Source organism: Lepeophtheirus salmonis, chromosome 5, assembly GCF_016086655.4.
Source record: "Lepeophtheirus salmonis chromosome 5, UVic_Lsal_1.4, whole genome shotgun sequence".
NCBI classification, from domain to species: domain Eukaryota; kingdom Metazoa; phylum Arthropoda; class Copepoda; order Siphonostomatoida; family Caligidae; genus Lepeophtheirus; species Lepeophtheirus salmonis.
In genome coordinates, this window is record NC_052135.2 from 29127834 (window position 1) to 29375177 (window position 247344).

Sequence of the window (247344 nt, forward strand, 5' to 3'; positions counted from 1 at the left end):
TACCAATTTCTTGTGTTTACATAATGATTATTAATGCATTTAATAAATTTAAAAAATATTATTCTAAAAAAGAAGACTTATTAATCTACCTATACAACATACAAAAAATGTATAATGTCCTCCCAATAGTTGAACTTGCTAATATTTGTAATTAAACTAATATAATTTTTTCAATTTTGTATGAGTTATAAGTTACTAACAAATAAATTATTGACAACAACACTCAATTCAAGAATTTCTTAATTCCATTGGTATTTTATTGAAGGATAACCAAGAAATGCTATACTCAAAATCATTCATACGACTTAAAATATGCAATCCCATATGGAATATCATTTTTATGACCACTTTTTGCCCGGCAAATTGTCATTTGGCGATATGGCCTTCGGAAAAAAGTTTTAGGAACGTATATTTACTGGTTAAAAATGTCTAGATTTGAGACAGATAAGTACCTACCGCGCCAACCATAATTATTTACCCATCTTTTTTATACGAATTTTGAGAGGTTAAGAGTAACTTTTTTTACAATGTTCCGAATAGCAAGTTTGTAGAACACACAGTTAGCTGTAAATTGTTAAGAAAAACATTGTCCTAGTTGCCACCATGGGCACAAAGTACGAGAAGAAGATTGTCATTGAGCAGTCTTCCGCGTGGGATTGTCCCAGTAGGCCAATTAGTAGCAGACTCGAACCGTGAGGAAGACGACTTACAATGTCTTCATACAGTTGAAGGTCAGATAGGACCTCATACACTCTCCAGGTGCAGGCAGGAAACCCTCTGTGTCTGTAAAACGCCTGAAGTCGGCCTTTAAGAAGAAACCAAATTCCTCAATTGCTGACATGCCCAGGAAGATGAACTAGTCACCATCAGGAGTGTCCAGGGAACTAAAAAAGGCAAGAGTAAATAGGGAACCTGTAGATTCATTTTGATCCTTTCTAATGAGAAGACTACTGTTGACCCTGTCTTCAACAGGCAGAATGATCGAGTAATGACATTTGCGGATGTAGCAGAGGAGCACCAAACACCATACTTCAGTGATGATATTAGGCCTGGTTGCATCCAACGGGAAGGCCATGAATCTTTTGTGGTTCTCTTTAGGATAAAAGCTGATGATTACGTCAAAATTCTGAATGCTAAAGTTCGCTATGGATCAAATCTATTGTTGGCAATTCTCCAAGGGCGTTCCAACAAGATGGAGCACCTTCCCACACTTCAAAGAAATCCCAAGAGTGGCTCCAAGTTAACATGCACTTCTGGGCAAAGGACTTCTGATCGACGTAGAGCCCAGATCTTAACCCCATAGACTATTCTATCCAGGCGCATGAGGAGTTCAATGCCTGCATAAAACACCAAAACAGCCCCTGCCCCCTGAAGACCTCTGTCAACAAGGTTAGGGCCTCCATGAGAGCCGAGTACATCCAGAGTGTCTGCAGCAGCTTCCCCCTTGGAGCTCACCATCAATTTTGAGGGCGGATACATAGATTAAAACATCTTTTTTTGGGTTTCAATTTATATTTATTAAACTTGTTTCCTAATTTACGGAGGAACCTGCCATGGACTTCAATACTCTGGTTTTTTAAAATGGGTTAATAATAAAGGTTTGGCCCGGTAGAGGTGGCCTGAAATGTTTGGGTAGGGGGTACTTTACTTAGATCAACTCAAAATGATAACCTCGTGTCTGTCTTCCACCTTGAAAATAGAAACTTGTTTACAAAAGGAATAATATGTATGCCGTACATACTTTCATTCAAGACATCTTTGTCTTTTGTACGGAATATTTCACCCCGAAACTATCAAAATGACTTGTTTTTTTACCTGCATCATATGCATGTAAATAACTTTCTTATCTCTTCTTCTCTATTGGGCATTCAAAAATTTCATCCAGGCTAAGATAAAAACAAAAATCGATCCAGATAAACTTGTTTGTTGTAAACAACATACTTATTTGATTTTTTTATTTTTTAAAATAGTGATTTTTACGTCTATTAGTTTTAAAATGTGTGAAAGCTAAGTGAATCCTTATACCAAGTCGTAACTTTATACATATTGATAAGTTATGAACTCTATAGCTTTAGGAAGTGGATCTTCTGGGACAGTCTTAGAAGGAGGCCAAAAACGAAAGTGTTGGACGTAAGTCAATTTATATAACCGTTAAGTAATTATTTAGGAGTAAATATCTCATAGTTGTGCAGTTCATACTTATGTATAATAGTTCTATAAATTTAGGAACATTTGTTGTTTTTAAATCCAGAGATGTGGTGGGTCAATATATAGACAATCTTGAACAAAAATCAAGAATAAGAGAAAATCTAAATTTACTTTTTTACTTCATATATAAGCACATAAATACAAGCAATCATTTCATAGATATATTTGAGTAAATTATTGGCTTTTGCAGGATTTATACATTTTAACTATAGTTTAGAACCTTAACTTAATTGGTTTATTATACTTATATTGTCCCTAATATGGCCTTTCATATCAAATCTATCAATTTCTCATTCTTTTAATGTGACAATCAATTTTGGTTACATTAAGTGTAATTTGTGGCGCCTCCAAAGGGTTTAAAATCCTTTTAGCTTGCTTTTATGTTTAGATGTCACAAATATGCTTGTTTAAAGTGAACAATATCGAAAATATTCCCCCCATAAAAAAACCTATTAAATTAAACTACACTTACACTCATATATTAATAATTCGGAGATTATATTTTAAATAGTACTCAAAATTCGTTGATTGGTTAATTACAGCAAATTAATTCAAAAATATAAAAAATTATGCCAATAAAATGAGGTAGTGGAGTAGTTTTTCTTAGAAAATACATTCAGTTTTACTAATTTTAAAAGCCGAAATCTCTGGATTCAATGAACAAATAACTAAAAAATCTCCTTATACCTTTTAAAAAAAAAATAAACAATTATAATTTAATTAAATTAACTTATACCTATGTATATTAGGGAGGTTTGTTTTTCAACTATTTGAAATTCGATGACGAGTAGTTCAGAATAGTTAAGAAATAATACTGTAAGAAAATAACCTATGCAAAATTGTACTATGATTATAACATCATCTTTAGATAGCACATCTTGTTCAAAGTTTGAAATGACAGGAAAGTTCTCCATTTCGTCAATAAAGATTAAAATACTGTATTCATCATTATTTTGCATTTATTAATTATGACATAAATTTTTCTAATCTATTGAAAATATTATTAATTTTCTTCTAAAACTACTCTTTGGAACAAAAATATAGAATAGCATGAGAAAATTTTGATCTTTCCTTCCTGAAAATGTAAAAAATGATGTGCACTATACAGGGACTATCAAATTTTCCAAAAACTTTTTTTTCGTTTTTTTTCCATAGGACAATTTTAGAAAAAAAAACTTTAAAACACTTTCTGAAGGTTAAAAAAAATTTAAAATAAAATATTTTTATATTGAATCTAAAAATGATTTCTTATTATCTATGCTTACTTAGTAAAGGGTTTTTGTCTTTTTCATAATTTGATCGAGATGTGCCATTTAAAGATGACCTAGAAGGACAATTAAATATAACATAGTTAATTTTCAAGCCTTATCACAGCAATTCTGCAAAAGGCATAATCGAAATTTGAAAAAGTTGAAGAAGGAACCGCGTTAATGTATTTATAAGGGTAATTAGTTGCTTACTACAATATACGCAAGACATTTCTGAAAAAAACAAAAAAGAATAGTTAAAAGTTGGAGTGTTAATCAGCTAATTTTGAAGAAGTTTACAAACTATTTCTCTATTAATTATATTGTTGTTTTGATATCTTTAACCATTTCAATGTAGAACAATCTTAACCACAATAATTTTCCTATTTGATAGTTGACTTTATCCATAGCATATCTCATAATAGTTTATATGATTACTATATAAGTTAAATTCTTGTTTTTGTGAGGAAAAGACTAAAGGGATGACATTTCATTGAGATATATACAGGATGGCGTTTTTAAACGGTACTATAGTAAATTTTAATCATTCAAATCTAAATGATCTGATTGACCAATTTTATAAATAAATTTCGAAGATTATAGATTATTCTTGAGTTTGTCCCAAGATGACTTAAAATGGGTAAAGAGATTATCCTTGATGGTTCTGGTAACTTCGTTGTTCTTCTTCTCAACTATTCGCAAAAAGTTTTGAAATTAATTTATACATGCTTCTAATAGAATAGACTGCCTGCTTTGAAAGTCCAAAAATCTTTGTTTTAGAGGGTTTAACAGAGCCATTTTAGTATACTAGCCTTCAAAAACTCCAAATACACCTTCTGACTGATTTTTCCAGCTTACGGAATCCGAGGTTTGAGTTGCATCATGACATCATTTCTTACTCTTTCAGCTTCCATATAGCTTCTTTCGCCCATTTGAGGGGGAAAAGATTAAATTCACTTTGTTTCCACTGAAACCACAAATCTTTGTGATGATCGCAGCAGAAGCTTCATTTTTAAACCCAATTGGGATATTTCTTATTAAAAATCAACGGATCATTGGAAAAAGCAACTCTGTAAATACATTTAAAGGGTATCTTGAATTTGTAGTATAGAATTTAGAGTAGACGATATAGTTATATTGATACTTTCTTAGATTAATATCCAATAGCAATTATTCTTGTATGTAGTAAAAAATATTCATACTAAATATTAACTTTGAATATAATTTGATATGATTGAAAAGTCCTAATATTAAGTCCAATTAAAAAAGTGGTAAAAATTAAACAAACCTAATGAGTGTTATTTTGTATACATTTACATCTAATTAATGAATACTTTTTGTATTTATAGTTTTTGGGACTCTTCAGTTCGAAATTATTTCATTCAAATCATTTTAGAAACAATCTTAATTTAAATGAAAGAATGCCTTTTTCAATAATAACCGTTTTTAGGGTTAAATGTTAGGGTAAATCCATTTCTAGCCAATCAAAAACTCTTAGAAATGTTTAAAAAAAATCAAATTTTTTGATTTATTTTCTGTAAATCGAAAAAATAGAAATTTAAATCAACACAACAATACTTAAATTATATATAAGTTGATCATTTTTGTAAAACAATGGCTAAAGATTTTTTGATTTATGAGACAGACGTTATAATTAATTTATTAATGAATTTATTTATCAAATAAATAGCCAATTTTTTTCTTACAGAAAGCCACAAATCTACACTATTTTAAAATAGATTGTCAGTTAAGTGACATTTTTTTTTCCCCTACTAATATCTTTTTAACTTGCATTGAATAGGAGACATGAATATTTTTCATTATATTTTATGATGAAATTTATTTAAACAGATGTTTTTATATAAATTTTATCTATCCAAATGCTTACAATCTTCTCAATTTTTTTCTTTATGAATTGAATAAAGGTGAGCTACCACATATATTATACATGTAAATGCAATTTACTTCCAGCAAATGTGTATATTATAATTTTTAAACGTCAAATTTATAGAAATTTCGTATTTTTTTTTTTCTTGTTTGGAGGAGATACTTTACCACATTAATAATTTTGTAATTTCTAAAATTTAATTTATCATGGCCTTTTCACTCATACAAACCTTTTTTTATTATTAATCACAAAACCTCTTCATTTTGATAGGGATTATTGTTGAGGTATGCAAAGTTCTTAAAAATAAATTGTTTTATACACGTATTATGTGTACAAGCGTGGTATATGTAGTAACCTTATATTTACACACCTTTTATTAGTAAGACAATTGGTTCACGGCTATATTCATTTAAGGCTATTAGCGTGTCAAAGTTGCCATTTCTTTATATTGTAGTTATGCATTGTGGAGTTAGTATATTAGTTTCAAGGGTTAGGAATGAGAAATCTTAGGTATCATCTATCAAGAACCATTATATTTCATTTTTTATTTTTGTAAGATAAGATGACCAGTATTTGCTTTTTAATTCCATTATAATCCTACACTCCATTTCCTTTGTTTATCTTACATCAAGGATACATTGAGATACATAAAGATATAATAAGGTTTTACTTTGGGTTCAATGACTTTGATATAGTTTGATTTGAACTCGCCAATCTATAAGACAACATAATGCCATATGTTTAATATTATTTAAGATCAATAAGGATAATATCTGGCAATACTTTTTCCACAAACTAGATTTGAATGCAACTCATCCAATGTTACAACTGTAATTATAACCAAGGATGGTTGCAAAAGTTAAAAAATATCGAATTTGAGTTAAATTTTAAATATAAATTTATTTTTTCCTTTAAAAATATTGTAATTTATTTTTTCAATGTCTTATAGTGGATTAAGAAATAATAATATGTATGCATACTATAAATCAATACAAGTATTAGAGATAAAAGAAACTCACTATTAAAAAAAAAAAAAAAAAAAAAAATCAGTCCCCCACTTTGACTAAAAAACAAACATGTTTGATGTGTAGCATAATGACATGAAATTAAAAAAACAAACAGAATAAACAGTGCGAGTAAAATTGCAAACCGTGTTATAACTACTCCATTTGTACTGAGCGTTACAATACCTCCTATTTCTCCTCACTAGGTGGTTTTTGAAATTTTATAAAATTATATTAACTGATAGTAAAATAAGAAACGATGTAAATCATATCAATTACTGGAAAATCAATGATAACCTGACTGAATTATTATAAAAATAATAATCCTAGGAGATTTCTTAATAGACTATATGTATGTAGAATGTATTTAATACAAATATAATTCCTTATGGTATCAAAATGCTGTTGTTTTTTATATCAGTTTACCCATCTAGACCATATTTTTCTATTTGAAGTATCTGTATGCAGGTTGACTAGTTTTAATGCAATAAATTTCTTTACAACAAGATCAATCTTTAAATAGAATTTTTAGCACTTTACCTATACAACCTGAGGGTTGGGTTGTATTTGGATATTAGACGAGTTCTATGATACTAAGGAAACGGCGGTGGAATAATTTAACCTGCTTAAGGGACCAGAAGCCAACACCCTTTAAACAATGGTGTATTCTAGAATTATTATTCTATTATTAGAAGGGATCCTTGGTATTTCGTTATGTAGCTGTTGTGAAGTTTAAATAGCATAGAGACCCAGTACTTCACCTACACAGCCTGAGAGCTGGGGCGTATTTTGGGATATAAAAACTGTTCCTTGATGATCGGGAAGAGCGGGGAGACATTTAGCTTGCTATTTTAACAGTAGTTCACTTGCACAACCCGTGGGCTGGGGCGTAATATAGCATATAATTCTTGGTGCCTAAAAACACAGTGGGTGCAGAGTTTAATTTGGCCAAGTACTTTACCTGTACAACTTGAGAGCTGGCGTGTATTTTGGAATATAATCAGGTTACCATGATACTCAAGGAAGTGGCAACGGAGAAATGTCACTTGACTCGGGCCGAGCAATTCGTCTGCACAACCCGTGGGATTGGGTATATTAATAAGTTTCCTTTGTGCTTAGAACCGCAGTGGTGATGGAATTTAAACCTTATTTTGGCTCAGTACTTCACTTCAACCTGAGAGCCGGTGTGTATTTTGGGGTATTTTGAGGTTACTTTATTGCTCAGGGAAGCAGCTGAAAGACTGTGATTTCGACGTCTGACCCAAAATATAGCAACTAGTTCCTCATCGTGTGAGACAAAAGTGCCTATATATTAGTATATTCATACTCATAAAACCAGTATAAGAATTATTCTTCAAATTTTACAGTACTTATTTTTTGTTTTATATTATACAGAAGAGTTCCTACTTAATTTTAATTTCTGAATGTCCTGGGCAACGCCGGGCTAACCTACTCTAGTAATAATTAAAGTATTAGAATTTCATTTTTGAGACAAGTTTATATTAAATATTCTTTACTTTAAACGAATTCAGAGTACCAAGTTCGTCACTTTTGATGAGGTTTTGTTCGACATAAATAAAACAACAACTCATTTTTCAATTATACATTGATAAAAGAATAAAAATGACCTATAAGCTGACAAATTAATTATATTCAACGAACCTTGAATAATCATTAGAAAATATACAAATTATTTTATAGAAAATTAATTATCTCTATAACAAAAAATATTACATTTACATTCCATAAGAATAATAAAAAGTGCTGGAAATAAAATGTTCTTTAAATGGAACTTAAAGATAGTACATACAATTAGAATATTAGATATTGTCAAGTTGTTTTAATTGACATATAATATATGCCTCGAAAGCAGTGAATACATATATATATATATTGTATTAAAAACTGATTAATCTATGAAAAGTTTCATTTAATTACGTCATTGGATATAACGTAATATATACCCTCTGATTTCGAAGATTTGTTCATAACACAAGGCTGTAATAAAATAAATTTTCTTTTCCATACTCTATGTAAGAAAAACCAATAAAAGGTTTTATATTATGATTTATAAACCAAAACTCTTTTTTTACTTATTTTGATTTGGATTTATATATTTACTTTTTTATATGATATTTTAACTCTTGACATCCAAAATTATTCTGTATTTTTGAAATTATTATTATTTTTTTTACAAATTAATTTAAATATTTATTTTGAATATAACGCCCTAGGTATCACACTAGCTCTTTTCTATATTGTTATTTGTTAGGTCAAGTAGTTTTGAGATATCAAGCGTACACTCAAAAATGAACCCTCCACAGACAATTTTTTTTCTATTATTATGTATTGTAAATATTAAACAAGAAAGGCTGAAACTTTAGAATAGTATGCTATTTATAGAGAGCAATTATATCAAAGCTATTTATTCTAATCTAATATTATAAAATTGAAAGATTAATTAATACTAATGATTATAATTTATCTCAGAGGGGGAGCTAACGATAATACAAAATACTATTTAAATATTAATTTTAATCGTCACATAGCTATGGGGAAAGTTGCAATATTTAACGGGTCGAATTCAAATGTAATTCGTTTACTGTTATAACCATAATTGCCGGTATGCTAACAAAAAAGAAGCCGAAAAATAACATGGTCACCCTGGCAAATTCTAGAATGCTTGGGAAAAAAAAGAATAGCTGTCATTTAATTATCGGCGAGGAGCTATGACATGAAAGAAATAAACACGTGTTTATTCTATATCCACCAATAATATATGCATGAATTACACGATGTCGTCGATCCTCAATTCTAATCCAAGTCTAACAAAGACTTGGAATTATATCTCTGCAACAAATCCTCAGTGTTACTTTTCGTCTTTAATGCAATAAAGATTACTTTTTACATAGATGTACTTTCTTCAGGAATTAAAAAATAATGATAACAACTTCAGGAAATTAAAAAAAACCCTATTAAGGTAGCAACTACAAAAAGCTTCCAATATCATAATTTTTTTATCGATAATTATAGCCTCAAAATAGATTTAAACGATAATGGAACTTTATTCATAAGCTAGTACTAGGCTTTCAGTCCCAAGATCCAGTTTTACACCTATGAGAAATTCCCAGGAAATATCAATTTAATTCAATTGGGTCGAGTTATATATTACACAATTTTACAAACCCTAGCTTTATCAAAACTAACTTAATCATTTACTATTATATTTTTTTAAATGCAAGTAGAATCAGATTACATAATTAACAAAGTAGGACCTGCAGGCTTTAAAAACCAACCCGGGCACAACTAGTGATAATAATAAAAACTGAGAAAATGACAATTGATAATTTACTATATTTTCTCAGATTATAAAAAAAATACTTTTATTTCCCACTATTTATTTTTTATTAACGAGATCTCGTAATTTAAGGATCTTTTTTCAGAGACCCAGTTGTTTGCTTGCATCTAATTTGTGGGTTGTCTGAGTCAAACCATCTCATAGTAATTGAATATTGCAACTGTCAAATGCCTTTTTAACATAGAATCAGTTTTCTAATTTTTATATATTTAAAACTAATCAATTATATCTCCATGAAGTTATGTACAATAGATCAAAGTATGAATGATATAGTCTCTTATTTTTTCAGCAGTGGTAGAAAATATATATATTATGAGATTATTCAAATTTGCATATTTTCTTCCAACTTGAGTTATAGCTGCTAAATTAGGGAAGTAATTTTAATAGTATGACTTTCATTTATTTAACCTTACTCCTCTGATTGTCATTTTATGTACATATGTATGTACTTAGGTATACATTTCACATACATTAGGGTGGCTCTTATTCTGTACTAAAAATAATCATAATATAAAAACATTTCATTCTTCCACCCAACCTCTCAATCGATTCTGATTGTTAAAAAATATATTCTTTTGTCGAAAATTGTAGCATTTGAGCGAGATTCAGAGGTGGTTATTAAACTATTTCACTGATATTGTAATTTTGTCAAAATTTGCCTACGTTTTTGATATAAAATACAGAATAAAATTAAACTATATCGCTGCTGAGAACAGTTGACTGCACCAAATAATTGTTCTTTTTGAAGATAAAGTAACATGTATTGCTAAATAATCTATTTCATAAAATTAAAAAAAGATTGCGTATTTAAACTACAAGAACTACTAAACCAGTAACGGTATTTGTATTTGTACAATATTTATTTATCCATTTTTTCGGGTAATTTTTCAATATAAGGCAAAACATTAAGAAGGGAGTCCAAAATTTAATATTAATGAAAATCAACAATGTTTTATTAGAAAGTTTAGGATAAGTAAAAGTAAATATTGTGTTTTAGAGGCCACCCTAATGTGTACATATGTACAGTGTTCACTGTGTGTACTACAATGCATTTATTTGTGTGTCTACTTAATTTCAACAAACAAACAAAATAGATGTCATTAATAAGTAGAATATACCTTCTTAATGAGATATAAATTATTGTAACGTATTTTTTCTTCTTCTCATTTTGATACAGATAAATTTTGAAAGAGATATACATAATATATTTACCTGCTCAAAATTTAAAGATAGAAAGTTAGAGGGACAGTCAGATATAGAAATAAAAAAAAACTTTCCGTTAAACATCAATGCCAAATTTTGAGTTGTATAAATATATATATATCGTATATCGTCTTTATGAATTGGATAAAAAAGGCGGCCAATATAAGGTTAAAAAAGATTGTACCTATTAAAGTATTCTTTAATTTTTGTGGTCAAATCTCACTGTTCCCTTATAAAGGTTTTTTTTATTTTCATTATTTTTTATGTATTTATTAGTGATAAATATAGGAGGGTGATCGATGAAAAGGGAATTTTCTTTTTACAAACAGAGGATATGGAAATAACTTGCTATTTCCTATGGATAATGATACTTACTGCAATTACTCATCCCTCATGGGAGGTAGTAGTGAGTAGTAGATAATAATATATGCAATACATAGGTAGTGAAATAGTGGAAAGCTTTGTGGGTCTTTTGATTTTGTTTTAAGAGCGCTTTTTTGTCTGGAAAGGTGTACTAATACAGAACGAAAAGAGAGAAAGAGATTTAATTATTATTCATACGTGTAGATTATACAATAAAAAAGAAACAAAAAACAGTTATTCTAGTAAATTTAGTCGCGTTTCTAAAGTAGTTTGATTACTCCAGTGTGTGCATATATAGTTATCTTTTTTTAATATGTATTCAGTGTAGTAATACAAAGGTATAATATGTAAGCCCCTCTGTGAATTCGTTAAAAAAGTAATGAAAATGTGATTATCTTACCCCAGTGTGATCTTTGTCAACAGTGTTTGTTCAATCCGTCTTTCTCGGAAAGTGGTTTAAGTGATTCTTTCTTCTACTTGCGCTGGAAGAATGCATAGCGCCGTTTATAGTGATTCTTTAAACTATCCAGACCGTAGTGGTGCACCTCGATCTGTGACGTCCTCTTCAGCAAGTCCGGGTATTTTTTCAGTGACGTCCTCAACCGAGAGAGGCTCTATATCTTTGAGTGGGGGAGGAGGAATCCCTCGGAGTAAAATATCAACGTCCTTATCAGCTCTAAGTGGGGACGGAAAGTATGATCAACAAGAAATACTCCTATATAATAATACATAACTTTACATGTAATTCGATGTCCTTTGTAGAGGCTAGCTAACAATATGTTAAGGTCACAAAAAACAAAAAAAAGATAAAATTCGAAAAACAAATTTTGCGCCTCCTTTGAACATGACAGTATATTATGGATTTAGTAAATTTACTACTTATATGTATGTTAGAGCATTGTAGTTATAGGTAGAATATGTGATGCACATTTGTCTGCTTATAACATGTGCCCTAAAAGAAGATACATAAATACATATGTAAGGTACTGTATCCTGATGTACATAGTTCAATGAATTAGCAAACTACATAGATAAAATAGTACCTACAATATAAATGCCCTTCCTATAATAAATTAAAATCGCATTTCCAAAATATGCTAAGCATTTTCTTACTTTCCATTTCAGAGAGATCAAATACGAGCAAGACATCGAGTTTTTAAACACTTCCCGACTCCTTCGATATCAAAGAGATAAATCGGAAAAGAAAAAACGACTGAAAAGAATCAAAAAGTTACAGATCTACAAAAAGCAAAGAGCTCGTCGAGAACGCATAGAAAGAATGAAAAAGGTAATATGGGAGTTCATAGAAGAAGATCAGAGGAAAGATGATTGAAAAAAAAAAAAAAAATGTAGCCAAAACATTTTCATGTACTTCTTTTCGATCCTTTTCCAATTATTACCCCCATCATTCCCTCAAACTCACACTCATTCTTCACACTCCGACCCACTGTACATCGAGTCAAATTAATTAATTCGTTTGGATTTCGTGTTTCTTGATTTTTTTTAATACGTATTTTTGAACATTTAAAAATAATAAAAACTACAATTTTGTGTGACCTTGACTTCTTATTGTGTGCTTCATTTGTCAATGTATAAATTATATACTTGTATGTATACTTCCCTTAATAAGGCAAGAAAGTATATGCAATATATGTACATACTAGTAATGAATTTTGGATCCTGATATTTGATTTCAATTCTCAAGAAGGTTTTTTAAAATCGGTTATATAAGTTATTTTTAATACTATCGGAGCAAGTATAATTTATAGTTCGGTCTTTGGGTCAATAACAGATAAATAATAGTTTGGTACTAAAGGTGTGTTACCACATCTATCGTGCATGTACGTGTATTCGTATTGGTACAATTTATTTCCAAGAACTTTGTATAGATGGTCTTCAAATATCAACAATAATCCTTGTAAAAATGAAAAGGTTTTGTGAGTTAAAGTGTCTTTTGTTTGTAGAAGTAAAAATTACTTATGTGGCATTTTCTCTTCCTCAAAAAATAAACATTTTAAATCAAAGAACCTCCTTATTTTGATACAGAAAGTTGTTGGGGTTTGATTTTAAAGAGCTTTGAAAAGTTTTAAGCAATAAATTGTATGGTCGCGCATGGGAGATGATAAAATTACAATATTTCTACAAAATATCGTTTTACAGTGAAATCTAGATAACCTCAACCATAATCAGAGAAAAGAAAAATAGCTGAAAAACAACTTTTTCTGAGAAACAATAATTTTACTTTGCTGTAATGATTCCACATGTAGTTACCTTCCGTGTAGTTGATCTTCAGCCATGGAAAGATGGTGTACCTAAGCACCTTATAGTTGGCCTTCTGGGCGATTTTCTGTCCAGCCTTGGAAAAGAACGGAGAAATTTCCTTTCCATTAAATGGCCACAACGTGGAGTACCATTGTTTGGACCGGATATTTGGTATAGTAAACCCCTTGGACCTCTTTTTTTACAAGCCAGCAGTAGATCTGTCGGTTGTGGAATTGATCAACTGTAAAAATCTTCGTGTCCGGGAAAATTTTCACAATTGCCTTGATCCATGTTAGGATTTTCTTCCACCTCTCAAGCCTTCTAGCTTAAGAAGTTAAGGGCCATGTAAAAGAAATTAATCCCAATTTGTGATTGATAGCTTTCCTGATGGTCCTCGGAGCCACAGAGAAGACGTTGGTGAGGTGATTCATCGACTTAGTAGGATTTTCCTTAATATTCTTCTCAAAACTTAACAAGAACTTCGTATACCTCTTTAAATTATGGCCTCCACTTCCTGGCATCCTGGAGAGGTCTTTTCCATTTTATTTATCTTGGCTAAGTTAAAACCCAGCTCCTAGAACACTTAACAATATCCGTAATCTTCATCACATCAACTCTAGAATCTAGGAGATCTGAGATGTGCTGCTCTTTTGCTTGTTTCTCGTTCATGATGATGAAATGACAAAGCCATTAGTATTGTTTGTTAGTGTCAAAGGGACGGCGGAAACAAAATATCACAAAATAATCACTAAACCTTTTCATGAGAAAATAAGCATTAATTAACATTCCATGTTTTGCTGCCCTAACCTGTATACTTACAGAAATAAAATCCATATATCCATGTACTATAAGTCACACCTTACTATAAGTTACTGCATCTATCAAAAAATGTATTTTTAAAGAAAAAATACATATTCATCAAGCATATTAAGAAGGTTATTAATGTAATTAAATTATTCATCTTCAAAATCACTAAAGAACAACTCCACCAACTTAGGAATGTGATTGCCAAATATATACTTTATCAAAATCAAGTTCTAATGCTATTCTGTTTGAAGGCATGGTGTAATGAATATAACACTTATCTATTCAAAAATAGGAGGTATAACAATGCGTTTCCCATAGAGAGTTGACAAGTAGAACTGTTTTATATTGAGTTAAACAGTTAGCATAAAGAATTAAAAGGATATAAAACCTGCTGAGAATGTTGTACAGTGTACACTTTAAGTTATAGTCAAAAAACTTTCGAAAACGTGCAATTTCTTGTCGGGGAAAGAGAGTAAACCATTTATTTATTAGAATGTGTAGCAAATGATTTTTTAACAGCTATACACCCAACATAGAACATTACGATCAAGTTTCCATCATATATGTATCTATACAACATATATGGGAAAGCATTTATACAAAGTATTTAAACAAGGAACTAAATACATATAGGTATAAGTTTATAAGCATACAATGTAACGTGTCAAGACGTCAAAAAAATATCTAAATTATTTCCTCTACGTTGATTTATTTGAATACCTATGTATAAAAAATTATCAGTTCATTTTATAGTTATCTAATAGTGTTGTGGCGATACAAATATTTTTGTACCAGTTCTGATATTTCTATACTTTTTCTGCTATGAATATAAAAACAAAATGACGTAAAGGGAAATTTATCATTGTATTGTTTTATGAATGAAAAATATCCAGCTCAGAAATTTAGGGAATTGCATTACAATTTTTTACGATGTAATGTATAGCCAGTACCGGTTCCTATATCAATTTACTATAGAACCGTTTTAAATTTGTTTGGTTACATCAAGTACAATTTTACAACTCCTATAAAGGGTTAGTAAGGATAATTTATTTTTATAAATTGACTATAATTCGCCAAAGAATACAAATGTAATCCAAACTCAATTTTGACAAAAACCATTCTAGTTTGCTTTTGTACTGGTGGGCCTCATATATTGTTATATTTCAAACAACTTCAAAATATGGCTACTATGTACATTAAAAAGTAACATTTTCGGATTTAAATTATTTTATAACTGTGCCATGGAAATTTTTTCTAATGGAGGGAATAAAAGTTTCTTATACAATTTTTGAGATGGTTAAAGATGGAAAGTACATTTTTTGAAGGAGCTGTCAATCATCTATCATCTGTCATTTATCATCTCAATTTTGTACAAAATATTATTGAATAAGTTTAAATTAAAAAGAACCAAAAAACTATGCAGCTTTTTAATTCAAAAATTTGAAGTGTTTGAGATGCCTTCAATGTAAACATTTTCCATATTGAATTGGAATCAATGGATACAACTATTAATATGATGAAAATCTAAAAGACAGATAAAAAAGCTGAAAATATAATAGTACACATACAAAAACACAAAGGTATAGACTGTATTTTGTTTTCGACTGTCGATGTTTCTGCTTCTTTTACACTAATCAGTGTTCTTCTCGTTGATTCGTTGAACTAGATTTTATTAAGCTTTGAACAATTACCAGGAATTTTTGAATAATACTTCCATTGTTGAGAAGGATTGACTAACTACCAACTGAAATGGGTCTTTTTTCTGTTTCTTTTCAGAGGAAGGTTGCGTGATACAATAAAGGTAATGTCGTGATTATTTGATTGGATTTTATATTATGTTAATTTCTGTTTCATTCAGATCCATAAAAGTTAAACTTAAAATTAATACTTTATATTCATCCCTAATGAAAAAAGATCAGTAAGATGATGTTGATTATTTTTAATTGAATCTCTTGATACTAATGAAACTAATTTAATCAGATCAATTTGTCGCGATATAAACTCCGGGAGCTTGGAAGGGAAGTTCTTATGCAAAAACCTACCATTCCGACCTGGCACCAAGAGACTGTTACTGTCTATGGCCAACGCACTTGGAGGTACAAATTTGGCCAAAATGGAGGGCTGTGAAAATAGGATGTCCGAGTTTTTTTTGTCAATACGAGAAGGACATTACGAAGTTCGGTTTTCGTTGGCAATAAGTTATCAAACAGAACAGGGCATACTTGGCTTAAATCAAATGATTGTAACTTTTCTCATGAAGCATATAATTAAAGCGAAAAATAGGAAATTAATTTTCTCCAACCTAATATTATCCTTTTTTCTTAATGTTATTCTCTTTATTCAAAAATTGTATATTGCTCAATATATCATTTTACATCCATTGATTGGCAACCATCATTTCAGACTTGAATGCTTGCCAAAAGTATTTGAGTGCTTAATAGTAGAAATATTTTTTCATCTTTTTGAGTGATTATTGTCCATTTTTGGCGTCAAAAATTAAATTAGTATGGAATTATTTTATAAAGAAAAACAAAGGATTTCCGCAGTAGAATATATTTTGATGGAGAGACTATAAAATCCATAGCCAATTTATTGCTTAATCTAATAAGTAAATTAAGATGTATATGTTACAAAAAAATGTATAAGTAAAAAATGGTATTTAAAATTCCAACAGGAATATCCAATATTTTGTAATTTACCTGAAATTTCATAATTACCATCTTTAAGATAATTATGTTCCAAAAATTTATATTCACTTGGTAAATCGTCAATAAAATATTCGACATATATATGAATTTTATATTAATTTTAAGGTTTTAATTTATGTTCATCAGGTATTTGAATAATTACTTGTGTTGAAATTCGGCTCAAGATAAAACTTTATTTTAAATAATTATTTCTAGATAGATATTTCCTAATCCTTATCCTAGACAGTTGACCAAAATACAAATGTGGTCTAATCATGGATAGATAGTTCGTTCTCAACATACAGAATTTTTTTTTTTTTTGTTTATGGACGATTTCCTCCCATATACTGGTTTATAAGTCGTACAAAATTGGTTCATGCAACTTTAAATTTAACTTTATCTGACGTTATTGTGATGAAGTCCACAAATTTGAGACAACTGACGTCATAAACAGTTTATCTTTAAAATCGGTCAAGACCAATGTTTTTGTAAAACCGATTCAGACTGAATTTTTCTGTGGGACCGGTCTAAAGCGAATTTTGTTTGAAAATGGTCAAGACCGAACTTTTACAAAGAACTGGTATTTTTTCAGTCTTTTAAAAGTCATAACGGTTTCAGACAAGTATAGGATTTTTAGGCTCAGCCTCAACATTAGGATTATACGATTTTTTTTTCTAAAAATAAACCAAGGACAGTAATATATTCATTGTTTATTGTTTTAAAATTTCAATTAGGGGTTTCAATTATTCTACGGTACGACCTGATATTTAAGGTTAATTATTATGGAAATATCCCACTAAATAAAAAGGAAGCTATGGTAAATGGTTCCATACCAATTAATAGAATTTTAAAATACGATCTAATATGAGAGGCTTCTGTAAGTGCGATGAATAAAAAAGCTTTATAAATAATAAGGGGAGAAAAAACTTCATCTCCACCGAAACACAAATCCATTGTCCAATTTTGTTAATTTGTTTCTATTCATTATGTTGTGAATTAATTGACTAATTGACCCTGGGACTAAAGTTGGACTTTAGTCCATATTTTGAAGACTTGCGACTTGACTTGAACTTACAATCAAAGAATCGAAACTTGATAGTTTATACTGAACTCACGACAAGCCTAAACTCTCAGGACCCCATATGATAATTATGAACATGAAATGTTCTCAAAAGAAATCTGATCAAAATATTCAAGAACTTTAATTAACATTATAAGGGCTTTTCCCTGCTTCTATTAAATACTATTCAATTTTTGACAAGGACTCAAGGAGTGTCTATTTGATTAACATTAGTTTTCATGTCTCCTTAATGATTTAAACTCATAAAATTTGCATACTACATTAACAAAAAGAAAATATCTAATGTAATCCGCGTATATCCTTTCTTGCAGGATATGAGATACTAATACTCTTATTTTATATCTGATAAATATTGTAGTAATAACAAAATTCCCCTAATCAAAGTGTTTTGGTCCAAGATTTAAAACTTTTTCTATAGAATTTAAAAAAAATTATAATTTAAAATGTGTAAATTTTTTAAACATGCTATATATATGTATAGCCATCACATACCTCTAAAATATAATTTAGCTTTCCGAGTTCAATTCATAAATAATTTTAGTCTTTCATTGGTTATTAATAAATTGATAGTTGAAAATAAAATTATGTAATATTTGATGAATTGCTTTTTCATTGTAATAGCAGGATCTTAGTTAGGTATGAATTTTGCCTAATAACAAGTTTTGAGGTTTAGAAAATGATTTTTCCCCTCTAAATAGTCTTACAAATGAATAGCGGATATTTAATCTGGTTTAATATCTTACTTTTGAAATAAACATTTACTGACTTACACAAATGAAACTTTTATCATGTAATTACAATATATATTAGTTGAAAGAGAGAGTTGCATTGCTGAAGGATTGGGAATATTAGAAGTAGATTGTGTTATAATTTGAAAAAAAAGTTAACAATCTTATAGTTTAAGATATATTTTTAGTTTAGATGATGCAATATTTCTTATAATACATTATTATTTTCATTATTAAATATATTCAGAAGTTTTCTTGAAAAAGATGAATATTTTATTATCATCAATTATTTAATAATGTATTTCAGCTATATTTTAAGAGTAAATAGCATTGATCTCACCAATAAGTAACGTCTTCGTGGCTAAACCAATTCAAACAAGGAGTTTTATTTTCAAAAGTATCAAAATGTTCTAGTAAAAAAGAAAAACCAATTTTGAAGAACATTTTAATTCCGTGTCCTTCTTCCACATCTACATTGCGAAATGTGGTGTTTCTATGTTCTGAAGGTAGGATCTTAGAGATATTGCATACAGAAGAAGAAAAAATTGATGAACTTATGATAATGTTAATATCACTACTAATCAACAGAATGATTGAGTTAAAGAATTGAAAAATATTTTAAAGTAAAAACCTCATTTCAGATAAGCCAGTTAGAACCTAATCATACTAACATAAGTAATTATTACTTCCTATAATACAATTTTATCCTTTGTCATCTTTGAGAGATAATATCGGCTTCACCAATGTATTAAATCTCATTTTTTTTTTTTTTTTTTTGGATTATCATTCCTTATTATCATCACACATATATATCATAAAGTTTTTGTGTGTGTGTGTGCCTTAATGCATGCCCACACCTTTGAGCCAATGAGGCTAAAATTTTGCAAGGGTGCCAATTTCGGATATGGTCGGGTTAAGATAGTGGTGGCAATTTTTTTATGGGGTAGGGGCTTACCTATTTATTGGCGTGTCAAAAAAACTATACGAATGACTACATTTTCTAAATTTATTAAAAATCATAAAAGTTATGGGCAAAAAAAAAAATCGGTGAAAATTGCAATTTCGTTTATTTTTCGGCGCAAAAAAAAAAGAAAAACTTTGGATGAAACAAAAAAGTTTGTAAAAATTTACTTAGATATAAATTTGACAAATAAAAATTGATGTTTAACTGAATATCTTTCATTTTCCGAATATTTTTTTTACGTCAATTTTTTTTTTTTTTAAAGAAATGCCACAAAACAATGTATTTTGGACATAAAATTTTGGTTCTGATAAAACTTGAGTGTATTTTAATTTCTGGATTATTTTATAGAACATTTTTTACAATATTTGCAAAAGTAAACCAATTATCGCAGATTATATTTTGAGAACATTACTCGCCATAACTTTTTTATGTTTCAAAGTACGAAAAAAATTTGGTAGGTTTGTGTTTCTCTTTACAATGCCAATAACTGCTATGAACTAATTTTGTGCAAAGTTAGTGAAAAAAAGTTTTTGATTTACTTTGTGAACTTAATTTGGCATTTTTTTAAATTTGGGGTGGGGGAGGGGAAAGGATGCTGTGATTAGACTTTTTGGATGACTTTACTTACACTATTGATATAGTGTGATTAGTGTATGCAGGATAAAGTTTAGACCATTACCCGCTCCAGCGAGTTTTCTTCTAAAATGAACCTTAACCATGTATTTTTGTTATATGTTTATCTCTAACTGTACTTCTCCCTCTTACTTTCAAAGCGTTAATTTTTTAAAGTCGAATAAATTTTATTTGTAACCGGAAAGATTTAACTTATGTTTAAAAAATAGTTTAACAGTTGAAGAAAGTGAGTTACAAACTTATTATTTATTTCGGAAAAAAGTTTGACGCCAATTTCATAGAGTTAGTTGAAATTTTTCGTACGAGAGGTAATTAAACTAGATAATTTCATATAAGTATATGATTTGCTCCAGTGAATACAATCATCTTATAAAATTCTGAATTCGATCAAACTCATTTTAATATTAGGTTGAAATCCAAAAATTTCAAATAAATCAACCACATATAATTTGTGATAGTAATTTTTATAAATTATTTTTTGAGTTGTCATATGTATATCTTATAGACTTTAATTAACTTGCATGCAATTGATATTTGGAATGACTATCCTTTATTTAATTTTTAACATAATCGGATAAAAGATTAGCAAGTTATTTATGATGAAGAAGGAGTCTTACTTTAGACCAGCATATCTTTAAAACTAATTAACATATTGATTTCAATTTATTAGTATTTTATATCTAAGTTGTACATATAGATTCTGTACAAAATCTGTAGATTATGAAATAGGTGGTAAACTCATTTGTGGATTAAGCTATTATATAGTTCCGTGCACAACTTCTACTTATTCATCAACAGCGCTGTCACATATTTAATAAAACAACTTAAGGGTATATGAATTTTAATTAGACATATTTAATTTAAAAATTAAACATTCATTTTGATTTGATAATTTTATTATTAATTTTGTTTAAAAATTATAATATTATCTACTTCAACAATATAAACTTTGTTTTGTTGTGATATGTAATACCACCAACAACAGCTTACTTAAGAATTTATTTTTTACACTGTGGCTGAGATAACTTGAGTACTTTAGCAGTTTTATATAGTTAGATCTAATTTTTTAAACTTCAGAAAAGTTTAGATTCCCGAGTCCTATATAAAACTTAATCCAATTTGAGTAAATAACTGTTACCTTTGGATATCTTACTTTCTGTTTGTTCAGAAATTTATTGGTAAGTTGTACCGCAATGAAATATTATTTGTATGCTTAAACTATAAGCATAATTGTAAAATTCGTAGATTAAAATCAGTTTTAAAATATTTCGGTTATTTGAGAACCTTTGATTGCTGTTTAGGGGCACATAGACCAAAAATTTAAAATTCTTCCTGTAATTTTTTTAATGCAAATTATAGATACTATTCTAGTGAACTTATTATTAACAATCTTTCTTTTAAAAAATAAAAATAAATAATTGAAATATGTTGTATGTCAACACAATTGAAACAATCTTGAACAAAAATCAAAAAAAATCTCAATTAATTTTTTTTCTTCATACAGGTGTGCGCGTCTAAAACTGAACACTCCTTTAAATTTTAGACGTTTTTCCTTGTCTACAGGCTTGAAGGCTTGACGAGAGGTTATCTTGTAGACCTTAAGGCAAAGATCTTTCTTAACTAGCCAGTTCATATTCCTTCTGCTGACGTTGAACTCCCTGGAGAGGCCGCTGACGATGACCTTGCCTCTCTTGTCCTCGAAAGACTTTTTCACGGAAGCAACCATTTCGTCCAACCTTCGAGGCCTTGACTTAGATCTTATGGTCGCCTCAGGAGTCCCTTTGGCTACCACGCTGTAAACGGTGGTGCGGCTGCAGTTCAGAACCTTGGCAATTTCAGTAGGATTTTTCCCTGCGCAGAAAGTTCCAAAATTGCAACTGAACGTCTCTCTATATTATCATCTGTTGTTTCACTGTTGGTATTTAGATTTTGCTGGAGTTTTGTTTATAACTAGTCCTCGAAGTATATATCGGTTTCAACTCAATAAAATCACGAATATGTGCATGCCGTAAAGTTTAAAGGAGTGTACAGTTTTAGACGGGCACACCTGTATATACATAAAGGCTATTATTTCATATGTAGGTTTGAGTCTATAATATACTTTGTATTCAAATTTGTAAAATTATTGTTTATCTCCAATAATTTTAACAATTTTGTAGAACCTTTATTTGATATAAACCCCTATATGAACCTTTTGAAATTAAATCTATAAATTTTTCATACTTTTATTGTGACGAATAGTTATGACTACTTTGCTACAGTTTACGACACATCCAAAGGGGTAATAAGAATATATTGTTGGTAGAAATTGACAATAATTGCTCCAAGTATAAAAATGTAATCCACACACAATTATCTCGGAAAAAATCATTCTGAATTGCTTTTATGTTGGACTAACAACCTTATAATATTAAACACGGCTAAGATTTCGTCAGAAACAGTAATTTCCGATGTATGACTTTTAAGTTTTTCCTAGTAGTAAGAGTATACTTTTTCTTCCATTATTTTTGCTTGGTATCCTATTCCGACCTTTTTACAACCAACAATCATTAGTATTTATTGGAAATAATATTGTATAGATTACTCAACTGGAGTTGAAAACATTTTTGTGTTAGAATTATCTATTTGAAATGTATCGTAAATCTTACTTATTATTTATGTTTTTTCATAAGCAATAATTTTATTTTAAGTGTTTATTTTCTTTTCCACTTTCTTGTATTTTCATCAGGTTTTTAAAAGATTTGCACGTATTTCTCATGCATCGAACTAATCCTTCAATTATTGAACGCAGAATAAATGGTTTATGTAATGAAAGTAAGATTTGTTTGGATAAATATATCTTCATACAAGCTCTAAATCCAACTATCTAATCAAACCAAATTTACTTTTAGTAGGATAATTTTGCAGAAAAGTTATACCAATTTGAAGATATCCCTTTTTTACAAAATAATTTAAAATATAATATGAATTTGTAAAATATACATTTTTATAATTTCTAATATTGTTTGGTTGAAAAGTGACATATTTAATACTTTTTTTATCTACGTATATTATACGTCGAAATGTGTACTAATATACTCAATTTTGTAGTTGCAGAGAAGTAAACAATTCGTTTCCCCGCCTTATATTTTCCACGGACAAGAATCTTACTTTTTACAATATCCTACCTAGTAGGTAACATCGATTATTAGCTTTAAAAATAAATAAAAAATTTAGAAACATTAAATATTTTATATATAAGACTCCTCCAACACTAATAGGAAAATTTGGCCAGGACACGAAGATTTATAATTGTATCAGTTATCCAATTAGTAAATTTTATACTACAGTAGTGTCCAAAGGTCACACAAGGGAACCCTACAACCTTACATACTCATAGAACTCTAAAAAAATTATAATTTTTTATAATTTCATAATTTATAAGCAAGATCCAGATTGAGAATCATTATAAAAACATTAAAAAAACACTAAAAAATGTTTTATAAAATCATATATAATCTATTTTTTATATTTAATAATTTATTTGTATAAAATTATCATTCATGAATTGTGCTGGATGTTAAAATATGTTTTTTTTAACGTTTTTATGATAATTATCATTCTGAATCTTGTTTAAAAATCCATCAGAGTAATTAGTATTTTTCTAAGGGTATATTAAAAAAAAATACTTAAATAGGATATTGTTTTGATATTTTGTTTAATTCTAGGTAATTTTAATTCCTGAAAAATATGAAGTTAAAAAATTAACCACCCAAAGATTAATTGCCTCACCGACTATTGCAATAGTAATTTAGAACACAGTTTAAGAGCTACTACTATTTAAGATTGGTAGAATAAATCACTGTTATATTACGTATTATAATTTATGTGTTAACTACTTTGTCGCCAGTTTTCTTGTAATCCTCTGGATGAGATAATTATGAGAGATTACCCTAGGAGTAAATTATTACCCTGAAAAATTTCATAAATTTATGAATTGTTGAGGTTATAGGGTCTCCGTGTTGGTAAAATCAGCTGTAAGGAGAAACTGTACCGTGTATCAGCAAGGGAGGGGTGTTAAAATCAAATTCAATTATAGCCCAACTTTTCGGATGCAAAAACATCTTTTAAGTACTATAGAAAAAATTAAATTTATAATTTCGGCCAAAACCTCCTCCTACCCCAAAAATAACTTTTCACACATTAATGTTTATTTTTTAAATCTATTTTCTAAGTAATAAAGAGAAATTCCGAATGTCGTGATCATTAAAGTATTTTTATGCTTAAAGTAATAATTATATAACATTTTGAAGTATAGCTTTTAGGTCACAAAAAAAGGTCAACTTCTTCCTAAAATTCTATTTTAGCGTGTGTACTATGGTGTCCAATTTTTAGAATAACCTGTTCATTCAATTTTCTGTTGTACTTTAATAAAAAAAGTTATGTTTGTAAAGTTTTTAGTCTTCAAAGGGCGTTTTCGAACTCCATAGCCATATTCCATCCATATTCATCGGTGCTGTAAATCTTTTAAAATACATTTGAACTTTTATTTGATCCATTACACTCTATTTGTAATTTTGAAAGCCATCTTGAAATGACTTTATGATTTATGAAAACCATACATTATTTGCAATAGCTTTTAATAATCAAAATGATTGTTTTAATTAAATTAGGTTTATGAAGAAATGTATGTATATGTCTTTGGGTGTGCATTGGGAACACAAAGTTTGGGAACCACTGTCTTAGGGGACATGTAATTACGAGGTATCTTGTAATTTCCTTATAATTAGTTTGAGATTAAACACAGGGTTCTCAAGTTATTTAACTTAGGTATGTTTAGATTTTGAGATCTTATGGCAATTTATAACATAAAAATATCAGAAAATCGTATTTCATTTGGGGAAAAATTCGTTTTACAAAAAAGAAAGATTTATCTTCCAATGTAATTTCCACACGCGAAGGAGATGGCAGTGTCTCTGAGGGAACTGATGTCTGACTCTTCATAGAGTGACCAGCTCCATGTGAGGCAATTTGGAGATATTGGACTTTACTTTTCAGACTTCATTCGAGGATATCTCTTAATAATTAAGAATCTACTAATTTTTAATACTTATAATTGTTAATATGAAATTCAACTCTTTTTCCCATTCAATTCAATTTATATATATATATATATATAAATGTTTGAAAATAAGTAATTTGACCGACTGAAAGAAAAAATATTCCCTTTTTTATCGTTGTTCATAATTTCCATACAAAGTTTTACATCGAATACACAATACCAATAAACTAAATCAGAAGATAAAACAAATCCACCTAATTATGTATATTTTATCAATTTTCTTTTAAAAGGTTGAGCTCTATCAACTTGTGCTCATCATTTGAAAAAAAATCAAAAAATCCCAGTAGTTAATAGCATTCTTAGCATATTATAACTTTTATAATGAACCTTGCTATCCTGATATGTAAAAAAACTTTTTAATTTCTGGACATCTGGGAATATTTGTACAAATTCATTAGGATCTTTTTAAGTTTAATAATACATTATCAAAGCAAATGGCCAAATGACAGTTCATATAACAAAAAAAAAAAGAAATCATCTCCAAATAAGTGAAGCATTTATAGATAACAACTTTACTTTAACCATAACTCCAAAAATAAATATATAGACTATGCCCTAAATGAAGATTTTAGTCTTTGGAGAAAATAACTAACGCTTGCTATTATTATTTTATAGTAATAGATTTATTCTGTGTAACTCCGTATAGTTATAATAAATTAAATTAAGTAACAATAATATTAATACTAATATAATTAATAAATTTCTAGGTGTAAAATGCCTCATTTCTTTTATTGACCGTTCAATATTTGGCAATACTACGGACTTTCGTCACACTGCACATATAGGGGTCTATTACTTGGAGAGCCAAGAGGAGGATCCTCAAAAATCGTGGTATAGATTACTTAAGTTATCAAATAAAGGGGGTAAAATCGACCCTAATCAAAAAGTGAAAATACAAAAGCTTCATATAGTCAATGCACGTTTTTAGGGGGAAATTAAATGGAAGTGATAAAGGGAATTCTAACACTTGAACAATCCTACATCAACCTTATGTCTGCGATATATTATTCCTTCTTTTTTTCTTCTACTCCTCCTCCCTCTCCTCCAAATTATTCTTTGATTGTTGTATTAAAAAAACTCAATTATTTGTCAAAAATTTGTTCGTTTGTCTTAGTCGACTTCGAGAAACATCTTCCACCCCCCAAAGGAACACAAGGGTTTTCTAAGAAAAGTATTTTAAGCTCAACACACTTTTTTTACAAGAAAAAAATGAAAATTACTTATAATTAGTAAGATGATGCCTCAACCAATATAATTTTCAAATGCCCACTTCCCCCTAGATCCTTCAAAAGTCGTTAAAAGAATTATATAATGCATCTTAGTCCATTTTTCATCATTTTATATATTGATAAAAAAATATATTTTTTCCAAAAAAGAAACAAGATATACTTGTACATAACTTAAAAAAAGTCTTGAGTAACTACGTGTGCTCATAAAAAACACGGAGATTAACATTGAGGGTTTGATGGAAATTTATCTTTATTGATGATAATCGCGTGTGGTTTTGCATGTTAAAATAATAATAATAAAAAAAAAATCAACATGGGAACCCTGACTACTTAAATGTTTTGAAGGAGTGCAGCATATGACATTTAATTACATCAGCTACAATTAGCTGTGACAAGGGAAAATATTCTAACATTAGTCCAAAAAGGCTCTACAATTATAATTCTTAAGCAAATCCTCAAGGTTACTCTCATTCTTTTATGAGAACACACGAATGTTTAATCACGTTTTCATGTAATTAAATTTAGTCGGAAAGGAAGTTCAAAACTCAGGAGTTAAATAATAATGACAACTGCTAAGGGAAATAAATCGTGGATTTTCCCGCTGTGGATATTTTAAAGTACATGATAAAGTTAAATAATAAAAGGATTAGAACATGATAATACTAACGTGACCAAAGGTATGGTTTTGTTCTGGATTTCTAAAAGGAACAGAGGAGTGTCATCTGAAACAAAAGGGTTAGATTTAGCTTTAATAAACACTAAAACCTTAATATCAAAGAAATAATGATGTGTTACATTCTCAGGAGCTGAGACTAATTGTTATTGCTGCAACAGAAGGATATGCTTCTCTTTCTATTAAAGTTCTATCTCTGGAACTTTGGCCGGAGAAGAAATTAAGTAGTTTCCGTCAACTTTAAGGCACCATTTCAAGGCATTATAAAAGGATTTTAAGACAATTGAAAGTTTAAATTTGAGGCTTGTTTTTAGTATTTTCATGAATTATCTTTGTTATATTGTAAATGCCGTATTTTTTTTTTACTTCCGGTAGTATTAATTCAGTTTAAAACGCGTTTTTTGAGTTAATTTTTGTAACATTGTATTGTAATCTTACCCCGAAGCTTTAATATTAAACTAAAATGTTTATTCATGTATATATTTTTCGTAATTGCTTCGGTATTTAAGTGTAAGAACGAAGTTTGAAAAAAAAAAATCTTCAGATTACCAATTCCAAAAAAACGGGTTAGTCAATAAATATACATTACTTTAATTACTTGTTATCTTGTGTATTAAAGCAAATTTAGCATTATCGCCAGAATATATTTACAAGTGGGGGAAGGGGGGAGGGGTCAAGTTATCTAATGTTGACATCAACAGTGGTGTATGTTGGATTTTTATAGTGGGGGGCAGATCCTTGTTTATTTATTTTTTTCCTTCCTCTCTTGTCACAGCTGATTGCAGCTGATCTAATGAAACGTCATGAGAATTATTCTTTCTGTCCTCCAAGACCGACTTTAAATTATCAGGGTTACCATTGATTTTCAATTTTTTTACATGTCCAAAATACACATGATTTCCATCACTATAGATATTGATGACGCTGGTGTTGCGTAAGTTCAAATCAACTGTTGTGCACCCCCTTCTCCTTCTTGTAGGATGAACTTATATTTAAATTTTACCGTGAGACTTCAAATGGTTCAGCATTGTGGACAGCCCGGATGTCCATCATTTTGCCTGTAAAGATAAGTCTTTTGTAAAGATCCGCTCATTGTTGATAGCACTGGTTGCAAGGAATTCTTGACGCTTTTTGGCAAGAACATTAATTGGATTCCCAAAAGATTACTTCAAGGAAAGTTTCAGACCTACGAAGAATATGGGAGAGCGTTTTTATCATTCTGGGACTTGTGAGCTTTTCTCTTATACGTTCCTCCTCCTTCCAGCGGTTGTAGGAATCTTAGACTATGTTTTGTGGATATCTAAGCATCTTCTTGATGTACGCTGGTCTGTTTCCCGCGTATTAAATTCGATGACATTGTTCCTACAGGGCTCTTACATCGTAAATACTTGTTTTGAATTAAAAGTTGCGCAACTAACTTAAAGCTAAGGATCAACCTCTCACTGGAAATTGAAATAACAGAGTAAAATGCTATCCCTTTTTTTCAACATTTAGTTAAAGATGGTCCAGATTTTACCTGAACTACCCATTATAAAATCTTCTTGATTAAAACCCTTCTATTACATATTTGCGTCCCCTCTTGAAGCAGAAAACCCATGCGCCAAACATGTCCATTTTTTGCTTTACTGGATAGCAGAGTCGCGTGATTTTTCATTCCCCCTCTCAAAAAGGGTCCCTTTTTCTTTTCTTGATGGTCCAATCACTGCCAGTTTTGAGGGGTCATTAGGGAAAGTTACCCTAGAAACAACACTTTCACGTAATGCAATAGTGGCCCACTCATCGTACATATTCTAAATAAAAGGACTCTGCATTTTTCTTTGCCTCAGGCCATGCTCAAACCCTGGATCCATCAGGGGTGACCGTGGAGACATGTCCTTTCAGATTTTCTATAACACAAATTCGTACCAAAGATTTGCTGCATTTATGGACCTATATACTACATAGTCCCATACCCCTATATTTAAGGAATGCTATTTCGCCTTTTTTTTACATTGGCTCCCTCTTCATAAGTCTATGAGTTAAATAATATACACATGCATACCGTCTAAATATTATTGTTTATTTTTTTCAAATAAGTTAAATTTTGAATATTTATTATATTACTGTCAAGAAATTTGACTGATATAATTTGATGTACCACATTATTTATTGAAAATGAATTATCATATAGCTTATCTACAATATTATATTTTCTTACAGTCTTTTTGTCCATGTATTCAATCAACGTCAATAAATGCTTCTATTCAATCCTCTCCCTATGGATCAGAGCAAGGCCCTCTTCCTACACTAACAAACTCTTGCATGGGAATCTCAGATGTATTAACTGGCTTCAATAGTGTTGAAGACAGGATACGACAAGTTGATCTTGAGCTATCCCAACTTCGTACTGACTATGAGGTGGAAACGCAAATGGTTCGAGAAGAATCAAGCAAAGCCAGGTATGTTCACGCAAGTTTTTTCACTAATATAATCACCCAACCTATTAACAAGGACGTGACTTCTATCATAAATATTAAATTCGAGGTTGAGAAGCACTCTAAAATAAATATATGACATCTTTGATAATCTCAAACAACATTTATACTAGGTATCTTGTAGAGATATAACGATGTAAGTTTATGCTCAGACAATTATTGAGACTTTAATCAAACTTATACAACAAAGAGGAATACTTTTTTATTATATAATCGGCCATAGGCATAAAATTGTACAGTCATTTAAAATGGTAAAAAAGGAATTAATAAAAAACTGGAGTTTTTCTAGGTATTTAAAAACGCATGAAAGATTTGATGTTGTTAAAAAACGGTGAAAAATCCCATTTATATAATAAAATATAAAATGTTTAAAAGTGCATTGAGTCCATAAATCTCACGATTATTGTGTTCAGACCTGCAGGAAGACAACAAAAAGAATACTTTATATTTTATAACCCTAATTATGCACCAATGACTACTATTTCTATTTAGTATATCGAAAAAAGGAAATAGGCCTTCAATATTATTATATTCATCCACATGCATACTAATACCCTCATACCTTAAGATAATTTATGAAATACCCAAATAAGGCGCAGAATCAACTTTTTCAATCTATCCTTCAATATGCATATGTCAACACAAAATAAAGCTAGAATTTTCTCAAAATTAAGAATGAATTACATTTGTATCGACAATTTCTATCAACAAGCTAATATTATTAAACCTCTATTTGAGTCACAATAAAGGATTGAAAAAATGATAGACTATATTTGAAAGGCATATCTGGGCCAATATATTTCTCTTAAATCAAATAAAGATTCTAAAATATATTTAAGATCATTGTATGTTTCTACTTTGTAACAAATTTGATTACAATGCCTCAGATGACCTCAGATGAAAATACTGCATTGTATGTATTGTATTTTTATTCAAGTTTGTTTATGTTGACATAACACTTATTATATTGTTGATATGAAATATTTGTTGAATATAAAATTTTGTCTAAATTATTATGCCTATATTTTGATTTTCAAACAAGAGAACACATGGCCCAATCTGTGTTAATTTGAGTGTTAGTCGTTATAAATGTCTAATTTTTTTGTTAATTTCTAATTTAAAAATTATATATTTTTTGAATGTAGATCTTTTGTTTTTTATCACATTATCACTATAATTTATCTTCGTCTTTCAAGCGAAGGCGATCCCTTTATACCTATATGCCCTCTCTTCAAGAATAAAATAATAATGATAATAACATTTGGAAATAAAATGTAGTTGTTCACTTTGTAATTACAAAAACTATCGCTCTAATCTAATGTCATATTTTTTAAACTCTACCTATAACATTAACTCATAAAGTTGTAAATCCTAAGCATTTTTTTGCCAACCGGAGCAGTGTTTTTATTTTCTGAAGCTCTTACTATTATTCTTTCATTATTGAAGCTCAAAAAGATCGAATTATAAAGTGTACCACGAGTGTGTGTGCTCATGAATGATGTACAGTAACACGAAGGAGCTGTTGGAGAGTTATAAGTAGTAATGTAAATACTTTGTATTTTATTGACTGCTCCGATTTTTGGGTATTAGTAATCTGAAGAATGAATTTTCTTTACCCCAGCTGTTGTCATTATTATTTAACTCCTGAGTAGTGAACTTCCTTTCCAAACTACATCCAATTATATTCAAATCTTACTGAACATTCGTGTGTACTAGTAAAAGACGGAGAGTAATCTTGAGGATTTGTTACAGAGATATAATTGTAATATGTCCTTTTTGAACTCAGAGTAGAATTGAGGATCAACATTGGAGTAATTCTTGCCAACGTCCTTGTTTATTTCCTTTTGTCAATCCTCCCTTGTCATAGCTGATTGTAGTTGATCTAATGAAGCATTATGACAGCTAGACTGATCTCTTCTCAAACATTCTTCAAATTGTTATGTTTACTCGTTCATTTCGGTTTCCTTTTTTTACCTACTCAAAATGCATAAGATTGTAAATGTTAAGCCCACAATTATAGGAAGTGGTTACAGTTCTGCGGGTTTAGTAAATAAAAATAAAACTGTGTTTATATTGTATTTGTATCGTTTTTTTGGGCATTGGGAGTAAATTGTGTTTTATTGAGGTTTTCTTTATTTTTTAATTGCTTTAAAAACAAAAAGCAACTAAATAAAAAATTACCAATGAAAAAATAATTATGAATAAAATCTCATTTGTTATGTGAAGTTCAAAGATAGACCAACAATTCATTTAGGAAAACATAGTGTCTTATGAAAGGTTCTAGAGAGTATTTAATCATTTTTGCACAGCTTGAGTCTTATAACTCACTTCTTTTTCTAAACTACAACCTAATCATTATATCTACTTAATATTTAATACTTTTTTTTTAAAAATATATTTTAATCAAGCCCTTTATAAATTTATATTCTGAAGAGCGCTTTAATCATAGAGATTTTAATCTCATTTTATTATTATCATGGAATAAAAGTAAATGTATAAGTTGATGTGTAGAAATGAAATAACTTTATACATACTTGTATAATAAAAATCCCTTAATTCCCTTCAGCGACTTATATATATTATATATTAAGAATCTCCTATTCACGCTTTATTAAGGTAGATGATATCTTATTCATTACATGACATCTTTTACATTTTGATATTCCTATAAATATTTTTAAATTTAGTTCAATGATAAGCAATAAACATTTTTTTTTCACATATAAAAGAAATGAAATTATAATATATCACGAATCATTAGACTTATTAACTCCAGACATTTGGACATCTAAATTTAACACTTTACTTACTGTATTCGATTCAAGAGTTTTTGAATCTTTGATTTGAGTCATTTGACACTTTTTTTGGCTCAAAACTTTCATGGATGTAATTAAATAGATCGATAAACAGAAAAATTGCGAATTTATTTCAGCGTTGCAAACGTACAGATTGTTTTACTGACGTCATAAATTGAAGTACAATTGAATAGAACACCATGTCAGGGGCTCATAAATGATTTTTTTACAAATTTTCTATAAGTATTGCTTAAGCTCCATTAAATGGTTTTTACAATAAAAATAGACTAAACACACATACATTAAAACTTTTTTATTTATAAATTATGGCCGAAAAAAGTAGGGTAATTAAAGAAAATATCTTATTATTTCATTATTGAAAGTTAATTTATTAACTATACTATAGAAATAAGATTGTATCCGACATAATAATTAATTTTTAATACATCTTAAGGTCTGATTTATAATAAAACCTCATAATGGAAGGATAATATTGTGAAATACATAAAGTAAGGTTGAAGTACTTCTTCAAATTGAAATTTTAACATCCAATAATACCATACTATTTTCCTTAATATTAAGGAAAAAACGATCTTCGTTGTTATAAAACTTGATTGTCTAGATCCTCAAAATGGCCGACATCGATAATACTGATGTCACATCAGAAAAGCTCTATTGCACCATCGAAAAAAACTCCTGTTATTCAAAAAATTACAAAAGTTGTTTTTGATCTATTATATGCAGAACATAATTTTTATTTCATAGACATCAGCAATTTGAATATTTTTCTATCCATTTTTTCGCAATAGTGCAAGTAATACTAAAAATACTGGAAAGGAAAGAAAAATATCGCATTCACATACAAAGGTCACAGTTCTCTCTTTCTGTAACAACAAAGATGAGAAATGACGAGTATGACAATTAATTTATAAATTTATCCGACTCGTAAAAATGTCTAACGATCTTAAATTAATCAATTTCTTAATTAATCTAAAATTATATTTATGTCTTGACTCAATAATTTCATTTTATAAGCAGAAAAATTACAACATTTTTGAATCACTCCCGATATTCCTTTATTTTAACGTAGTCTTTTTTGAATATTTGTGCAATACAAAGTTTTTTACAGCAGTATAACTAGGTATATTCACTAAATTTTTATTTTTACTATGTATAACTGACAGATTCATAAAAAAAAATGAAGAATTCACTTTTAGTTGCATTTTTTTTTGGGACAAGATAGAATCATTTTCTTTTTGATGTATGTACCACGCAAACTATTTCTTGGTAACTACAGGCCATTCTTGTTATCGTAAATTATAGAACCGTTTTAAACGTTTGATTTTTGAAGTAACAATGTGTGATATCAAGCTATAGAAAAGTTCTCAGTAGAATATCTTCTACCTTTAAGTCGTTTGAAGCGTTGAGACATTTGCTTCATTATGACGGAGATCTTGGAAGCTGAGTTGAAGAAATTTAGAATCTCTTCGCAAATACTGTGAAATGTCCCTTTCTCTCCCTGATATTTGGGGGAGCCCAGAAAAGCTGCAATGTTGATACACTTTTCGTGTATAAATGTATGATTTTGATAAGAGAAGATTACGGGATTTATCTACAGATTCAATGATAAAATAAGTCCCTATAAAAGACAGCTACATAATCTTGAATTCGCCGTTGATTATCTAGTATATCGTATCATTATTTTGGTTCTATTTTGGAGTTTTGAGCAACAAGAACACTGAGGGCAACGATTCCGAAGAGAGTTTGTCATGTAGATCTTGTGCTGACAGAATGGTCTCCTCCATGAACATTGTATACAACATAACTTCTTGTCATTCATTCACCAACTGCAATGTTGAACTGCAGTGCTAGTTAATGCCTGTGTTGGTCTTGGGGGTAATGTGTGGTAGCTCACAAGATTTGTCCACATTGATCGGATGGAATATTATTTCAACCGCCTGTGGATTTATATAATTTATAAGTAAAATTTATTACTAGAATTACTAGAGAAGAAGTAATAATACTACAGTGAATAATTTAGAATTGGATAAGAATGCATCTGAACTATGCTATAATTTCGTTGTCCACAGAAGCATTAGACAATACTTCTATAAATATGTTATTTAAAATTAAGGAAAAAATATGCCTTATTAAAGATTCGCAGACAATATTTATATTATTGGAGAGCATTGTTGGAGTGATTTTCCTTTATTATAGGATATATCGAAAGATACAGTGATAAAATAAGTCCCTGTAAAGTGCAGACTGCATAATATTGAATCCAGTGTTGGTGTTTAATCTATGGTATCATCTCTTGGCATGACCCTAAGCCATTTGCTATGTTTTTTAAGTCTTTTATGGTGAATTTGTGAAAATGTTGGTATAGCCCTGCTTTAATCCAGGGGAAGACCACTTTACACCTTGATGAATTATTAACGAAGTATTAACTAATAATTGTAACCAATGTTTTTCCTTTTTATAATTTATAAAACAAAGTGTGAAAAAAAAATTTAATATCAATACGCACTTCTATTTGATTTAGTATTCTATGCCTTACTGCTTATCCAAGAATATGGATTCAATATCATCGCAGATGGTGAGGTTAAAAGAGAAAAACCTTTTCTTTCTCTTAATTTCCAAAAATGAAGAAAAGTTACTTATTTTATAGACTATATGCATCTAGAATTTAATAATGAAGTAAGCAATTAAATTACAAAAATCCATTAATAGATGCACTTCGAATATGAAGTAATAAGTTTTTTAAAGGTTCCTATTACTCGAATTAGGTAGTATATTTATTATAGATCTTTTATTTCTTTGTGGGTAGATTGTAGAGAGTAAAATTTCAGGTAATATCATAAATTATACTACATTTTGAAGAGAAAAAAATCTTTGGTTAAACCACATAAATCTATATCCAAAAAATGTCTTTAATAATTTAATATTAACATATTTTATATTTTTTTATAACATATATTTCCAAATATACCGACAAAATGTCCTTATCTTATCTCTTATGGTTTCTATTAGTTTAGTGCTGGTTAAGAATATTTTAAATCACATCCAGAATAATGATGAAGCTCATGAAAAAAAGCTTATTAATAGCTTTAAGAACGATCTACAAATGTAAGACAAGTCTTATCAATTTTTAAGAAACTTCTTAAATCATGAAGCAAGTTCTCAAACCTCTAAGTTTCCTTGAAATAGACTTAAATATATGTCAATTTTTTGACATTGTGTAAACAACTTCGATTATGATTCCACAATCTATACTTTGGCTCGTATATTTCTTCCTATTAAATTTTCTGTAGGATCAAGTTTATGCAGATAAGAAGAGCCATCTGTGAACAAAAAAACCATCGATTTCTTATTTTGTATGTAACACATAATATTTCCTTTTAAGCAATGTACTGAGGTTAATTATAGGTATTATTAATCTCTAGAAACACGTCAGAACAAAAATCAACAAACAAAAATCATTGGCCAGATCAGATCCCCCCTATTTTGATTTATTCGCGTCATCAATTATATTTGAGTTTAGATATCAGAATCTTTTAAATAATGAGTAAAAACATATATTATGTCAAAGAAATACTTTATTTTCCAAAAAACATAAATGATTTCAAATTTGATTACTCATATTTTACAACAAAGAATAAGTAGACAATTACACAACAAATCTTTTTTTAGTTTTTTTCTTTTAATTCCTAACAAAAGATTGCAAAATTATGTATTTCTAAATTTACTTGGAGCTCCTTTTTTAGGTTACCTTGTATTCTATAAATCTACATATATATTTCCCAATTCCGAATTTCATGTTTAGTTTTGGTAACTAATAACTCCTCACCTGTGTTTTAAATTTTACTTTCTAAGTTTTTATATCTACTCACTATCTACTTACTATCACAATTAATTTAATTGCCTAAAAAATATTTTTGAACACAAAAGATTCAAATCGTTTTTCAATCATCTAGGTATATTAACAAAATAAAATTTGTATGCTAGTTCGATTTTTTAAGGAACACATTTTCTTAAAATGAGTGTGTGTAGCTATTACTGAGTGCAATATGTTAATGAAAAAAGAAAATGGGAAGTACTTATATTTAGAGTTACGACTCCTAAGGATTTTTTAGCATCTGAGATTTGTTTTGATTGGCAAACTGAAGAATGTTTTGTTTTATTTTCAGAACGTGGTATCCCTATTCTGTTGTTCTTAAGCAGTATGAATTATTATGCTCTTTTTTTCGATGTATGCATGTGTCCCACACAGGATTTGTATTTTCCTGTTAATAACTGATGCATTATTTAGCGTCTTATATAAAGTAAATCATTATTGTCATGTAAGAGATGCAAGAAAGACACATGTTGTCGAGCATAATTAAATATAATTGTGTTTCAATTACCTTGTCCAATATTGTTGGATGTTGGGGAAACAACAAGGATATAACATATAAGTGTGGAATGACTATGCGTGAGTGTGTTCATCAAAAATACAGATTAAGAATCAGGATTTCCGGGGGAGTTATCTTCTTTATTAATTATTAGTAAAATATATTTCTATATTATTGGAAAATTTATTACTTCGCCTATGCCTAATAACTCTGAGCACTCCTGGTTACTGACGCTAGTTAATACATATATAAAATAGTAATTTTTAACCATTCACGACTCTTCAAAATATTTTCAAGTTATTTTCTTGACTTTCTTGCTATACCATTGTACTTACTATGATGCACTAATATATTTAATTTCAATGATATATATAATATTCATTGATATACATTTTCTAGTATATAATTATTGCTTCTTAATAGTATGGAGTTATAACTCTACTTCAATATTTACTTGCTTTCATTTAATTAATTGAATAAAGTTACGAGTATTTTTCTGTAATGGATACACACTCAAAACTTTATTCCTTTTGTTAAATTTTCTCCTTTGTTTTAAGCGTTTATTTATAAGAATCATCTTTTTTCAATTAATGATTTTCTTTCTTATGAATCTTTTCAATATGGCATGATCAATCTAAAAAACAAAAACAAAAAGTGGTGGGACATTTAGTAGTTTTATTAAGATAAAGAATTTTTCTTAATTTATTTTCTGGCACTAAAATGAAATTTTGCATTTGGATCTAAAAATAATAATATATTACATATGTAGCTAAAAGGCGTATCTGGCTTGCTCGGAGTTATTATACAGTGACTAATCGACTAATAGATAATACTTTGACTTAATAATAAAGAAATGTACGATCCTTTTCTTTTTTAATATGACGCTTCGAGCTTCTGTTACGTTGAAATTTCTTATCTTAAGTATTAATTGAGCTTTTATATATTAAGAGGACGCTCAAAAAGGAAGCATCAATATATATACAAACGTTGCTATATTATTCAACAATATTATCAATAACGAAGTTGTATTATTTAGCCGCAAGAAGGCAACACTATCGATCGTTAGATTAAAAAAAACTAATCGTAATAAAATTAAACAACACTGATGCCCCATTCATCACTATTACTATGATGAATATGTCTTTATCGATTCTTATAAATGATTTAAGTTCCTGGTCCTCTCTGTTCACGAGCAAACTAACTAAAAACTTCCTTCAAAGAAAGTTCATTCATAGGGGGTAGATAAGCTAACCATTTAAGTAAAAAATTTATAATATTTTGCGTTTCAAAAACATTTATTAGATTACTATTGGGATGTGGATGAGAGAGAAAACCTACAGTAACTTCTTGGTAGAACTCAATCGTATTGGCGCAGCTACATTTTTCATTTCACGGTATTCCATTTGGAATATGAATTTTTATAACATATTTAGTTTAAGAAGTGGAGTATTAGGGACAGCCCCGAACTCTAATATTAAAAATTGGTATCCCGCACATTGTACATATTGCGAATAAATGATATATTTATTTTGTGTTGACAGCCACATTTGCATCTATTGAAAATTTAAAATGTGAAAGTTTAGACAATATTTAATTAACACTGATATGGCAAATTAAGTAGGAACTAGTAAGAGCTGAGACTTATGGAACTATTATACATTAAAAAAAGATATGTCTGTTAATGTTTGAATCTTTTTAGAGATTTTACGAGTTGTTGGATTTTCCACTAATTATATTTCAACGAAACCTGTTTCAACTATCCAAGGAGTCAGCAAACAGAAATAGTTTTGTCTAATATATGTAAAAAAAGGACTAGACTACACCTTTCAAGGTGTTGAATTGTTATCTCTTAATGTATTATAGAAGATTAAGATAAAATATCGTTTACATTAAAATTCTTTGATCAGTATTTTATATAGGAGAAATTGACTCACAAAACCCTTTTTAGGGCCTTGTCTTAGATAACTTTCTTTGAAGTTTAAATATATAAAATATTAAAAGAAAATTTATATAACGAGGAAGATTTTTAATACTTCTTGCAAAAATGACTACTTTATTGTGATGTGAGCGTTAAAATATCTCAGGTCTTCTAAATTTATCACCACACAAAAATTCGTTCATTGAAGAGAAATCTGATATCGCAAAAGCAAAGAATTGTGTATCACCAAGGCAATGTTTTTTAGGATCAGAGAAATAAATAAGGTTTTGACATTATTAAACAATATAAATTATTATTTTTGGTGCCTCTATTTCCCATAAGTAAAAATATGATTTTGTGTAAGAGTGCAAGGGAGACATATGGTATTACTGAAGTACGATCCTTGTTAAATACAGTTTCATATTATATGATTTTGGGGGATTTGAAGATTTTTTACTTCTATAAAGAAGAGAACATACTACATTTAAAATAGCATTCGTACAGAGAAAATATAATAATTATATTTAAATTCATATATATTTATTTTATTATGAATTTTTAAGTCAATTTACACTTAGATAAGTCATAATTCTTCGTTTAGAGAAATCAGACAATCGATATATAAGACAAAATATTCAATATCTGTATCGGATCGGGATTGAAGAATATTTTTTTTTAAATTTAGATACTTGCTCTGATATTTTATATGATGGAATCAGAAAAAGGAGGAAACGAAAATAAATTATATTTCAATTTCAAAATAATGATAAATACATCAAATTAATTCCTTCTGAGACAATAATGATGGTTTGGATAGATCTTTTTCGTAGAACATCCGAATATATTGATTTGACTCAACTCATAGTTCCATTGAATTCATATCTGCTTATGGCAATGGGATTGGATATCCATTTAATGGACATATCATTCATAATGTATATATCATTCATCATCTATTGGTTCAAATACACATCTGTCCCCCTAGATCTTATATGGGATCATTGTATACTTCGATGAGAACCGAGAATATGTTTTATTAAGATGAAATACACTGGAATTAACTGTACAGTGAGAATCAAAGATACTTAACCTTCTTCATCTGCAGCTCTTCCATTGAAACTCCTTCCAATGTCTACTCCAATTCGTCTCCTAATATTCTTAGAAAACTCTATCATTGATTTGAGTTCTTCAATTGTCATCGATGTACATAACAAAGAACAGCTAACATCTATGACATTGAATCCATTTATAAGGCTGTTTTATTTTAGGAATTCTAGACACTTCATCCTTGCTTCCGATTCTATTATTACTTGTTAGTCTCTTCTGTCTTTGGAAAACAAAGTATAAGAAGATCCTGGACCATAAAATTTAATGTGGTCCTCTTTTCTAGACATAATTATCAGTAAAGCCACATAACATATTCAACTCTCCTCTGGCCTACTTACAGTTGAGGCCAAAACTATTCTTACCCTCACAAAATGCCAAGAAAACATAATTAGATGTTCAAGTTGGATCTACAAACTCATTTAGAATATCCCTAGTCAATCAAAAACTACTCTTTACAAAAAAAAAATATTTTAAGGAAATTTTAAGGATAGTTTAAGGAAATTCTTGATCTCTCGAGTACTTAAGGAAGTATTTCCAGAATTTGCCATGATGAAAAAAAGAAAATATGTTTGTTATTTTTACCTATATGGAGGTGTATGAATACTTTTGAAACAACCAAAAATTGTTTTCTAGGCATAAAAAAATATTTTATACAAGAATTTGATATTTTTAATCAATATATAGTAATTATTTTTAAAAACAAAATAAAAAATAATTGTTAAAGATTTCCGATATTGATATGGCAAATATTGAAAGGGGCTCAACTGTATATGTATGTATAAATAGCTCATGACAAATCATACGTGATAAATATGTTAACAAATTATTAGTGAGCTTATAAATTAGGTAGTCTTATATTGAAAAATATATATATTTCGTGTAAGATAATTCAAAAGTTAGGGAGTTGGGAGTTGTATATATGAATATCACTCGATCGTGGGGATTTAGGTTCTCCACATCATTATTCTATAAATAAATTATGTATTACAATAAATGCTTACACTTTTATGTATGTATATACTGTGTATAAAAAGCTTTTTGCAGTATTCATTGACGGTAAAGGATTGATTAAGTTCCTTGAAAATTGTCAAGCATATTAATATGACATAAACATATACTTTTTTATTTTATTTTTCAATTGTACATAAATAATTGTGAAATGGACCTACATAAATATGCATTTCTTTATGTGCTTCATTGGTTTAGGTTTATATTTTTATTTTTATTGACTACTCCCATTGTTTTAAGGTTTATTCATTAGTGCCTTGCATTAATATCCATCGATATGGGTAATAATTATGTCAGTTCAGAATGTTGTAGTAGGTATAGGCTTCAAAGTCTAAAAAGAGTCCCTAAAGTACTTACTTTTCTTAGTGTATACGTTTTTATATTTCGGTCAAATTATAAAGTGCATGGCAAAACAATTAATTTCTGAAATATTTAATAATATTCAAAAAAATCTATGAAAAACTTGTATTACACTGAAAACTAAATAGTAAAAAAAGTATTAAAAATTTAATGCTGGGAGTTAAAATGATAATTTATTTCATTAGGAATATTAATGATATTTTTAATTTTTATAAGAATTTCATTTGTCTAATTGTATTTTACAATATTCTTATGAATATTGAATATTAACAGATTGTACACTATCAAATCTTACTTACACCTATATATAAACCTATTAATAAAGTAAAAAATACCCAATAATATTTTAACTACTAAGAATAGGAAGTCTCTCGCAACCTCTCGTTCCTCAATGACTCAAATAGATTCAAAATACAAGTAACAATATATGAATTTATAAATATTAAATTATAATGAGTAACACAGCATTAAGTAAAAGGAGTGATATTTTAACTATTTTAATGTTTGGTTTAGTTGAGTATATAATCATGGGAAAGATATATATTGTAACAGGCTGTCAAAGTAAATACAGAGCAACTAAGTCCCAAAGTATCGAAACTGCCCCCTAAAACATTAAAAAAAAAATGTTTCCTAACGATGATTTACTAAGAAACATTTGGATTCAAGCCGTACTTAGCCAAAATTCGGAACCTTCTAAATATTTTGCCCTTTGTGAACTTCATTTTATCTCCTCTGATTATAAACTTGGATCTGAGGATACTAAAAAAATGTTGTAAAGATCCTAACATAGTTCAAAAAAATATTGCAAAAGAGATGCAATTCCATCCCAGTTTCGAAATTTTCCCCTTTATTACTCTAAATAAATTCCAACACTTAGATCCCAAGCTTATCCTTCTTCATCTTGGGTCCTTTAACAAATGTATATATTTTTAAATGATATTACGAACTTTGAGATGATTGGCACAGTATCTTCCTTCTAATAACTTTACTTGAAACTTGATCGACCTCGTTTAACCAAAGGAATAAATAAAAAATTTAATGAAATTAATATTCTACAAGCTTACATTTGTGAATATAACTTTGGGGATTTAGTATCAAAGTAGATTTTTGATTCAAATTTAGATAGGGATTTAATAATTTGAAGTACTTTTCCGCTTAAGCATTAAATATTTTGAATTTTAGGTACAAAAATAATGAGTTTCCATTTCACAGTCTATTTCCATATTATTACAAACAATTGTATTTTAAAATGTGTCGTATTACAAAATATACAAGCTTACTTCAATTTCTTATTGTGTTTTTAATTTTATATTGGATGATTCAAATTTGATCGAAGATATTGATCATGTAAGAATATCTTTGGAAATTAAAAAAAAGTCAATTTTAAAAGAAATCACTTTTTCAAAATATTTAAAAAAATATTATAAATTTTTATTAAAATATTAGTAGATGACCTTTATGCTTTTTACACTTTGGAATCAAAATGGGATGATGATCATCGTTTTCACTAATACATGCCTCTTATTTGAAGTAAAACATTTAATTACATGGCAAAAAAAAATTATTTCAAGAGTTTAATGATAATATATATAAAAATAAGAAGAATGCAACAACAAAATGATTCAACGTAATCAAACGGAATAAAAAAAATTAAATGTGGAATAAATAAGAAATAAACAATTTATGTTCAAAGTTAGAATATCTTGAATTTTCTTAATTATTATTTTTTTTTGTGAAGAAATATAAAAACAATATTATAGTATAATAATAAAATTTAAAAAAAAATAATATAGGAAACATTGATTAAAATCTGTAATATATTGATTTGTATGGAGATTTACAAAAGTAACATTTCAATAACGTGATAAACAAATTAGTAATCCAGACTCAATAAGTTTTAAAATTTGAATGACATTCATATTGTAAAGTGGGCTAAATGACTCACAAGTAGTAAGGAACTCATGAGTAAGGCTTGAAGAGTCTAGGATGTATATTAATTAATAGTTCGTACGGAGTGTACATCACGAATTCATTATCATAAATGGAGATTATAAATTTCTTTGTCGAGGACACTCAAGAACTCGAATCAATAAAATATTCTTTATAGTAAGAGACTATCAGGAATTGTCAGGTTTACATACTTCTATTCAACTCTATTCCATCCTCTTGCTTAAAATAGGGAACTTTTTTGAAATTGCATCTGACTATCAAATAGGGCCTATTATTTTTCCACGCAACTCTGTTAGCAACATTTTATTACATTGAGGATCGAAGTATAGAATAACTTGGTCATGTTCTCTCAAGTTTTTGTTCTTGTCATTGAATATCTTTCATTGAGTTGTTCTACAAATTTTATGAACAGAATGAATGATATTTCCTAAGATAATAATATGTTCTTATAAATCATTATGCTAACCCTGCTGATGAGAGGTTAATTTTTTAACCAGCTAGTTTCAAATTGAAATAAAACCTAAATAAAATATTGAAATGATTGAAAATAAATACAGAGCAACATCAATGATCACAAAAATATTTCCAATTGAAATTTAAAATGTACTCTTTATGAGATATTTCTCTTTCCATGGAAAGCTTATTTTTTTCCCTCACCAAGTTTTTATTTCAAGAATATTTTCGTTCATATAAAAAAATATAATTAAACATTATAGTTTAAAATTAATATCCTCAAATGTAACCTCATTATTCCTAACAAAAATTAAATTAAATACTCATTGAAAAATGCAAATAAACAAAAGCAATCAAAACTTAAAAAATAGAACATAAATAACATAAGACACCGTCTAGAGGAAAACCCCATTTACTAATGTATTTTTTATATTGACAAATAATTGACTAAAGAGTCTTTTCATATCGTAAGGAAATCTATGGGAAATATTTTATTAAATTGAATGCATAATTCCACGTAGCCCATTCTGAGGTTGGTATCTTCAAAGGAAATGTAGCGTACCTTTCAGGAGCGGCTATAAGTATAAATCTTTTATCATTACTAAGAGATGCGTTTATTGCCTTTTATTCTTTTAAAAATTAAGAGGAAAAATTAAACAGAAATATCATTTAATTGCCTCTTCTTTATAGTTCTCGATAAATATATGATTGAGCACAATAAACTGCTTAATTATTGACAGAACTGGACAGTCGACAAAAGTGTGGATACTATTATTAAAAAATTGTCCACAGTCTTTGCAAGGATCTTTAACAACTTTGCCGTTATCAAGAATTGAGCCGTAAATTTACTTCCATCATTTATCTCCAAAGATTGTACAATTTTCTTTTCCCAGGATTTATCTAGGCTAAGAACAAATATAAAATGAATGAGTATTTCCTTTGAAAAGAGAAATTCTGTTGACCAACTTTATGCACCAAGGGGTTAGTGGAAGATGATATACACCCATTCTTTGTAAATGGAAGAAGAATTTATCTGTATCAAAAATAGGGTTGCTTTGTAGGTCTTGGAGATTAAGGATGTTTTCGTCTATAGCGATTTTTTAAGCTCACTTGAGTCTCAAAGATTCGTAAAAAAAGGTTTTGGCGAATGATGTCGATCGTGTTACTTGAATTAAAACAAGGAGTATTTTCTCAGATGATTCTCTGACCGGCTGCCTATTCATTTTATCGATAGAAAATGCAGTTATTTGAAAGGTCAGTGCCAAACATTAGATAACTAAAAGCATTACAAGCTTTTTCCCAACTTTATGAGATCACTCTGGATTCTTAGCCAATAGTCCGGCCAATATTCTATATGATTCACTTATAATTTTTAATGGCCTCCAATGTTTTATTCATGTCCCATCGCTTTTTTTTATGAATCAAACATATTCTACTCTATGTAAGAACAGGAGGGAGCTTCCTTTTTGTATCCATATTTACTCCGAATATCAATATGTATGGAATAATGTCCTCAGGGCATAAAGTTAATATCTTCCCTTTGATGTTATCTGGGCCTGATGCTTTCTAATCTTTACAATGATGATTAATATTGTTGAGTATATATTCTCCTCCGTATATGCAAAACAATTGGTCACCTTCTTTGGTCCAGAAAATCCTTTACTAGCGCCACAAACAATAATTTGGTAAAACTTATGGAAATATTTAAGAATAGTCTTTGGTTTAGTTAGCACATTATTTTCAGTTACTATTTTATATAGATAGTTCATTGTTGTCGATAGTTTAATATTTTGTTTGGAATTTCTTTCTATCAAAGCTTTTCGATCTTTTTTACTTCAAAAAATCTCAGAAAAACCTATAATGTTTAAAAAGTCCCCCGTTATACTTCAAATAAACAAGGAACCTGTCTTCATTATGTTTTAAACATCCTCCTTTAACTGAATGTCTGTATTCCTCTTCTTATTGATCAAGGTTATGGTTGTATATCGAATGATTTATGTAAATATTCTATATAATTTATTTGAGGATAAGGTTGAGTCAAAAGAAATCTTCAATCTATTTTTTAACTTTAATTTATAATCAACCGAGTCAATTACCCAATTAGGGATTCTAAATTAAATTTTTTGTTAGGAGCATTGGTATAAAATTCCAGTTTGATCAATTTGTGATCAGAAGAAGGTTCGAATCTATAGGTCACTTTTTTGAAGTATTGTAGAATACTCTTTTAGACTAGGCCATGGTCAATTCTTGACGAATTTTTGCCCAACATCCAAGAAACCTTCACATTCATATCATAGTTTACAAGCAGATTGACTATGTTATATTCATGGATTAATTTCTTAAGTATGGTTAAATTTGATATGAATTTTTCTGTTTTTCAATGTCTACATTTAAATCACCAATAAGAATCAAAGGGTGGTTGTTTGTGTTCTGGTTATTAATTATGGATTGAAAAAAAGAGAACAACTTTTTATTAAAACCATATGTTTTGATAATAGATCATTCCTAGTTGCCTGTGTATAACCTAATCTTATGCCAATAACTCTAATTGTCATGTAGCTTAATGATTTTAGAAGTTCCCAAAGACTTAGATACCAGTCTGAGAATACCTTGCCCCAAGTTAAATCCAGTAATTCAATGGAAGGAAAAACTCTTATAATTTTGGATTGAACAGCACTATCAATTCAACCTAGAGTCTTGAGTAATGCAGCTCCCCCAGTAAGGAGTTTATAATTTTCTTTTTATATAAAGTAAAATAAAGTGCTCTGGACGATAAATAAACAGAAATTAATAAATAGATGCTGCATATAAATTGAAAAATTTATACTTCAATGTGGTGGTAAATTAATTTATCTATTGGCTTTTTTGGGTTAAAAAAGAAAGTTGTAAGCTCTAAACATTTTGTAGCATTCCAGTTTTGTTGTTGTTGTCATAATTTTTTCATTCTGGAGGAGAGAACATATAATATTGGGTAACCATGTGTGAGTATCCATATACAAAATGTAAAGGAACACTAAATATTTGTTGGTGAAATGTTTTCTGTATTATTAAAACAAAGTTTGTCTTTTCGTGGATGTTTAGTAACTTTGGGAAATTTAGGGTACTATCCCTCCTATAAAGTACATACAAACAATGAAAAACTGACTGGATTGTAACAAAAATAAAGTTTTAAAAAAATATATCTCGAAGAAAAATTGATTAAAATCATTCATGTTCTTCTTAATTTTGACGCTTGAGAAAAAAGGTATCTGATGTAACTGTCCCATGTTGCAACTATCCCTGGTCTAACTTAGTCCCTTATAACAATTCTTATGCATCATTTTGAATTTCATACGTCGATACATACACGCGTACAAGAGACTACAAAAAAACAACACATAACTTTCTTAAAATATTATAGACAAATTTGTTTTAAGAGATGTGTTGGTATAACAAAACCTGATCCAATAAAGAGTTTAGTCAATTTACATCTGCATTAATCTATGATTTAGACATAATCCCATTTCTGTGGAATTATCTTATCTTATTATATTTTCATTTATTCTATGTAGGGCTATTAATATTAAATATGGACAAAAGTAACTCTGCCCTTTATAAAATATAAGGCTAGTTAAGGAAGATATAGAAATATAATCATAAATTTTCAACATTTTATTAAAAACATACATAGGTTTCTAGAAATATTCTTGGAATAATTGTTTAGTTTGCTAACAGGATTTTTCATTTCAATATATTTTAATCAATTCTATGCTGAGTATTGATTAAATAAATGAAAAAGAAAGATATTATAAACGCAGGTGTTAGGAAATTACAAAAGAAATAAATTAATAAGTAAAATCCCCGAAATTCCGCAGTGTGATAACCTGTCATTTGAAAGCAAAGTAATTCATTCATAGGGAAGACTGGGGAAAGTTGTATCATCTCCTTTTCCTTGAACATCAAAAAAGCCAAAACCACTAATTTTACATTACCATTGTACTGTAGATTTTTTTGGGAGGCAATCATTTTTGTCATATTCGGTTCAAAATATTAGATAAAAACTGACATTTTGGTTAAAAAATGTCACTTTTTGGAGTACCTTTATAATACTGACATCACTTTTTTATTGTTGTTGCTCTAACTTATATAATTTGAATAACGATGGTTTTTTTACTATCAGGTAGAACCATTCATTGAAATTTAAAACTCACTCGTTGAGAAACATTTTAAATATTGTAACACTCAGTACAAAAGAGTTCTGTTGCAACAATTTCCCTCGTATTGTTTGTTTTGTTTTATATATTTACGCTTCACAGCAAGAATTAACGGGTAGTATACGAAACTTGTTGAGAAAACTACTGACTGGTATATTCTATAAATAGATGTAAACAATATCAATCTTATTTGTGATAAACTTAGAATTAAGTCAAAAACTGTTCCCAGTCTCATCTACATTAATTTACTCTTAATAGAGCACTACAAACTACTAATACAAAACAATAAACGCAAGGTGGTGCCACTATCCTAGGGTATGTAAATAAACTACTAATTAGTAAAAAAACGTTCATGCCCCATTGATCTAGCTAATAATGATGGTATATTACTGAACTCTTTGAATGCAATTGTTATTTTTACTACAACTATGTACATTAAGTACTATGAATGATAATTGTATACAATTCTCATTTCCCAATGAATATGATGCAGTTAAAAATGTGCCTTTTTGTATTTATTATTAGAAAAGCTCACTAATCTTGATTGATGTGGGTAATTACAAGGATATACACATAATTTATGTATATCTTAAAATAGAAATTGATTGCAAAATGAATCAGATGAGTTACAGCGACTTTGTTATCGACGTTATCCATCTTGAAGATAATGATAAGTATTAATACTTACTCATAAATCTTTCTAAGGCAAATACTTATACTATGGACTAGTTTTGTTAAGTATACCGGTACTATTGTGGTACAAGATTACTGACACATTTGAAACATTTAGCAAGTGTATTGGTGGTACTCAAAGTGCCATTGCGTCTTACACATATTAGCCTGCCGATATAATAACCGTAACTGCACGTAAAATTTTCACATACTTACTTAACCTTTTACTGACATCATAAAATGTATCAAAAAGACGCCATTTTGGGGGGCTCATAGTTGATACTTTTACTATATAAAATGAACGAATTTCTAACAAACCATTGTTAAATGTTTATTATGAATAAGAAAAATCTCAACAGCTGCATTTTATACTACTTACTGCCAATACTCAACATTAATATTTGAATTAAATCTCGAAGTAATATATATACTGAAAATCCCTAAGAAATTTCTAAATTTGTACTTTTTTAAATTTTGTTTATGGATTAAAGACAAGAAAACTAGAGTAATTAAAGAAAATTGTAACAATTACTTGATTGTCTTCCCTATGAAAATAATATTGTATAACAATGTAATAGCATACAAATAATACATATTATGGTCTGATATATAATAAAACTAGGCATTGCATGGAAACATTTTTATAGAGAGTAAGATTAAAGTCCTTGTATATGTTAGTACTATTTTAATATTCAGTAGCTCACTCTTTTCATAAATATTAATGAAGAATTGTTTTTTTAATTATAAAACTTGGTTGTTTAATTTATCAAAAGGATGGAGATCAACAATGCTGACGTCAAATGAAAATGTTTTATAAAAAGACAAATATCATGAACACGTCCCTGTAAATGGATGTGAATTTCCTTAATGACATTTTTGTTTTATATTTTTCGTGGAAAAAGTATTTCAAAGTATCAAAATACCATTACTACAAATCATAAAGGAACTGTCACCTCACTATACTATACCAAATATCAAAACTGGAGTTGTAATATATGCCATGCAATGTGTGTGTCTATAAGGGACGATGGGGAAGTTCAATATTTTGAGTAGATATTGTCTGTATTGAATAGCTATTTGTGTATGTATAAATTATATCATTAATAGAAAAGAAAGCATATATCATTGCATACTCCTGAGAAAGTAGGATAATTGTAGGTCCCTGTTCCTCGCAGGGACGCTGTAACAAATTTAAATGTAGTGGATCAGTTAAATATAAATTACTCATGTGTTGAAAAAATGTATTCAATTACGTAAAGTGGCTGTCTGGTAAGGGAACATTGAACGGTGGCCACTCAAAGGGCATAAAAGTTGAAAAATTAAGCAAAAATTTCTCTTATAAAGAAACTTAACAATAAGTATGAATAAAAGTTTAAATTTCATATCAAAATACATAAAATTTTATTACTCTGGCCTCTATGGAGCAATATTGCCCGCCCCCTGACTTCATTGTTATAAATAGATTACGCATAAAAAAGAGATTTACTTTCAAAATGTCTAAAATCCGACATATTTATTTATCCCTTGTCTTTTCACTACTTCTGATAATTATTATGTTGGATGCACTTTTTTAATACATTTTAGGATAAGTATACTCTTGGTAGACCTTGTGTTGATTTAAATGCTCTGTTATTTTTCATTCAAACCATTTTATATTTGGCCAACTCACAGACCCCCGTCCGGTCATTCTTCCGTCTTCTAAACATGTATTTGTTAAAAGTGAAGCAAAACCTTAATAAAAGTCGTCCAGAAAATGGATGAGATCTGATGCATACAGTCAAATAGCAGAACTGGTCATTTCTGTTTGGAAAAGCTTCCGTCTCCCGACAGTGAGCAAATGTGTGAATAGAAAAATAAAATGTATATATTTTATCGTCTGTCAATTCTCAAAGTATGGTGCTACCAGAAAAAATGCAATTCCTACATCCCTACCCAAAAAAGATTTCCTTGAATGAGTGGTTAGTCTTCATTAATCAGACAAATAGAAGTGGGATGTTAGGACCCATTCACAGGGCTGCAACCAAACAGATTTGTAAAAGTAACAAAGAAGAAAAATTACCAAACATGAATAGAGAACGAAGGAGCTTGTATTATCCTCTATTTCATTATTATTTAATGATTAGATGTAAGTAATCTGATCTAATTTCTATACTTTTTCTGCCTCTAAAATATTATTAACTAATTACAATTGGTCAAATAATCGTATTAATTATATTGAATTCCGAAACATTTTCAAGCAGGCTTATATTCATAAAAAAAAAAATCGTTTTTTAGCAACATATCTATATTAAATTGTAATATACTGTTTGTATATTGTTTATACTCTAGTTGTAGATATATTTATACATCAATTGTAAAAAAAATATATAAGCTCCTATATATAATCCTTATTCCAATAAATAGACTTTTGTATGATTAGACATATTTTGTAGGAACTGTATTCAAGATAAATTAAGAAATAATTAATTTTGTGAATACTAGAATGCTTTTTATCAATTATTATTACCTTAAATATTTGTAATAAATATGGGTATTAGACGGTGGACCTATATTATATTGCATAATTTTATTATAGTAAGTATATTTATGTATATTGTTATACATAAATATGCATACTTAGGGAACAAAGTAGGTGGTTAGGAGATATAATTTTCAAGAAAATCCAAACACACTCAAGACAAAACCATTTTCTCATACTTAAACCCTTCCAGCTGCTAAAAACGGTATTCATTTTTTAGCAAAAAAACCATTAAAATAATACTTTGTATGCATGTGTTCCTAAAACAATGGTCCTAATCAAAAATGGGTGGGATTATATTATTTTTTTATCTCTCCCCCTTTATCTCAATATTTGAAACTGTTAAATTAATACAAGATTAAGAGAAATAGTTCAACGCTGAAATTCATTCTATTCCATATCTAAAAGGAGGATGTATATAAAGTAAAAACTAATTCTACCAATTATAAAAAGAAAAACGGTAGATACTTTTGCTTTGTCTTCTTTTTTGTTCATTGTTTAATAAGTCGTGGTGGTTATCATTTCCCTTTAAAAGAAGAATTATTGCCTATCTTTAGCATAAATTGATTTAAAAACGTTTCACAAAAAAATTTATATGAATATAAATATAATTCAAAATATTTTCCTTGCACTAATGTTATTTAAACATCCAAAATGACATATATTTAAGCTAATAATATAAATTTGAAGTTACTTTGTGCATGATGGCTTTTGCTTCTATCACTTAAAAAATTCAATTTTATTCAAAGTATTCACTAAACTCATCTTGGAATGGTTTAGGGTTATGAGGTTGTAAAAAAGTTATTACCTTTATCTATATATTCATCCTTTAGTAAGTTTATGCCTCACTTCCCTTCAAAATCAAAGTACAAATTTAAAATCAAAAAAATATTCTTTGAACATCTTAATAGAAGCATTTTCTTTTGCAAAAAGTAATTTATACACTTTTGTCACATCATTTTTATAGCATTTTAAAAGCATGTTTGATTAAACATACTAAATATGGTCTTATTGATTTGGAAAATAAATTTAATTTTCACAAAATTCAGACTCCGATATCTCTGTAACTAATAAAAAAAGGGATTTTTAATTTAAATTGTTTCTATTTTCTCTTTTGTAAGATAAAAAGTAAGCTGATTTTAAGTATTGTGATTTACTTTAACAAAAATAAAGTAATACCTATCAATACAATGCAGTATCCAGATCATAAAAGTCCTTTACAAACAAAAACTGCTCCAAGCTTATATTCTAAAAATACATGTACTGTATCGAATTAATTCCATCTCATGACCATTACTAGAATAAGAAGCAGTTCATGTCAAATTATATAACATTTAAATCACATTTCTCAGATTTTGAATACGTTTTTGATCTTATTCTAATCCTACAGATAGTACCCAGTATTTCTTGGAATTATTAGATGTCGTTGAATAGGCAAAACTTGCTTTATTAATATAGAAAATACCTCCCCAAGAAATCCCAAACTCACACGTAGTTACTCAATACTTAGATGGACTCCTCTCAAAATTGGGAAAATAATAAAAACAGCTTGATAAAATAAAATACACATTTTTCAGGTTGCCTATAACAACAAAAACTTGCACGCAAACAATTCCTAGGATTTACATTCCTAAATATAGGCATTCTTCAATTCAATTCATTCAAGCATGTCCCAAAAATTCCAAAATTAATTCCTAAATGGGTACAATCGCCATGAATTCACTTATGAATGTCTTTTGAGATGAGAGTGATTGTTATTTTTAGAGTGACCAAGAAAGTTAACTTGATAACCTTTTATGGGAGATTCAAATGAGGATTTCCTTTTCCACACATTACAATTTGAGCTAGGTATTACAAGCGCCCAAAAATTACACTCAAAGTAGTAAAAATTGATGGCTACAACAATAGAAGAAGAAATATGTTATTAGAATATCATGGGCAATATAAGTTTCCTTTTCTTGATTTTTATTCAAGATTGTTTTTATATTGGTGCATCCCATATATAAAAAGGATTATGCTTGTTTGAATGCTTGGGTAATAGGTTAAGCTTTACTATTTACTCTCAAATATACCTGAATAACTGTTTTGCATTCCTTTTATCCATCACTTCTTTTCACGTCTCGTTTCCTTTGTATGTAGATTCTAATTTGGTTCTAATGATCGTGTTTTTATTGTTTATATACGGCAGAAATACAAAATAGGTATATAGAAAAGAATCAAATAGAGTAATAACTGTTGAAAAGGAATGTGATATAAAGACCATTTTCCTAATACGACTCACGCCTTCCTGTTCCTATTAATTGTGTAGATATGTAATTAAGTTAACTATTCCTCTCAATACAAACGTTAATGCATTTACTTATCAAAGTAAGTAAATATGTGTTTTGTCTACATAAAAACAATCTTACGCAAAAATAAAGAAAGGGATAAAAAACACAGAAATGGTATTACTTCATATATACAACCTAATATTTCATAGATATATTTCTATCCATAAATGTATTTGTTTTCAAATTTGTAGGATGAATAAATTAACTAAAGAATTTTATCTATAGTTTAAAACCTTTATTTGTTTTAAGAGACTTAAATTGACCCCTTTCAAACAAACTCTACTAATTTATCCTTCTTTATTGTGAAACGTTTTCTGAACTTTTGGACAAATCAAGTAGTGCATCCTACACACGTTGTCTATTTTACCATGTAAATTGCACAAAAGTACTTAACATTTTTGTTCTGATTAAAAGAAGACGGGGGTATGTTGCATAAGGAGCAACTGACGTGATAGTGTACATTTTGTAAGCAACTAACTCCCTTTAATATGTGTTTGAATTAAAACCGGTTCGTAGGGTGATGGGATGAGGCTAGAGAAAATTCATACGTTTAAAAGTACTACCTTTACATTGCCAAATAATATATACAAATATAATACACACTCAATTTCAAGAAAAATCCTTCCAGCTTGCTTTATGTATACAGATATACATTTTTTTCGAAAATGTACTCTATTTGTACAATTTTATTACCAAACTCCTCATAATAATATTTCATGTAATGAAATATTTGCCCATTTGATTATTTTGAACTATACCTAACAATTCTCCTTTTAACCCAACTACTAATAAAAAGTAAAGTATGTTTTAACTTGGTGTTGTAGTACTGGGAGCAGTATCTGAGTTGCATAACTTTCACAAGGGAGGTTGTTGGTAAATTTCGGATCTTGTATTTGTTTTAAATGAGTTTTTATAAATCTGTAGCATAAGTACACATTCACTGGTGTGAAAGTCGAATGAATATTTGAGACGCTTCTAGAGATTGATTTTTTGTTCGAAAATAAATTTCTAATATAGTATTTGAAAAAAGAAATAATAATTCATTTTTTTATATATATTTTTTCTAATTTGGTACAAATCCCCTTTATCTTCTGCCATCTCATAAAATATTCATTGCAGGGGAGCGTATTCCACCTGCTTCACCGCCATTTACTAGGAGGAGTGAATACATGTCAATTCTCTTCTATTGTATTAGATAAAAAAATAATACACTATTATTTTTGCAAATGCCCCTGAATCTAGAGAGACATCACTTTTTTTGCTTTGTCATCTCCCTCTCCCCACTTTTTGGAAAGTTTCCCCAGGTCAAATATAGCGATTTAATTTTTATAAATCTAGTACTACTTAGAAACTTGGTTCATTCAATTTTGCTCCCTTAACTGCAATGACTTTTTTTAATACATTATTATTTGCAGATTTTTTAAATATTAAACATTAACTTTTTTCCATTAAAATTATATGTAGATTGACTTAAATTGAATTTTTATTAATATATTTATTTCACATTTTACTGCCTAAATGTGGCTTGTCAACACAAAAGCAAAATTGAATTATTGTTGTCAAAATTGAGTGTGCTCGTCTAATATTTTTTTGTATAAACAAACTTTCTTATTAACCCTTTGTGTGTTAGCCAATATTGATGGCTTAAAAGAAATGATAAATTCATAGATTTTATTTGAATAAGTCTGTGTTGGGGCCAATATACATCTCTTAAATTAAGTAAAGTTTCTAAAATATAGCTACAATTATGGGGTATCTTACATCACCCCACAAATTTGATAATAAAAACATTATTGATCGAAATAAGTCCATTAATTATTGGGGTGTATTTGGTGTATATCAAATAAATAAAAAAAATCGCTTTTATCTTTTTCTCAATTTTTGTGAGGATATTTTTTATGTAGACGCATCATAAACTCAAAATGAACTAAGGTATTAATTCAAATACAATAATTATTCCAGTGTACATGATTTAAAAATATACCTTTATTAACTTATTTCGAATTCAATTTTTTATTACGTTGGCACACCATTTCCACAATGAATGTTGACTAATATTATAAATTTTACATAATTAGTTTTTTTTTTTTTTTTTTTTTTTGGAAAAATAAAAAGTTATACGTTTTTTGGTGTGCTTTGCAATTATCTATTGTTGACATAAATTGAAAGAAATAATTTACGTGAACAATTATCTAATAACTTGAAAAGATCAAATTTAGCATTGTGTAAAAATTAACTTTTTTTAAAGAGAAGTAAACACTCATTTTTAATAATATTTCTATGAGTTAATTTTTTCTTTCCATTTTTTTATTAGTATAACCTTTTATATGTCAAAAGCAAACAATGCAAATGTTGTTGACATAACTATCAAAATAATAAAAAAAAATTGAAAAATTGAATTCCGAGTTAGAAAATAACGGTCAGACTTGGTATAACAAATCAGTATTTGAATATCTCTATGCATATCTACATCAATTTTATAATCACAATTAACCAAAAAAGACAACAAAAATAGCCAATATAAACTTTTCAATGAAAGAACTTAAGATTTGACATTCAATAAGTACAAAAAAAAACAAAAAAAAAAGTTTTTGTATAATACATTTGTGATAGTGGCAATAACAAAACCCAATTGAGCATCAAAGTTTAATAGATGCAAAAGCTATGAAACTTTGCTGGTTTTTTTTTGTTTACAAAAAAATACGAAATTTATTGCTTCTGGTTCCTTGAATCAGTTACATGGTTACTCTAAATATAAAATAATTTAAGCGTTAAATTGTATGTAAAATATTTTGTATAATAAACATTATATATGTTTTGCACATTTCATGGAGGAAAAATATAAGCTTTTGGCAGAATAAAACTTAAACTTCAAAAATTAATATTTTTTTTAAAAAGAAAAAAAGAAGCTTGCAGGATCCTATATTTGAAAAAAATCAATTTCTTTCTTCATTTTTAGTTAGTAGATTTAGGAATAAAATTATAATTTTTGTAATTTCTATCTAAAACCAAAACACAAACTAAATACCTAATAAACAACCGATACTATTTTTCCTTCTTGGTTTTGATCTTATAAAACCTTGGTATTGATTTGGTAACTGAGAAAGTGGTCTTGACCACAAATTAAACTTTACTAATCGTACATAAATATATTTTATTTTAATGTTCCTTCAATTGGTTGGATGGAGTTGCACTGATTAGATAAAGGTATATATTGTAGTGTTACAATTACTCCATCTGAACCAGGAATTGGCTTTAAGTAAATATAGAAGCTGTGTTCAAAATGTAAGGATACTTTTCAAATTTCGTGAGCAACATACATTTGGTATGCTTGATTTTTTTAATGTTAGTACACTTGCACCGAACATATATTTACTAATTCAGATATTTTTATGTTTAGTTTATTTGTGATAGGTGTAACGGTTATAATTATTTTGCGTATTCTGTGATTTTTTGCTATTGAAAAATATGGATCGAAGAATTTGCATAAAATTTTCTGTAAACAAATTGATTGTAAGTTCTTCAAAACACTTGAAATATTTACAATGGCATACGGTTAAACTATTCACAGTAAAAAAAAATTAAAGTTGTACAAAAGAGACCAAAAAACCACGCCAAGTTCGATCAAATGTCAAAGTTATTTTCACTGTATTTTTTCCCCGAATACTGTCGTTTAGTGCAGGAGGAGTTCTTATTTTATGGTCGTATGGTCATTAAAGAGTATTATTTTGAAGTTATGCGCCACTTGTGAGATGCAATAAGAATAAACAGTACGGAATTGTGGAAAAACAAATTTGTAACGAGGTGCATATTAATGATTCATGCAACCAACCTCCATCTTTTTCTAAAACGTGTTCTTAAGCATCTAACGACGGCATCATGAACCCAACGAGCGGTATCATTTTACTTCATTTGGAAGGGAAAGCTGTAGGGACATTACCAAGGCCCTAAATAACCCATATGTGTCCAAGTCATCGGTCCACTACACGTTCAAGTAGTACAAGAAGACCGAGAGTGTCAATAACCTCGCCTAGGAGTGGTCGAGTGAAGTTAAAAATGATACCCAGGTTGATCGAGATGACGAGGTCCAAGATCAACAGGAAATAGAAGCAGTCCATGATAAAGATTACTCATGAGGCTAGTGTTTCTCAAGAAACTATACGTAAGTTTGTCTAAGGATAAAGCCGTATTGTCTACAAAATAGGCAGCTTCTTAGTAAGTCCGCATTGGCCAAGAGGATGACCCAGGGTAAAGTTTCATTTAAAATTCCTCATTTCTTATACCCACGTTTCAATTATTTGGATTCACAGGAAGGCCTTCACCGTGGAGCTAGCTTACAAAAGCCGCAACGATCGGATTCTGGGTTGGAGATTCGAGGATGTTCCCCTGAACGTGAGAAGTGGATTACGAGTCCAAAAGTTGGACTCAATGAAAGACTGGGCGGCCATCACTTCGTGTGGGATGAAGACACCTTTGGTCTTCATTCCAAAGGGTTTGAATGTCAATCAATGTGTCGATCTAGACATATAACAGTTCCAAGTATTTCTCTAGATCTAGGGACAACTGGGAAGGGTTTTACTATTTCTTGCAGAACGGAGTACCTTCACATACTACAAATTCTGTGCAAGAGGAGTGCCAAACCAGTATCGATACCTTTTGGAGCAGGACATGTAGGCCTCTTTTCCCCCAGATCTCAATGTAATATACTTCTCCATTTAGTGTTAGTGTCTACATGAGACAACTCGTCGAAGAAGACAGTTTGTAAAGCAGTTTTGAAGCGTCTCAGAGCTGTAGTCACCACAAATAGTGCCCATATGGAATGAAGTGGCACTAATTTTGTAGGAAATTTCACCTTGATTTCAATGGTGTAAAAGGAGGTTTCGAGAAATAAATATTTGTGTACTTTCTTGGCTGTTGAAGTTATCCTTAGACTTATAGGTCACCTTATAATTTTTATTTCCCTTCAAATTTTAAGGCAACTACTTTTCTATCTGTTTACCCTCCAAAATATTTATCTGCATATTTTTTCCGATAAAACTATATTACCCTTAGTATTTATTACATAATAGGGTAAGGAAAAAGTTTTTTTTTTTTAAATTTCTGCTTCATTTTAATACTTTATAGGAAGTGTTACAATCATCCGACTTACCCAAGTATGTCCTGTTCTGTTTGATAACTTGTTGCCAACGAGAATCCCACTACATAATGCCCTTTCTGTAGAAGCTCTTGTCCTTATTGGTAATAAACTCGGACAACCAATTTTCAAAGGCACCTTATTGAGACAAAACTTGTACCCCAAAGGGCTTTGTCCATAGACAGGAACAGATGACAGTCACTTTGTACCAGGTTCAGCCTATAGAGTGGATGCAAAGAACTTCCTATCCGAGCTCCTGGCACGTCACCAAAGATGTGTACGGCCTGACGTTATATTAATGATGTCTTGTTCTCTCCTTTTCACAACTGCTGGCCGCTTCTGCTCGATCACCAGCTTCAAACAGTCGAGTTGTCCACAGTAGAGGGAAGAATTGAGCCGGGAGAAAAATTGCTTGAACCACTTTTGTGCTTCACGAACCGAAAGAGTAGCTGCCATACATCGCCAAATTTTCTTTGTCGCTTTTGACGTGTTTCTCCTTTTCAGATTTAAAAAATGTAAAATATGACGAATTTCTTGCTGTAAGATCTCCATAATTGAAGCATTATTTTTTTTCTTGATTAGCCCAAGAAAAGACTTTTCAAGCATGGAAACCTGGGCTGCTACGTTTTTTTCATTTGGTGTTACCCGTAATAATGTACTACCTATGAGACTATAAAGGTGTTCCAAGCTCGAATTCTGTCCCAGGTATTGAGCTTAAAAGATGAAAAAAAAGTACGAGTCCACCCTATCTTAGAAATAATTTTGTGTAGGTTTTTTTCCATACAATCATCTCCAATCCAGGATCCTAGCAATTTTGTACTCATTGCAGTATGGAAGGTTGGCCAAAATCTTTCGATTAGGTTGCTGTATTCACTGATTCTGTTTTTTTAACATTTCTTTGCTGTTCAGATCATTTTGGATAATTATCTCGCAGGCTCAGAGTCTTTCTTATTGATTTATATGTTTGCCATAGACACCCAGAAAAAATCATTGTCAGTTCGTCCACATAGCAAAGATCCTTTGCATGGGATGTAATTAAGGAAAAATCAACGAAGTCACCCTCCTTATGAATAACATGGATTTAGGGGTCTAAGCATAGAATTAAAAGTAGAGCAGAGACTTTGTCTTACTCCTTTTTTGTTGTAAATACTTACCCTTTCATTTCCATACTGACTATGGTTTGTTAGATCTTAATAGCTTACTTTCTTTATAGAGACTGATCCAATAGTCAGTGATAAAAAACATATATTTCTTGAGAAACAAAAAAAAAATATACATGCATGAGTTGATTTGTGGGACTGAATAAGTCCTTAATATGGAATTATTTATCGGTTCTGTCCTATTTCTTTCCCTGGTCCTTGAAAAAGTCCATTATTTAGTCCACAGGATATAATTATTACATAAACTAAATTCAAGAACTTATGTCAGTTCTGATAATTAAAATATGAAGTATACTTCATGCCCAAAATAGTCTTACATTATCGATTATTAAGACCTGATTAAATTATTCATCATTATTTTAAGCATTGGATGTTATAAACACCAAGACAGCTGAGATAAATGGCTGATGGTATTACTGGCTCATATCCATGATAATGCCATTTAGAAAATATCCCTCCATTGGACGTATTTTGATAACATTGATCTCAAAATTCCTTATATATAAGGTTTTAAGAAAGGTAAACATTTTCATGGACGAGGGGCTTACAGACTTTTTATTTTTAGCTGATTTATTTTTATAATACACTGCACTACACATTTGATATTAACACTATGAAAAATTTATATTGCAATTATTGGTTAATTATAACAAATAATTAAATTCAGCCCACAAAATAGTAAATAAAACTCCTCCAAGACCTTTCAAATAGATCTCCTGACAGCTGCCCAAATTAAGCCAATCAGGAACAAGAAGTAAAAAAGATGCACTTCTTCTATTGAGTGTCTGATCTTTCCCTTGAGTCCTTTAGTAAAAACTAATGGTAAAGTTCGAGCATATAAGATGGCGAATATTTCATATGGCAAACTCTTCAAGAGACATTGAAGTCGAAAATGCATGCAGTGAAATTATCGGTGGCAATATTGTTCCAGAAATAATTTCATTGCATGCATTTTCGACTTCAATGTCTCTTGAAGAGTTTGCCATATGATACTTATCGATACAGAAAAGACAGTCGATGATTTTAGTTATAAAAATATTTATATTTTCTTAAATTTGAAAATAAATAAAAATATTCTTGTTTCATTATATCAAGAATAAATTCTAGATTACCAGTGATGCAATAGAGCTTTACTATGAAAATCAATAAGATTTTATAAATTTATAATTATTATTCATAATGACCATCTATAATAGAAAAAAATATATCTCAATATAACATAATGTTTAGTTAATAATAATTTTCTGTTGCAAGTATTCATTATTTTTAATTGATATCAATAAAACATTATACGTACAATAAAACTTAATTTCAAAAATAGTTAGTATATTGCCCAAATATAATTATACAAAAGTTCCACAAATAGGCTCTTTAAGCTTAATTTTATTTACAAAAAAATGTGGTGTCTCAACACAAAAAGGGGAATTTTTTTATTTCTTGTTTTACTTCACTAATCGAAATGGCCCATTATTTAATTGGCTTTTTGGTCAATTATGGTCATTATATAATAATTTGTGTGATGTGTTGAGATATCTTGAAATATTAGGTTGAGCCTGGAGAATGAAAACAGCTCTCATTTCATATATGATATTACTTCACTTCTAAAATTATTTTCAAGAGTTTTCAACCAATGTTTATGATATTATACTATACATAGAGTTAAATTTTATCAACTGAGAGTAAAAGTTGATTTGGGTCGAATGAGCTTTTTAATTTCAGTTATTTTGGTCCTTAATATAGGACTTAAAAAGTTTTCATTGCGGATCTGTCATCAGTTCTTGGAAAGAGCCCCAAAATTTTAAAATAATATCTACAGGAAATTATTATCAGTTATCACAAATATCAAATTTAGGTAAATATGTCCTACACTAATTTAATTCGTTCATATAAACCTCAACTATTTTTCATGACGATAAAAGTTTGCCATTATCCTTAATTAAGACTTTATTAAATTATTTATCATTCTTTTAAGTATTGTATGTTAATAACAGCACAATAGCTCAAATAGATTCCTGATGTGATATACAGGCTGGTAATTTGACTCCTCCTTAATATTTTAAACAGAAAGTCAAAGTTTTACGACCAATTCATCCCTTTAATTTCGTATACATACATTGGTTACTGCTAAAAATATTTTCATGTAGTAGGAAGAGTTTTCTTACATACCAGTTTCATTTCAGATATAGCGCAAAAAAATCCATGAAATATAAACTAAGTGCACTAATTTTGTAATTGTAGTTAATTTATCAACATTTTTTTCGAATAAAAATATCAAACCTCACCTTACTTAAGCTATCACGTCTGATCCAACTTTCTCAGAATATTAGATCGGCTTATATTATTAATTATTAATGAAAGAATTTATATCATTATTGGGTAAATACCTCCATGATAGCTGAGATAGATTGATGATCACGTTAATGGCTCACAACTATGATGACGTGATTTAGCAAAGATTGTTCTATTGGAGGTCTTTTGCGTCCAGTTTAGTAAGCGTCCTTAAGAGGTAGGACAAAATCGGAACACAAATAAAATTTTGTGTCTAATACATTTCTAATTTTGATTAATTGTTTCATAAACGACTGATATTTACATTTAAGTACATACATACTAAAATTAGACAAATGCTATTTCCTTATATATAAATAAGGGGGTTTATAGCAAACTATTCAATTAAGTGACATCTAATGGTAGAGTTATGGCCCAAATGTGAAATAAATAAATTTAGCTTAGCCCAGCACTTTTTACTTATAAATAATTTTAAAAAAACAAATATAATAGAAAATTGGTTCAATAGTGAGATTTGATTGATTAACACTAAATTATGAATTATGTATGGAAATGAGATATTTTTTGCAATAAATGTATAAATATTAAGTTGACTGTGTGTGTATACCTATATATAGAATATCTCTGTTGTATATTGACGTATGCCATCCGTATATATAAACATGTTGAATATACATACATTTAAAAATCCCATTCAAGATGATGTTATATATTTAAAGTTACCTTTATTATATATATCGAAAGTACAGTTTAATATAGAGTGTGATAAGAAGATGTCGATGCATATTCATTTATAATATTATTATAATCTCTATAATACAAATTAATTAACTGCAACTCCAAAAGGGATCAATCATTACATTAAATAAAAATTATACTATACAACCAAAAGGGATTGCCCATGTTCTATAAAAACAAATCATTTTCCAAAAACATCCTTTAATCAATGCTGAATATAATGTTTGTTTACAAAATAGATTCTCAATAAAAAAGATAAAAAACAACAACAATGCCTAAATGTTTTTTTTTAATTATTATTATTAATTAAATGTTATCAACAAGATTTAAAAATCGTTTTCAATTTATATGTGTTCTTTCCATGACTTTCCTTGAGGATTGGACCACCTCAGTCTATTTTCGTAGCTAGACGGTTTTTTTTCTACTTCTTTAATGAAAATATCTGATATACTTTCAATATTCTCTATAGCGTTTTCATAAGAAACTTCAACGTTATTGGTGTTGTCTATTTTGGGGACCTAAAAACCAAGTTACAATAAAATCTCCCTTTTCATTTATATTATAGAAAACAGTGATCTTTGGTTTCAAAAAGGGACCAAAAAAAACAAGGACTTAAACCTTACTGTCTATCAAAATATCTCAATTGCCTAGTTTTATAATAAGTATATGTGACAAAACAATATTTTTTAGAATATATTAGGTATTAGATTATTATACAATCTTATTTCTATATTGCAGACAATAAATTAACTATTTTAATAGAAAAAATAAGATCTCTGCCTGTTTTTATGTTGTGACGTACATTCGATGACAAGGATCAATGTGCATAGTCACAAAAAGTTAAAAAATGTCCTCTGAGTTGGAATTTTTGGAGTCAGTTAAAGTACTGAAACTATATAGCAATCGTTGAATGGATGGTCCGTTTTTCAAATGGAAAAAATTACAACAAAAACACTCGCAATACCAGTTTTGAATGATAATACGTAGCTTTCGAACAAAAAACCAGCTATAAAGATTTTTCTAAAAATTGAGTTTATCTTCTATTCTTCGAAGAATTATTGTAAAAATTTATCAATAATTTATTCATATTTGCCTTTTGGAGGCGTTGAAAATTGAACTTAAAACCCCAAAATTTATTATAACAGTAAGAAAATGAGAAGTCGTTAGATTATATTTGAAAGAGGCTATATTGGTGTCAAATTAAGCTTATAAAATCAAATAAAGATTCTATCCACTACTTAAAATTCTTTGGTATCTTAATTTATTCCACAAATTTGAATACAAAGCCTATAATTGACACAAACATGTCTATCAAATATATTTGGCTGACGCTACAGATACACATGTATATGAAGTAAAAAATAAATTTGGATTTCCCCATTTCCTTGATTCTTGTTCACGATTGATTTTATACTAAGGTACCACATATTAAAAATGAACACTTGCAGTAGTTTAAAACCCATGCAAATCCAGCTTTGCATAATAATAATAGATATAATATCAATCTTTTACGAAAAAAAATATTATTAAAGCTGAGCAAGTTTATGTAATTACATATAACAAATATGTTTATACATATATTATATACCATGATGAAATAAATCAATGTAGCTTTTATTATGGTATTATAAATTATTGTTTTCATTTTATTTAAAAATACAATCATAAATACATATTTTTTTGTAAAAGGATTTAAATGCTGTTACTGTCATATTAAAAAAAAAATATTGATATACTACATTAGTAGACAAACATATGTCTAAAATCAAATAATTCTACCAATAAGGTATTTTTAAATAGTTAAATGTATTACTTGATGTAGAATGAGTAAGTTTCTTCTTATGTACCATTTTGGTGAAATGAATAATTCGTTGCCATGAAATCAATTTACTTCCTAACTAGGCTGACTAACAAACAAACATAAACTTTGTGTTTTTTTGTGCAGAAAATATGGAATATATTGAAAAGTAGGTATTAGGCCTAGAAATCAATGACCAGTCTAAACCCTTTATTACTTATGTGGGACATAAGAAATTTAATCCTTTGAAGATTTCACTGGTTTCATCAAAATATTGATCTAGATCGATGACGAAAAACAATTTGCTGTATATGTATCTAATTTTAAATTCAGGATATACTGATTTTATAGATAAACTGTGGATGACGTCAAGTGTGTTTCTAAATGATAAAAATCGGTGCAATGAAGTCAAATGATGCTTGATGTGTTTCAAATGTATACAATTTGTAAATCAAGGTAGATGAAACAATCGATCTATTATTACATAGCGTTTAAATTTTGCTATGCGTTCTGATACAAAAATTAATTAAGACCAACTTGACAAAAATGTATGTCAGTCTTTAGTTTTTAAAGTAATATTTGGAAAGCTTATTTGATAGAAGTATTGATTCAATATGCATTTTCATTTTGTAACTGATGTGTATTGAGAAATCCCAAACAACCTTTTTTTAATATATTTAAAAAATATGTACATCTTTACAATTTATAACAAACTCTGTTCGTTTCCTTTCCCCCCTTCTTCTTCTTTTCACTCTTCTCCCCCCGCAAGAGGGAAAATAATTCAAATTGCTCGAAGATAAAGGCATACATACATATGAAGGCATATGTATGCTTTGTACAACTTATTACTATATTTATGCGTAAGAATAAAGTAATTGGGGCAGGTCTGCTTTACACCACAATTATATTATAACTTAAAGTTGTGCAAGAATATTATTATTGTTCAGGATTAAAATAGGCATATCTTTACTGTTTCGCTTTTTTTCTTGTCAAATATTTATTAGAAAAAAACAAAAAAAAAAAAACAGTTCTTTTTAGTGGTGCGTCAACATAAAAACAACTTTGAAACAATAATTAAGAAAAAGAGAAAATCCCAATTAATTTTTTTACTTCATATATATATACAGTCAAATATTTTGTAGACATATTCGAGTCAATTATAGGCTTATTATTCAAATTTGTGGGATGACTTTAATTATCTTAGAGTTTTAGCTACGTTTTAGAACCTTTATTTGATTTACAATAGTTATATTGACCCCAATATGTCCCCTTTTATATAAAATATATGAATTTCTCTTATTTTATTGTGATTATCAATTTTTGCTAATTTGAGAGTGCAATCTGGGACGCACCGAAAGGACTTAGGAGAATAATTCGTAGTAGAGTACAAATGTACATAATAAAGACTCAATTTTGAGAAAACTCATTTAAGTTTGCTTTTGAGTTAACAGACATGTAATATGTAGTAAATACCAAGAAACATGGAAAACAACCTTCCCATCAAAGCAAAGAAGTTTATATAAATGAAAGCGTGTGTCTTCTTCCTCCTGTTACTATTCTTCTTCTTCTCCTTGTAACTCCATAAAGGGTTTGACGACAGAGGAGAAGAATGTATGTCTATATAAAGAGTAAAAAAGGGAAAAAAGGCACTGAAACAAAAAAATTCGATAACACCCTTTGATCCGCGCACACACTCAGTAGTACTAACAGTAGTGTCTTTCGAACAAACGAAAGAAGAAGGACGGAGAAGAAGTAGTAATCACTCTCATCCTCTCCTCTTCCCTCCTCAAGGATTGTGTGTCTAGGTGATTAGTGAATCTGTGTTTCTATCTAATTAATTACATATATATGATACGATGTACTATAGGATGCAAGTAACAAGGATATCTTTCTTCGTAAATCCCAAAAGACATCATTATTCCTCATATCCAGCATTTAACATGTAGGATGGACGTCAGTGTAACACTATGAAAAAAACATAATTAGATATATATGTAAATACCAGGGTGACTGTGAATTAATTTATGAATCTATGACGTAGTTGTCATGTGGTGTTTGTGCTCTACAAAGTAAAAAAAAAAGTAAGAAATAACTTACTCATCTTTTAAATATTTACTACATTTTCAACGATAATATCAACAACAGTTTCCCAACTTCCTTGATCTCTTCAACGAGATTATTCTCTTTCTTTCCACTTCTCTCTATTAAGAACCACCATTATTGACATCATATCCATCGTATCCATAATCACCATCACATCATGTATAGTGGTGTTGGAGGAGGTGGAAATGCATGGATGAAAATCATGGGGATCGGGGCGGATCAGGTCAAGAGAGCGAATAAAGGAAAGGGTGGAAAGGGATCTGCCTCGGATATGATTGATAAAGGGTAAGGAACTTACTTTTACCTATACATATGTAGGGTCAGCCTTTGTAAGCACGAGGCTGATCCATAACAAGACTTGGGATTATGGCACTGAAATTAAGGTGACCAGCCGTACATTTTTGCTCAAACATTTCCCTTTTTTAAATCCCTTTTAAGCGTCCTCAGATTTTTTTAAGATCATGAAATATCCAGTTGTAAGTGAGATGAAAGTGTTTATAATATGAATATAAATTTATTAATATCAAAAAATATATATACACAACAGAGTCAACCTTTAAGACGGTGCTAGGATTTTTCTTTTGGGTGGGAGGGAATTAATATTTTTTTCAATTATTCTGACTGACCTCTCATTTTTGGCTTTCATTTTCTCCATAGGTATTAAAGGGCCTTTTGCAATAAATAATTTTTGTTCTTGATACATTGTTTAAATGAACTTTTTTTGAAAAAGGTCAAACCTTTCTGTGTTCCTTTTTCCTGGACATTTGTGTATGTTTAGTTTATTGACGAGATTATTTTAAGAGGTCCTTTACAAATAAAAAGTATGTTTGATTTTTCCAAGAGGCTATTATTTCAACTACTCGCTATGTAAATAATCCAAAAATTACGATTGACATCTATTTTTCCGACTCAAACATCACACCTCCCCCATATTACCGGCTCTGGTCATCTTTATGTATGTATTTGTGATAGATTAATAGATTGGAGTCTTAGACAGTTTAACTACTATGACGTTCATACTTCTTCAAGGATATATAATTCTTGTATGTACAACATAAATAAACTTTTGTTTTTTTACATTTCATTTTTTAACTTAAGGATTTTGTATTGAATAAGAATAATAATAAAAATAAGAATACAAACATTATAATGAAGAAGAAGAAAGGCATTGTTACATAAGGGTATCAGTGATGTTATCAAATTTTATATATTCATATGTAACATCCACATTTATATGAACATAAATATAATATGTAACCAAACGATTCTGTCTCCCTCCTCCTCATTGCTCTTCTTATCCTAAGAGAAAGAAGAAAAAGCAATCAAAGAAATACACACAAGTACTTGTAAACCATCATAATCATATGTTTTTGATTCATTCTTTATATTCATATTTATACTTATTTTATACATAATATTTATATAAATATATATGGTATATAAACATACTAGTGTTAGGCTTCGGTCTACACAATCAAAGCTAATTCGCTCCACTAAAGATGTCCGGTTTGAACTCATTTCAAAGACAAATTACGTATCATTTAAAAATCGGTCTAGACCATTGATGAGATCATGTGTGTTTACAAATTTACAAATGTATCATTCCTTAGGTTAAATGTGTGGCATAAATCATATTTGCCCCCATAATAAATCAGAATACAGAAGACAATTGGTTCATAGACTGAGAGGAAAAAAAGATGAATATTTAAGACTGAAAAAAATGGGTTCACGCTCGGTCTACAGTCTGAGATAGCAGTCTGGACCGAAATAACTTCATTTAACGGCTTTCAAAAAGAAAAAGAAAACAAAAAAACTCTATTTGAGCGTAAATGGTGCCTGGGGCAAAAAATAAATGTTGGGCCTATTTTTGTTTAAAATCTATCTTTTTAAAAATAATTTCACTTATTTAGTCAATTTAATGCATGATACTTTTTTCTGTGTAAAATTGCTCTTTTATTGTTTGAAGGATTTAAAAAAAGACCAAAGCTTCTATGGCCCTTTTTAGAATTTTTGTCGATATTTCGTATGTTGAGAGATTTTTATGTAAATAATATATCTTTCTATTTTTAAAAAGATGTATTTTCAAGAATGTCATTTTTCTACTAATATGGTCTAATTATAAACATTTACTCTTTGTGTACAAATTACATTCAGCACATGACCCAATCATAAAATAAAACATGCATGCTCTGCATGTTTTAGGGAAGTACTTGATGAAAAGCAATGGGCTAACTAATTAACCACTATATATAAGTATAATTTTATGAAGCTGAATATTAATTAATTTTATTAAATTATTAATATTAACTAAAAACATTTCATTTATTTAAATTTTTTTTTAAACTTGAAGCTATTAGTACAAAACTAAGAATGTATCTTCTTACTTCTTACTGATACATATACTGGCAATAAGTTAATGAATCAACTGTGATGCCTGAGGATTGTATATGACATTTGCTTCTTATATTTAAAAAATTACACTATTAAACTGTTTTCAACTATCCTGAATAATTTTCCCCTTCAATGGATTAAATCAAATATCTAGGCACTAAAAATCCTTATGAAATACATAAATTTGTACAATTCTTTTTTTTTATTGAATCGATTTGAGAGGAGGAAAGTAGGATGATTGGAGAGCAATAGCTGATTCTTACTAATATAATTGTTAATTTATCGTATACGCTAAATAAATAAGAATTGATAATGATCTAGTAACATATTGTTAATGAATATTATTGTCTGATATATTAATATATATTTTGAGTTTAGAGAGAACTATTTCTAGATAGGCAGTTATGCTTTTAGTCCTTTTATTTGCTGGGCTTATTTTGCCATCCAAATACACTGTAGTCGTCAACCATTTTCCTTAATTGTATTAAAACAAAAGCATTTATTCTTCAATAATTTGATAGATTATGCCTCCTCCGGGATGACTGACAGCAACAATGCTGACGTCACAATAATACACTCTATACATACTTTATTTGTAAAGAATAAATGTGAATTCGTATATTTTTTAGTGTACACATATACCTGTATATACAACACCTATTCTTATTATGATCTTCAAATCTCAACAACTTTTCCTTTTAAAATGAAAAGGTTTTGTGATTGAAGGATATTTTGTTTATAGGAGTTACAATATACTTCATGAAGCACGAAAAATTGTAACATGGTATTTTCTCTCCCCCAAAGAAGAAAAATATAAAATCACAGAACCTCTTTATTTAGTTGAGGATGAAGATTATAAAATGCAATATTCCTTGAAATAAATTGCGGGTACGCACATGCTAAATGTGGTAACTTGCCTTAAGTCGTAAAATGAGGAGAAGATATGAGTGGCGGAAAAAATATGAAATTATAAATAAGTATTATTACATATATATGTAAATAAATATTTAAGATCTTAAAGTTCAAACGAATATATGTATGTATATGATGCATTACTTGTATAAATGTGGTGTTTTAATGAGGTAAGTTATACAAAATACTAACATATGTCAGTTTTTATTTTGTGAATAGAGGATATCTTGTACATAATAGTATAAAATTTAAATTAGTAAATGTTTGATGGATATTATCAACGAAGAATATAGATGTTTCACCTACTTAATACACTGATGGACATGATATGTTCAATTTATGTACATTAATATATAATATGTAGCACTGACGTTATTAAAGATATAAATATATCAGAGATGGCTGTTTGAGTCTAGATATATATGTATCAGTGAATAAATGCCAAGGATATCATCATTTCTCTCACGTCATCAGACTTTAATGAATTGTTTTTTTACCCTTCTTCTTCTTAAAAAATGAAACTCTAAAAAAAAAAAAAAAAAAAAAAAAAAAAAAAAAAGACTTAATGCTTGTATTATTATCATGTTTTAAAATATACAAGCTGAAATTGAGTAATATTTGAACTACATAGAGAGGGTCAGTGGGAAGGGTGGAAAAGGAGGGTGAAGGCATCATGGACAAAGAAAAAAAAAAGAAAATTAATTAGTTGGTAAGCAATTGAAAGGGTATCTATCTTCTTTTGAATTGTTGTCTTTTTCTTATTCGACGTTCAATGTGCATAGGTAAATAGAATAAAACCTTTCATAAAAAGTATCGAAACGTGGCCAATATACGGGGATCGGCAAACGTATCCGGCGATATATATATATATTTTTTTAATCATATGCGTTTAAGCTTTAACTTGATCTTAAAGTACTTTCCAAAGACAAAAACTTTTGTTTTATACTTAATCTGTTCGGTTTCCCCCATGAAGTAGTAACAGTACAAACGTAAATCATTGCAGAATTGTTTGAGTCAAAAAGTATTCCAGAAGTACCGTCTATTACGTCTACAAGTGACTGAAGGCGGGTATGGGGCTTTTCCATTCCTCATGTGGCTCACACAAAAGCCAAAAAGCGGACTGGGGGCTTCGTACCTGGGCTCAAGACATCCATCAAAGCAAATCCTGGCATGTTAATGGCTGATAATGATCGGAGGAGATATATCAGTAGGAGGACGGTAGTCAAGGCTATCAAAGAAGACATTTGCTTGAATTTCTAAATCAGGGCATCGAAGACATTACCTTCTTACTCCGAAGATGAAGGACATCAAGTTGCAAAGAGGTAAAAAACCGCCAAATTTTTAAATCAAATCCAGTCATCATAAAACTTAACTTTGGACGCTACCTAAACCTACAAGAATGACTACTGGCTCACAGAGGACAGATGTAATTTTTCTCTTGTGATGAAGACTAAGTTCCCGTCCAAGATATTGTCGGTTGGCTTGATCCCCATTGACGGGAATGTCATGCCGGCTCACATTTGTGACAACGGTCGCAAGTTGACCTCCTCAGTGCACATGGATCCTCTTAAGAGTGTTTTGATATATTGGCTGGAAGCCATATAACCTCCAGAACAAGTTTAATGGGAATTCAAGACTCAGCGCCTTGGCATGTTGGTAAAACTATCAAACATTACCTCGACAGCCAGTTTTATGTCGATATCAAAGCTGATGATTGGCTTTACAACAACCCTGACTTTAAGCTGTGTGATTTCTATTCGTGATCCGAGCTGAGAATGAAGATAAATGAACATCCCCAAAGTGGATCTTCAGTCTCCAGGATATGTTTTGATAAGTTTGAGGAACTTATTACCACAGTGTGTACTAGACTATTTATTATTTTCGTATATTAAATATTATAATGAAAGAGTGAAATTTGTTACGAGAAATTATAAGTAAAGAGTTAGAAACTTTATATATATGACGTCATAGGATTGGGTCGGTGTATCAAAAAAAATTCATGGAAATAGCGTCTCTGACCTATATTGTCACACAATATCAGAAGTATCCCGACAATATTTTCAAGTCAGTTTAAATAATTAAGATGGTACTTTAGGACAAGACTTAACACATATGAGGTTTAAATGTCCAAATTCAATTGATACTTCCTACCATTTATTTCAATCTGATCATCCCCTTCGATAGACTTGGATTGATTTGTACAAACTAAAAAAGCCATTTAAACCAATGACATCAAGAATTTGTGTCAACCATTTTACTGATGATAATTTTACTTATTCAAGTTTAAGAGATACATTCTTAAAAAGGAGGCTAAAACCTGATGCTGTGCTATCAATTATTTTTTTTAAAAGATCTATTAAAAGTGGTCCATAAGAATTTTTTTCAAGATTCTATGGCACATTCCAATACCAAATCGCCTATTATAAATGAATCAATTAACATCACAGAGATGGGATCTTATCCAAATCTAAAATTCATGGAATAACCGAAGAGAATCATAAAGTTAATTGATGAACCAATGGATAAAAAAAATATAGAATCTACAATTGAGAAATCTATTTGTTTATCAAGGAATACTTCTCAAAAAATATAATTGTGAAAATTATGAATGTCGGATGAAACTTCTAAGATAGGAAGTAAAACTTCGATATCTTCAAATAATTTTGATGCGGGGGAAGAGAGAAAAAAAATTAATAAACACAAATTGGTAAAAAGTTTCATTTTAGAGAAGGGCCATAGTAGATCTCAATCTAATTTCATGATGGGGAAGACAAATTGCCCAGAAAATAAATTTTTCTCAAGATAAAATTATTGACAAAAAAGGACTTCGATTTCTTAGGTTCCAAAATTTCATGTAAAGGAATTAGTCCGATGAACAAAAAGCTAACAGATTTTAAATAATTCAAGGAAACTAAGATCATCAAGGGTGTATATAATTTCATTGGAATGGCAAACTATTATTACCACTATATACCGAAATCAGGACAAATATTGAAACACCTTTTTATCAAAAGTAAACAGGTCCATGCAGTTGAGTCTAACTTTGAACAAATTGAAAAAGTGTTTGGGTTCACTCACACTTTGGCTAATTATATTCCTGGACATAAATTACGAGTTTGTGTTCATGCTTCAGACGAAGGAATTGGTGGTAATTTAGAACAAGGGGAAGGTATATATGTATTACCAATTAGCTTTTTATAGCAGAGCCCTAAAGGAAAGGGAAAAAAAGGACTCAGTATTTGGTCGATAACTGTCACAGAAATAATTAAACACTTCAATCATTTAATTGAGAACTGTATTGTAGATTGCTACATGGACCATATGCCATTAATGTTAGCAAAGTTTGTAGAAAGTTCAAGCTGGTCCAGTAAATGTTTTAGATATTTCAATGAATTAGCTCACATTTCAGGGGAAAAAATGTTCTGCTGACTTTTATCGAGGTTCAATTGATTCAAATTGGACATTGTGAATTGGAGGGAACGGGAGAAAGACAAAAAAAGAAGGAGAATTTTATTGATAAATATCCATTAGGTGAAAAAAACGTTATTGATGAACAAGATATTCTGTTGTGACGTCCAAGCAAAAACTGATAGACCTATAGTGCCAAAAAGTGTATTCCAAGATTTAATTAAACTCCATCACAATTAATCACACAGGGTCATTAAAAATAATGATCGTAAAATACAAATAAAACAATACTGCCATACTATCTCAACCGATTTAAAAAAATATATTGAAGAATTTGATGGTTTTAAAAAATTGAAGAAGTCCTAAAAATTTAAATTACCGTTTGAAAAGATCAAACACCCAAATAAAAACTTTTATCATTTAAATTTAGATCTTATAGGTTGTTTTCCAAAAGTAAAAGGGTAAAAATGCCTTAACAGTCATCGACAGAAATACTAAAGTGTCTCAAGTCCATCCAATACCTGTCGTAAAGACTGAAATTATTATTTCAGTGTTGGAAAGCAACTGGTTTGCAAGACTTGTTTATCCAATATTTATAACTACTGAGCAAGGAGGACAGTTCACGTCTATTATCTGGGATTTTTTTTTTGTAAAAACATTGAACATAGAAAACTACTCCTTATCATCCTCAAGGAAATGGTTTGATAGAACGGGAACATCTTATTCTTAAAGAAGCAATTCGTTGCAAAATCTTAGAGTCTAGTCAAAGCTGGGCTGAAGTGTTGCCTAGAATACTCCTAGATTTACCTAGAACTCTGAGATTTTGTGTAAAATTTTCACCAGCAGAACTATTTTTGGTTGAACAAATTTTTTCTACTGGAACAGTAGAAAAAAAGAGAGTATAATACTCATCATAATGTTTTTAAAACAAGTTGAGTCAAACACCATACTCTCAAAGGTATTAATCGCCAAGGAAGTTTGTATAAATCTTAAATTCTCAAATTATATCATCCCTTACTATCCATTACACTAGCCTGTTTAAACAAAGGACACATTTTATTAATGAAAAGTATGAAAAAACTAAATCCATTTCTATTTTCAATTTGAAGCCCCAATGAATCTAAGGAGGGAAGCATGATGCGTGAATTTGATACTTAATATCTATTTAGATTTTCCGGAAATAATCTTTTTTATTGTTTTCTATTTTCTTGTGTAAAAGAAAGAGTCAGTCTTCTTTTTTTTTTTTCATGCATTCAACATATTATTCTATAAAGAAATTAAGATTTTTAAAAATGAAATAATAATTAATGTGCGTTCTGACTCTACACAGTGTAGTAAAAGTTCCAAACGGTATATGGGAAAATGATATGGTGACGTCATCTGTGTTATGGGAAAAAGGAAGATTTTGCTTTATATAGTGTCAAAGCTACATAAATTGGTAAAATAATAACTCGTTAACAAACTTTCTCCCAATTAAGTGGGCCAGACAAATACCTTTTTGTCACATAAATGATCTTAGGGCGCCATGAATACTACTATAACACTAATTTTTCAGCCTCCCTGAATTGATCCTTTTTATTTCATTTGACGAAGTTGATTTTTCCCAAGTAAATACAAAATTGCATACATCACGAAGAAAAATAATTAAGTAATGCTACTGATGGTGGTCTGTTAAGGAGTGGGGAGAGCTTTCCCTCTCTTCCTGCAATCAATATCTCAGCTAGCAGTACTAATATCTAAACATCTTCTGTCAAAAAAGATAAATTAATGCAAGATGACAAATAAGACAACAAATAGTTTTTACCTATACCGGTAGTTGCATAAATACGCGGACTAATATTTAAACGCTTATATCTCGAGGGTCCATTACCGAAAAAAAAATTACCACAAGTAACTCGGTAAATCTTTTGGCTTTGTTTTTTTTTCTTACTCGCATCAAACAAAGTCGTTTACGATGAATGACGAGGCCAAAAAACATATGGTTGCCACTCCCCTCCGCGCCGGTAGGTCTGTCAAGGAGATAATCAAGGACACTGGACTATCCAGGACTACTGTGTTCAAGGTCCAGAAGCTTGTCAAAGAGGGATAAGATCTGAAGGAGGGGGGTTCGGACCGGCAGACCACGGAAAATCAATGTGGATGAGGTGAAGGAGGCCTTCACAAAAATATTTGGCCACCTCAATCACCTGATTTGAATCCCCTAGACTACAGTGTGTGGTGGCAAATTTAGAAGAAGGCCTGAGCTACCTGGCACCCGAATTTGGACATTTTATATAATTCTCAAAAATATACGTCATACCAATTTTAGTACACATTTAATTATTTGCCACAAATACTCCGCGTATTTATGCAACTACCGGTATATACACATAAATATAAAAAGATTGCCATAGAAAATCTATTTAATCGGGGAAAGTAAAACTTTTAAACAAGGTAGCAAAAGGCACGTTAGCTTGAGTAGATACATGTTTGTGCTCTTGTATTTTTTTTAAGCAAGATGTTGCTTCTTATTATACGGTTGATGGTGTATCTTTATCATTTTCCCTTATATATTATACAACTCTTTCCTTGACAGAATTAACCCACCCTGCCAGTTCATTAAAAATTCAAAAATAAAAAAGTTATAAAGTATTTTTTTCTTCAAATGTTATAAAAATGATTATATTTAGTAACTAACAAAATATTCAAAGCTGACTTTAATGAATCATTACAAGTAGGATATAGATTATAGTTTGACATTTTATCTTTCAAACAAACAAACAGAAAATTAGGTTTGAAAACAAGTTCAGAAACCAATATTGAATGTATGGCTTTGGGACACTGATGACCCTGGGTGCGAAAAGTATCAACACACGTTAATCACGTGGCCTTCCTTCGTTACTCTATTTTTAATAAAAATATAACTTTTTGTACCAACAAAACTGCAGGTAGACTTTTTTTATAGACATTTTGTGTTCATATGTATGTACTGTACATACTTGTTATTCATTTGTAGTTACATATTTTGTTGGTTCCTTGTATGTTGTATCCATCTTTTTGAGTAATTGTTGCTTTCAATCATCAGTCACACGATGTCATCATAATGTCATGAAGGGAAAAAAGGAAGGAGAAAGTTGAAGGCAACCATATTGTATATATAAATCATATTATGGATTTTTTGCTTAATGATGTGGCCAGGGAAGCAAATTTTGTGTCACAATCTTTTTAAGAAGTACATAAGTATACCATATACACTCATTCATCTAAATGTGTATTAAACTCTGTGTATTAAATATTCTCTGGCTACAAAAGTTAAGCAGCAACTTTTTTCCATTCTCTTATTTTTGCTTCTTCCAACAATGTTGACCGTATATTATGTAATCATTTCGGTCTGTTTCTAAGCAGTATTAAGTTTTAAACAGATTTTAGATTATCCATGTTAAGAGTAATAATTATTAAATCTTGAGATCCAAAATGTTAGAATCTACCATAATTTTGGAAAGATTGAGAAAAAACCCTCTAAATCCATATAAAATTAAGGAAATCGGAAATATTTGATGTTCCCAAAATTGACAAGTTGGTCACCCCTTAGGCAATGATTAGGATCGTAAATTAGTAAATTAATTCCTATATATATGTACATAAGAAATATATTATGGTTTTGATTAATTAATACTTCTGGTCTAAAGTTTGGGCCAAGGATGTACTCTTTCAAATATGAATTTTTGACCTTTTTTATATATTTTTTTAATTATATTTTTTTATATATTTTTTTAATTATATTTTTATATATATATTATGTATTAAATACAAGTAGCCCACAATTTTTAACGATAAACGAAATACTAAGAAAATTTAAAAAGTACAATTTTTTACTCAAGGCATCATATCTAGAACGGTGGCTAAAGAGGCCTAAAAATATCCAATTTAGACCAAAATCCCAATTTTTTTTTCCAATTTAAATGGCTTTTACCAAAGCAAAAATGCTCTGACAGGGGTCAAACTTTGGCAAAGTCAGTTTTTTATATTCCCCAGTAGAAAAGGTATATTAACTCGACAACACTGGACTCTAATATATTAGCTAGGTAGATAGTGTAAACTAAATAGACGAAGAAAACAGGAGACAAGCCGGTAGAAGTAATAATTAAACTAAAAATACATGTATCTAAATTATGATCACTCATTCATACACCCTCAATCAATGCTTTTGCAAAACTTGTAATTTTTCTAACTAAAAACCAATTAAAAATACAGGAATTCAAGCTGATAGTGTTCTACACCGCTTGTCACTTTTACCCTTGGAACAGTGGTTCTCAAGCTTTATATAGTCTTAGAGGACAGGTACACATTATACAAAATATGATTAATATAAATGGGATAGTTCTTTCCTATTTATATTAATTATACTTTGTATTTTCAGATTCCACAAATATCTATTTTACTAGATATTTGTGGAATACACCGGAGCACACCTGGAAAAGCTCAGTTTGAAAAACACTACCTTAAAGTACCTTGATCAGAGTAAGGAAATAAAATTTAAAAAAAAATCCAAGAGTTGTTTATTTGTATACTTAAGTCACTATCCCTTGTTCCTTCAAAACGCTTCACTCAACTTTCCTTTTTTTATTTTGTATATTCCATTCAATATTCAAGTAAATACACATATATAATATATAGTCATGAAAAAGTGAAAGCTAATCGGTGTATCAGGAAATTACAATATATATGAACTATTTACGTATACATAGCTCGGGAGTACATAGGACATGTTATGAAGTTCCCCTCTTGATTGAGCTATGTCATAGGTATAAACATAATAGTTACGAGTCCTCCTACGACACATGCCTAAAAGTAAATAAATAAATAGTTATATATCTCATGCCTTTTCCCTATTCATTTTTTGTTTATTTATATTTATGCATATTTAATTATTCAAAATATGTATGGAAACAGTACAAGTAGACCTCATAATGACTAACAAAGCGTTTGTGAAAGCTACCTGCTGTTGTTGTTGATAGTATTTTTGCTGTTTAAAGAAAAAGTCAATGTTTTAACTGAACATAATCCTATACATAGGATTGTAAATCCTAAGTATTTTGAGCGAGTGAGTTTTGTTGGCAACCTGAAGAGTGTTTTTTATTTTCTAAAATAGGTAGTTTAGATTCTTTCATTCTTTAGTATTTTGTGTAACCACAAGTGTTTTTGCTCATGCATGATGAAACTAATTCCCTGTTGGACTCAGAGTAGAATTGAGGATCGAAAACAAAGTAATTTCTACCTATACCCCAGCTTCACCTATCCGGAGTGAGATTTGTCAGTATTTCCTTCTTCTCACAGCTAATTTAATGAAACCTCATAACAGCTGAGGGGGTCTCCTTCATATTTGAAATTGTCAGAGTTATCTTACTATGTTAATTTGCGGTTTTATTTTTTTTTTTGAATTCCAAAAATACTTACAGCTGACCACACATTTATACCTACATGGAGTAGTTTCAATTTAAGTAACAAGGTGGGGTGCTTCTATTAGTCATTCTCTTTGTGTGAATCAATAGCAGGCTAACAACTAATAATGTATGTACATAATTTGTATTAATCAAGGAAAAAGAGTTTGAATACAAATTAGTATTTATTAATTATTCAACTTTTTGTTGTCGAAAAAATTACCCTCGTTAATTTCATAAAATGTTCTGGAAATTGAAAATACTGTGTTGTAATGTTAAGGGTTTTAACTTTTATGTCCGAAATGCATCGATCTGTAAAATTTCTTCTTAAAAATTGATAATTGATATGTTGTGAAAAAAAAATCAAAATTCAAGAAGAAGAAAAAAAACTTAAAACCCATCCTCCTTAAGGCTATAGGAGAGGCTATACAAATCTACAATATACCTTGATTTTTAGTTCAAAAAAGCTGTACATACTAAAGTAACATTCATAAGTATACAATGTGCGTATTAGTGCTTCTGCATATAATGTAATTCCAGACATTTAAAACGATACTACATAGGTGGTGTGTCAACACAAAAACAATCTTAAACAAAAATCAAGAAAAGGAAAACATCCATGAGATATTTTTTACTGCATACCTATACGTATAAGTATATTTAGTCAAATATTTCATATTAAAGTTAATTATAGGTCTTGTATTCAAACTCGTGGGATGAGTATATGTAGATACCCAAAAAGTTTAGCTATACAGGGTGTCCACGATAAATTGGAACTATCTTAAAATTCAACCTGCTTGATAAAAATGGAATTTGGAGTGTATTTGTTAATATGAAAAAGTTAGACATGATATTAAACAATAAATTTATTCAACATGTCCTTCCTCAGCAGCCACCATCTTCTCCATCCTACCCCTAAAGGGTTTGCATGCCCTGATGACTTCCGCGGAATCGACAGCATTCCTCCACTCCCTCGTAATGGAGCTCGGAAACTTTGTCATGAAGACCGCAGGGACCTCTTCTCTCTCCTTGGCAAGCCACCTGTCATTCTTGACGTTGTAGCTTCTGTCGACAGTCCAGTTCTTCTCGTCGGAGAAGAAGATGATTCTTCCTTCATGGCTTTTCATGTCATTGAGGAGACGCTTACCGTTGGTGAGCCTGGTGGCCTTTATGGATGCCGTGAGGATGTGCTGTTTGACCATTCGGTATGACCTGTACCCGAGGTCCTCATTGACAGCCTTGGAGACCAGCTGCTTGCTCACTCCACGGTTCTTGGCCAACCTGGACAAGGAAGTCCCCGGCGAAGCCTTGATGGACTTCCACAGGCCTTCAAGGAAGCAGGGAGTGCGGATTCGGTCACTTCTCATATTGTCGGCCTTGTGGCAGACCTTCCCCTTAACCTCCCAGGCATTGAAGACCCGGTACACAGTGGTCTTGGGGTATTTAAGAAGCTTGTAGGTAGCAGAGGGCTTGTGTCCCGCGCGAGCCAATTGGAGGATGGCGTATCTCCTTGCTTGTTCCATGATGACTTTTGTTTGTTGTCAAAACAATTCTGGTGGAAGTTATAGTGTATTGTGCAACCTTTAATATTAGTATAGTTTAACCCCGAATATCCACATTATGGATCTGGATGAAGTTTAAAGTAGTTCCAATTTATTGTGGACACCCTGTAGTTTACAATTGTTATTTTATTCAAAAGACTTAGATTGGCCCAGAATTGAGCTAATCCTCGTTCAATATTGATAAGAATGATTCCAGTTTGCTTTTCTGTTCACATGTCACATATACTAAACTGGTATGAAACCTGTTCATGTTGTTTTTTTATCCCAAATATACTTATGATTTACAAACCTAGTTATGTACTTGACTTCAATGTATTCCTGGTAAGATGGATTAATTGTGTTAGTACAATATTCTTATTTAATCAGTGTCTCTCAATTACACTGATAAGGGGGGGGGGGATTTACATAAATATGTTAATTAAATTAGTTAGTAAAGCATATTTGATTTATATATAAATATATAACCTACGATGTAAATTTTACCAAATATGTTGATTTGTATTATATATATATTGTATATACTGAAAATTGTATGCGTATTCCAATTACATAGAATTCCTACTTGTGGGGTTCATTTTTAACTATTGCTTTCATAATAGAAATCATGTTAATAACTTTTTATCAAATCATATTTTTTTGTTATAAACTGATTTATTAACTTTCTAATATACATACATGTGCATAAATGCACCTACATTTTCCATATTTTTATAATGTATATTTGTTTAACACTAGATGGATGGCTAATTCTAAAGCTCCTCAAGGACAGAAAAGTCATTTTAGGATATTGAACTACGGAATTTATAACTGCCAAGTCAAGCAAGCTATACAATAATTGCAGTGATCATAACGTCTGGAACTAACATTAGGGTTGTACTAACAAACCATTTAATGAACGTTATTTACTCCAGATTTGTTTTTATATATTACTAAGACAAGTAACTACTTTTCTGTATTGTCAGTTTTTTAATTGTATATAGAATTTATTCATACATTTATAGGTTTTCCTTGATAATCTATAAAAGTCATGTGAGATGTAAATTAAAAAAAATACAGAGCTCATAATTTTTTTTTTTACCTCTCCGTCTTTCTAGATAGAAGTGTCCATATATAATTAATTGATTTACATATTGATGTTAAAAATAAACTATATAACTTTGAGCATTAAATGTAAAAGTCAAAAAGTTTCAATAAATAACTATTATATTTGCAGTTTATATTTATAAATTAAAAGTAAAAATGGGTCAACATGACCTCTCTGTCTTTCTAATACCTACGTTAGTACCCCAACTTTTTATAAAAATGATTCTGAACCTATTTTAGCTACATTCTATTAACTAAACCTTTAAGTATGCTATTGAACCGTCAGAAAAAATACTTTTTTTTTTCTTTTCTTTTATAATTTAACCTTTTAGATACCAACATTCTAAATTTACGGAACAATTATTCAAAATGCGAAAATGGTAAATTAATTAATTTTATGTTTTTTTTTTCTTTTAATATATATTTAAAAGAAAATGTAAGTAAATTATCCAGATAAGTTTATACCAGTCATATATCCGGATGTTTGTTGTCTTATTAGAATATAGTCAAAAATCTTATTCTGAAGTCTCACATTTGGGAGAATAGGTCAGAAACTCCTTCCAATTGGGAGTTTAATACACTCTAATATACAATAAACATATATGTCTGTCAATTTAGAAATCAGGATATTGAGCATAGGAAATATAATCTTGTTATTTTTCGCATGAACTAAATCATATGCATGTACCTATATCGCAGATTTTGTTTTTATTTAAAATATAAGTTAATTAATTTTGACTAATGCTTTCAGCATATATCAAGCATATTCTACGATTATGTATATACATTTGTTTTTTAATCTTATTTTATTTGACTTAGGGTGTCACGTCTCAAGTCTGTTTATAATATTACATAGATACATTGTATGTAAGTACAGTATGTCCTTGAATTACGATCAATATTTATATTGTGATTGTAAAACAAAAATAAATATGTAAGGACTGAAAGCTAGCTATAAATATTCCAAAATACTTTAACTTACGAGTTTAATTCGTTCTTGGACGGAACCCATAAGTCGAAATAAGTAACTTTAAAAAATTAAAATTGAAGTAGGAACTATTTTCCTGTCGTTAACTTTCACCAGTTTATATCTTTTAAAAAAAATAGAGTATCTATTAAATATTTTTAATGGTAGGAATCAAGGTGCCCAAAAAAAAAAAAAAAAAATGGTTTTAACATTGATGTTCTATGTAGTGTAAAATGAAAAGGATCTTCCTGTTTAAAAGAACGATTAACACTGGAAGGGTCAAAAGCATTAACTATCTAAAGTAGCAGGATAGTCAATTGGACTGTTACTTAAATTCAATTTATTTTTATATCTACTGACTCTTCCTATAAAAACACATTATCCTTTCTTATAATTTTTCATTCAGATAAAATGTGAGACAAAAAGGGGCGCTGTAGATTTTTTTACGAATTAGATGTAAATAATTGACTTTACTTTATTTTTATTAGCATACTCATATTAATGACTAATTAATTTTGAATTAATATTGACACAGAGATTTTTGTGTAAATAATTACTGTACTATTTGAAGTCAAATAATTTTATAACTTATAAAACAATAGGAAGGAAAGACATCTGCAGTCTCCTTTTGTTAATCAAAGAATACAGTTTAATTGTCTGCTTGTATTTCTCTTGATTTGATTTTATACAAATATTTCAGTCAAAATATCTAAAATTACCTCTGTCTATTTTTTTTTCTTTTCTTTTTTGTAATTACCTATGTAATGGGTGAAAATATCTTTAATACTACAATATAAAGGTGAACCTTCAACATATAAAATATCTGTAGTGCAACTAAAATATTGTAAAATTATATTTAAACCTACATATTTTTATTTCATAATGTATTTCTTAAAAAAAATACACTAAAGGTTGTCGGGAATTCATTATTCAGAGATACATGTTAACATCAGGACAATGTATTACAGAATGAACAAAAAAGAAAAAAATAACTATAGCAGTTAATACTAACCTTTTTTCCTTTTCTAATACCAAAAATGTTGGTTTCCTCTACGTGTTGCCCAACCATTTTGATAAGTAACTGGATTTATGCTGAGGAAACTATTTCTGGCTTTCCAAAATAAAAATTATATTATGAACTTTTCAGTATAAAGTTGTGTATCTGAATTGCCGTAGACATCTTTGAAAATACTTAATACCGTTTTTTAGCATTGTTTTGGTCAGCTACACCATGAATCTTTAAAGCCTGTTTGATGTTAGTTCAAAACTGCTGAATGATACATTTTTCCAAAATGATTGAATTTTGTAGCATGAGATATGGCATGACTTGTGTCATTTATATATTTTTTAAACATACTATTTTAAAATAAAAAAGATGGTGGTACTATTATGTAGGTACAGTAAAACTAAAAATATTTATTCTCTTTTTCCTATGCATCAAAAGTGATACATGATGAGCAAAGAGGGAATTTATGTTGAGAAAAAACTAAGTATAGCAATTAAAAAAGGAAAACCAGTCGATAGGTGTGTTCTTTCTTGTTCATTATTCGATAAGTTGTGGCTGTAATTATAAATCTCTCTTATAGAAGAATTCTCCCCAATTTACGGAGTAAATTGATTTACAAATGGATAATAAAATAAATATATATGAATTTAAATATTATACATGGTAACCCTAACATTTTGAAAAATATTTTGATAGGAGAGCAGCTTAGTTGTCATGACGTTTTTATTAGATCAGCTACAAGAAGCTTTGACGAGGGGGAAATAAACAAGGACATGGGCTAGATATACTCCGATGACGATCCTCAATTCAACTCTGAGTCCAACAAGGACTTGTGATTATAAATCCCCAATAAATCTTCAAAGTTAAGCTCCGTCTTGTATAAGCGTACACAAATTTTTCCTCAGGGTTTTAATTTAATTGTATGCAGTAGAAAAAGAAGCTCACTACTCAGAAATTACTAAAGTATATGAAGTTTGTCTTCCATAAAAAATGTTTGAGAAGTTATTAGAAATATTCCTTTGATTCTTCGGATGGAGTTGTACTGATTGAGTAAGTAGAGTTGACATTGTTGTGAGGAAAAAAGAGTGCGCGGAGAAGTCGGGGGCCAGACATATGGTACTAAATAATTAGACCACTTGTTAATGTGGGTCTAATGTGGCCTTTTATATAATTTTGAGAAGGCGAAAATTAATTATGGCTATAAAGATGAGAACTTTCTACATTTAAAATAGTATTAGTGCAGAGAAAATATTGTAACTATAGAAGATGGAATAATTGTCTAAATCCTCGTGAGGGTAAAAAACAAGAAAAAATATGTCAATAACTTTGATAGATAGAAACTCATATAAACTTACAGTTTTTCATATTTCCATTTCCAAAAAGCAACAAAAATCGTACCCAAGGAATAGTTACTAGTTTTTAATATCATCGCAAATGGAAGCCAGCTCCAACCTCATTAATGTGTGAAAATCATATTTACAGAAAAATGTTTCTCTCAAATCCATCACGGATGAACAAAAAAATTTAAAATCTAAAGAAATACCGCCTGATCAGAAATATTGTAATAAATTTATAATATCTTATGAGTCGGTTACAGATGTTTCACCGATGAGAATGTTTTTTGATTCCAAATTTATGCAAGAAGTCACAGTACAAACTATGCGTAATAATTGCTATATTTATGTACAGTATGTCCAAAAATTGATGGTGGCTTAAAAAAAAAAAGCATGAAATAACCGTAATTTTTTTTGGCGAAAATCTTATTTACGACCTTTAAGCTTAATACATTTTTTTATGCGTTTAGGCATCCCTTCATACAGATTATTCAATGTATCTGGAGAATTTTTTTCCCAAGCTTTTGTTAGTTTTTTAAAAATTCATCCTCTGAAGTTCCTGGCTCATTTTCATTGAGTTTCCTCTGGACCAAGGCTCACAAATTTTCAATGGGAGACAAATTAGGACTGTTGGCAGGAATCCAAGTAGTCTGAACACCACTACTTTTGTACCTTTTTGAAGTGGTCCAGTTTCTTAAGTAAGAGACAAAGCTGACATCAAAGACTTGCTGAAGATATCCGTTACGTAATACTCGGACGTCACAGTTTGGTTTCGTGGAATCAAGTGAAGATCTGACACTACCTGGTGGTGATTGCCGCAACTTTCCTTGTGGATTGCCTCTTTTTGGTCAAAGATTTTGAAATCACCAGTTTGGCAACTTTGCAAATTTTTTTCTTCCTTCTTCGACCTTTCTGATTTGCAAGGGTTGTCAGTCCTTCCTTTTCTTAAACAAATTATCAATGGTCCTGAGAGGAATTTGTAACCTTTAAGCAACGTCTCTCTGGCTTGATCCACCCTCTATCATGCCAACATTCTTGGCCCTGGTCTCCAAAGAGTGCTCTCTCACCATTTCGGATATTGAATTTCAACTAACATCCTGTGGTGTTGTCTCAGATCTTTTATTCTGATGTATGATGATGATATCATCGATAAATTATTGCATTCGAAAAATTCCATATTGCCTAATGATCGTATCTGACAAATTTTATTTTATTCCTGCCAAAAATAAACTTTTTTAAATTATTATAAAACGGATATTTTTAATACCAACATCAATTTTTGGACATACTGTAGAAAAGATAGAACATCAAGTCGATGTTATAACTTCTTTGAAGACAAATATCAAATATGTTGTAAGAAAGACAAAAAAGTATTTATCAATTGAAGTGTTATAACTCTGATTTGATCCAAAATCTTAAAGGAAAAAATTATAAATGCCGATGTTTTTGCAATGATTCAATTAAGAATACATTGAAATTAAGAATGCCCGTGAGAAGTCTGGTTATGACTTATTAAGAGAGTATTTACGTCTGCCTTGAATTAGAACTTAACAATAAAGGACATAACTTTTTATATTTCATGACGGAATCTATCATGCAGTCTATGGGATGCTAAAGATCAAGATAAGAAGTATGTCAGAAAGTGTCCTTAACATAAGATGAATGTTAAATTAAGGTTTCACTTGATAATGATTGCAAAATAGACTTTATAATAGGAGAATCATCTTTTCCATATTCCGGAGGCGATGATACAAAAGCTCTTTCTTATGCTTTCAGGAGTTTCCAAGGTAAGATGGAAGCAAATAGTAGTATATTATTTTACACCAAATTTTTATGATGGAGTAAACTTAAGTCCAATTATAATTGGTATAATTAAAATGTCCTTAAAAGGGGGAATTGATATTGTAAACATTTCTACAGATATGGGGTCTCAAAATTTAGCTACGTGGAAATGATTCTGTATATATGGGTGGATAAAAATTTCCCAAGTATAATAAAATCAATAATCCAGCTATTTCTAGTGATAAGCTTTATTTTCTTGCCCCCTCCATGTGATAAAAAAATGAGAAACCTTCTCTACTCAAATCCTACAATTTTATCTGAGGAAACTGTAAAATCTGAAAATCTTCTATCTAATATAATTTTTTTTTAACAGTTTGAAGTAGTTACTAATTTCCAGATATATTTTGTACTTAAACCAGCTTCCAAATTTGACCATAGTAAAATAACTTTCTGCAAATTTAATAAGATGAAAGTTGGCCCGGTCTTGAAATTCTGATCCCATGAAATGAGTAGGACAACATGACACAGGGTTGAAGTGAATGTTTGTGACAGGAGTGGGTTAACGACTACATGGTTTATTGACGCATTAAGGAATTGGTATGACTCAAGAAAAAATATCTTTGCTTTTAACACTAAACTTGATACTTAATATGAGAATATAATTATTTTTCTTATGAGCTTTATTAAAGCAATTAAAGAAATGAAAGTTATTTAAAAAGCAAAAGGAAATATTAGTTGGAAACCTAATCTAACTGGATCCTTTTTAACAACATTGTCAATCTTTAATATTCAAGAAAAGCTGCATTATGCGGAACCGAACTTTGTCTTAAATTATTATTTCTTTTCGGATTATATTGGAAATATATTTATCATGATAAGAGCCACCGATCCAACCCCTTCAGCTAAAGAATTCAAATATATACTTAAACTAATATGTTTAATTCAATATATGAGAGATGTAAAGTCGAGTAATCATCACTATGACGATTCTTCCTTTTAAGTGGAGATTTTTGATCTAAAAATTATTTACGCAGATATTGACAAAAAGTGAAAATGATTTTATTTCTCTATTTATATTAAACTTTCATAATTCAGCCCAACTATCAAAAGATGAAACTAATATATTACACTATTTATCAGGTTATATTATTATTAAAACTGAAAAAATTATTTTTTTATAAGGCATGTTCATCTGATTGAAAAAATACGATTAAAGAAAATTACAATGATAGTAAAACCAAACTTATAAACATATCTGATTAAACAGGACATAGTATTGTCTACTGTGCCCAGATTTTTTATAAACATAGTTTTGTCAATTGAAAGTGCCATACGGAATATGGAAAAATCTTAATACACTGCTCAAAAGAAAAGCATTTCTGTTAAATTAAATCATGCATAAAGATTTCAATGTCATACCCCAGTGCCATTCGTTAAAATATAAAATTATAAATAGATTTATAAGATTGAAACTTGTAATATTTGCAAAACATTATAGAAACAGCAAGACTAAAAAAATGAAGGCAAATACAACAGTTAACTTGTATTAAAGAGTATCACTTTAAAAATTCATGAAGAATTAGAAACTGACTTATGTATTTTTAGATAAGATTGTTTTGATTAGCTCGTCCTTTCCATCTATTACTATCAATCCATTGGAGATCTAGAATAAAAAGACATTTGCATGTCCAAAATAAAGCCGAATGAATTAATATGATTTAAAAATAAAATAACAGAGAAATAATAAACAGGAAATTCATTGAATTTAGAAAAATATATTTGATATTCTAATTTTTTTATTATGTGCCCAATCAAAATTTGATACAATTACATTAAAATTTTGTTACATTTAAACAATTATCTTCAATATAACCATTTATTATGGTAAACATTTGTTAATGATATTCAATTTATTTATTTGTGTGGAGATCTTAGATATTCACGAGAGTATTATTCCAATATGTGAAAAGCAGCATAGACGAGGATTCCCTATTCAATAAGTTGTAAATACAATTGTGATGGATCCTAAACGACTCTTATCAGGGGGAATATTTTCTTTTGAGTAGGAGACAAAGTGGCGATGGCTTTAAGAGGATTGAACTCAAAAAGTTATGATATTCTACCCACATTTCTTCTTATGCTCCTCACTGTATTTTCCCTAATACTTTTCTTTTTGTAACTTTTTCGTTTTTAAATATATGTATAGGATGATTTCGTACAAGAGTCAATAACTATTTATATATAATAGGAGAATATTCTACGCTTTACAGTCTAAACTATATAACAAAAAGAGGTAAATTAACTTAAGATTTTTAGAATCATCTTCCACTTGTTTTGAGTGAGAAAAGAGACTCACAAGTAATAAGGAAATTAAGGATAAGCTTGTTGAAGTGTCCAGATTCTATAATCATCCGTGTAGGTTGAACATCACGGTCTCCACCAAATAAATGGAATTAATGTAGATATGATAAAGATAAGTGATTTCTGTATGATCGACATCAAGAACACTGAAGGACTCTGATCAATAAAATAGGTTTCTTAGAGTAAAAGACGAAGGAGTGTTGACTTAAGTAGGAATGGGCACACGAATTTCAATGAAGGAGTTGAGGATGGAGGGAAATAGTGAGTAGTTCCCCCTGTTTCTGAGTCAAACACGCCCTTTAATTAAGTTCGAGTGTTTTTATAGAGCTTCCTGTTTATTGTGAATTATATGATGAGCCCTTAGAAGATTTATAGGAAATGATTTATTCTTGAAGAACGGTAGAGACAATGAATCTGAGGTGAGAAGTGTGACAGATCGCAGATCTTGATGTGAAGGGTATTTGTTCACTGAGAGATCCTTCTCTACAAGGAGATAATATCCGTCCAGAGAGAGAGGAAGGAAGAGGGAAAATCCATAGAACGGAACCTGACATTGCAGTGAGGGGATGAACGTTTGACTCGGATTTACCTACGAAACCATTAGGCGAATGTGGATTCCTATATGTAAATATTTGTTAGGAAGATCCATTGTATGAAATCCCTCTGAACACACTGTCTTTGGGATACAGGGAGTTCCAAGTAAATCTCCTGTTCTTTTCTCTAGTATCCTTCTTCTCCTAAGTAATAGTCACTAAAATTCCAAGCTGGAGCTACCAGTATCTATAAGAAGTGAGTGAGAGTGAAAAAAAGTAGTAAGCACCTCCCCCCATCATTATATAGTCCCAGTCTTAGCTATTACTTTTAAATTTAGAAAATTAGTATTTATTTACCTACTCAGCTGTTGTTAATAATGAATAGTCTTTGATGCGACACTATCTTTTAACACTTTAGTTGCTCCTTAATCGCTAATACGTTTGAATTTTCAAAATAAGGAGAAATAATTAATACTAACAATAATATTTAGCAGATTGCCGACATATCTTTTTTTTGAAAATGTATGCTCACGAGGCTGAGAATTTAAACAATTTTCACATTCATAATTATGAATGTGAAGGTTCTCTAAATTTTCATTAAAAATTCTACTCTTTATAGCAGAAAATAAAAAGCAAACGAATGTGCATAACAAATACATGCAAAAATTGTGGTTAATCCTCGTGAGTTGGAATCAAAATGAAAAATTTACATATATTGGGAAGTTTGATAGACTACTGACAGAGATAATCAGAAAGCCTATAGTGCTCCTTGCTCGCTAATACGTTTTGAGTTTTCAAAATAGAGAAAGATAATTAATAATAGCATTAATATCTTGAAGGTTAACTACTTATACTTTTTTTAAATGTATCCTCACGAGGATTTCGACAATTTTCACATCCCTAATCCTGCATAACGTTTGCCGCAAGGGGTTTAAAAAATAAAATGAATATAATGGAGTATAAAATGAAAATAACAACAAAACAAAAAAAAATCAACAAAATCTGATGTATGATGAAAAATATGTCCATTTGTCTTCTTATTATATAATATGAACGTCGTGTCAAATAAAACAACACAATAAACAAAAATCAAGAAAAGGAACAAATCCCAATTTATTTTTGTACTTTGTACATATAGTTCAAAATTTTCAAGACAAACTTGAGTTAACCATAGACTTTGAATTAAAATTTACGGGGGAAATGAAGATATCCAAGAGTTTTAACTTCATTTTATAATTTTTTTTTTTGATTTATGAGACTTAAATTGCCTCGGATTGCGACACACCCAAAGAGCTAGTCATAATAATTTGGTGATATAAATAAATAATAATTTGTAGAAATAATAGAAATGTCGTCAAATATAAAGAATATTATGCTTTATGACACAATCCATTCAAATTTATTGTCTTCACATGCACAAATCATCTCGCAAGTTGCGCTGAAAGATCTCATGGTATTAAAAAGTCATACTTGTTACATACTATACTTCAATTACAAAGTGTATTGTTTCCTTAGATACACAACATCTTAAAGTATATGTAGATACTATAATTGGAAGTGTTACTCTCATAAACTATGTTTTAAGTCACTTTAAATTGCACAACTCAGTCCATATCATTTATATCTTCTTTTTTTTTTTAATTTGCAAATAACTTTATCGCTACATTAAAGGAAAACATATAAAGAACAAGTTACAAAGTATGTATAAAATAAAAAAACACAAAATTTTAGTCGACTATTTAACATATAATGAAGAAAAACAGTCAAAGTTACTGTTGACCCGTTCTAATGATAAACTTGCTAATTGTGTGAAATTATAGCACATTTATTTGTACCGTTTCAGGTACAAACAAATTTGAAAAACAAAGCTACGAAAGACAAAGTATCCAATAGACATCTCTTAACCAAATCTTGAATAATTGTTTAGGCAGGCTGACTATTTCGAAATAAAGCAAAATTTCCCTCTCTCGAATAAGTACATTTATTTAAGTCAACTCTCCGACTCAGGAAGGAGTTTTTTTCGAGGTTATTCCCATTAAATGCATCTAAATATTCATCAATACTTTTAGGGTCTCCCATATCTAAGAACTGTTTAAGATTACCAAACCCGAACAAAGATAGTTATTTAGATATCCTTTCTGCTCATCCAAGGATAAGTTGGACATTAAATTCGAATAATAAAATCTCCAGAATGCCTTCATCCAGTTTTTGAATTCTATAAGACTGTTGTTCACTTTTAGAGGTTTTGGTTTTAATGAGACATTGGTTTAACTAAAAAAAAATGTTACACCATGAATTTGAATTGATATTTCTAATCCTACACACCATTCTGCAGACTCTTGAACAAGGTCCTTGCATTTATTTAATTTAGAGTCAGCCTCACTAAGTTCATGCTCATACACATCTAATTTAGCTAAAATACCCTGATCTTTAATTGATATACTTGTCTTACTAATTTCAATAAGACTTTCTATAGACATTACTATCTGATGGCATCATTGTTCTATCTTCTGATGAAGAGTTTTGATAGATTTAGACCATTGGTAGTGCATCCATGACTTTTTCTCTTTTTCTCAAGCTATTAGTATTATTTTTTAATTCCTGATTAAAAAATCCCACTAATTCTCTTAATTTTCATTCTAAATAATAAACACATCTTCCCGACTGCGCCACATACATGGTATATTATATAAATATCATTGTTATTGTTTACATATGCAGTGACCCAATTAATATGTCGTTCTATTTATAATTATCAAACCTATAACAGATACATAAAATATAAATTGTTCAATGAAGAATGATAAATGTTTTTTGCAATCTAAAGGGATCAAATAATCTACCTACCTAGATATTAAATGCTTACACTTGTGCTTTTGAAATAAAAAAGATATGCCTCTTCCAATAGGATATAGTATTAAGATATGCTTTATATCAAAAATTATTATTTATTCTTCAATCTTTTAAAGTAATCAAAATCATTTAAAAAAAGATATTTATAATGACATAAATCATATTTACATTATTTTATTTCTTCATCAACCACCAGCTTTAAATATATCGTATTTATTTTCTTGTGCTACAAACATATCTTAAATATTCGGTGAAAGGTAAAAATAACATTTTCGTTTTTGATCTTTATTAGTTACACTAATGGTGGTTCCTGGATTTGCTCAGAATTATTATGCGTCAATGGAATAGAAAAATTTTCTTCATTCATATTCCTTTGCCTCTATTAATAAAAAACTCTCCAACAAATCTTTAGAATTACTATATATTTTTCAATAGCACACTCACACATATTTACTCAATACTTTATTTTTATCTCTTCAAGAATTTAATAATAACAATAGCAGATAAAGAAAATAGAAAACAATTTTCGGGTTGCCAACAACATAAAAATTGGCACAAACAAAATCAATCTTGGGATTTACAGCCTAAATATGTGTATTTTAGAATGACACCCTTTATATTGCTAAATCTAATTGAAAGTCTCATTCACTGGTTATTAATTTAAAAAAAGAGAAATCTCAGACAGACAAACTGACTTTGTCATATTAATAAAGATACATAATATAAGTAAATTTTGCACAACATAAAAACAGTCTTGAACAAAAATTATAAAATGGAGAAATTCCCAATTAATGTTTTCAGTTCATACATTGCATACAGCCTGATATTTTGTAGACATAACATATGGTCAACTATTGATGTTCTACTTACGTTACTAAAATACCAGTACACCAGAATGTTAGCTATTTTTTAAACCTTCATTTTATATTTTTTAATTCCACCTGGTGCGATAGTTAAAAACTTAAATAATCGAATATAAAAATATTAGAGTTAGTAAAAATAAAACATAATACGTTAGAATAAATAAAGATTTATAACGAACGGAAAGAATGAAACAATATATCTATATATTTGTTACAGACAAAAAAAAAAAAGAAGAATTGAGTAACAACGACTTTACAACAGTATACAGTGTAGAGTTTTAATGATAAGGCTTTCTATAATAAAATTTTTATTATAAAGTTTATTGGGTTTAGGGAAGTACTTATATATCGTTGTATTTAGAGGGTTCTGTTCTGTGGTTAAGGCTTAACAGATAGATTAAAATACTGTGAAGCGTAATAAAATCTTCAATAGTGCGTTTGTGGTATTTATGATACTTAATTTGCCCTGATATGGGCTTTCAAATAGAATGTATCCATTTCAAATCCTTTAATTATGATAACTGAATTTTACTACCTTAAGTACAATTTGTGGATATTCCAAAGCATTAATCAAATTATTTCTATCTTAGAATCGAACGATAATAACAGAATTCAACAAATCTTATAAATTACTTTGGCTTAAAGTTGATTGAAAAACAATCAAAACTCTACAAGTTTTATAATTTTTTCACTTTTAAATTGTATTTTCTCAAGATTGAATAATTAAATATCAAATATACAACCTTATTTAAAATGAGCATAAATGAATCCTACATGAAAGTCGGCTCATACCTATAAAAGATAATTATCCTCTAAAATTTCAAATAAAAAATTCTGAAAAGTTGGACTTGATACGAGAAATCTAATGACAGATTCATAATCAACTTGTCAAGTAATGAAATGAACCAAATTTGGAGTTATTTTTTTATAGCTGGCTTAATAGGCAAATATGTAAAAAGAAAAGGTGTTAGTAAATTTATCTTTTTCTCTTCAATAAGAAATTAACATTTGATTTGGAAGGTTGATTTGAATTATATTTGATGTTGTAATATATAGAGAAAGGCATACATATACATTTGTCTGTATAAAAAAGGCCATACTTGTGTATGTAGAAAAAATGTATAAATTGAGGTACATACAACATTATTTTACAATGTAAAATATAATAATAATATGTGAATGTTAATTTAATTTATCATCAAGAATAAGAAAAAAAATTATAAATATGTTTACAATTTTAAAAAAAAATCCCTTTATAATGAATTCTGGACAATGGGAGTGGCACTATTTGAGCTACATGACTAGTGAATGTTAGAAGGAGCGAAAAAGTCTTTGTCACGCGAGGAGAAAGAAGGTTTGTTAATTTTTTTTTTTTTTTGTGAATTTTAAAACATGAAGAGGGAAAAACGACACAAAAATCATGAACTATACATTTAACCTTTCGCTCTCTTTTCGTATTTCTCCTGTCGATAAAATTGCATTCCTCAAAATAGGACATACTTAAAAATGGTCTAAAGATAGAGAAAAATAATAGTTTTGTAGTTCCGAAAGGAAAAATGCTATTGTTCTTTTTGTTAACATCTCGCTCTGAATGATGAATTCCCGCCTACTTTCGTGTAATTTTTTTGTTCATAGTAATTGTAGATGGCGGCATCTTAGGATACATACGAGGTGTATTCAAAAAGTAAGTTGACTCTTCAATTTCACAAGCAACAACGCCGATTTTTTTATTTTTTATGTTAGTACACTCGCCAGGAACATGTATTTACTGCTTCAACTATATAAAAAGTTTAGTTTGTTTGTGAGACACACATAATGGTAAGAAGTATTTCGCGTGTTCATCGGTTTTTGCTTTTGAAAAACATGGATCAAAGAATTTGCATCGAATTTTGTTTAAAAATAAAATTAAGTGCTCCAAAACACTTGAAATGTTTACTATGACATACGGTAAAAAAGTAATTTTGAGTAAAAAAAAAAATGTTTACAAGTGGTACAAACTCTTCGAAGATGGCCGGGAAGACAACCCTCGCTCTGTACGCCCAAGCACGTCAACAGCAGATGAAAACTTTAAAGCAGTGAATAAAATTGTTTTTAAAAACTCTCGATTCACTATCAATGCTTAATTTTGACCATAATTTGTCGCATGAGCATCACTTATTAGCTGTTGACAGACGTCAATGATGATCCTGATTTGCTCAAAAGGTGTTTGTTTTTTCCCAAAACTGAAGAGACCTATGAAAGGACGAATATTTGCAACGATTAAGGGATGAAGATTGCATCACTGGAAGAGCTCAAGGCTAAACCGAAAAGTACTAATAATAAGTGCCTCGAGGATTGAAAAAAACCGTTGGCAGAAGTGTATTGTATCTGATGGGGATTATTTTGAAGGAGACAACATAAACATTACTTTATAAATAAATATTTTTGCCTAAAAATACAAAGTCACGTTAATTTGTTCCTACAGCTAATAATTTTTATATAAAATGAAAGGTTAAATTTACATACAACTCTAAAAAAACTTCATCAAGTTGGTAAAAAAAAAGAAGATTGTGAATACTTATGGATGCCACAGAAAAACAGTGATGATAAAATATCAATAAAATTAAAAGGTTGTTAAAAAAAAGATCTAGATTTTTACAATTAATTTTGTATTGGATCAATTAAAAACGAGAAAAGTAGAATAATTGGAGACAAACATCTTATCCTTGCAAATATAAAAGTTACTTTATTGGCTATATTATGTTAATGAGAAGGGCCAACAATGTAATAACATAATTTTTCAATATATTAGGATCTACCATATAATAAAGTAGAGTATATTTTGATAGAATAAATGTTAAAGTCCTCTTATTTGTCACTCCCATTTTGACATCAAAATATACAGCAGTAATATTTCATTTCCTTTCATATAAATAGGAAAAAGCTTTTATTCCCATTAAATTGGTTGTTGAAGGACCGACTCCAGTAAGATTGATCCGCCATTTTTGAGTAATCCATCACTGGGTCACATTTGTCGAATATTACTCATATTTAGTTTTGTAATCAAAAAACGTTATATATAAAAAAAACCACAATTTTAAAATCCTTTACATATACATATTTATATGTGGATAAAATTATTTTAAAATAAGAAATGTATTTATTTTAATAAATATGTTTGCACTAAACACGTAGCCTTCATGTAGCCAGCAATAATGATTTTTCTCAAAATGAGTTTGGATTACATAAATATTCTTTTACCAATTATTGTCAATTTAGGTTCACAAATTATTCCTATTAATCTTTTGGATGCGCCACAAATTGTATCTTAAATCAAATCAAGTTTCTCAACTATAGCTAAAAATATTGGCTATCTTAACTATTTCCACAAACGTCAATACAAATCTATAATTCACCCAAATACTTCTATAAAATATTAGTTAGCATTATTATATTAAGTATAAAACTAATTGGGATTTCCTCAATATTTTTATCTTGATCAATTGTTTTTATGTTGACGCACAACACATATGAAATCAATATTATCAATTGTATTGTTTATTTTTAATTTGGGACATGTATAAACTAAAATTAAGAAAGAAACAAACCTTCCCCAAAAAAGTTCAAATATAGTTATAAATATCACTATTGATAAAATTGTTGTATTTCTCATAAGGTTATGCCAATGTCTATAATTAAAAGGAGCAATGCCTCACAGTATTAACACATATATAATTAAATATTTTTAAACCAGTGTTTTGATACAATTTATAAGATTGTTAAAAAAATGTTATTTTTAGTAAAAAAAATAAATATGATTTTTATACTTTTCATACCTTACACAGTAAATTTATTTTTACAAAACATTGATATTAGAAAACGTATGGACAATTTATAATCTTGAAATTTATTTTTTCCTTTAAAATCTTTTTTTATAAAATGGCTGCTAGTACATATTTGAACATAAAATGTTAAAAACAATAGTCAAAAGTTTCATTTACCACGGTTAAACTTTTTGATAGCATTAAGTTTATCGTTCGATGCAGTTAATTTTAACAATGCTTGCTTAATTAATTTTTGTAAATTTGTCTCCAAAGTCATAACAACTGCATTTTTTATATGTACGAGTAGTTTTGTATTATTTCCTTTTCAATGGTAACATTTGTATTTTTACAATCAATTAATATTACAATATGTTAAACTTGTAATTTTCTTTAAAATTCGTAAAAAATCTTCATATCATAAATATATGTTTTTACGCCCCTTGACATGGTAATCTTGATCATTTGAATATTTTTTGGAGGGGAGCAGCTTAGCTGTCATCATATTTCATTAGATTAGCTAGAAACAACTATGAGAGGAAGGTAGAAGATGCAATTTCATTTCATCTTTAGCAAAATCATCGCTAGAATTACTACAATGTCGATTCTCACTTTTGCTCGTTATAACTTAGATTTCTTATAATCTATAAAATTTCCAATAAAATGGTTTACGTTCATTTCCATTGCCAGGTAAATTGATTATGGTTAATTTGATCGTAAAAAAATCCATTGCAAGTAATTAAAGGGTTAAGGATTTTATTTTTATACAACTTCATTGCAAGCAATTTGATAATCGTGTGCACTTTGATTGAAATTTATATTTTATTAATACAATCAAACAGTTGTAGGATAAGAAATCGTTATATAGAGACTCCATTTTATTATGTAAAATATACTTCACCAACAGGTTCTGCAGGTGGACATCTGGTTCCTAAGAGGGATAAAAACCTATAGCTGTCGATATCATCAATATTTTGACACCTTCTAATATGATATAATACATCCTGGCATTAAATAGCATTAAATAACCCCTCTAATATTTTATAATACACCTCGGTCTACGGAATGTGCAAGTGAACTACTTGTCTAAACGGCCGCCCTTACCTGACCATCGAGGACCCATTAAAAGTCTTATAATACACCCCGGCCCACGGGTTTTGGAAGTGAACATTATGGCCTAAACGGGGGGACATTAGCATATAGTTTATTGGAGATGAATGGAAATATAGACCTGGAAAAGTCCAAGTGAGGATATAGAGAAAACACATGATGATAACAAAAAAATGCATATTCTGTCAACAATCTTTATTTGTATAACATAATTTTCCACATTACCGGTAACATATATATATATATATCAAAATTTTAATGTATTTGTTAAACCAATGAATTAAAATTGTTTTTATGTTCACGTACATAATATCTATGTATTGTTAGCCTTGACGCGAATGAATTATTTTTTTTTCTCTCTCTTACAACCATGAAATAAACTTATTTGTTTATTTCTCTTCATGTTATTGTCCCAGTTCTTCTTCTTTATTTTTAGTTACATTGTTCAATTTAATATACTATTATGTACTATCTATTTTTCTTCCTCCTAAAACGAAATAATACAAAAATACATACAGTATTGATAGGACTCCTACTGAAACAAACAAAGAAATGAGTCAAATACACACAATTATTTACGATATATGCACAAAGAATACTAATTTTGAATGAGTTACACATTATACATGTATATTTCTTCGTAGGCTTAAATTGGGTTATATATGTATGTACATTAAGGTGAGGATAGTGTCCGACAAATTCCTAAGTTCGGATAACACTTTACCTTTTTTTGGTACTATGTATGATCATATCCATCATTACTTAAAACAATCTTCAACAAAAATCACGGACGGATAAAATCTTAATTATTTTTTTTAAATTTATGGATATATACTTAAGGGTCAATATTTCATAGACACAATTGAGTGAATTATAAACTAAATTTTCAAATTTGTGATAGATAGCCAAGAATTTGAACGGTAATTTAATTCCTAAATTTTACTGAAAAGACTTACATTAGGCCCGATATGGCCCCTTTTTTAAAATCTATTAATTTCTAAATCTTTTATGATGACAATCAATTTTGGCTACATTAAGTGCAACTTTTGGGTCCTCCAAAGAGTTCATCATAATAATTTGTTCATAGAAATGACGATAATTTGTCAAAACATACAGACTTAATCCACAATTAATTTTGAGAGAATTCATAATGGTTGCGTCTGTACAATTTCATTCAAATATATTTATTTTTATTGCCTTGAGCACAAAGCACATGAAATTTTCCAAAAAATTACAAAACTATAAAAAGTCATTTATTAGGGCTTTGAATGTGCTTAACCATTTTTTCCCTGAATAGATATTTTACACAAACATCATTGAACAATGCGTTGAAATAATAACTGCTAATTTCGCATTATTACTAAAAATGTATAAGAGTTTCGAAAAAATTTAATATGTGCTGTGTGCAATCTATTCTATGAAGTATAATATGTTGTTCCTTTTACTTCATAAATGTAAAACTGTAGAGAGGGATTTTAGATTTGTGCCTTAAACACAGTTCTTGTGAAAAAAATAACATACATTCAAAAACCGAAAAATGTGGTTTTTATAGTTTTTTTTTGTCCCTTTTTCCAAAATTCTATTAGCTCAAGGTAAATATTAATATATTTCAAATAAATAACATTATTAGGACCATTCACAGTTAAGATTTTATAGACAACGTTACGTCATTAGCCTCACCCTATTGTGCATAAACTTTTTACACATTTTTCTTTTCCTTTCCTCACTACTTTAAATAACAACCATGGCTTTAAATGTCATATATATGTATACTAATGCAGTAGTGTTTTTTTAATAATTATTTAATTCTTTCCCATACACTTGTGGGGAGTTGACAAAAAAAATCTTAAACAAAAGTCCAGAAGGTCAGAAGAAATATTTGTATTACTCTACAACTCTATGTAGTTAAGGTGTCAACGCTTAATACGGATATTCGTTCCTTGTAGATATTGATGAGAGTCTCGAATTAAGAAAAAAAATATATTATCTTCTATATAGTACATGCACAAGTAGGTTCTCTTACTATGTACAAACTTTATCACATGAAGACATATTTTATATGTATGTTTCAAACAGTTTTACATTTTTATTTTTTTATGGGAAAAAAGTACACCAGTAGCAGTATTAAAATTGTCAATTTTAATAGTACAAAGTATAAACAAAGGAGAATTTCTTTTTTTTCTAAATTTCTATATGAATAATGAGTAAAAGTAATAAACTTGAAACTAATAGTTAATTAAATCGATGAAATTATTTTTTATTTCTTTTGATAAATTATTCCGGTCAATCTTTCAGAAGTGCCCAAAGTCGTACTTAAAAGTCACAAAAGTTCCTGGTCACAATTAAAGAAAAGTAATATGATAGATCATATTAAAAATAATATATCAGAACCATAATAAGTCTCCAAAATCAAAAATATATTTTAAAGCATATCCATTACGTCTGGATATCTAAATGACCCCAGAAATTGGAATATGAAGCCAATGACTTTGTAAAATCTATCAATGAATATTGGGGTATGAATATTTAAAAATAAATTGGAAATTTGTACTTCTATTGATTTTACATCAATTACAACATGATGGATATATTTCAATAAATTATAGGCTTTATATTCAAGTTTCTATAATTATTTGAGATAACCAAGGATGTTAAGCATAGTCTTTCATACTATTTAAGAGACTTGACTTGAACCGATATGGTCTTTTCAAATAAAACATATTAATATCGAATTCTTTGTATGGGATTATAAATTATTTACTAAATTAAGTGAAATTTGCAGCACCTCTTAAGGGTTCAACAGAATATTTTGTTTGTAGAAATGAACAATAATTATTAGTAGAACAAAAAAAAATCTCTTTCAACTTCGTTAGGGAGGTAAAAATGCAAATGTACTTGGGACTCCAATTTGAGAAACATCATTCTTACTTGTTTTTGTATAAAAAGTCACATATGAGAAATGCCCTCAGTATCCTTTAAAGAAAAATGTTTCAATAAAATAATTTGATAACAATATAATTTCAAAATCAATAAGTAGAAGATTATACCCTAAGGCCTACATACAACTGAATAGAATATTTTAGTTATTTCCCCCCCTCTTGTTTCCAATATCTAAAAGGTTTTATTCCATTTATGTATTTATGTACAAATAAGTTTATATCCTTTTGAAAGAAATTGCAATAATTATTATTGATTAAGGTATTGAATTTGGATTCTAAGGGACATATATATCATCAGTTTGAATTAAACAAAATATTATCTAAATGTTTTGAAGGGATTGATATGAAAATATTTTTTCCCACCCGATATCATTATGAATAATTATTCGATCTGATATTTTATAAATTATTAGATGTACTCGTAACTCGTATCAGTATTGGAATTAAATTGCTCAATATTAACAACTTCATTGTTTCGTTTATTAATTTATTAATCTAAAATAATAATTAAGATTTGTGATTTAAAAAGAAGTGTAAGAAAGACCAATCTTTGCTGAAATTTGTAAGTTGACATTTTTGAAATGTTAAACATGATAAATTCAGTCCTTTCTTACTCTTCTTCATTATTGTACCCATAAAAGTAAAATTCATTCTTCAGATTACCAATTCCAAAAAATTCACAGGATTTACATCACTAGTTATACGGATGATTTAATTCATTTACTCTTGAATACTCTGTATATTAAGTATTACCTGGCTACAGAAATTGAGCAACAATTTTTCCCCCTTTCCTTCTGTCTTATGATTGCATCATACCAAATATTGGAGCAAATACCGAAGAATTTTTTTGGGTACAAATTCGATACATATATTTGATATTTTCCTTGATATATCGGTTTTCTAATTTCGATCCTATACCTATATCAGCCCACATTTAATACCTATTTTCGTGTTTGAATACAGTATAATTTATGTACATACATAAATACTTTAACGTGAATAAGAAACATTATGAGATGTTCATTTGTCAATGGTTTGTATATTTATATAAACAAACAAAAAAGTAGAAAGAAGGGGATGTTGAGGTTATATTATGAGGGTATTTAAGCTCCTTAATTACAGTCCTCATTTATCTTCTAACTTAATATACAACTTATTTGTTCTTGTCATGTTGTGTCAAAATCTGCCACAATGAGCTAAAATGACCATAATACCCATTTACTAGGAAGGTAGGTAGATATATCCACATGATTTAATGTAGAGATACTTACATACCTAAATAGATCACTTATATTTCTTTTCATTCAGCAGCTATATCTCATTCTTCCTAATAATACACAATAGATATATGTATGTAGGTCGTCAAGACAAAAGCAAGCTATATTACTTCTACTCAAAATTAAGTATGGATTACATTTTTATTATTTTACAAATGGTCTTCAATTTCTATCATCAAATTATTTTAATTAACCCTTTGTGGGCGACTCAAATTATATTTAAAGTAGCCGAAATTGATCTTCATGCCAAAGGAATGAGAAATTGATCGATTATAATCAAAAGAATATATCGGCATCAATATAAGAGTCCTAAATCAAATAAAGAGTATAAACTAAATTAAGATTATTGGCTTTCTACAATCATTCTACACATTTGAATACAAAACATATAAGGCACTAAAATTAATCTATTAAATATTTTCCTGGAGTAAAATAATGAATTGTTTTTCTCTAGTCATGGTTTTTGTTCTAGATTGTTTTTATCTGACAAACCACAGTTGTTATTTTTTTAATGGGAAGATTTTAAATTCTGTCTTCATTATTTCTTAATTCTCGTACAGGACACATTAGTAAATTAAATATGCTTTGACATTGCAACTGAGTTAAAATAATGACAAAGCCGTTTACTAGAAGTAAAAAAGAGCCACAAATTACACATTTAATATTTACTTTTTACCTTCTGGATGTTTTGGGTGATACCCAAACAAATTCAATTAATGCTACTTACGAATATGAAAGAGCTACATAAGAACTACTTTTTCATTTCTTCCTTTGTTTCAGACTCGAAAACATACAGTTAACATTATTTCTCAGGGTTAGTATATTATTTTGTGCTATCCTTTCAGGCGTGGTTTTTACACACCCGACTCATTACTCATCATTCAATCATTAAATATCTCCCTATGGAAGTCTGCTATTCATTTCAGTTTTATCTTTTAAAAGGGCCGGGAAAGCATTATGAAATAACAGATTTTTGAGAAATCCAATATGATTGACAAATTAATTTCCACTTTTCGTGCTACTATTTATTGTCATATATTATTTTTTCAGAGGGGTTATTTTTTGTTTATTTATTTAATAGATTAGTCGATATCGGACACTTTTTATCCACACTAACTCCAACTTTTCACTGCTGTGTATAATACATTGAATTATGCTTCTCTCGTGGAAGACTATATACATGTTGAGTGCACGCATTTTTAGAAAATGCTTAGGTTGATGTAAACAGTGAAGTAATCAGTCAATATTTAATTAATATTTTCTTGAATTCCCCTCTAGTTCATCATTTGTGGAGTTATAAAAAATATGACATTGAACGAGTTTGATACTTTTTGTATTTATTACCTAAACAGCGTTTTATATTTTCCAAAACTGTCTTCATTATTACTTTGATATTAAACAGAAAAGATATAAGTATAACGTAATCACTAGGGCGTGAAAGATGGAGCTGTAAGCTGTTGCAACCCATCTAGGAACTCTTTCCAAAGAATCAGAAAAATAGAAGCAAAATGACAATTAGGTAAATTTCTCTTAGCAATAGAATGTTTTTCATGGATAATTGATATAGATTCTCAAATAAAAAGTCGTTTGGTCGAATAATCAAATAAATTTATAGCCATAATCTAATTATATCAAACATATTTCTTTGCCTCGTAGAAATACTGAAGATGACTGTTAATTTCAATCTATTTAGTTTCTGAAAATACAGGCACTCTCCATTTTTTGTTAGTAAGATGCATTTAAAAGTACACGGAATAAAAAAATGATTAATATATTATTATAAGTTTTTTTTTATATTTAAGTTCGGTCTTAAGTGATTTGTTCTAAAGCGATTTGAATAGATATTTCAATCCAGAACGTCATCTAGAACTTAGACCGAAATTTAATCCACTTCAAATCGTTCTCCAATTTTTTCGCTTTCAATGGACCCTGATTTATGAGCTGTACAAATATGATTTATGCAACCCATTTAATTTCTTAGGACATTTACATTTTGTAGCTTGCATGAAGTCATCAATAATTAATCTATGGAATCAGTTTAGAACAAAGTTGAAATAAGAAAGATCGAGATCGATACTTTTGTTAAACCAGTCCAAACCGATTTTTTTTCTTGTGAGCAGTTCAGATCGATCTTCTCTGGAGGGTGGAATTAGTTGGCTCCACTATGTCTCTGATTAAGTATTTTCAGATTAAAGCCCAACACAAATATTTTTTTTCCAAAAAATCAACGATTTTTGTATAATAGAGAGTAATTTTATAAAATTTTGTTAATTATTTTGACTTTTAAATTATTTTACTTATAGATGACGATTATGATTTTTTGCCCACTCGGAAAATGAAGTACTAAAAAGGTGCCAAGACAATTTTATACACTTTTTGGCACACAGTCCATGTCGTCCCTCTTCACTTGATGTTAATCCCCATAACAATATAATCTAGGCTATGGTTCAGGTATAGGCTGATTCCGTTTCCAGGATTCCCTTATGGCAGCAGTGTAGTAAAAGATTAAGAAAGATGTTGTACGTACTAGATGAAAATCAGTGACATGGTTTCTCTGCCAAGTTGTTCAGAACCGGGGACAGCAATTTTTACCCCCGGAGATTTGGCTGTTTGACATATTTGTAGCCTTCTTATGATTTTTTTGTAGGTTTGAATTTACCTTTAATATAAAAGTAAATAAGATGATAAAGTAAATGAAAATTAAAAATAGTCTGATTAATCTTCTGTTTAATATTCTTTTCTTTCTTTCTATGGAGTTTTTTACATTTCGCCTTCAAGCTTCAACTAAGAACATGATTATTAAATAGGGTCTACTTGTCAATGAGTCCTCTCAAAATAGACTCATGATTCAAGGTCTGTGATTGCATAGTCCACTATTTCTTCTTTATTAACTCACTATTTTCCTTTCTTATTCTTCTTCTGATCTATAGCTGAGATACGATAGTAAAAACTAAAGGTAAAGTTCAAACCTATGTGAAAACATAAAAAGGTGGCTAATATGTCAAACGGTAAAATCTTCAAAAGTCTAAATTACCAGATGTGAGCCTTTATGTGGCAAAATTAGAGAGGGCAAAAATCTACGGGGTAAAACTACTCGGAACTTTTCAGAACAAGGGCAATCAAATTCATTGACACGTGGGACAATTATACGAGAATGTTAAACCTGTAGGAAAATATTCATAGATTTCGAATACAAACCATGATTTATTTTATTAGACTCTATTTATGCACCACACTCAAATAATGTATGTTGATGTTAATCTGACCTAATTATTCCTTCAATTTATTTATTTATTTGAGAAGTTTCAATTATAAACTAATAAACTGGCACAAAAATGAAAAAAAGAAAATGAAAGAGAAAAATGTTCCTGTAAATTAGTGGGACTGAATTCTTGAATTTCCTTAATCCAAAATGATTTATCATTTAAAAATATATCTATTTAGAAAAAAACAACTTTAATTAGACCACTTATGCCTACTACAAAAATATATTTTATTTATGGGTTTCTCTCTGTGTCTTTCAACAACTAAAATTATGTAAAAATAAAACCAATTAATTACTTTTCATTTAATATTCTTTATCAAATCAATTAAACTAGAAAAATACACAAAATATTATAAATGTAATAAATATTGGTTGCAGTATGTAGGGGGAAACAGAGGATGGATGGTTGTCACGAAATTCACATACACTTAGCATGTAGAAGTGGCATTGAGAAGGGAACTATTTTTATTCTTTTTTGTAAGAGTTTAAAACAATATGTGTCTCGTCAACAAAAAAACAAGCTACAATCATTATTCATACTAGAATTGAGGATCGACATCCATGTCATCCATGCCTATATATGTCCTTGCCAGATACAAATTTGAATTTGTGGTAAGTCTCTTCCATTCATAGCTCCTTGCAGCTTATCTAATAAACTGTTTTCCTCCAGAAAATTCTTCAAATTGGCAGGTTTACAATGCATTTTTCGGGTTCCTTTATTTTTACACAGCGGTAAATCATAATTTAAACAACTCTAGCTATTCCGCGAATATGTTGAAACATAACATGTAGAAACTTGCTAAAAATAGAAGTGTGCCTTTATATTTTAGAACTCGGTCCAAGACCATTTCTTCTTTTAAAGTTCCATCTAAAGTTAGCTTTTCTACAGCAATTTTGAATAATTTTTTGGTACAGAACGTCAATTAAAACACTAGCCTAAAATTAATCGTTTTCAAGCCCCGGACCTATTTTTTCAAATCTCAATCTATGGACCGATTTTCTCACCTCATTTATAAGTTATACAAATATGATGTATGTAACACATTTAACTTCATAAGACGTTATAGTACCAATGTTCACAATTTTGAAACACAAATAATGTCATCAGCAATTTTAAATGAGACTGATCCAGACCAAATATATATATTTTTTTAACACCAGTGCATACCTAATTTTTCTTCAAAACCCGTCCATACCGTACTTCTTGAAAGGACCAAATGAGTTTGTTCCACTAAAAAGCATAAGGGTCTTAGACCGGTCTATGATTTTCATACCGAACACCAAGTCTAGAGTTGACTTACTCACGTGTGAACTATTCTCTTTCCACTATCTAAAATGGCAAGTTAGTCCATGTTCTATACAATGGATAAGTGTTTTGACAGTCCTAACTTTGAACTAGAGATTGCAGTCGCGTACAGTTCAGTCCTGAACAACAGTCATAAAACTTATGAAGTTCAGTTCTTGATGACATCACTCAACTTTATTTTTTCTTCTTTTAATCAGTTATAGTAGGACCGGACACTGTGGTAGTCCGGCCCTAAGACTGGACTACATACAGCAAACAAATAATCACTAAAACAACACTTCCATGGATAACTTACCGATTAAAATGCAAAGGTTGCGTGATTAAAATAGAGACATTCTACCGTTTGTTAATTTTTTCCCCTCTTTTTAGTTGTTAAAAGGGAGAGGAGATACACAATAATACTACATTTTCCACATAAATCAATGAAACAAATATAATATTTCTACATAAAAAATAATAATACATTATATTTTTAGATTAAGTTGAAATTGGGACTAAAACAGTATTTTTACAAAAATTTACATATATATTTAAAATAAAAATCAAATCTTTGATGAAGAGAAAAAATATTATTCTGTTTTTATCGAATGATTAATTATTATTGACATTTAAAATATATTTGTTTGAAAAAATACATTTATTGTGATGGTATTTTTTCACTTTTGTATATTTCAGCATTATTATTGTTATTGCTTACTTAAATTTATTACTTTAAGATAGCTTAAAAAAGACAATGAATTGAAAGAAAATATACAAATACATATGGAGTTGGATATTTTTGAGTAGAATTAAGTCTCTTATTCCAAAATTTTCGTTGTATGGGTGCGTCTATACAAAAACGGAGAAGCCGTCAATTAATTTTTTATTTTATATATACAATCATTGAAACATACAAGTCAATTATAGGCCTTGACTTCAAATTTGTGGGATGAGTTAAGATATCCAAGAGCTATAGCTTAGAACCATTATTAGTTTTTATAGACATACATTGTTCCCGACATGGCCTTTCAAATAAAATCTATCAATTTCTCAATCTTTTAGTGTGATAATAAATTTTGGTAAGTGTATTTGAAATTTGCAGCATACCCAAAGGGTTAATTAGAATAGTTTGTTGATAGTAATTGACGATAATTTGCCGAAAATTGCAAATTTAATCCATATTAAAATAGAAGAAAAATTATTATCGCTTGCTTTTGTGTTGACGTGTCACATATCTGTAAAACCTATTTGTGAAAGCTATTGTAATGTATATGTTTGTATATTTACATATCAAATTAAGACTATTCATTCAACTATATAAATATTTTGTTCATTGTTTAAGTCTTCAATATATGCAAGAGGTATGTACAATATACACATTACGTCTAATAATACATTTGATTTCCATGTAATTTTCTATACCTAAAAATCCCACAACAACAAATACAATAGACACTTAAGGTAAATATATATTTAAGCTGATATTAGGAGGTGAAAAAGTATCTATTCAAAAATAACTAAAATCAACTAAATAAATGATTTATTTGTAGTTTAGTTTATGAAATGTCATCAATAGGGGTGGTGTTTAGCTAAATATTTTAAGGAAAGAGAAAAATTTGTTTCGGATTTTTATCCCCTGTATTATTCTTTAAATTTTGAATGTGTAAAACTTTGACAATAAAAGACCTGCTTTCTCTTTTGTTTCATCTTATGAAATAAATTAAAAAAGTGAATTTATGGAGCTTTCATAATTATTTATCATTCTCAACGCCCTTATTAAACAAAAAGTAATATCTTAAATTCGGACAAAAATGAATCATGTGGTTGTCGTGTAGCCACTAAATGTTATAGATTTGGTAAAAGTGCCATGATATGAGCAAAGGTAGATCATGCAGGACTAGTACAACTAGAAAATTCTCTTATTTAATTTCTTATTCACATATTTAGAAAATTACACAAATTATTTATTTTAAATATACCATAACGTACAAAAAAACAAAAAACATCTTCTCCACAACATGTGGAAAATATAAAATTTTACTCCAAAAATGAGAGAATATGTTGGTTTTGACCACAATTCAATAATATATATCATGTGAATTATCTGATCACATATCTTTCAATTCCCTAATCATCGCATATCAATCATTATCTAATATTCAAACTTGGCTATTGCATATATGAATTTGTTAATCAAAGATTTTTTTTTATATTTAAAAATAATCTTGGCCAACATAAAGTCTTTCATATATTAGTGATTACTTAATACTTATTACTATTCTTTTATTTTTGAAAGATAATGTCTGACATCCCAATAAAATAAAATAAAACACTGTGCTCTAGTTGTAACTACAGAATTATCATGCTTGTCTAATGTCATATTTTTAGTACTATAACAATGTACATATGTAAATATTATGTGCTATTTTAGAAAGACTGGGCATTCATATTTTACCTCCATTTTATCGATATTTTATTCAGTAATTATATAAAATGTACATTGTACATACAAGAATATACATACTATTTATATTCCCTTGAATGAAGGAAGTATATTTTATTGTCTGGACTCAATAGGTATTAGAAAGATGAATAGACATACAATATAATATGTATTTACGACATGATGTGAATTTCAAACAAATTAGTGAATGCCCTTAAGAAAGAGTATCATGTATTTCAAAGTCATCATATCATGTTCATACAAATACATGGGACATTTCACAAAATATTGGTTCAAATATTTGTGATACACTGAATAAATTTCTGAAAGCTAAACTTCGAAATTGACTTTTTTTTCATTATTTCTTGTACATAAAATATGGAGTAAAATTAAAATTTGTCTCCCAATTCCAAGCCTTTACACAATGACCCATAAATTAAGAATCAATGTATTATTCAAAATATTGTTAAAAATTGTTTGTTTTAACAATAATGTATCAAATTAGCAAAAGATTAATATTATTGGACAAATATGTGAGTGTAAAGCTTTTGTGTATACTTAAATGATGTCACAAAATAAGTAGTCATATGAAGGAAAAATAATTAGGGAGAATTTCTTCGCTCAGGACTCTTTAAGAAAAAAAATCATTCATAAAGATGTTATCTCTACATATACTCTCTTAAAGCAATTAATAGTACAATAGTTATCCTTGTTCAGAACATTGTAAAAAACAATATTAACTTATTATGCCAAATCTGTGAAAATTTTAGTATATTTTCGATTATATTATTTATTACACAATAGATGTAGTTTTTTCCGCTTTTATTTCATTTAGAATGGTTTTATCGCTTCTTTGATGTTAGTGTATTATTATTGTTTTGTACTATGTTAAAGTTGTATAAAAATAAATGATAGTTAAGAGGAAACCCTTTATTTGAAATTTCATTGATATTATGAATAAATAAAGTTAAAATACAAGCTTAGCCCGTTGCTTTCTTTCATAATATATTTTTTATAATATTTATAGTTCAAAAAATTTAATTATAAGTCTAAACTTTAAAAAAAAATTAATTGGTTTGTTTTATAATTTAATATTTGGTGAAAATATATTGCTTTCTTATGGACTAAAAGCAAGGGCATGATTGGATCGTCTAAAAATTTAATTAGTATTCACTATATGTAATGCCCTTGGTTTTATTATACAAATTAATTTTGTACAAAAATATTAACGTTATAGACAGCCCGAAACATGAGACAAAAAATATCTTATTATTATGAAAGCCTAGAGATCATATTATTAAAACTAAGGAACTCGAATTAAATGCAATGTGACCTACATTTTTTTGTAATATAAGTTTTTGCAAATGTGAGACGAATGAAACACCTCAAAAACACTCCCAATCTTGGGGCATATGTGACGCCTAAAAATAAAAGCAGGTTGGAATTGCTTAAAAATTGATAAAGATATAATCTTTAAGTAATACCAACCAACTTTTTCGATTGGTTGGGTGGAATCTGTGGTTTTAGCTGCTTTATTATGTGTAACCAAAATTCAATATACAATGGTAAAAATAGAAATAGACTAGCTTTGATTACAAAAACTGCGATTTTTAAGGCCATCAATTTAAAATGTCATAAAAAAGCTCAAGTCCTTAAATTTGATAATTTTTTGGTGGGCAAATAATATTTCGTTGAGCTTAGGGTTCATAATGGCCTGTAATAATCAAATGATCCTTTGTTATGAGGTAAAATAGCTAGAAAAATAGAAATAATTTTTTTATTATCGCTTGCATAGGTTTAACATTAAGGTTTAAAAGAATTTATTTTGCATAAATCTGTGTTATCTAGCGTTTATGAATCTATGGGTAATAAGTAAATATATAAAAGATGATATGGAATTCAATTATTTTAATAATCTAATAATGCATAAAATATATTTTATTAATACTAAATTTATATCCACACTTTATAACTTATTTTTATGCATTATTAGAAAATAAAAAAATATTAATTATTTTGTGAAGGAGACGTAATTACGTGCTTGATATACAAATCTACATAAGCTTTCTAATAGAATCATCCATAATATTTAACTTAGAGTATCAGTTTATTAATTTATGGTTCATTAATCTAAATTAATTTTTTATCACTTTTCTTATAAATTCTCAATTTTTCTCTCTTTCTAATGATAAAGGGAAAATAAGAGAATACGATCAAATCTATTAACGTATTTTACGCAATATAAATCTGCGCACTTTTTTCAATTTTGCACGTGGTATATATGTTTTTCAACTAGTTTTTTTTACATATTATGCCGGTGCATAAAATTTTGTACAATATATTATTTAAATCTTAATAGGAAAACCATTCATTTGTTAACGCCTTAATGTCAGCTTATTTTTTTCAGAATTGGGAATACATAGGCAATAAACTATATTCCCAATTTTTTTTTTTAATGTGACGTGTTAATGTTTTTAAATAAGTGTAGTAGGGCCTGATTTATGTAAAAAAATACAAACCTACTATTTCCCATCTATGCAAAGTACTTTTTGTAACTTTTTTTTTGCCTATTTGCTATTTTAAATTAATCTAAAGGAAAAAAAAATATTTTGGAATTTTTTATAATTTTTTTTATTGCCACGCATTTAAACATTTACAATGTTATTGTAATATCACACAATATACTATATATACTAAATAATTTGTTAAAACATGTAAACAAAAGAAAATTAAAAATAAAATATTGCACAATCAAGAGTATTTAAAATAAATAATTTAGAAATAACATCAATTGGACGATTAGCTAAAAAAATAAAATAGTTTAAATCTTTAATAAAACATACGCATGAAGATTAGCAATATGTAAAATTCCATTGAGGTTGTCTTCTTTTACTGTCCAGAATTTATAGACTATTGCGTTTTACTAATAATTACATCAACTCTCATTATTTAAAGTAGAGAGGAAATCTTCTTTACCCAGTTGTTTATTCAATAATGTACTTACCATTTTAATAACGTCCCCATAAATTTTAGATAAAGATTTAAATTCCCACAAAATATGTTTGGTTGTCTTTTTTGAACATTGACAGAAGAAGCAAATTCCCCTTTCGTCATTGAAATACTTGGAAGGAACTTCGAAAGTCCCAGATAGTATTCTGTATTTAAACTATCTTTCGCTCGAACTAAAAAACTTAATGGTGATTGCCTTAAGGCTTTCTTGGCTACGTTTTTTAATACAGCGTCGTTCCAAATATGCGTTGAATAGTGTTAAGGTTGGTGTGTACATACGTTTTCTTAAGTAGGAAGTACTTTTGTAACATGATTTCAGTCTAAAAGGGACGAGAGGACGTTTTACTGAAATCTTTGTTCCAAAAATAGAAGAATAAAAGACAAACACCATTTTATTCATTAGACAATCTGTCAAGTTAACATCTGCAGCAATGTCGGAGTTTATGGTACACACAGCATTTTGGTTAATGCAAACTCTAGTTGGTATCTCCTATTGTAAAGATAGTTCAAAACCTTTTTACTACTTCAGTAGCAACATCACAAAAAAAATTAAACGCTCCGAGTATAATGACAACACTTTAAAAGCCTCCAAAAGTCCCAAATATGGGCTTAGTTGAAATTCCACGGGGTTTAGCTTTAAAAATTTATTTCAATGAATTTTCTAATAGTCGTCATATTCACATAACTTTCTAATCCAATAGAAGTTCAGAGTTTTCCATCAATTAGAAGCCGTCTTCCTTATTTCTCTTACCAATCTTTTTCCCATTCATTTCACAGCTTGCTTCGCCTATCTAAGATCCCAAGAGTTGTAACTTTGATTTCAGTTTGAAATAAAGCCAAGCCTTTCCAAGTAACCCGTTATTAGGACTTATAAATTCAGTTTTATTAGTCATTCAACACTTGCCTAGATAATTTAGAGAATGAAGATAGGACCCCAAATGTGTTTTTGATTAATGATATTGACATATGCGGCTCCCGCAAAATATCATTGTTAAGTCGTACGCATAACATAGACATTTTAAATTTGAGTGTTGTCAAGTGAAAGCCTTTTATTCCACCCGTATAATTTATTTCTTGTATTAGCACATCAAGGCATTTATAAAAAGTATTTGGGGACAGAGGATCTCCCTGACGAACGCCCTTGTTCTTCGAAAAATATTCGAATTTGTATTTGCCTTTAATCATAGTACAAGTACGCGCTAAGGTAACTGCAGCCATACAAATTATAAAATCAACCAATCCAATTTGGTACAACGGTTTAATTTTGTACTCATGAGACAAAGTATCAAAGCATTGGCAAAATTGTTTTTTGTTTTTTACAAAACCATATTGTGATTCATGTAATATTTGCTGCAAACTTTGAGTATACGATTAAGAGACTACGAATCAAAAAACGTTGTACAAGCAATTTTGCATAACTAGAGGTCTTAAATCTGTAAGATATCTAGTATCCTTTTTTTGTTTCGGAAGCAAGACGATGTGTCTCTCTGAAGCGAAGTCAGGGGAAAACCCAACACTAAGAACCTTTTCATATAACAAGAGTAAAATTGGTGAAAGATAGGAGATATATTTCTTATAAAATTCAAACCCGATGGACCCGGAGCTTTATTTAATTTTGAATTTTTATAAATAGCACATATAATTTATTTTATTGAAAGGTAACCCTCAACCATGTTGTTATCTTCATTTGATAGTGAAAGCTTTTTATCAGACCTGCATCTGAAGTTTTCATAGAAGGAAGCATTTCTTAAATTGCATCTCATTCATTTTGATGCATGTTTGCAGTCGATAAAATTATAGATATTAGAGTAAAAAGATCACATCTCCTTGCAAACTAATTTAGGATCATTCGATTCTATACCATTTTTAGGTATGATTGATAAGTTATTATAAAGGTTATTTTCCTTTTCAAACTGTAAATATTGTAATCTTGATTTCGATAAATCATCGATGCTTGTTATTTTCAATTTAACTCTATGAAAAAGGTCTGCTTCTCGATAAAGTTGGCCCACGATATATTTTTTAACATTTTCAAGTAATCATTTTTTTCTTTTTTACATTTTCTATTTCATTCCGTTGTCTGCTTCTTTTCTCGGCACATTTTGCACCTGCTTGTCGACAAACATCTTTTATATGGATGAACATATTTTTCAATTCAGTGAAAACATCACTACCATTCTTAACTTTGCATTTTCAATTTTCTCAATTATTATATCATTCTCATGAATCTCCTCCAGTAGTAAAGAATTAAGCTTCCAAAGATTCTTGCTTTCCTTGAAATGGGGCTCATTTCTATAAATAAATCACAATGTTCAGATATTTTAGTGTCTATCACTTTATATGAATTTAATGTGTCTGTTGGATAACCTTTAAAGAGAAAAAGATGTAATCTCGAGGACACAGGTCTGGAAAATCTATCCACAGAAAATCCACTATAATCTTTTACTAAGTCAGCAGTCATAAAACCCGTGGGTCTTTAAAATAGAAGAGAGGGACGCCGTAGCTCGAGCATGATGATTCCTTGACGCTGAATATAATCTCGACCATATTTAAGTTTTATATTAAAATCTCCACTCATTATGGTTGGTACACGTGAAATAACAGTTTAAAGTTTTTTAAAGTTTAGCTTTTTAAAGTTGTTTTACCTTGACAAACTAAATTTGACTTTTATTTATATTTTGTCCAAAATTGAAATAAATTTGTATTTAATAGATTTGTTTTATATAACAATTTTTCAAGAAATTTAACTGAATAAGTACTGCAGACCATTAAAATATTTCAAGTGTTAATAGGCTAGGTATCGCTGATATAATATATAATTATTGAAATTTATATTGTATCAGACAATCAAACTATAGTATGATAGAATTAGTCACAAGAGACTCCATTTATTTTTGAAAATGTACCTTAGCTGCTTTCATTATAGTATAGGGCAAACTTCATACTAAGCAATGTCTAATCATCCCATAAAGGTCAGATTTGAGGGCTTACATTTATCCAAAAAGTTAGATATAACACTGGAGTGGCATCTATTATAGATGTGTGGAAATATAGACCACGAAAGGCCCGAAGTGGATGCCATATAGAGAACACTGGTTGATCACAAGAAATGGGCATTCTTTCAAGAGTCTGTATCTGGAGAGAATAAAAATTATTCCATCTAAACATATTTGTTACTGACAAAAAAAACCCACAAAAAATTACGGATAAAACGGGAAACATCTTGAAATTTAAAACTTCATTCTATTAATACCTGCTTGTATTTTATTTTGCACCTATTATTTTAAACTCTGGATATATTAAAGTTATATTTAGAATAAAATTGTTAATTAACTTTCTTTGACTCAAATGTAACTATTTATGTATATACACATGATATTTATTCTAATTGACTCAAACGATTACCATATATAGAATAGATATCCCCAGTACTTTTGTGACTGATTATTTCAATTATAATTAACCCTAATTATGTTTATAGAAGAATTGATCTCATTCCCTGAAAAGAGAAAATAATTGTCAGCCAAATTTTTCTGATGAAAAAAACATTTAAACGAAGCACTTGTATTTATATTACTTAAGGCAGAAAAACCAGTAATATTTGAATCAAATCAACTATCTAGATACTGAAAATCCCTATAAAATCCCATAATTTGTAATATTAACTTTGTTTCGGGTCGATTGGAGAAATATCTTATCCTTGCGAATGTAATGTACCATTTATTGGCTACATTAAGTAAATGAAAATTTATTAATAATAACATATTTTCAACACATACTCGTATTAGTATCTGATATTTAATAAAGCTAGATATATTTTTAATAGACGCTCAAGGCTTATGGGTCATATCGATGGGTCATATGTCAAATTGATCAGGGCATGTCGCCTGACTCTCTCAGACTTACATAATTTTTGGCAAACAAGCTCAAATTTATGAGAGGATTAGTCTGCCAAATTTCAGCAAATAGTTTTGAATTGTTTCTGAGATTTAGATACTTGTCCATGACCAAAATTTTTCAATGACGCTTTAATGTCTTACTACCGTACTTTTTCTTGTATATTTTTGGATCCAAAAAAGTTAACTTCTTGAAATTTGGTACTTAGCTATTTTGAAGGGTAAGGATTCCAAAATTGAAGTCAAAAGTAGAATATTTCAACTTATTATGACCTTAACTTTGATTTTTTTTTTAAATCTGAAATACACTGACAAGTCATCGCACAAGAATTTAAAAAATATTTGCCCAACTCTTATGAATATGAAACTTTGGCAACATGTTCTCCATAAGGAAGGGTATCACTGTGCCAAAAATAGTGTTAGTAGTTTTTATCATAGCTCCCAGGGTGGGATCTCAAAGTTATATTACTTTTCTCCGGAAATTTTGTTAATTTTACGTACGTTATAAAGCTGTTTATGCTTCCCCCAAAATGTCCAACATTAATCATGTGGACGTCACATGATAATGCTATATACTAGTCTTACAGCAGTGAGATACCCTTTTTGGCATTTTTGTTTAATTCTGTAGATAATCAATGAATTCTTCTTCGTTTTTGTCTCTTTTTGGAGGAAAATTTAAGAAATTTATGGGAAGGGAAGGAATCCTGGACTTTTTTCTTTTAGTTTATACGAATAGATATCATCTGTTATATTTTTCGAACCCCAATGTATTGGTGCATAGATTGGGCTGTTGGTTACTTTATATTTATGAATTACTTATCCTATGATGACAATAATCTTACAGTTGAAGGGAAAAGGAAACAAAGAACTTTATTGCTTTATATCTGCAATTTTATGTAAAATGACCATACATACGTGCATTATGAATTAAACATTAAAAAACTCTTCTTGAGTTGCAAAGAGAATAGAAATTACAAACATACATCTTACAGATGCATCTTTCTTGAAGATTCTAATTATAGCTTAGAAACATACATATGTATTAAATAAATGACGGAGTACATACACGCATATGAATATTTAATTATCACTATTCAGAATTATTTAACATTATTAGACAATGAGTTATGTTACATACATACAGCATGTACAGTGTACATATGTTTGTAGCAACGCTGTATATACATACATATGTAGATATAGCTCCTTCTTCATTTAATACATATTAGTTGTAGTGAGACTTCTTCTTCTTCGGCATTAAATTGATATTGAGTAAGGCAAAGGAATACTATACTAAGTCTCATTGTGCTATAATATATATAAGTAATATCATATGTACATTATATACATTATTTATTATCTGTTAGATGTATCTATGTATCTTTTTATTCCTCTCCTCTTTCCCTTCTCAATATTGCTAGAAGTATGCTATCTTGTATGGTCTACGAGTAAGTATACATAGAACACAATGGGAAAAAAATATGATAGATTAAAGCTAAAACTTAGATTGTGGTAGATCTAGTACTTTTTGGATGTGTGTAGTAACATAATATGTCCGAAGCTACAGAATGCTTGGTTATCATATATTTGTACATATATTCCGACCAAATTATTATGCAACGCCAATTTGGTCTCTCAAATTAACTACATTTATGAAACTATCTAACAAAAATATACCTACATATATTTCCAAAATGACTTTTTCCCGTGTAAAAACCCTATTTGCAACCCTCATTCAGAGCATTTAACTGAAATATCTTTAATAATTCATATATATATATATATATATACACGGAATAGACGCATGTATTTGTACGGACCCACTTTTAAATATTTTTAGGTGATGTAACACTAATGGATGGTTATTCCACATAACCCCCATACATAAAAGTCTTTTGTAAAAACAAATTAATTATTCGATATAAAATTTATGTATTTCTAATAACCAAATGTTTTGTATGTATGTATTATTTTTGATATGAGATATATAATTACATCAACTTTCTTATGTTTTCAATATGATTTTTGTTCTTTTAATGGAGGGGTAGCATTGAAATAATACCCTTAAGAAAGTTTTGAAAGAGATAATTATACGATAAAATGGTTTAATTACACTTTTTATGTGTTCAATTTGAAAGATACATGAGTTATCTTGTAATTATCTGTTATGAATTAATTGATGAAGTTTAAAAATATACTTTGTGGTTTCTAAACTGTAATAAGTAGGTAGATTCAATCCAACTTCAGTCTAGACCAGCCTCACTAATCTAAAAAGGTCCTTTTTTATTGAAAAAATAGTCTACGAAAATTTTGATTTAAAGTCTGAATTTCGGTCCAGAGTTGAGAAAAAATCCATTAAGACCGACCAAAAAAATCATACTGAAACCGAGTCTCAATATAAATATAAAAAACACTGGAACCGCCTGAATTTGTGAATAATTACATTAAAGAAAAAAAAAACACTCCCTTCTAAGAAATTCGAATAGGTTTTAGTATGAGGCTCAGATGTGATCCTTACATCACCACCTTGAATCACTTTGATTTTAATTATTAAAGAGAAAAATAATTAACCTTTCAAAAAGATCTTTCAAAAATATATTTCTAGTTGAACCCTTGTGAAAAGACTGTGGTTGCTAAAAAGTTAACTTTTATAAATAATCATTTATGTTAATGTATGTTGTATCATTAACTGATGATCTTCTGTATTAGTCCAGACAACTAGTCATTAAATCTCTGTTCTTCCGCCTTCAAAAGTAAGGCAGTGGATATTATTTACCTCTTTTTTTTTAAATGATTGTGTATCCAAAATATATATAGGATCTCCCTGAATGGGCACTAAGCTGTTTGCCAACATTTTAAAGTGTTCGTTAAAGATATGTTGCTCAGGTAGATTTTTATTTGGTCCAAACTCTCATAATCGAAGCCTTTGCCTTAATATCCAATTAAAAAGTTAATCAATTTCCATTATAACAATATATAAATTTGAATATAGTAAAACTGTCACTATTTGTGTACCTACATATCTCTAATACGTGTCATATGAATTATATATTTTTATATCTGGTCCATGTAAATTATGAGGGTTCTCCTTATATTTTTATACAGTTTTAAAACCAAATATGTTAAACCAATTAAGCTTCATTGTCAAAAATCGGGACAAAATGGTTAATCAATCATTTTAAAATATTTATTGAAGGCAAACTATCTTGTCTTTTTAACTTAAAACATATTTTAAATTCCTCATACCATATTAGTTCAAGATCATTTTTCAATCCTGAATGTGCTCTTCAAAAGTTTTAATATTTATTTTACGAATATATACATTTTTAATTAATAAATAAATAGTCAATATAAATCAAAATAGTGCATTCTATGACAAATCACTTCTTAAGGTGAATAAACAATCATTAAATTATTTTTATAGTTTTATAATTTTCTCCTAAACTGATTATTTTTTATATAAAAATGACCTATAAAGTATTCGGTATCGCATATAGCACGTACTTTATTTCCCTTGGATGTATTAGTCTCAAAATTTCAATGCCTTGCAAAGTTTTGTACTAAATCATAGCAATTTATACAAATCAGGCAGAAAAACTGTTTCATTGAACAATTTTTTCAAAATAAATACTTAATAAGTATCACCATCAACAATTATATTATCTATAGCATAATTCAATCTTAAAATGAATTATAAATACTTTAATTTGGCCTTATTTAAGGTTAATGAAAAACTATTAAATTTTGATGTATGAAAGATAATAAAGACATTACTAAAGGAACTCAATTGTTAAACCGAAGTACTTTATTGTAATATTTACAATGTTTTTTAGTGAATACATTATAATTCGTTATTTTTCTATAACCTACATTGTAGTGAACCCTAACTGTCACTTTATTTTACATAGCTATAGAATGACAACCCTATAATATTATCCGTTGACATTTTAGAATGAGATAGTCAAAGGAAGGGGAAAAACTTTTATATGTTGACTTTTGTTCTTTTGTTGATGGGAAAGATAAAAGAGGCCCATAAACAAAGGAGCATTAATCTCACCCGTGCCTATGTACAATCCTCGACCATTGCTAAGATTGTAGGAGTCCAAAGGATGTGTTGGAAAACTTGTAAGGGATGTCATCCATCTGGTTCCCCACTGGTACAATGGTGGGTCTAAGAAGTACTTCTTGGTTATGATATCAAATGTGAAGCCTATGTACTTCACCCTGTAGCAGGATGAAGCACAAAACTACACAGTCAAGAATACCCGAAATTAGCTCTCTGAAAACTTAGCCTACATATGGGAGAGCAAAATGTGATCTCAACCCTCTTGACTATGGCGTCTAGGGTGCAATCGAAAGGAAGGTTGAGCGGGTCCTCTAAGCAATGGTAAATGCATTCAAGGCTGCCGTGGGCTTACAGTGGAAGGCAATGTCCAAGAACTTCGCTAAGAGGGTGTGTCTGGAGACTAATGGGGGTATTTTTGAGAAATAAGATGTAAAAACACTTTATAAGTTTTCATAATACATTTTAAGTTATTTCCTTATGGAATCAATTGAGATATGTAGTCAAGCATCACCAAGATTCCATTTATGACAGTTTGGGTACATGATACTATGAATGTAGGACTGTATCTATTTTAAATCCGATATTAACGATCGATACAACTCTAGTTTTTCCCAAACACAATCTTTCTTGTCAGTCAAGCTTAAAAGCAAAAAAGAAAATTTATGAGATTTAATTTATAGCTAGTGGAGATATGGGCAATAAGTAAACCTACATAAATCTATTAGTATACTTTTTTCTAATTTGTGATTTCAAAATATTACTTTCATGTGATATATGATTTAACTTTTGGATAAATAAACTTAAGTTATAAAAATAATCCAAAATCAAAAGAAAACCAATACTTAAATGTAAATACCACGCCATATAATATTTTTATTGAAAGTAGAGGAAGATCTTCTATAATTTATTTGTATCTATTATCTATAATGAAATATACATAAACCGCTGCAGGAAACTGGTTCTTGACTTAATTTTTTGGAAATGTTGGAGAGAAATAAACAAAAAAGTTCCTTTTCATATGAAATTAAGAAACATAAAGTCTGAGCCAAATTGATAAATACTAAGAAGTAAGCAGAACTTTTCAAGGTACTAATTTCACAATTTTATAAAATAAATATAACTAGATTACAAAAAAATAGTCAAAGTAAGTCAATATTGAGCTTTCACTAATATTTTAGATGAATTAGCAATTTTTCAAAAAATTAATATTCGATTAGCTTTCTCCTCAGAATAGGATTATTTCTTATAAAAAATGATACATAAAGTATTATATATAGACGTGCTTTCTTTGTCCATTTCTGTATAATATAAAATCTAAACTTTTTTTGGAAAGCATCTTTCAAGATGTAAAGTATACATTTTTCACGCAATGTACTATAATTTAATATTATGATACGTGTCTCTCCGCTCATAAAAACGTATAAGCATGTTCTGTATTTCAAAATCGGGGACCGATACAGGCTTTAGCCTGAAACTAAAAGTAGTTAATAATTTTGAATTACAAATCTTAGGCTATGTTTTTTCTGGTCAGACCAGATTCCTCTGTTCTGGAGGGCAAATTTTTTTTTTGCGAATAAGTTGATTTTTTTTCATGAAACAAGATCTATTCCGCGTGTCTCAAAGTTTTTTTAAGGTATGGGTTGTATATTTAAAGATACAAAAAAAAAGTTTAAAATCCAAAAATGAATGAGGGAGAACGTACATATATTATATACGAATTAAAAAAGGGAATTATGTAGAGGATTAGTGAGTTTGTTTTATTATGTATTAATAAAATAATTCGGAAAAATATCAATAATACGTATTCATCTTAGTCTTATATATATTTATACGTCTGTTTTTAGTGTTATCACATATGGAATCCAACGCCGCCGAATAGATGAGTCTAAAATTTATCAATTAGACAAATAAAATCACAGAGCATGCTCCATTTTTAGCACCCAAGATACTTAAGAGGCTGTTTTTAACCGAAATAAAAGCTCATTTCCTTTTCTCTTTCCATATTTCTCTCCTTATTTTTGTCTCTCTCATCTTCTATTCTCCCCTGTCTCTTTTCTTCTACCTTAATTCTATGTTTCTATTCCCCTCTATACAGCCCTACAAAGGGGGCACCCTCTGCTAATAATAGTAAAATGGATAGTTTTACTTAAAGGACTCAAGGGATAGAGCAGATAGACAAAAAATCAACAACAACGACATACATATAAGGGGAAAAAGAAGTTTCGTATTTAGACATTCAGGGAAAGTGGACGATTTTCAGGAAAGACAATATGAACAAACAATATGTTGTATTTTTGACTTAGGAAAAATATTTTTATGAATTTCACCATTTAAATTCTCATTCTCACTCTCAATATTAGGATCAAAAAGTTTCCTATCATTTCATATGAAATATTTAAAGAACTCTTGGAATTATCATCATTACTTTTCTGATATGCTTCATTTTCCTAAATTATGAAATTATATGCATATTGTGGAAACCAAAAATAAAGTCAATATCAGTCTCCCAATCTTTGATAATATTTTTATTAACTGGATACCCGAGGAAGACGATTTAAAATGCATCCATGCGGTTGAAGTTCGGGAAGGACCTCAGAGGGTCTCCAGTAGTAGCCTGGAAACCCTCCGTGACTGTTAAACACCTGAAGTCGCCCTTCAAGAAGAAGGCAAATTCTTCCATTGTTGAAATGGCTAGAAAGATGAACAAGTCCCCATCGGTTGTATCCCGGGCTCTAAAAAAGCTCGGAGGAAACAGGTACCTGTGGACTCATTGTGATCTTTTCTGACGAGAAGGTCTTTACTATTGACCCTGTCTTCAACAAGCAGAGTGATTGAGTAGTAAAATTTGATAATGTAGCAGGGAAGCACGATACGTTTCCACCACTAAACACCCTGCTTCAGTGATGAAGTCAGTTAGGCCTGGTTGAAACGGCAAGGCCATGAATTCCGTTTGGTTCCATTTAGGATACAAACTGAAGGCTGATGAGTACGTCGAATTTCTGGACACCAAAATTATCATGTGAATCAAACCCATCGTTAGCAATTCTCCCTGGGTGTTCCAACAAGATGGAGTACCTTCCTATACCCCTAAGAAAACCCAAAAGCTGATCATGCCAACATTCACTTCTGGACTAAGGACTTCTGGACGTCACATAGCCCAGACTTTAACCCCTAGACTATTCTATTTAGTCGCACATGGATTCCTAGGCCTGCAATAGACTCCACAACAGCACCCACCCCTGAAGGCTTCCGTCAGCAAGGCTTTGCCCTCGATGAGTGTAGCATACATTCAGAAGGTACGTTGAAGCTTCCGCGACCACCTAGAGCTCACCATTAATTCTGAGGCCGAATACATTGACTAAAACATGTACTTTGGGTTTCAATTAATAATTAATATTTTATAAAATTGTTTCCTAATTCACCCAGAATCCTGTCATTCACTTCAATACTTTGTATGTTAAAATGGGTAAATAATAACAATTGGCCCGATACATTGTCGTAACTAAGCGTGGGATCACTAGAGGACTGTATACCAACCCAAATTGATGATTTTGCCATTCAGATTAAATAGCAAAAGACGCATCACTTAAATTATTTCTACTGCAACTGTAAAACTGTGACCACATAATATATTATGCTTGTGTTTAAAAATTGTTTATTTTAGCAAAAGAATTATGCTTCCGCAACTTCGGGATGACCTCTGGCTTACCACTTTTTATAAAGAATTAAAAAAAATTCAGTTTCATTAAAACAGTTGATTGGCTTAAAGTATTCATTTGTATTTTATTGCGATGCGTCTAAACTAAGCAATACCATATAAACTAATAAGCTATTTTGATGTTAAAACTAAAAAGTTTACTTCTCGTATTTTTTGTAGTGTCAAGAATATTTATTTTTATAGCCTTAAACATCTTTTTAAATATCATCACGCTTGTTGGAGAATATTTATACAAAATTTTATATTTAGTTTTTTTTTCATGGTGTTATACACTTTATTTTGTCTATCTAATTGTGAAGACAAGCAATTCGAAAAAGAAGATTATATGAGCTATAACTTTCTAGATTTTCTTAATTTAAAAAAAATATATGTGATCTAACAATATTAAATTAAGCTAGAGCTTTGTTTCATATGTATATATGATATTAGTGCTCTTGGAAAAATTATTTTATATTGATAAATCATATGGATAAACCGAGAATTAAACAAAAAGATTGCAGAAATTATTTTTCATGGTTAAAGAAAAATAAATGGAGCCACGTGAGAAGTTATTCTCTTGAACTCTATGTGCGTACCTTCAATTTATGGTCGCTCCTAGAGAAAGAAATATGCATTATATATAAACTTAAAAGACAATCCCTAGGTCAGATGGAGTAATTATAATACTATAAAGTAGTTGACCATATTTATGCTGAATCAGCACAGCTCCCTCGGACCAATTAAAGGAACATTAAATAATAATAATTTGATAGATACTAATTGAAAGAATATTCCCGCTAGGTATAAGACAAAAAAAATAATAATTGTATGAGCATTTTTTAAATCATGTTTTTAGATTATAATTACGATTCCGAGTCATATTTCTAGCTTCTTTAAATCCAAATCGAAATTATTTTGACGGCAAAAATACGCAAAAATATTAGCTTCCCCAATTTTTGTTTGATTAGACATATTTTATAAAAACTGTATTCAAGTTAACCTAATAAATCAATAATCTTAAGAATGGTGGAATGTTTCTATGAATTGTTGTTATCCTTAATTTTATCAATCTAGTTATTTCACGTCGAATATGGCTCAGAATCGTAACTATACACTAAAAACGTTATTTTAAAACGTTATTTTAAAGAAAAAGCTTTCGATGCCAAACTAATGTTGTTTGAATGTTTTAATTTCATTTTCGTGTTCTATCACTTATATAACAAATAATGAATGCGGATTGTAGCCGCTGGGAGAAAATGCTCTTGTAGAACGTATTCACAAATATATGTTCATGAAATATTTTTACGAAGTTAAATAATTGAGAATATTACAACCTTTTCTTAACATTTATTCAAGATTGTTTTTATGTTGACACAACATGCATGTCAATATTTTTCATACTGTAAAATCCTTTTGAACACCCTTTCTTTCCATTTTTGCTAACTTTCAATTTTCTATAGATTGCCAATTTTTGTTTATATTTAGAATTATTAATTTAGCCAATGATTAAAAAAGAGAAAAGACAATTAATTATTTCATATATACCAATATCTACAAAATTGTTCATCATTTGTTTAAATTAAGTATATACATATATGAATTTTATACTAATAAGATTGAATATCTTACTAATGCTTAATATTGAGCCTTTTCAAAAAAAGAAATATCAATTAATGTACATACATATATAAAAAAAATGAAGTAATTATTTGTTCTTTCAGTTTTTTTAACTCACTGTTTCATAAAAGTTTCTTAAAAGAAGTCATTTCAAACATAACGAAAGGAAATTTATAATAAGTTATTTTGAGTGTTTTCCCATAAACTTTCTTAACATTACCTATATGTATTAATGAGATAAAAAAAAAAAAAAAAGTAAATTTTGTTACATACCAAAGTTTGGATTTCTTGTTCATTATATACCTATATCATAAATTAGATTTTTTCACAAGATGCATCATTAAAATAAAATCTTAACTTATTTACGTAAATAACTTTTGCTTTAGTTATATTAGTGTTAAGACTCGGACCAAGAACGATTTTTTTTGGGAGGAGGGGGGGTTTGGTTTCAAAAAGTTTATTCAAGCCAATTTGATCAATATTTTGGTCCCAACCACAGACCAAAATTTAATCGTTTACAAATCATGCTCTGATTTTATCCCTTATCCTGATTTATATGTAGTAACGAAAAACTATTTATGCAATACACTGAACTTCAAATGACATTAAAGGGAGGATATTCATAAATTTAAACACAAGAGGTAATCAAGAATTCATTTATATAATCGGTCTAGACCATATATCAAATGATACCGTTCAAGACCAAGTTTTTCTTTGAGACCAGTTCTTACTGAACTTCTTTAAAGAACAGAATTTGTTAGGTCCACTAAAAATCAGTCTAAAATTTTCAAACCATAACCCAACAATAAATAAGTATCGGAATTTAGTATACTTTTCGATAACCTTTTGACTAGAAATAATTTTGGAAAAAAATAAAAATTTCAGAAAACTTAGTTTTTTGTTTTTGTTTGTATTGATTCATTGTTAAAGATAGTTTTTAAAATATACCTTTCGTTGTTAAAGATAGTTTTTAAAATAGACCTTTCGTTTTTAGGAAGGAAGAAGAAGTGTTTAGCTCAGAAATTTAGGCGCTACGTCATTGACTGTTTCATAATTTTAAGATCTAAAGACGCTGCAAGAATCAGTTCAAATACAATTTTAGTATATTACCGTTTTAAAAGGGTCAGTGTTGGGTACCCCTACAGTATTTACATTTAATCATGGAAAATCACAATAGCCTCGTATGTGGGCCACTGATTTTTAAAATTTCAAATCGAGTTCAAACTGAATAAGCGATATTTTATAAAAACAATTGAATGAAACAACATACAGAAATCTGATTTTTTTTTTTTTTTTTTTTTTTTTTTTTTTGTGAAAATACTTGTAAGATGAAATTATTATATAATATGAGGTTTTGTTTTTTTTCATATGGATTTAAGTATTATCTCGATTTAAAGTTTTAGTAAACGGTAAACTAATAAATAAAACTTGCTCCAGATAAGCTTCATAATTTTACTATCTACATGTATAGTTTTTTTTTGTCTATTGCTCTATAGATATAAAAATAAATACATAAAATATATATTTAAACACAATGAACAAATATATTGTATTTGTACAAAGTGAATAATGAACTATTGAAGTTAAGTAAAGGAATCAGTAGCAGTTCTGGTCTAGCTGAAAGTCCAATTTAATGAATTGCGTTTTAATCTTATTAGGAAGACATCAACTTTTTGTTCCCACTCTCATTGAAGTCAGACCCTAGGGACAAGAATGATGCAATTTAGTAGCATCCGACATTATTTCGCTCGTTTATTCAAACGTACTCTAAATATGTATATATATATAAACAAATCTTCACAAAATTCAATTTTTGTATAAAAAGGAAAAACATTCCCAAAAAAAGAAACAATGCCTTAATTTAATTACAAACAAGAAACTTTACTCAAGTTACTTCAAAGTTAAAGAAAAGAGTTAAAACTTTTGACAAACACAAAGATATAGAGAAATATTTTGGATTAAGAGCAACATCTGACAAGTGTTGGTAAATCATAGCTCATAAAAAAAAATTTTGAAAAGGAATTTGCTACCATAATAATAATGTATATAGTTTTAAGATGAGAATAATTTGCATATCTTATAGTGTAAGAGTGAGATTGGAAAGCATTTTTGGAAGAGGTACTAGAGCTGACACAAGAATACCCATTTTGATGTATACCTCTTAATCTCGATCCTTAAAAGTCCTGAAATGTGTCAAGTAATATGAAGTGTTGCTGCAATATATAACCCAAAAAACTTAACATTTATTACTTTATATAATTAATTTGGGTGTTTTAATATAAATTAGGTCTACTACATTTATTTACATTGTCTTGTTTCTGTTTTCTTTTTTAAATAGCTGTTTTTCTTTTCATAAAATTAGGTTTGTATGTTTAAGTAATCGAAGTACCGGGTGGTCCAATGAAATTTGAACTCTTTATAAATACAAAAATTTATTTAGGTTGAGTGATTGAAATTAATCCATATTTCAATATATTAAAGCATAAACAATTATTTACAAAACAAAAAAAAAAAGCCTGACCTCTTTAGCTTACGTACAAGTCGATAAAATTATACTTGAACTGGATCGACGAATTTCCATTCACGCACTCCAAACAGTTGGGCATTTCCAGAACCACCGTCTACGCTGTCAGCAAACCGAAAATGTTGGAGAGTAAGAAACGCTTTGTTAAAAAGACCGAAATGGACCCGGAGGACTTGACAAAAACAGTCCAGGCCAATCCCCTCAAGTCCATGAGAGTCCATGCAAGAGATCTTGAGATTTTACACCAGATTGTCCAGAGAGCTATCAAAAAGTGGGCGGAAAGAGACTTATGACGCTGGAGAGGCCACTTTTGATACCAGCAATGAAATAAACCCATCTCTTCCATTGTAAGACTCTTTTGAACTCTTTTTTGACAATTTTGCCCCCCCCCCAAATCTACAACCCTGATGCCAGCTCCATTGACTCCTTTTGGTTGTATGTCGAGGGGAAGCCCTGCAGTGTCTGTCATCCAAACACTGATGCCCTCAAAGCCACTGTCAGCCAGCACTCGGACGCCATGACAGAGGACTACATCTGTTGCGAGTACCAGGCCTTCCACCACTACCTCAAAGCCATCATTGCCGCATAGACGGCTACATGAATAATTAAGAGAGCTAAGATACACATCTTTATAGTGTTAATTCATATTTTATATCTTGTTAAATTCAAAATGTTCGGATTTTAATGTACCACTTGGTACATAACTATATACATATTGAAATATGTTGTAGCTATTTGTAGAAAGTCCACCCTCTAATCAGAAAATTCAAAAAGTGTATAACTTAATAGTTGAAATAGTAGAAATATCACTTATAAAGAGATGAAATTACTGTAAGTATTTACCTACATATATGAGCATTCGTTGACAAAATTTTAACCTCATATTTCCTGTAGAAGAAATGTTTTTTTCTTCATTAGAGTGGGAGAGTGGCTGAAGGGGTTGGATTCCCACTCCTACACTGAACATTTGAAGACTTTTAAGTGTTATATACGTGCACAGTATTTGGAACAGTTTTAAATAAAAAGAACAAAGATCTGAAAAAATTAAAAATAAGTAGAAAATAAATTGTTAAACGTCTTAAGTATCTTAAAGTACAATTTGTATATGCTAAAGAGGCACCACAATTATAAATAAACATTGGTAAAACTGTAGTCTAGAAACGGTGAAATTTACATATCGTTTTTTTATTGAATTCGCTCCACTTCGGCACTGCTCCATGACTGACTTAATTTTGAGAATCACAAAATTACTCAAAATTTCTGCTTTGGTGGACAGTATACAGTATACTTTTGTTGTTTTGAAAAATATTTATTCATAATATCTAAAGACATAAATATGAAACTTAATTCGTAGATATATACAGCTAAATGTGTAAATTGTGAAGTTCTATAACATATATATATTATTCAAAACTATGCACTCCACTTTCATCATAAAATCCTCAAATTAAGTATACATATTATTTCTATCATATATATTTGAACCCTATGATCGTCCTTCATATTTTGAGCTTTTAGAATAATAATTTTGAAATTTTTAGGGGAAAAAAATGACTTTTTCCTTTTCTAAAAATTTGAAAGTCCTTTCAATAATATTTTTATATATAAATTTGTAGATCTTAAGGTAAATAAAAGTACATCGATCTAACTTTTATTAAAATTAAGGAATTAATTAAATTATTTATTGATAAAAAAGGTATTTGCTTTATACATTATCTCATTGTCATAATCATCAAATTTATCAGTAAACATTTACTCATCCTACGTTTAATTCCATCATTAGTAATACAATTTTACTCAGAATCATAATTATGAATAGATTTAAAAATTGTTTTCATAAAAATATACTTATAAAAAGGATTTAATAATGTATGTAATTATCAAGATAGGAAGGTGGGAAATCAGAGAATGGTGCACCTTTTAAAGGAGAAAAAAAAATCTTCTTCACCTCTTCATATGTAGGTAAGAAGAAAGGAATCTTAAATATTCCTGTCACTACAGATTTATATACCTGAATAAGATAAAAAGTGATAAAAAATGGATGTATTTGCTTCTTGGCATTTTTATTCATCATTTTCGATCACAATCTTATAAACCATAATTTGATATCCAGGTATGACATCTAAATATTTTGATGTTCCAGGTTTGTTAACTAAATTTACCCATGTAAACAAAAGGGTACAAACGTTATAACGATCATTTTTCTGTTAATCGAAATTAACACAATATTATTTTATATATTTAAACTTCACAGCAAACATGTCTATTAGCCAGAAAGGGGCTCTGAAGGAAGCTGTGAGAGTGAAAATATCTTATCTATAACATTGATATGTCATCTATTATATAAATTAGATTATATCTAAATTTCTTATAATTCCATTGAGAGTTAGTCATTCCACACCTTAAAAAGTATAATTAGTTACTCTACAAAAATATTATTTTGTTTATTTTTAACGTACACTCTATTTTTAACTGTTGTATCATAGTATTTTTGCAAAACTTCACACTGGTATAATTTTTAACCAAATACAAACTTTATATATTCTGTAAAATTGTGTTCTGTCAGAGTGAAACCAATTCCAAGTATTAGAGCCAAAAAAAAACGTGTTGCTATTGTCTCCAGTCTCCCCCTTCTTATAACAAAAGAAGATGTATATATTTCACGTAATTTTGTATGATATATCAGCGCAAATATAAGCTTGAACGAGCATTATTTGTATTTTATGCTTTGATAAACTATCGTCAATTTCTATCAAAAAATTATACCTACTAAAATTTTGGATACGCTGCAAATGACATTTAATGCAGCCAAAATTGAACGTCACAATATAACAATGTTACATTTTATTTGAAAACCAATATTAAAGTCAATATAATTATTATAATTCAAATAAAGGTTCTAAAATATAGCCAAAAGTTTGGGGTATATAATTCATACCACAAGGCTTATAATTGACTCAAATATGTCTATACAATATTGGACTGTATTTATATACGGTATGCAATAAATAAAATCATTGGGATTTATCTTTTTGATTTAAATTCAAGATTGTTTTTATGTTGATGTACTGCATATAAAGTTGTAAATCCTAAGCATTTTCGCTATGTAAAAAATCCGCATGGTTACTTTGATAATTATAAAAATGTTTGGAGGGAGAGTAGCTTAGCTGTTTGGATTATTCACTGAATCAGCTACTAGGAGCATTCCCAGGAAATAAGAGCATAAATATAAATAACTCGGATGTGTATTTTAATTCTACTTTGATTTTTGATTTGAAAAAAAGACGTCCACTTACAACACCCTGTCTTCTATGAGCAAAAACACTCGTGGTTACACATACGTTCTATTAATAACACTCAAATTAGCAACTATACAAAGCCTGGGACGCTAAAACATGCTTAAGTGTTACAACTCTAATAATATATACATTATTTGTAAATATGTACATTTACAATGGCTCCTCCAAAATTTTGTGTTGTTTTTACTTAACATTTTGATATAAAAAGGAAATGAATCTATAAACATTGAAAAATAAAGACTACAATAAAAGGATTGCAATGGTTCTACCTTCTTATGTGTGCACTTTGATATCATAAATAAATAAGAGATTTTTATTTATATATGTATGGTACGTCTAGTAAATACCATAACATGTAAGTATGGATATAATATCTGCCTACTTGAATTCTTTTCTCATCTTAATTAACCTTGAAATTGTAGCTTCAAACAAATATAGAGTGAAACAGATCATTACTACTAGTCTTGTACCTGTCCTAACTCTTTTGGTCCAGTCTGGCATCGATCCATAAATACAGGATATTTTTTTATTCATTATTTTTTATTTCTCACTCTGATATGAAATGACTTTAAAAAAAATTGGATATCATAATAATTTGGAAATATTTTCCAAAAAATATTGAATGGCCATTCTGATAAATAATTTGGTTCATTGATATTCGACAGACATTTTTTCAGGCAAAAGTTTTTGTTAGCTTAGCCTCTGTCGATATTGAGTTTTACTGACTTTTTTTTTTTAGAAGGAAATATTTTTATCAATTAATAAAAGGTTCTTTTCTGGATATAAATATGTTTTATTTTTTCAAAGGGGCTTCACATCTATTTTTTTAATGGCAACAAAAAAAAACTTTTTTAAACTTAGATACACTTTCTTTTGTGGGGGTGGGGAGGCACTCACAACGTATCTCAAAGACCCTGCTTAAGCATTATTCCTGAATAATATGCATTAATGAGGAAGAAATACCTCAGTGATGTTACGAGGGATATAATTTTTCTTTTTATGAGTAAGTACTAGAATGGAAAGAACACCCACCCCCATAAAAACACAGCTTACTTTTTCATCCTACCATGATTCACTTTGATAAATTTATGCATTTTTTTTGGTCTCAATTTCTTCGGTACAGTCCAGTCCAGTCTTATGATGGTCGATCCTGAAATTTTTCCTACAAATATCCGTGTTGTATAAAGTTAAGGGAAAAAAATGTCATTTTTTCATTATACAGACATATTTTATTAATACTTAATTATATCTTAATGTAATCTATTAAATAATTAAAAAGTAATACACACCCTTAATGACGTCTCAAATATAGGCATAGGAACTGGGTAGCCAGTTACCTGTCAATTCCCTCCAAATGGAGGAAAATTATCAATAATTGGGCAATTAATATATTATATTCATGTTACAGTAAAACTAAGCAATATCCGGGCAAGTAATATGGTACGTTCGGGCAATATTTAACGTTTCGAAAAAAAAACATCCTCAAGGAATGAACTTCCTAAAATATATATATACCCTCTCCTACGCAAGGGATATATTTTTTTTTTCAAGGGCCGAAAAGTGGGACTGAACTAGACTGGATTATAGTTCTCAATTATAAGTTCTTTTTAGATATATACAAATATTTCCGTAATCTGAGATATTTTTCAAAAATACCTTATCAAAATAAAATCATGAGAAAAGGACACTGCTTTCAGATTATTTAATGCTCAAAATGGGAACTTTTTCTTTCATCACTTTTCATTTTCTATTAAACCAAGTTGTTGCTCGTAAGTGGATTGTACTGTATGTTTAAAGAAAATGTGTGGTTTATATTTTTATAATATTAATAGATGAAAGGTCCAAGATCTGTTTTAATAATAACAGATCTTGAATCTGACTATTTTTTTTTTATTTTTTTTGTGTCGAAGCGTTCAACTTTTGATTTAGATGAACGTAGGTCAAAGCATAGCTTTCTAAAATGAGGGGTTTTGTCATTAACAAAAAATCAATTAATTATTTAGAAGCCTCAAAATGTTGTATGAATAATTTATATATGGAAAAAAATATACATATAGAAAGACCCCTCTCTTCACAAATGGAATTGCTGAATAATAACAACCTTATTCGGTTTTTATATGTAATGAACCCTTTAGATTTTTTATATAATGCGCTTACCTATGTCAAAATTGAGACTTTAATTGTACAATAGCTAGGGTGACCAATAGTTATTTTCCCTCGATCTATTCAAAATCAAGCAATATTGATTTTTCTCAAAATGGAATGTGGATTAAATTTTATTTTTAGACGACTAATTGTCAATTTCTATCGACAAATTATTCTTATTACCCCTTTGTAGAAGCCACAATTTGCACTTCAAGTACCCAAAATGATTATCACAAAAAAAAAAAAAAAAAGCAAAAAGTTACTAGATAATATTTTAAAGGCCATATCAGAGCAACTATAAATTTTTGAAATCAAAGAAAGTCTCTAAACTATGTCCAATATCCTTGGGCATCTTAACTTACATATAAATAAATTTTTTAGTACAAAGCCTATATAATTGACTGATAAGGCTGTATGTATTTAGATTTTTAAGGAGAAAACGTATTAGACTCAAATTTGGCTTGTGATTTTATTGACAGTAGACCAGCTCAGAAATGGAATTTTATATTTGTAACTCAATCCATCTCTGCATTCTAAGGTCTTACTTCCATAAATTTTTCTTTAGTGCTATCTCATAAATCCAAGCAATAAAAGGCCAATATAATTTGACAGCTATCAAATAGGGAAACAAAATAGATCTTAAATTTGATTTCATTATTTTATTAAAAAAACAACCAAAGTTAACTATGACTGTATTTCTTGATTTTCAATTTTTCAATGATCATATTTTTTTTAATTTTTTTTATTTTAACCGTGTGTAGATAAAATATTTTATAAAAAAGTTTAATGGAAAATTAATGGGATTATGTGTAATATTGTATTTATAAAAATAATAATTTGATGCTTACAATTTTATGAAATATCTGACTTTTTGTTGGAAAAACAGACGAAAATTAACTTAAAAACAAGAATAATTTATAATCTATTATTAATTCATTACAAAACATTAATACTCACAAAATAAAAACTAAGTACATTTTATTTTCTTTATTGGAACTCCAAATTTGGTCACCCTAACAATAAATATATTTCACATTGTTAATCATTGTTGTATCTCTCATCCTTTTCTATAAAAAGAGAGAGAAAAAAAACTCTTTCTAATTTCACAAATGTGGGTTAAAGGATTGTAATCGGTTTTTAACTTTACCAAGGGGCGCTCTTGCTTTTTTGAATCATGTTCGTGATGTTTTCAGTTTCTATTTTTATTGATCATTCTAATTACACTAACGAATTGTATATGTATCCAGAAAGTATTCGCGTAAACATTAATACCTTGGCATACAAGTTAATGTTGTTCCTGGATGGAGCACGTAAATCTAACCAATTTATCCCATCCCATAAGGAACAACTAAAATAAATACCCCTTAAATAGTCTCTCTTGACCAATTCGTTACTATAAAAACTCTCGTATGTCAAAGCAAATATTTCCTTGGAATCCAACTCGTATCTGAAAAAAAACTTAGTCAGTTGGGACACTCATATCAATAGATCTTAATGTAATTACCTGTATAAAATTAAATTTGGGTTTATTATTCTAATTATAAATACATGACAATAATTCATTAGGATTTATAGAAAATTTCCTGATGGTGAGGAAGAAAGAGATCCCGTGTTTTCGAAATCCTGGCAGTTATATACATCTTACACTAATATATGTTTATAGATTTATAATTGGTAATTACAACAAAATTTCACATACATGGATTAACGTTTGCATTGGTTATATGGACATAATTCATAAGCTTATAAGTTCTGAGCAGACTATCATTGCTACTCTCCGTCTTTTATGAGTAAATGCAGTAGTTATTACTTTATTCTTTTATATTCCCTGCTTAAGAATTAAATAGTAATGATAGCTGCTTTGGAAAATAAAAAAATCTGCTCCAATTTGCCAATTCAAAAAGTATCGCACATGTTCTTGGTCATAATTATAATCTTAATTCAGTGATACTATCAGTCTTTTCCCCGCCTTCTCTTTGTGTTCTTCAAAAGCTCATCCCTAATAATAAGGTTGAAAGTAAGTACAAAATCGATAGTGGACTATTAAAATACAAAGAGAAATTATTGACTATTGTGATGTAACATTGGTACATGATATGTAATTTGTTACCAGAACTTTGAAAACTTCCTCCCCGAAGTATATCTTTGTTGTTCCTCTCCTCTCATTCCAAGAGCCCCCCATTGTAATATACTACAATACTTACACAGTACCGTTGCCGGGTTTTTCTCCTTGTGTGTGTGTATGTGTTCTTTTCTCTTAGTTATTTGTTGTTTTATAACTTCATAATACATATATATATATATATGAAAGGTTGTACTTTTTTCTTCTTTTTTTTCAAAAAAAAAAAAAAAAAGAAGAAAGAATATACTATTAAATACTCAGTGCTCAACAACTTAGTCTTGTTCTTGCCTGCTTTCGTGCTAGTAGTAGTGGGTGTCTCGCTACTACTACTGCTACGGTGCTCACCAATATGTTCTTAAACATCAAGTGAAAAACAAGATCATGATAATTATAGAAGATGAAGATGGATTGAGTCATCATAGGAGTTGTTCCTCCGTCTCAGCATTGTCCTCCTAAAGAATCCATAAGCTCATCATCATCCTTTCCCCTTTTTTTCTTCATTTCCTTACTTCTAATCAGAATGAGCTTTGCTGTAGGAGCTTTTAGTGCCAATTTAAGAAATACTCGTGGTCCAAATGTGTCCTCATCAAGTGGAAATCCTGTAGTGTCATCCTCATCAGGATGTTACTCCAATAATAATAGTAATAAGGACTCATCGCTGATTTCCAAATACTTTTCGAATATACAAAGTAGTGGTGTTGGAGATCACAATACGATATTGGAGGAGGATCATTATGATAACTTGGAGAATTTAACGACTTTCCATGGGTAATTATCTAAAGAGTTATAAGTTCATAATTACATATATTTATATAATTAATTTGTTAGTAGATCTTGTATGAATGGAAACTAAGCCTGTCATTGATAATATGTATAATATATTAATCAAAAGAAAAGTATGCTCTGCCCTCAAAACTTGTACATCCTTTACAAATATAATTATGTAGAGCTATATAGGTATTTTATTTTGAACTTAAACCCCATCCCGTCTCCATCACCTGTCCTTATAAAATTACCCACACCTTAAAGCACTCTTTATAAGATATCATTTCCACCATACGATTATAATTATTATTATAAAAAACTTGGGTTTAGTAATGAGACTCTGTCTAATGTCTATTCCTTTTCTCTATTCAGTTTTAAGTTATTTTTCTGGACAGGGTTTGGTTGGCACTATGTGATCTCAGATCGTAAACCAAAATTTAATCGTTTTTAAATCATCGAACAACTTTCTCCTTATCTTATTTATATAATTTGTCACATACAAAGCACTTTGAATTAGAGTAACATCATTGTGCCAATGTTCACAATTAAGAACCACACTAGATTGAATATTTTTATAATCCATCAATATTCTTTTTTTCGTGGAAGGTTTTGAGCGAATTTTTCAATGTGACCGATCCAGGATTTCCAAATCGACAGCCAATACTGAATTGTTCAGATCACCCCTAAGATAATGAAGATGAATTGACGATATATATTTTTTCCCCCATCAAGTGGTGTTAATTAAAGTCTATAACAATACACTTTAAAGATATTATAGTTACTAAAAGTAAAAACAAAAAATATTATTGTCAGTAAAAGTAATACATAGGTATTACTTAATAGTACTAAAAGACTGTAAAACGAACGTACAGGTGAAATAAACAATTTTAAAATATAAATATGTCAGATAAAAAAAGATTAAGATAAATTAAGTAATTAAAATTGAGGTCAGCCACACATCTCTGACGATGACATAGAGGTATGGAATTCCAAAGAGAAGCGGTTTGTACAATAAAAACTATTTTTGAAAATGTATTTATTGATTTTGGGAGGTGGAGGATGTTTTCTTGAGAGAGTTTCGTTTTGTGGACGAGGTGGTTTTTGTTTAGTAACCGATGTGTTGGAAATAGCTTTACCATTTTATTGATAATTATATGGAGCCTAATAACATCTCTAATAGCATTTACATGGCATAGAGTTTTGTCTTTTGAGTTTGTATGGATAATCATCGTAATGCTCCAATGAAGGAAACATTGACCTTAAACTGACTTTTAACTTTTCCAGGGACTTAGTCAAATAGTTTCCGTACATTCAAATTGGGAGAAAATAAAGTGTGTCAAGTTTCAATCTGAAAAAGAGTTAATGATTTAGCTATAACATTGTTGGCGCATAATCAAAATTAGTTCATGAGGCTAGTATTTATTTAGGTATAACCATTGATGGAAATAAGTCATAAGCTTTCACTAAGATCCCCATGCGTGTTGCAACATGAAAACAATCTTAAATAAAAATCATGAACAATACGATATTTTTCTAGTTTGCTTTTTTGTTGACGGAGCACATCCGTAAAATACATGAATTGAGTTGCATGTATTTTAATGTACTTGAAAATATTAATATTATCAAGAAATGTATGTATGTACATTATAGAATAAGAATCATTGTAAAAACCATATTTATTGAATATTGGAAAATGACTTTTTTTATGTATCATGATGATTGTACATATGACATAAATGTATAATATGTTAATTTCATAAAAGACGATCTATGTAGGTATGTGCGTAGGAAAGAGTACTTAAGATGTATGTTGTAGTACTAGTAATACTTTGTCTTCTTTAGTCATGCTCTCATAAACGATACTTACTACAAATGTGATATCTATGTAGGTACGTTATTCATTCAATATATATAAGTACCAGGGTGGTCTGAAAAGTTTTCAACCTCAACATGAAAATGGTGGCACTCGTATACAAAAGCTAGTCACATCTATTTAGCACCTATTGACAGTCTCTTACCAAAAGTTTCAGCACAGTTGATATGTAACTGTTGTTTGAGTGAGTTGATGGGAGTGTTTTCGTGAAAATTGACAAAATCGATTATCAAGTTTATCACAGTTTAGGAATAATAAAACCAAGTTCTGGCGCCCATTAATTATTGCATCATTGTTATGTCGGAAACTTTTCAGACCACCCTCATTTGTAAATATCCCTTGCAAGTTTTTTTTTCTTATGATGATTCCGTTTTGTATTTTTTTCAACAAAAAGTAGGGATATGGGAGGAGGGTATATGTTAGAGTAAAGAAAGAAATGTATGTTAAACAGTCTCTTTTTTGAAGAAATATTTTTTTCTTCTCTGCAAAAACCCGCGATCCAATGTGTAATTTTTCGGAAAACATTTCGTCCTTTTTTTGTTAGATTAAGTCGTAAGTTATTTTTTTTTCTAAATCGTTTTGACCAGTATCTCGTTCCAAACCGCGATTTTAGATTGAAATTTAATTGCTTTTAAGCCGTAGACTTTTCGGTTTCAATCTGTGGACCGATTTTCTCCCCTTATTTATGAGTTATACAAATATGATTTATGCAACACATTGAACTTCATCTGACGTCAATGTAGGCAGATGTTCACAATTGGAAACATGCATGATGACATCAATAATTTATTTATAGAATCCGTCTGCATACACCGAAATTTAAGACACCAATCCAGATCAATTTTTTTGAAGGCCTAATCCAGACCCAAGTTTTCTTATGCACCGATCAAGACCAAAGTTATCTTTGAGACTGATATGGACCAAAATTCTTTAGTGTACCGAATTAGTTCGGTACACAAAAAATTATAATGGTCTCAAAATTGTATAGGACTGTTAGACTAAAAACCAACACTAGTATTTTTCATCTTGTAAATTTTTGCTACATGACATATTTGTAACCATTTTAATGTTTTATATTATAGGTTCAAACTTGAACTTATAAGTAGTTTCAATTCTTCAACCGTAAAGACATAGCCGAAAATTTATGCATAAAAAATTACCTCGAATAACAAAAATATTTTCTCGTGGTAATCATCAAATAACTATGTTTGGCAATGTATATCTGTGATCAAATAAGGAAACCACAAACAATGAATACATTTTGAATGATTTAAAATTAAGTTAAAATGGTTTTGCCTGGAAAACCAAATACAAAAATATATAAAAGTACAATTTTTGACAAATGGTATCTTCATATTCTTTGATGGTACAAGAGGCGTGAAAATGGCTAATTTAGACCCAAAAATCCATTATTTTAATTATTTTCAAATTAAATTGGTATGTACTACACTAAAAATGGCCTTAGAGAAATAACTTTGGCAATGTCAGCTTTGTATTGTCTCCAGTAGATAAGTTATTTGTGCGGGGGGAGAGATATTCACTCGAAAATGGAATTTAGTCCATGTACATATACAAATATATTATTTTATTACTTTAAAAAAAATATTTTGGCATCATAACAACAACATATATATGTATTATGAACATTCCATTACTTTATTTTTGATAAAAAAAAGACAACCATATATGTATAATATACTTAAATTTTTTTTCACATATTTTTAGTAAAACAACCGCTTCTTTTAAGATATTTTAAAAAAAATTATAGCAGAAAAAAAATTCAGGAAATACTTGGTTGCTTAATAAATTTTTACTGCATTTATTGTAGGACCTTTATAAATTGTTTTTTCTCATCTTTAAATTGATAAAATGATGCTTTACAATATTCACAAACTTAAACTCATATTTTAACTATAATGAAAAGAAAGCTTTCATTTTTTTCGTACCATATGTCGACAAAAAACCTCATACAAAATATGATCATTATTTTTTTGTGGCCAAGGCAAATTATATCTCATGATCTCTCGTTGTTAATAAAAATGTATGTTCTTAATATCAATGTATTTTGTTAATAAACATTATTGTTACTGTTAACCAAACTGTTATAAAGACAAAAACTTGCCTATATAAAAAGTCCTGTATCTACAGGGTTCGGAAGCAAAACGTGGACTTTTAATAAATGCTAATTATGTAATTAAAATAAAGAGGTTTGTGATTCTTTCCTTCATATTCCGAATTTCATGTCCTTTCTGCATAAGTAAGCAATTATAAACATTTCTCAAATCTTTCATCATGAGTGAGCAAGAAGCAAAACGGCAGAGGATCTCAGACCTTCTGAAAACTACCTATCAAAGAAAGAAGGAAGTGGGGATACAACTTGAAAAGGGATTCTGAGTTTCTGGGGACCTGAAGAAGAAGATCAAGGAAGTGCCCTGCACAATCCATGTACCGCCTCTCTAACGTGTTTGACGTGGACGAAAGGATAATCAGGAGGGCTGTGAAGGAGGAGTTGGGGTTGTCTTGTTACACAAGGACCCCACGCCACCTGTTGAATGACACTCTGAAGGAAAGGAGACTGCAGAGATGCAAGAAAGTTCGTGCTTGGATCAGGGCAAATTGATCCACGGTAAAAAACTTCTCTGACGGCAAGATCTTCACCGTGGACAAGGTCTACAACTGTCGGAACGACTGTTGGCTCGGGAGATTACCAAAAGAGGTCAGGGTGTGCTCTGTACAAATTATCCGGTCCAAACAATGATCCTGTTTGTCTTGTTTTAAGGCAGGGGAGAAAATCGGCCAGGAGGCCTAGTAAAAGGTGCTGAGGTCCACCATACTGCCATGGATCAAGGCCTCTTTTCTAGAGGACAACTATTTCTGGACCCAAGATGGTGCACCCTTACGCACATTGGCCAAATTCCAGAAGTTCTGCACCGACGACATGGCAAATTTTTGGCCCAAGAACATGTGGCCATCATCTTCCCTGGATTTGAACCCGTTAAACTTTGCTCAGTGGGTACTTTGGAGAAGGAGACTAACCACCGGACATATCACCTCAACGTGGACTCCCTGAAGCCCGCTATTGTGAAGGAGTGGAACAACTTGTCCGAAAAGTTCATCATCAACTCTGGCAAAGCTTTAAGCCACCGTTTGGGGGCTGTGATTGCTACTGAGGGCGGCCATATTCAGTGAACATTTTCACAAAGGTAGTGTCTCCAAGTTTTGTAAAAAAAATTTCAAAATAACTTATCAAAAAAAAAATTATTTACATTTTTCTCAAATCAGTCATTCCGTCCACGTTTTGTTTCTGAACCCTGTAGTTTAATAGTCAAAACTATATATTTAATTTAATGCCCAGAATTAAGTCAGATTCATAAGATTATTTTTCCACTTCCACTTTTTAATATTTTGCAGTATTTTTATGTTCATTTTTTCAGTAAAACTGGCTTGGAGAGGGCTCAAAGTTTATTTTGCTTTGTTTAAACAAAAGTAATAATTATATGAAATAAATAATGATTGAGTTATTATATCAAAAGAATATCAATATATCTTACAAGAGGACCCTATAACTTAAATACTCATGTCTTGATGATATTGGATTCCCCATTAGCAATTTAGAATACTTCTCAGGAGTTACTATTAATTAAAGATGTAGGGAAAAAACCACAGCTTTACCTAATATAAAAAAATTTGGAACTTTCTCATAATCTACTGTAATGAAAAGTTTTATCAATATATGAACTGTTGAGGTTCTCTGGTTCCCTTATGAGAGGATATGGTGATTTTGTCAACCAAGTAAGAAATCAAACTATGTGAGAGATTGAAAATTATGTGTATCTCAAATTTGGCTAACATAGATTATATTAATCAATCTTAGATATTTTGGTACTGATGTTTGAATATATTTGTAATTCTAACTATCATAAATTTTAATAATATGACTTTAGTCAATTTAACCACCATTGTCATCTATGATATGGACTAAATGGGGTTGCAAGCTTTTACATAATTTTTTAATGTACTTTTGAAGCCCTAAGCCTTGTTGATAAAAGTCTTAAGGTCGTCCAAGCTGATTGAAAAAAAAGTCAAATGGATTCAGATCTTGGCTGTTTGTTGGATATTTTTATTTTTATCCTGAAGATAGACTATCTAAGTTTAGTTTAAGTTAATCTTAAGATTATATCCAAATTATGTTTAAGCCTGTTCCTAATTTCCATACACTTGGTTTGAGTGTAGATAGTCCTCAATGTAGCACCAATTTTCTCTTTAATATCTTTTTTTCTCAATCATTTCTCATTAACTTAGTCACTTAAAAAGAAAAAAATGAGCCATCCAAGGCTATACAATCTGCTCTACTACTTTGGTTTTAATAACTTTTAAGAAATTGACATAAACACCTCAAAATAATTTGATTACAAATATAATCCAAAGATAGGTATGCAACGCTCGTTATATAAAATATTCGATCCGACAAATGCATTGATATCTTATAGCTTAGTATATTCAATTTTGTAAGAAAAAGTAATCGGTATGAGTAGCACGTTGATGGAATCACAAAATGAACAACTTAATTTAAGAGAAAATGGAAAAGAAGAGGAAATAAATGGCTTGTGCTAATAGCTGCCACATACCATACCAACATACATATATAAAAAAGTTAAAAAAGTTTTTTTTTTTTTTTTTCCTTTTAGTAGAGACTGGCTGAAATGAATGATATATGAGTTGAGGAAGAATATCATCATTAACACAGCATCAATATACATTGTACAGCTTTACTTTCTGTGTTTTATTGATGGACATATAAATGTACATGTACATTTATTTTTGTGGAAATGTAAAAGGCCTTTTATGAGAAGCTCAATGCAAGTACTCTTGTTATAATATGTAATAAATTACAACAGCCAACAAATAGATGAAATATTTCATTTTTCTATATAGCATAGATAGGTAGACACATCCCTTACTAAACTATATTTATCCTCCTGTGTAATGTTTCCTTATTGATATGTTTGATTCCAAAGTTCCTTTTACAATATGAAATATATATTTGAAAGAAATTGGGAAGGTTTATTCTACACAGTTATCCATGATCATACACAAATAAAACACGAGAGGGACCAACCACTTAACACCAAATTCAATTTTCGCCATATTAATCAGCCTGTAAAAGTTATATGGAGACGTGTTTTTGTAGAAAGTTTACAGTATCATTCAACTATGTATACGGATTTTATACCATAGTTAATGGTTGGTAATTTAGTCATAAAGGGCTATATATAAAGTACCTTCGCAGATAGAAGGTGGAAGGGGCATTTGGTAACAAAAATGAGGTACATACATGTAAATGGTTCTTAATAAAAAGTATCAATCCAGTTTAGAAGCATATTCAGATGGTGGCGGGTTCGATAACTAATATCAATAATGGCCATTATTTTAAAATTGAAACAAAAATGAACTTAATCAAAAATACATCTCATTATAATCGTGGTCCTCTAATAAATTTTAACAATTTCAATGTTTAAGAGTAAGACTCTGTTCTTTACTCAAAATAAAATAATATCTTTCTCTTATATGAGTCTTCCCGAAATAACGTGTGTCAACTTCCCCTTGAGTGAACATTTCACTTCAAACACTAATATATCACTGATTATCACCGTTTGATTTAATTCTTAAATTAACTACAAATAAGTATATGCTCATAAAATAAAAAGGGGTTGAGATTTTAAAATAATACTTGAATTTCGGAAGGAAATTAATGAACCTGGATCAAATGACTCAAAGGTTTAAATTAAAAAATGTGTCACGACTCAGGAGAGGTTGTATGTATTATGTACTCACCTATTTGCAATGATTTTTAGCTAGTGCTACACTAATAGATTGTTATTCCACGAATGAACTGAATCACAGCTCGTATAAACTTGCTAGAAAATGAAAGTATGTCAATTAGCACCTCTCCTAGAATTACAAGCGTTATCAAGAGAGCTTTGAGAAATCCTTAGATCTTTGTATATGGTCATTTCAGGTGTTATAACTTATTGCAAGGAGACTCAGAAGGGAACTTTTCGTATTTGGAGATTGTTTTTAGCTTCGTCCAAATAATTCACAGAAGGCATTTATTATAACGATTTTTAATTAACAAATTTAAAGAAATGAAAAGTTTTATGAAATTTATTACTGGAAAATTATGGATATTATAGAATATATAAATATTTTTTTCAAACCTGTATACTCTACCTTTAGTGTAAACTCCCAATTTAAAATATTAATATGAATTGAATAACAGTCATTCATATTTTGATTACTCTTCCAGAATAATAGAAAATATAAATAATTGAATTTGTAACCGCATTTATATGTTCATTGGACATTACATTGCTTTGATAAGTTTTAAAACATTAGAAAATTAGATATAGATAATTATCTAAAATTATTTTTAAATATATAAATCCACTGAATCCTTCACATCTAAAGTTATTGCCAAACAAAGAGTCACACATTCTTAATGATATGTGAACAAATTTAGTAGTTATATGCTTTAATTGCACTTTTTGACAAAATAAGTAAACCTAAAGATATTTTTGGTATTAGCTGATTGTAGAACATTCAAATTTTACTTCAATTCGGCTTATTGCATCTGAGTAGGAGTACTTTAGCAAACATGTTCTCTCTAATCTAAATTCGCAGATATGAAAAAAATAAAGGACCCGTATTTTTTACAATCCATTACGGAGCTGCCTACGGTATGAGCCCCTAATGCCCCTTTACCATATTCTGTCATATACATAACTTTGCTTACTGCCATGGAATATACATATATTATATCCAAACTTTCTCTTTATTACTTATATCTCTCATCTTTTGTTCTGTTATTAGGATACTGTAGAAAAATTGACTGTTTGATCTTAATAATCTTTCACTTTTCCCTTACTTATTTTTTAATAATTTTAGAAATATTCTACATTAAACTATCTTTTTCCGTCTTTTTATTTGATTAAAGTGTACTATATATGTGCAGTATACCTATATTTAGGTACGTATGTATATTTGATAAATGAGGAAGATAAAAAAATTAATATGAGATGAGATGACATAAGTAAATAAGTTTTATAATATATTTTATATATACTTTGACGAGTCCCAAGTTCAACTTTATCAGGGTATCAAAAAGTACAAGTAGTAAGGCAATGAGCCTTCATTTTTTTACTTTCCTTTATAAAAATAATTAAATCTCAAAGTGGCCACCCTTGGCCTCCGCTATGACTTGACGGGCTTGCATTTCTTTTTCACGTATTCCTCAGACATGTCAGCCCACTCCTTCTCCACTACAGCTTTTATGGTATTCACATTTACATGACAGAGGCCTTCCTGTCGATGGTGCTCCAGATCCCATAGTCTATAGGGTATCAGTATAATGAAGACGGAGCCCACATTGACCAGGACCAGACATTCGCCAACTTGTGGTCACATCACTTATGAGTTTATTTTGGTCTCTCAAGACTTTTATTGATTTCTTTCATATTTTTAGTCTTTGTAATGATACCTTTGGAGCAGGGCACAATGCGGGAGATCTCTACAATACTTATTCCCTCATAAAAAAAACCTTTCACATTATTTTTTTTCTCAGTTGTTTGTGGTCCTATGAAGATGTTTTTTTTTTTTTTGAAAAGATTTATTGGTTTTTATTGTTCTGTGAGTTAAATTAATGTAAAAAACTGTTAAATTTTTTTAGTAAGTCAATGAAACCTTTCCAAAGTTTAATTCACGATTCTCTGGGATACGTTATATTTACATGGATATATTATTTAGCATCAAATAAATCCTCAGCACAAGAAAAAATCCAGATGTTAACCCGGATAATTGGAAAAGTGTTTGAAAGGAAAGTAGCTCAGCAGTCATGATGTTCCATTGGATTAGCTAAAAGAAACTATCCCGGTTAAAGAGGACGAAAAAATTAAAAAAATGCATAGTTAGGAATTACTCAAATGTCCTATAAAAACTTAGTATTATAACTATCTCCAGAACAAAGTAGGGATGGGAAAAATAGGATTTATTGTCTACACTATGTAAATAAGAATGTATGTATAATAACTTAACAAATATTCTTAATGCATACTAGGCCTTGATTTACAATCAATACATATAAATTAATGTTCTTTTAATTGGTCAACCAGAGTTTGCACGGATTATGTTTATGGAAACATTATAGTATTTACAATTACTCCGTTTGACCTCAAAATTGTATTTGAGTCCCTATGTAATAATTATATTTCCTTCTCTAAGAAGATGCAAACTTACTCAAATTGAATTCAATGTAAAAAAAAAAAAAATCCGATTGCTCCGTCTATTGAGTTACGTTTTTTCATTAAATTATATCTTTGATAGACATAAACTTTTTAAGCTATTTTATTGGTGGATTTCATTTTGACATCCAATACTACACCATTTTCCCGAATTTGATAAGGAAAATAGGGGTTTTCCTTATCAAATTTGGTTGTTAAAGAAGGATGTCTGACGACAATAAAAGATGGGAGTCAGTCAAAGGATGATGTTGATGACATTTGGTATATAGATACGTGGGACAGCAACGTACACTGTACAATCTTATATTCCTTAGAAGTTCTGGTGTCATAATTACTTTCTAAAACTTGCTTCCACCAATATCCTTTTTATACATATACTTTGAGAACAATATAGGGGATCGTTTTTTAAGGGAGGGAAGCATCCAAAGAAATTATCTTTGACGAGAGAGAGTAGAAGGGGGTCAAAAAAGCTCTAAAAACTGATATTACTAAGAAAAAATTTTAAATTTTTAAAAAGGTAAGGCTTTGATTAGCTTTTTACATGTGTATTGAAGAATTCAACTTCCTTGGGTTTGGATATTTTTTTATGTTTATTGTGGTATTAAAAAATAATAAAATATTTTTTTCTAGAAAAGTATTTAATTATAAAGGGGATAAAACAATCCCCACTCTTTTTTTTTAGAATTATTTATTTCTTATGCATTGAAAAATATATATAGTTTTATTTGCTTGTTTATATATATTTACAGTAGTTATTTGCATTTGATTACTGTTCCAAATCAAATCATTTTAAAAAAAAATATGTTTACTTAGTGTAAGTTGAGTCCTCACATTTTTTGAATTCATTTCATTTTTTATTTTAGTCCAATATAAATTAAATATATAAAGAAATTGCTACAAACAACCCTCAATTGAAAGATATAAATAGGTTGCTTCAATATTTTGCAACTTGATAATTTTTTTTCAGTAATGAATGTCATTAATGCTGCTGATTTTTTTTTTTTTTAAATATCAGTAACTATAATTTTTGCAAGGATATTTTTATAATATAAACTGTGTTGTGTTTTTTTTGCTTGTGTGAGTGTGATTATTACCTATAGATGATGAATATTTTTTTATGCTTGATGTTAAATATTGTATACCAGGCCAATTGTTACTATTTATACATATTATTATGAAAATTTTGAGAGGTTAAGAGTGATTTTTTTACAATTTTTCTAAGAGCAATGTTGTAGAAAACATAATTAGCTATCGATTGCTAAGAAAAACATTGTCTTAGTCGTAGCCATGAGAGCATAATACGAGAAGATAATTGAGATAGCGGTGCACCTCTGTGCGGGATTGTCCCACAAAGCCATATCTACCGATATCTGTTTTTTATCAATGTTTATGATGCATTAAAAATTAATTCCACAAGTGCAAAAAATGAATAAGTTTTAACTAGTTTTTACTACTTTTTCATGATAAAAGGAATTATTTTCGAGTTCAAAACATATTAGTAAAAACATTTTGTAAATCACTAAACTCTTTCACATAAATATAATTTATTTTTATACATAGACCCTTCTAATTTGACTCACTTTACTCTTTTCCCAAATCCCTATAACCCACATTTTTCAGAGACAAATTCCATCCAGGTCCATTCTATAAAATCATTAAGTATAATCGGATAATAAACACAAAAGTAATATTTGCATATTTGTTAGAAAAAGAAATATTGTCGTTTCTCAAACTGTTTTGCTATTTGATTAAATATTAGAAAGTAGGAGGATCCTATGGTAGGGAAGGCAGGTTTTGCAAAGTTAACTACGGTCCTATTACCTAACTGCTTTCTCTATCCACAAAAATGTATGCAAAAAAATGTTTTATAGTCCATAGAAATGCACATGTAAGAATGCTTATGTCAAAAAAACTCAACTTGCAGATAATTTAATTTAGTAGAAAAATAATTATGTATGATAATTACGCAATTAATGTCAATATGTTATTGCTTACCTACATTTTCATGTTTGAAAAAGTCAGAAATATTTCTATATGTTCCATCAATATATATCAGTTTATTTTTCAAAAGTAAGAAATTTAGTAAGAATCAGTTAATTTAGTTTATAAAAAATGACCGAGAATCCCTTCGATACTATTTGGAGTTGTAACCTGAACAGAGTTTTTTTTTTTTTTGTCCGAGCTGTTATTAATATTATTTTAATCTTGAGGAGAGAACAGCTAATTATAAAGTGTCTGCTCATTATTAACGGCAAATAAGAGTTTAAGAGTTTGTGGGTTATAAGTCTAAGTGCAGTGAATAAATGTAAAACGACATGACAGCTAATCTGCTCTCCTCCAAAATATTGTTCAAATTGTCAGATTTACTAATTTAATTTTTGGTTTCTTTTTTAAAACATTCCAGAAGGTCGTCATATTTTTTTACACCTCGAGCAATATTTTTTCATAAAAGTAATTGTTAACTTCATTGATAGACCTTAGGCAGTGTTAAATAAAAAAAACTACTTTTAATGCTTCTAATAAGACATTTAAAACAGATTTAAATATGGATATTGTTGTAATTTTTTAAAAATTTTGACGAATTGAAAGACATCAATTTGGAATGTTATAATTTTTATGACTTGATCAAAATGAGTCATTCTTTATTGCCAGTAACAAAATAAAATTTGCATAGTAATATAATCAATCCAGCCATCCATAAAAACGAGTCCACAATTTAAAATTTTTGAAAATAAAAGTTATAAAATAAAATACCTCAAATAGTGATGATCATTATTTTTACTGGTTTTTTATATGATAAATGGGGAAAAAAATGACTACCGTTTAATCTATTATCCCTTTGTTCCCCAAAAATAATTCGGGACTGCCTCAAAGAAATACGGAATATTTGTTGGAGTCCAATACATGTGTTGAAATACTAATTAGACTTTAAAGTTATTGAAAATAAATTTAATTGAAATATAGTAATAATTATTTAGTTACATAACTTATTACATTGAATCAAAAGTAACAATATTAACTGAAATTCGATCATATTCTCCACAAAACTAAGAACCAAAGGGAAAAAAACACTCATTTAAATAGTCAAAATAGGAAGGATTAATAAATAATAAGAGAGCACAAACGTATTGTAGATTAACAACACACATTTTACATAAATAAATACGCTCGCAAGGATTCCAGTCATTTTTGCATCTACATATATATATATATATATACTTATAAAGTTGTAAATTCTATGCATTATCTTGCGGCTTATGTTTTTGTTGTTGGCAATCTGAACATTTCCAAAGCTACTATTAACATTTTCTTTTAATTATTGAAGAGAGAACATCTGAGCATAAAGTGTATGTACTTTTGAAAGGTGGAGAGTAACATAAAAATACTTGTTTCCGGAGTTTAAGTCATTGTTGGACTCAGAGTAGAATGGATTAACTTCTGTCTCTACAGGTCCTCTTTAGATACAAAGTAGGAGTTGTATTGTTTTTTTCTTACTTTTATAGCTACTTGCGGCTAATTTAATGGAGCATCCTCCTAAACATTTTTTTAACGGGTATGGTTACCATGGGAATTCTCTTTTTGTTTTAATAGTTATATTTTCAAATATTACTTTGTAAAAAAATATTATAGTAAGTATTTATATTACTTTGTGCCATTTGTAAAGTAAAATTGTTGTATTTCTCCTTACCTATTGAAAAGTAATATATTACAAAGTTACGAGTTACTTTCCAACATTGCATATAATATGCTTGTTTTATAAAGATGAATATAGCAGTCTTGAATATGGTTTTCCTCTTCTTTTCACAATGTATGTATGTATGTAGTCTTTAAACACCAAGTTTGTATAGTATCCCTTGAGATATTAATCATCATCATATTTAATGATCCCGCCGTTGTCGAAAAAATAAAGGGGGATTGTGAATTCAGGAGATTGAATAATAATTGAGGGAATAGTGTATTCTTTCAAAAGAAAAATAGACGAAAATTTGTAAATAAAATATAACTAAATTTTCACTCCCTTCTTAATTATTAAATTCTTTTTATGTATATTTTTAGGGAATTCAGGAAAATGCTCTATTTAAAATTTATTTCTTGGAGGGAGAGTTACATATATTTAAGTATGTAGGCATATGTACTCGTATGTACTGTGTAAACTAGTTCATGATATAAATATTAAAAAAAAATCTCCAGTCCCCCTTGAAAATTAGATTTTTTTATATTCATTAAATTACTTTCATGTTTAATCCTTTTTAGAGCCTCATCATTATCAAACATAAAAATATTAATATTTTAAGCAATACCTATGTAGTCAAAAAATTAAAATGAAGAAATTTTGTATTTGTTTGATTATTCAATTAAAGTACCTTGATATATAGTAATGACCTATACTGCAAAATCTTGTGTACCGATATCCTGCTTTCAATTCAACCCTTTCGGGACCTTATGATATTTTCATCAAATATACAAAACATTTTTTTTTAATTTGCAAAGATTGCATATCTAGGTTTCGAGATATTTTTGGGTATACCAATGTCCCTATTGTCCTGGAGGGTAAATAGACGAATAAACAATTTTACAGAAAAAAGTCTTTTTCATTTCCTAAAAACTAAACTTTTTCTATATTTAATATAAAAATAAATAAATTTTCTATTATGATCATAAATAAAAAACTATTTTTAGCATGATCATCACCAAAACTATTCCTTGATTTTTGTCTAGAAACAATATATAAAAATACTTTTGAAAATGAGTTTTATTCTCTATTTTTTTATTGCTCCAATTTCTACATTTCTCTCTCGTTCATATAATTATTGGTAGGTGGAGTGGAATAGAGGATTGAGGAATAATTTATCAGCTTCACATTCGACTACTGTATTTAACTATAAGTGATTTTGCTACAATATAACAACAAGATAAAAAAGAAAACAACTCAAATAATAACAAAACCCCATGCCTTTTGATTTAATCTATAAGTAGCAATCTAATAATCCAGAAGGTCAACACCTCCCATACCAGAGTTTTACTTTTGCGTAGTGGATATACATGGGACCCCTATTTTATAATTTTTCCCTCTTACTCTTCTTAGAAACCGATTAAACTTGATTGTAGCGTTCCAGACTCGTGCCAATTAAAGTTAATCCACGATTGTCAAACCACTTGACTACTATTATATCCTTTGCATATGTTAGCTCGATTTCACCTCGTGTACGTCAGTTGGTTATTCTGGAGCGTCAGACATGGTAGATTGAAATGTTTCATTTAAATGTTCAATATAATTACTCTTATTTTGTAAGCTTTGTCCGATTTATTTGATTATATGTTATTAGTGAAGTGAATGTTCCGAAGACGGGACATAAATCGAGTTTGGGTCATGCATTTTTGGTATCCTCAGATGATATAAAATTATCAACCCTCCAATAAGATTTCTAATTAGGAAGCTTCATGACTGACATCATGAGATTATTTCCTAGAAAACTGCAGATTTCTTCTACATTTGTTACAAACTATCTACCTTTATAATGTAATCAATAAATATTGTTACCCCTAACGTATTTGATCCTTCATTACAAAAGGGAGGCCCCCGTTCCTACAATTACTTATGAACTAGAAATTTTCACATTCACTTATCTCCAAATAGAAAAAGGCCCAAAATTAGTTGTTACATAGAATAGCCAATTCTTGCCAACTCTGGAGTTATTATTCAATAAATGTTGGGAGTTGTTCACAACTTTAAAAGAGGTGATTCCAAAAATTCAAACAATCAACGTTCAGAAGCTGATTTTGGAAAATAAGGAGAAAGTTGATAGCTGACCACACAACACATAGAAATATTGATATTAACTAAGTGCCGCCATGGGTTGGTTCTATTGACATAATAAACATTGTTAACACTATAACTCTCTTATATTATTTTGGAAGGATAATAATGAGATAAATATTAGGCATAGGTAGGGTTGTAAATCGTAAGCATTATATTGGTATGTAAAAAAAAACCACCGACAATTAACATGGTAACCCTGACAGTTTGAAGAATATTTGAGAGGAGAGGAGTTAAGCTGTGATCAAATTAATTGCTTGCAGTTATGAGATAAAGGGAATATACACAAGTCCCACTCAGTATCAAGTAAGAACAGAGGTAGGAATTACTCCGTTTTCGATCATCAATTTTAGGTTGAGACCAACAAGGACTTACACTTATAACTCTTCATTTATAGACACACTCACTCGTGGTTAGACTTTATACTTACAATCAAAAGAATAATCATGACATATTTAAAAAATAATAAAAACTGTTCAGGTTGGCAACAATAACAAATAATTAGGATTTATAACGCAAAAAAATAGTCCAAAGGAGTTTAAAAAATGTCATAAACACTAAGGCACCCACAACTTTTATATTCGTCCATCGGGTGCTTTTTTTTAAGGAAGACGGCTGATGCTTTTCAACTAATAAATACATACATAAAGTCACCATAAAGAATATTCCAATATTTGTCGTTCTTTAAAAAGATATTGACAAACCAATTTTATCTCTCTAACTAATTTATCAACAACGATGAACTATTTAACTTATATAACATCAATAAAAACAATAAAAAATGACCTGTATCTAAAGGACTCGTGTGTACATATGTATTTATGTATATACATACTTGTATATTAACAATGTATCTTTATATGTTCATATATTAAAAATAAGGAAGTACTACTCTGATCAACTTCTTCTCTCTTAACATGCCACTATACTAATAATCTAAAGGTTGTCTGTCTGTGGAGGACTCATTAATAACCAAAAAAAAAAAGTGAATGTAACTTTAAAAAAGTAAAAAGGCGACATACCTGCTAAAATGATAGGGAATCAAAAAACATGTACCATTCATTCAAACATACTCGAACAAAGAAAGACTATTAATAAGACTTTCGTAGTGTGAGACGGAAGTAAAAATTTTATAGTTTTCTTCAAAAATCCAATCCCTGATATAAATTTGAACATATCGCAGGTACACAATTTTATATCTATCAAAAATTTTGATGGTGATGTTTTTTTTCCATTGATATGTTTGTTGCCTCTTATTTCAAAGTATCTTTATGCGTTAAGTTTAACAAAGAGTATGTGTAGCTAAAATTTCGTGCCCCATATTGAAAAAGAATGGAAAGTAAATATATTTATAGTTGTAAATCCTTAGCATTGTTTTGTGTGTTCGTTTTTGTTGTTGTTGACAAACTGAAAAATGTTTATACTTTATTTTCTCAAGCTTTTACCATTATTCTTTCATTCTTGAAAAAAGACAATCCAAGTATAAAGTGTGACTACAAGCATGCGTACCCATGAAAGACAGAAAGAAACACTGAAAATTTGGTGAGGTGTTACATATAAGTGTAAGTCCTTGTTTGACTCAGAGCCGAATTAAGGACTTTTGAATAAATAAAAAATACAACTCTGATTAATCGTAAAAACTCAATTACATAAGTTGAAAGGCTCAGAATCCTTTTGATTTACAACAAGAATTTTAAGCCTTTCAAATGTTGGCATTAGCTAGAAATCGAAGTTGCAAGTTTGGTCTATACTTAAATAAATAAAGTAATTATTTGATATTAAAAAAATCTAACCCAGTAAAAGTATATTCCAGTTTTGATATATCATTTAATTTTTTGATATTTTGTTAAGGAACGATGGAGAATCGAAGCGTAATTGTCATATTAATCTTAAATCACATCAGTTTGACACTTTAAGGAATATTCTGTCCAAATGCAAGAAGACATTTAAAGTACTATTAGAAAGTACAATTGGTAGGATAACCAATCGAATTTCATAGTACTAATTTTGTATAGAATTATGTAGATCCAAATTGAAGAAAATTATAGGTTGGGTTGTATTTTTATACATATTTTCCGCCGGTTTTTTTACTTTGAACAAAAATAATAATATAGAAGGAAAAAAAAAACCAACTTTTAGTTTTTAGTTTTTATTGACTCACAGTGATAATAGTCAATAATGATTATTATTTGTTAACTTGTGAAAAAGAGATGATATAGATAATCAAATAATGTATTATCCCTTACATATGTATAACAACAATAAACCTTAATGAAATAAGTGAATTGATAGTTAAGGAGTAGACAATAAAAGAAGGAAGAAGAGAGGGGGAAGGAAGGGAGAAAGTTAAACTGTTGCTTGCTTTCTACCTTCGCAGGCGCCCCGCAGCCGGTCAAAGTAATATTTTTATAATATAAAAGAAGAAGGGGAGAAAAAAAAGAGTTATGTTATTATTATTCTGATTACTTTTTGAAAGGGAGAAAATCGAACAGGTGCGTGATGGGGATGTAATAAACACAACACAAGAAAAGGAAAATTGAATCTACGCTTTTGACTTTCTTAAAGGCGTGCATGCAACAATGTTACTGCTTTCTTTGCGTGTGAGAGGGATACATAGACTAAAAGAGGAAAAGAGGAGTAAGTGGTGGTGTTCTTGGTGGTGCTGGTTGTTGTTGTTGTAGAAAGGCATGGCTGATTTAGCCATGGTAAAGTACATACGATGAGCAGCATCATAGAATAAAAATCACCGGCAATGATGCTTTTTTAGAACGTTACTATTCTGTTTTTATATACTATTTATTGACTTGCTCTTATAGTATGTTAATTTTTATTATCATTGGATATTTGTGATACTTTTTTATTAATGATTTGTTGTGAATAGAGTAGTTGAAGTGGATTGTTCTTCATCCTTTGAAGGGGTTTTTGAATTAGAAGAAGAATCAAATAAATAAAAAGCAGTGAAGAGGATGAAGAAAAGAAAAGAAATAGTCAGACTTAAGAGTGGATTTTCCTTTTAACACACACACACACATATGGTATTCTTCACAACAACACATCTCAAGCCTTAATTAAAACAGCTGTTGTGGTCAGAATTTTAGGGAAAAGTGAAGAAAGGGAAAAAAGAAGAAAATGTATATTACATACAACACACAGCATACATAGACGAGTAGCATACTACAGGACAATACAGGGAGTAAGAAAAGAGGGGAAGTTGAAAGTCAACAAGGTGCCAAAGTGTGTGTGTAAGATATTTGTGTCTGTGATATGTTATAGTCATAGAGTAATGTACCTACATAGTACTTACTACTTCTATTTTTCAAGATAGATTAAAATTTCCTTACCTACTCTGACTCTTCGTTGCTGTTGTTTTTTTATAATTTAAAACACTCTCAGGAAATATTTACATGTACTCTAATCGTTGTTTATTGGATTGTCTTCCCTTGTTCTTTTTTGTTTCGATGTTGTTACTGAAACAAGTGTGTGTATGAGTGAGTGAAGAAATAGTGAGCAGTGATTGAGTGAGTGAAACAGTGATTAAACAGAAGGAGATTGATGCAATTGTCATTAATAATATTATTATGAAAGGACAGGATCCCTGCCCCATAGTCTCTTTCCCACACTACTACTACTACTCTTGTAGGAGCAGCCTAATTAACATCCTTATCCTCGCAATCAAAACTGTATGGGGGTAAAAAACAAGAAAACGAAAAGTGATACTTCTATGTGACTCTCCTGACTGTTTGCCATGAGGATTGAGGAGTACGATGGGAGCCCTTGTGATAGCAGCTTAATAAAGACCTCATCCAATAGTTCATCATCATACAATAATCCCTTGTCAACCCCCACAGTACTCATCATTGTTTCCTCCAGAGCCGCAGCTTCCACTTCTCCTCCTTCTCTTTCAAGGGATGAACGTCTCAGTTGGAGGAACCACTCAACATTTAAGAGATAATTCTAATATCGACAGGTAGGACAGAGAGGATTCATTCATTATCAAGGACGTTGTCAGCTGGATATTATCATAATATAATTGAATTTAAAAATAGATGGCACCACTATAAATGATAAAAAACATAGTACTACTATAAAAACTATTTGTCTTTCTTATTTGAGCGCCCTCTATATAGCTTCATCTACCACTTTTCCCTTTTTTCTTTTCTTTTTTTACATCTTATGACGTATACATCTATTTTTAATCATATAACTTTTATAAGTCATATACCAATTAACATATAAATATATTGCTATACTTACATCAAAACATTGTTTCTTTCAAATATTGTCACCTCCCTTTTTTTATTACTTTACAGGTAAGAGCTAGTTTGGACTTATGATGACTGTATATTAGTCGTATTTTGTTTGTTTGTTTTTCAATCGTCATTATTTGTATCTCCTAATAATAAAGATTAAGGTTTGATGTAGACAAGTTTACAAAGTAAGAAATAAAAACTATTTGGCATTTGACTACAAAATTAGCCGTGAAAAAAATGCTTTCTTTAATAAATAAAAGCAATGGCTAAGAGAAGAGAAAAAATATGTAATATTTTCTGTCAGATGTAGTCGTGTATACATACATTATATATATTTATATGAGCATATATCTCAAATGATAGAAAAGTACTGAAGATAAAAAGTGTTTAATCTCATCGGTAACAGTATATATGGTAAATAAAAAAAAATGATTTTCTTAAACGAAATTGATTTCTTATAAACATAATATACATGTATGTGTATGTATATGTGTAATCTCCTTCTCAAGAAAAAACTACTTGAAAATTACTACATCATAACTATGATTCAATGTCATGATGAACGGTTCTTGTGAAAAACTACTAAGATTTTTTTTAAATATTGACTTAGTTAGATTAATTCTCCTTAGGAATGAGGACAATTGTATTATACATTAAAAGTTAAATCCCTTGTTCTTAAGAACTCAAAGAAAGTTTTTCATCAAATATGTACAGTTATAATATGTAATAAAATGATTTATATACATACACCGCTAAAGGGAGTTCAGATATTTTTAAGATACATTACATACATAGGGATTGAAGGTCAGCTAAGAGATGAAACTGCGTCATTATTGTTTTGTATCAAATATATATACATCAAAAATAAAGAATATGTAATTATATATTTATGTAATTATTTCATAAGTTATTTGGACGGACGCCACTGAGAGGCTTATTATTCATGGATGAATTGGAATGTATATTCTACATACTAGATAAATATATACATAAAAAAACAACAATGGGTCAAAATTCTTATAATTCTCAGTACTAATGACAATAAAGAGAAACACACTTTCACAATACACTGTACGTACGTATTACATACAATCCTACAGACATATTTACACACGCCGGGAATGATGGGTGCGGCTGTCCTCTGTTTTTCAAGGGCTTTTTATTTTTTTTACCAATTATACGGACATCGTGAAATAGAATAAGTATGTACATAGACAAAAAAAGGCGCTCCTGCTTTCATTATCTTTCAAAAGTCCCGGGATTTTCGAGGGTAGCAAAAGGGGGATGCTAGATAATAAAATGATAATAAGAAAAGGGCGTGCGGAGAAGCGTCATTCCCAGTCAATATTATGACATAAGAATAAGAAGAAAATTCTTTTTGTTTTTGTCGTTGCTTTTTTCTTCTACTCATCAACTTATCCTTTTATGTAGAAATGTATATATATATATAATGTAGGTATGGTCTAATAAAAGATTATTCATGCTTTCTTGCCTCTATATCTACATGAGAAGAGTCTCTGAATATACTTCTATATGGCCTTATAATTAAAAAGAGCTCTGACTTTACCCAAAATATCCTTTGGAGTTTTCAAACCAATCAAACAAGTCCCATTCAATGTAAACCTATTGTTTTGAGTCCCTTTGAGCATGCGCTAAAAATAAACATTGGAGCATCCTTAAAATAACGATAAAAACAAATAGTATATATAATTTAGTAGAAGCAACAGCAGTCCCTCCCCCCTCTTCATTTTTTTTTTTTTTCACTCTTCAGCCAGGTTTCTCCGCTTCTTCTTCTTCTTCTTCCTTCTATGAAACAGCGATGATGATGACAGTCCGTATAGTAGCTCTATCAAATCACTTGTTAAATCAATAATAGAATGAAATCTACGATTTCTACTTATATTAGCATGTTAACAACAGTAATAACACCAGTAATCAAATCCCAGTTGAATGACGTTGTGATTATGTAAATACAAGGAGAAGAAGAATGATGATCCTTCAACGGAAATAAAAATAACATGTACACCATAGAGGAAGCCCCTTCGTTCTTCCTTACTCAGCAGCAGCATGTACGCCTGTATCGGTCCGGATCATAAGACATTCAGCCGACAAAAAAGTTCCAGGTAGGAGGAGAAGTGGTCCTTGCTTTTTTCTAATGGGATGCTGATAACATGCATCTATGTTGTATTATGTACGAATTCTTACTAAATAGTTGTGTTCCTGCGTCAAATATGCTGTATATATGTATGTAATTATTAAATTACATATTTTGGTCTATTCCTACATTGTTCTTATACATTTTTATTATTGCTTGTGTATCCCCCCTTCTTCTCCTCCCGATTCTTTACATCTGCAAAATGTTGAAGGGAGGCTAAATGAATGTAGTATGTATGTACCAATAGCACATCGTAAGCCATGTTGTATGTATGATCCTTAATGAATATTGCAGAAAGAGAGAGTTAAGGAAGGGGAAGGGAGGCTGGAACTAAAATGACAAGGAGGATGCCACTCAACCCTTTTTTGGGTATACAATACATAGATACGTCTATATTAAGGGGACACGCCTTTTAATTGCCACTGGTTTTTGCTTTCATGTATATACATATTATGGGAAGTCGTATTTTGTCTTTTTGTGCTATTATTTTTAAATCAACACGAATAATGCGGAACTCATGGCCAGGCAATGTGTATTTATTTGTTCATGGATTTACATACTTTGGAGAGCTTCTTTTTTTTAAGAAAGGGATCCTTGTCACAAGAATCCCTAAAAAATGAGGATTCATTGATTTATATGTATATGATGTTTTACGAGTATACATATAATTGATAAATACATTTATACAAAGAGGCATTGGTAGTAGAATGGTTGGTAATGCAGAAGTTAACTACATACTCGTATGTATGTATTTAAAAACCGGTACTGAGCGCTCTCCTTTCAGCATCTTCATTTTTCTAGTGTCCTCTTCTTCTTCCTTCCTCTTCTCTTCTTCTTGACAAAATTCGAACAGAAGAATAGGGGGGGGCGGATAAAAAAGCATGCCCGATGAAGAAGAAGAACTCACTGCTGCTTTTTCATATTTATGTATATTATTATAAGTTGTTTCAACGTTAAAGACATATCTGATTTTTTATTATTATTTATTTATTTTACCCACCTACTACAACTTCATGCATAGTACATAAAAAACACATAGAATCAACCGACACGGATCTCATCTCCACAGTTAAATACTTACTTGGATAGCAGATGGAGAAAAAGAAGAGAGGATACGAAATGTAAAAGACATAGATACATATGTTCAGTCATTGATGAGGAAGGACTCCCTCTTCTCATGTATAATATATTTTTCCTCATTCAACTGGACAAAAATAAAAAGAGGACTCTCATCATTGAACTTTTATTTATCCGAGTGTGGTGGACCCTCCCCCCTCACAAACCACGACAATCATCAACATGACAATGATATCCTCGAGTGCTGCTGGATTAAACGTACCACGAGGAAGTTTATATTCGTTATTTAAAGAATCCGAGTATGACAGGTTTGGTCCATACGTAGGGCATTTGTTGTTGCATGGTTTGATTGATGACGTTCTGGTTATTGATAGTTTGCATTTCTAGCTATTGTTGTTACTGTTCTTTTTTCTCAAATGTTTTTCTTACTGTTGTTGATGCTGTAAATAAGAATAATAGTTGTTGTTACTACTCACATTGTTGTTACTTCACTAACTGCTGTTGCTCAATCACCACCCCTTGAAATCTGAATGCCAAGGAAATCCCTCTGCGAATGACTGAAATAATCACAATCTTCAAATTTGTATGTAACAACAACTACTACCCCACTAAAACCTTCACAACCTAATACTTAATAATTATGCTAAGTCCATCCACTACCTGTTCTGGAACCATTCGTAAATACTACGAAAAGCTCAAAGATGCAACATCTGAGAGAAAAATGTAAGTTACCTTTGTATATACTATTGAAAGGGTTTCTTTAAGTTATAACAAAACTCCAACGTTTCTATTAATAATGATACAATTCTGTCCAACTTTCGTTTGATATGGAGCTTTAAAAAGAAGAGGCTCGTGTTTTTCTTCCTTTTTTTTTTTTTTTTTTTTCATATAACTGTCTTTTTTATCAGCATGGTTCAAGATGAAATATTAATTATCATATAAAGTCGTCATACATACTGAAATGAGCAGTAATTTTTTTTCTTAATCATTTAAATGAAAAGAGGGAGACACAAAACTAAAAGGTGATTTTATATTATGTGTATTTGAATCATAATATGTATATATTTGAATAATAAGCCAAAAAACTAAGTTTCAATGACAAAAAAGTATAATATTTTTTATATAAAGAAAGCATAGATAGCGTGCTCTACAAAACACTTTTTGTTGTTTTTGTTATTATATATGTATAGTACGAAGAATACTTCTTTTATATTACACATGAAGAAGCATAAATGATACAACTACTGCTTCTCCATCTTTTCTTTGTGATATTTTCAATAATACATACATGATAATTAAAATAATTATCTTGTATATTTTATATAGAAAGTACGCAAAGATGAGTCTCAAACTGACTCATTATATAAGTACTCTGTGTATTTGAGACAATCATATTGATTTTGATTATTTTTTGTAATCATGTCAAGGAAGGTTGAGTTGAGTACAGTCATAAATAATTAAAATATAATCTTACATACAAGTATTATTACTGTTCAGTCAAAACTTTTGACGTTTTGTATTACTATACTAATATGTTTTGTCGAGACAAGGAAAAAGATATATGTTTATAGAATAATAATCTATATATTATCATAGTAAGATGTTATGATTCTTATATAACTTCCTTCATAAATGCGACTATAGAGGTCAGGCGTATCTAATATATACGTGGAAAAATTTTTAGGCTTTCTTTTGATTATTGCCCTCTATAGGAAATATTACACACTTTGAAGGATTTTGTTGAGTGACATTTTTCTTATGTATATGTTTTAATTATTACAACTACTACTACTTTTACTAAATTAAGGACTTTAAACTCTGCAAGTAAATATGTACAATATTGCATATACTTGATTTTGGATTTGTTTTAATAATTAGAAAACTTACATTTTATTAAAGGAAGTAGTAGTACAGCAAAAACAAACATAAACACATTTCTTTGAACCCCATTCATTTTTAATCCCTGGCATAAACTTATCGTCTTTTTTTTAACGTTACACTAACTAAGTTTCACTGCTACATTTTTTAGTTGGCAATGGGTTTGCGTAATCATAGTATATATTTTAAAGCTAACTTTGTTTGTTTGGTTGTTTGTTTTTTTTGAAAAGAAAAGGAATTGATAAATGACTAATTTTGTATGCTGTTGGAAAATGATTTCATATTTAAAAAAATATGATATCTTAGGAGGGAAAAGGAAGACCACAATACCTTGTAAAAAACAAATCAGCCTAAGTTGTAATAATGTCCAACTTTTAATATGACGGTTACTCAATTTCCAGGACATTTTGTATAACTTAAAACATGTGAACTTCTCCTGAAACATAAATAAATAATAGTAAAAAGCTCTAATTAAATAATTGAATCCACTTATTAGTAATGACTCATATTTTAACTATGCAAATAATATCTTTATAACTTGTACAATCAACTTATACAAGCTGCAACTTCTATATAACTTGGGCATGTATATATGCGAAAGGAAAAAAGAAAGGAAAATAAACTATAGATTTAAAATGCGGATATATTCTCAGCACTCTTTAAAAAAAGGGTCAAGGTCACACAAGCATAAAAAGTAATTTTGATTATAACTTTGTTAAATATTAGTATTTGTGAGTTAACCAAATTGCAGATAGTCAATGTCAGCGCGTTTTATTCAGCATTTATTGGATAAGAACAATCAAAACACAAAAATTGGAAAGACTTTTTTTTAAATAAAGAATAAAATGACATAAACTCAAACAGTATATTATTCATTAATATTTGGTCTCTATTTGCCATTTTTTTAATAAAAACTTAGATTTGAATCATCTTGTAGCATAAAATTTTAAAAGAGAAGGAATTAAGTCACCAGCTTATGGTTTACGTCATTTTAAAATCGTTATACTATAGTGATTATATTTTACACAAACTACTAAAATTGTGTTACAATTAAAAAGCTCTATTTTGAATACTTTATATACTATATGGAAATATTAGATATATTTAAAATAAAAAATATTTTTCGGCAAATTTTCATATGAGTATATTGACTATCAACAGAAATCTTTTCTTTTTTTTTAAATCGAACAGGATTTTTTCTTTCAAAATTGAGTGTGAATAACATTTGTATCTCTCAAATAATTATCTTCAGTTTCCTTGATCAATTTATTCTTATTAAATGTTTGCCTGCAAAATTAAATTTAAAATATCCAAAATTGATTGTCACAATAAAAGAATAAGGATTGACAGATTTTATTTTAAAGGCCATATCAGGGCCAAATTAAGTATTTGAAATCAAATAAAAGATCTAAAATATATATATAAAATTATTTGATATTCTATGTTATCCCACAAATTTATATATAAAGCATATAATTGACTAAAATATGTCTCTAGAATATTGGACTTAATGTAAATATGAAGTAAAAAATTACTGCCAGATTTTTCTCCTTCTCTCGATGTTTTTCCAAGATTATTTTATGTTGTGGCACCACATATGAAAATATTAAAAATAAGTTTTAAACATGTTCGAAAAAAACTTTTGTCTGACAAATATATTCATAAGTTTTAATTAATATTCTGGAAAAAAAGTTGAACAAAAATAAATTTGTCATTTTATGCTTTAATATCAAAGTTATGCCGTAAAATATTCGTAACTGTAATATTTGCATAATATATAAAACCAATCAAGATAATTTATTTTAGATCATTACCTCATATTTATGAATTGATTAATATATGGTATTTTATAAATACTTATTGTTTTCTTATTTTTTCCAGTTCCATAAGATTTGTTTGATTATTTTCAAAAAAATATTCTAACAAAATAGAGCAACGAAAGTTTTTTGTTTCTTTTAAATCTACTGTTGATTTAATTTTTAAGTCTAATTCCCTCTAAGTTTATAAGTATTTTTGTACTTAAACACATTATCCAAATAATTTATACCAATGTGGCTCTTATATATGAACTATTATAATATTTATTGTAGGGTTTTATAGTTAAGAATTTTTAACCCGGTTTTTCTTGGGAACCCTTAGTCCTACAGCTTTAAAAGCCAGTTTATCATATTTAGCAGACAATTTTGTATAAGTTCTGTTTACAAGGCGTTGAAAATTTCCTCCAAGTACGACTGTCGTGCAGCAATCATTGTCATCCTCCGTGCAGGCCGTGCGCCCGAAGAGATCATTGACTTTCTCAAGTTGTCCTTTGCCACCGTGTACAAAATCGCAAAGGAGTTCAAGGAGTTTGGAAGGATGGGAACACCAGTTAGGAGGAAAGGTAGATCGATCTGCATACAAAATTGGCTTTCGGACAATTTGGAGATGTTCTGGTACAAGGAAATGTGGCCCCTAGCTCCCCGGATTGCTATCCTTTGGACTATTTCGTGTTGGGTGTCTTGGAGAGGGATTCTAACAGGCATGCTCACAACAATTTGGCTTCTATGAGAGCCTCCATTATTGAATCTTTGAACAATATGAATAAAGATCACCTGATCCAGACGTGCAGCAGTTTCCGAGCCCGATGAGGTAGGCCGTGGTTGAGGCTGTGGATGTTTGTATTAAATGATTATGTTCATGGAGGGTTCTTACGTTTGTATATAAATGGATTTTCAATTATCTCAACTAACATAAGAAATAAAAAGGTTTATGTCCTGGTCTCGAAAATTCTTAATTGTAAAACTGCACCCTGTATAACTATTTAAGATAAAGTTTTTTTACATACTTCCATACATACAATGACGAGAAATGTCTATTCAAGTTATAAAACCCTTTGAATTCTTCAAAAGAAAAAGATGAGAGAGTAGGAGGGGGAAAATTGAAATAAGCTCTGTATTAAATAAAAAGTTAGGTTTACTTTTAAATAAATGATAACAAACTATTTAACGAAGATAATTTTTGTATTTTCAAGTTGTTTAAATATGTGTTGCTGTCTAAATCTTGTGTACTACTGCTATAATATCCTGGATTAAGACCAACATCTCTGTTGGAGAACTGATCGTAAACCAAAACTCATTTAGAACTTACTTTTCAAGGTACTTATACGTGTATGACGATTCAATAGCCTTTATAATAAATAATTTTAGTATCAAGCCACTAAACCGTTGTGGCAATAATGTTCCATAAAATTTATTTTTTAAATGATTAAAGCAAGAAAACTTGCTTTACCAGTCACTCAATAAATTTATGTCCCAGAAAAAAAAATGGAGCAATTATCTACTTCTATATCGAAATGTAATGAATAAGATTATATATTCCTTACTTCTTTAGTTAATAGGTTTTGATTGCAATAATGTTGAATATAGTCCTGCCTCTACGATGATTGTATTCCTTGATTCTTTTTCTAAAGACGTCTTCACCTAAATTATTTAATAATTTTTTATTTTGACCATTTAAAATAAGATTTTGTAGGTATAAAGTTGATGTGGAGAGAGAAAACAGTTTTAGCAAAGTGTTGATATTATATAAAATAAAGGAAGACTCTGAGAAAAAGTGGCAATATTCATTGATTAGTAGAGAAATGCACCTCTATGGTTTCTTAGTTTCTTCATTGTAGAAAATGATTTTGTTTTTTTAGAGTTAGCATTTATGGATGATGATGATTATAGTTAAAAGGAAAGGAGACAGTGAAGTGTCTAAGTGAACCTAGGATATGTTGTGTGTTTAGTGAAATCATGTAATAAGAGCCCATGGAATAAGACGAGTACCATGGTGCTCAACACGGATACAGGAGGAGGGCCTGGGAATTCAGAGAAACGGCATCCCAAGCTCAAAAATATAAAACAAAGTTCAATTATAGAAAGTATCCTCGGTCCAGCATTTAGTGGAACGTCCCTTTCTCGAAATGTCTCTCTAACTCAATCCATTGGTTGGGATGAAAGGGAGGAGAATGACTTTGAGTTTCTGCCTGGAATGACATACTCTACAATGCGACCTCTAACGTAATGTATTTGTCTCCTAGTTTTGTCATAGAAGTTGGCGGATATTATGGCTTCTATTGTTCCACTAAATACCTTTTAAAAGCATTGTTTATCTAATGAAACAACCAAACGAACAACCAAGGAGGTGTTGTATTTAGGCTGGATGGAAACTTGTAGTATATGGATGTACTTCAGTACAAAACCTGTACATTATACATAAAATATACATATTGGTTTTCTAAAACATTTTTATATCAATTTATTTCTACTTGAAATAAAGAAGATATTTGAAAAAAAAGATACTCACAATATACAAATACAATGGTACATATAACGTGAAATGAATAAATTAGGCCCCAATTTATATATGTAAATATATATTATGTAGTTGTAGTACAATCAAATAGAATCCGTTTGTATGGCCAGAGTTAGTTATTCAATTGACAAAGAAAATATTTCTATAAATCCGGGATAAAAAGTGTAAGGAATATTATTATCAGAGAAAAAACAAAAACCATTCTGCAACATTTTTTTGCAATATACCTACATATATGTAGGTATATTGTAAAATAATGATTACAAATAGATAAATTTCCTTCTAAATGATCTATCTATACAAAATATTACCAAAATTATAAACAATTATATTATTACAAAGCCCTTGATAATTGAGTAAAAATGAATTTATAGAGATAAAACGATTTTGTATTAGTCTTCATTAAAGATCATCTCATAGATCTCCCTTTCTGTGTATCTTTAACGTTCTAATAAGTTACTTTATAAAACAATGATACTCTTTATCACCTACCTTTCTATATACTATATGTAGGGAGTTGGTGAAAAGTGAATTTGGGTATTTTGAGAAAGTGTTACATTTAAGAAATTATTCTGAGTATTTATTATTTCTTGCATATGACTGAGTTTTTACTTATATAATTATTATTAGAGAGAGAGAACAGAAGAAAAAGGAACAACTAATAACTAGAAAGCTCCATCCAGTATATCTTATTACACAAGCTCATACTGGTGCCCAAATATGAAAAAAACAACAACGATAAAAAGTCCTTTTCGTATAAATAATATTTCTATTATTTTGTAGCAGTATTTTTTTTCATGGATATATTTTTTATACATACAGCCAAGATCTTTTATTTTAAGACAAATCAGAGAATGGTAATAACATATTAACTATTATGTATGCGTTGCTCCTGCTATATTAAGAGAAGATGAAGTTGATGAAGAGCCTTTTCCTCTTCTCTTTCTTTCTCTCCTTACTCTTTTTAGGCATGCCCTTATTGTCTTCTGTTACTTATACAACAGCAGGAGCATCCCCGAATCAGCGTTATGGATCTAGAGGGATTTATCCTCGTGTAAACATACCGATTCCCTCTTCTTTTTTCTTTCACTCTCTGTCTCTTTCTTTCCCTCGTTCCTTCGTTTTTTTCTTTCTCCTTCTCTTTCTCTGCTTCTTCCTTATACCATAGTCTACACACTGAGCTAATAAGAAGAAGTAGAAAGAAAAGGAAAATATAAGAAAAAAAGACTGTTGCTTTTCTGATGTTGAATACAACGAGGAGGACGACAAAAACAACAGCAATAATAACAAAAGAAATAAGAAGGAAAAAAGTATTAAAAAAGGCATTATTGAATCAAAATGATGAGTAGAAGACGGAGGAGAATGGTGTTGATGAATACTAGTACTACAACTACTGAGGTGATGGCCGCGGTGGTTTGAAGTGTCGTGTATCGTGCTTGTGAGTGTCTAGATGGGGGGACTTCTTTTGATAGTGATAACGAATGAGGAGTATTGCCTTGGGATGATGCAGCTAAATCAACATCAAGATGGCAGGTGCTAGTATAGCGGGTCTCTACGGTAAAATATACGGGCAAAATCAAGTGGAGGATGGGTCTGGTCGGTCTGGGTTCCTTAACTTCAACTTCCGTACGGCTAATAAGGGGGGAAGTGGGGGTGGTGGAGGGCGTGATGTTGGAAGTGGAGGGAAACAATTGAAGGATGATCATCATAAAGGCGGCCCTCAAGAGTAAGAAGAAGAGTTTGTTTTGTTTTTTCTTTCTTTCTTTAAATAGTTTCATTTGCTATTTGTTTATGTTCGGGATTCTCATCTTGGTTTACTTTCTCTTGTTCTCTCTCTCTCTTGAGTAGATATTAGATTGAAACCTTGATATGTTGCATATTGTATGTGCACATTGATATATTTATGTAAATAGGAATGATCAGGATCACATTTCTGTAATTATTGCGAGAAGGAGGAATGATGATGATGAATTTAAATGAAAAAGTTGATAGTAATTGGATGAAAGCTTTCTTTCTTTCAATAAGTATATATATATATATATATGAAGAAGAGAAAATTTATTATATATATTTATGTAAAAACAGAGTTGGTACAATTTATGTATGTATGTATGTTCTTTTTATTTCAACTACTATAAGTAACACATATGTACATATGTATGTACCTTCTTCTCTAACTACATTTTTTGCTTCCTTAAACCCTACTTGTTGACATATACATAACTGTATGTCATAATTATTACTTTGATTGATGCTTTACAGACTTTGAAAAAAAAGTTACTAGTCTTTGCACACAAGTCCAAGGCCTTAATACTTTTTACTTGTACAATTTGAGTACTTCCATATTTATATTGAAGCCTCCGATTTCTTTGAGTTCCTATGGAGTACATATTCATAATTTAGTGTCCATACATGGTGAAAAAAAAGTATAGAGGTGACAAAAGGTTTATACTTAACCACTTTCCTTGGTTACGTATAGAATAAATATTCTGATTTTGAGAATTTTAATACACCCGTTGATTTTGGTTTACTATTAGGTATGTTAAAATCCGGAGGGAAATAAACAGGATATTTAATTTATGGCTGCTTCTTCGCCAAATACTATTTATAAAGCGTATCAAACTTAATAGCTGATAACAATGGAAGAGTATTTTGTATACCTTGCCATCTCTATATTTTTCTTCCTCTATCGGTCCATAGTACATAGATTTGTAGTGTTAAGGCATTTTTGAGTCATGTATATCAGCTTTTGAGTCACGAGTCTTATAAATAACTCTAATATACCCATGTAAAACAGGGACAGAATGAATACATAATATACATGAAAGTGTTCATAGACAGCTGCCTATTAAGTCCATACATATAGAGAAGATTACCCTTTAATACTCCGCACACCTTATCAGTCTACCGATATTTATTATAGAACCCCTCTGATAGTAAATAGTGTACACAAGGAGATCACTTACAGTCTACTTCTCCCCTCGTTATAATATGTTTTGTTTATATGTAGGTATATAGTATTTGCCGGAAAATATAGAGTACACTACTCTACTAACATAAGTTCGTAGTCTCTCTCTTCTCTATTCCTTCGTCTCCCTTTTTATTTTTTACTTTTTTCAATTAAAGAGGGGGTATTACTCTTTTCAGGCTGTAAATGGGCACTATTTTCTTGTTGTTATTATTATTGTATTTTTAATAAATTTTTGATATTTATGTACATATTTGATTGTGGGGATCTTGAACAGTTAATATGTACATATTATCCAATATGATATGTTCATACATTTGTATTTAATTGTCACAATTTCAAGGTCTGTACTTCCTATATGTACTAAAGGTATAATCATAAATTTATAATTCCTTCGTAAATTGTTAAAACTCCCTTGCAAAAAAAAGGGGAAAGCTATTATAATAATAATAATAAACATTAATAGAAGTTGATGTATGTATAATTTAATATGTATATATATCTAAACATTGAAGTTGCAGTATTATTATTTGAATATATATATATTAAAAAATCAGCAATGCGTAATACTTTATAATTTCATTTTTGAAAGACTGTTTTACTCATAACTGTATATGTCTTGTCGAATGTACATTGTATAATAAAAGTGGACTTATGAATGAGGGAAAATATATAATGAGGTGATCAATTATACTTTTTCTCTTCTTAATGTTTTACAACTAACTTAGGTTTTTGAATAGCCCCACGTAGTCCTACATATTTATGTACGTAGCCCACTTATTATACCCATATATTTGGTTAATAAGGAGCTTCGTTATTATTTTATGTTTTGTGGATATATATATATTGTACATACATAGCTCTTCCTTGAACAATGTATATAGACCTTCAACTCTGTTTGCTTGTGCCAAGCTGGCGTGCTTCTTTGTTATTACTATATTCCTGGTTGTTTGTGTTTGGTTCATTTGAATTATATTAATAATAGTATGAGTATTTTCAAATATATATATGGCTCTGTGTTCCATTGTATGTAAATTATTCCTTTTTCAAGCTATATGTTCACTAACATACATAAACGACTCACACACAGGTATAAGGAGTTTTCCCTACAAGGTGAAGGGGAGAAACGTTAATTCCCCCACTTTTTTTTTCTTTGCACGCCTTGATAAAAATGATATATATATATATATATGTATACTGCAAGCCTTTCTTGTTAATATATATTAGCTACTGAAATTATAGAAATAGAATCAAATTGTATGCAGTTCATTGTTGAAGCATGTTGTTATAAGAAGTTGTGAGGTGGCAGAGAAACTATACGGAGACATAACCGTTTTATAATAATTTTATTATTGACGTTTTTTCAATGCATATTTTGTATATTTACCAACGTATGTGTACATAAGAAACTCTCCTAATAATGTATCTCTGTGATCAAATCAAGAAATAAATACCTACAGTGTTTCCAACTGCATTTTGCTCAATTCCACATTTTTATTCATATTAATAATGGAATACAGAAGATGTATTCGTCTTCTTCCAAGAATCGTCCCTTTCCACTTGTGGATTACATTACTCAATGGCGGAGTAAAGCATCTTCCAATGCCTCAGGAGGAAGTCTTCACAATAGTAAAAATAATAACAGCTCTTCAAGGCATTCCACTTCGGTGAATCCTGAAGATTCCGCAGCTCTTCTTCTCAATCGTTACTCTCGAAGTAATTATACGACCTCATCCACACTCACCTCTCCTGTTGATCAGCCCTATCCTGTACCCACGGCTTTTCTTGTTTCTCCATACGAAGATCCAGAGGAGGAATTATCACCGTCGGGACTGACATCTTCTTCCTTAGTCGGCCATCAACAACAACAAGGATCTTCTCCAAAAAGTTCAAAGACTTTTTTGTCCCAACTGAATAATAAAAAAGACACTAAAAAGCTAAAGGAAGATACAAAATCCTCCAGTTGCTTTTTCTTATTGCCAAGTCGGAGGTAGGAAAAAACTAGGAAAAGTATTGCAAGGTAGATAGGTCATGGCACTCCATAAATTTGTAAATATTATTATTTGTACATACAATTATAGTGCTCAAAGAGCCTTGTATGATTTCTGACCTTGATATACTTATACTTATATATATTATGATTATGATTATTGTTATTTGCTTACTTACTTACATTGTCCTTGCAATGTTAAATTCCTCAACCATATATTTTAGAAAAATTACTAATAGACTTTGATTGAGGTGATTTGAATTCACCAAAAAACCGTTTGGAATTGACAAAACTGATGATATTTTATGGATCCAATTCTTAATTATAATATTTTTTTTTGTATCTTCTTCTTTAGATCCCTGCCCCAATTAAGTCCTCACGATGATGAAGGAGTTCATCAGAATCCACAGTATACCGGCCAACATCACTTTCATCCCGTCATACACGATCATGATTATTGCGAACGCGTGGTTATCAACGTAAGTTATACATATTAATATGTTTGCTGCTGAGCTGATTTAATTCCTTCTCCTTTCTTATGTATATAAGGTGGGCGGGCTTCGATACGAAACCCAAATCCGTACACTTAATCAGTTTCCAGACACTCTCCTGGGAGATCCGTCCCGTCGTATCCGGTATTTTGACCCCGTCCGAAACGAATACTATTTTGACCGTCATAGAAATTGTTTCGAAGCAATTATCTACTACTATCAAAGCGGAGGTCGGCTGCGGAGGCCCGTTAATGTACCATTAGATGTATTTTCCGAAGAAATTCAGTTTTATGAATTAGGGGATTATGCGATAACAAAATTTAGGTTTGTGCACTACTCCTGATCTCCAACAATTTCCTTTTGGTAGTGATCGCTAATGTATCTTTTTCTTTTTCAGGGAGGATGAAGGCTTCATCAAAGAGGAAGAGAAACCCTTACCTACAAATGATCTCCAGCGCAAAGTCTGGCTGTTATTCGAGTACCCAGAATCAAGTCAACATGCTCGGATTGTAGCCATAATTTCCGTCTTCGTTATCTTACTTTCCATCGTTATATTTTGTTTAGAAACGCTTCCTGAATTTAAGCATTACAAAGTGTTCAACACGACGGCAAACGGGACAAAGATCGAAGAGGACGAAGTCCCAGATGTAACAGATCCTTTTTTTATTGTAGAGACGCTTTGTATCATTTGGTTTACTTTTGAACTTCTTGTGAGATTTCTCGCTTGTCCGAGTAAATACGTCTTTGCCAAAGATATAATGAACATGATTGATTTAGTTGCTATTATACCTTATTTCATTACTCTTGCAACCATTGTTGCGGAAAAAGAAGAAGTGATAGCGCCAAAGGCGCCTGTTTCTCCTAACAAGGAGGGAAACAATCAAGCCATGTCCTTAGCCATACTTAGAGTTATTCGATTAGTTAGAGTCTTTCGAATATTCAAATTATCTAGGCATTCCAAGGGTCTACAAATCCTTGGAAGAACACTCAAAGCATCCATGCGAGAACTTGGACTCCTCATGTTTTTTCTATTCATAGGTATATATGTATTACCTACTTCTATACCTCAATATGCTCAAAATACTTAACTCGTATTCATTAGACAATATTGTAACACATGTATACAAGTATATACCATAATTTATATATCTATTTTTCTGTTTACAAAATATAGGAGTGGTTCTCTTTTCAAGTACTGTGTATTTTGCGGAGGCCGGCTCCCCGCACTCTCACTTCAAGTCCATTCCAGACGGCTTTTGGTGGGCGGTTGTCACCATGACCACTGTCGGATACGGCGACATGACGTAGGACAAAATAACTATTTTCAATTTTTTAATACCTTCACTTTCTCCTTTAATTTATTCATTTGGATTTTACTACAAAAAAAAATTCTAGCTTTAGACCTCATACAGTTTTTTTTTTTTTTTTCTACAAATACAATTCATAGAGCATTTTACACATACTTACTAATAATATTAATATTGATTCAAAGATAAATACCCTGATGATAAATCATCACCCACATTTTAGATGAAGGTGTTGTTCACCTTGATATTATCGCTTTCTTTCTCTCTATTTCTCTACTTGTCTGTCAAAATTAAGAGAAAAAAATTACTTACCTAATATTTATACATGTACAAATATTACATATTACTTACTATAAGATCTGAGTGTAGTTGCATGGGCCTTTATCCATTATTTTTTTTTTTTTTCATTTATGTACTTTTCTATTATGTATATTATCATTTATATCTTTATTTTTCTGCTGCCATATAGGCCGGTAGGTGTGTGGGGAAAGATAGTAGGGTCCCTGTGTGCCATTGCCGGCGTGTTGACCATCGCTCTCCCAGTTCCTGTCATTGTTTCCAACTTCAACTACTTCTATCACAGGGAGACTGACCAGGAAGAAATGCAATCTCAAAATTTCAACCATGTCCAGAGTTGTCCTTATATGCCCGGCTTTTTAGGTGAGACCAAAGGCCCAAAAAACAAACCAGAAACACCTTCTTAAAATTAAATATATATTCAAACAATCTTACATACTACTATGATATATCGATACGAACAAAAAAAAAAGCAAAGAAGCAAACAATTCAAAAATTGATAGCTGCAGCAATTTATCCTCTATTTTTTATTTGAAATTACGTCGTTGTTGTTTTATTTTTATTATTTTTGCTTACACCGGTTTTTAATAATATCTTTTTCATATTCTATCATCTTTTTTTTTCTAATTTTCTTTATTTTTTTCCGCACATTATATATGTACATCGAAGTTTATTACATCAATCAAAAAAAAAATCTTATATTCCTTACTTTTTTTAACCTTAAAACTAAAATGTAATTTAAAACACAGGGAATTTGTACTCATAACATTAGTTGTTGTTTTTTTTTTTCCTTTTGTGAAAATATGGTTTTTATTATTAATTCTAGTTAATAATTAGTTTTTGGGCTTTTACCCATGTTGCATCACAATCAATATTGTATTTATCATCACAACCAACCACACAGTCATACCATTTGGACATGCGATTGTGAGATTTAATTTAATTACAAAGGACTTAAGTTTGAGAAAATCACACTTTTTTTAAATCACATAATAGTATACATACATATTTTTACACGAATGCTACACACAAAATCACATTCATACACTAAAAACACGAACACGAACAATACATCTAGGACTTCTCCAGTTTTCGTCTAAAGATTTAATTTTGAATTTAATTATGCGTGTCTGTATAGCTTACCACTCTATTAAATGAAATATTAAATGGTTCTATCAGCTAGAAAAGAAAGCATGCTTCTTTTCTTTCTCAAAAATAAAAAAAAATGTTACTAGTATTACACTAAAATTACCTACATCATTTACCAAGCATCAGTAGTCGTTGTTGTTGTTCTATTTTAAAGAATTGTCCTTATTTTCCTCTTTTATTTATATTTTTTCACTGTACAAACGCATAAATAATGAGAAATTAAATTTCTTTAATCACGAAAATAATGGAGACTCGGCGATTGAGCATTAAATCTCACCCATGCCCAAATATATTTTGAGAACTCCAATAACTAATGATAATACTTTCTTTTCTTAAATTCAATCATATTCACAATTTAAAAACATACATACATAGTCCACTTTCCATCACTATCATGTTTTTCAGGACTAAAGATGAGGAGTTGAAAGGTGACATCAATTGGACGGATTTTTGTTTATAAAAACATGATTCATACAAATGTAATTCATAAAATTTGTATGTGCAACTACCCTTGAACCTTCATCTTTATCCGTACATTTATTTCTTACTACATCCATACTCTCTTTAATTCTTCCTTTAGAGTGTTTTTTTTTATATATATATATTTTGACACAACTTTTTTTTCATATATAAAACCATACCAAAAATACGGTGTATTTCAATTTATCCTTTTTATTTACATATTTCCCACTGTTACTACTACTGAGTTTTGGTTTTAAGTGTCGAGGTTGGTTAAAATGACAGCAAAAAAAAAGTTTTTTATTTATTTATTGAAATGATATTTTTAAAAAGCGTTACTGCAAAATCAGGGGACATTCTATATGTAAGAGCATTTACATTATACATGATATATATATGAGGGATTAAGATCATATATATAAAATTGTATAGACCTGTAGAAGAGAAGGCAGCATTAGAAGCAGTTATCTCTCTCTCTCTCGGCATTCCGGACATTTAGTCACTCACGGACGTTCTACTATATATGGGCACACACTAGCACACTTTATTAACCACGCTCGCATTAAAAAAAATATTTAATATATATATACCTATATATATCATTTATATTCCTCCAGCTTGAATGGTCGAAAATATTTTTAAACTAATTTATTTTTTATTTTTTTTCTTGAAAAACGCAGAAATTAAAATTTTGTCAGCGCCAGCCGCAGATTCGAAAATTGTGTGTTGAAGATTAAAAATGAACTCTCGAATTTAATGCGTTCGAAATTTCCTTCCTATTGGTATAATTTTTTTCTTCCTCATACAATTTTTGAATACGGAGAATTATTTCTTTTCGTTTTTTGGCTTTCAAATTGAATTATTGAGCATAACAATATTGCATATGTTAAACTAAAAATACTCATCTCAGAGTTTTTCATTCAAATGTTGTATATGATGTGTTTGATTTTTTTTTTGTTGAGGGCCTGAATGAAAAACTCTGCTGTGTATTTATAAACAAATTTTATCTCAAACACGTAACATAAAAAAATAATCCTTGGCGTTAGTCCTGTATTTTTGTTACAATGAAATAGTGAAAGCAAAGCAATTTTCAAATATCATGACAAAATGGTCAGAACCGTATTTCAGATGTAGCTTCTGAACGAATTCAATTTCTAATTAAATACATTTATCTATTTTTTTTTAAGTAAAAGATATTTAAACGTTCTCAAAGCTCTATGAAATACTTTATTGTACTATTTTTGATCATTCTGTATTTTGTCTCTATTTTCTAAGTATGTATCAACGTTGTTGTTTTTGTAGTAGTTTTTTTTTTTTTCTGTAGAAACACGACGGATTTATCCATTACATAACCTATGATGTTTACTTTTTTACCAATATAGGTTAAAACTGTCTAGTCTATTTATAAATGAAGACGAAACAAGAAATCTAAAAATCGTTCTTTATCCCCGTTATTGTATCTTTCTCAGAGGAAAATTGAAGTGTTGAAAATATAATTTTTTGGCAATTTTTAACTTAAAAAATATATATATACATATCTTTTCCCAAAGTCCAGTGATAGATTCTTTTTTTCATTTTTTTTTGCTTTTGTTCAAAATACTTTCTAACTAATATCAATTTGATATTTTTTTTCAAAACATAAAATGACTAATATATATATCTTAAAATGGTACATTAACAATGGTTACCTTCGTTTTTAGTAGACACGTGTTTGTATATTTATTCATATAGTTAGTTTTGTAGTCTATGTGTTGCATGAATAATAATTATCATATCCCAGATACTATACATATAATTTAAAAATACTCTCAGATGCATTCTGTACCTTGAATTTAAGTAATTATTAATCAATTATTATCCTATTTGTGATCTACCTTCATTATTTGATTATGTATTTCAGAAGGTAGTCAAGGTTGTGTTGTGAAGAATCTGATCTCCAAGAAGTTGTACGTAAAGCCTTGCATAGTCATCTTTATTTCAGTCACTCCCGTTTTTTGAAGTAGCCTATAACAAAAATGTATATGTTTTACTGGATTTAGTAAAAAAAATAATATTTATTTTCATCAAGGATCTAGAAAAACAACTTCATTGCACCATGTTTACAATAGCAATATCTATTTTCTTTTTATTTATACATATATGTAAACACATGTATGTACAACCCAAAATGAGTTGTTGTTATTCTTGTCATTATTATTATGGTCTTAGGTGAACCTCAATAATGCCTTTCTACATACTTACTCAAAAAACGACAGATCTTTTTATATCTACAAAACATAGAAACTTGTGTATCTTAGACCTTTTTTTTTTTAATCTTAAGTGATTCTTTCTATGTAGATCCATTTATTTTCCTGAAAAAAGGACGCACTTAAAAAATGCCATGAATCAGAGCAAGGCTAAATTATTTTATCGACTTAATCAATTTACTATGAGACCGGTCCAGAACTCAATTAGACAGAATCAAATACAATTTTAACTGTCTCAGACCAGTCTATATTTATTACCAGAGCAGCACCCAAAACTAGAGCATGCCTATTTTGATATTTTCCCATAATTTGATATACAAAGTATGATAAAAAAGAAACCGTCAGTTTCTCTTTTCGAATTCAATTAGAATTTGAATCGTAAATTTATTTTTCAAATTGTTGTTAAATATGTTCAGAACGTTTACATTGTTCGTTTTTTTTTTTTTTTCACAGAAAAAAAGGATAGATTTCAGTTGGTGTCCTCCGTGATTTTTATTAGTGAAAGAAATGGAAAGAAAAAATCAGTTAAAAAGTATGTTTATGATACTAAAATAGTTGTTTGTTCAAAATTCTAAATTTTGAAAAATAAATATTCTTTCAAAAGATTTTGTAAGAAATTTTCCCCAAAATAAATTTTTTTGTCCATTATTTTTAATAGTATATATTTACAGAGCACACCAAAAGACAGATATATATTCTTTTGATCTGTCAAAAAAAAAAAAAAAAAATAAACGTTTCGACATCTCTACCAACAAAATGAAAAATAAATTTGAGAATTGTATGATAATTGAATTGGGAAATAGAAAATAATGGTTTGTTATTTGTGAGAGGGGTACAACGTCCAAATGGTCAAGTGTATACGATACAAACGTCATGCTTTCGATAAATACATATATATACCATAGGAGTAGTGCAGATAAGGAAAAACCCCTTCTAAATAAATCAAATATACATACACATAGAAAATATTTTATGTAGCATATAGTTTTCTGAGCTTCTATTATCATCAACGAAAAGGAATATTTATTCATATGTAAGTAGTATATTGTATGTAAATACATATATACAATTACTTGGAAAAATAGAAGCATCTCTAATAATAGTAGAGGGATCCATTGGATGAAAGAAGACTCATATTCATTGTTTGATTTTATCAATGGATGATAATATAAAAGCAAGCATTGTCTCCACTATAGTAGAGACTCGGTGGTACACTAAATGTTTTCCCTATTTTGGTCTTCAGTTATCTTTTCTAGACGGATTGGGACCAATATTTCGGTCAAGACCGTAGGCCGAAATTTTCAAATCGTGGACTGATTTTTGGGTCTTAAACTATAGACTGATATTTGAGTTACACCCTTATGATTTATGTATCATAAATCATAATAGTAAAAATATGTCATTATTGTGCCTCTTTTTACAATGTAGGAACTCAACTGATGTCATCAACAATTCATCTATAGAATCGGTCCAGACCAAACTGTAAATGAGATTGGTTTCCTTTGTAAAACTGATTAAGACTCAAATTTCATTGAAACCTCTTCAGTACTAACTTCGGTAAAGGACAGTATTAGTTTGGTTCACTAAAAATTATAAGAGTTTTAGACTGGTCTAGGATTTTCAGACCGAAATCCAATACTGGTACCTACCTACAAGATAGGTTCAGTACGGAGAAGGATTTTAATGATACCAACCTTTTTTTCCAGTAGAAAAATTAGTATCGATTTTTTCATACATTTTTTATAGCAAAAATATGAACAAAAAATGTCACTAGGGGGATTTCACAAGCACTTTCAATTTCTCCTTTGCTTTATAAATTATGAATTTCTAGCAAAAGTAATATGTGGGTTACGTCATTAGCAGTTTTATATTGCTTTCACCTGATGTCGCTGCAAGTAAGAGTTTCAATATCAATCTAGTATAGTATCTGTGTAAATTATTCAGTACTCCCATACTACAGGTATAGCAAACAACCCTAGTTCAATGATATAACTAAAGATCGGAAAAATTAGTGTTCTTTTACAGAAATATATTTATATGTGACTTTTTTATTTTTTTGACAAAAAATAAGTATGCGAATATGGGGAATATGGGGGGTTTTAAAGCAAAACCATTAAAAGAACATTTTATTCCTTTTATATACCTTAATACCTTGAGATACGACTGTAGTTTGTTCTTGGGCTGAGCACGTAAATCAAAGCAATTTATCAATAAGAAATGACAATAAAAAATCGCACTTGAAACTTTTGTATACAATCCAACGTGTTTCCTAAAAGACTCGTATGTTGGAATACTTGTACTAAACATTCGATTTGGATGACAAGCTCCTTTAAATGGATTTTAGTTGGAGTTATTGTTTCCAATTCATTTAATTAAATGGTTCCACACAATATTATTTTTATTGTACCGCGCAAACTTTCATACCAAAAGAAAAATAATGATGACACTCAGTTGGTAATTAGCCAATTTATCCCATTTTTAGATTTATTCTTCATTTAATAGTATAAAACTGTTTGTTTGAATATGAATAATTTTGAAGAATAAGATTTGTAAAAAAACATCACAGATTATTCCGATCCCTAGATATCTAACTCGAAACTAAAAGACTGAAAACAAGTTTCGTTTTGGTATTTCAACATGTAAATATGTTTTTATACGTGAGAAACTGTTCTTATTATTAATGACAATTGATTTTTCTCCATTCTTTTTTACTTTTGTTTGCACACAATACCTACACAAGTATGAAAATTTAATGAGTTTATCTTGTTTAAAAACACACTAGAACTATCAATATCCCTCTAAATAATTAAGAATGCTTGAAATATGTATATAAGAACCTCCTAATTTTGATTGGATCCTACATACATCTTGTTGTGTCGGTCCCAATTTTTTCCCTTTAATTTAGTCTTAGTATCAGTTTATCGATTTTCACAGCTATCCCTTCTTGAATGGTTTCTAAGAAGGTCTATAGATGTAACGTATTAAGAAAGTGGAACAAATTGAACATTGCAAAAAATATCCCTATTTTTATTATAATATAGTAGAACTCACTTAAGCCCGATCTTAAGAGACTGGCCATTCTTTGGGTTATAAAAAAATCTGCTTTATTTTAATGATTAATCGGAATTTTCAGTAATACCTGCTATAATTAAACGATGTCTATATTAAGTGTTGACGCCTGAAGCAAGTTCTGTCGTATAATTCTATTAAATATTTTAAATAGTATATTGAAAAAGAAAAAAAAAAACCTCAATGACGTCATGGGGGATGGATTTTACCTTTTCTTACGGAGCAACAAGTAGGAATGGTGCAAGTGGTGGCTATAGAAGGAGAGGGCTTGGTGGTAATGAAAAATAGGGCCTACTTTTTCAAAAAAATACGTTTTTTAGAGAAAAAGGTCATTTGAAAAAAAGAGAATAATTTTTTAAAGGAACCCTTCATTTTGACTTTGCTGAGGTAAAACTGGCCCTGAACCTAATAATCTTCTTTCTTAAAGAAAGCTTGGAAATTTCTTAAAATTCAAAAATCAATTCAAATTTAAAAATATAAAGAAAAAGGTTCCACACATTTATTTTTGACTCTGGCTCCACTCACAGTAAAACCGGCCCTGGACCATTGTTCTACATAAGGACCGACACAACACTATCCTCACCTTTAGTATAATTTAGACCTATAACTGATTTGATATAATCTTGTTGTTACATAAGAGGGTTTGCCGGGGCTTAGTCATCGGAGGACAAGGGGACTACAACCAGGGTAGTATATAAATAAATAGCTAGGTATGCACCTAGTTGTTGTAAACAAGAAGAGAATGGAAGTAGAGCAATAAATATTGCAACAGGTATTGTGCCTCTCGTCATTATCATTACCACAATCACCATTTAGGTAAGTGTTTCCCTACTTACTCAATAAGTTATTATTACATACTTAACATTTCCAATGATTCTTTGTAAAATGTACTATTTTTTTGTAAGGCATTTTATTGCTATTACTATTGTGTTTTACTTTTGCGACAGCTATCTCTTTTTCTAGAAGGTTTATTTTTTATATATCCATCCAAGATTATACAAATTATAATGTTATCTAATTAAAATCTTTTTATATTTTACATAAATATACTAAAATATAAAATGTTTTCCCAAGGTGAATCCCTTAAGAAAAATCCTGCCCTCTCAGAATCTTCATCGGATATTTTGGACCTCGAAGAAGGAATCTTCTCCAGTAATGGAAATCCATCTTATCTTCATCACAATTGCAATACTCGTCACAATAATAATATTGTTACAAATCTTAGCATAGAAACGGACGTTTGACAAACCGGTATGACATGGTTTTAAATAGTACATAAATACATACAAGTATAGAATACATCCCAAACTTGTGAATGTTACATACAAGTATATTAAATGAACATAAAATAATACGTTTAAACATCATCACTTGATAAACATTTCTTTTAATTTATTTCGTTTTATAAGTACCATCAAACATATTTAGGTATTATTGATTAAGAAAAATATTTGTATGTATTACAAAGAGCAATCAAAAGACAGCCGCCAAACTTGAATTAAATAACAGTTAATATCCTCAATTAAAGCTATTCAATTTTTTTCGGGGAAATGTGACGCCAATAGTCTTTAATTAATATGAATATGGATATGTTTTATGCATGGGTCTGTATTCTTATGGATTGAAATGTAATTCCAATATTGCATACACATAAATACATACATTATACATAGTTCTAATTTCTGTCAGTGCAGAGGCGTCCAGTCTATGTAAATATTTAGTCATAGGATTTTCTTCTCCTTAACATAATAGAGAGCTCCTTTTTTGTTTTTGAATCATGACGTCACTTTGATTATTTTCTTCAGGGTGGTGATCACAGCTCGTTTTTTAATATGAAGGGGCGTGGTTTTGATAGAAAAATTGTCTTACATTTATATATGATTTAATAAATTTTTCATCTATGTATAAATTTAAAGACACACTTTAGATTTCAATGTATGGTTAGAATATGTTTGTAAAAAGAAACGCACATTTATTTACTTATTTTTCTATACAGGGTGCTACAGAATTTTAATTAGAGCCTCATTAACTTTAACATCTTTAAATTAAGAGCATTATATGTAGATATGTAATCATCCACGTTACAACAAAAGTGATAGCAGGATGGTGTTCCATTTTTCACTAGAAATTAAGTAGAAGAATTGTGTTCCTCTTCCCTCCCTCTTTACTTCATATTAACCCCCCAACTTCGAAATAAAGGATATGCTTAAGGGGAAGGCCAATTCACTAAAGATAATCTGACTGCAGTTGTGCGGGTAAAATATTACGAAAGACATTGTGCGTATAAGCTGTAAATCAGTAACAACAAGGCGCATTCCTCAAGTATCTTAGAAAAGGGCATGGAGATGGAATGAGATATTATTCCATTTTATGATAATATTAAGACTGAAAAAAATGACTCTTAAATATAATATCTGATCATGTTTTATATTTTGATAACCAAGCATTAAGTCTTATAATTATTTTTACAAATAGATTGACCTCATAAACAAAATGCAGTGTAGTCTCCTATTGACATATAAGTTTTGATTTAATAATTTGCCCACATTGCTTTTGGGAACAACTATAATCTGTCTGTTGAATGCATAAAAGTTTCAAAAATATTATATCCTCGTGTAGTTTCTTGAACAATCCACAACGTCCATAAATACAATGATACTTTTCCCCTTGAGACATTTTCAAACTTATTTTAAAATACATAAACACTCTTTCAGCACTAATATTATCAGTTCTTTGAAAATACGAATATATTTTACTATTGGATTTCCTGTATCAAGATTCTAAAATTGTAAAATTTAATTTGTATGGAAGATCAAACTTATAGTTGGACATTTTTCTAAGTAGTACTAAATTATTCATAAGAATATATTGAAAAAATTTATTTTTTTAAACTACCTTGATTTTGTATTAGATTTGCAAAGTGATGTATGAAATTTTCATTCAGATATTATACATAGTATATATGTTGGGGAACACAAAAGCAAGCTTGAATAATTTTTCTTGAAAATAAATTTGAACTGCATTTATAGATAAACTAGTGATTGACGTGGTTTAACTACTAATTATGTTTAGAAGAGGATTGGGGCGGAGGGGGAAGAGGTATTTTACATAACATGCATTAAAGATATATATACAATAAACAGGAGTTAAATGGTAAAGTTGCCAATCCTGGATATAAATATTTGGGCTTTTATTTATAAGTATTTTATGTTTATTTTATGTTAATGTTTTTATTTGTACATAAAATATTGGCCTCTTTTGATAGTGCTACTTAAAGATAAATCCATATCTATTTAAATTTTTATAAACAAATGTATGTGTATGTATACATTCATATGTGGTACGTCAACATAAAAAAATTTTGTACAAAAATAAAGAATAGAAAATTTATTTATTTATATACTTTACAACTGCATAAAGCCCAATATTTCATTGATGTAGAGTCAATTATAGCTTTGTATGTTAATTTGTGGAATGAGTAAAGAAAATTAAGAATGTTGAACTATAATTTATTAGATTTATTTGATATAAGAGACTTATATTAGCCTCGATATGGTATTTCAAATAAAATCCATCAATTAATCCTTTTTTTTTTATTATGACGATTAATTTGGCCACTTTAAATGCAATTTGCAAACACCTGAAGGATTAATAAAAAAATAGAAATTAACAATGATAATTCTTCAAAAAATAAACATTTAGTACACACTCAATTGTGAGAAAAATATTTCCACTTCGCTTATGTATTGTAATTACAACTTTATATATTTTTTACTTAATAAAATATTAGAAACGGATGTAAACCTCTCTATGGTACTCCTTTTTTTTCATATCTTTTGTTGGAAACCTGTCAAATTAAACTAGTCTATTTTTTTGACAATTTTTTTTTTTTTTTTGAACCAACAATGAATTTTCTCAGATTAGTCATAAGTCATACTTATGATAGAAGTATGATTTTTGTATCAAATTATATTTTTTGGGGAGTGAGAAGCTTGAATTTTATGGTATAATTTGTGTAAAACTAAGGAAAAACAATTATTTCAATGTTTTTATGTTAGTTTAACAATAAATCTACTTAAATGGTTGAATTAAGTTGAAGGGCGTAACTAATATTAATACTTTTTTTTTATTCAAAAATTGAACTATGAAAAAAAATCAAAATTTCGTGCAATCTTTCATCCTCAAATTGAGTTCCAAAGGTATACCTCTTGAAACATAAAAACATTGAATATCATTGTTTTACCTTAGTTTTATACTAATAATACCATCAAATTTAAGCTAAACAATTTCTAATCATAACTCAAAATTATTGAATTGAAGAAATAAAAATCTTTAATTTTGACCGTTTTTTGTTCTTAGTATTAGAAAAAAAATCAGAAAATTTTGACCCGGCATTAACCAAAGTAAGTTTTATATGGTTAGATGAAAAAACTTTCCAAGTTTTATGATTAATTTGCATTTATAGAGTTTTCCTTGTAATGCAAATTACATGAAAATAATTTCAATTAAGTACTAGGCACTAGATATGAGTGACCCTTATTCTAAGAATGTTTCATGATTATAATTATTCTATTATAAAATAAGTTTGCGCATAAACTCCACAAAAAAACTAATATGAAATTGTATTTAAATAAAACTATTTCAAAATTTGGAAATAAGGATAAAAAAAATTAATTACACCTTCCTATAGGATATAAAAAAAATCAAATATATCTACATTGTACTCTTATACTATTAATAGTTTTTGGAAATTGGATTTTTGGAACAAGTTCCCTGTCATTAAATATATCATTGAATATTTCTTGAGAATGAATCTTTTCAAAAATGGTTGAGTATTTTGAAAAAATCAAGGGCTTTCTTATTAAATTAACTTATTGTTAATGCTATTTATAATTATTTTAAACATGTTTCTTTAGAAACTGTTCGAGAGATAGAAATTAAGTATACCAATAATGTACACAGTTAACGCAAAATTAAAGTTCCAACTGCATTCAATTGTTAAATTTGGATAAAAATACAACAAATTTTAACCAAGACGTAAGTTTTATATACGTTAACATTTAAAAAATCTCAAAATCTATTTTTTATTATTAATATTTATTTAATAGACATGTTTGAGTCAATTATAGGCGTTGTATTCAAATTTGTGGAATGAGTTAAGATATCCCGGAAATCTAGCTATAGTTCAAAACATCCATTTCCTGTAGGATACTTTTATTGATCCTGATATAGCCTCTTTCAAATAAAACCTGTCAATTTTTCGTTCTTTTATTACAACGATTACTTTTGCAATGTGTGATGCACTAAAGGGATTAATAAACATAATTTGTTGATATAAATTGAAGATTATTTATTGAAGAATACAAATGTAAAATCCAGACTTCATTTTAAGAACAATATATAGCCTTTTGTGTTGACGAGCCACATTTGTGTATATTCATATATCCTCTTTTTTTACGAGGATTATTTTCAACGTTTAAGACATACATCCTGGGTTATCATTATCAAATGGGAACACTACATTTATTGCTTATAGTAGCCACTGAGATAACCTCCAGTATTTGAACACGTGTACTAATCTTATTGCAAACAAAGCGGAACAATACGGACTTCTATGTATGTGTAGAGGATTTAAATATCAATAATTTTGTAGCCTCTATTTCAATTCATTGTTTATGTTTGGTCTTTGTATGAATCATGCAAATAGATGTGTATATGAAAATTTCACTTCCATTACTCTCCCAGTAAACCGTTACACTTTATAGATTACATGAAAAAAATTATTTTATATATTTTGGCAATTTGAAAATAAACGTGTTGTCATACTTATTTAAAAAACTAGAGTGTGTTATAGTCGTTAAAGATCGACTCAAGTCGATAGATTAGAAATAGAAAAGATGAAGCTGCCAACCATGCACTCTGTAAATTGAGCATGAGCACCCATTACTTATATTAGTTTTTTTACAAAATTATAAACTAAATAAATGATAATATTATTTCTAAATAATAATTCAAAAATGTATTTTGGTAGCAAGAAAAATAGATTTGAATGGATAACCTTAGTAATTTACTAATTTTTAAGCTGCCAAACTAAATACTATCACACCATCTTGCGAATAATATACTTTTTTTAGTTTTTTCAAGTCTCATTTAATAGTATAGATCTTTTGTCTGTGAGACCATACCAAATATCTAATGTACCTAAATATAAGTATGGTAAATATTTTGGTAAACCAAAGTTTCCTTTGATCCAAAATAATTTATCAAACTTTATCGGAAATATTCTTGGTTCTTATTGAGCGAATTTGGAAAAGAAAGAAAAGCATTTCTTCAGATGGCTGTTTCTAAATAGAACAAAGTAAAATTTTATAGAGGAATGAGGTACATCTTATCTCACTATAGGAGTCCTTAATTACTTTTCAATGTTTAAAAAATGTGATTATTCAAGAATTTATAAATATAATTTTAATGGACAAGTATTTAAACAGAATATTAGAGGAAAATGTAATCGTTTTCAAACCGTGGACCGATTTTTCTTTCCCAATATACATACCAATTTTTCGGGTCTCAATCTATTGATCCATTTTCTCCTCTATCCTGATTTACGAGTTGTAGTAATATTATTCATGTAGCACATTTAACTTGATATGACGTTATTGTTGGTCGATGTTCAAAATTTTGAAACTCAACGGACTTCCTCAATATTTCAGCTATAGAATCGGTTCAGATCGATTTTTTTTAAACCAGTCACGACTGAACTTTCATAGAAGATCAAATTAATTCGGTTCGCCAAAAATCATAACGATCACAGACCAATCTAGAATTTTCAGACCGAAATTCAACACTAATTGGCAGAGATATTGAATATTATAATTATGATTTAATCATACATGTATAATTTAATACTAAATTCACATATTTATTTTTTGAAGATATTCACTAATTTGCATTTTTGTCGTCTAGGAAATGGTCAGAAAACGCCCTAAAATTAACAAGCGGAAGTTCTTCATAGAGGGATAATAGAAATCTTTATGAAAATGTCCATTAACTTATTTTCTAATTGGAGACATATCCGTGATTCGATGATAAAGAAAAAATATTATTTTAATTACATATTACCAATTTATTCTACTTAATATTTCTATAATTATTATTTGTTGTACTGGATGTGAGAGGGATATTCAAAAGACAGGAAAAAAAAAAAGAAACAGCATTCTTTGTTTTTTTATTAATTATATCAAACATAATGTGTGAAAAAAGTAACTTTTGAAGAAAAGAAAGATGGAAAAATACGGATACCCAAATTGGGACTTGAGCCATTTTTAACAAATACATACATACATACTTTTTTTATAGAAAAAAACAAACAAACAAGAAATCGCCCACCCTCTTAATAATTCTTTTTTCCATGTTCGTGCATTCCCTTAATATCGCGCCATCCTACTATTGATTATTATAATTTTCGCCCTTAAGACATATATTTCTATTATTATTTCAAAAAATTTCAAAAAATGTGCCAACTTTGCATTCCATTTTTCAAAATATTTATATTAACTATACACTCCACATACGTCAGTCACAGATATATTTAAATCCGTGTGGAAATCTTACTTCCCGCTGCTTTTTTCTCCTCTTTCTTTTTTATTATTATTCTTATCATCATTATTCCTCTTCACGAAATCTCTCATTGCGCTAATTCAATTTTTATACATCATTTTATATTAAATATTACTATTATTACATATAACAACATATTCCAGAAACTTGACGACAAAAAAAGGATCTACCTGCGGATTCATGTATCTTGTAAAAATCCATTCAGTTTATTTACTTACTTACTTACTATCAATATTTTAGTACTCAATTAATTAATTATGATAATTATTATTATTTCCCCTCTCCCCCCAAAAAAAAAAAAAAGTTTATCTCTCTCTCTCTCTTTATTATTTGTCTCGTCCACAGAACCTCCCTCATAGAAATATGTAGAGGATTTGGAAATCCCTTCTTGATCGAAAAAATGGAGGTCCTTTGTAAATTATTATTAATTAATTATTCTTATATTATTTTGAAAGAGCACACTGCCAAAAATGGATACGTTATTTGTTTCTTAAGGGGAAAATTGATTGGGAAGTAGAGTTTGTCAGAATTTTAATTTGCATCGTTTTTGTTTTTTTTTCTTTCTCTCTCTCATTTATTCACGTTTTAAACTGTCTAAAGCAATGTTTCTCAAACTGTACATATGCCACAAAGAATAGCCAGTTGCGTCGATCACTGTCTGTTTCTGCTTTATAGAAGACCAACAATTTTCTTTTCACTGGGAAGCCTAATGGGTTTGCTTACCGTATTAATGTGCCCTGTAATATTTTTGAAAAAGTTTGAGAAGCACTGATTTAAATAATTATGTAGTAAACAATTATACCCTGAGCCAATTGACCTTCTCTGCTCAAAATCGGTGGTTATTATGTTGTACCAATTATTTTAATAATATGAAATCATAGACTGAAGTTACATATTCTTCATACTTCTTATGTAGGTTCAAGAAATACCTACTTTAACGATAATACAAAAAAAAAAATTAAAGCAGTTTGATGCAAATAGTGGAGACATTATATTCCCCCTACTACTCTCTAGCTAAGTTAAGTGGAGATTTGCAAAGCACATCTCCAATAACATTACTACGTTATTAGATATCACAATGTTACCTCACTAACACATGAATTTACGGCGTATTTTGTTTTGAGCTATCAATGTTCTGCACGTTGATGCATTGAAATAAAATTAGTTATCTTTAGTATGTGAACAATTATTGAATAATAGATCCATGGTTGGAAAGAATTGGCGAACTACCAACTGATTTGGGGTCTTTCCCTATTATTTCCCATTATGAAAGTGATACAACGTGATACATGTATACTATTATAGTTAAATACATACTATTTATTTAATTTTGTTGTTCTTATTAAACTCACACAAACTCCCTTTCAACAGAAACATCTTTGTAATTAAGATGGCGTAACATTTTTTACGAACCACGCTTTGCTCTAGCTCTTTTACAAATGATTGATATTATTATTTTAAAAACACATCCATCATTGAAAATTTGAGAAACTGTAGTAAAATAAGATGCAGTTATTTTTGTGCACAAAAAGAAAAAAAAATGTTTATAATTAGTCAATCACGTCCTGCATGCTTGTTTGGAATCAATATTATTATCATCAAATATCCCATTCTAAATACTTTGTTATTGCGCACGTACATACATACATATTATATCACCCACCCACCCAATCACACAAACAAATAAAAGCCACCCAATGACCTCCTTCCTCTCCCTCCACAGAAAGTCAAAAAGTATTTTTTTTTTTTTCAACAAATTCTTAATGTTCTTTTTTAGACATTTCCATCAATTATTCTTCTGTTATGTTTTTTAGTAATTCAATTTCTCTTTCATGTTTTTATGTTGTAAAAAAGCAAGCAAAAAATCATCAGAATGTAAGCAATTATGGTAATTAATATTCATTAAGGAATTACCTATTACATAAATTCATACATACATATTTACTTACTTACTATATCGAAATTGAAAATATATTAAGTAAAAAAAGTTTAGATTTACTTCTTCATAAATATATACCTAAATACACCCTTAAGACAACGTTGACGACAATCTTTGCTCATATTACTATTATAATTATTATTTGATGTAAATATAATTTGCAAGTCACCTGTTAATGACATGCATTTATATTACATATTATATATATATATATATATGTATATAATTAAAAAATCTTTAAATAATCACAAATTTTCAAAAAACATATTGTAAAATAGTTTTTTATCTTTTTTGGTTTTATTCTTTTTTTTCTTATCGGCAAAACTTCAAAAAACATTTAGAACGCGCTCAGAACTTTTTTAATTTCAATCATTAATATTATAATTATTGTTCATCGGAATTTGAAAAGACTCCTGTATCCGATATAAACATGAAAAAAATATATACAAAAATAATGTTTATATTATATTTCGATATATATATATATATTTTTTTTTCAAAAATAGTTGTATTGTGATTTTGATTATTTTAAAAAAATAGAAAAAATATGAAAAAAAATGTGAAAAAGACAATAAATCTATTAATATCGATGTCCTTTTTATCAAACTCAACCTCACAATTTAATAGGACAATGGAACACATTCGATGTTGCTGTTACGGGATAATTCCAAGCAGTGATAGGACTCTGTTCTATCTTGGCATTGATAGGGAAGTGGTCTGAAGACTTGAATGCCTTTGCACAATTTGATTTCGCCTCGGCATTCCTCTCCCCCCTGATTGGAGCTCTAAGTCAAAACGGAAGTTGGCTCCAGAAACTATCTGAAATATAGAATAATTCTTGTAAATTATTTTTTTTTAATTGGATTTTTATTCGGGGGATTTGCAGAAGGGAATTCTATAACACATTGCCAAAAACTACTTTGTCGAAATGTCATTTTTGCCAAAAAAAAATATATTTGATGATGATGTTGCAGTTATAAAGTGCTGATAATTAATGATCGCCTCATTGGATTATAAGCTTATACTAGACAAGGAAGACAAGTCCCTACAAAAAGCAATACGAAAAATAATCACCAATATAATAGTTTTGCAGGATTATCAAATATATATTTATTTTGGGAAAGTGGTAATTGGGCAAAGTGATGTATTCGGCAAGATGTGGTATTGAGCCACAATACTCAAGTCAATCGACTTGAGTCAAATTGCAGACACTCAAGTACGATCGAATCCAATCCAATTAACAAATAAGATCATATAGTTGTCTTTTTTTAAAAGGTTCGTATTTGAGAAATAATGTTCATTGAACAGGTAAGTAAATTAAGTCTAACATGCACTAATTGTTTAATTGAATGCTAGAGCTACACCTTCATCCATTTTGGGCCTTGCAGTCATTCTTGTTGCCCCACCAATTTGAAGGAATTGAAATACTCAGCAAGCAGATCTTTCATACAAGGTAGATTAGCAGCTACAGCGATCGAACGAGCAGCAAAATTAACTAAACTAGTTGCATAATAGTCCCTTCGTTCAAGCAGCAGAGGTGGCCACCACCGTCGAATTAAAAAAAATATCGTTACTCGTAATTTTTGTTCTAACAAAAAAAATATAATTCTTAGTAATGTGTTTTTACTCGAGTACACATCTCTCATTTGTAATTTCCATATTTTCTATTAATAGATAAAAAACTTAACATAAAAACTTGATTTTTGCCCTAATTTAATTTTGATAGGTTTTAAATCATGACCTAGTTATATAAGTTTTATTATTAAATCAAAAAGAAAAAAAAAACCACATGTTAGGGTTTATGATGAAACTAATTATTTGAACATACTTGCTGTTGAGCATTTATGATTTGTCGAATGTAGAGTGCACATCGAGATTGGTCCGCTCCAAAGTGGGACATAATGAGAGGAACAGTTTCTTGAACAACTTCATAGGCCTCGTTTAAGTCTGCCACAGTTTCAAAGGCACCAACTACTGCAGCTATTAAAAATTAATTTATTAATTAGTTAATTTCAAAACTCTAGGTAATTAGAATAAATGTTCTAAAAAACATTATAATTTATCAACTTAAAAAAATTAAAAAAGTTAAATAAATATTTTACATTTATATGAATCAATAAATGATATTTAGCCCATCTTTGTTTATACTATTTATTAATAAGTATATTTCATATTGTCAATTAATTTGTATATGTTTAACAGATGTTTTTCAAACTTAAGAAAATGATTAAATATGAGTACTATTATAGGAATTGTGATAAACAAACTCAATGTGACGTAAATAATGTTTTTATATAAAAATGTATTTTTTAATTGTATCTAGAACATACTATACGTCATATGTATACATATTATCCTTATGTTTTATTCTTAGAAATGTCAAATTATGCATACAGGAATACCTTCTTTATTCCGGATTTGTACCATTTTTCAATTTTAAACTAAATGTTTATTTATGTTACGTTTTTTACACAATCCCTCTTCTTTCATTTATGTGTTGTGGCATTTGTACATTTGTACTGTCAACACAAAAGTAAGCTATACTGACATTTTCTCAAAATTAAATCTAGAATATATTTGTGTTATTTGACTAATTATCGTTATGTACTCTTGAAATTGCACTTAAAGTAGCCAAAATTGATCGTCACAATTAAAAAATGAGCAATTTATATATTTTATTAAACAGGGCCCATATTTAGGCCACTATATATATATATATATATATATATTAGATCGTTTTCATGTAGATACACAACATATATTAAATTATAACCTAAGTACTTAAAAAAGGGATTCACTGTCGAACTTTTTTTCGGTTCATGACTATTTTAATAACATCCACACTCAAATTTCATAAATTGCTAGTTTTCTAGTAAGAATAAAGCGATCTATAAGTCGTTGCATTGAACAACCTTTGCTAGATGACGTCATCATCAATTAATATCGACCATAGAAAAAAAATAGGTATAATGAGACGACATTTTATTTTGATGGCAGTTTAGCAATGTGGGACATACGGTTTTTCAATATAAAGCTATTAAAAGAGAATGACTAGTAGTGTCTTGGTTTGATTAAATGATTGACCAAGACAATATCCAAATAGGAAGAAAAAAATTAGCTTTATATTAGGATGATTAAATCCTCAAAACTATGACTGTTTTATCTTTTACAGCTTTTTTCCATCTCATTAATTTCTCTGCAATATCCTTCTTTTTTAATAGTTGAAGTTTAAATCAAGTATTTCCCGAACATGTTGCCTGTATGTATATAAATATTTATTTCTCTATGATTACAACTATCGATAATCAAATGTTTATAAGAATGATAAATCCATAAATTTATCCTTAATTCAGAATAATAGCAAACTACACTCGTATTTTAAATATAAGTTTTACTAAACTAATAATAGAATTGGTAAACGGATGTACTTTACTATAATATTAATGCTTGAGAAACAATTTTCAAGGACTGATTAATATTAACAAGACGTGAGACTTGACCTATTGTAAGTCCTATAGTAAGCACCCATAAAATCATAGTTTGCAGCATCACAGACAGTCTCAAACTGGCCAGTATATCCGCAGAACTCATTATCTGGACTGTTTTGGGTATTGCAGAATTTAGTAAAAAAAATCAATGTAATTTTGTAATACTAAATTCGAAGTGGTTTTTATGAAAAAAAAAAAACTAGGGAAAAAAAAAAATACTGCTATGTCATTTTTTTAACTCGTCGTGTTTTTATAGCATATTGACAACTCAAGTACTCTTATCTATATAAATTAAGGTAAAACAACAACCCTTATCCAATGTTTCATTTATGTTTACAAATATAAAAAACAGTATTAGAAACTATGTAATAAATAATATAACATGTGATTAGTAATCAACCTACCATCAATTTGTTGTAGAGCAATTACGAAAAATATTGATAGCACTAAATATTTCATTTTTGCCGAAAAATTGTATTATCCACGAAGTATAATGAGAAAATGAGACAATTAAAGGATGACGGGTTTGTGAAGAATAAATATGACGAGTTTTGGATAATTAAGGCAGCGCAAAGGAGAGTGAGAAATACGAACATGTAGAATGTAGATATATATGGCTTGTTCATGAAGGCAGCTCTGGAAGCACTCTTTCTCTGTTTAAAAAAAGGATTAATACATTTATAAATATTATTTCTTGATTCGTGCTTATAACATAAATATTATCAAGAAGGGGTCGTCAAATTTATGTTTTTGTATTAACATAAATTAGTCAGCATTTTTGGATACGTTTACTAAAATCTACCATCACCACTTTCTGTTTCTAAATATTCCTCCTTTCTCTGTCTCTATCTCTATACCAATAACTTTTTTTCCATAGACTCAACTAGATATTAATCCTACAGCAACCTAATATATCAAAATACATCATACAATTGCTTTACAAAGATTTCCTTAAAAACAGGCAAAAATATCATAATTTTAATACTTATATGTTTTACATATGTGGCCGTCAACACAATTCACTATAACTGGAGTACAGGTATAATGAGCAATTCTATTATGTAAACAGCTAATCATATCATAATTATCCATTGTTCGTGTATAAAAATATTTTTTTAATTCAATGAATAAAAGTTCAACTCACTTATAAACGAGCTAATTTGATTGATATAACACAACTTTATCATGAACGATCCTAATATATTTTTTTAAGCTTATTTTCTTAAACTGTTATTTTATATTCTTTATAAATTATGTTAGTAATCAACGGGATTACCCGGAATTGCTCGGAATTATTAGGTATTGATGAACTTTGCTTTAACCATATAGATACATATGTAGTGAGTCATCTGGAAAGGACGCTTGAAGGATTTTTTCTCAAAAAGTGTGGGATGGACTTGTATTTTTCAACTAATTATCTTCCATTTCCTTTCATAAATTATTTTGATTAGCTCTATAGCGATTCTGTTATTCCTACTTTAAGATTGAAAAAAAATACGGTCACAATAATATAAAAAAACATATGGTGTCCCTGATTTAATTTTCTCTTTACATATTCATACTAAAGAAATGGAGAGTGTACTCGGTTTTTTGTTTGTTTTTGTTTTGAATTATTTACATAAGTAGTTTGTGATTCTTTTGGAATTTACTATTATTGTAATAATTTATTCAAACAAATATGTTCCTTTAGTCTTATAATGATCAATGATTATCGTCCCAAACTTGAAATCAAATTGATATAATCTAGCAAAAAAACAAATAATATAAATTAAATTTTATTTAAATAAGAATCCCAGCCATGATACAATAATCAGAAATGTCTGTAATTTTTAAATTTCTTATCAGAATCATCATATTTATGCTTTTTTTCTCTTTCGAAAGGAATGAATCTGGCTGTTTAAATCTCTTGCATAGTTTTTAAAAAATTAATTGAACATTTTTGATGAAATGAAATAGAATTTTTTTTGAAAATAATGGTCATTATCGCACTTGGAAGTAACAATCCATTTCATATTATTCTGTCTCATCATCGAAAGCTGTAATAACCACCATTCTTGGGGATTTGAATGACAATATCTTGTTTTTTAATGCCTCACATTCAAATATATGATCAAGCACATTATAAATATGACCCACGGTTAAATAATAAACTGGTTGGCTTTTTGAGACCCCCTCTATTTTGTTCATTTAAAAAGGAATCGATAACATTGTGTCCACCATCTTCCTCGACTATAATGGTTAAATCATTGGACAGGCTATCAGTTCATTGTAACATTAATTGTTTAATTCCTTCGACAAAGAATGGACCATAAATCCACCTATAATAAAATACATTTTCTATTCCCACATGTTTGTTAAAATCGGAGATGTCAAAATAGGAGATTAAGAAAATAATTCTGTTTTATTTTGAGTGATTAGTATGCTGTCTTTCAATTTGGTCTCTTTACTAAATATATCTTTCAATGAGGAAATTAATTTGATGTTACTCATTAACAAAATTCAATACTTATTGTTTTCTCATTCTCCAAAAATTATGGGCAACTCAAAAAAATAATTTCTTCCTTTAAGTCGCCAATACCATACGAAACGCCTTTCCAGTGGATCAAAATTTATTTTTTTAAGTAAAATAAATTTGAACCCCGTGTGATCCAAAAGATGGGTCGATATTTCGGTCAGTCCCCTACGTCAAAAACGTTTCAGAACTTAGTCCTTTATTACGGCACAAATTATTTGCCATGACTTGAGCCACTTGTGAAAGGAAAATAGAAAATAATTTGAGCCTTTCTCTCTGAAGTTAATTCTTTCATCTCTTAATTTGGTATTGAATATAAAATAACTTACATTTACACAGTTCCAAAAACGTTTAAAAATCAGAAAGAGCATTGCAATTTTCAAATAATCTTTACAAGAATTAAAATGTTCCAAAAAATTTTAAAGCCTCGAGGGTGGAGTCGTGAAAAAAATCTCAATGAAAGGGATACTTTTATTTTTTCGATTGGTTGAGGAAACAACACATGATGGTGAGCATACTTAATTCCAATACCCATTTTTGATAATAAACAGAAAACACGTGATCATAATGAGTGTGCAACATTTCATTATGATTATCAAATGATGGAAAGATAAAATGTTTTGTATATATAAGATTATTATAACAACCCTCACAATTAGTTTTGTGTCGGTATTTATTTATTCGGTCCTGTCCAGTCATAGGACTTGTCCTATTGTTCCTTAGAAGTGTCGATCATTGGGACTGTTCCTTGATATTTTTTTGCTTCGTCTTCTATGGGAAATGAACTTATCGAGGAATTTCCTGCATTTCTTAAATATATTAACCGAATCGAATAATGGATATATTCTTTCACGAAGGGGAGATAATTGATTTTTGATAAATAAAGGAAGTTTTTCATTTCCGAATTAGTTTCCGAATTTCCGAAATTTTTTTGGTAAATTAAATGGCCGTCTACTAAAATTGCCATTAACTTCAATTCAACATCAGTTATGAACTTAAGAACTTTAAAAAACCAATGTTTAATTATCTTGGAGTCAATTCTTTTGATTGGAATTATTTCGACTACATCGTTATATCTTCCAAAATTATTTTAATGATAAAACACAAAAGGTTTCTAGTAGGTTCGCCACCCTCAACTTCATATAATTTTCCATACCCAAATTCCACCCTCTGTGCAGAATACACTTCGTCAATTATAATTGGCACAACTTCATCTTTTTCTTCCAGAAAAGATCATCTTAGTTTAAGATAAGGTAAGCCTTAGTTTAATCATCGATCTCCGTTTACACTGAAGCAATGCTTGTAAGTCTTTTTAAATGTTTTTCACTAGGCAAAAAATTTAAAAAAATCGGTGCTTCAATTTGGCGATATAAGGTAGGGCTGGTTGTGTGTCATAATACTGATATTCCAAGAGTATTTGTAGAATAACGCCTCCCATTTAAGGATTTTGAATGCAGAGACAATTGTTCATGAATAAACTTTGGGTGACCATTTCCGTCAATGATTGTATTCAACAATTCCGTGACATAATCCAGGACTAACGAAGATTCTTCTTCCTGTATAAAAATTGCTCAAGTAGGATAAAATATCGTTAACCTCCGAAGTACGCAATATTTCTCGAGTTGAATAAATATGCGACACTTTTTTCGAAGGTATAGATAATTTTCCTACTTTAATAAAAAAAATTACAAATCATCATTTATTGTTAGGCTAAATGATATACCGGGATATAATGATATTATTTACAATGAAAACTTTATAAAAAAATGGCATTATAACAATGCCATTTTTACATATATATTACATATTTCTTGAATATTTTAGGATCGACAAGAACGATCCAGCTTTTTTTCTAGCAATTTCTTCTTCCAATATCTAATTTACTTTGTTTTTTTAGACGATTGCCTTCCACTTTATACCTATAATAAATAAATACATAATCATGAATTATTAATTGTATATTTTTTTCCAATTTAGATTTAGCTGCAGATATAGAGACAGTAGGTCTATGTTCATGAGTACTTTTTTGAGTAAAAGGATAGAAGGCCGGTAAATATTGTCGGAATGGCACCCAATTTCAATTTTTTCCTCTTTAATTTGGAATTCGTTCTTCTTTCTGGTTATGTTAGAGTTACATTCATATTTTTAAAAACGTAAGCATCTTTGAAATGCTTCCTATAAATTTTTGTATATTGGGTGGGTTTCTAATTTTTCCTTCGGATTGAAGCTAATCACTTCGACATAAGTCCAGGAACTTATGACCGGTAAAATTAAGTCAGATCCCCCAAAAAGTACCCCCCGCCCCCTAAACTAAAATAATATGTTAATTCGGCTATATAAGAACATTTTAACAATTCTAATCTTACAATGTTTTAAGTTACACATTATATTATAAACTCTATAAATACATATTTCAATGAAAATTACCAGGACATTTGATATGGATAGTGTCGATGTAAGTTTTAATGTATACACTTACACCTGTTCCACTCTCAATTAGTCATATAGTTGGTACAATGCAGAGAACTTCCAAAGCTGCATTTATGAAGTATCTCGAGTCTCAAGTTTCAACAACCCCTCCACAATCAATTAATGCAACCATCATCGATGCTTCGTTCTTCCTACATCTTCAGAGGAACTCTACTATTCCGGTCAGATTTCCTGAAGTCTCTTACTTTATTCCCAAGAAGATGTATACATAAGATGGGTTGGGACATTATTCCACTTTGTTTCTGACAAATGGATGGCTCCATTAATCAAGAACTACCAGAGAGATTCAAGAGCTTCATCTTCTGTTGCATACAATATTACTGGAGCATCATAGAAGAGCCCAAGGAACAGAATTTAATTCCTCAGAAATAACATTTTTAAAGGGTTGTTTCAAGTTCCTTGTCGAAAGTTGGCAGAATGATAGATTGGCTTGTGTGTTGTAATAGAAAATACTCTTTACTAATTCAGGAGATATATGCTACAGCTATAAAGTAGTCAATGGAAGAGCCGTTAGAAGTGTAGAAACTAGGCTGTTCTACGATCATGAAGTAGATGATAGTCATATGTTTTACCATCTTCCAAACATACCGTATCCAAACAACGTTGTTATCCGCACATCCGACACTGATTGTCGTGTAATTGGCTTAGGCTGCTGTTCCTCGTACAACCCTTCATTGAGGATAGGGATAGAGTCTGGATTACAAATCAACAAAAAAAAGGATATACCGGGTCTCCCGAAAGTCTTGACCGGTACCTTCGATGGTTTTTCGAGGTTTCAGAGACTTTTTACATAAATGTTGCGTGAATAAAAGTTAAAGACCGTTTTTAGATTAACAAGTTTTTTTTCAATAACATTTCGAAATTCATAATTGTTTTTGACATGGAGGCTAAAAGACATGAAGTAGCTGCTCTGCTTCGTGCAGGAATCAGCCACAATGAGATCTCTGAGGCCACCAGCACCATTGGCAGGATTAAGAGGAGGTTGGAAAAGGGAGAAAGCCTTGAAGACAAGCCTCGAAGTAGGAGACCTGTCTTTAAGGCCACCAAGGCCACTAAGAAGAAGATCAGGGCCCAGATAAAGATAAACCCTCTTCTGAGCATCAGAACAATTGCCAAGAAGAACAACATGGGTAAGACTACTGCTTCCAACATTGTCAAGGACATTGGGGGCAAGTCCTTGGTCTGCACCACCCATCATATGTTGTCCATGGCCAATATGGAGGCCAGATACATCCGATGCAAGAAGATTTTGAACAACATGAAAAGCAATGAGGACAGAATTTTTATTTTTTCCGATGAGAAAACTTTTACAGTGGATCCAGACTTCAACCGCAAAAATGATCACTACATTAGCCTTAATGGTTATGTGGGATCTGAGAAATATGTGTCCATGACCAAGCACCCAGCCAGCATCATGATGCTTGGAGTTGTTGGCTCAGATGGTAAAGCCATGCCTCCAGTCTTCTTCCGAAGGAGCTACAGGCTCACCTCGGAGGACTACATCAAGGTGCTCAAGACCAAGGTGGTCTCATGGATCAGGAAGGAGTATCCTGGCAAGAGGGTGTGTTTCCAGCAGGATGGGGCACCCGCACACATAGCCAAGAACACCCAGAAGGGGTTGAAGGAGAATGTGGAATTCTGGCTTAAGGGCTTCTGGCCCCCTCCTCCCCCAACCTGAACCCCTTGGATTTCAGCATCTGGGCGCACATTGAGAGGCAGGCTTACAAAAAACGCCACAGCAGTACCAAAGCTCTCAAGGCCAGTATCACCAAGGCCTGGGCCAAGATGGACCCCACCTACATCAAGAACACCTGCTCCTCCTTCCGTCCCCGTGTTGTGGCTGTTATGGAAGCTAAAGGTCAAATTGTTGAAACATATTATAGATTATAACCAAGCGAAGTTTTTTTATTAACCACATTTCTCTGTATCTCTACTTTTAGTCCTTGTAGATCTTAATGAAGTTGGAAGTTAGAAATCAGTCAGGACTTTCCGGACACCCGGTATAAGTATAGCCTATATGCACTTGACGATTAATTCTGCAAGTCACTATCTGCCTATCCTGTGACTATACATCGTCATTCAATGGAAAGGGGAAAATATGAGTACTAATGCTCATCTAGAAAAACAAAGAAGCCCAGTCAGCTAGCTTGGAATTACATCTGAAATCAACAAATCCACTATTGCCGCTCTTGAAATGATTGTATGCAAGATGTACAACAAGAAGAATAGGACATTATCTGTAAATAAAGTTCAGTTCCACTTGTTTTTGAACAAGTACAAATCAAAGAAAGCTGAGGAATAAATTATATTTGTGCAGATGTTGGATTGCAGTTCTTTACCACCATGTTCAAGATCACTACTCCATAAGATACGCCGTACTTATTTAGTTGGAAAATGGTGGTTTGCTGCAACAAGATGTACCCCAGCAGAATTATCTCCCTAGGAGTGGGGATGGAAGAATGTAAGTGCTAGCTACCAATTGTCGTAGTTGGTCCATATATGGGATAAAAAGGGTAAATTCAGTTTAAAAACCGATAATTATCATATTTGAGTTTTATGTAACTAAATTCACTACTAATTGCTACATACATCAAAGTTACATTTATTCCATTTTAAAACTGGTAAATGGATAACATTATATAGAAAATGATCTTAATGAAACTATTTATTTTTTGTTTTTCCTTTAAGCATATATTGACGAAGATGACGATACTAGTGAGGAAAGTGACAATAAGATTTTAAATACTCACCATCAATGGAAAATGTCTTCGTAATTTTTATTTCAATATCAATTCAAAATTTATAATACAATGTGTAAATGAAAGTATGGTGGTATTGGGATTGTTATAATGTCCTGATAAAGCATTATTAACATATTGTTATAATTTAAAGCAGGGGGCTTTTAGGGAGGTCTGAATTAATTTGCCAGAACGGAAATTTGTTGTCAGTCTTGGTTTTTTACAATGCCTCCAGGTAGTGCAAGTTATGTCTCTGTACTTTATGAGGTAAAATAAACCGTAAATTCAAAAAAAATTTGGGCGGGGAAGTCTGACCTCACTTTTCCGACGTAAATTTTGTTGTCAGTCTTGGTTTTTTATAATGCCTTGAGATAGTACTATACATTGATGCAAGTTTTGTCTATATACTTTATGGGGTGAAATAAACCGTAAATTCAAAAAAATTTTGGAGCGACTATTTTGGGAGAAGGGGTCTGACCTTATAGGATTAAATCTATCGATGCAGGCTCTCGGACAAAGAAGACAATTAATATGAAAGGAAAAAGTTTATGATTATTGATCATTCAGATTTCTCTATGTATGTTAAGTGTTCAAAGTGATTCCATAAACTTGTACAATAGGATAAATTATTCGGAGATTATAGTTTTGTGTCCATAACTTTCATCACAATATGTTATACACAGGTTTAAATTTTTGAGCATAAATTTATTTTTGGAATAAAAAACATTAGGATCGAGATAATAGAAATTAAATTATTTATTAATGTTTTTAAATATGAATTTTTTTACACAACTGTTTTAAATGTTTGTTTATACAAAATTTACACCATCTACTTATTCGCTCTATTTTATCTAAATATTGTTTAGATAAGGAACACTCAATACAATTGAAGCACCTTTCTTTAACTCTTGATGATGATGAGGTAGGAAGAAAACTTGAAGAAGGAAGTTGATTTAATATTGAAGAGCTAGAAATAGGAAACAGATTCAAAATAGAAGAGGGTCTTGAGATAGGAAACGTTTTTATGTTTGCAAGAGGGATCGAGGTAAGAAAATGATTTGTGGTAGGAGGAGAGCTTGAGGCAGGAAAATTTTTATTGTACGAGGAGAGTTTCATGTACGAATATGATTTAAGGTAGGATGAGAATACTAATAATGAGTAAATACTAATTAATTTGAATATGAGCTATCTATTAACTTGTTTTAATACCCTTAAATTTAAATTATGTAGACTCTTATATAATTAATTTTTTTCGTCTTAATATTATTGTAATCTATATTCACACAACCTAACCTGCTTATTATATTTAGATATTTTAATAAATATTATATACTTAATTGACCATAAATCAATCAAAATCGACTTTTTTTAAAAGGTAATTTTTTTTAAATTGAAATATAAGGTATATTCTATAAGTTCAGCCATGATATAAAGCATTTGAAGAAAAAATAGAAAATATATTAGCATCTAAATAAAGTCCTCCATTTGACTCAATTTTTTAGTGGGTATATATATTTTATATTAAATATAATCAAGATAACGTAATAAATCATTCATTTTTTATATACTGAAATTTTTTTATCGATTTATTGATTTTCATATATATCGTTTTTTCATGTCGAAACAAGACACTGAATCTTAGTAATACCTTAAAAACAAGATTATTAAAGGCCAAAAATACTGTTGCATTATCTTATCTTATAGGTAATAACGGCCCGATTAGAGTCACATTAACTAACAGAAGTCTCTTAATTATAATATTCTTGAGTATTTCATCCTATCCCTTAAATTTGAACCTAAATCCAAGAATGGAACAAATATGTCAACTATTTGGGCATTAATATAATTTAAGTAAATAAATAAAAGGGGAATTTCTCAAAAACTTGATTTTTAAATCTGAGACGCTAAGCTATAGATACACACACTCGTTGGTTATTATGAATCCTTATAAGACTATCAAATAGACCAATTTTACTTAATTAACGTAGATAAATACTGGATGTAATTATGCATTACCTGGATAATAGTATCGACTGATGTTTCTCTCGTTAACCACTTTCGATTTTTCATACTTTTCGATAATTTACCGAATAAATATAGCGACAAAAATTTCTTAAAGGGGTAATTTACATGCAATTATAGGGGTGAGTTTTTGGAGGGCTTTCACATTTTATTTAATTACTTCAACTTTTCGTCATTAAAAATTCAATTTTGATTTTTTCCATTATTCGATATTCTAAATTTACTACACAAATTTAGTTGAAGATAATAATTTCTCCGGAGCGAGTTGTCTACTGCGCTACTTCGTTCTATAGGAAACAGTTTACTCAATTTGGTACAAACGAGTCAATAACAAGAAGTGTTGTCTTTTATTGTTTAATTTGCATTGATATATAAGAGCCAAAACAGGATTCGAGCTATGTTGAGAAAGCAAGAGCACAAAATTAAAGTTAAAAATAAAAATGATCTAAGTTTTAAAACTTTTCTTACCTCAACTCAATCATGGGGACTCTGGGGTACGCAACACGAGATGTCAAAATTTATGATAATCCATGACGGGACTTGAAGGTTACATTTCAAAAAACCTAATTTAGTAATAAAAAAATAATGACATTAACTTTAAGATTATATGTTATATTTTTCAAAGAAGTGACTAAATTACATAGTAAGAAAAAATTACGGATTACTTTTTGGAACTGTTATTCATATAATAACTTCTCGAAAAACATACAATATTACGTGTACTTGTTTGAAATCTTGAAATAAATATAAATGAACAAAATTTAACTTTTTCACGATAGTTAAAGTATTTATAATTTCTAATGTTGTATCTATCTTAGGACAGTATTTCAAAGATCATTAGGTTGAAGCTTATTTTTTAAATGCTTCAAATATGAGAAATGTTACTTTTAGTCTTTCACTAATTTTGAACCATTTTGAAAATTATTTGAAGTTAGTTCAAGGACCTTAAATTTTTTTCAATTGAAGAATACATTTTTTATATGATCTGTAAAGTACACATTTGAGCTTTTTAATCGAATATAAAACTTAATTAACCCCATAAATTTCAATACTTTATAGTTTTTATAAGAATTATACAAAAAAAAAAGAGAACAATTTATTTGGTAATTATTGAAAAACAATTAAAAAGTTATAAAGCATTCAAGAAAATATATATTAAGAATTATAAAAAATCTTTTTTTGTGTATCTCTGGTGTATTTGGGTGGTTAGCTATAGTGAAATGATACATTTATATTGTTTAACTCGTTGTTACCCTTGGTTTCAAATGATCCCGGAAGTCATTTTAATATAAAAGTGACTCCTACTAAAAAAAATGTTACAGATTCAATTTTACATAAATTTCTAATTTTATTTTATAAAATTTAGTTTATATGTATTTTTACCCAAATAAGGATCATAATAAGTCCTTTATGTCAAGGTAATCCAAGTTTCCATTTTTTTTATGTAAGTATTATGTTTATTTTCTTTCCTCCTAACTAGGATTGAAGAAAATTAATATATATATATATTGGATCGACGTCACTCATTGTATATTAACCTGTTGATACTTGGTTTTACTTTTCTAATATATAATATCATCAGTGTACTTAGTAAAGGAAGAGTTGTGACTTTGCTAAAAGTTTTTAACGATTTTAATAAAATAGAGATATATATATAATTAATGTTTGTTTTATTATAACAGTTAACTTAGGAGTTAAATGGCATGAGTCATAAGGATCACAGACCGTTCATTCTATATATGAATGAAATATAGCTAGAACGTATAATACATGAGTATTCTAGGCTTTAGGCATACACCTCCTACTTTACACATCAGGTATATCTTGTCTCTTTGAAAGTGGTTATGATAAGACTTAAACAATTGAAATGACGTAGTTACCATAAAAGAACGATAAGAACTTGCCCTAGGACTGAAAAAATTAATTGAAATCCGGCTGATGATACTGCAGTCATTTTAGTAAGGTTTTTTTTACCGATCCAACACTAATAATTTCCCAATTAATCAATATTGGGCATATTTCTCAACATATTTATACTTATTAATTTTTATGTCTTCATTAAAGCCGCCAACTTATAAAGGGTTTTTCAATAGGAGCGTTCACATTTTACGTTGATAGGTTTCGAAAACGACGTCATATTTGTTATTGTTTCTTTGACAGCTGTGCTCAGAAATAATTGTAGTTTCATCATCAAGCAGTACACACTCGAGCAACGCTTGCAAATTATTAAAATTTATTACAAAAGTGGTGAGTCTTTGATATTGGCAATTTTATTATTTCTATGAAGAAATTTTGGCTATCATAATGAAATACGAATTTATAGCTACGTTTTTGATATAATATTTTAAGTAATATTAATTATACTATTGCTTAAAATATGTAGTATCGAGTATTGAGTACTAGATTTTACAAAATTTTACAAAATATATGCAATTCATTTTAAAAATAGTGAAGAAGTAATATAATGGTGATAGTTTGGGAGTGCATAAGATATATATAGCAATGGGTGCGATTGACTAATTTCGGCCTTTTTTTTTTTTTGTTTCTTTTCTGAAGAAAGGTTGCTTGATACAATCAAGTTAACGACGTGAACGAACTAAAAACAATAAAAACTACTCTTTAATTATTGAAACTTCTGAGACTAAATACTTAAAAACTGTTTATTTATATCCTTAGAATTAAATATTAATTCTAAGAAAAAAATGTACACGCTCTGAATTGTAATATAAATTACAGACGTTAATTAAGCTCATCCACCTCTTCACTATACACAAAAAGAGTGCAATTTGGCATTTATAAATAGAAAAAGGTATTACTTGGCTTAATTCCTTTCAAAGTTGTAAACCATGCTGCAAATTATTATTAACTATTTATATATTTTTATTCCTAGCAATTATTATACCAACTTATAGTTTATATAAAATTAATTAATTGAATAGTTTTTTAATCTGAGGAACAATGTCATTTCACAGCTCGACTAAAATAACAAAATGTATTTCTAGTAAAAATATACTCTTTTTGAAAGTTTTCGTCCCTTTTAGTGTATTACTTGGTATGAACAATTTTTCATAGCTAACAAACCAACATCGATAAAAATATAATCTCATTTGTACCTACATGCATTCAAATTGTATTATTAAAAATGTTTTTATACTTAAATTAATCTTTCTACATTAAAAAATGATCAAAACAGCTTATATTTTAAATAATAAAAGGCATGTTTAAAATTAGCTATAATATGTAGTGTATTGGATTGTATCGCTTCTTAATATGATACTTAAAATTGGCCTTGAAAAATGACCCATATTTTAATTTACATTTTACGTCTTATTACTATCGGTTCTATGAAGATTACACGTATGAATATTGTTATCTGAAAATGACCCTCAGTTACACTATATATGTAGGTATTATCTATCAATCTGACTGACCTATCTAAGGATCCGTAGATAGTCTTCCCAAAAGAACTGTTGGACATAGATAACAGCCGCCGAAGCTACCATTACAAAGAAAGTATCGGAATATTAGGAGGTGTCCTTTATGGTTCTAAATTCGGCAGTGGTGTCTTTTAATCAGCCTCGAAGTCTCAACCTTATACAGCACAACCCCTTGACCTGGAGCTTCAGTGATTCTATGTATAGGAAGTTCTTTGAAGTGAGTCAAGGTTGCAAGGTTATCCTACACAAATTACAAATGCGAGGGGTGCAATTAGGAGGGTTATTTTATCGTTGCCCATCTTCAGACGGAACAACTATGAACGGATCTGAGATCCTGTAAATAGGAAAAATTAATAAAATAATCACTATAAATAGACATGATTGCAGGCTATTTTCAATACTCCATTTAGAATAATAGTATACTATTATTCTAAATTGAGGCTTAATTAAACTATTTCTCATTCTTAATTTTATTTAGGAGGAGATTTACAAATTTTGGTATTTGTATACCTAGTATAAGCAACCCAAAAATCAAACCTTTTTCATTGGACTTTGTTTTGGTTTATTTTATAATGAGGTATATACATACATTTGATTTCTATAATGATGAAATAAGATAAACCTACCATTTTTAATTGAAATAACAAAATAAATCATTTATAGAAACATTTTTGAACCAATTTTTTGCTTCAACTCTTTTCATGTGCAAAATGTATCAAAAAAATAAGTAGATCAAAAATCTCTCAAAAATTGTACAAAATTAACATTCAATATAAATAGATCATATTATAAGCAAGCATTTATGCTCCGTCAGGAATCTAATTCGTCTTGTGAAGAAGCTCAATGTTATGTCTAACCCAATGATGATATTTTTGAACCTGGGTATACACTCCTGGCTTCCCTTTTTGACCACAACCATGTCCCCAACTTACAATTCCATGAACATAGAAACGTTCTAAATATGTAATACTAAATTAGAGAATATATTATCATACAATTGTGTAATATATTACCTCCATCACTACACATTAATGGCCCACCGCTATCCCCTTTGCAAGAGTCCACTCCACCATTCTCTGCGCCAGCACAAACCATTCCTGAAACATCAAACAGAAAATGGGAGGGGGATACAGAAGAATAGTTTAATTTAGACTCAATTATTTGATTATTTGTTGATTTACCTTGAGATAGTCTTTTACCTACAGGCTCATAGAAGGACTGACATTTTTCTAAACGAAACACCTTGACATTGGCAGAGCGAAGGCAATTGTTTGATATTTCTTTCCCTTTTGCTAAAATTACATAAATAGTCATAAATTGTAATTTTCAATGTTTGAGAATAGAATATGAAAATACCCTTGGTTTTACCCCATCCGGAAATAATGCACTTCTTCCCAAATAATTTCATACTACTCTGTGGGAGGCATGCGGGTGCAAAATTATGTGCGTCCCTTGAGGTTTGAATTTTAATGAGGGCAATATCATTCGAATATCTTCCAGTTTTAAAAGAGTCCCAATCCGAATGTAGAATGTGCTTATCGATCTTAAATATCCTTTCTCTCTGATCTGTTGAAGTTAGATTATACTGACCCAAAACAACTCGCATTTTATCACGCGTTCTAAAAACCAAGAATTAAAATTCAATGAAGGAGTATTCCTAAAATATGGACTTACAATAAACAGTGAGCAGCTGTTAAAACAATATCATGAGCCACTAGAGTTCCCCCACAATGATGGACATATTTTTTGTTGACCTTTATTTGGATTTGGGCAATCCATGGAACGGCTTCATGTGGAGTGCAAGAGCCGTTCAGTATTTTTGCACTCCTTGGATTGAAACTGCAGAATATAAAATTATGTATGATAAAAAATTTTAATATTATATTGGATGGTTTTATTATTATTGTTTGATAAGTTTCTAGATTATTTATAATCCGTAAATTCGTTCCCTGCACAACTTTTCCTCCATTCTTTTGGTTTAAGGACTTAAGTAGTTGTCATTTAACAAATTATTTTCACCTATGGACTTATCATTCAGTAATAAGTGTTGATATTTGTTCACAGCTAAACAAGAGATCATTTAAATTTGACTAATCAACGTTTAGAACACTGATCAGGAGGGAAAGAAGCAGAAAAGTTGACAGCTGACCAAAAAAATCAATTGTTAGTTTTTGTGTTGGTAAGATAACGCCGTGTATATAATTGATTCCTGGATTAATTTATTAGAATTTTTATTTGTGAAGTCAGATCGCTTAGGTTTCTACATTAGTTTATGGAACGCACAATCTTTTTTCCCTTCAAATTTTTAATATTTTTTCATAAAAAATTACTCAAAATAAATAAGAAAATTTAATAAAACAATTTTAAAATGTCTTACGGAGTTTGCATTATTTTATCCATTTATTTTACACTATCCATGTAAGTGTTTTGTGTGATAGAGAGGGATAGACACGGAAGATTACTAGTGATGGGATACGAATATAACTTATAGGCCACCACTTATAACGGTTTAATATTACGTCATCATAATCTTTATTGGCTCTCAATACTAAAAAATCTCTTGTTCTCATTATTTAATCTCGTTTCAAATCTACGTAAATATAACTAGTCAAGGAATACATTATTCCTTGAAATATTCTCTCTTTTTTCTCCAACTTTTTTTGTTCAACTAAAGGCTATTTTTTCTATTTTTACTTTATAAAAATAGGTTTGAAATGAAAGAAAGTATATGAATTGAAACAATCATATAATGAATGTCTTAATGCATAAAAAGAACTTGATTTATTCATTATGATATGAGAATGAGTTTCTTTTCAAAATAAATGCCAAAATTGACAATTGAAATGTAAAAAAGTGACAAGAACAAAATTTGACAAATAAGTTCATTTGGAGGAGATAAAATATTTTCATTTAAAAAAGACAAATGGAAAATAATTTGTTTTTTTTTATTTTTGACAGATAATTTTTTTCATCTAAATTTTGAAACTCACTTTTTTTTTTTTCTAATTACTTTAATAATAATTTCGACTAACAATATTTTAAACTTCAATATTGTGACAACAATAAAAAGTAACTCACGAAAACTTTTTCCTTTCGACAAATTTGACAACAAGTTTTTAGTGTGGGGGATTAGCAAGTTTGCATCCCGTAGTGATCAAATATATTTTCGAAATAGGTATAGGAATGAAATGTCCACGAATGAAATTAAAGGTAATGGATAACCAGAAACGTATGTTTCTGGTACCCAGTTATATATGTATATATATATCGATTTTACTTAAGGTAAAAGCAAACAAACTTACTTTAATTCAGATAATCCACACAATTCGGATACTGATGCTACATGATTAAGAACACTCAATATCGTTAAACATTTAATAGCTACTCCATGAACAATCATTCTTTCTGTTGATGAGACCAAATGAATTTGATTATATGAGTTTAATTGTTTATATAGTTACCAGAAATTAATTACATTCGATTTTTATCTAACTGCTACCGTTACTCCATATAAGTATAAAGTACATATCAAATGAATGTTTCCGCCTAACTTTTATTTTTTATCCTTTTTATCATTTTGAAGTAGATAAAAATATATACAAATACTTGTATATAAAGTGTATATAATTTGCTGTGTCTTTACTCTTGATAATAGGTAAAGACACAGCAAAATTCAAGGAAAAAAAAGTGATATTTGAATAAAATCAAATATCTAGGTTACTAAAATTCCATATAAAGTGGATAGATTTTTACAGTAAATTTTGTTCTAATCGATTAGAGATGAGAAAAGTAGCATAGTTATAAAAAAAATATCTTATCCTTTCAAATTTAATAGTTAATTGTCTACGCTAAATAAGAATTTATAATGATATAATAACATACTTTTAATACATTTTAGGGTCTCATAACGAAGCTAAACCTTAAATTCCCTATCTCCTTTATTGCATTATTAGCTAATTTGTATGGATAAAATTGTTTATATATATATATAGTACTAGAAATCAATTTGTTTTCAAATATGTGTCCCGTTAACACAAAAGCAAGGTATAATAATGCTTTTGTCTCAAAATTAAGTGTGGATTATATTTGTATTCTTATACAAATTATTGTCAATTTATAATAACAAACTATTTTTATTAACCCTTTGAGTGCACTGCAAATTGCTCTTGAAGAAGCAAAATTTATCCTTTCAATAAAAGAATGAGAAATTGATAGATTTTATTAAGTCTTTTAAAACAAATATAGGTTTCAAACTATAGCTAAAATGATTGAATATCCTAACTCATCCTAAAAATTTTAGTACAAAGTTTACACTTGACTCAAATATGGCCATGAAATATTGGGTTGTATGTATATAATTATTAAGTAAAAAAAAGTATTTTGGATTTTTTCTTTTTTTCTATAAAAAAAAATGAAGATTGTTTTTATGTTGACGCACCACATTTTTAGATATTTTATTACTTTAAAAGCATGAATGTGTGTAATTTTGAGTGTTTTATTTCTTGGTAATTTTTAATTTTTCAAGTAAATGCTATCAAGACAATTCTTGGTCAATAATGTCAAACTTGAATGAAAAAATATGTATTTTTTGATCAAAATTGGCCAACTTCATACATCTTATTCCATGACAATTTCAAACCTTTATTAATATTATAATCTTTTAATATATTAATATTGTAATTACGAATTGGACAAATCTATCAAAAAAATAAAACAAGAAAGAAAAAAAACTACATTATAGTTTCACTTTTTAATTGGCCTAAGTAACAAAATCGCTTATATATGAATGAGAGAAACATTTACAGGAGCCGAAAATATCATATTAACATCGTGAAGTAGCATAAACTTTGAATTATTATCAGACACTTTACATTTTTGAAATAAAAATGCATTGTTGCCTTTTTGGATGAAATTTTTTAACGCAAAAACGAGACGCTCATGTAGACATAATATAGGTTTACCGAGTACTGAAAACTACTGATAATCAATTAAAGTAATCAATCAAATCATTTCTATTTTAAATTTATTTAATTGAACCATAAATTAAAGACATGAAAAAAAGAAATTAATCTTTAATTTTATGTTTTATATTCAAATACTAAAAGTTGTAATAAAAAATTACACTACGCCATGATAGAAAGTGTGTAACGGAAATAAATAAACTGTTGATTTTCCTCTTTTTACTACAGTATTTCTCAAAATTTTGGTAATTAAACACCTATTATCCAGTTTCAGTTCATTTGAATTAAAGAAAAGGATTAAGATAATTCCTACATTTCGAATGGCTTCACGCAAATTATGTATACATTTCCAATATGTACTAATCAATGGTCATCTTTCTTAATCAGGCCTATCAAAATAATTTTCATCAAATTTAAATTCAAAACTTATTTAACAAGCCTTTTACAGAATTTTAGAATTCAAGTTCACGTGTTACAACAGTTTATTGTAATTAATAGATATTATATGATGTCTAATAATAAAAAATCCTCTTATTTTCTAATTCCAAATTCAATTTTCATGCGATTTTCAAATTCCAAATTTTATTCTCATTCGATTTTCAAATTATTTTTTTTATTATCCTAATACACATATCCAAACATATATATCTGTTAGTTGTTTTTTTACAGATAAAAAGGTTGTATGTCTTTTTTAGTGTGGTCTGAGATTTTCTACTATAAAAAAATGGGGGGGGGAATCAATTTTAGGATGACTATTTACTATTTTTTTTTATGTACCTTTAATTGATTCGATGGAGTTGTACTAGAAACAGCTGAGTATCAAATCTTCCTTGTAAATACTCAAGTAGATAAATTGGGCTAAAGGGCTTGAAGGAAAGAGTGGACACTTATCAAAAGGAGAGACAATTTTTGTCCTTTTTGTTCCTGATTGACTTAAAACTGTCAGTTACGATATAGAATGTCTTGCCCTTTTTATGGTTAAAACTCAAAGGGAAAATCCTCATTGACTTTGTACAATATTATTCCCGTTGTATTTCATCAGAATCGTATAACTTAAGTGAAGTAATCTTCTAGAATTAATATAATATATTCCGCAAAGACAACATTTTTGAATTGAAATAAAAAGTTTTTCATTCAATTAACTTAATATAAAGTAAGTGTTTCGAGCGCGGAGTACTTCAGATATTCCCTTGAACATTTTTCTACAAGTCAATTACAAAAATAAAAAATGAAGTATAGATAGACGATTTATCCATTGAAGTTAGGAATCATTTTTATTGCAAAGGATATACAATATATATAATGAAAATCTTAGTTAGAAAGAAAGAGAGAGGATCAAATGATGATTAATTAATACCAATATTAATATTATAGGTAGTAGGTCAAAGCGTCGAAATAAAAAATGTCGGCAAACTGAATTTCCACCTTCAAAATGTCGAATGGACAAAACGTTGATCGTAAAAACGCCGACCGACAGAACGTTGACCGGAAAATATTACATTTCAAAATATAAAAACTGTTTCTACGACATTTCACTCCAGACATTTCCAGCCCGAGATATTTACGCCACCATCCCTACATAAACTAACAGTAAGCAACCCTCACTAACCCCCATTAATACCTCGAAATTTGGGCTATTTTGGGTACCGCCGGGCCTCAAAATGAGATGAAACCGACTGCTGGTAATTCAGTTACTTTTCAAGGCCCCTCTCAACACCCCAATTTTTTCCCCGAAAATTAGTAGTTATAACGTTAATACATATTAAATATTCTTATTTATTCTATAATTTTCTTATACATATAAAATAGGATATGTAAAATTATAAATTCGGACTAATGCAAGGTACATATTTTAAAGTATCCATATTCTCATTTTTACTAAAGACATCAGATAATTTTTATTAATATTTTCATACTTTTTAGATTTTCTGTTCAAGTACTGTCCATTTTGAATTTGTCGTAGATGCATTTCTGTTGAAGCTTCCTCAAGGATTATTTTCTTTAACAGTTTCTCTTTTGTAGGATAGTTCAATTGCAAACGCATATGAAAAGCATTATGCCAGCCCTCAACTGAATTATTCTTGGTAAATCGTTTTTGTCTTTTTCCCCTCTGAATGATACCTATCCATGTGGATTCAAAATATTAAATCGCCGAGCAATTCATCAGTTTCCTCATCGAGAATGATCATGTATCTCGTAAATGTATTGAGTACTTCGGCATGAAGAAGAAAAGTTAGGGTTTGCAAATGATTGATAATCAACTGACTGTCTTCATTCTTATACCATTCCTGAAGACCAAGGCTTTGAATTTTTTGACACAAACATTGATCAAAATGGAAAAAACAACTGGAAATTTTAGTTTCGTGGAAACTCTTTTAATTTGGTTAATCAAAATCAACCATGATTGTAAGAGGACTTAGGAGTGTATCTTTTTTTAAATTCATTATGATGGAGTAAGTTCTTCCTATATATTCTTAGTCATACAATATACTAAGGGATGAGTTTTGTTACTTCCAATAAGAGCGTGAGTTGTTAACAGCTGATATCCATGTGGTGTTGAATCAAAAGTATCGGATACTCTTATATGATTTCAAAATGTATATGTTACTCTCGGTTGAATAAATTTTTATATTCTCATTATGAAACAAAAAAAAATCCTCACCCCGGGTGGTCTTATTGTAATCTTGTTCGGATAACAGGGATGTGCGAACTCTTCTAACAGTTATTTTCAAAGATTTTTGGGTTAAAAAGTTTTGGAGCCATATCTAAAGTTAACTTACATGGGCATTGATTGACAATATTTGACGGGAAAAAACTTGAAGATTGTGTCTTTATTTCTTCTTTAAATTTTCTAATATGATTTTCTATGTGATCTGGAGGATGAGAGTGACTTTGTCTTATTTTGATAACTTTGTTGATGGTAGTTGATCTTCCTTTACACGTTTGTCGATTCTCACATTTCCAATACAATATGTCGTTTTTTTATTTATCAAGTAGATATGAATATCCTTCCTGTATAAATTTTTTGCCACCTTTTTGAGTTTTGATAATTTCCATCATTCTCTAAAATATTTTTACTTAGAAATAAGATAATCGCCCTATAAATAAAAGCGTAAATTACCAAACAAAGGAAATTTTTATGCAGTATACAAGTGTTCACCTTTGTTTTAGGTGCATCAAAGAGTGCAAAGAGAAATATAAACTGCATAAATATGGGGAAAATAAATGCATTGATAGTGAAACAAAGAAAAAATGTAAATTAGCAAATTGAACATAAAAATAAGTACGTAGGTCACAAAGAAACAAAAAAACTTTACCGTATATCTAGACAATGCGTAGCAGGGGTTCGTTTTTATGTATTTGGAGGAGTTCCTTATGCTTTTTGACAGTGTTTTTAATCTTTCTGGTTGTGGGGCCAGGGTTAGTTTGTATATTTTGGAGTTTTTTTTTTTAATTTGGCTAAAGAGGCTGACAAGGCACAAACCCCGTATTCTCAGGTAAATATTGGGATGGTAGTAGGACCAAAAAATGGATGGGACCATTTATACCCTGAAAATTATGATGTTTTCATGTATCGCCGGTTCCTAAAAAGGGATAAACCACCACTGTCAGATAAGTTACCTGCAAAGGCCACTCCTGACACTCCAACTTAAATCTAGAAAGTTGGGGCTGCTTTTGGGTACCCCCGTTCCAAAAACAAGATGAAACACGAAAGAGTATCAAATTGCGTTGGTCCTTTCGGGGTATAAATGGAGATGAGGTAAATTTAAATAGTTTCATCCCATTTTTGGGCTCGGCGGTACCAAAAACATCCCAAACATTTGGTCGTGCATATGGGTTGTGAGGGGCTCTTAGTGGTTGCTTCTAATAGTGGCCGTGGGTTTCATCCCATTTTGGAACACGGCAGTGACTGAAAGCAGACCCAACATGTATAAGGGGAGTTGGGAGGGGCCCTTACTGGTAGTTTTTATAAGAATGGTGCTGTTGGGTTATGTTTCAGGTGGGAAATGTCTGAATGGGATATATAACAACATCATTTTAAGTAGCCCTTTATTTTAAATTCTACGGTCGACCTTGTGTCAGTTTGTCCGGTAGACGTTTTGTCTATTCAACGTTTTGTTGGCTTACGTTTTGTCCACATTATACAGGGTTAGGAAGCAAAACGTGGACTTTTAACAAATGCTAATTATGTAATTAAAATAAATAGGTTTGTGATTTTTTCCTGCATATTCTTAATCTCTTGTCCTTTCTGCATAAGTAAACAATATTAAACATTTATCAAATCTTTCATGAGCAAGAAGCAAAAAGACAGAGGATGTCAGATCTTTTGGATGCCAAAATTGAGGTGGGAGAGATTATAGACAGTGTGAAGTCTAATAATAATAATTTCCTTACAAGATATTCCGGATAAAAGTATTTGTAATGTACATTTTAGTATTTTTCAACTTTTTACCTCATCTATTATTCCAATAAAATTGATTTTTACGAGATTCTAATACCGATACAATATTAACATCATATTTACGAAAAACTTGGATTGAATATTGTTGAATCTTTCTGATAAATATTTGTATAACATAAAACTCTTTAACTTTTATAGAAACAATGGTGAAGTTAAAAATAAATTATAAACTTTTTACGATGTTTTTGGTCATTGACTTCTTTGAGTAAATTATTCTTATTACCTTCGCCAACAAAGTTGAACGTTATGCTACTCTTTGTTTGTTTGTTGATCACCAGGAGTACGGAAAATGTTATGGATCAATTTTGATCTATCTTGCTACGAAGATTATATATGGTCCAACTAAAAAGCCATTTAATTATTAGTGATCAAGTTAAAAGGTCAAGTTCAAGAGAGCACAAAACGTTAAAAATATATAATCGACAGTAACATTGGAACATACAAAAGGTACAGAGCTCATATTGGTGTTTTTATATAGGTTTCACAAAGATGTATCATATATGGCAAATAATCTAAGGTAGAGATTAAAGTCACACAGAAGGTCAAAAATGCAAAACTGACCATCACACATTTTTTACTTTAACAAAGAAAAGAAATGATACTTCATTTAGGAAAAAAATACAATAAGAGGCGGGTTGCACTCGACGGAGTGCACATTCTAATTTCCTCTTTCCCTTATTTCTTTTTAATTTCCACATCCGAAATCAATTATAATACAATACTTACAATTTTGTTTTACAAAACCTCACCCAGAAACATCTTTAACGATAAATAATTATTGATAAAAATAAAGATGATCTAAGAAAGGAGATGACAGACATATTGGGGAGGAAAAATATATCATCTTTGAATATGTTAGACATGGATATTCAAATATTTTCTAAATCCTCGTGAGTGTAAATGGAAAAGAAAAGTATATCTTGGCCACTTTGACATGCTACATATACGCTGAAAGTGAGTTCTAGTGATGAACTAGTGTGAATAATGGCATGCTAAAAAAAGAAACCGAAAATCAACATGGTAACCCTTACAATTTGAGTAATGTCTTGGAAGAGATCCGTTAAAATGAGCTGTGAAAAGGGAGATTGGGTAAAATGAAATAAAAAAGTGTATTGACAAAAATTATTCCAACATCGGTCCCCAATTCTACTCTCAGTCCAAATGACCTTAAAATTATAACCTCACACCAAATCCTAAAGGTTATTCTCAATCTTTTATGAGCACACATGAATGTTCAATCAAGTTTTGAATATAGTTGAATCTATTTAGGAAAAAAAGTTCACTACTCAGGAGTTATATAATAATGACAACTGTTAAGGAAAAGAAAGTATATTCTTTAGATTACCAATTCCAAAAAAAAAAAACAGGCCTACTAAAAGATACACACGATTTACATAGCTGGGGATTACTATGAAAACTGTAGTATTCCTTGCTCGTTAATATGGTTGCATTTCCAAGCTAGGGGAAAATAATTTATAAGAGCACTAATATCTTGCAGATTATCAACTTATACATTTGTTAAATTTACGCTTACGAGAAATTCAACAATTTTCATTTCCCTAATGATAGGTATAAAATCGTCTACTTATGCTTTAAAGATATTTGAAATACACGTTATGATTAGGGATAGGATTCATGTAGATAACTACTACAGTTTAATTCTCCTAGCATTCTACAAATATGTTCAGCCCCTGATAATTTTTTGACCAAGGGTGCGGAAATGAGTGGACATATTTGACGCAAAAGTTTTTTATTCATCATTATTTCAACGGGAGTGTCGCCTCTTTCCTAAGAGTATCTTTAATAATAACTTAAAAAAGCTATAAATCAATAATTTCCGTTGAGGTATGATATGTGAAGGACAGTCTAACAAATATGCTTTAAATAAAGCAAATAAGTATTTGATGCTAATAAATATCTTAGCCAAGTAAATATTGATTTTCATTATGTAACACTATTCAACAATTAACCCACAATTAAAATAATGAGACATACGTACTTAGTAGATAAGTTTCATAATAGCTCTTCATTCATGCATTTTAGAAGGATTTCGGAATATGTTCATGAAGTATCAAATACTTAATGCATATATATTTTAGTAAATTTGGAGTAGGATAAAGAATATAAGTACATACGTACTAGTGTTGAGACTAAGTTCAAGGTTGTTTTTCTTTTTCTTTTTTGAGTTCGGGCTCTATTTATTTTTTCTAAGTCCGATATTTCAGTCCAAAACGCAGATATGGCCTTTCAAACCACATCCATTGTTTTCTCATTCCTTCAGTTTAAGATCTCAGACTGTAAGCTGAAAATTACTCTATTTCAAATCGAGGAAGATTTTTCCAGTCTCAATCTATGGATCTATTTTCTCCTCTGTCCTGATTTATGATTTATACAAATCTGATTTATGATGTTATTATGTGCCAATATTCACAATTTTGAAACACGTATGACATCATCAAAAATTCACCTATCGAATACGTCTTTACCAAACTTTAAATAAAGCTGATCAAGACCGAATTTCTCTATAAGACCGTTCCAGACCAAAGTTACTTAGTGGATGGAATTTATTCGGTCCACTAAAAATCATAACGTTATCAGACCGGTAAAGAATTTTCAGACCGAACCCAACACCATTACGTCATATATACATTTATTTATAATTGTTCTACTTTAATTTTTGAAACAAAAAAAAAACCATGAATCTACCACTAGACCATTATAACTGTTCGTTTTATTATTTTTTATTCTTAATATTATAAAATAAGAATATGATGAAAATAAGTAAGTATACTCTATTTGACTTCATTAGATTTAAATGGTAGTTAAACGTACACACTGTTACCATAATAATAATAATGAAAGATCGTAAATTTGTGTCCCTTTCCGATTCTAACCGTTTGTTGTATGAATGTGTGTATATTAGACTGCCTCGTTTTCGGGTTGATGCTTTTCTCCCCCTGCACTGAGACCTTTCTTTCTAAGGATTATCAAAAAACTGACTTTGGCAAAGTTTGAGGTATCTCAGGCTATTTTTAGCTCGGTACATGCATTTTAGTACAGATAACATTTTATTTTTGGGTCAAATTAGCCATATCTTGTACAGTTCCAAATATGAGGCCATGAGTAAAAAATTGTTCTTCATAATTTTTCGGTAATGGTTTTATCAGATAACAATATAGTTTTAAATAATTAAAGTGTCTAAGATTTGCTCAATGATTTGAGGGATTCCTTGTTTTATCAAACATAACACAAGATAATGGCCCTCCTTATTGTTCAACATCCTTTTAGTTCAACTAGGGTTGAATTTTCATATATTAAGTTTAAGAAAGGCTTTACATGAGGCCTAAAAATGCCAAATTTGTATCTGATAATTTTTTTTGTTTTCAAACTAAATGACAAGTAGTAATCTAAAAAAGACTTGAGAGACCTATAACTATCCCAAAGACCATTTTTATCGTCCCCATTGGAAAGGTATTTTTGCAGAGAGGGGGAGGGGAGATATTAAGCCAACACGAGTCAGTCTAATTTATATCAATGAACGAGGATAAATTAAGAGTTGATTTTTTTTTTTTTAATGGATGGAAGCATTTTGATATGTATCAACGTATTATTGTTCATTATAATCAATGGTCGTTTCTATAGTATAGTATCGTGTATAGAATCATTATAAATCTTAGTTAATCTAATGTATGTACATTGTACATACATACAAATAGTTGGATTAATGTATTTTGTAAAGCACACCCTTGCTACAGATCTATAGATAGAAGCAAGTTGTTGTACTGACATTTAGGTTTATTCTACATTAGACTGGTTCTAAAATTTGTTTTGGTTTTTTGGAAATACACAAGACCCCTACAGTTGTAAATTTCACAATTTCCCAAACATTTTATGGAGCATGTTTATATTACTTCGAAATAATACTAATATATACAGGGTGGACTAGATAAATCCGGAGTAACTTAAGCTGCTAATTATTAGACTTGTATAAGAGGTAGAAAAATTATTTTTTGTTCATTTAAAAGCCAAATTAAATTGAAAATGATTATTTATCATGCAAGCCTTCGTTCTCAATCATGATCTCTACACTGCGCCTGAATGCCTTGCATGCCCTTGCTACCTCGTGCAGATCCAGGTCCTTCATTTTATTGACGATGGAGGCCTTCAAGGCCGCAATTGAGGTATGATTATTCATGCAGGGGATCCTTTTTACCCTACCCCACAAGTAAAAATCATATGGATTAGGTCTGGGTTGTTGGGTGGCCAATAGAATGGAGGTCAAAAATCCGGCACATTTTGTCGTAATAAATCTTGGACAATAACTGCTGAGTCGTGCTGGAATGTATATGACTTCAAATCAGTGACCTTATTCCTCCATGGGATTACCATGCCCTTGAGAACGTCCTTGTATACCTCCTTGGAGACCTTCGGGCCCTTTTGAAAGAAGTGGGGGGGGGGACATAAATTGTACTTCCGTGCTGATCATCACCAGGACCTTAACTGAAGCCGTGTTCTTTGCTTTCATGACTGGTTGGGCCTCATCAGGCAGCAAACAGATCCATCTATCGTTTCTACGGGTATGGTTGGCCTCAATGGTGATAATTTTCTCGTCCGTACCCACTTTTGCACTTTTTTCATTTGGTTTGATGATTCTGTCTGCCTGATTCTGCTTGTCAGCAGATGCTTTGAGGCTCTGACTCGCGACCAGTAACCCAGGTCAATCCTGATGGTATTTTTCATGGTCCCTTTGCTCCAATACGGTTCTTGGCCAGCTTAGCAATTTGCATGTTTGGATGAGTGTCATTAGATGGTTGCAAGCCAGCTATGAGCCTTTTAGGCTAGATTTTATCAGATCTTGTTGAATGAGCTGCTCTCTCAGTCTTAAGGCCTTAATCACGACATAAACTGTTAATTTTGGATATTTAAAGAAGGAAATTAACTCCTGTGAAGAGTGTGTCCCCCAACCCTCACCCCCGGCGAGCTTCCATGATGAAAATTCTCCGGACTTTTTTAATGCTTGAACGACGAGATACTCAAAAAACTTTGTTATTAAATTCGATAGATAACACATTTAGCTTGTCGCAAGTATTAAAATTTTTATCACGTAACCTATACAAGTCTCATAATTAAGATCTTATTTTCTACAGAAAAAAATAGAGAACAAAATAAGTAGCTAGTTACGTGGTACCATAATATAGTCTTTATTACTTTTTCAACAAAAATAGTTATTTTGGAAGAAAACTAAATTATAATTCTTGAAAAATTGTTTATTTATCTACAATACACAGAAATTTATTATCATTTTAATTTAATTTATATTAACTATTTCTAGCTACAAATTCTATTTTTGTATAAATTTTTGAAATTTAAACTTGTAAATGTCTTGTACAATAGGATAGATCGATCTTGGAATCTGTCCTTTTTTAAGATAGGAAAATAAAAAGACGTTTTTCTACTAAATTGAATAGTTTTTGTTTTGGTAAAATGCCCTTTAGTTTCCATATTATAGTCACTTCTAACTCTTGGGGGAGCACACAACCTCTGGCCGTAGTATTTACCTTTGCTTTTTTACGTATATGTTGTTTCGAAAAAAAAGATAACTCAAAATTGCAGTCTTAACAAAGATGAAACTGTAATATTACAAACTTTAAAAGTTTGTCTTTAAAATAATTTATTTTGGCTAATTGTTATACATTGTGTAGAATTTATGTAAGCGGCAATACTGAATAGTAAAAACAGTATAAATAAGTAACCTTCGTTACTTATATTTTTTTACTCATACAAGAAGTAAGAATATAACTAATACCCTAATTATAACATATTACTGTTTGTTGAAGCTAAAACTATTTATTATTAAGAACGACCCTTGGACCCGTCTATTAAATAAAGTTCAAAAATGATCAAAGGCAACTTTATTAACATTTTAAGGGTATAATTTTGGAAAAATTTGTCGAAAAGTGGGCGTCATGGAAAATTAGTCCTTGAAATCATTCTGTGTGGCTTATTCTTGTATGACTTTTATCTATGAGTATATACGAAGAAAAAAGGTCAAACATCAATCGTTTTAATAAATCTTGTTCATTCAAAATTTCTTTCATGGTTCAGTATAAAGTTTTCCCTCAAATTCTTTTACAAATATATTTCACTTAAAACTGATGCAATATGATGATAAGATTCAACCCCTAAGCCCAAAAAATAAATGATAATATTTTATGTCTTGTTACTGAAACCCTCATTCATATAATTCTAAAAGGAAAAAAAGCTACAAAATAATAAATTTTGGCCTAAAAGTAATTTCAGTCCTCGGTGAACTGTGAAATGTTAAATTAATTTGATCTTTATAAAAAAAATGCTGTTAACGTAATATAATTATTAAGTGACCAAAAGCTCCTCAAAATGTTTTGAGGGCATTCCTGTTAATTAAAATAGATATATTTTTCCCCACATTAGCTTGAACCAAAAAATATTATTCGGATGCTTATATCCACAATTTTATCAATAAAATATAAAACCTAATATTTAAGAATTGCCAAGTCATTCACAAAGTGTAGAAAAGACTATAAATAGCTAAAGGGTCTTTCCATTTAGTATATAGTGACAAATTATGCCACATCTAAAGGAAAAAAAATGTGGGATCAAAGTTTGCATTCAAAGCGAATACTCAAAATCATATTTTAATTATTTTGTATAGTATTTATGGTGATAGGTATTTCAATCCAACTAAATTCATTCATAGTAGTTTTATGCCCAGTCAATTTATTCCCTATAAAATTCATCCCCCCGACATTTCATTCCCACTTTCAATATAGATATTTAGGCACTTCATACGGTTTCAATACCGAGCTAAACTTAATAAAGATGAGAATAACTGATCAGGGAGAAGGGGGAACAGACTGAACTTATTATTTACGTAGATCTGAACAGTGAGAAGAAGAAAGGAAGAGAAAAAGGGGATGATGAAATTGATAAGGTGGAGTAGAAGTAGTGATAGTTGATCTCAGGAAAGAGTAGAAGATTTACTTCTACTTCCCCATGAGCATTAACGGACTATATTACTCTTGCTTCGTTACAACTTTTTCTCTTGTAAAAAAGAATGATAAACATTGATCAATATATCTCAAATTTATATTTCTTCGTATTTATCTAAAGGAACATTTTTTGATTATGTCCAAACCCACCCACACAACATTTTTGAATAATTCAAATTTAAGAACCAATCTATGTAGTATTAGTACATAAAGTAACTGAGTTTTACTCTTATAGTAGGGAAATGTATGATCCATATCTCTGAATAAACTGTATTCAAATTACAATATAAGCTTTGAATATAACGATTTTTATGCTCAAATTATAACAGTTTTGAGGAGACGTGTGACACTGGATTTTGAGAACAATACATGTAGGTATATATGTATTTACATAATGTGTTCAATCTACAATTAACAAGGTGTGTCAAAAAATATATATTTGGGTAACATATATGGCCCGTCAATACAAAAACAAGCTAGAAGGATTTTTCTCAAAATTGAGTTTGGATATAAATATTTTGTATTCTCAAACTAATCACACTATCCAACAAAATCACACTTTTTTTCATACACTAGAATAGCATATGCTCAACTTAGTACAATTTGATCCCCTAATTCCAAATATTGTCTTATTTTTTCTCTCATAGCCTCGTGGCCTTCAGAAAATGGCCTTACATTTTTTTGTTATTTTTGCCTATTTTAAAAGGTTCAAGGCTGTTTTAAGCCCACAGTGTTGAAGATAGGGATCAATTATGTTAATATATATTTTTAAGCCGAATGCTAAAAAAATTTAAAATGTCTGCATCATACTTTCAACTCGAATTTTCTGTGTTTAAAGTGGAAAATAGGATAATAATTTATCATTTGAATACTTGAATGTTTTTACCAATTATTATTACTATGAATTTTCATTTATATAGTTATTCTATTTCAAAATATGACTTTGAATCAAAATTATATTAAAAAAAAAGTGATTAAAAAAATACTTTAAAGACAAGACTTTATGCAATTGAAAAGTTTGATGGTCATTTTCGTGTTCTATGGCTTAAAGAACAATATTAAATATGGGAATATAGAATTCAAACTATATTTTAATATGTTGTGTTTATATAATGATCATTAATCAATATAATTAAATAAAATATAGTATTCTGTAAAAATAGTACTCATTACTTTAACAACAGTTGAGCAAAAAGTAGTCGTACCCTTTCAATATTTGCCATATGTATATCGAAAATTTTAATAATTATTTTTAATTTTTTTTTAATAATGCTTTTGATAATAATAACTATCCATGGACTAAAAATATCATCTTCTTATATAAAATATTTTTTAATAACAAGAAAACATTTTTCCCTTGCTTCAAATGTATTCATGCACCTCTAAAAAGTTAAAAATAACGAACACATTTTCTGTTTTTTTTTGTTTATCATGGTGAAGTCTAAAAAGATTAAGAGACTTCTATAAAGTACTCGAGAGATCAAGAATTTCCTTGAACTATCTTCTATGGTATAAAAGTGTGACGAGCCAATTTATTGTTTTAGTCTTATTCAACACTCAACATGATCGAGACCAAGGAGTACATTGAGGGCATCCGCCGACTTGTATTCACCTGCCATAATCAAGGTGAGAGCAAAAAAGAGGTTTCCATCAAGTTTTCCATCCCAAAATCCTCTCTCCAAATCATCATCACCCAATTCAAATGAACTGACCATGTCAAGAATCTTCAACAACATGGAAGGCAGTCCAAGCTGAGCTCAACACACGTGAACTATGTAGACTGAGAGGTTGGCAAGAATCCTACAACAACTCTTAAATCCATCCAGCAGGGGTTGAAAGCAAGAGGAACTCTTGTTGGACGATCAACTGTGCAAAGGTTTTTGCCACAAGAATGGGAGGATGTGTGCCAATAAAGACTTCACTCCTTAAGAGTAGGCGTATAAAGGAAAGGCTGAAGTATGCCAATGACCAAAAAGATTATGAACCCAACTTCTGGAGCACTGTGCTGTGGCCAGATGAGACAAAGATGTAGTTTTTTGGCCACAACCAGCATTTGACGACAGAAGGACCACGTCTTCAACCCCAAAAACAATATTCCGACAGTGGATATTGGTTTTTTGCTACCAATGGAACTGGAGAATAGGAATAAGGTTATGGTCAAACACTGACCAGTCCAAAATCCTGACCTTAACCCTATTGAGAATCTATGGACTACATGGAAAAAAGCATTGTGGAAAAGACATCCGACAAATCTCGATGACTTTTGGAGATTCTGTCCAGAAGAGTTTGTAATCTTGTGCATTTATAACTTATTCATATTTTGTGACTCTATGTGGCAATTAATCATCTTCCTATTGCTGAGAGGATTTTGGACCCTATCAAATGGAAGAAAATCATAGTTTCAAGACCTTTCCAACAAAAACATCCTTTTTAGTGTTTGACAAATAGTAAATATAAGAGCCCGATGGATCAATAGAGTCCCCGAGCTTTGAGGATTTAATAGGATGAGGAGATCTTTACAGTTTAAGGTCTAAAGTTGGAATAACAATTATAATATAATACTAACTATAATTATTATTCCACAGTAAATTTAAAACTCATAAAAACTAAGAGAGTCCATGCCTAGGAAGGGACATTGAACATCGGCAATTATGAAATTTCATAGGAACTTAAGCAAATCGTACAATTGGTCGGCTAATCTTCCTAAAATATCAAGAGAATCTTTTCTATGGGATGCTTGAATCGGAGATATCTCTGATGGGCAAGGATTTATAAACCACACCTAATTTCATACGGAAGTTATGCCTTTAAAAAGATTGGTATTCATCCTCCTGACACGTGAAGCAAGGTGTGCTACGCGTACTGGAGAGACCAAATAGGGCTTGTATACCTAGAAATATACCATAACATACCGGTAGTTGCATAAATACGCGGACTAATTGTTAACCGCTAATATCTCGAGGTTCCGTGACTGGAAATAAAAAATTCCACCACAAGTAACTCTGTAAATCTTTTGGCTTTGTTTTTGTTTTTCTTACTCCCATCAAACAAAGTCGTTTAAGATGAATGACGAAGTTAAACGTCATATGGTTGCCACTCTCCTCCGCGCCGGTAGGTCTGTCAAGGATATCATCAAGGACACTGGACTATCCAGGACTACTGTGTTCAAGGTCCAGAAGCCTTTCAAGGAGGAAAAAGATCTGAAGGAGGGTGTTCGGACCGGCAGACCACGGAAAATCAATGTGGATGAGGTGAAGGAAGCCTTCATGGCCAACCCAAAAACTTTCATGACAAATGTGGCTCAAGACATGAATGTTCGTAAGGCCACCATTTCCAGGGCTGAAAAAGAAGTTGGTGGCCGATCTCTAAGGGTGATTGAGAGGTCTTTATTGTCTCAACTTCAACCTGATAAGCGCCTTGAACGTTGCAAAGTCATGCTGAATAATATCACAGGGACATGGTTGAGGAGCTTCGGACAATTACCACAGTCAAACATCCAGCATGTGTGATGATGTTTGGTGCCATTGCATCAAATGGGGCAAAAATTGATCTAATTTGGTTCAAAACTGGTTTCCGACTTAAATTAGAGGCCTACTTGGAGACTTTGAAGGACAAGGTCCTTCCATAGGCCCTCAAAATCTCTAATGGGCCCCTTTTATCTTCCAGCAGGATGGGGCACCTGTCCATACCCCTGGAATGACTCAGGATTGGCTCACTGCCAACATGCCATTTCGGAACAAAAACATTTGACCACCTCAATCACCTGATTTGAATCCCCTTGACTACAGAGTGTGGTGGCAAATTGAGAAGAAGACCTGTACTACTCGACACCCGAATTAGGACTCATTGAAGGCCAGCGTCCATGAGCAATGGGCAGCTATGGAGACCATTACATCATCAATGTGTGCAAGGCCTTCTGCGGGCGCTTGGAGGGTGTCATAGCAGATGATGGTGGTTATATTCAGTAATTATATTAAATTTTATAGCAGAATAAACTATCTATTATATAATTCTCAAAAAAATACGTCATACAAAATTTATTACAGATTTAATTATTTGCCACAAATAATCCGCGTATTTATGCAACTACCGGTAGGTAAAAAAAATATATAAGTTAAATTTTTAAAAGAGGCTTTTTTGTGCAAAAATTAACATTTTCTCTCCAAAACGTGAAAAATCAAAATCCCATTAATATTCTGAAGTATGTGGTCTCTTATTTTCCTATAACAATTCATGATGACGTTTGTAGTTTGTACATTGAACAAGAAATTAAAAATCATTTATTTATTTCAAAACTAATTTGCAAAAAATCACAATTGAATACAACTAATGCTTATAAGTCTATGTAATTGTTCATTAATAGCACAAAGTAAAATATACAACATACCGAATTATGTTGTATACATTGTTGAGTCATCTAACGATGATTTTAATTATATTGTTATTTCTAAGAATACATACTCGTACATAGATTGCAAAGAGTAATTCTTTTTACAATCATAATTTAACTACAAACTAAAGTGCACATACTGAGGTAGGTTCGTTACTTGCTTAGTTCGTTACTTTATGTTTCTGTCAACAACAATAATAATCCTGCAATTAAATTTGAATTTTTTCGTTTACTCATTATTATTTATAACCATCTTTGTCTTTTTTTAATTAAGACAAATAAATACCTTATATTGTTATGTAATGCAATATAAAGAAGGTGTTCCGTAACCTATGCCAATCGAATGGAATCCATGGAATTCTAGATATCTGGAAATTTGAAACTTTGAGCGTCTGCAACTATAGCTCAGTGCGTCATACAAAAAAGGGTATATATAACATATACAGGGTAGGAATTAAAAATCCAGAATAAGTTTAGACCTCAATATCGTGTCAACCCTGAAATATATATTTATAAAAGTGTCCTCATTAGATTCAACTAACAACACTAGAAAAGAAAAATACATTGAGAGGCTCTCAGAATACGAACGTCGTGAGGCCATTTTTTGTGCAAGCCCAAAGAGATTATTAACTTTACACAGCTGCCAAAATCAACTATTTAAAATGTTGCCAATACATACAAGGAAGATTTATGACCGTTTTGAGCTAATAACTGATAAGAAATTATTGTAATACACAATTAAAATGAATTTACATGTGCCCTCCTACCTCTGTGGATCTGTGTGAGCTATATGTCATACACTGTACAAGAGTATTTGTATAGCTATTATTATTCTTTTTCTTTTAATAAGAAGAAAATTTTTTGAAGGAATTATATTATAAATATTTATGACAGATTACAGATTATGAATAGTTCTACAAAAGTAATTTTAAAAAAATTACTTTTTTACAAAAGTAGCTAATTTTACCTAGAAAATATATACCAAACCCGTAAATAATTTGAATTTCTAAATGCTTATTATTGAAATTTAAGATCATCTAATGATAATGAATTATCAATATACAAATTGCAGAAAAGGTTCACATTTTTGCCATGCATATTTTAATGTTCACAACTTATTACTTACTACGGATACTATTCAATGTGTTTAATCACCATAAATCTCTAAGGAAAAATATATCTAAATACCACTTATAGGCTAGGCAGTGTAAATGTATTAGGTTTATAAAAGAAGAGGGGTCTCAAGTGGGGGAAAAAGAGGGAATTAAAATGAAGACGATACACTTTCGTGTATCTAAAATTTCTGGCAAATATTTTAATGTTAAGTTTAAAAATATTATGTAAGAAAAGGCAAGTCATTTTTTTTATTTAACAAGAATAAAGTATATAGTAATTATTATTTTTAAACTTGTTAAAATATATTGTTAAATAATTTTCATTTATTTGGAGTAACTTATGGTATAGTAGACAATCAGTGATCATTGAGCACGAGTTTGAATCCCAGTCCCTCGGAGAGAATTATATTTACATAGAATACAAATGGAACATACGATATATATCACAAATCCTTGGTCAGATATATTCATTATAGTACTGAAATGTATATACATTACAAATTGCTGCAAGTCTATTTGACTAATTAGAGGAGGGTTGTAGAAATAATAATAGTAATTTTCATTAAATTGATGGAAATTATAAACCTTTCTTTAATAAAAACGTCTTTAAAAAAACTCAAAATATTATCACAATAAATATTCTATTTCAACAAACTTTAAAATGTTTCATACAAAAGTCAAATAGTGTTTTAAAAAAATTTAGGTTTAATTAATCAAGTAAATGAAAATAACTCCTGAAAAATAAACATAAACATATTCAGAAAACAAAACAAAAAAAAATTAAACTTACTAATTGTTCCATTTCTTCAAATGTAAATATCCTTTATGTCAAAACAAAAGTAAACTTGAGTGTGAATTACATTTGTATTATTCGGCGAATAAAAATAGACACCATTTTTATCAAAAAGTTATTCTTATTAACCCTTCAGAGGCGCTGCAAATTACACTTTAAGTATCCAAAGTTGTTTTTTAATCATGAGGGATTGAGAGATACTTTATTTCAAAGGGCTTATCGAGGCCAATATATGACTTTTAAATCAAGTAAAAGTTTGCTAACAGTCTTCGATATGTTAACTTATCCCACAAACTTGCATACAAAGCCTATTGTTTACTCAAACATGTTTATGAAATATCGGGCTGTATGTATAAAAAAAGTAAAACAATTTTATAGGGATTTTTTTCATATCTTGATTTTTGTTAGATTTGTTTTTATGCAGAAGCATAACATATAACCATTTTCAATTAGTTTTTAACGTATATATATCCCGTAAAACCTAACGTAACCTTGGTATGTTGTACCAAAGTTCATCAAAAATACTTTTATAGGGGATTTGCGTCTATGCATCAAATGACCTATGACGCTATTTATATATTCTTTAATATTTTGTTCTTCAAAATAGATCATTCAGCTTATTGTATGGATTACATTTTATATCAATTACACTAAGGGAATAAGTAATGTTTAAAAAAATGAATAAGGTGCATGTATAAATCAAGAAATACATAGAGACGACAAGATGTTCGAATGATTAAGTGAAGATATCAGCTAAGAAAAGGGGTATATTTATGACGTCACATTTGTTTGTTTTTTATATCAATAACAAAAGTCAATTTGTTTGTTTTTTTAATTACTTGACAAGCTGATTAATGATTTGTTTGAAATGAAAATTGCCTCCGTCCAACAATTTTTTTTTATTTTAAATAAACTTATTTGAAGCCAAAATACTTAAAGTTTCATTAACAAAAGAGTATTTGGTTGTAAAAGATCTAGTTATGCTGCAATACAAATTTTTTAAAGTTCCTTTAATTGGTCAGATGGAGTTGTACCGATTAAGTATAAGTAAACTTTATAGTGTTACAATTACTCCATATGACCTAGGAATTATCTTTAAAGTGTTATACATAATTTATTTTCTAGGTGAAACTGTGAATTGACCCTAAGCACTTTGAGTTCAAGAGACTAACTTCTCCAAAAAATCGGTAATAATGAGTTATATTGTAAAAAAGATGTTTACTTATTAATATGTAAACAATTGAGTTTTTATAAATACATATATTATTTAATAAACATTTTATTGATTATTTCCTCAATAACCAAATCAATATTGTAGCTGAACTAGACCTGCTAGAACCAAATACATTGTTGTAAATAACATTCTAATTATTTATGCTTCAAATTAGTATCTTTGGGATAAAGACAATAGTAACTCAGAGGTGTTTTTTTTTTAACTCTAAAAACATGGGATTCTTTAACCTTTTCAATTGTTTTTATTCAGGATTGGATGATCTAATATAAGTTGATGTTTGAAATATACACCAAAATTTTCTACAAAGACTTTTACATGATATACCTATAGCTTTTTTATACTCAAAAGTTGATTAAAATCTTTAAAAAGTACAAACATACTCCAAAATTTCAAACTGAAACATGTAGTAAACCAGATTTTATACGAAAAAACTAATTCAAATACTACTACAATTGAAGATGGAATATAAAATATTTTTGAAATAGTAAAATTTTGTTGACTTTTATAATCGGCAATTCCAACTAGAGAAATGATATCGAATTCTAATGGACTTTGATGGTGTAATAAAAAGTTAACAAATCAACTTATTTCCTTTAGCTGACGTTGAAAGTTTAATAACCTTTATACCCAGAGATCAAATGATATACAGTAGTACCTTCACATACGACTTTAATTCATTCATTGTCAAAGAAATAACAATAAAAAAATTAAGCTTGATGTAGATCTCGTGTCCCGTCAGCAACTCTCAACCAGTTCATATCTTAATAAAACTCGTACATTGTAGCACTCATAACCTTAAGTAATATAGTATTCTGGCTGCTAGAGACTGGAAATTATAATGTAATACAGTATTACTATGCCGAACAAACAATCCCAATTCCAGACTGAAATCTCAGAACGTACATAAAAATTTAATCGTTTTCAAATCGCAGATGAATTTTTTGGTCTCAAATAAATAGATTGATTTTTTTCGACAGCTAACAGCAAAAATACAATGTCAGGTAGATAACGCTGTGTTCATAGATGTCCAATTATTTTACAGGAACTGCTTCTAACATTTATCTCCATAGCACTGGTTCAAACATTCCAATGTTTGGTTCGGACACTTTGCTCATTGTTACTTCAATGAACCCATTCTTTTCTTCCCGCCCCCCCTTATTGAAGCCATTTATGGATTGAAGATAGGCAGAATATTAACATTTTTAAGTTGTTGTTCTACAAAAAATAGGTCATAGGAATAATAAAACCAAGTATAAAAGGGAAGAAAAAATATTTTAAACTGTATCATATGCAGTGTGTATATTTTATAAATCCATAGCATAGTTATTTATAGGCCAAAGGGTCAATAGCTATAACATATTGTGTCATTGGTAGTATCACGAATCCCATACTTAAAAATATATAATATTTAAAGGTGAGATCATACAAATAACTGTTGAGATAGGATTTTCAGAGTACTTTATTATTTTTTATATGGTAAGACTATCATTGTATTTTAATGAAACATTCAAATGATAAGAATATTCCTATACTCAAGAGAAAATTGCTGGGGTGTGAACTTCATAGTTATGTTATGGATGTGTTTTTGTAAAATTAAATAGATCTTCAGAAAGTTATGGAAATGTCCCTGAAAAAAAAAATTGTCAATTCAAACTATTATTTTTTACTTTCTATAAAGGGACACAAATAAGGTCTAGAGACACATATATAAAGTAAATAAATTACAACATTTAAATAAGATATGTTGAATTTGTGAATAACAATTTCAATTTTATTCATTCGGATTGTATGTGTACTTAATCTTTGCTCATTTAATTAATGTCAAAATTTCTACTTGACATATTATACTGTGTTGAAGTTTCTACGTAAGCAACAATTAGAGAAATATATAGACATTATATCTTATTTAATGAAATTTGAAAAAATATATAAATATTTACAATTTCGAAAAATTGTGAAAATAGTGTCCAATTGTAAAATTAGGTCTGAAAATTTAAAAATAATAAGTTTAGTACATATATAATGACATTAATCCAGGAGAAGGAGATACATATTTAGTGATTATATGAAACAATAGCAAAGAAAAATTGACTGATTGGAAAAAAATGGCAGAATTATTTTAAGCTGATATACATAGGTTATAATGAAGCATTTTTATAGAAACTTTTATTGAACAAAATATGTATTAGTGTTGGGTTTCGGATTTAAATTATTAGACCAGTCAGAGATGATTATGATTTTTAGTGGACCGAATAAATTTGCTCCTTTAAAGAAATTTTGGTCTCAAAAGAAAATTCAGTCTAGATCTGTCCCAAAAGGAAAATTCGGTTCGGATGATCTACCTTACAAAAAAATAGATCAGGATCGGACTCATTTAAAATTAGGTCTAGACATATTCTATATATAGCTTTTCCATGACGTCTTGTATGTCTCTCAATTGTGAACATCGACCTAGAATAAAGTCATATGAAATTAAATGATTTGCATAAATCATATTTGTACAATTCATAAATCAGAACAGAGGAGAAAATCCGTCCAGAGATTGATACCCAAAAAATTGAGACCGAAATATCGGACCAAGAATTGAAAGGAACAAATTTCCGTGTACGGTCTGAGATCACGATCTGGACCCAAATATCAGTCCCAAATCGGGCTAGAAAAAATCACTTAATATGGAACGACGTAGGTCAATTGACAATTGCTTGGTAGAGATTATTCCCTTGAACTCAATGTACGTAGGTTCGCGTCTCAGTCGTTCGTAGCAAAGGAAATATACTTCATGTATATGGATTTCAATGAAGATTCCTAGGTCAGATGAAGTAAACATAATACTATAATGTTTACTAATATTTAATCCGTACAACTTCATCTAACCAAACCGGTAAAAAACATTCTTGGACAAAGGTTTCAACACTAATACATGCATATAATGTATTTTTTTAATCATAAATAAACCAGATATATATATATATATATATAAGGGGATATTTTTTTTTATCTACATCAGTTATCCTGTAATATGGGTAGGTTTTCGTCAAAACATAAGTTATCTTATCAGGAAGTAAGGCCCAAATGAGTATTTCTTGACAAATTCAATATTTTTATTTTTATTATTAACCATACAAAGATTGTGCAAAGATTTTTTTACAGTTTTGACTCGCTTTGATTCCTGGATACAGTTTATTTAAGAGATTACAGAGGTAATGGAATATAATATATTGCAGGTTACTAACTTATTTTCAGTTTTCTTTTCTAGAACCAATGATTACAGAAGCAAAAATAAAGCCGACCACTTCCCTTTTTGTTATATCTCAGGATTATCTTAAGATGTAGATAAAATGTAGTTTTTTGAACAACGAACCTTTAAGGATCCCGTATTTTGTGATTTTGCTGACGTAGAGTCAGCTTAAGTTCACCGAAAAATGGTAATTATATCTGGGGTCATTTCTCACACAGTAATCATATATTTAAATATATACAAATTTTCAAAAATTCAATATTTAGATCCTAAAATATAATTCATTGCATGTATTACATTCTAGCTCGATTTTAACATGATAAGGGGTGGAGAAAAAGACAGGCAAAATAGTCGATCCTTAAAGGTTCGTGACTTAAGATTTTTCTTTGAAAGGTGAAAGGTTGATTAACTCATATGTTTTTTATTTTCTTATTGTTTAATTACTGTGTGACAATTATCTTTATTGATTTTACTCATGAGAATTTTTGAGGTATACTCACTAGTGCTGAGTTTCGGTCTGTAAATCCTAAAGCGAGCTAAGACCGGGCTAGATGGAGTTAATATAATACTATAATGTTCACTTAGACTTAATCAATACATCTTCAAATAACCAATTAAAGGAACATAAAAAAATAAAAAATAACATCATTTGTATATATATAAACTAGCTATGGATTACTTGGTGCTGCTTGGCTAAGGAGAGAGACGGAAATCAATTTGAAAATGGTCAAATTAATAATGAAAATAAAAAAAATATTCAGAAACCACGTCTAAATACTAGTAATTAAAATATGAATTGTTTGCTGTTGTCGAAAAAGATCTTGATAATTCTAATTCTCTTGGGTTCTTAACACTATATCAATCCAGTTAAGTAAGGTAACCTACAAAGTCGCATCATAGCATCCTTTTTTTATATTTATTTTTCAATATTTGCAAAAGTGTACAAGTTATTGAGAGTTATTTTTTCGACAACATTATTCTTCATAACTTTTTGTTTTTGCAAGTACGAAAAAAAAAAAATCATTTTGTATTTCTTTTGCAATTCCAATAAATGCTATTTACAATTTTTTTTGCAAAATTAGTACAATAAAGTTTTTATGCAATTTTCTTCGCGAATTTCGATTTGGGAATTTTTTTAAGTATAAAAATGGACTTCTTATCTAGACAATTTTTTAGATGCATATATATTTTAGTATGTTATTTGAAGTTTATAACACCTTATTTTTTTTTCATATTCATAATAATATACTCAGGAGTTTTTTGCTTTTTTTTGGGAGGGGGGGAGGGGGAGTTGCTATGATGAGACTTTGTAGGTTACCTTAATTAACCAGATTGATATAGTCTGAAGAATCCAAGAGAATTAGAATTATCAGGATCTTTTTCGACAACAACAAAACAATCATATTTTAATTATTAGTATATAGAAGTATTTTCTTGATATTTTTTAAATTTTCTTAATTAATTTGAATATATTTTTTTAATTTTCTTAATTAATTTGAATATTTTCATTGTGATTTCCGTCTCCTCCTTAACCCGAGCAACGCCAGGTAATCCTTAGCTACTATAATATACATATTTGGTAAATAAAAATCTGTATGTAGATATTTGTATAGTTTCAGATATTCTTTGATCTTTGACCTTAAGTTTGACCTCTTTGAATAAAATAAGTTATGCTGATAGGGTCCTTAATATTATTTATCTCTGTATATATATTTATTACATACCAAAAAAAAATGGAGGATATTCATTTTTTGTTTCAAAACATATGGGATTATAATTCGTTTCAACTCAAAAAAAAAAATACTCTGACCAAGAAGGACTACTTCTTTGTCTTTTTAGTCCTGTCAGTCCAAAAAATATTGACATTTTCAAGGGACATAGGAAAAACTTATTGTATTTAGCTTAAAATGTATTAAAAATATACTGTTATACTTTTATACAATTTTATTTCCATAGTCTAGATAAAAATTAATTATAACAATTGAAATAATTAAATATTTTTCGTGAATTAATTATCTTAATTTTCTCACAACTAATTTATCAAAAAAAAATTGTACAAATATAGACATTTCATAAGGATTTTCAGTACATAATGGGCCAGAAGGCTGCACGCACAAGTGAGATGTAGCCTTGGCTCATCGTCTTTCACTCATTATTCAGGGACGACTTGACGTCAACAATGTTGCTGCAATGGATTCGGAAGGATTTGTTCTCCACTTTCCACCAGATTTTGTAATCTAGATTATAAGGTCCAGGCTCTGAGGTAGCCAGAAAATAATTAAAAATAAGAAGAATCCATACATAATTTTTAGGTGTTTTTGATTCAATAATGGCGTTTCTTCAAACCTCTTCGACTTCCCTCAAGCAGGATCGAACACCTTTGACACGATGACTTTAAGGACGATTCTTGAGGCCGGATCTATTTTCCAAGATACTGCAAACACGGTAAATTGCGTGGCTGTTCAATTCAAGCTGTTTGACGATGACTGAAGGGTCATGGCCGGCGTGGAAAGTTTAAAACTCCATTTTTTTTGTTTACATCTTTTTCCATAAGTGACATATGTATATTAGTTTGCAATATCGCATTTAGAAGATTACAGCAACAGCTTTTCATTAATGTGCACAACCTTATGATTGAAGCTCTCAACATACACTTCTTAAAAGTACAGTTAAAGAAGTGTTGCATGATGTATTCCCTACCTGGTATTATTAATTTGATTATATTCATATTATCTTTTCCACTAAACAGTATTCAATGCAAGTATTACGTCTTTTTATATTCTTAAATTCATTCAGTGGAGTTTAATCAACATTGATTGATAATTTGTCCATTTTATGTGGTAAAAATATTAACTTTGAGCCCCCAAAGATGACGTCTCTTTCAATTATGATACAATTTATGACGTAAGAGAAAGCCCTCTATTTGTTGAGTAATATATGAAAGAGTGAGTGTCGTGTCTACTCCCCCTTCTCTCCCAATAAATTTTTAATTAATGGCTTTTAAAAAATTTCTTTTTACATTTCATATTTCATATATTTGTAAGATTGTGCTGCAATTAAATTGTTTTAATTTCCTTCATTAAGTTGGTATCATTTCAATATATACATACGAGCATTTAATTAATGTCTAATTTAAAAGTAATAGCACTATGTTGTAAATATATTTATATATAATTTACTTCTATTATAAATATTATTAAAAAAGGTTTTTTTCAATTTGTGTAAGTTATATTTCAATCTCTAAACAACTTTGTACTTATTATAGTGGTTTTCAACTAGGGTTCCTTGGAGCGTTGTGCTCCACAGCGGATCGTCAAGGTCTCAGTGAGGAATTTTATCAATAAGAAATACATGATTTTATTGATTCTATAAAAAAATTATTTGTGTTTATACTTTTCTGATTAACTCAAATCAAAAAATCGTCTACTATTGATCAAGGAAGAGATTTAAGTATATTTGTTTAGAATATAACAAGGAGTTTTAAGACTGCTGAACAGAAAAAGTAAACTCAAGTCTTACATTAACTTAACTTTTTCTTTTTAAATTTTAGATCTTAATTTGAAATTATTAAAATTTGCAAAAACAAATCCTTAAGGACTTATTTTTTAACAACCTTTCTAGAACTTCCGTTTTACATCAAGTACCCTTTTTAGTATTCTTTAGCATCAAATGTATAGCTGAACCATTTTTAATATGACGCACTGAGCTGAAGGTACACACACACAGACATACAAAAGGAAACTAAACTCAGTAATAATAACTTTCTAATATTTTTTTTCATCATTTTTTGAGACTTGGTATCGTCATCCAGTTGTTGTTGTTGGTGCTGTTATCACACAGAGGTATTGGAAAGCCAACAAACATAAGCTCTAGGAGGCCAATGATAAGAGGGTGATGGACAATAAGGATGGAAAAGCTGGATATTTACGTCTTTCTTTTCGTCGTCCTCATCGGTAACCACACCAACCCATGCTCTATTGTCATAAGTGTAAGTAGCAAATTGCAATATTTTTACTGAGAAAACTGGAGGTGGACAAGTTTGATCAAGCTCAATACAGTTCTCAATTTTTTCAAGGTATGTACAAGACAAACGCAGCGTCCTGTATTTAAACAATAAAGCGACACTGAAATTTTTGGTTCAAATAGGAACTACACGAGTATTTATATTTTATACAAGACTGGGATTTATCTCCTTAAATTCAGCAAAATTGATCTACTCATGAATTTGAGCTTGTGTGGCAAAAATGACGCGAATTATATATTATTACCGTTGGAGTGGGAAAAAAGAAATCTCGACTCTTTTTAGTGATTCGGATAGTTACCAATTTGGGAAATCATGATAATAGAAATAAGGTCGCACTATGTGGACGAGCTTGTCAGTTAGTCTCAAATAGAATATCAAAGGAGAGGAGGGTCCGTGGAGCGATGTGGAGTGAATATGTTCTCATTGACTTGATTTCATCACTTAATGTATGATAGCTATTTCTTGTATCTATCATGAACCATGAAAATATAATTACTTTCAGGAATACCTTCTACGGGAGTCAAAGCGTCCAAATCATTTTCTCTCAGTCTCCTATAATATATAAAAAAGACGTCCATGTAAAGAACAAACTAAGCTTAGCAATTAGAAAAGGAAAAACAGTTGTTGCGTTTGTCCCTTTGTTCTTTTTTGTTCATTAGTCAGGGTTTTAAATTTGTCCCTCTGAAGTAAGGATTCTCCCCTATATTTCGTGTAAATTCTTTAAAAATGCATAATAAAATATAGACATAGATATAAAACTATTAGAGATCCTTGAATGGGTTAGTCCCATATTTAAATTGGACCGATCGGTAAATAAATCACTAAATATTTTATAAATGTAGTCAATTTTTAACAGTAATCAATTTTTTTGCAGGTAACTTTTCGATGACAATATTCCAGAGGGTAATATTCCATAATGCATATCATTGGAGATGTAAAAAAGAAGGATTCCTGGTGAACTGTCATTTTAAAATTAGGAATAGTTATAAATTATGATCTTTATTATAATCGATTCATAATATCATCAAAGGAAACAGGAAATCCCATTTGTTCATACTTTGGATTTAAATTTGTGACTCCTTTGATATAATTATATACATATATGTATATCATTTATATAAGTGTATTTAGTAATCAACCAAGCTTTTGACATACATGTGTTCCGTGAGAAAAGGCACCACCAACCTGTCATTTATAAATTAAGACAATAGCACGAAGTAATTGAAGCTTAGAAATCTAATAATAGAGTCTCTACCTTCATCATGTGTCATTTTATGTAATAATTCAGTGATTCCTAAACCATTCTCACTGCAAGCCCTATAGGGTATTTTAATATCATTCTTCCTGTGTTCCCTTATCCTCCTCCCTTCACACGCATTTAAGTTCATAAAGCAAAGTTTGTCTTTCTGTGGATGACTCATTTTTGAGTATGCGCTAAATATATTAGAATCACATTGATCCCAATATGAATAAAATGAAAACTTTGTAAAAAGCGATTAAATGTCGATCTACAGTCTCAGATCGCGGTCTGGACAAAATATTGGTCCAAATCTGTCTAGAAAAGACATATGAGATTAAACTTTTAAAAAAACAGTTTTGGATCGAGTTTAAACCCTAGTCCCAATTGTGGCACGATAAACTGATTCTGCTGAATATAATTTTTCAAAGTAAGTATAAGTCTCTAGAGCATTAATTCCTAACCAGGACATCTCGGAGTCCTTGTGCTACGGGGTACATTCTCAAGGGCTCCACGACAGATTAGAAAATTTGTAAATAACTCATTTGGTTGAGGAAATTTTATAAACCACAAGATATTAAATAATGCAATAGGAATTCACAGTTTAATGAAAGATTGGCAATCAATGCTCTGAATTGTCCGTTCAGTAGTAATATTGATTTGTTTGCAATTTTTTTTACGAAATAATGCGCAGCTAAATCTTTCATCATAGTTGATAATTTGATTATTTATCTGCATAAAGTTAAGCTTCATTTAATTGAAAATATTTTTATCATCTTGAGGCAAATATCACTAAAGACTAATATAGGTGATAGTACATAAACATAAAGCCCTTAGTAAACCGGGTGAGGCGTATTTGTTTTATAAAAAATATCATACACTTTCAGAGCTTTTATAAATTTAAAAACTCCCCCTCGAAATGGACATGATCAAAATAAAAATATATATTACCCCAACACTATGTATTTTGGGCTGCAACACAAATAAATCAAAAAGGGCATTCCTTTTCATTTATCTTTCGTGCGCCCCAAAATACAATTTTGAAATTAAAAATATATATTAATAACGGCACCACTCTCGATCATTATGTAAATAAGCTAATTTAAGTAAACAACGTTGATGCCCATTATTGTAAACAAATATACTCTTTAGAAAATGAAAGATCATTTATGAACGCTCTAAATATTTTCATTTTGCTTATTCTTATGCAGATGAAAGACCAATAGCATAATTAAATCTCAACAATCCCCTTAAAATATGATTTTTTTATATTCTTATATATTTTTTCTCTTGATAGGATTATGACGCACAAAAAGTAAACTCTTTATGACCTTTTACATGTTAAAGCAAATATATAAGGTGAAATAAAAAGTTCTGAACTATATATATATCACGATAAATACATTTCCTCAAAAAAAACTTCAAGTATACTTAAAGATTAAGTGTACACTTTAAAAAAGTTCATTTACAGTTTTGTGATTGGTGAAACCATTTGTGTGTTACCGCGTTCCAAAATGGAAAAAAGGAGAAAATTCAATACATTCTTCAATATCACCACAACCAAGGTGAAAAGGCGGAGCAGGATCCAAAAAAAATATTTGTACTGTTTATGGACCCAATACAGTATCGAATGCAACAAGTAAGCGGTGGTTCCAACTATTCCGTTCTGGTAATATGGATGTCCAAATGAGGGACGCTCAGATAAGCAAATCATAGAAATGGCGATAAAATCATGGAAATCGTCAAGTTGAACAAGTAAGAGAATATTGTTCAATTACCAAGGAACTGAAGATTAGCCAGAAAACCGTTTTGAACCTCAGGCATAAAGCTAGTCTTAAGAAGAAGCTCGATCGATGGGCACCATACAAATTGACGCAAAATAACCTCTTCGATCGACTTGACGTTTCTAACTCTTTTCTTAAACGTAACGAAATCGATCCATTTTTGGAGTGTATGGTGTCTGGCAATGAAAAATGGGTTGCATACAAGAACAATAGCCGAAAAAGATGGTGGTCAAATCCCTATAAAGCGGCTCTCCATACCCGCATTAACGACCAATAAGCTTATGATTTTTGTTTGGGGGTATTTGAAAGGAATCCTCCACTATGAGATGATCCCATCGAGCAAAACACTCAATTCGGACTAATATTGTCAACAACTGATCGGATTGAAGGAGGGGATCAACCAGAAGCGGCCAGAACTGGCCTATAGAAAGTGTGTTGTATTCCATCAAGAAAACGCAAAGCCACATTCTTCTTTAACGGCGCACCAGAAGCTCCGAGAGCGCTTGGATCGGAGGTTCTATCGTTTAGACTTGGGAATAAATGATTATTGCCTTTTCAAGCATTTGCAAAAAAAAATCTGGCCTCAAGAGAGGGTTATGAAAATGAGCAGTAAAGTTTTTTACCAATAGGGACGAAGGCTTCTTCAATCGTGGAAGTATGAAATTGTTTTCAAAATGGACAAAAGTTATCCACAAAAATGGCAAATATTTGATCTAAATCGGATAATCATAGCTTTTTACTTCACAAATTATTGTATGTTCGCATATTTTCTTGAGGATAAAGCATCTCCATTAAAAGTACATCAAGATCAAATGCATTACTATATTTGTGTTAACTGAGCCTTCTTTGTTATTGAAACATTCAATTTATTGGTTCTAAAGTCGAATGTTGTCAAATATGTATTGTACAACATAATGTATTTTAGAGTTTTATGGACATATAAATCTGTCAATAATTCAATGTTAAGGTATTTTAATGCAACAGTACGTGGAAGTAAGAACCCATGTTTTCCCCCAAGATCACAGCATTTCTTTCTCTGATGAGATGCTCTTCAATGGATAATTTGGATGTATTATACTTTAAAAAAAATATCTATGAACTTTTATAAGTAAAGATTATAAATGATAGAATAAGGCACTTTCAATAATTTATAAATTAAGGTACTTATATAATAATATTAATTTATTATATTAACAATTGTTAGACAGTTTTCAAAAGTTTTTCTTGCACAACTGTTAAAGTTTTAGAATGACTCTTCAATCTCTATAACTGATATCAATTTTGTATTTTACTTACCTATTATTGCCTTGATTTTGATTTATCGATAATCAAATATTCATCAAAAATCCTCATTAATTAATCTTTAAGACCTCAGAACTCCGAGTTAGAATGAGTTAAGAATCCAATATTTCATTTTTGAGGATAAGTGATACCACATACCAAATTTGATTATATTCTTCTGTTTCCTCAAGAAATAATCCATTTATAAACAAGTAGTTACGTCTACATATGTTTGAACCTACCTTCATAGTAAATGAGAGACTGATAGAGTTTGCACAGATGTAAAAATGTAAAATTTAAATATTTGCACAATATTTGCCTTCTAAGCTAGCAAAGTATGACTAGAGTTTTTTTTGTTTTTTTGTAAGAGCGCTAAGAGAAGGTGGGAGCTAGAAATATGGTTAAACTTAATTCAGACCTTTGTTAATATCAACTGTCTGTTTTATGATTTCGGAGGGCGAAAATGACTTACTGCTATAAAGAAGAAAACCTTCTAAAAAAGTTGAAGTAGCATTATTGCAGGATAAATGTTATAATTATATTTAAATTTACATATATTTATTTTTCAATGCATCTTGAAATCAATTTACATTAAAGATAGGCGAGAATTCTTCTTTTAGAGGGAGATGTTAAAACAGCACGACTTGCTTACCTGCAAACACTTTCCAAATATTTACCGGGTAGTCCATTGAAGTCTGAGTACTTACCAATTCAATAATTATTGAAGGTTGAGTGATTGAAATTAATTCATATTTCGATATATTATAGCATAAACAATTAGTTAAAAAACAAAACATATTTGAGCTCTCAGGGCTTACATATAAGTCGAGAAAATGACACTTGAACATTTTTGACGAATTTCCATTCGCTTTTCAAGCAGTTTGACATCTCTAGGGCCACCGTTTACGCCGTCTACAGTCCGAAACGTTGAAGAGAAAGAAGGGATCTATCAAAAAGGCCAAACTGGATTCAGAGGATTAAAGAACAGGTCAATCCCTTCAAGTCCATGAGGGCCCATGCAAAAGATCTTGGAGTTTCACACCAGACTGTCCAGAAAGCATTCAAAAAAGTGAATGGAAAGAGCCTTGTGGGGGTGGAGAGGCCACTTTTGACACCAGCAATGAAAGAAACACTTCTCTCCCTTGCAAAACTCTTAACAAAAGTTTTGTTTGTACTCTTTTTTGACACTTTTGGTTCCTCCTACATCCCTGATGCCAACCCTGGTTGGATGAAGGCCTGTAGTGTCCTTTATCCAAACACTAAGGCCCTCAGAGCCACAGGCAGCCAGTACTAGGACACAATGACAGATGACTACATCCTCAGCGGGCTCCAGGCCTTTTGTCGCAGCCTAGAAACCGTCAATGCCGCTAAGGGCAGCTACATTAATGATTAAGAGAGCTCAGACACATATCTATTTATATTGTAATTTTGTTGAAATTCTATGCTAATTAATAAATTATATCTTATTGAAGTTTAAACTCAGTGTTCAGATTTTAATAGAAAATGCGCTACAACAAACAGATATACAAAGGAAAGTCACCTGGGTATTTCTTGAAAAAAAAACACTAGTATTTTACTCAAGAGTCACGGAACGTTTTTAGGAAATATTGGAGACAAAATCAAAAAATAATCATATTTTTTGATTATTTTGGTATTTCTAACATTGAAGTTGTACTAAAAATAAAATGGATTACATGAATTCACCTTTTTTTTTTGTACGTGACATGGTAAAAAGTCAAAGGTTTGTGGATTTTTTTTTTAATTAGTAAGACTATTCTTAAGAATGGTCTTAGTTGAATATCTATAACATAAAATAGAAAACTGAATTTAAAAAATCGTGTAATGAATGTCCTAAAAATTAGAACTATTTTTTTATTTACCTCTTTATGATATATTTTCTGAATAATAATGAATAACAAAAAAATATTTGATTCCTTAAGGCACAATTAACACAATTGTTGTAATTTAATGCCCTCCTTCATTTCACAAACATTGTAGTAATAGTAAAATAGAAACAATAACCTTTAGTGAGTAAAAAAAGGAAGTGCACGGAATACATGACGTATCCTTTGACTTATTTCTATGACATATCCATCATATTTAAAGCCAATTCGCACGCTAAACAAGGCATGAAATTTGAAAGGAAGGGTTTTAAAACAAAGAATTAATTATTTTTCTTGTTTTATTAGATTAAAAAAATCAACCTTTTCTCAATTTCCTCTATTTCATTTTATGTTTTTGTCTTTATATTTTGTAAGTATACATTGTTATCTGAACATAAAAACATGAGTAAATGTTTGACACTAAGGTCATATGACCACCGTGGTTCATTCATATAACACATCTTTCCTGCAAAAGATTCAGTTAACTTAGTAATCATGTACTTCCGGGACATGTCCCTACCATCCGTCACATCATTTTTCACCATCAAGAGCAATTACTTATATATTTCCTTCTAGTAAATTAGCAGATGAACATGATTTACTCATCGTCAAATACTTTTACCGGCCTCAGGTTTAACCTTGACTGCCTGGTATCACCGAGAACAATCTTTTAACAACATAGACTTGTCTCTAAAATGGTGCAAAAATATTTTATATCAGTTTTGAACTGAGTCGGGACCATGGACTAGAGCTGAATCATGAGTGAAGCAAACTTCTTGACGTGGAAATGCTGTTTCAATCCAGGGCTTAAAATTAACTTTTTGATTAATTTTTACTCCATGAGGAATATAGGTGATTTTGCCCCATTTGAAGCCACAGCGCCCAAATCCATTATTGACTCAGGTTTTTGCAATTTTTCAGCAAATTTTTGGCTGAAATCAATGCTCTCATATGTCCTTACCAAGACTCTGTTATTTTACTTCTTGAATTTCCGACTTAGAGTAAATAACTTTTCCTCACAATAAATTATGTTGATATTCTTAGTTACTACATACCAGTTGAGCATAACTTTGCTCCTATCCTTTCAATGTGTAATGGCACTCTTTGACTAAAGATGACGATACTAAATTTTGTAAGGTTTGACCAAAAATGTCATCTCTAATAATCTTGGTCATAGTGTTTCTGCTTACATTGTGATCTCATGCCAGCTTTGGTGTTTATCTACACAAATCTCATCCATAACCATGATGTTTCCATTAATTGTCTGTATTCTTATCCTATTTTGTATGTCTTGTACATAAGCTAACCAGCATTGAGTACATCTATCGAAACCATCAAATGTGATTCTTATCTCATCCATATTTAATATCTTAATAAAATATGATTTGGGTCGATTTTTTAAATTTCTGTAAAACGTTTATCCTGTAGTAAGAGGGTAAATTAGGTAATCCACGATTCGAAAATGTTGACAAACTTGTTGATTGATACTTTTTGTAGATTCTATTTTTTTACTTGCTTGAATAAGTTATTAATAACTTTGAAAGGTTATATTTCCAACTATGGACTAACAAATTTTATAATTTTTTATTCTTATATTCACACTAAATAAATGATGGTTTCTTTTTTAATATTGATAGAATTTATTTAGATTTTGTAAAATATTATATCAAATGTCAATTAATCTATTTTAAAGCAAATATATAGCTATTTGGTTGGATTTTTTTTATCTAGTGTTGTATTCGAGTTGCTACTATCAAATTTGGTTGACTTCGAGTTGTGGGACAAGAACGTTATTTAATTATATCAGGGTTTTTTTTACAAAGTGATCGAGAGTGGAGCAGTCTAGTGCCAGAAATAATGCAACTTCCTGAATGATTATATTTAATTAATATATTATTTGTAAATTCAAATTTAAAATCTAATTTGGGGCGCAAAAAAAAACCTTTTTAACTTATTTATCATCATCTTTTATTCTATAATTCCCAAGATGTCCTTGTCATTGAATGAGAAACTTATATTACAGGAGGAGCACAATTCCCTGGGAAAGTAATATGAAAAATATTCAAGTATCGACAGCAAACAACAAAATACAAGGTATATTTTAGTGTTATTGAGATAACACTGAGATTTATAATGGTTTTTCGGTAAAGTATCCATTTAGGAATTTCGACAAAGTGTTCTAAAACCATTTTTTGGTAATATTGGGTAAATTCATTGATTCAAAAGATACCTACCATTGAAATCCGTTCAATAACACTTGAATTCTATTAAACGAGTAAATACCATGATTAATTTCGAATTTATTCCACCATATTTGAATCTTAAAAAATTAGTTAATTTTAATAACAAATTTTTCATTCATCTATATGAAAAAAGTTATCAGTTCTTTGTTAATGATGCAGTAACGATTATAAATTGTAGGAGACTATAAACCCGTTTCAATTAAAGATTAATAAGATCCCTTGAAATGTGTAAATAAATATTTTATAAGAATAGATCAATAATTGATTCTTCGGAATAGAGGTCATTAATATTTTGTAGTCCTACGTCTTTTCATATATATTATTTTAAGCTTTATTGTGTGTAAATGGAACCTCAAAGAATGTTAAAGGATTTAAATATATTTAAAGTACAATTTTTATACAATATTCAAATAAATAGAATATTGTATAACTATTTACAAATTCTACGTGCATTGGATAAGTATTAAAATTTTTATCATCACTTTAATAAAAAATTATTATATTGATCAATTGGTTGCAAATGGTTTATACTTATGGTGTACCTACTATTGTTAGGTTTCGGTCTGAAAATCCTAGACCAGTCTGAGACCGTATGATTTTTAGTGTACATAACTAATTTGGTCCTTTAAAGAAGTTCTGGACCGATCTCAAAGAAACATTTGGCTTTGATCGGCCCAAAAAAAAATTCTGCATCTTACAAAAAAAATGGTATGAATCGGTCTCATTTAAAATTCGGTCTATATGTTTGGTTGATGTCATGTGTGTTTCAAAATTGCAAACATCAGAATAATTATATCGTATGAAATTAAATGTGTTGCATAAATCATATTTGCATAATTCAAAATCATGACAGGAAAGAAAAGTTAGGTATAGATTGTGATCGAAATCAACAGTCCATATATACGAAGTACTTTAGTGACCTCATCAGATGTCTTGAAAATTTAACATAAACGCTTTCAATTACATACACGGTTCAGTAATTAGAAAAAGAAAAACGGTTAAAACTTGTTCACTCTTTTAGGTATTTATTTGTTTTCTACATTCTTTATTTGTTTGATATATTATATAGAACATACATATATAAATAAACCGGAGCAATTGTGTACAAGGTACATAAATATACATTATAGTTGATACTTAATGTTCCGGGGTTGAATTTCAACTAATATTCTAAATATCAATCTTTAAAAACAAAAAACAGTAAACAT

At 29.6% G+C, this 247344-nt stretch overlaps 3 protein-coding genes across 9 annotated transcripts; 1 reads left to right on the forward strand and 2 right to left on the reverse strand.

Annotated features, from left to right (window-relative positions):
• The first annotated feature begins 1975 nt into the window (after nt 1-1975).
• Nucleotides 1976-187598, forward strand: LOC121118821 (Potassium voltage-gated channel protein Shaker). 7 transcript variants are annotated; one of them, XM_071888550.1, is made up of 10 exons: nt 1976-2130; nt 12397-12559; nt 29636-29874; nt 171558-171681; nt 171752-172017; nt 172091-172731; nt 172868-172997; nt 173470-173660; nt 181295-181471; nt 187184-187598. In XM_071888550.1, exons 1-9 carry the CDS (start codon nt 2057-2059, stop codon nt 181462-181464), a joined length of 1998 nt encoding a protein of 665 aa, XP_071744651.1. In that variant the 5' UTR covers nt 1976-2056; the 3' UTR covers nt 181465-181471; nt 187184-187598. The 7 variants fall into 7 exon arrangements, with proteins under 7 accessions (XP_071744651.1, XP_071744650.1, XP_071744653.1 ...); XM_071888549.1 differs by lacking the exon at nt 1976-2130 and adding an exon at nt 11479-11964; XM_071888552.1 differs by lacking the exons at nt 1976-2130; nt 12397-12559; nt 29636-29874 and adding exons at nt 66397-66529; nt 66592-66805; nt 66870-67112.
• Nucleotides 187599-190228: 2630 nt separating this feature from the next.
• LOC121118822 (uncharacterized) lies at nt 190229-193910 on the reverse strand. Its single transcript, XM_040713421.2, has 3 exons — nt 193669-193910; nt 191605-191756; nt 190229-190595 (listed from the first exon to the last, which is right to left on the reverse strand). Exons 1-3 carry the CDS (start codon nt 193721-193723, stop codon nt 190467-190469), a joined length of 336 nt encoding a protein of 111 aa, XP_040569355.1. The 5' UTR covers nt 193724-193910; the 3' UTR covers nt 190229-190466.
• A 13097-nt stretch (nt 193911-207007) lies between these two features.
• Nucleotides 207008-209863, reverse strand: LOC121117979 (trypsin I-P1). Its single transcript, XM_040712518.2, has 6 exons — nt 209766-209863; nt 208138-208302; nt 207820-208082; nt 207645-207755; nt 207477-207560; nt 207008-207418 (listed from the first exon to the last, which is right to left on the reverse strand). Exons 1-6 carry the CDS (start codon nt 209861-209863, stop codon nt 207282-207284), a joined length of 858 nt encoding a protein of 285 aa, XP_040568452.1. The 3' UTR covers nt 207008-207281.
• Between the last annotated feature and the right edge of the window lie 37481 nt (nt 209864-247344).

Coding starts and splice junctions, on each gene's coding strand:
- LOC121118821 (XM_071888549.1), top strand. CDS start 11,762: ATGCATAGCGCCGTTTATAGTGATTCTTTAAACTATCCAGACCGTAGT. Junction 12,560..29,635: donor GCATAGAAAGAATGAAAAAG/GTAATATGGGAG, acceptor ATTTTCTTACAG/TCTTTTTGTCCATGTATTCA. Junction 172,018..172,090: donor TATGCGATAACAAAATTTAG/GTTTGTGCACTA, acceptor TTTCTTTTTCAG/GGAGGATGAAGGCTTCATCA.
- LOC121118822 (XM_040713421.2), bottom strand. CDS start 193,723: ATGAAATATTTAGTGCTATCAATATTTTTCGTAATTGCTCTACAACAA. Junction 191,757..193,668: donor TGCTCTACAACAAATTGATG/GTAGGTTGATTA, acceptor AATTTTTAATAG/CTGCAGTAGTTGGTGCCTTT. Junction 190,596..191,604: donor TCATAAATGCTCAACAGCAA/GTATGTTCAAAT, acceptor TCTATATTTCAG/ATAGTTTCTGGAGCCAACTT.
- LOC121117979 (XM_040712518.2), bottom strand. CDS start 209,863: ATGATTGTTCATGGAGTAGCTATTAAATGTTTAACGATATTGAGTGTT. Junction 207,756..207,819: donor CGGATGGGGTAAAACCAAGG/GTATTTTCATAT, acceptor ATGTAATTTTAG/CAAAAGGGAAAGAAATATCA. Junction 207,419..207,476: donor ATTAATGTGTAGTGATGGAG/GTAATATATTAC, acceptor TTACATATTTAG/AACGTTTCTATGTTCATGGA.